Source organism: Lytechinus variegatus, chromosome 3, assembly GCF_018143015.1.
Source record: "Lytechinus variegatus isolate NC3 chromosome 3, Lvar_3.0, whole genome shotgun sequence".
Lineage (NCBI taxonomy): Eukaryota > Metazoa > Echinodermata > Echinoidea > Temnopleuroida > Toxopneustidae > Lytechinus > Lytechinus variegatus.
The window spans coordinates 5,897,182-6,185,539 of NC_054742.1; the positions used below are offsets into that span (position 1 = coordinate 5,897,182).

Below are 288,358 nucleotides of genomic sequence, written 5' to 3' on the forward strand. Positions count from 1 at the left end.
ATCGTTTGCTATCGATTATGTAGGGATTTAAAAAAAAATGTATTTAAGCACTATAATTTTTTATTGAGAAATAACGATGTTTACAACTGTATAATTATGTTAGATATTTATCCTTACTTGTTCTTCACTGTAAGGGTAGAAAAACAATTACCAATGTCGTTACCTAAAGTGTTTTTAATGACTTTGTTTTTAAAACAATATCAAATTGAAACCCGAATCGTTGAGCACAATCGGGCTTCATGCTCGATTGTGAGCCATGCAATAGTTATGCTTGGCAGTAAGAGGTTTCTGCACGAAATTCTGTCCAATTCTTATTAGAACCTGCTGCGACAGGATGAGCATGATTTCCTTAGTAAAGTTATAAGACATTAATACTTTGCTTTCATGCTTGTCGTTTATTTCGTTATACGGAGCTGCAAGAATGCATTGTCGGATAATCAGAAGTACGAAAGTGTTGGAAATACTGACTAAAAGGAGTGAGAATACTGACTTTACTGAGATACGGAAAATACTGAATTAACCAAGATTCTGAAAATAATGAGATTACTGAGAATACTGAAAATACTGAGATGAGCGAGGATACTTAATGTACTGAAATTACTGAGATACCTAAATACTAAAATTACGGAGATACTGAATACTGGAATGACTGAGATAATGGAGGTACGGAATGACGGAGATGTTAAAACCTATGAGATGTAGTCCAATTTACTGAGAAAGGCCAAATAATCAGAATTGAAAAAAGACGGACTTTAAACCAACTGATTGCATAGCAGCCGAAGCGAACTAGTTCGTCAGGAAAGAAAGTCAGTTCGGCTGCACATGGAGTCTGAAGTGGGATTGTTGGTGTAGAAGTTCAGCTGAAATTGATGTTCGAGGGCAAAGAGGGCGTGCGGTATCACCGGCTGTTGTGATGGAGAAGTTGGAGAGCAATATGGCGGAGATACGGACCAGTATGGGGATGACGCCATCATAGGGGAATGATCATGGCGTGTGGTAGTCATGGGCATAGATTTCAGTTCCGATCTACTAAATGACAACTTCAGAGCAGCGCAAATACCGCAACCTACCGAAGTGAAACAGGAATTTTTTCAGGACTGGGCCTTGAGGTGCTCAAAATAGACGAGCACCTGAGATAAGAACCGAATCAGGAAACATACTCTTAAATCATACGGTTTATCCCGAAGTTCGATCAAATGATCCAAATATCGTACCAGCCCAATTCGACGGCCGCACTCCGGTTGAAGACTACCTGAACCATTTTGCATTGTGGTAAATCGCTGGGGAGAATCTGAGGCAATGTAATATCTGGCAGCCATGCAGTCTGAGAGGTTCTGCAGTTAAACCCATCAGTGGTATAGCATTCACGTTGCCACGAATGAATCAGCACCCTCAAATTACCTGTACCCTTAAAAACATTAGTTACGTAGGCCTTATAGCATGTATAGGCTTAGATCTATATCTATATTCTATTATTAAACATTTATCAACTGCCATTAATGACAAGACAAAATGCTAGGTCATGGCTAGTTTCGGCTAGCGCATTAACTTTGTCTCAAATCTGGACCTGTATAATTTAATGCCGACTAACGTCATGGTTAACTTCGAACTGGTTAATTCAGAACTTTTATTTAGGTTATACCAATTTGCTTAGTAGCCTTGGTGTAATAGGTAAAGTCCGTATAAAGAACTAGCCCTAGATCTGATTAAATTTATCTTAGATCTAGTCTAGTCTCTAGATCTTCATAGACTCTGATCTACGCTGTATTAGCCTGGAACGGATTCTAACGTCAGGCACAAATTAACATCAGACGGAGAGCAGAGCATCCACGTAAACTGTTTGTTTAACGCGCGGCTCCGTGCATATGCAATCGCAGAGTAAACTCTCGATCTTGATCCCCGTCTTGACCCACAAAATATAATAGATCGATCTGCATAATTTTAAAAACTAATTATTTACTATTTTATTTCCCGTGCTCGAAATCGGCAGTTGTGCTACTAGTTCTATATGGACTAGACCTATTGAACCAAAGCGATCAAGCACATTGGTCTAAGTAAACGTAAAGCTCGGAATAAACAAAGACTAAGTTTAGCCATGGCATTAGTCAGCCGCAGGTGTTAGGTCCAGATTTGAGATAAAGATAATGCATTAGCCTTGGCTAGCCATAGCCTAGCCTAGTATTTTTTTTTACTGTCATTAATGCCAATTTGACAAGTGTTTAATAATTGGATCTAGATATAGATCTAAGGCCAATATAAGAATACCGGCAAATTAAAGGTGCTGATTTATTCATGGCAACGCGAACGACCACATTTTTGTAAAGATGAAGTCCACGTGGATGATACCCTGATTCCAAAACATAATTTGCGCCCGCCCCGCTCACAAGACCCTTGGCCGTTACGAAACATCTCAGTTCCCTATCCCTGCCAAAATTGTCCAGCGCGAGCTCCGCATGCGAGAGCTGCACGCACGGCTTCCCAACTCCTTCCTTAGTATACAAATAAAACAAATGACGTGAAAGGAAGATGCTCTATTCAACGAGGCGTTAGCCGAGTTGAATAGAACGTCTCTTTCTTTCACCGAATGCGAAATCTCGCACTGTTGCACGAATAAGAATATTCGCTATTTGTGTTGTGCCTTGGAATCTAGCGAAAATACGAAAAAAAGTTTTTCCCTGCAGTAATCTATGAAAAGGGAGCAATGATATTGAAAGCGAAACGAAAACCCACAAGCGCGCATGATCTTAGGCAGCATTGCGCCGTTAGCCAGCACAGCGTATTGCACCTTCATTTTTACCAACGAACGTAGAGGGCAGTAACACTTTGCAGTATTGCTTTAAAGGTCCACTCCGCTCAGATTTTGTGACCACTCGAAGCCCGCCACTCACCTCAGAACTTTTTAGGTAGATTGTAGATTTTTTTTTCGTTTGTTCAATTTTACTATTTTTTATGGATGAAAACTCCAAGAATGAATGTTTGATATTATTTTCTGAATTTAAATGCATTTTGTTATAAAAAGTAAGGCACGATGTAATCATAATTCTTGTAGCTTGCACATCCATAAAAATACATAGTCTGATGACATTATATTATAGTTCTGCTAAATTTCGCTGCCCATACCAAATCTACACCAGCCAACACCAGAGTCAAGACCTTGATATTCTGCCTGGCCGCGCCGAAACTTCCCCGGGGTCACATATCAGTGTGCGTACAGCTGGCCGCACTGCACTGGCAGGATTATCTTGACGCGACTCGACCTAGCTAGAAATGACCCTGAATGACAATGGGCTTGGTCTGTTATTGTTCTGGCATTTGAGCAACGAAAAATTTTCAAGGTTAGAATTTTAGTTTTAACTATCAATGTAGATTAGAGTCTGAAAATGTAAAATGAAACGAATCAGACCGCTTTTTGCCATCCACCAGGCAGAGAACATTTAGACCAAAATTGTATGGTCCAATAAGGAGCCCGGTATCGAGCCTTGTATATCCTGACAGGTATTGACTTGTGAACTATCAAAGAGTGTGGAAGCGTCGTGGTGTAACAGTTCTGACTCTCGCCTTGTAATCAGAGGGTCGTGTGTTCGAATCCCACCATGGCCTAGCGTCCTTTGGCAAGGTGTTAATCCACACTTTGCCACGGGGTAATAATATGTCTGTAAAGCGCTTAGAGACGTTGTTCCGATGTATTAAGCGCTATATAAATGCGGAATATTATTTTTATTATTAAAGAGCGGAGGTCTCTGCCACAGCTGCTATTTTAATTCTATAATTTTACACGAATTTGTGTTAGCATGCATGCAGAATTAAGGATGTTCCACAGTTATTTTTGTGCTCATGATCTGCGCATATTTTACACTGCGTGCTGACGTCACAATGGATGAACTGGTGATTTAATCAGCTGTTGGTAATGTGAGCTGATTTTTCTCGTTATCTGAATTAATTGCAGATCCGATGTTATTTATGAAGCTAATAAACTGGAATTATTCCATGGACCATTTTTTTTTATCCCTCTACAATTTCAAAGTAGGTTCTCTGTAGTGCTGCAAAGTAAGATGAATATGACCCCCGAGTAAATGGAAAAGTGGTTCGAAAATTTCCTTTACATAGAAGGCTGCTTTTGGCGCATTTTCGGGTGTTTTAAGAAGCAAATTTGCTGTAATAAAAATGCTTATAGTTTGAAAATAAGCACATGAACCCATGATTTTTAATGTTTGCACCTTTTAGTTATACCTTCCCCTGCAACTTTGCAAAGTTTCGTGAAAATGACATGGGTTTTCAATAAAGTGCAGCATTTCTTTTACTTCTCAAGTTTGTTATTGAAAATTGAAATTTTTGAGGTTCATTATCTTTCCCACATATTTCTAAGAACTGAGAGTGTTGTTAGACTTAGATGAGCAACCAATTGACAGCAATCTAGATAGATTATCAATCTTACGGATACAATATTAATCATATTGCAGAAGTTGATGAAATTTTCATTAATTTTTACTGAGTAATAGGGCTTTAAACTCAATTTTGTGATCACGTGAGGTCTAAAAAATGACAAATTATAAATGCGCAATTGAAGTATTTCTGGGTCGGGATGACAGAAGGTTTCGCCTGGGCGACGTCTGTGCAAAAAAAAGCCACCTTTCGCAAACCTCTACAACGCGAGTTAGATTCGGGTAACTCAAAAGTTAACGATTAATCATAGACTCGATTTTATAGATTGATTGTACATTACAGTCAATACAATCAAACGTAGAAAACTTTTCTACAATCATTGCTAAGCTTCGTGTTACAGGCCCTATAGATCTTTTCGTGTGCAAAACTCTCTCATACGATACCAGCATGCCATACCATGCCATGTCATTTGCCTGCCTGAGCTCGCGGCGCGACTGTCCTGTATCGTGGCTGTGACTTCAGCTGGCTTGGGACATGCGAAATGTAGATTATGACATGGATAATAAAGTGGTTTTTTCAAACAAATCGAGTACATATTGAGTATGGAAAAACTTACAGAATTAAGGCTTATATAGATCATTACAGTCCTTCAAATCGATATTGCATTAAATGTGTATTATTGGTGGATCACTGGCAATTGATTCCATGGGTCAGATCATCTCTCCATTTCGCATGCGTTGACATGTACACAGCATGTAATAGGCCATAAACCGTCTGAATAACATCAAAATTTGTGGGTTTTTTCTTCTTTTGCCTGCTCCTTCTACACAAACGATATGCCTCTAGCACACAATGTAATGGGCAGTATGTTTTACTTTTCGCAGAAATGGGGGATTTCCCTGGGGTACACTTTTATTGATGAGTGGATACCAGGCGCGACCATGGGGTTTAGAAAAGCACCCTAAACAAGTTAAGTAAGTCTTTTCCAGATTGTGAAAATGCATCTCTTAAGTATTTGGGTTGTGACATTGGAAATAAAATAATCGTTTTTGACACCCTTATAACGCTACATAGGCCTATACGTAACGTACTTACACACTCTTTCCCTTTTTTACGTGTGGTCGCGCCTGGTATCCACTATTCAATGGAAGTGCCCCCCCCGATCTGCCTCTCGAGCTCTGGGAGGAACCAAATGTGGATTTGGAAAGTCGTCCTAAATCTGATATATCGTTGTTACCATAGTAGCAACCAGAATTTTGCACACGAAACGCAAATTGAATGTTTCCGTTCCAGATGCGAAACGAAAAAAAAATCTCATGTCACACAATTTGCATTGCAGGGCAGAGTTTTACGACCATGACGACGGGTCCAAAAGTCTCTTCCAAAATCAACTAGCGTCTTAAATTAGCGTTCGCGTTCTTCCAACGAAAGGTCGGGAATGAAAGCTAGCGGAGTACACAGGAGAGCACCATTGCAACAACAAATAAGTGCATTTTCAATGAACCGTATAGCTCTAGACATCCTTGGTCCATTACCAGAATCTACGAAAGGCAATACATTATGTCTTAATTTTTGGGGACTATTTCACTAAATGAATGGAAGCATTTGCTATACCTGATGACACCGTGGCAGAAAAGCTAGTGAAGCAAGTCCTCGATCTGCAAAGGGAAAATTTAAGCATCGTGTTAACCACTGTGTATGAAAGGGGTGAAGTGGATATTGATCGCACTTAATGAATGATGGGAGCGCGAAGTTAGCTGATATTTTTAAATATTTTTTTTACCTATTCCCGGGAAATTTCAAGGACATTTTGTCATCCTATGAAAATTATCTTCCTATTCCTCTTCTGAAGCGCGATATGAAACTTGTCGATATTCCATTCTGAAAAAAGGGGCAATTTAATTATTAGGAAGTCATGAAATGTTAGTTATCAATATCTATAATAAGCCTAACGATATCGCGAAATTTGTTGTTATTCAGGCCTTAAAACTTGACATTTTAAGATGCATGGATGAATATATATTTAACAATGTAAACGCAAATCGCGACTCGAAGTTTTTCATAAAAGGGATATTTTGAGAACTCTATGGGATACACAAACAGAATAGGTACTGGACAAAATGAAATAATTCAAGAGCGCAATTGTAAAAGATAATTTGTAAATCAACAATATATAGAAAATCGATGTTACAGCTTAAATATGTTTTGTATATTGACTTCAAAACTTATCTAAAGCTCCATATCAGCCTATTGACAAAGATATTTTATATAGTGACATGATTTTTTTTTAAAGTTTTACAGTCTTCCCATCGCGATTTTTTCATTCACAAGACTTCTTCCGCTTTTTTCTCTCTTTTTTCTTTCCCGCTTTTTAAGTATTTTTTTTCTCCACAAATGAAAGGGGAGGAGTGGCGTGCCCCTTAGCTCCCTTGATTCGCCTATGGTTTGTGGTATCAAATTAGGGATTTTTCCGTTCACGCCACTGTAATAAGTGGATATTCCTATTCGTGCCATTCAGATTGGCAAGACTTGCCCCATGTACATGATGTGAGTTGCATATATGGTTATAAGTGACGCCAATTAAGGTGCTATCTGAGATAGCTGAGAGTTTGGTAGTAGGACTCGCGGAGATCCCCCCCCATGACAGTCCGTGGATGAGAACATCTGTATCACCGATATCCAAAGACATATCATTAATATTGGACCTAGTCTAAAGGCCCGGGGGGGGGGGGTGCACTTACATTGACGAGTGGATACCATGCGCGACCAAAAAACACGTAAAAAGGATGTCTTTTTCACGATAGGACACGTTACGTACGTAACGTGGTAAGGGTGTCAAAACCACAAAAATAATGAAAAAAGGGTATATATTTCGTTAGGAAAATTACGTGTTTAGGGTCGAATTTGCGGGGATGAATGAACAAATTAAAATGTTTTATAAAGGATGTCCTTTTTGCCCCAACACTTCGTGTTTAGAGTCCTATTTTTGCGCGAGGTGCAGAAGGTGGGGTCATACTAAACCAAATAAGGTAAAGCCGACGACCGAAGGACCCGTAACAATAAAATATTCCTGTACTTGTTTAGGGGTTCATTTCAGGAAATATTTGCCAAGAGTATCGTTTGTTTCCAATACTTGTTAAGGGGGGTTTCACACGCCAATACTTGTTAAGGGGTGCATTTTCAGAATATTGAAGTTACGTGTACATGTTTAGGGTGCTTTTCGAGACCCCATGGTCGCGCATGGTATCCACTCGTGCAATGGAAGTGGCCCCCCGGGTCTAAAGGTTGACGACCCGGACTTAACTGAGTATTTTTTCCTGCTTTGCAAGACTGTAGCACATTGTCTACCTTTCATACAAAGTGTAATGAAATAATTACAGGAAACTGAGCTCATATAGCACATCCGAATCGAAACGTGCTCGAGCTCTACGTATTTCGATATCGAGTGAAAACTTGTTTTTCACCCAGGTAAAGTGTTCATTCCTAAATTTTATGAACTAAACCTTAGTCCCTTTTAGTCTCTGTGGGGGAAAAGGACCATTGATATTACATTGAAAGTGCTGCAATATGATTTATTTTTATTTCCAGTGAAGAGAATAACAAACATCAAAACTCGTCATTAGTCAGTTTTTATATTTGTGACGCATCTTCTGTGTTTAACTGTAAAAAAAGTAATGCACAAGTCATGCGCAAGATAAAGCTGTTCTGATCAAGAGCATAGCAATATCTGCCTAATAATGGCATCATACAGAAGGAGCTTGAGTTATGAATCTGAAGGTACCTGCTATTAGATAGTCCATGGGAGCAGGTACAACATAAAACTATTAAAGGGGTTTTCAATTATTTTACTTACATAAAACATATTGATTGTTATCATGGTTATTGCAAATTTTCTATTACCACAAATTAAATGATCATTATGATTACTTTCAAACTCCATGTGAAAAACTTATGGTCATCATTTTGAGAATCAAGATTTTAGGTATTCGCATATTTGTGAAAACCTCTTTTTCTAAATCTCTAACACAAATATTTCATCTTGCTTGTAATCAGAAATGATTGATGTCACTTCTCATTTCACACGTAGTAATTAAATCGAGGCCAACGTATCGTGGAGAGGCGTAAGTAAAACGATGATTGAAAAAAATCATGTTCATACAAATTCATATACCAGTAATAAAAATGCTTTACATTATTTTGTCTTTCACTTTTAATTATGAATTGAAATAAGTGTATATTAGGTCGTTTGTAAAGCGGAATATCATTAAAATAATCTTGACCCATCTGTTGATTGCAACAAAATTACGGGAATTTCCCATATGTTTTCCCAATTTTAAAAAGGAAGGAAACAAGACCTCTTTACATGGTTTTGTCTTCAGATCACCTATTATTCGGTGGATTGTATACCAATGAAATATGTGTATTTTAATATATATTTTTCTGTTAATGCCTCACGTCCATAGAGTTTAGATCCATTCTTACTCGGTTTAAAGTGCAGTTCTCGAGATTTGTTGATAATGCGTCATGTATTATCAGCTGAACTGAGAAGCTGATCGACGAAATGAGGAAGGTTTAGCTACAACACTCTTGTGACGAAGTCGCTTAAGATGTTTAGTTGGGGTTGATAAACATTAGTCTAGAAGTCTGTGCAGCTGCAGCATCCCCGAAAACGTTTAAGAAACTGCGTACAAATTTCGCAAGAGATTTTTTTTTATATTTATAAAATGCATCCCTTCATATATGAGAGAAGGGATGCATTTGTGTGAGATAGCGTAACAAACGAGCAAGACAAATTCACATTTTTTATTTCAAAATAAACAAAAAAGACATTCTACCGCATATTACCGCAAAGTATCCTTCTGGCCTACGGATGCATTTATCAAATACCAAAAAATTTCAAGTAAATATGCATAATTCGAAATATCATTTTATTCCTCAACTTCTATCGAGTTAGTCTCGGCTTCGAGTAGTGTTTTCTTATAGCTAATTTCTATGTTGTAGTTTGTGCATGTCAATCCCCTTCGAACTAACACTATCTAATCAGGGAAATGTCCTTGATCTGACCATGTCCTTCATATCTCAAGCCGTTATGAAGGGAAAGAAGCATTAAACGCGCGGTTTTGAAACCAATTAGATGGTCAATTTCACGTTTTGTACAAGTGCAGGAGAGGGGGCCTAATCCCCAAGCGCCTCCCCGCCCCCGTTTCGCGGCCCCATACATGTACATTTAGTTTGTTTGATGACTGGGAGGGAGGAATCAGTGCATTAACATGGAAAAAAATATGTAAGATGCAGGAGGAATAGACTGTGGAAGATGCCCACACGTGTGACTTAATGAAAGCAAACATTACTCGTGGAACTGGATTTACGTTATTTTTTAAAAGTGAATTAGGTGAATTGATTTGACTTAAGTAACTTAACACAACATTAATGGGAACAAGGATGCAGTTGATATAATATCAGCGAAATATTGATCTCCATCAGTGTACATTTCCCGATATGAAATTTATAATGTACTCCATTGCTGTTACATAAGGGTATATGAATACAAACCCAATGAAAAGAGATGTGGAAATTTTAAGGAGCTTTCTTCATGCATGTATCATAATTTCATTTAAAACTAGAATAAAGTATAGCAACATAGAGAGAAATGTCAAAAATTCATCAATGAGATTTAGAACTTTTCACCACAACACAGAATACAAAAATATAATCCAATGAATTTAACCAAAATCGTAATTTGAATGATGATTTAAGTGAAAAATACTTCTAATGACGAATTTTTAGCACGTGTGAAACTCAACGAGAATCACGAACGCTAATCACAATCACGAATTCAAATTCTACTCCATAGCTATATAGGTGAATTCCAGTTAAGTTTTACTCAAATTACGGTACGAATTTTACGTCTGAAAGGGCTGACCTCCAAAACATCTTTTGAGGGGCGGAGCTTACGTGACCTTTCAAGCACGTCCGTAGATAATTATTGTCATGCACTCATCGTAGTTTCTTTTAGCGATGCACGGATGCAGTGCTTTGATTTGGTTTGACTGACAAGTCACAATACCGCCTTCGCTCAGAAATTCGAATTCAAGTTACATTTTGGTGGTATTTCTTTAATTTCAAGGGCTACCTTTTTCACAATGAGAAATTATGCTCTGAAAGCATATCTCATTATTCTGATGTATGTAGATTATTGCTTTTCTTTATAATTTTCTTGAATATTGATTGGGCAGATATTGCGAAAAAAAAGAAAAGATGGTCGATTTTAACTGGCATGAGGGCGAAATCATCCGTCAACCTCATATTTTCCCTAAACTGACGAGAATTGTTTTGTATTTTCATTAAAAGAAATTGTTATCCCAAGCTAGGAGATTTAAATTGTTAATGGAGAGGGCTTGTAAATTATTTTTTAAAAATCATTTTATTATTTGCAACAAAAATTATGATACATTTGAAATATATGTATTCTTTGGTCAAGGGGCTATTGATTCCTTGGAGCAAGTCAAATTGTGTGCTTAACAGGACAATATTAATTATCAGGAAGAGATTCATGTTGTTCAAAGGCACCAAGGCCTTTGTAGCACAAAATGAAACGATTATGATAAGGTACAAGCTCTCCCATTAACAAAGCGATCCCCTTACCTGTGTTAACAATTTTATGAAGGAACGTTCAGTATTAAAAGATATCATATTTTAAAAGATAATGACAACAAGCAAATGAATAATTCTGTTAATGAATTTTGAAAGAATACTTAATTGCGCGTCGAGCTTCCAACAAATCGTGGTCCCATTCACTTTGCTATTCATGGAAGTTTGAGTAAGTACTGTGAAAATCAAAAAGCTTTAAAATGGGATTAATAGGAAATGACGAATAAAAAAATCCAGCTGATCGAATTAAACCTGAAAATTCTAAAGATCTTTTGAATATCTTTTTACACTTGGCGCTATTTTGAAATCTTAGGATTGCGACCCGGGACTTTTATTGTCTGACAATTTTTCTATGAATATAAAATATTTTGGAACCCTTGATTTTAATAAATATCCTTTTAAAATGCGATAAACCATGAGAGTAGAATAAAAATTGATGATGTATAATCCTCCATAATTACAAGTTCATGTTCAATAAACCGTATCACGGGGGGGGGGGGAGCTGTGCATCAAGAAAATATCCGGAGTTGGGCGGAGCAGAAAGTCCGTTTTCTTGTACAACATAATAGCAGGCACCCACACGCAAATGGAAAGGCAAACGGATATTTAGCTTATTATCTGTGGTGCCATAAACAGGACAAGCCGTGTGTAACACACTTCGATCTACTTGGCATACAAATTTTCTTTTTCCTTTAAGTAGAATCAAACTCTGAAATAATCCATGAGGTGGTTCTGTTGATTTTCTTTGTACAAGTTTAGAAGAAATTTAATAATTTCTATCGCACACTACATTAATGTTCTTTCCTGCTGAGTTCTACATAGAAAAGGTACGTTCATTTTCATTTATGTATTTATTATATGAAGAAGAAATATCAATGGATATTAGCCGGGGACAGGATTTTTCCGAAGGGGGTGCGTTCAGTCCCTGCTATTTCTGACCCCCCTAAATGATCATCATTAAGAAAATAAATGTAAAGGTTACCGTGGTCTGCTCTTTTCTTTCTCTCTCTCTTTTCTTTCAATTCATACGGGGTGTGCTCCTTAGGATCCGTAGCCTTGATGACATCTAAAATGTAAATTATACATGCATATTATAATGTGAAGTGTTTTCAATGATGTTTTCTTGATTTTTATTATTATTACTTTTGTTTGAAATTCATGTTATGTTTGGTGTCCATAGGAATAATGTCTGAATTGAATCCCGATTAGCATACGCTAAGAGAATGTCGGGTAGAAAATTATTGCATGACCGTCAAGTTGGGTGTGACTTTGGCAGTTTTGCTGCAAGTTGTAGTATGGGTAGTATGGGTAGGAGTTCCCCAAGGCTCGATCCTCGTACCTCTCCTTTTTTAATGTTCATCTAAGATGTGGTCCGTGTCCTAAAAGATGGTAATTTATGTACGCTGATGATACCACTCTACAGTGCGTATCAAAAAAAAGTTTACACTTTGAAAAAGCTCTGGGAATTAAAAAATATACAACATGTGGGTAATTTTTTGACATATAATCTTGGGTTAGGGTCTCATCTATCACATGAAAGTAAAAGTTTTGACAGAATGTTACACTTGAGTGAGCACTGTCCATTTTTGTAAAGCTCGCAGAAATCTGTTTGCGCAGAAATGCTCGTTTTCACGCTGTGTAAAAGGGAAAGGGCGAAATCAAACTTACCTTGCGAAACATTTCTTTTACATTTCCCTTGCACTTTCAGTCAGTTGAAATAAAACGGATACGTTCAACCATTTTGTAACAATTTTCCACCTAAATTGAAATTTCAACACTTAGTAAGCACAACCTTTACCATTTTTGTGCCAGGTGGATCTGAGGACATAACTGAATCTAAAGAAAAGTTAAAATCAGACATCTCTAGCATTTTTTTTCACTAAGTTTTTATCATTTAAAGTGGGTTTACATTTCATTTTTCATTTAATACTTGTTTCTCCACGCTTTTCCCAAGCTTGGATATCATTAACACAATGAAAATCAAGCCTAAGTTATCTCATGTAAATCACAGCTCAGTGTAAAGCAAATATCGTCACGATGGCCTCGGTGTGTAGGGAAGTGGGATGGGGTGCAATGCACTCTTCGGAGGGTTTTGGGAAAGGAAACAAGTTTTAAAAAGTTAAAGAGATCTTCAAATCAATTTCACTAGCTAAATTCCACGTGTTCTTCATGATTAATGTCTACTTTTATTTGCATAACTATTTCAAAATTCTGCGCAAATGATTTTTCACCAGCTTTTCAAAAGTAAGTGGTGCTCACTCAAGCGGAAATATTTTTCGACAGTTATATCGTCATTTGATTAAATGGATCTGTACCAATGTTAAAATGTGGAAAACTCTTCAGGATATTCCAAATGTACAATTTCACAGGATTTTTTCTCAGCGTAAACTTTTTTTTTGATACGCACTGTATAGGTCACCAGTAGTTCTATTCAAGAAGTAGAATATAAATTACAACTTGAATTAATTCTACATGCAAATGGATTTCAGACAACAGATTATAACAGAATACAGAGAATTCAAAAGTCATGGTTTTAGGGAGTAAACAGAAACTTCATATATATATATATATATGTATATACATATATATACATATACAGCGCGTCCCCCCAAAAATGTCCCTCTGACATAGGACTGAATTAATTCTAAAATGTGGTAGGATTCTCAAATAAATGTTCACGAGTAGAAAGCTCATTTCATGTTCTAACTTCTCTGAAAATTTCATTGGTCGCGCTTCAGCGGTTTTGAATACACAGTATGTTACGTAACAATGGTGCATTTTAGCTCATTCCAAGTTTGTAGCATTGATGCGTTTCTTCATTGTCTATGGCATGTTAACCCCCATTCTTACATCCAGGATCTGAGCAGGGATAATTCCCTAATCATATCTAGGCTCATCAAATCATAAACTTGAGCATGTTCAGAAAGACAAGAAACATAAAAAAATAAGTTTGTTTGATGATTGATAAGAGGAATCAGTGCACCAACGTGAAAGAAAATGTGAATGATGGATGAGTAAAATGAGCTGAAAAAGGGGGAACCCACAAGTTAATCACCCTTTGCGAAAAGGAAAATTTTGACTTTTTTCTTTTAAAAAGTTACACTAAATTATTGAACTTGACCTCAGTAGCTAATTAGCTAAAAAAAGGTAATGAAAACAAAAATGCAGTATTGTTGGAATTATGCATGAAACAGACATAACCCGTTGTCTCAATCATTGTGCATCTCCCGTTTATCAAACATGAAATGAACTGTCAAATACTGTTTTTGCCCTTCTGAACATGCTCAAGGTTGTGATTTGATGAGCCTGGTTAGATCATGGAGATTTCCCTGGTCAGATCAGGGAATTCCTTGGTCAGAACAAGGAGATAGAGGTGATATCTCCTTGGTCAGAATGGTCGAAGGGGGTTGATATGCAAGAAAGTGCAGAACACAAAGCAGTGTTGCATGCATACAAACTTGGAATGGGCTGAAAAGCACCACTGTTACGTAATAGGCTGTGTATTCAAAACCACTGAAGTGAGACCAATGAAATTTTTATAGAAGTTAGAACATGAGATGGGCTTCCAATATCCATACATTTAATTGAGAATAATTTTTATTTTTGGAAGATATTAAGCCGCATATCAGAGGGACATTTTTTTTGGGACGCGCTGTATATATATATATATATATATATATATACATATACATATATATATATATATATATATATATTATAGCATTCACATAACATATAAGCATGATAATGGTGACGAGATAAGTCAATGCTCTAATATCAAATGTCTAGGTGTAATAATTGATATACATCTTTTGTGGCATGATCAAGTAGATTATGTTTGTAAAAAAAAGTATTTACTGGACTTGCTATGCTAAAAAGAACTCGTCCTTTTGTGGAAATTAGTATATACGTGCCTTATTGAATCACAAATGAGTTATTGCTGTGAGATATGGGGAAATCGTTTTTAAATTCATGTGGATGGAATTACCAAACTCCAAAAAAGAGCAGCCCATTTCATCCTTAGATGTCACATATATACCCCATCTAAAGAAATGTTTTCAAATCTAGATTGGACGACCTTCAAGTATAGAATCATTTATTTTCGTTATATATTTGTTTATAAATGTGTTCATGGACTTGCACCAAAATACTACCCAAATTATTTTCAGGATCTAAACAAAACCAATTCAAAAAATACGAGGCAATCCGTCAGGCACGATCTTGTTGTTCCAAGGTGTCGTTCTGATTATTTTAAACATTCCTTATTTTACGTCTGTCCGAATCTGTGGAATATCTTGCCGGTCATCATACGGGAATCGTCATCTTTAAATTCATCTAAATATAATCTTAAAAATACATCTCAGGTCGATTGACAATTAAGGTTTACGCTGGCACTTGTTATTTTGTTGAATTTATGTATTTGAATGTTTTGATACCGTTGAAATAATCTCTCTAATTTTGCAATGTTTACATATCAATTTGTTTGCGCTCCTTTTTTGCAGTGCGTAGCGTGTTAAATTATTTCCCTATGGAGAATAATAGAAAATACGCCGTTTTTGAGGGATTTGCCAAGATATCTCCCAAACGCATCAACAAGTTGATCTATCAAAACAGAATAGAATAGAGCAGATTCTCACCTTGAACATGATATGATTTTCATTTAATTTTAGTCAAATTAAGTTCTGTCACTTTTGCGGTTTTTGGAACCTTTCTTGATGATTTTTGAAATCCATTTGTACATGAGCCAATGGGCAAGTGCGGGAAACGAAACGTTTGGTCCGACTTCACATTGTTGTAAAAAAATATATACGTCACAATAGACCCTATCAAAAAAGACATTTTGCAGAAAATGCTGTAGATTGCGAATACCTAAGAATGATTTTGATTGGATAAAAAAAAACATCTGTCACTTTTCACATTTGCAAAAGCTTTTGCAATTGGTCACTATAGTTTGGCGGGTTCAGCCGATGGCATTGTGTGTACACCGTATAGTACACACGCATAGCTAGGCAACGCAGCGCGTGAAGAATTTTGCACGTTTTATTGAGTGTATGCTGGATAGGACCGTACCATTTTTGACCGGGGGTGTGCCAATGAATGCAAGTAATCAAGAAGAGTTACAAAACTGAAGGGAATGAGAAAAAAAGGAAAGTGAGAGGGAAATTTATGAAAACAAGTAATGCGAGGAAAAATGACAAGAAAAGGAGAGAAAGGAGAAGAAGTGAAAACACGCAGCTGAGTGCGCTCACGATATGTAAGTTGAACACACCTGCACCGCAATGTAGCAGGCTAGCAGCCCGCCACTATACACGTAGACTGCCTGCACGATGCGAAGACAGCGGCGCGTATTAGTGACTGTGCGTTAAACGTCCCATTTCTATGCCTTATAAGAGGAGCGTTTTTTGTACACAACAAATTGATAGTTATTGATGTCTTCGCATTCAGTTTTTATTGCATTGTTTGCATATATGTTATGTTATTTTGAATGTTTTTATCTGTAAATATTAGCTGTTATTGTGTATAGGGGCCCCATTGGAGATCAACTGTTGTTGAATTGGCTACCCCTTATCATATAATTAATAAACAAAATAAAAACCCTGTTCTATAACTATAAGGATAAATGCAGTTGCTGGTCGGCCGTCGAATCATTATAGTTCATACCGCAAGTGTGAATCGAAGTAACACAGCTCTGGCAGATCGAGGCATGTAGTAGAGAATGTTGTGAAGGGGAGTCTTATGAGCATCTGGTCGAAGGGATATGGTACAGAGGGTAATTGTGAGAGGAATTTATCAGACATGATGTAAAATGTTAAATTGATGTAGATTATTTGGAATCACATGAAATGATTGGACACAAAATGATATAATGAACGTTTTGTTTAGTCCTGTTAAACTTTCATGCGGGTAAATGACCTAAAAGATCACCTTTATATTTGGCACTAACCTTTGGATGTCCATTTTCTATAAATTACTTACATTTGTGACCAAATTGGACCTTTTATGACCATATAAATGACCTTTAATAGCCATGGACACGTTTTCAATTCGTATCCATTCATATTATGTGGATTTTATTTGGCATTTTATTTAATGTGATTTCAAACATGATTTAGGAAGAATGTTACTGAAAGTTGGATTGGTTTATAACGTCAGAAAAATAAAATTCCTCTAGATGCCAAGGAATCATCCATCGGATTCTTAATATGCACACTCTCAAACTTAACTTCTGGAAAATGCATATAATATCTAACTTGTATTTAAAGCATGGTATGTTCCGCATTATTTCTTACTTACATTAAATTTTGTACGGTAATTTGACCTTTTCATGACCTTAAACTGACCTATGCGCGATTTGAATACCCAGTAATCTATATATTTGCATTTGATTTACCATTAGCAATATTTCTATACCAAACATGACATGCCACTTCCGTAAAATATGAAAATCATATTTAAGAAGTATGTGAAAAAGTAGGCGTGGTCTATGACGTTAAAAGTGCATAAGGGTGCCCAGGTGGCACCCGTCGAATTCTTTGAGTAGACGCCCTATACTACAACTTCCAGCAAAAAACGCAATAAAACCCAACTAAAAGGTTATGTTCGGGTTCTACTTGATTATACGAAGAGCTAAATTAGCTCCTCGTTTTTTTTAGAGTGTATTAGGCATTTTCCTATAACAGTGAGGATACGAACAGAATGATTTCGTCACTCGGAAATGAAAAAAAAAATACTAGGAAAGGGAAAGAGCACGGTGTCACATAATGCGTTCACAATATTATTCACTCTACTAAAATCTTCAGATTCAACAGTGTCAAGATATATAGGCCTTTTTTCATACTGTGGACACCTCGACAATGTGACTGTTCCCAGCGTGTTCACATAGTCGCCCATGTGAATATGTAATAACACTGCATGTTTAAATACTCAAATTTAAGAGTGTAAAGGTGATTACACATTGTGCTACACACTGTGAACAAACTATGGCATATACTGTGGGCACTGTATTCTTTTCAGTAGGGGAGTGGTCTAAAAGATGAGTGATCAGGGCTAATTGAAATATTTATATCATGCTCCTTATCAACGTAATATTATTATGTAGTAAGGGAGAGACGTCTTTGATTGCCTCCAAATAAGAGTTTGGAATGCTTATCATAAAACCACGAAATATTTTTTTTTTGTTTCCACAGCTTTCCATTGTGAAGGGTAGTAACATCTGAAGACCATGCCCTTGAGCTTATTTGAGTGGTCAACAGTACTATTATTTTTGAGGTAATGTATGAAATAAAATACCCAGATAATCAGGGTCTGTAATCAAATCTGTAACAAAATATCATTCAATGACTCGCGTACGACTCGATCTACATTAAATTATCAAATGTTTTTCGATAATCAAGAGTGTTGTATCCGCATACATTCGTAATTCCAAAGCTTCGTTATTCCGAAGGTTCGGTTATTCCTAAGGTTCGTATTTCCGAAGGTTCGTTGGTCCGAAAACGAAATGAGGTTCATAATTCCGAAGGTCCGAAAATGAAATAAGGTTCGTTAATCCGAAAATTGAATAAGGTTGTATTTCCGAAAATGAATTTAATTCATTTTGGTAACAAAAACGGTGTTGCCATTACAAGATAACATGATATTATGCAATAATAGTAATAACGATCGATGATACATGTGTGTGTTGTGGCCAAAGCATATAATGCTTTAAAAATAGGCGCCCGGATCAGATCAGAGTTTATATTTAAAATTTCTGTTTGCGCCTTTTGCTCGCAGTTATTATCTAGGTACATAGGCATCTCGTTTTGAAGATCACAAACGTATTGCCCATCTTATTTATATATAAAAAAAAAATATAGCTCGCGCTCGCATTGTTTAAAAAGGGCTTATGATGTATTACATATTTACTTTATTTTATAGAATAAAGCTAATTATTGACTGTTAGGACTACCCTTTCAAAGAAACAAACAAAAATCCACTTTGAGCTGCCGATCGGGAAAAATATGGGTGAACAAAATTTTACCCCCCCCCCATTGGCGAAAGTTGGATCCACCGGGGGGGGGGGTCACTTGTACCTAATAAGGAAAAGAAACATTGTTCCAAGATGGGAAATTCCCTTTTTTCCTAAAAATGTATCTTTTTTCGAAATAAAATACTCTTTTTTTTAAAGTATACATTTTATAATAGTTTTCAGGCTGGAATATGAAATTTTCAGCTCGCGCTCCACACTGTCAATTATTAGTAGATGGACAGTCAACCTGTCCGAAACGTCGAGTCTCTCTACTACTCAACATCTCTACTCGCCGACTCAAGCCAGCATCTCCTCATCAGCTCTACTACTCAAGCTGTTCTCACTCCTTCTGGTTTACAGTCCATTTCAGGGCTATTTTCAAGAAAGAATACTCTACTCTCAAATCTCCACTTTCTCGCCTATCCACTTCTTCTCTTCTTCTATCCACTGTTTCTATAACACTCCACATGGTACCGTAAATCATAGTAATCATATCAGCAATCAGAAGTAACTTCAAAAAGGCTTTCTCTACTTAGTTACTATAAAACACACATGACTTCACGCAGCTGAAAATCTCAAGGTGAAAATATCACCAAAGTGCCCATTTTTACGTATGAGTTTCATTTTTGGCTTTGCCCCCCCAACGAAAATTCGTTGGCCGCCCTTGCCTTTCCATCCTCATAACAATTGAACAGCAACGGTATTTCTACCCCCCCCCACTTGCCTCTGCCTCTGCTTTCCCGGTTTTCATTTTTCGGATCAACGAACCTTCGGAACAACGAACCTTATTTCGTTTTCTGATTAACGAACCTTCGGAACAACGAACCTTATTTCGTTTTCGGATAAACGAGCATTCGGAACAACGAATCTTATTTCGTTTTCGGATTAACGTACCTCCGGAACAACGAACCTGATTTCGTTTTCGGATTATCGAACCTTCGGAACAACGAACCTTATTTTGTTTTTAGATAATCGAACCTTGGGAATAACGCCACAAATGTTCGATTAACAAACCCTTTTTCGTTTTCGGATTAACGAACATCGAGGTATAGGCAATTTACGTGTTTCGGAATTACGAACCTTCGGAATAAAGAACCTTCGGAATTACGAAGTGTAACCGTTGTATCTACTTGGTTTACTTAAAACTGTCAATACTGTCAATGTTGTCTGATTGTTATTTAGTTTAACATCCAGATGGTCCCATTTCTTCTTTGTCTGTTTATATTTTCGAACTTTGTAAAATGAAAGTGTTGTTCGACAGTGCACCTTGTAATTTAGCATTGGACCTAGTGATAAAGTGGGAAAAAGTAAAAGAAAGCCATTAAGATAACTTTCCTCTTTAGAAATAACACAATCTGGAAGGCCGATAAGTTAGAATGAAAATGAATATTTTTTTCTTTTAGAAACATGAGTTCAAGCTCAACAAAATGTGTAGGCATCACAAATAACTAAAATAAAAACTTAAAGCAAGTTCTCGGAACAGTTAGAAGCGGACATGCCCAAAAGAAAAGTCATTTAGCACGATCAAACTACAAGATTGTATGAAACTTTATCTTGGCAAACATTACTTACACAAAAGAATATTGTCAATAATGCTAACTCATGCCCTTCTTTAAATGCACATAAACGGTTACTAGTATGTACGTATTAAAGCTGGGAATTATTGATTCTACCATTTTCAGTGATAGAAATATCATAATGAAATTTATCACTATTTTTCATGAGTAGTATGTATAAAAAAAAACATTGATGAAAAGTTGAAGAGATGAAGCCATTAAAGTCCAGGAAAAATAGCCGATTTTGGGGGTTAACCTCAAACAAATTGCATCACAAATAACTAAAATAAAAACTTAAAGCAAGTTCTCGGAACAGTTTGAAGCGGACATGCCCAAAAGAAAAGTCATTTAGCACGATCAAACTACAAGATTGTATGAAACTTTATCTTGGCAAACATTACTTACACAAAAGAATATTGTCAATAATGCTAACTCATGCCCTTCTTTAAATGCACATAAACGGTTACTAGTATGTACGTATTAAAGCTGGGAATTATTGATTCTACCATTTTCAGTGATAGAAATATCATAATGAAATTTATCATAATTTTTCATGAGTAGTATGTACAAAAAAAAACATTGATGAAAAGTTGAATAGATGAAGCCATTAAAGTCCAGGAAAAATAGCCGATTTTGGAGGTTAACCTCAAACAAATTGCAACATTTTGTTTTTTACCACAGTGCCATTCCATGAAGTCCCCTAAATGACATACTAAAAGTTTAGGAAAATCCAAAGGGTGAAAAGACGCCTACTTTGCATAAAGCTAATTGGCGGCCATTGTAAGAATTTATTGATTATTGGTAGAAGTACAGACAATGATCTCATAGCACTCTTTAAGAATCATGATCAAAGCATTGAAATTCTACCATCGTCATATCTTGCCATAAACTTCACTTTTAAATTAGAGTTTAAATTAGAAACGACGTCTGCTTGCCTCTAAAGGTCAAATGACTTATGGTCAACGATCTTCGAATATGAAAACATTGATGATTTGGCCTCATTAGTTCATACTAAACATGGTTTTGTTTCTAAATAGTAATTTATTATTTACTGTTAGTATCCTCATATCCAAGGGAGAGTCTTGTGCATCATAAGTTTTGACCGTTGACCCTAGAGAGCTGACAAAGGTAAATGACCTTAACATTTTAGAATATTGACACTTAGCATCACGGGCTTCGTGTAAAAATTCCAAAAACAATTTTGTTTCATTACAATGCATTTCCATAAATACTTGCAATTATGGTTTTAATATTACTACCCAGGAAACTAAAAATCATTATTGGCGGTTTATCTCTGCCCTGTTACCGTGTTAGTTTCCATGATGACAAAGTGATCATTGGTAAACCATTCATTAGGTAGCCCCAGATCGCCGATTTGTCACTCATGTCTTGTCAATTCAATTCAATTCAAGTTTATTTTACTCTCTGCACAAACAGGAACACAATTTGGTAAAATACAAATGAACAAAGTTTACATAACATCAAAGACATAAAAGTAATACAAAAAGGCATTGAGAAGGAAGCAGCCAAAAAGGAAAAGAATATCCTTATAAAACGGCCGACCCAACGAAAAAAAAAACAACAAAAACAAAAATAGACGACATTAGAAAGGCATAGATACACAAATGTTAAAATTTGGATTATAAAAAATAAAAATATTTACAAACGGGTTTAATTTCAAAATAGAAAGTTTCTGAAGTTACGTTTAGAAATATTAAATGAACAAGATGTTTTCAAATTAACCGGCGAAGAATTCCACAGTAGTGGGCCACGAAAGAAAATAGATTTATGAGAAAGGCAAGATCTTATTTTAGGAAAGTGGAAGTTAGCAGCATTTCTAGTAGGGTATTTATGAATATTATAATTCAATTAAAAATAGTTCAATAAAAAAGAAGGTAAAAGTCCTTTAGAACATAGATACATAAAAAGTCCCATTTCATACTTGTACATATCATAAATATTTAAAATCTTAAATGAATAAAAAATAGGATAAGAATGGGCGTAAAAATGGGAGTTGCTTATAATTTTGACTGCACGTTTTTGAAGTTTATGTAACCTGTCTAAATAAATATTCGCAGCATTTCCCCAGGCAAAAATGGTGAAATAATAGCATAAAACAGCATCTTTAAAATATTTGGTGGAAAATTGCGCAATTTGCACATTATGCCTAATAGTATGTTCTTAGATATCTTATTGCAGAGGACATCAATATGACTTAACCACGTTAATTTATTATCGATTATGACACCAAGAAATTTTAAAGATGAAAATTCTTTTATTATTGAACCACACAATTTTACATCAATTTCATTAGAATTTATTTTCTTATTTGTAAATATCATAAAGTTAGTTTTAGAAACATTGAGGGATAACTTGTTCAAGTATGACCAATCGGTAACCTTCTGTAATTTCTCATTAAATTCTGTTTGTAACGTCTGTAACTTTTTGTGGGACATGAATATACTGGTGTCATCTGCGAATGAGATAAATTAAAGTTTACTGGATACATTGCACACAGAGGCGTCGATTATGGGGGGGCAGGGGGGATCGCCCCACCAATGAAAATATTGGGGGGGCAAACATATCGTTTTGCCCCCCCAATAATTCCGCATGTGCTAAAAATAAAATAAGATTGTAATGTTACACAGAAATCAGCAAGCGAGATTGAAATACACAACTCGTTCTTCGTCTAAAATCTTGCTCAAAATGTCCACTTTTCAGATTGGAATATCTAAAAATTTCAGCTCGCGCTCGTATCATTTCTGTAACAAAAACCCATACTTTCCATGATTAAATAGGTGAATATGGTCCCGTTTTCAGTTCTAAACCTCAAAAGAACTCCCACTTCGATTTGCAATAATCTTTTGTTGGATATATATCTTGTTCTTTATTAAAAACGTCAATTAAACTCAATTTTTTTTCATATAGAAATATCAAAATTTTCAGCTCGCGCTTCGCGCTCGCATTAATCTGCTGGTGAGATATGTATATATATATATATATATATATATATATATATTTATATATATATGTATATATATATATATTATATATCTATATATGTATATATATATATATGTGTGTGTGTGTGTGTGTATATATATATAGATATATATATGTACACATATATATATGCATATATGTGTGTGTGTGAGAGTGTGTTTGTTGATTCATGATTTTGCCCCCCCATCTGAAAAATTGATCGACGCCCCTGATTGCACATGTCATTAATATATAAAATGAATAAAAGAGGTCAAAGTATCGAACCTTGAGGCAAAGCGATCATTGGTAAATCATTCATTAGGTAGCCCCAGATCGCCGATTTGTCACACATGTCTTGTAATTTGATATGTTTAGAAATTTAATTTTTGCTTAAGCTAATTAAAGATGTAAAAAAAAGTAAATCGGAATCAGAACTTAGAGCAGCTTGTTTAGATAATAGATAGGTGGGTAAACTTGTCTACTTCTTGTGATATGCATCACCTTTGTCTTTGAGGTATTAAAAGTCATTCCATTTATTGCACACCATGAATTGACAGCAACGAGATCCGATTGCAAATAGAACACAAGGAGATGGAGCATTTTGGGAAATATCATTGGCAAACAAGTTAAAAATGTGGGGCCCAGGACACTCCCCTGGGGGACATCGCTCGGGACATCAATCCAGTCAGATGAAGAGCCTAAAAACAAAACTCTCTGAGTGAATCCAGCTACCTTGAATGTTAAATGATCTTACCAGAGATAAAACCACGCTGCCCAGGGTTGAGAAATCCATTTGCATAAATCTGTTCCTGAATGCTCTTAACGATGAAACCCTCAAGGAGTTTTCAAAGAACTGAGGTTAGAGCAACAGGACGATAGCTCGTTACAAGTGATTTGTTCTCACCCTTGCAAACGGGTGTAATATGTGTCCGTTTCCAGAACAATGGAACTTTGCCACAACCTAATAATATAATAATAATAATATAGGGTATTCATATTGCGCACATATCCACCTTGTTAGGTGCTCAAGGTGCTCATATATTACCCGGCTAAGCTAGGCGTTCTTGCGCACACAACCAAAGGATGTATTGATGAAGAGAATAGAAATAGGAAGTGATATTTCTTCTGCAACTTCACGAAGTATACTGGGAAGAACACCAGGTCCAGAAGACTTATTTCTCTGCACACAAAGAAGAGCCAAGTGAACCAGTCAAGCAGATACAGAGAAATATTGAAGAACAGGATTGTGCAAGTTACAAGAAGAGGGATCATCAGGTAGAGTACATTGATGACTGAATACAGAATCAAAATAAGAACTGAAAGCATCTGCAGTCTCTCCAGGATTTGAAATGTCTACATCTTTAAACCTAAACTTAGGAGGAGGAGGAGGCGGAGGCGAGTTTCTGCGGGTTCTAATAAGAGCCCCAAACCCACGTCTATTGTCATCACAGGCAAACAATGTATTAACATATGTCCAATACGCTTTTCTAAAGTCCATCTTCACATTATTTGTGACAACTTCATAATTTGACCAGTCTACTTGATTATGAGTTCTCCTGGTGAGTCGAAACAGAGAATGTTTTTCATTATCATGGACCTGATTTCGGGGGTGATCCAAGGAGAGAGGCGATTCTTCCGTGTGTGCACCTGCGGTATAGTTTCCTTAATGGCAGCATCAAGAGAGTCTGCGAAGATTTCGTTGCACTCAGTTCCAGATAAAATAGCTCGTCATGGAATCAGATGAATGAGGTATCGATCAAGTCTCACAAAATCTCCACGACGAACCCGTTGAAAGTACCTCAAAGTGGCCGCGTTGGGGGCGGAGGACTCGGAGAATGGATACGGATGTTAACAACAAGATGATCAGATGTCATTTGGTTACTTGCAGTATCAGCATGTATCGAGGAATAAAATGTTGACATTAAAATCACCCAACAACCATCGTAATTGTCAACACACACAGCTTCAATCTCAGCTCTCAAGGTATTTCAGCAGGAACTTGGATTGTTCGGAGGCCTGTACATCAATTCAACTAGCCAAGAGGATCCCGGGGTGAAGAATAACGATACTCATAAAAGTTCTGCTCTGTCACCTTGAATAACAAAAATAATGACTTGCGGCTTGAGGGAATGTTTCACAGGAAGGAGAACACCGCCACCCCGACGTCTACCATCTCGATCATGACGCAGTATCAAATAATCGTCTGGGAAACCAAGTGCACAGTCATCAGTGACAGCCCCAACCAAGAGTCAGTTATGCATAGTGAATCTGGTTTCGAGGTCTGAAGAAAAACTCAGCCAGTTTGCTTCTTATACTCCTTGCATTAAACAACGTACAAGACAACAGTTTGTTTCTTCCTCTATTAATGTTTATGTTGTCATCACACACCCCAGTAATAAGCGTCGGATCAGGTCAAGGATTGCATTCGATTTCACCAGCAGTGTATAACAAGCACCGAAATGTTTAATAACTGATATGACATAGGCTTACCAGCTAGTCGAGGTTAATTTGGAGTCAAATAGATTCCTTTCAAGTGTAAGAGGAGTGCCAACAAACACAGCTTCAACATGATCTCCATTGGCATTGGTGGTTGAACACGAGTAAGCTAGAGGCCTGTTACTACTATAGAATGCAAAGTGCACATCCACCACAATAATGTAGGTGTGGGACCATAGGCAAACTGATGGTGGTAGTCAGTACAGATCATTTCACATAGTGGTTTTAATGAGTTTACTCCAACAAAGATGACACTAGACATGCTAGAGCAGCTAAAGTACTTACAGGAGGAAACAGACAAATCAAGCAGTACGTAGTTGTAGACGGAGCAGAGAAATTCGGCTCACATTTGGTTGAGATTACTCTTACCAAGCACAAAACTTTGTTAGGTGTCCGATCTCATAAGCCCTAATGTTTATACTAGCCGGATCAAAAAGGGACCTGTTAAAAACAGTTTGCAGTGACCCATTGTCATATCAGGGGGGGGGGGTGCTCTTCCTGATATGATCATATCACGATTACTCCATGAACAATATAAAAGAAAACACAGAAATAGAGAAAATAAATCATAAAATTACTTTGGATCTCCTTTTATTCCACAAAGCGCCCTGTTCCGCTAACAAAAATCACACATGTACATGACATACCCCTCCCCCTTAAAAGAAGAAAGTTATAGCAGGTAAACTTTCTTTCATTTAAAGGAGCATGTTCAAATAACATAACATTGTAAAACTCAGGATAATGAAGAGTATGACAAAAAATATCCATTCAAATGTAGAGTCAAGACATAGCATCATAAAACCTTTACAAGACAAGATGCAGAAGACTTCAGTCAATAACAAGCAGTTTTACCTTACGAATTCCAATGTCACATGAAAAAAATACGCCAATACAAGAACGTGACTTAACTCGGCAAGACATTTAGTCTTTTATATACATAAATATATCAAACTTTCCCATAGCAGCATGAACTATTTAATCGTAAAAAAATAAATTTATGCCCTTAAATGCAATAACTTTGATCCAGATTCAAGTTTACAAATGCAGAACGTGAAAACAAAAAGGAATAGAATAAGAGTTATAATATATAGACTTGTTTAAACAAAATAAATTGTTTCACGTTATTGATACAACTATTTGCCATTAAAGAGGAAACATGTTAATAACTTATAGATTATCGTTTCAAAACATTGCTTGACCACCTGGATTCACTTCAAAAGTTCACTTTTTCTTGTTGAATTAGTATTAGTTTTATTATTTTCTTATTAAGGCCTGGTAACACCGCCCAAGCGTTGTTGGAGCGGTCGTGGAGCGGAGAGAAAAAAATCATCACCGCTCGCTACCGTTACCATTTTCGATTTCGATTGTTGTTTTTTGTTTTCGATTTTTTCCCCAATTTTGAGAGCGAAATTCGACCCTCTTTCCCTACCGCTCCACGACCGCTTCAACAACGCTCGGGCAGTGTGACCTTGCCTTTATAGTTAATGACCTGTTTGCAGCTGTCCGGTTTTGTTTGTTTTCTTGTTGTTGTTTCTTATGTTTTGTTGGTTGTTTCTAATGTGGGTAATTGGCAATTGACTTTTATATTTGCCTAAACTCCAGAAAGTGCATCCGCAATAACATTGTCATTTCCCGTAATATGACTTTACGTTCAGCCCATAAGGAAGGCTCAATCAACCCGACAAACGTTCTTGTCCTGTATCATAAGTCCTGAGTGACTTCCTCGGATTTCTCGTACCGTTTCCAGAAACTCGTGATTTTTCTTTGTCTGCACCCGGCGCAGGGAGGGGGGCTGGTACTCGGTGTATGCATAGTGGTTATGTGCCGCGGAGGGGACCCCCATTTTTACACTCAAATTTCCGTTCCAAGGCATAGAATTTTTGTCTTATTTAGAAAAATAAGAAAGAAATCCGCTTCAAATCTTCGCATATTTTGCGTTGAGGCCTGGTCACACCGCCCGAGCGTTGTTGGAGCGGTCGTGGAGCGGAGAGAAAAAAATCATCACCACTCGCTACCGTTTACCATTTTCGATTTCCATTGTTTGTTTGTTTTTGTTTTCGATTTTTTTCCCAAATTTTGTGAGCGAAATACGACCCCCTCTCCCTACCGCTCCACGACCGCTCCAACAACGCTCGATCGATCGGGCGGTGTGACCAGGCCTTTACGCCGTCCCGATCGCATTGATCTGCTACAATGAGCTGCAGATCCGTTCCAAGTACCCCAGTTTTCACAAACCGTTCCGAGGACCCTCCAGGCCCCCGTTTTTTGTCTCGATCGCCCGCGGCACACCTCACCACCTTTTTAGTCGAGTGCCCCCCCCCGGGGTCTGGACCAGACCCGTACTAAAATAATCACAAGCTTTCAGTAAGTCTATATAGCAGAGCGGCATTACTTTAAAGATCACCCAATGAAATACTCGGGCGCATAAGGGATGGCGCTGCATGGTCTGGTCAGTGCTGCCAATAGCAGCGTCAAAATGGCACCGCGCGGTCTGGCGCCGGATATCTGAGCACGCAGCATTCATAAACTCAAAATGTAATGGTGGTGTCACACCTTGGCGTTTTAGACAGCGTACGCCCGACGTATCAAAATTTCTCTACAACGTCGGCATATGCTGAACTTTGATTTTTTTTCAACTCGTATTCATAACGAGTTGGACGTATACATAACGTATAGTAACTTATATCGAACGCTTCGTTAACTTATAAGTAACGTATTCCAACGAATGCTTAGCGTATTGCTGGCGTACACAACGTATGCCCTACGAGCCTAAATTACGCATAGCGCGCGGCAGCGTATCGCTGACGAACACGTGTCGTAGCCTATAAGAAGACACAGTTTTGTCTTGATGTCCAAGAGGAGCAGCTCATGTGCGAATTTCTTCGAGAAAACGCCATGATCTGGGACATCAAGAAGACATGAGTTCCTCCTGTGAACCCCACCTTTATATACCAATTCCTATAAACGTTGTGAATACGCCATTATACGGTAGCTGAAAGTTAACTGTTACTGGTAGCTGTTAAGTAAACACGTTCATTAAGTTTTGTGGTCGTCCGGAGCACGTCTTCATACGTCAATATACGTTGGAGTTAAGTTACACAAACGTTCAAAGCACGTTACTCATAGGTTAGAAGTAAGTTTTAGGGTACGCTGGACATTATCTCGACGTACATCGACTTATGAGTAACTTACGAGTAACGTGTGTCAACGTGTATCAACGATCGCGCGCGTAACTTGACTACAACTTATGGCCCGCGTATGCGGGACGTATGAGCCATACGCTGGCATACGTCGAAAAATTTTGTGCTTGTACAACATTTTTCGACGACCTCGCCGAATGACGACGTATACCAGCGTGTTTTAGCGTACTCTTAACGTATGCAAAACTTACCCGTAACGTATTCGACGTACGCCAGCGTATTCGCCAAATTCCTCATACGTCGGGCATACGCTGTCAAAAAAACGCCAAGGTGTGACAGCGCCATTACCACTTCGGCCGGAGCTGGTCGAGACAAGCGAGTTACTGAAAGCCATATTGGTCAGATAGATGATATGGATAATGCCTGGGATAATGGTATTGGCGGCGGAGCAGATGATTATCTTTTGTGTTTGAGGGGGGGGGGGGACGGCTATTGTTGCGTCCCCCATACACAAAAGATAATCCTCTGCTCCGCCGCCTATGGATAATGGATACAGGGCCGCGTAGTTAATGTTAGGGATCATTGTACAAATGCTTAAGTGAGAGATGTTGCTATCCAGGGTTGCTTTCCTTTGCATTGTCTCGAATCACTTACGTAATTTAAATAATTCCTGACTTCCATGTACCCGAAGGGTCCGACAGCAATCCTTTTACTTCTTTTATACTTGCCATATGCAGTACACAGTTGACCCTATGTTGCAGCCAGAGATGTGGGGGTACAATAGAAGCCGGAGCCGGCGTGATACGGTCACCAAATTATCCAGAAGGATACCCACCGGCTTCTGAATGTTCTTGGGTCATTCACTCGGCAGCTGAGACGATGATCAGAATAAAATTCCAGGTTCGAGACTGCAGGTATGGCTGTCTCATTCTTCTGTATTAAACTATTCCCCTTCCCTCGTCATTTTCTTTTCAAATCGTTGCAATGTCGTGAACAAAAATGACCCCTTTCATTCACGTTTTGAATCAAGTAAAAAATATTCCCACACCATTTGTATCTTATTTGTATTATCTGTTTTCGCTCATGTATTCATAATTTTTACATGTAACAGGGAAGTAACGAGTTAGCAGAATGTGATGGGATGTGTGTGTGGGTTTGGGTGCTTCCGTGTGTTTCTGATGACGGCACAGAGGGTTAGGATTTTAAAGATTTCGTTGCACGCACCACGAACCGTCCTCTCTGCGCACTTCTATGCGAAAGTTACTTTTGCAGAAAGCGCATTTAAAGAAAAGGTTTTTTATTAACCAGCAATAAGTTCACCTACTAGGAGAGCAAATTATTTACCAGTGTCTTTCTTAAAAAGTTCAAGTTCCAAAGTTTCATCCCGTATCTTTATATTTTCTTAAAGTTAATTATTTACGCCACAGTGGGCAACGTAACATAGAGGACGGTTCGTGGAATAGATACAGTGCGCTTAACTTTCGCATCGAAGTGCGCAGAGAGGGCGGTTCGTGGTGCGTGCGACGATTTATTTCTTGTATATTTTGCATATTATGTACTTAACAATTCGTATGTATTTTGATTAACAGGGCCTGATTACAAATCAGCTTTTTATCTTTGTTAATGTTTTTATCGGGTATAGCTGAATTGGTTACCCTGTGTAAAGATGTGAAATAAATAAATAAATAAAAAAATAAAGTGAGTTTTCGTTCAGAGACGTACGGGGCTTTCAGCGACGCAGGTTTATTGTAAGCCCATTTCATATTTACTCCTATTCCTTGATATATCAAGTATTGTCGAGAACATCACTATTCCGTTGTCTATTTTTTCCTCCTCTACCAAACCCGTTTACTTTACATGTAGTTCTTGTTTGCCCTGCCCAGGTGTCCTCCCTCATCCTAATTATTTCGAACAGCTAGGCCCCTGGGAACGACTTTAATTTTAACAAGCAGGGGGTTTGTTGCACCCACAAATGTAATAACGCCCACAAATGTGGAATCAAAAGGAAATCTTAACCAAGGTTATTTTTTAAATGACAAAAAATAAAAGTTCATGGTTCTAGTTCATTAAACTTGGACATAAAAGTAATGAAGTATCAGTAAATGTGCTGCATGTGTTTCAAGTCATAAGATCAAGATCAAAGGTGCGTAATTTAAGGCCAATGAACTTTGGCGATATTGGGGGCATTTGTTGCATTAACATTATAACTTTGAAAGTTTTCGGTTATAGTTCATAAAATAGGGGTAATCAAGTATCACCGATCATCTTGCACAATTAAGTCTTAAGTCGATCACATGATCAAGGTCAAATGCCATTTAGGACCAATGAACTCAGTTTCCTTTTTCAACTGAAAGTCAGGAGAGAATGCAAGAGGCACGCCACTTGTTATTTAGCATATGTATCACATTTCGAGGGGGGTGCTGCCTATGGGAATTAACACTCCCAGCACCCCCCGCTTCCCAGGGCTATGGGTTTGAAGACATGTTAGGTCTATGCGTGATTATTCAGGGGCCATTTTATCAATTTCATTTCCAATCTCATATCATGAAGTTGAACTATAGAGTAACGATGTGATGACGTCACAAATAAACCTTTGTTTTGTAATTAAGCATTTTTTGATACCATATTCCGGGAGAGCAGGATGAAAAACCACCAAATTCGGTGAGAATTGGTCCATGGGGGCCTTAAATATGACATCACATGAATACCTAATTAGCTCCAGAGAAGTCAATGTATTCATGAGGTCATATCTTTGACCCCCACTGACCGTTTCCCACCATATTTGGACTGCTGTGGTTTTATATCATGCTCTACGAAAATATGGCATAACATAACTGCTGAAGTGAAAATTTATGACGTCACACTTCGGTACTGTATTATTTCATATCTCCGTAATCCTACAAACTTTTGAGAAAGTGATGTAGATTTATAGCCGAAGAGCTGTTCTCTCATGGATAACATTTACCTCATATTGTGATTGAACGTTCGTTAAGAATTGGTCAGATTAAAGTTACATTAAATTGGTTAGACGTTGACCCACCAATGAAAAAAAACAACATATCTAATTTAAGGAAAGTACATTGTAGCAAATGCAAATACGTGTTGTTTTTACACAAGAGGACCGTTTCATGAAAGTTGCCAGTACCGACAAGTTGTGTTTCTCCGATAGTTACACGGTAACAGTCATGTACCAGTATTCCTCAGTCAAATTGATTCAAGTATTTGAAATTGTCAAGAATGATTTTGGTATTATGTTTCTAGTGGAGATTCTCTTTGGATATACGATGGTAATGGGACATCGGGGATACCACTGTTTGGTCAATACTGTTCTACAATTCCACCAACATCGATTAACTCTAGTGGACAATTGGTCACTATCAAGTTTGTATCTGTGGAAGGAGCGGGAAACAATCAAGGATTCGTCATATCCTATGAATCAAGTAAGATTTAGATTTAAAGGGGAAGTTCACCCTGAGAAAGTTTGTTGTAAAAATAGCAAATAAAAAGGCGTGAGGGAAATCAATTACAGATTAAGAAAGTTATTAGAATGTTAAGTTTTGGAAATGTAATATCATAAACGAGCAGCTTCCCCACATGTTGTGTCATATCAAATGCATGAATTTCATTTTTTTTTAAGTTCGTGATAACTGATTTTTTTTTTAGAAACGGTTGTGAAATGATTTGTCTATAGACATACACTGCAGTAAATTTTTTTTTATTTTCTGAGAAAATAACATTTCATTGATTTTTACCATTCGATACAAGCAATGCTTTTTAGTGGATCCCTCCATTTTCTCAGAATTTTATTTTGTAATGGTTATATTTTACTTATAGTACTCTTATATTTTTTTATTTTACTTTTACTTATATATAAATATCATGTACTGTACATGCCTCAATTTATTTTGTCTGTATAAGTTCATTGTTACTATTTTGACCACATTACTTTGTTCTGTTGAAAATGAAATAAAAATAAATTGAAATTGAATAAATTAAATCTTTATAGCTTTTGTTGTCAAATGGGAAAAGAATCTCTTAATATTTAGATTACACTGCACATGCTAAACGAAAGCGTTTACATTATCTTCGTCCACGCAACAATGCGGGCATCTCCCATCCGTTCAGCTGTTATTTTAACAAATTCTTTCCTACTGGCTACGCGCCTGCATTATTTGATGAGGGAGATACGAAACCACTTCCTGAATTCACACAAACTGAAATTACCACTTTTTAAATCAGTATACTGTATAAGTAGGCCTATATGAAATATTTCCTGCACTTTGCTTTCGAATTGGACAGTTAGACAAATGTACCGTTAGTCTTCCTGTTCATTATTACCAAGAGAGCTTATAATGTCCCATTTCGGTTATATATACCTGTATGAATATGAAAAATCTACCTGCGCTTTGCGCCCTCATCATTTGAGGTAACATTAGTATCCTCTTCATGATTTTCCTACATGTTAAACAGTGCTTAACATGTTCCCATTCGGGTCAGTATTAATCATTTAAAATTTCAACTCGTGCCTTCACACTCGTTTTAATTTGTCCATTGAGATAATCAGCTCGATCATTCTTCCTTTAAATACTTGCTGAAAATGTATGGTTGTTAGGTCAGAATATATGAACAAAAATCAGTTCCCGCTTCGCGCTTTTGGTTGGTGAGATATGTATCCTTCCCATGAGATGCACTTTTTTTTTGAAAAACATAAAGGAATTTCGCATGCATGAAATATCAGACAGTTGAAATGAATACATCCAATGCAATAAGTTTAAATCTAACACGAACGTCCCCTTGGTGACAGATATAGAAACTGATGGATATTCATTGGTAGGCCCTATTTCTTCCTTTGGAAATCGGCTCTAGATCGAGAAAAAATCCATCAAAGCATAAAATAAGTTTTACGATCATTATTTGATTTGTGACGTCATATGCAAGAAGCTTTCCTACATAGTTGATTAAATATCTGTGTGGGAATATGAGTTAGGTGTCTAAACATTGGTTTAAATGGTCAGTTATGCACTAGGGCAAGTTACAAGGACAGTCAGTGGTCTGGTATGTAAAAAAAAACAAGATGGCTTCCATCTTTTTTTACATATCGCTTAAACATGATTTTCAGTTCATATTTTACGAAACAAGCATGTCATGTTTGATACCAATTTAATGCTAATGAAATATCAAATGCAAATATGTGGATTACCACGCATTTAGATCACACCTGTGAGATTTTGGTGTCTAAATATTGGTTTCAAGGGTCAAATTATACACAAGTACAAGTCAAAAGGACAGCCAGTGGTCTAGTCTGTGTCCAAAATTCCAAGATGGCTTACAAAAATGGAGTAAAAAATGTGATGTTACATAGCTGTTTGGGGAATATTGGTTTGGTGTCTAAACATTGCTTTAAAGGGTCAGGTATGAATTAGGGCAAGTTACAAGGACAGTCAGTGGTCTGGTATGTTAAAAAAAACAAGATGGCTCCTGGGGTCTAAATTGACTGTTGTTACTTAAGTTTACACACAACTTGACCGTTTTTTAATTGACGTCATAGGACACGTCCACTTTTTTTTACATACCTCTTAATTGTGTCTTTCATATTTTATGAAACAAACATGTCATGTTTGATATCAATTTAAAGCTAATGAAATATCAAATGCAAATATGTGGATTATCGGGCATTTATATCACTCCTTTGTCAGTTAAAGTCGTATAAGGTCAAATTGAATTACAATTGTAAGTAATACATATAGCGCGAAAAATATCATGTTTTAAATACAAATAAGTTAGGTATCATGCATGTTTTGCTGAACGTTGAGGGTGCACATATTAAGAATCCGATGGGTGCGACCTTGGCATCTTAGGAATTTTGTTTATGTGACGTCATAAACCTGACAGACTTTCTCACATTCCTCTTAATTGTTAATTTTCTATTGAGCGGAATAAACTCAGCATGTTTGATATCAATCTATAGGAAATGCAAAATCGAATTAGTCACAAGACATTTATATTGCGTTCAGACCAATTAAATGTCATTTAAAATCTTGAAAGGTCAAATTATGTCACAAATGTATGCAATGCAACCAGTGGCGTACCAGGGACACGGCATTGGGGGGGGGGCACCAGCAAAAAATTCGAGCCACTTAGTGTACGCGCGAAGCGCGCTCAGTTGCCAGGTATACTAACCTAATATAGATATGTTAAGGACCAGGGGCGTAGATAGCGGGGAGGATGGGGGGGGATGCATCCCCCCAGAATTTTAGGTGGGGGGGGGGGATGGTGTGTACAATCATCCCCCCAGGTTTCTGTGGGGGAAGGAGCAAAACTATACAGTAATAAAGCAATGAATGCTAGTTAAAATCAATCAATAATAATAGCAGTAATAATCATAACGTACATCAATGACAAACATGATCAAAATTGGACTTTTATTCAGAGTCAATCATCTTATATGCATTTACAACTTGCAAGTTTTAAGTAATAACAACTGTCTTGCGTCGTCATATACATTTAAGGATCGTTATTCAGAGTTTCACCAAGTACATTTCCTTATAATAATTATGTATTTGCAAAGGAGATAAGTTCAAAATATTTCATTATAGATTTAAGAAAGTGTCACTTAATCACTCCCTTTCAGAGCAATTGCTTTCATAACACATTAACACTGTTCAAACGAATTAATAAGAAATTACCAATACACATACACAGACCCTTTTCCCTGCTGGCCATGTCCTCAACCCCTACTTTGCAAAGGAAAGGTGAAAATTTTCAGTCTCTAAGGAGCGAATTAGTAAATGAATGATTTCGGAATGAAAGTGCAAATTTTGGATGGCCTCAGTGATATCCGAGGTTTTTTTCACTCAATATTCACTCTTTCATATATTCACTCCTTAAAGAGTGAACTATTTCACTAATTTTTTCAGAGTACTTTGCGCTTTTCAAAGAAGGTAGAATCATCCAATATATAGACATGCCTTAATTCACGAAGGCAGATTGAATCAATCCATGGATAAGATTAATTTATGGTCTAAGATCACAGAACAAGCCTAACTCGACCCTCAGCGTGTTCATTGTCGGACCTTTGACAAAAAACATACTCATCTCGCGCATTTACGCGATAAAAATTTGACTAATTTCTAGACAAGATTCAATTCAACCTTGTGAATTTCGGTCAATGTAATGACGTGAAATTGTCCAAGCATGTCGCAAGCAAAGCGTTTGAAAACGTCTTATATATATATATATATATATATAAAGTATGACCCAGCTAGGGATCATCCCCCCAGGTCTAAGGACCTGTCTACGCCACTGTTAAGGACAGTGCCACTAAACGAATATTATCTTAATGATTAAATAATGCGAGCGCAAAGCGCGAGCTTAACATTTTTGAAATTCAGACCTCAAAAGGGAGATTATAAGCAAATATTTGTAATCATGATTCGTACCTGTCTCGCAAAACAAACAAGGCGAGTGCGAAGCGCAAGCTGAAATTTTTGTATATTTTGACCCAAACGTTTTAATACCATGGTCACATTTGCTCTACGGAAGCCGTACGGCGAGTCAAAAACAGCCGTTCTATTCATTTTTATTAAACCCACCTATATTCTGCTGGTACAAAAATGTTAAAACGGCTGTTTTTTACTCGCCGTACGGCCGCCGTAGAACAAATGTGACCATAGTATTAAAACGTTTGGGTCAAAATATACAAAAATTTCAGCTTGCGCTTCGCACTCGCCTTGTTTGTTTAGGACTATATATTAGGAAACCATTAAAAGTATACATATCTAACCACAGTCATCTAATGCGAGTGCCAAGCGCTGGCTGATTTTGTTAGAATTACATCTAAACCATGAAGTACTTGTAGTCATTGTAATCATGATTAGCATACGCATCTCAATCAAAATATTGCGAGCGCGAAACGCGAGTTAAACATTTTGGAAATTCAGACCTGAGGAGGGGAATTTTAGGGACTGCTTGTAGGAATCCATGAAGACCATACGTATTTCACTACCCAATGATTCGAGCGCGAACCGCGAGCTGAAATTTTGTATGTATTGACCCCAAACAGGGATACTTTAAGGACTATTTTTAAAGGAATCCATTAAGAACGTACATATTTCACCTTAGTCATCTAATGCGAGTGCCAAGTGCTTGCTGATTTTGCTAGAATTAAATTTAAGCACACGAAGCCCCTTTTGGAGTCATCGTAATCATAATTATCATACGCATCTCACTAATCAAATATTGCGAGCCCGAAGCGCGAGCTGAATATTTAAGAAATTCAGACATGAAGAGGGGTATTCTAAGGCTTGTTTGTAGGAAGCGACTGAAGTTTTTCACTCACCAAATGATGCTTAGAATATTTAATATTCAGGTCATAAAACATTTCATTTTAAGGACTGGTTTTAGGAATTCATGAAGAGCAGACATATCTCACCAATCCACTAATAATGCGAACGTAGGCAAAAAAATCAGCCATTTTGAAGCACGTTTGCCAATTTGAGGATCCCCATAAAAAGTACAATAAGACTTTTATATATCCATAGCTTGTTTTTTTCTTAACCGATTTTGATGAAACTGTTTTTCCCCTCTCATTTTACTATTTCCAATTAGATTGCTTCTCTTCTTGGGTTTTGGTTTCCTTTAAAATGAGGCAATCACGTAAAGTAGTCATAAAAAAGAAGCATAAGCCACTACATAAAACAATAGTAACTCGAAGAGTGAGGATATATATTTGGTGTATATTGACATGAAAACGAAGGATTTTACTACAACAGGATTATGAACCTTGATTGGGTTCTAGGAAGGATAATTAGTGAATTATATCCATTTCCAGTGAATATCGATTATGTTTTGGTATGTTATTCCTGAGGTCAAATGCTACCAGAAACATTTGAAGAAACCTTTTGTTTCATTTTTTGGGGTCAAACCTTAATTTATATTTACCGGTGTAATAAATTACCTTTATTTTTTGTTACTACACCTTATTATCTGAAGTTGATATAGCTCTAGGTTCACGAGTCATTTGGAGTGAAGTAAGACCTTCGACGGGTGAAGTGCGATTAAACAGTGTTCCTGCAGATCCAAGAGAGATGTTGAATGCCGATCAGACAGTAATGGAATCCGTCACAACCACCTTCTACTTCCAAGCTGCAAGTGGTAACTGGACCGCTCTAGCAACGCGATATGGTCAGCATGAACTCATCTGGAGTGGTGGTCTAAGGAAATCCATGATCAAGGGTAGTATTCATTCTCCAGTTTGTATAGAAGTCTTTACTTGCTCAAAAGGGCATGTAGGAGCCTAAAGAGTTTTGTCATGATGCCGGTATAAATGATAGATCATTGGCGAATTTGAAAAAAGGATGATCTCTCAATCAACCATTGTGCTAGGAACTATATTTGGAAACTTGACTTGAACCAATGTCGCAATACATGTATGTTTGTATATATGATATCAATATGATATCAATCCAAACATTATTGTAATATATATATAGATACATTGTAAAGAAATGGATGAAGAGAACAATGGTAGGCGTAGCTTAAATCAAGGTTCCCCAGAGCTATCTACCCTTTTTTGAAAAATTTTCCTTTGTCGGGTGAAGGAAAATACAATTGGTATAGTGTCGAATATCTGTCTATCTGACGGTCAATCGGATCGGGCTCAGTCTAGCCACTAACCTGTCTCTGTGGTCTAGTGGTTAAGGCGCCGGCGTTCAAAGCTGGGGGCCCGGGTTCGATTCCCGGCAGAGACATTTTTTCGGCATCACCAATTTTTCAAAAAAGGGTAGATAGCTCTGGGAACCTTGAGTTAAGCTACGCCTACCATTGTTCTCTTCATCCATTTCTTTACAATATTTAAAAAAAAAAGAGTTGCCAAAAGCTGTTGTACATGTAAAGCTTTACACACTATATATGTATATATATATATATATATGTTTGATTTATGACAATGTCCTTCTTTGGAGTATAAAAAAGTAACCATTATCACAACTTATGTCTGTTTTAATCATATCTAATTAAGTATTTAAATAATTAGTAAACTTCAGATTTTAGCGAAAAGGGCCTTTGAATTTCTTTCAATGTGTGTTATTTATTTTTTCAGGCTCTATGGGTAGCAACCGAACAGCAAAGATCTACTACGCTTTTACATCATCTAGCGTAACAGGAGTCGCAGTTGATTGGCTGACAGGCAATGTGTATTGGACTGACGCAGCGTATGATTGGATAATAATGAGTAACGAAAATGGAACGCGTAACGCATTGATAATTGATAAAGATCTTGATATTCCTACGGGCATTGCCATTCATCCATCAAGAGGGTAGGAAAATATTAATTACTAATAAAATCCTGCGACAAAATATATCACTAAGTGTACGGGGAAACGTCATGTAAATCTTTGACAAACCATGTACAGAAAGTTGCAAAACACATGATAAATAATTACAAACTTTTCTCCGACCATGCGCAGGATAAGTTTGCAAGGGGGGGGGGGGGTGGGGAAGGGTTGTTCATGTAAAGGCAGTGATATTTTGCCTGATGCTTTAAAATTCAGTTGTATTTATCCCAATTCCCGTATCGAAATACTTATGAAGCGTCTTTCATAATCATGATAACATATAAAAAACACGATTTCATTTTTTCAACCTTTCCACCTTCAGATATCTATTTTGGACTGACTCGGGATCTAGACCAAAAGTAGAAAGGAGTAATCTAGCAGGAGAAGGTCGTCTTGAGATGGTTTTTACAAACATTGTAAGGCCTTCTGGAATAACAATCGATTACAAAGATGACTTGTAAGTACATTAAAAACGGAACCTAAAGAGAAATGGTCAAGTTTTGAATAAGATGTTTCGCTTGCTGTGAGGCACAGCTCTTAACGTGTTTTACGATTTATTAACAAGTTCATGACGTAGACCCCAACTGTATAAATTTTACCGAAAGCAAAATGCGTTAAAATTGATCAGAAATGATTTTATTCCTCAATACGAATGAATAAATAAACATGATTATGATCTAAAGCTAGACAATCCAGAAGGATTATGATTTCACAAAAATTAGATTCTCGATATTTTAACTTTTAACAGTTATTGCTTACTTGTGAAAGTGTATATGCCCATCTAAATATATTTTTTTTAAAATAATTATTTGCTCTTTATATCACACTCAGGATTGTTGAGATTCATGTAAAAAGGAGAAACATATTGGATTTATGTATAATAAGCATAAACTTTTATTTTTTTATTGGCTAAGCCGATACAAATGTCAAACTTAATTCCGTGCGTTCTGGGCGAAAAGGTTTTTCCGATCAATCCGTCATTAAAGACAAGAAAATACATCAGGATAATTCGATGTGCTTCCGACCCCTTATATGTGGGACCTTCATGAAATTTTCTGTTTCTCATTTCTTGTTCTTTTGACAGTCTGTAATTTTCCCAAAGGACCATGACTCGGTCATTTTATAAAGTAAAGGAAGACTTGAGAAAAATGGGAGACGAGCTTACAAAAAGGTTGATAATTTTATGAAATTGCCTGTCGATGAAAGATAAAATAGTAGGCATCAATCGAAGGATTCATTTGTTGGTCGATAAATGTAGTGAAATAAGTTTTTATCTTTCGCCAACAATACCACAAGGATAACCACATGTTCTGCTGCGTGATGATGCCTGCCTATTGGCAGACCGGGTGGGATTCCAACTCACGACCTCTGGATTACTATACCACTGTCATAACCACTAGACCACTGGAGTGCCCTTAGGGGTCGAATCCCATCCGGTCTGCCAATTATTGTTTTCATAAGCATGCACCACACAACAGTAGCTGTGGTTACCCTAATATTTTTGGAGAATGATTAAAACTTATTTAAGAAAATAGTAGAGATATCAAATGTGTACAGTCGTTTCCACTTCTCTTTATTTACTGAATTATGAGTTATTTTTGTATTATGGTTGTATAAATATATATATATGAATATATATATATATATATTCATATATATATATGAATATATATATATATATATATATATATGTATATATATATATATATATATATATGTATATATATATATATATATATATATATATATATATATATATATATATATATATATATATATATATATTCCTTATCAATTACTTTTACAATTATCAAAGAAAAATGATATTTGTATCTCATTCTTTACCCAGATATTAGTCAGTACGCAAAGTTGTGACATGGATATTGACAGCACATATGTTATCCTGCAGTGTTTCAAATATATTTTTTCAACTTTCCTTTTTAATATTTTCAAAATTTTGTGATGACAGGGTATTTTGGGTTGATTCTGACCCATCTTCCAACCGCATTGAATCCTGTAGCATTGAAGGGGCAAATCGAAGGACATTGATGCACACTGCAAATGATATAGGACTCTTTGATTTGACCATCTCAGGGGTAAGTTTGTTATCTCAAAGTATCGTATGATCTAAAATTCAAATTGATACCCGATCAGCTACTGTTTTTTTTAATAAATAGATACATGAAATCGTGGCAACGAGGCAGAACTGCTTTATAAAAGTTGAAGGACAGGGCAACCCCAACACAAAGTCGATTTGAATAAAAAAAAAATGAAAGAAGCATAACACTTAAAGTTTCATCAAAATCGAATGTAAAATATGAAAGCCTTGGCCCTCGGTCATCAATACATGACTAACACCGTACGAACGAATTTTAGAACATTTTATATGGTTTTCTCAAGGAGGCCACACAAAACCAGCGTGCGCATGCCGTTCTCAGACCATTCGTAAGGTAGAACGTCTCGTCCCAGATTTTTAACGTCACACGAAACCATCTACATGTATGTTATAGTAATTTGACCATGCGAACGTCGTTACAGTCGTAAAAACATCGTAAGAACCGCAATAGAGTCAATTCTAGAAGCCTTAAATTCTTATGACATTCGTAAGAACGCCTTAAGCTTTTTAAGATGTTTTTTTCGGCGTTTGCAAGAACGACTTGGCATTTGTAAGGCATTCATAAATGACTTTGGTATTAATGCCATCTTAAATGTATCAAAATTTCAACAATAGTATTTTTGACAGGACACAGCAGTGTATTTTCTACACCAAGAAAATGAACAAAAAATCGGAAAATTTTACGAATGATTTGAGAGCGCCGTGTTTTGTATATAAAATCATAATAAGAAATGGTTTTAATTTATTCTTTCGTTTTAACTTATGGCTATCTTACCATTTATCCCTATATCCATATTTGCTATCATTATATCAAATTAATTGTTTTATAGTCGTGTATATCATCAATTTCAAATAATAAGTGCTGGTTATTCAATACGTTTATTTATGCAGATGAAAATATGTCATTTCTAATAAACATTCTTATTACTATGGTAATTTTATGGTCTGATTGATGATTTAATAATGATAATAATGATAGTAAGCCTAATAATAATCACACGATAATATTAATATAATAATGATTATATTAATATTAATATAAGTTATCAAAATGATGACAATAATAACAATAACAACAAACCATTCTGCTCATTGCCTCTCCAGTAGTATGTCGTTTTTCATAGGCAACAGAAAACCCAGTATATGTTACTCATTGTAACCATTCTCGATGATTATTTGGTCTGATTTAAAAGCTCAATAAGGACTAGTACCCTCTCTCAGTGTATTAGTCAAGTTTTTGTTTTTCTGTTTGAAGAACTTCATTTACACTACAGCAAAGGTCATCAAGAAAATGATAGTACTTATGAAAGCTAGTGGTGAAGAACTCCTGAATCTAAATCTAGATTATGATCCATACAGTGTTGTAACATACGCTCCGGATGAACAGCCTCAAGAATATTGTAAGTTTATATTCGATCTTTTTTTTCATTTTAGAACTTTCATCCGCCTGAAATCACCTTATACAGTATGGCAACAAATACAAATTTATCAACATTATAAAAACTAATAGACCTTGAATGTGATATAATGTAAGTGTTACCATGGTTAAGAATTTAATAGAGACTTGTTGGTTGGAAAGCTGACAATTCAATATAATCTATCGGAAATATTATTTTTCATGGAATCGATAAAAAATTATATTAAAACCGTGCAAGAAACATAAATTCGGGATGTATAATTTAAAGTGAAAATTAGAACTACTTTTGAATAGGAACGTCTATTGTTGTCAAATACTTATTAATATTAGAGGTAATTGAACCGTTTTTGTTCATACTGACAGCGCCATGTAGTAGCAACCCGTGTAGCTTCCTATGTGTTGGAGGAGGACCTAATGATTACACCTGTCTCTGTGGAAATGGTTTCCTATTAAATGAAGATGGTCGTACTTGTATTAAGGGTGAGTTATTTGAACCAAATTATGCCCCATAGGACGAGATGTGTTTATTACGATACATTTTTGCATCATGGGCATAACTATGTTCTAGAAATAGTAGGGGAAGGCGGGGTAAGTTGTGTCACTTTTTGCATTTTGCATATTAGAATTGATATGACTAATAATATTGTAGAAATAAGTAACTTGACTTTAAATTTGATTCTTGGGAAATATTTTTCACCAATATATAACTTTCTACCCCCCCACACTGAAAGTCATTGTGACCTTTGAAAAAGAACGATGTCAAACGGCTCAACTGGCCCCATCTGTGGGGGAAGTTGTGCCACCTTCTGGGGTAAGTTGAGCCACAAAAACTGTGTACAAAATGTATGTGTGAAGAACCAGCATGTCATTTTTTTATTTAGGTCTTTTCACTTGTTTATTCTCTATAAATATTAATATCCTCTAAAAGTAAAAGAACCGTCATGAATTTGCTACTTTCTGCCTGCATATCAATGGCTTTTTAATTTTTTTAAAATTATTATTCATTACCATAAGAATTACGATGGCTCAACTTGCCCCTTGTTTGTTGGCTCAAATCACCCCAGTCCAAACTTTATTCAATATTTTCACATCCACACATGATGCAAAGCATTTGCACAGATGATGATGCACAGCATTTGTATAGCGCCATATATTTTAGCAGGTTTGAATCTAACAGGCTGCTTGGAATGCTATGAATCAAGTGACCAGGTAATGATAATTGTGAAGGCCTTTGAACAGTCGTAGATTGATAAAGCGCTATATAAATGCCAATTATTATCATCATTATTATTATAGGAGAATAGAAAAATTGGTAATGCTGGGATATTATCAATATGTAAAATAAAAACAACTAAGTAGTTGATATAAGTAATGAACCAGTTGGTTTATTCACATCTGTAGCACGCTCTAAAGGAAAAATAATAATTTTGAGGGAGAGATGGTATAGTAAAAGATGCAAATAGAATTGGAGTGCTGTGTATAGATGTCTGCTGCTGCCTGAACTGCAAAATCATTCAGAAGAAATCGCTAAGTTTACGTTTGAAGTGGATTCTAAAATATCTTTTGGGAGTCCGTTCCAGTACTTTGGTCCTGAGAAAATATTTTTTCTTTTTTAGAAAACGTGGTTTGGGTGAGTGGTAAATGAAAAAAAATGTGTTTTGGCGAGTTCTGGAAGAATGGATTGCAATTTTGAAAGCAAATGATGAGGTGGTAGTGACTGGCAATTTATTTGTGGTTAGTTGCAAACATAGAGATACCTAAATTATAGCTAGTAAATCTAGAATTCGAAGGACTTGATTTTCATAGAAATATCGACTTGTATGGGAGAGGAAACCGGCATTGTTTATGTTTCTTTTTCATAATAAGCAGCTTGTTTAATTGAGTTTTGCTGCTATTGCCCCAGGCGAGTATACAGTAGGTGGGGTAAGGCAGAATTAAAGCGTTGTAAAGGGATAGTAAGATGAAGTTCGTGTTTAAGTTTGTTTAAATACCCGTGTTTCTCACCGTTAGTGTGCAAAGATAATAAGTATGTGTTTCCCATGACAGTTTGCTATCTATGTAAATTCCAAGAAATTTTGTAGAATGGACTTTACTAGGATTTGAATTGGCAATCGATATATCACCTACAAAAATTGTATAGTATTACTAAACAACTATTATAATGGGTTTTGTTAACATTTATTTCTGTTTATCCAGGTCTGCACCATTTTTATTTCCTCGTTCAGAATTTCAAGGAGGCTGATGGGGTTAAGATGGGAGTAAAATGTATTAGAATCATCTGCAAAAAGAATTAACGACAAAATATTAGAACATTGTTGGAAATCATTAATATAAAATATAAATGATAGGGGGCCTAACAACGAACATTGTGGGACACCACATGTTACTAGTCTAGCGTAAAAGTATTGTCCATTAATATTCACAAATCGTTTCTGTATGAAAGATAATATCAAACCACTCCAAGGCCTTTCCTCGAATACCATAGTAGGATAATTTGTATTATGAATAATCATATGGTATCGAAGGCCTTGGAGAAGTCAAGGAAAATTCCAACAGTGTGAGACATGTTATCTATGGCTGGACTATCTTATCTAAAAAAACAAGTAATACATGAGTTGTGGAATGTTTCTGTCTGAAACTGAATTGATCATTTGATAAAATGTTATGATAAAGTAAAAAATTCATTGTACGTGAGTATACGAGTTTTTCGAGGATTTTTGCAAACGGAGGTCGAGAGAGAAATAGGGCGATAATTACTAAGTAGATCGGAAGTCCTTTGTTTGATATTAGTATCACCTTAGCAATTTTCATTTTCTGTGGAACAATGCCATTAGTAATCGATAGATTTAAGATATGTGTCAGGGATGCTATAATTTGATGTGCCATCGTGCCCCGGGCTTTTATTGAAGTCTAGATTACTAACAATATCTATAATTTCACCACCTAGAGAAGCGTTCAATACTTCTATGATAACTATCATCATCTTATCATCAATACCAGTCGTCAAGCTTTCGGGCACATGCCCTTCATCAGGATCTAAACTAATATACGAATACAATTTCGTGTATAGTAAACATAATAAAAAACATACTATTGAAAATGATAAATACAACGCAATGTATAACGAAGATAAGTATTGTTTTGAAAAAAATGTAGGTTAATTATTAATAAACAATTAGTGATAAAGTAATAGTGATCAGTATGTAAAGAAGTATAGAATATAATATTTACGGTAAGTTCAGTAAGTATTGCTAAGAGTAAGGTTAAAACTAAAGCGAGGTCAGGTGTGAGTTATAGACCCTCTTCACCCTATAATAAACCCATCCCTCTTGCTGTTTCTATATATGAAAAAAAAGATGCGCAGATTCACTTAAGGTCCCTCGGAGCTGTCCTCCATTCTAAATCATCAAAGGTTGAAAATTGCTTCAGCCGGGAATTGAACCCGTGTCCCTGGCTCTGAACGCCAATGCATCAACTACTAGACCACGGAGGCGGGCCACCGACGTCTATTTATTGAAAGGCATCTTTTTTAATTGATTCATTGTCTGTCTGTTGCAGATTAGTTAATGAACAATGAGTAGGCACCTTCCGAAGTTGGATCCCAGCTAATACAAGCTTGAATACAAGTCATGTAAAATACATTGAGAGAAATTAGATAAATGCAAACAACTTGTGGTAAATCTCTTGTAAATAATAAACTGTGAAACAAAAGAAAAATAAGAGCATAGATGCAAAGCTTCAGTCAAGGACCCTCATAATAGATGACAGCTCCGTGCGTATTATTTTTAATAAAGAATATCTCTTTAATTGTAAGCTCCGAAAAAACTTTAAACTACTTTTTCTTTATTTCTTCATTTCAGAGGGTACTATAGATCCACCGCAGTACTTTGTGGCCTCTCGTTCGAAGCTTTGTCGCTATCCAATCAACTTTCCAGACATCGTTTTACCCATGATCACAAACTTCAATGTATCCTGTTTCTTAGGAGGACGGGTTCATGCTGTTGCTATCACAGCTGATATAGATGAAGGGGTTGTATTTTTCAGCGATTTAGGAATGAAAGCGATTGGGATGGCTACTCTCAGAGATGGAGCACCTGTAAAGATTATCACGGGCGGGGTGCGGTCTGTTCAAGGTGAGAATGCATGCGGTTTTACTCAATCTGTGCGTGTGTATATAGGTTTTGCAGATGTGTATCGATCAGATATGATTATTGCATCTGAGACTTACATTAATTACCATCCTCACAACGCCAGGTTGAACCACATAGTTGACCGCATCAGGAGTGGAGGGGGGGGGGGGGTGATTCAGCCCCGCTCGACATGCTCTTTTGGACGATAGATCTGACACCCCCAAACAACGGTAACGGTCATTTCCTCAACTACTTTCCCGTCAAGAATACCTGCCAACAAAGCCCCATTACATATCTAACATACGCTAGTTGCAATGATACCCTCTTTCAATATTCAACGATTTGAAATCCGATAACTTCAATCGCATCCGCTCAGTGGCGTAGTGAGTCGAAAATCTAAAGCCCGATTGTGAAAACACTTGTTCATCAATATATATTCATTTTGATGTTCGGCAATATATATCATATATATTCATGGTAGTAAAGTCTTCACTTTTATCATCAAAATATATACATGTATATATATGTATATGATATATATTGCTGAATCATAAAATGCCTAATCAGATACCTATTCATGAGCATAAAGGTTTAATCTTTTATTTGTAAACTGATTAAGCTTAATTTCTTTTCATGTGTTTGCATGCTGTAACTGAAGATTGGAAGAAATCATGTAACTGGTAAACACTTTACTAACATGAATATCAGTGTGTGGGACTACAGTGAAATTTCATGGTATCTCTGGAAGATTTTTTAAATGTGAAAGAAATAAAATATCATCATTGATTTTAACATATTTTGTCAATATCATACCAATAATGAACATATACGAAAATCAAGTTAAAAATTATTTGTCAGGGGGTCAAACTCAAGGTCAAAGTTAAGGTCAAAGGTCATGACCTTATAAATTGCTCCAATACATTATTCGATGCATGTTTTGGATTCCTCTCTGAATTTCCTATCAAATGGTACCAGTTTCATGAAAATTGGTCAACACGTAACGACGCAGTGGCCATTGAAAGTTGAAGGTCACGCCCATTTTTGTCAAAACAAGGAGAAAAGGGCGGGCCGTAGCGCGAGAACCGACGGACCGATTGGACTAATTTTTTTGTTTTGTGCTTGGGCCATGTTGAATTTTATGTATACCAAATTACAACGAATTCTGAGACGGTCGGGTGCAAAATTGCACATTCATTGGGTGAATTGGCATGGAATGACCCTATGATATAAAAATGTTCATACAGATTGACATGATATGCTTATTGTACAAAGAAAATTTTATGTAAAATGTAGAGTATATAAAGTACAACCATTTTTTTTCCTGATAACATATACAAGATGGGTCATCTTGAAGTGTAAGATGAGGGCATGTTGATATTTAATATAGTAAAGCTCCTGTCTAGTTTTGGTAAATCTGTGAATCATCAACGTTTGAATCCATTGCCAGATAAAATGAAATGTTATATCATAATAAAACACATATTGCGCAAAAGATGCAACCTAAAAACTTACATGGGTAAAGTTAACAATTAAAATGTCAAATTAAAAAAAGTTGGAATCCCTGACTATTTGCTTCTTTCTTTCTTTTTTTTTTTGCTATTTAACCATTTCGCAACCATGGAACGGGAAGAAAACTTCAGGGTAAAATCCTCATATATAGCTCCGTGATATACATTCACTTAATTAAACTAAGATTTGAGATGAAGGCCTATATTAAGAAAAATAATAAAATTACCAATAAAGGGTGCTAAATTTGATTTAACGGTGGAATTTAAAATCTTTAAGAGGAATGATTCATTTATGAATGCATAAAATTGATTTAACAGTCACTACACCTTTGTACGATATAAATAATTGAATAACAGCCTAATTCACATTTAAAAAATCTTTACCAAAACTAGACAGGACCTCTAAAGGGGTGACTTAGCTTCAACTGTCTTTTTTTGCAGCCTCATTGTCCCTCCTCCTTTTCATTTTCACCTCATTGCTCAATTTATTTGTGATGACTGCCCTTATTGTTGATGTCTGGGACTGTGGGAATTTCTTCTGGACATACACTGCAATAGAAAAAGATAAATGTCAAATAATAAGTCATGCTTTCATTTCAAAATTGAGGAATCCCAACTGCAAGCCTCCTCCCAAACACCAAAAGGTCATTCAGGACCAGTGCTGTAGTCAAAAGGTTAAACCGAAACTAACCGACCTTAGTCAAAACAGTTTTACAATTGAAAAGTGTTTTAGGTTTTTGCTCAAGATAAAGCTGAAGTATTGTCTAGGATTTTTAAGAAATTGGTAAAACTGATCATGACTTCTAAATCAAACTTATAAAAAATATCATTATTCTGCCACACTTTCAAAGATAATGAATAAAAATAAACTTAATGCATGTAGTAATACAAAATACAATGGAAGATATGAACACTGTAGTGCGTAATTCATGCAAATTCACACATATTGGTTGAAAAATGTGTCTCACAACTGGAATACAGGTTATACCAAAATCAACCGGATTTGGAGGTAAGATACCCATTTTTTTAAATAACTGAATTACAGCAGACACTATTCATTACCTTACGCAGCATAGGAAATACATGGGGGTGATGGACAATTCTGCCTAATGACAGCTGAAATTGCTCCTACATTTCCCCTAAAACTAATGCCTTGGTGTGACTTTTTTATTTCAGAGTCACCCAATATAAATCACCAACAATATTTCAAGTTACATTATACATACACATCCACTTAAGAAGTTATTTTACATTATGGCGATGACAGCTAAGTCACAGCTTGCCCTTCTTTCACTCAACTATTGTTGCACAATATGCATGCTTTATTCATGTTACCAGAAATCCAAACATTGTTGTAAATGTTGTTCTGTATTTTTAGGCGTTATTGTGAGGCTACAATTCCTGTAGGATCGTGCACACATAACTGCACAAAAAGTAGCTCCTAAAATAAGAAAAATAGCCCCAAGATATTCAGTGATAGCCCCTATGTAAAAACATAAGTAGCCCCTAAAAAGAATAATTTCTATGCTAACCTTATGTTTACACTATCAGAATGAAAATGTCTATGAATTTTAAAAATCAGTAATCTATAGTTTGAAAAAATCACCAACACCTACTTCCAGCTAGTGCAAGTTCTATGTAACAGTTTCTTTTTTTCTCTTTTACCCTTTTTAGACAGGCTAAAATTTCCTTAACCCCGTACTATTGGTGGGGCTAAATGGCAATTTAGCCCCACCTATAGTACGGGGTTAAGCTTAGCCCACTTACGTTTTACACAGCGTTTTTGCAAAGTGGGCTAACCCCACCTATAGTACGGGATTATTTGGCCCTGCAAAAAAGCAGAGTTATCCCACCAATTGCGGTGCTAAGAGCAATAGTACGGGGTTAAGATCGCATGTGTAAAACGAAAGTGGGCTAAGCTTAAATAGTACGGGGTTAAGGAAATTGCGAGTGAAGCACTTGTACTACGAATGATCGACAAAAACCACTAGTCCGGGGTTAGCGAGTTTCGTGTGTAAAAAGCAAGCATTCCTTATCCGGGGTTAGCAATAACAATTTGGCATGTGTGAAAAGGAAAAAAAATAGTACGGGGTTAAGGATAGTACGGGGTTAGCGATAGTCCGGGGTTAAGAAAATCCTGTGTAAAAAGGGCATGAGACAGTAATTCAGATCAATGTCTGTCAATCACTGAAACTGTGTGCCTTGCTCCTATAAATGTTCTTGAATGTATTTTTTCCCTTATACATAGTGTATATATTTAGGCACACAAAAGAGATGCCTTGAAATGAAAGTGCAGTCAAATTATTTCAGATTATTGCATATATATATACTTATATGTATATATATATATATATATATATATATATATATGTACATACATTTATTTCAAGATCCATTGTAACAGTGAAAACAAAATTAGGATAGGGATATACCATTAAAAATAATCAGGCTTTCAAGGGGAGGGGGGGGAGAGAAATAATTTATTACCCACTTAAGATCACATCATCTTGAGTTTTATGTCTCTGCTTAGTTGGTTAACATTTACACAGCCAAAAATTTGCCCATCTTTGACGAATAACCTATTTACAAACTGCATTAAAAATTAATCAGCTTCTAAAATAATGTATATGAGAAAAGGAATTCTTGTCACTTACAGACTAAAGCATCAACTTTATCCTTGTCCAGGGCTGCCTTCTTTCCACCCTGGGAGTTTGGAGCACCGGTGAGGGAGAACTTGTGGAGGTCCTCCCTCCCAAACAAAGCGACCAGGAGGTCATTAGTCAATTTTGCGAAGTCCCTGTGATTGCAAGCTACTAAAGATTTCTTCGATAACCTCACCTTGGGTGAGAGTTCAACCTATACATAATAATAAAGGAAAAGTTGTTAGATAAAATGTGGTCTTTTTCCCCCTATATTTTCTTTGTTTCTTCCTTTCCTTAATATGAGTTGTGAGGTGTAATTACACAAATAGTGTACACCTAACATTAATCATAATTTTTATTGTAACAAACTCAAAATTCAGTATTTAAAGGCAGTGTTCTTAAACTTCATAGGTGAGGAAAACATTAAGTTATGAAGTTTGGGCATGAACCACGAATGGTATCATGGTAATTAAAAAATAACCATGGTAGATTTCAAGCCTTCATTCCGTCAGGGTCATATCTGTTGGAATTACCCTGAGACTTCTAAAATTATCAGCAACACCCAAATATTCACTGAAATCAGTTTTATATTCCATTTTTATCAATAAAAATTCTTTCAATACATCTGCTCCTAACAGATTTTTTTGGAAAAAAAAGTCAACTTGCATAACATGTACATGTATGCAATATTGCTTTAATATCCATTGAAACTACATGTATTACAACATATCTGGGTATTTGTAAGATTTTCAAATTCAAATGGCCAATATTTGTAATGATATGCAATTGCCTGCTTCTGTACATGTAGTTTGTGCATATGGGAGAATTACAGGTTTGTTTCATATGAAAACTGATTCCAGCCCATTCCTTTGATCACAAGCCTTTATGACAATGTGTAAATCAAGAACAAAATCTTCTATACTCACCATACAGTCCGAATCTTTCTCTAGATCACAAGCCTCTTCTTGCATATGATGATTATGATCTGGCTGTTGCTGCACACTAGGACTTATGTTCTGCCAGGACAAAATTGAAACAAATTTAACAAACATTCTATACATGTATGTTTCAGTTTTATTCATCTGTAGGAAAGGGAAAAGAAAATGAAACAAAGGACAAATTTTCATATTTTATTATTCATTAAGTTTGGTGGAACATCTTTGGTGGATAAGAACAACAAATGAAAATATTGTTAGACTGCAGCCAGTTGCCAGAGGTAACTGGCTGCAATCAACAGTTATACAAATTTAAGAAATTGCAAGGAGCTTTGAGTGATGCAATGCACTGAAACAAAAACCAAATTAACAAACTGAATCAGTGGGATGAAAAAGTAGATGTTATTCAGTGTACTCTACCAGAGAAAAAAGTAAGCCGGGGCTAAGGGCGATTAGCCCCCAAAACTCTTTAAAAAGCCACCGTAAATGAAAAATAGCCATCATCAAATAATACTTCTGCCCACAGGTCGTAGTGCATTAAAATCTCTGATCACAATCGGTGGACTTCTAATTAGCCCTTGCAATAGAAACATAAATTTTCACACTGCACTCTGATTATCCAGTGTTAATTTGCCTAAAACTTAGTAGAAAATAAAAAAATATAATCCCAGAATATTTTGAAATTCAGGAATTACTGAGGAGCTGCAGCAAGTGCATTTGATGCAGTAACAAATCAAAATAGAACTCGCAAGGAGCTTTGAGTGACTAAATAAAAGAACCCACAATAAATGAATAGTTAAATTGTCCTGAATTCAATGCATATAAAAGTACCCGATGTATAGTCATCTTACCTTTGCACTTGTAGCAAACCGTTCTTCAAATTTGGTAAATGTTTGCACGAATAAAGGTATCTTGTCTGAAATAAAAAACAGGACAAAAGAATACCTTGGCATACATAAAACATAAAGTAACACAGCAGTAGATTTGCCAATTGTGACAAGTTGACTTGATAACCACTTCAGCAGTATAAGTACCTTCTTTGAGGGCTAACATTTAAAAAAAAAAAAATATTCTGGTAAGATGCATAATATTGCTACACACATCCTGGTAATATTGCTAAATACACTCACTACATGTTTGTCAAACACCTAGCTTTTTTAAAACATTGAATTTTCACTCCGAGAAATACATGTACCCAGTTGAATTCTATTTTGAACTTGCAAGAAACATGTAGCTATTTAAAGGTCCCTTGCAATCAAAATTCAAGTCGATTCATATTCAACAACACTTCTGAATGCAACTCATATTTTGCTATTTAAATATGCAAATATGTTTTGTAGATTTTTAAATAATATTTGAAAGAATATATTTAAACTTGGTCAGCTCCACGTTTAAAGCTGAAGCACAAAGAAAATAGTTTTGGCTAAAATTGTGTAATGTTTGGCAAAAAATTGTATCGAGAATATAGTCTTCATTCATTTGGATTGCAGGGACCTTTCAAGAGATACAGTCATTATATGGTTAATACATAAAATGAAGGAAAAATGAATAACAAAGGTTTCTTAAGTGGATAAGAATTGTGAAAATGAGCCATAATAAAAGTTAAATTAACTTGCATGCATTCTGTATATTCCATACAATTTTACCAAATTAATTTGGAATGAATGTGTTATACATTCATTACTCATCTACCAAGCCTACTCGTTAAAGCAACATTTCACATGTAGACAATACAAAAGTTTTGGTATTGTTGAACAGGTGCCTTATAACTAGGGTCTGTAGATCAGGGGCAGCGGGGGGGGGGGGGGGGGGGAGTTGCTTCCTGTTTATAATATAGTACCTTGATTTTACACACAATGTACTACTGCTCACTACCTCAATGGCTCAAGTTAATACAGGAAAAATTCAGGAATAGGGAAGGTGAAAATGTAAAATCTGGATGAGAATGAGCACAATTCTGAATGAAATGCTTAATATAGAAATGTACATGTAGCAATAGCGAATATAAATCCATAAAGACTTGCGATTTTTTTAGGGTCATCAGTCACATTGGGCCCATGCAACTTCTCTTCTTTTTTTAGCCTTATATAAAAAATACCTACTCAACCAAACATTTAATGTTTAGCACTTTGAAGATCAGCAATGGACTGCACACAAAAATGGAAAATTAAAACCTTACATGAAGTATAATGCAACTGACCTTGCAGCAAGAGAAGGGTGTTCTTTAGAGCATCCTTTTCTCTCCTCTCAGACTCCAAAAGAGACTGTAATTCACGGTTTTTCTTTTCTAACTGTCGAACCTGGTCTAAATCTAATGCAGTCTCATTGTCAGATGAATCACTTATAACAGTACCAATCTAAAAGAAAAAAAAGAAAGAAAAAAAAAACATGAAAATCAAAGTGGGAAGAGCTAGGGCATAACACCAAGGAGCAGTTTTTACGCAAATTGTACTGCATGAAATGCGAACACATTAATCGGCAGCAGTAACATTGTACATGTTAGTTCTCAAAAATTTAAACTAAGTGGTAAAAGTTGGAATCACAAGTAAATAGAGCACAGAAAATAAGGACAATTTACATAATTTACCCTTGTTAGATACAACTGAAATGGCGGATAAAGGAAACTGCAAATTTTTTAAAGGTAAATGTAGACTAACATACATGTACTTACAGATGGTAACATTCATAAGAGCTTGTGATGTTTTTTTATTTTCTTCAAACTATAATTGCTAAATACACAAATTTTTTAAAGTCAGATATATGGTCTATGTTACTGTCTTTTCTCAATGAAAAGGTTAGAAAAACTTAAGTTTTGGAAAATTTCAGAAAACTTAAGACAAATTAACAGAGCATGACCTTACAATCCAAGACATAAAAATTAGCCTGTTTAGGTTTTAATAATTTGTAAGTTTTAGTACAGTGCATTTAGTTATTAACTGATGAATTTTGACTAATTTAGACATATTAATAACAATTAACAACCATTACCTTGCTCATCTGCCTCCGTAACTGACTAGCAACCTTGTTACAGTCTGTCACCGTCACTTTCTTTGTCTAGTAGGAGGGAAACAATGGGAATGAATAGTTTCTGAATTTGCTGGCATTATGCATGTAACTAAGAAAAAGAAATTCAAACAATAAATCTAGAAGACCTAAAAAAAAAAAAATTAAAATGCAGTGTTATTAGGTAGCCCTTTGTCAACATATAAACAGGGTTTATTACGAAAATTACCCAGTATGGATGGGAGCTAGACAGGGCAACAGCCTATAATGTACATGTACATATCATGCATTGAAGGTGTGCTTAAAGATTTCTTTAAAAAAAAAATCTGCTATTTAGATTTATACATGTACATCACAGTGTTAATGTCACCAGAGTAGCCAACAGAAGTCCTTCACATAAAGATGTCCCTTTAACATAAAATGTTAATTTTATGTATATTTTGTTTATGTGCTTTCATTATAAAGTTGATGGGGCAGATTACTATACAAGCAGTGAGGTGTAGTATGCGTATGCCCATTACACTCAGCTTCCCTGGTTTATACCAAACCAATTTTAAAAATCAAATTCAAAAGAAAAAAAAACAATTGTAGAACATAAATATTCAATGGAGCATAGTAATTAAGAAAGCATTCAAACCTTTTTAGGAGGAGGCTGCAGGGGCATGGGTACATCTGAATCTGAGTCTGACTGGTCACTGAGATCAGGGGATGAGTCGCGTGATCTTCTTTTGGTTTTTCTCATCCCTCTCCCTAATTCTGTGTCCGTCTCTACAGACTGACCCTTGATGTGTTTGTTACGTTTTTCACACAACCTGACCTTGTCATCTGTGATCAATCAAAATAGAATGTGAAATATATGTAATTAGCATCAACTAGAAGAATCCTGCCTCTCCAAAGCATGGCAACATCACCGAACTCCAGTACTCCTCTGATCTCGGTATAGCGCCATATAGCGCCTTATCGCGGAGGAAGGGAAACTACGAAGTACAAAATTAAATGCAGATTCACAAAACTGGACAAATATCATTTGAATTTGTAGGTGTTATTGACATGCGAACATTGATGTCAGCAAATAAAACTGGAATAACCTACCCTTAGAAATCAGGAAATTGCCATCGGTTAATACATTTAAAGCAAGCATATTTTTGAAAAAAATAACAGGTCAATCAGAAGCCCTAAAACTAAGCGCAGTAGAATATAGATCTATAGATCTACTCATTGTTGAATTGCTTCTGCGCTCTACAAATCTGTAAAATGCAACATTATTATTATTATTATTAATTATAACAAAAAAAAATTCTGACATCAGTGCTGTGATATCAACATTTTCTACCTTTTTAACATAAAAAAAGGGATGGATTCCTGGCATAAATGACCAAGGAATTCTAAAAATTATCTTTCTTCATACTAGTCTGAACAGATTTGTCCACACGCGAAAACAGCAAATTGTGGTTAAGAATTTAAGAAATTAAATTAATTTATTTAGAGCTATTTATTTTTGTGGGAGGGGGTAACTAAATAGCTGCAGGATTTCAAATGGACCGTCTGCCTTATAAAATGTCCTATTTATTTTGTTGATTTTGCTTTTTAACCCATTCAGGAGAGCAATAATTTAGGGCTAAATTGATCTCGTTTTTGTTCCTCGAATTGGCAACAGCAATATTTTTATTTTAATGCTTGTACCGGTACCGGTACATGCTTCTAATTGAATTTGATGTCTTTGAAACAAAAACACATGGTTTGGAACTTGGACAAATGTTTTTAACAATCGCAAATTTTGATGAAAAACAGTGATCTTAGCCACTTACTTAGGCCTAGAGTCTATAGTAGTAGACTATAGATTTAGATCTAGCTCTATCTATTGAAATGTGATTTGGTATGAACATGATGAATGATAATGATATGTGCTAAACTCACCCCCTACTGCAACCACTTTGGCTCTGTACGATTTTGACTTCGTTTTACTGTTGGATGATCCGCCTGAACCTGGCCATTTCACGGTAACCGTCTTATCGATCAGCTCCAGTGGGTTGGTGATCGGCGCCTCATCTTCTCTCCATACGATCCATGAAATCTCGGCCACCTCAACGCTACGGTCAACTTCGAATTCAAAGACTCCGTACTTCATTATCTTCTTCTTTTGTTGATTTCCTCCAGTCTTGGAGAACTGCGTGATCCAAGGGATTCACTAATTGACTAATTCACGAAATATGAAATAAAGCTTAGAATATTACTGGTATGTGGATTTCAAGAGCGTCAGCAAGACCTGACATATAGATGGTTCCGGAGCGTAGAAAATTTTGAATCTGCATACGGGTTCGGTATACATCAAGCACGAAATTGGCGCGAAGAAGAACGAACGGACATGCGTTAGTCTAGATCTGGACGTACCGTACTAGTAGTTATTTGTTCGGAAAACCCAATGACTGATTCAATCAATGCACTTCACAGCACTCCAACATGCATGTCATTCACTTTATTTTTTTTTCGGAAAACATCACTCCAACCAACTTTCACTCTCTTAGAAATTGAAAAGACGGAGGACTGGGCATATTGGTGGGGGGGGGGGGGGTACTAGGCGCGACCAAAAAATCACGTAAAAAGGGTTGTTTGGGGTTACGTTCATCACGTGAATACGGTATCAAAATCGCTAAAACTCAAGAAAAGGGGTATCGTTTTCAAGTGATGAATTATGTATTTAGAGTCATTAAAAACTTAACTCACGCTACTATTCCAGGGAAGCGCAAAACGAAAAGTTCCGTGGCCGTGAGTGCGTACATAATGCAACACTTTTAAAAAAAGGTCTGGTGAATCGCGATCATAAAACTACATAGACAAAAAGCTGGGGCTCTCCCGACACAATTTTGTTGAACTGTTCAATCAGAGTCTGCTCTTGAAGACTACTAAGCTATCGTGTTGAAGTAGTACATTCATAGTGTACATATGCGTACATTTTCTATGGCAAAGACCGCCAAGCAACAAGTCCACGCACATGCGCACATGGAGTATTTGCTATGCCGAGTGCTGAAAAAAAATTCGCCGCCGGCCCGGTGTGTATCATTGATAGGCATAGAGGTACGTAATGGGGGGGGGGGGGGTCAGTACAGAAAGAAGACGTGGAGATCCGTGCATGACGCGTATTTTTTCTTTCTAGTTCAGTGGCCGCACTGATATGATCTATATGCCTATGATTTTATCACGAATATGGCACAAAGGGAACCAAACAATCGACCCAGATTCTACAAACGATACCTGGACGATGGAGAAACGAATATGCCGTACACTACAATGCGTCGTCGGAGAAATCACCTGGAATTCATGGAGCCTGATGTTGACCAGAATCATGATCTACGTCAGCCGGTGGCCATGCAGCCCCCCAACCGTAACGCTGGCACCGAGGCTGAGGGCACTGGCGATGCGGATGGGGAGCAAGAGGTTGATGACATGACGGTCATGGACGAAGAACATCTCATGATGCGGGTAAGTAATGTCATTGCATGAATGATGCAGCCTTCATGTGACTGCCATTTGGTGATTTTCATCCCCAAATTTATTACATTTAAAACTTGTCATTAATTATATACCCAGTTGTTGTGTATCCGGACGGGTTGTGTGTCCGGACGATCAATTTTAGAATGTCATTTGGAAAAATATACCAGAGAAGTTTCATCAATTTTTAGTACAAAATGTAAGGAAATATTATATAGAACAAAATAGAAAATGATTACAAGTAATGGATTCATATTTTTAGTGTAATCCACAGACAAAAAAGAAGGCTTCAAAAAGATAAGTGTCCGGGCACCCGACCCCCCATCCTATCACTTTGGGCTTTGCCTTTGAAGAGGTAAGAGGTTCCCATGCCCATGGTCATGGATCTTGCACCAGAATTCTCAATCCAGCTCACTAAGGAATTCATACTTTTCTTGTTTGTTTCCTGTTTTTTTTTTTTGCTTTTTACTTCCCTTCCATCGACATATTCTTCATGGCCTTAAAGCTAAAGCCCTTAACCAGATTTGCGTAAAATTTGATTTCTTTTTTCTCAATGATAAATGTAGGAAGAGGCTCTCCTGGTACAAAATGTAGCCGAACCACAACATGGGGAGGATGCTGAATCTGATGTGAATTCAAATGAAGATGCAGATGAAGAAGTTCCACCTGGTAACCCAGAAGAGGTAACAAACTTTTTTAGGCTTTGCATTATAGTATTTAGGTTTCGGACAGTTGTTTTCAACTTATTTACGTAATGATACTATTTTAAATTTTTTGTCAGGTGTGTGTGGGGAGCTAGGGGAAATTGTCCTTTTTGACTCTTTGACCTTCCTCTTCATGTGTATTTTATATTACCTTGATTAATTCTGATACACTTCCACCTTTTGGATGATGAAAGAACTTGATTGCAAGAAAATGAACACTCACAATAGGGAAGAACTGAGGTCCTCCTATATGCAGAAGTTCTGACTTTTCATCAATTTTGAACATATAAGGTATTTTCAAATGAAAGAAACATAGCCATATAGAAGGTCATCAATATATTTTGATTGAAAATGTGAGATCTAGTTTTCATTGACAAACTTTTCGATGGTGCGGCAACTCCAGCAAGACAATGTATGTTTTTCCTCAAGACAGTGTTTTTCCCACAAGAAAATATTTCTATTTTACTTGCTTATACCATCGATTATTCAATTTAACCTTGCAAAATCTCCCCCCCCCCTTTTTTTGAAAGTGCACTCTTACCCAAAGCAAGATATATCTATTTAGGATGTAAATTTCATATCTTGATTATTAGGTTTACAACTCTAGATATGAGATCTAATGTTACAAAATCAAATTGGGTGTTATAAAAAAATCCTTGATTTCCTGTTAAAATGTGTGTGTGATAATTTCTTTAAGTACTGCTCTTCACCATTTTCTCTACTTTTTTCTCTCTTTCTTTTCCAAACAGCATATCCATGGATTGAATTTTCTAGGTGGGGATCAGCAAATCTCAAGTGAAGGAAGTGACATGAAAAAAATTGATTCACTATTGATGGTTTTGAGTTATGCTGTCAAGCACCACTTATCTGGAGTGGCACTTCAGGATTTGATTGAATTAATCAATCTGCACTGTCCAAACACTTTGCCATCTTCAAAGTATCTGTTCCACGGTACACTTACAGATTACAAGGGACTGTGTCAATTTCATTTTTACTGCAAATGTAAAATGTACATTGGATGTGGTGATGATATACAGTTCATCTGCAATGAATGTGGTGCAGAATTCAGTAGGGAGGAGAGCATCAAAGGGGGGCAATTTTTTATTGTCCTTCCTCTAGCACAGCAATTACATCATTTATTGCAGTATACTGAAGTTGGAGACACTATCCTCAACAGGGATCTGAAGATTGATGCTTCAGATGAAGATGATCTAACTGATATAACAGATGGTGTCAAGTATAGAGAGATGAAGAAGGATGGCTTACTCGCTAACCCTGAAAATTTCTCTCTGCTTTGGAACTCAGATGGGGTACCGATTTTTAAATCTTCTCAAACTTCCATCTGGCCTGTTCTGGTGATGATCAATGAACTGCCGATAAAGATGAGACGAAAGAATATCATGTTGACGGCACTTTGGTTTGGCGAGTCTAAACCAGAGATGTCAGTTTTCCTGAAGCCCTTCATAGATGAGTGTCAGAAGCTGTCCATCGAAGGTCTCTCATGGAAGATGGGACAAGATGAAAAGATATCCAAGGTGTTTTCACTTGTATGCACAACAGATTCTGTTGCTAGACCACTGCTGCAAAACACAACACAGTTTAATGGATTTTTTGGTTGTGGCTTCTGTAAGCAGAGAGGAGAGTATACCGATGGAGCTGTGAGATACCCATATATGGATCCACCACCTCCAAAGAGAAAAGATCAAGAGACCAAACACACTAGTCTATTAGCCCAAGAATCAGGGAGAGTGATTGAAGGGGTAAAGGGGGTTAGCATTGTCTCCTTATTGACGTATTTCAACATTGTATCAGGTTTTATAGCAGACTATATGCATGCAGTGTGTTTAGGTACAGTGAAAAGATTTATGACTATGTGGATCGATCCCGCTAATAGACAAAAAGAGTGGTACATTGGCCGCTTAAAACAAGAGATTGACAAGAGATTGAGAAATGCTAAAGTGACTAAAGAGGTTTCTAGACTGCCAAGACATCTCAAGGATTTGAAATTCTGGAAGGCTAGTGAGTGGCGAACATTTTTATTCTTATCTCCAGTTATACTGAGTGGCATCCTTCCAGTGACTTACCTAGCACATTGGTCTTTACTTGTGTGTGCAATCTATAATCTTAACCAAGCAAGGATTACCCAAAATAGACTTGAACAGAGTGAGTTTTATTTGAGGAAGTTTGTTTTGTTTACAGAGGCCCTATATGGTAAAAGAGAGGCAACATTCAATAACCATTTACTGCTTCACCTTACTGATAGTGTTAGAAACTGGGGGCCATTGTGGGGTACATCGGCTTTTGCCTTTGAGTCTTACAATGGATATATGAAGACATTATTTGCTGGCACAAGATATCTGCCACAACAGATTTTTAAGTCTCTCTGTCACATCCAGGACTTATCTAGAAATTTGCAATTCATAAACTCTCCTGAAGCTATGTTGTATGTTACAAGAATGTTGACGGGTAATCACTGTGTCAAATATGCAAGAACATTTTTAGATGAAGGTCATAACATCACTTGTATTGGAAGAGGAAGAGTGCTTAATCTTTCAGAACGATTCAAACGTGCAATCCAGGAGTATCTTGGAGTTGAAATGATAGTTGACTCTGTTAGATGTTTTGAGAAGTTTGTGTACAGATATTCTCTATATACTTCCAAAGCTTATTCAAGTAAATTCAGAAGAAACAACTCAATTATTTCTTTAGGGAAAAAAATTTGTGAAATATTGTACCTTGTAACCTTTAAAAACCATGACTGTCAAAGTGATGTGCAATGTCAATGTGAAGAACACATAATTATATTAGTTGAAACTCTAGCATCAGAGGGAAAGCTGATATTGAAGCAAGGTGATGAACTTGGATGTACACTTTACTTTGTCAACAAAGTGTCAAAGGGACATTGTGAGGCATATTCTTACAAGGATATCACAGGTAAAAACATGTATGTTAAAATAGGGGGAACAGAGTATGTAATATCATTACCAAATTTAATTGAAGGTGATTAATTACAGTAACAGTACATATGGAATGACACACATGTCTTTGTAAGTTGAATCCTCTGATACTCCACAGAGTATCATGCATCATGTACAGTATCATGCATCAAATAATGGGCATTGGTTAGAGACCATAATGTACTCAGCTAGTTTGGACATGTCTTGAATTCTTCAGTATTTTGCAACATAAATCATATCAATTATATTTCCATCCCAAATTTTTAAAGATATGCTATGAATCATCTTTGATAATTTGTAGATTAAAACTTAATACTATTCCATCTTTTTTTATGCCAGGATGCAACAAAGTCATGCTTGACTCATAGATTTTCACAAGATAGAGATAGTCATTTCCGTGTAGTTGATATACTGCATGCCATCTGGATGACTGGCTGTTGCAGAAAAAATTATGTTGGATGATGAGGTGAAATGATGAAAATTGATATAAATGAAGCACTCTATAAAGTATAAACAGACATAAATTTTCTGTTTTTCAGGCCGAACCAATCAAGACCTTGGAAATTTTTTTTTACTTGTTTGCCAATCAGATTGTTCTGTGTTACACATGTATTTTCTACCACGCCTTAGCAGGCTTATATGTGTATTCATTGAATACATACTTATACCTTGCACCAGGGAAATTTTAAATTTTGGGGGCTTCTTCATGAGCACAAGACCCCTGCAATTTTGCTATAATTAACATTGTGTCTGTGGAAATTTTATTGGGGCTCTTTTTAGTATTTTGGAGGTGAAATCCCCAGCTTGACTATTCCCTGTAAATTTTTTCCCTACCTTGAACTTTTATTATGAAGAACAATGACAGAAGAAAATTTTGTTAGTTATTTCCCGGGTCCCAAATGTCAGAAGCTTTTATTTAGTTTTGCAGCCTACATGCAGATCTAACAGCATGTTGATGTGCACGTAATGACGAAATTCTTTCATTCTTAAGCAGTTTGTTATTACAAGTTTACTTTATGCTTCAGAATTTTCAGTGATTGAATTGCATTAAGTTAATTAATGCCTACATTGTAAGTTGGTAAGTGGTGGAAATTAAATTCTTTGCAATTAAATGTATTGTGACAGACTACTTGTATATGATCCATCACTGTCCTAAAATTGCTTACTCTGAAACCTTCCCACTTTGGAGAAATTATTTAAAATGTAAAATGCTCGGGAGAGGGGCTTACCCTCAACATTTTTCACAGGTAATCATAATGTGCATACTATTACATGTTCCCCTGTGATCAAAGCACTGCAATTTGTCTCTGTAAACCTATTTTAACTGGGCTATTTCAGACCAGGTTTCTACTGGGGTGGGGGGGGTCAATTTGACCCCCATTCAGATCTCGGCTGTGGATCGTGGGATTGCCAAAAAAATTTGCATGCGTTTAGAGCTGGGTGTAAACTACAGGACTGTTGCGTTGAATTTTCAAAAATATGATTTTTAAATTATTTTTAATAATTATGCAAATTAATGCATAAAATTATATTTGGGCGTATAATTCAAATAAAATAGCCTGTAGAAAGCCAACTTTTGGTGACAATGTCTCTTTAGACATTTCTAACAATTTTCAACAAAAAAATTGCAATTTCAGGACTAATTTTGTATGTATTTTATTGTTTTATGAATTTCTCATGTATTTCTTTGTTTTTTTTTTACCTTTTGTTTTTCATTGTATTTTTGGATGAAAATTATTGGGGACACTTATGCAATCATAATCAGCATGAAATTAATTTGTTTTAAGAAATAAAAGTAAAAATAATCATACATTTATTACAATTGGCAGAAACCACAATTTGTATTGACTTACACAAAACCATGTTTTTGAGCAATTTTCTGTCTGACGTGCACTTACATAATATTGCGTAACTCTGGAACTATGTACCCAGGCACGGCAAATTTGGTCTCAAAAGTTGTGGTAGGCTTTGTAGAAGAAACCCGGTGCTTGGCGCGGCAGAATGATTACGAAAAATATTGAGGGGGGTTAATTTGATCCCCTCCCCCTAGTTGGATAAGGATTAAAGTAGAAGAGTAGAACTACATGTATGCATGAAAATAGATATTTACTTAGAAAGTTAATTTTAAAAAAGAAAAGTATTTTTTATACTTTTTGTTTTGGATAGTTCAATGGAATAATTGTTATTGCATGCTTGCATATTCCAAGGATACCACTTTACATGTACTACAGGAATTTAATTGATCACAAAGGGATTATTTTTTACAGTGAGGAGTTTACAGGTGTTATGGGCAATTTGAATTTAGCAAGAATTCTATCAGATGCTATTTTCCTTGTGGGAATATTATTGTAAAATTGAATATGAAATTAACCTCAAACCTCATGTAGGTGCAATTTATTTATTCAATTTTTTTTAATGAATTCAATGTCAGTTGAGCCTTCATGGTGGCAAAAATTGAATACCATTATCCTGGTATATTTTTTTCAGTCTAAAAGGAATGAAGGAATTTTGTTATTGCCCTGCTCTTCCTTTAAAAAAAATAGCATTGATGTTTTATGGTGCAGTGCTGAAAATTTTCCATTAAAAAACTTGAACACAGCAGGTACAACATATTATGTTGTGAAACTATTATATCTTCATTGTCCAGTTTATTTAGAACAGATCTTCCACATCATGGATGTTTATGTACTTATGTGTCCACGTGTACATTGTAGGTGGTCGTGTCTATGGATATGCATGTATATTGCTAATAAAAAATAATTTTCCATTACTGCTCATTGTAAGCAATCTTTCTTTGGAAACTTGTAGCGATTCCAGTTACACCTCAAAAAGCTGAAATCTGACTTGCAGGGTAGGGGGGGGGGGGGGCATAATGGCTCCCCTCAACATTTTGAGGCTTTTCAGACAAAATTCTCGATACCTGGGTACGCAGTTATAAAGTTACGCAACAATATGTAAGTGATTATCAGACCCAAAATTACTCAAAAACAGGATTTCTTGTACAAAACCAATGGAACTGCTGTGTCTAGTAAAAATTCATAAATGGATCATTATTTTGACTTTCATTGATTGGAATTAAGTAATTTCATGTTGGTAATTATTGAAATAGTGTTGCAGAGGGTTTCCATCCAACCCCTCCCCCCAAAAAAACAACAAAGAAACAAAGAAATACATACAAAAATTTAGAAAAATATATAGATAAAATTTAATAGCATATTTTTTTTTTCCCTACATTTAATCAGAATCCCCAAAAGAGTTTCTAAAAATCTAATTGAAGTTTTCATTGTGACTTGCATGCCAATTTTCGTCACCAGTGTGTGATCCACGCCAAGATCTTAGTGGGGGGTAGGGGCATATTGCCACCCCCCCCCCCTCCATAATGAAATGATAAGGGTTAAACTAAAGCACCATGGATGAGAAGAAAGCATGGATGTAACTGTTATAGTGTGATTGTGACAAATGCATGCATTCCCAAAGTGTGATGTTGCAATAACAGCATCAATACCATGATAGAATGCAGAAAATGGTATATCATGCTAATACTAAGGTAAAACAAAAGCTGTATGCATTTTTTGGGGGGGGGTGGGGGCAAGATGCAGAACAATTTTTGATGACATTCTAAATCACTGGAGCAAAGTGACTGAGCTACAAGAGAGTGGTAATTTTAATTAATTTTTAGTGAATTTGAAGGATTTCGAGCACAATTTCAGTGTTTTTTGTGAATTTTCAATATGCAAAGATAAATTTTCAATTTTTTATTATTATTTGGGGGTGGGGTGGGGGAACTGCCCCACCTGCTCCATTTGGCCATGGGTAGAACCACACAAACTGGTATCATAATGGGAGTATCATAGAAGAATCATAGTAAACTACAATTTCCATGGTACTACCATAGATACCATTGTATTTTATCAGGGCATCTCTGGTAATACCATGGTATTACCAGAGATACCCAGGTGAAATACAATGGTATCTATGGTAATGCCATGGTATTACCAGAGATACCCTGGTGAAATACAATGGTATCTATGATAATGCCATGGTATTACCGTAGATACCATGGTATTACCAGAGATACCCAGGTGAAATACAATGGTATCTATGGTAATGCCATGGTATTACCATAGATACCATGGTATTACCAGAGATACCCTGGTGAAATACAATGGTATCTTTGATAATGCCATGGTATTACCGTAGAAACCATGGTATTACCATAAATACCATGGTATCTTGCCATGCTATCTATGGTATTACCATGGTACCAACAATTAAGGCCATGCTTACCATGGTAATATTATAATAACCATAGTATTACCATGGTAGTACCATGGTAGTACCAAGACTACCATGGTAATACCATGGTAACTGTGGTAATACCATGGTAAAACCATGAGTACCATGGTAATACCATGGTTTATTTTTGTAAGGGAACACTTGATATGAACATTCGAACTAAACAATCTTACTGATCAGATTTCATAATAGTGGTAGGACTACTGAAATCGAAATTCGAAATCGAAATTCAGTTCTTTTTTAGCATCCATGAATGAATAAACACAATTCAATTCCAAATTGTAATGACGTCATCGTCGGCTGCGACTTGAAGCCTATTTGGAATTTACTTAGACCACAGGACTGCCGCAAAGTAAAAAATATGATTTGAGTATTCATCATGCGAAACTTTAAACAAAGTAATTTTACTCCTTGGAACCTCCATATTTAATGCAAAATGCTATTTCTTGAAAAAAAAAATCGTGTCGCATCGGATCGCATAGTGCGAGCCTGGCTTTTTCGGGAGCGCAGTATTTTCCATTAAAGAGCAAAGTGAAAGAGAAAGATTTTGATATTTTTTAAATGAAAATCTAATTTTGAAATAAATAGTAATGTAATTTTTAGAAAATAACACTTCTTGACCCCTTGTCTGTTATATTCCACTATTCTCCCTTTCCTTTTTTTATTCTTAATCATAAACTATTTTGGGGGATGGCCCTAAGCTCCGCCTTCTCTATTGGACCAACGCGACGGTCCAATGGAGAAGGCTGGGCTTAGGGCCAATGATCCGCTAATTATTGCTTTGATAATGATAATAATGCACATGTATGGATTATTGGGCCTACTGCAAATCCATTCTGTGACTGAATAGTAGTTCATCTTATATTGATGAATCCGATTTAAAGGTCTTTTTTTTTAAAGAAATTTAGAAATGGTTTGATTTTTTCCTGAAGAATGATGGTAAACAGCAAAACTAATCAATGATATACACTTCACTTCTTGTCTTGCAAGACATAATTGCAAAAATAACTTAGGTCCATGTGCTCGATTTTTGCTATAGAGCCTTCAAAGTACACCAAATTTGATGTTCTTAAGAATTGCGCTTTCAAAAGAATTCGGCATTTTTAGACCTCACAACAATGAAATTAAATTCTCTATTACTCAGTAAAAATCCATGAAAATTTCATCAAATTTCGCAAGAGAGTTAATAATTGTATCGTAAAGATGGAGAATCCATTTATCGTGCTATTTTTTGTTCTTTTAATTTTAACAGCACTGTCAGTTCTTAAAAATGGCGTAGAAGATAAGAAAAAACCCACTCCAAAAAATATGAAATTTCAATAATAAACTAGAAAAGTACAATAAAGCTGCACTTTATTCAAAATCCATGCAATTTTCACCAAACTTTGCCAAGTTGTAGAGGAAGGTTTACCTAAAAGGTGCAAACATTAAAAAATATCGGTTCATGTGCTTGTTTTCAAACTATCAGCAATTCTATTAGAGCAAATGTGCTTTTTAAAACACAAACAATGCGCCAAATGCTTTGTATTTATGTACAGAAAAATTAAAAAGACTCGTGTTCGTCTTACTATGCAGCGCTGCAGAAATTGTAGAGGTATATTAAATAATGTTCCATGGAATAATTCCAGATTTTTTGCATCATAAAATAACGCATCGAAGCTGCAGTTAAAGTGCAGATAATGAGAAAATTCAGCTCATGCCTACAGATAGTTAATCACCTGTTGATCCATTGTGACGTCAGTGCGGAGAGTGTAAAATATGCGCAGATCATATTGCGCACAAACATAAACTGTGGAACGACCTTAAATCGGTGATAAGACAAAAATTAGCGGTAAACCAAATGGGTTTATCAGATGTGAATTGAATGAATTGAATTGAATTTATCAGAACGTCACTGGCAATTGCTAATATTTTGTTCAAAACAAGAAGTACAAAATGATACAAAACAAATATACAATGCGAGGAATAAGCAGATAAACAAAAACCAAATAGTATTTCGTCAAAAAAAAAGAGAAACAACTTATGTCTGCTTATAAATAGTAAATAATAAAAGGGAGTGATAAGCATGCTTGTGACATATATGCACATGTACATATGCATACACACATACACATACATATACACCCATACATAAACACACACACACACACACATACCTATATATACAAATATATTTTGTGTCACTGTGTCTTAACATAGATACGGCAAATTTTGGTAATTGGCCAAAATGTACCGTAGTACTCTCTGCGTCCCTGAATAAAAAGTGATAACGTGCAAGCAATACAGATTTGAACATTAACATTGAATTAAAGAGAAATGAAATAAGCAGGGGCTCCAAACCGTGCACAATAACTTAAAACCCCCCATATGATTGTGATTTCTTACAGAGTCAGCCCCCCACACTTTGAAAACCGTTCCGCGGCCCCTGAAAAGAGGAAAACGTATGTCTATCTGTTCAAAGAATGTAGGGATTATTGATAAAAACGAAGATCAAAATGGTGAAAAAGTCAAATTTAGATTTGAAAAGTACTACGCATCCTCTCATATAGAGTCACGGGGAGGGAGGGGGCTTTCATAGACCCAATAAACTTTTGAGACTCTATTAGATTTTTTAAAATTGTTATAACGTTGACCCCCCCTTCAACTTGCATTACTGTTTATATTTTTCAGTCGAAATAAAATGAATATACCAACGTATCATAGACGTTAATGTAATGTTCTAAATCTGTCACGTGTTAATGGTAACCTGGGTGTATTGTAGCGTCCAGTATTGGTTTTGATTCATTCCTAACATTGATTGCTGATATTTGCACTAAAATTGCTTTATTATCCGACAAAAAAATGTTTAAAGTAGTCGCCATGGTGATTATGGGAGTTAGAATTAAAATACGCATACGTTCGATCTCATTAAATTTTTATTCATCATAATAACACCAGGTTTAGCCGTAGACTGGTTGACCAAGCATCTATATTGGACAGACCATGCAAGAGGTACCATCGAAGTGTCAAAGTACGACGGGTCATACCGGACCACTCTTATCAAGGACAATGTCATAAAACCAAGGAGCATTGCAATAGATCCAGAAAGAAAGTAAGTTCAGGGTTTTAATTAGGATGGTAATCATGGTAGCAGAATATTCGAATATATTAGGGTGACCTTGTTAAAGTTGTACTTTTGAAAGAAATTATCCACATTGGTTGGTCAAATGAATACCACTCTGAGTAGTATAGTTTTCGTACTATTCTATTGTTATTGATGTATCAATTTCTGATATTTGACACCATTTGTAAGTATGGATTACAAGAACTTGCCAGGTTTGAGTCACTGACATTCCCAGAAGGAAAAACCAGTTAGACCAGTAATTTTTTTTTTACTGGTTTCCAGTATAATTATACTGGTTTCCAGTATATTTTTACTGGGCCAGTTGATTTCTTAACTGGACCAGTAAAAATCAACTGGAGACCAGTTCCAACAATTGCATTCCAGTTGAAGCAATTGGTAATACCAGTTAAATTGTTTTTCATTAAACTGGTGTTACTGGTCCAATAAAACGGTTTCCAGTAGATTTTTACTGGTTTCCAGTATATGTTTACTGGACCAGTTGATTTTTAACTGGACCAGTAAAAATGAACTGGAGACTAATTCAAACAATTGCATTCTGGTTACTGGTCCAATAAATAATGACATTAAAGTCAGATCAATAACAAATTATGAAAAATGAATCTTACAATTCAGAGAAAGTTATTATCGTTATCATTGTTATCATCATTGCTCTTATGATTATCACAATTATTATTATTATCATTCTTGTAATCATTCTTATTACTGTTATTATTGTTGATATTGTAATTATTATTATTAATATTATCATAATTATCAATTATTGATATTATAATTAAAATAATTATTTCCTCTAATGATTAAGATCAAAGCAAGATGTATTCCTCTGATATATAGTCAACTGGTCTAAAGTAATTCAACGTTTGAAATTAAACTGGTCAAGACCAGTAATACCAGTAATTCTGATGATGCTGATCACGTGGTTTACCTCATTTGCATATTTCCTGTTTTTTAAAGAAAAATCAGGATTTATAATGGAATATATTTGCAATAGCACTCATTGTTTGAAAACCTTCAAACTAATTGTGTGAACTAATTCACAATGAAAATGTGTAATTTTATACATCACATTCAAAATAACAGCAGAAAGATTAATTTACTAACCATCTTTTCCATCACATTTCACTGGCCATGGTATATAACAAACCAAATGCTTGTAATAAACTGATCCAGTAAAACCAGTACGAGGACCAGTTCGACCAGTTTGAGGACCAGTTAGACCAGTATGACGACCAGTGAGACCAGTATGACGACCAGTGAGACCAGAAACAAGACCAGTATAAAATTCCAGTATTTCAAGACCAGTATAAAATTCCAGTATTTCAAGACCAGTTTAATTTTTAACTGGACCAGTAAAATTTTAACTGGACCAGTATGACCAGTTAGACCAGTAAACCGATGTTCCATTTTCCAGAGTTACCAGTTAAAATTATACTGGTCTAACTGGTCCAGTGGAACTGGTTTTTCCCTCTGGGTTGTTTACACCGATGTTTGAATATCGCATTTTCACTCTCTCTTTCAAACTTACAAAAAGATAATAAAAATGAACTGAATCAACAAGCCATATTAATATGATCACAATGATCATGGTTCAATTCAGAAACTGATGCGTCATTTATCGACATAATTAATTTGTAACCATACTCAGATTTCAGTACATCAATTATTTGGAGAAGGAAATATAAGTTTTAAAAGAAGTGTTCCTACTTATTTAAAAGGGCGTGCAGAAGTACATACGAAATAGTATAAGTAGTGATAATGGATTCTATGAAAACGTGTTTCTAAAAGGAGTAAGAAATGAAAAGGATATACTACTGCTCATACCTTACATGTACTACTTCTACTGCTACTATGACTTCCTATTCTACTACTACTGCTGCTTCTACTACTACTACTACTACTACTACTACTACTACTACTACTACTCCTTCTTCTACATGTACTAGTAACTTTGATAAAAATAATAAAGAGGAAAGGAACATTGCATGTTATATTCATTAAGATTTTGTCCAGCCGATGAAATGCTATCAACTTCCACCAATGGATCCTTATTCAACGAACCAAAATATAAGTTTTATTCTTCTGATTTTGGCACGTTGTAACATGCTAGGAATGCTGAATTACCAAGCTCGGTCGAGTCATAACCAATGGACAATAGGTCAGAATTTCGTCGAATAGAATGTCGAATAGAATGTCTATGTAGGCTTAATATTTAAGTATTCACTCAACAAAGTCATTCAAGACGTCAATGATTTTGTTGATGTCGTTATAGGTACATGTTTTGGAGTGAATTTGGTCCCCCTACTCAGATCGAACGTGCTTCATTGGATGGTACTGAACGAGTTGTCATCATGTCTGCGCCATATGGTGTACCATTCTTTATACCTACAGGATTAGCTGTTGACACTAAAGAAGAAAGGTATAATCACACAAGATTTATCCCCAAAGACTATCACTATTTGGTTGGGTTATTACATAAATTGTTTAAGAATGCTGATAAACCCAAGTCAATATCAACGGTCATACTGACTGATTTTTTCGAAAGGTTTCGATCGGATAAATCACAATATTCTTTTTGCTAAATTTATGTGAAATGCATGTTCGACCTTGTTCTAGATCTTTAGTAGTAATTTCGTAATCAACAAACTGTAAAGTGCAGTGCGTTTCAGAATAACGAGTGATTCAAATCTAGGGGGCTGGTATTCGAATTCTATTTGATTTTGTCACTCACAAAGTGAGTTGATGAATATTTGTATCATGGAAGTGAAAGAGAAACTCATCTGCTTTCCATTGATAGGACCTACAATAACTGTACCGTTTGTGCCAATCATGACCGAATTAAAAGATGTTGAAGACAACAGGTGCAAACATCACTTATTCCAAGTATTGGGAAAGGTCAGATGCTGATGTGAATAATTTCATCGATGCCTATGCTGGCAAAAATCTTGATTGGACCCTTTTCTTCCAAAAGGAGTGTAAAAGGGCAAATGTACTTTTACATTTACATTACAGGCTGTACTACACTGATCTGTCAACTCGAACAATAAATAAGGCGGATTATTTCGGCAACAATAAGAGACAGCTCCTGAGGAAAAATGGGGCCATTTTTTTCGACGTCGCACTTTACAAGGTAGAAGAAGTAAAACAGATTTGTGACGCTTTAAATTGTTTGAGAGTTTAATTACGTCTTCCCTAAAAATGGGTAGCCTTTCTACAAATACCAATTGTCATACTTTATGATCAGCCATCAAATTATATCTTTATCACTGAGGTTGATGAGTAAGCTGGTTTATTTATCATTAATGTTTATACATTAAACAACAATCACTTTTCTTCTGTGAATTCATTTAACTGCCATCTTCTGTAAAAGGTATCATGAATACTAAGTTATTCGAGAATATTCAGTAATGCTCCGTTGATACATTTTTTTTAAACACGTGAGGATGTGTGTAGGTAGTGGCGAGTGGGTGAACTTTTTTGTGTGATGAGTGGGTGTGCATAATTTGAAACAAAAAGGTCCAACTCTGTGTGCGCGTTTGTGTGTATTAAACACATATATAGAAAGATATAATGAAAGTGATAGAGAAAGAGAGAGAGAGATAGAGTGAGGGAGGGAGAGAGGGGGGAGAAGAGGTGGTAGTGAGGGAGGAGAATCAGGATAGGCTGGGACATTCAGAATATTTTTTTTGTAATTATTAAAAAGAATCGTTTTCGTACTATACTTAGGACTATATCTTATGGACAGAGCTAGGAAGAAACAATGGTATCTACGCAGCGAACCGACACAGTGGTCAAATCAACTTAGAATATCACAATCGAGGAGAGCAAGTGTATGGCATTACATCTTATGCAGATACTCGTCAGAAGGTTATGCATCGTAAGTCAGTTTTACAAACATTTAGTTCATTAATGAAATCTTAAGGGCGTCGTTTTGGGGAGGGCAACCGATGGTTTCCTTTGAAAACCAAGCTAAAAAGGGGGGGGGGGGGGGTGAAGAGAAATATTAAGAAAAGGAAAAGAGAAGAAAGAAGGTTAACAAATAGAGAGGTCTGGATGATGTAACACTATATTACCAATGTTATTCATTTCAGATAAAATGACATCATCTTCCAATGCCCCTAACAAATATCCTGCCACTGTCGTGCAAATATTAGATATTGACTGCATGAAATAAATCAGTGAAGATACATATTGTCTCCGATTCGTCTGTTACTCTAAAACCCTTTTTAATAGGCATAGATTGAAACGTCTTTATAATGTTGATGGTAATTGTTTTATCAGCACAGAGCACTGAATATGCTATGCTTGTTAAAGAAAGCACTTCTCTCAGAAAGTTGGGATTCTTTAAACAAAAGTAACCGAACTCAAAATGTTATTTGAACAAAGTCACTGCCTACATGTGTGTCATTCAAGAATGGATACAGTTTGGAATTATACAATCCAGGAATAATTCATCGCTTTAAAGATTTCAGCCTTTGTTGGAAATAATCGTAATAATTACAATAATAAAGAACAATCAATATAATAAACGTTAAATAGATGCCTACATATCCATGTTATTCGATTAAAGAAGATGTCATGTACTACTATACACTTTACATAATTATTGTTTATTTCGAATCATTTATTTTCAATCAGATCCCTGTCGTTTCCAGAACGGTGGATGTGACCAACTGTGTCTCAGTTCAACCTCTAGTCACATAGGATTCGTGTGTAATTGTACTCTGGGATTCTACTTAGCTGATGATGGCAAAGCGTGTGTGTCAGGTAATCTCTGTGGCCACCTTCAGTACCTTCTAAAGTAACAACAGAAAGATCCAATGTTTTTAAAGCTTGGTTATCCCTACAAAATCTTAATGAGATATACGGTATGTGTTAATATCAGGCAACATAATTGGGGCAACTTAAAATTGCATATATTTCATTGGCTGACAACCAAATTCAACAATCTGGTAGCATATTTATGTATAAATTATGTAAAAGTACCGGGAGGTGGCGGATAAAACACCTGACAGAAGGAGACTTTTTTCTCTCCCTAAATATCAATCAATGATTGAAGGACAAGTCCACCCCAACAAAACCTTTACTTTAATACAAAAACGAAAAATTCAACAAGCATAACACTGAAAATTCCATCAAAATCGGATGTAAAATAAGAAAGTTTGACATTTTAAAGTTTTGCTTCATTACACAAAACAGTTGTATGCACATCTCGGTCGGTATGTAAATGAGGGAACTGAGGATATCACTCACTCACTATTTCTTATGTATTTTATCATATGAAACATGAAATATCTTGATTTTCTCGTCATTGTCAGGTGAAATAAAGTTTCATTCCTTCCTGAACATGTGGAATTCCATTATTCTAACATTTAGTGGTTCATGCAAGGAGGTCCTATTCGTAAAATTCGTAAAAATTGAAATATTGTATAATTAAAACAATAAAAAAACCCAAAAGAAATAGAGAGTGACATCATCTACTCTCATTTGGATGTTACTGGCTCGTTCATATAACTATTTGTTTAAAATAAGCAAAACTTTGAAATTTCATAACTTATTATAGATTCTATTTCGATGAAATTTTCAGCATTGTGCTTGTCTGATTTTTCTATATTGATTCAAATCAACATTCTTCTGAGGTGGACTTGACCTTTACATTAAGCCAGCAAGCTCGAACTTCCCACAAGGCTACGTCATGTCGCCAGCCCTTTTTTCGATGCAGCAGCTGTAAAACATTGAGAGGTCGCATTAACGAGTAGCTTTAGTAGAAGCCTTGAGGTGTGTGAAGTGAATCGTATCATTGATATGTAGCAGCAACATGAGTGTAATGAAATTTAATATCCTTTTACCATTCTAAGTTCAGGTTGTACTATACCACACCGCTTATGGTAAACTATCACGTGGAGTAAAATATGCAGACCTTCGCAAAAATTTATTATATCGCATAGATGTAAAAAAAAAAAATCAGTGAAATCAGACCTCAATTTACATTGGATTAATGGAGAGTGGTGTGGTGGTTCTGACTCTTTATTTTGATTAAATTTTTATAATAAAAATTTATATATCTGTTTTGGAACATTGTATAGAATGCCTCGGCACTTGTTAATACATGTACCCAAAAGGCCTATATCTAACAAACTTGGAATACTATATCAACCAATGAGGAGCTAATAATTATGATGGTTAATTTCCTCATTTACAAATTTCACTTATTTTTCCTTGTTTTTGTCAGACCTTGTTCAGGACGACTTCTTTTTGGTGACGGACACCTACCGACGATCGATCTTTCAGGTTAGTATGGACATGATAGAGTCTAACCTGGAACCTAAGGCACTCTACTTACCAAGTATTCGGAATCCAATAGCAGTGAGCTTCGATCCAATTGATAGAAAAGTTTACTGGAGTGATGTTGCATCTAAGACACTAAGCCGTGCCTCGTTGGATGGTAACAACTACCAAGTCATTGCTAGAGATGCTATTGATCGTAAGATTTCTCAGCTTACATTCTATAATTATACTTAACTGAAATGTCATATCACTTTTGGTTTAACAGGTTTAAATGCATTCAGTGTTATGCAATCACTTTTATCCCCCCCCCCCCCCGAGAAAGAATACACTTTTATAATAAATGTATACTTTTGAACAAGTATTTCTCAATGATATAATATATTACATCAAAATTTGTATAGACAGAGAAGTTCGTTAAAATCGCTTATGTAAGTCTCATATAACTAATGCTGGTATATTAAGTTCCATCACGAAGACCTCAATAGATGAAATCATTACCGTAATTAATTAGAATGTTATGTTCTTAGATCCTGATGGGATTGCCGTGGACTCGATCTCTAGGCTTTTATACTGGACGGATTTTGGAACCCATGACTTGTCTGTATCTCACCTCGATGGTTCATATCGGAAGACACTAATTCGTGGTTTAGATAAACCAAGATCCATTGTGCTGCATCCAGTTAGAGGGTATGAGCATTAATATTACATTATAATTGATCAATGGCAAAAAGAAGCTGCTGAAAACTGCTTATCTAAAAAAAATTGATCCGTATCGTCTTCTACTCTGATGTCGTCCCTTTATGATACTTACCTGTTTACAATGCTTGTGACATCATTGACCATAATGGATGGAAAGAGAGATAAACAAAGAAGAAGTGTTATTTTCCAATTCGTTTATTATTATAAGTTTTTTACAGCAACAAGGATTGCAGAGAGTTCAGAATTCGATTATAAATATCATGCTTCCACTACTATAAAAATTATTACTACCACCATCACCACCACCATTACCTTTTGTTATTAGATTCATTTCTTTTATTAGTAGATGTATAACAACTAAGTTTTCTTCGCAATGACCCCTTCCACTTCTACGAAATGAAACTAAAAACGACAGCAAAACATAACAATTGGCTAATTGTACGGATGCGAATTCTACAGGTAGGTCAGTGGGGGAAGGAGGGCTAAGAAGAGCATAGGGGCAAGTTAAGCCACCACCCCAGGCTAATAATGAATGAGTCAGACATTGTGGTGGTGTCATCTATTGATGACTCATTGCATAACCCTAAACCCCACCACTTTGTTTTCAACTTTGAAACAAAGAGTAGTTTTTTAAAAGGGAAAAAACACATTTCTGCCCAAAAAGTAAAAAAAATGGTGTGAAATAGATCAGTGCTTTTTACCCACACATCTTTAAACATGATAAAGAAATAAGAAAGGATATTCTTTAGTCCAGGTATGGAATCTCATCTAGTCATAGTCTTTTACATGATGAATGTATAAGAAATGTGTAGATGTGAAAATATTGCATTAAGTTCGGACTGGGATAATTTCGGCCGGCCACCATGAGACAAGTTTAGCCATGATAGTTCTTAAGGTAATGTATAAAAAAAACTTAAAAGCCATTGACATGATTGATATGCAAGCAGAAAGGAGCAAATTCACATGACAGTTCTTTTACTTTTAGAGGATGTTAATATTTTTAGAGATCTAACCAGTGAAAAGATTAAACAAAATGACATGCTGGTTCTTTTTGTGGCTCAACTTACCCCAGAAGGTGGCGCAGCTTTCCCCACAGATGGGGCAAGTTGAGCAATTTGGCATCGCTTTCTCGAAGGCCACGATGACTTTCAGTGTTGGGGTAGAAAGTTATATAGGTGAATATTTCCCAAGAATTAAATTTAAAGGCAAGGTACTAATTTCTATAATATTATTAGTCACATTATTGGTAACATGCAAAGCAAAACGTATCACAACTTACACCGCCTTCCCCTACATATTGTTTTGTAAACTGGAAGTTGTGTTTCTCTCTGTGGATATTAATTTGTATATTCGAATCTAAATAAGGTGAAATTACAAATGTTGATAACTTTTTGGTTGTTATCAGGACGATGTTTTGGACAGATTGGGGAGACAATCCTGTTATTGAACGAGCCTTCATGGATGGAACTGATCGTTCAACAATTATATCTGGATCACTAGGCTGGCCAAATGGACTCACCATAGACTACATTGGTACAACATTTCAATGCCCAATTTGACTTTGTTTCAGTTTCCATAATATCCCATCTCGAAGACATAGTAGTCGGGTAGACATATTTTTTTTGCTAAAAGTTTTAGTATAGGGTGTCTACTTCAATAATCCGACGGGTGCCACTTGGGCACGCTTGGGCATTTTTTTTTCAAATTGACGTCATAGGCCACGCCCACTTTTTTACATACCTCTTTAATATGATTTTCATATTTGCGAAATAAACATGTCACTGTTGGTATCAAATAAAGCTAATGAAAAGTAAAATGCAAATACTTAAATTCCCATTTAAATCACGCATATGTCCGTTAAAGGTCACGTTACTTCATAAAAGGTCAAATTGCACAACAAATGTAAATAATACATAAGGGCGAAAAACACGCTTTAAATACCAAAAATTAGGTATTATGTGCATTTTTTGCTTAAAGTTAAGTTGAGGGTGTGCATATTAAGAATCCAATGGATGCGACCTAGGCATCTTGAGGAATTTTATTTATGTGACGTCATAAACCACACAAACTTTCTTACATTCCCCTAAATGTAGCCTCTTTTCGAGGCTCTGGCGGCTGCTTCCCAAGCGAAGCGATGGAATTAGGCCTGGCGCGCCAGGGCCTCTTGACATCTGAGCTGAATTATATATTCATGAGGAACCTCTTCCGGGCGTCTTCCTAATGAATATACATGAGTCATGATATTATCAGTCACCTAGTAAACCAATGAAATGTCAAAGCTGTTTCGTCCAGGGTTCGGAATACTATAGTAGGCCACTATTCTGCAGGGAATTCATTTAATTGCGGGACACTAAAGGGGATATAACCAGCAAAATGCGACAAGCCCTAAAAAAAATGTTGCCTTTCTATTGAGTGGAATCATGAGTGACATGAAATAATAGCAAATCCACATATTTGATTCACAAGGCATTAAGAACGCATTCAGAGCAATTAATGGTCATTTCATTTCATTTCATTTATTTTCCACAAATCAATCAAAATACAAAGTAAAACATACAACTCATTCCGAAATAGTATGCATAATTACAATATAAAAGCAAATTCTAAGTGGATGGACCTAAAGTAAAGCAGAAGCTTGTTGTGGATAGGCCCTTAACAAATAATCTGTGTAATCATTGATAGCTACAAATAATTATAAAAAAATAGAGCTGAACTCGGAGAAAGTTACAGAAACTGGACAAGGACGAAAACAGAGAACGTTACAAAGAACAGGGGCACACAGGTTACTAGACAAGACAAGGAGGACAAAACAAGACATAAAAGAAAGAAAGAAGGAAAGAAGACCCGTCTATTATATTGCTGTTCACGATTGCGACGTTTAAGCATGACGTAAAATAATTTGACAGAATTGATCGTATGCCAGTGAAATAGTAGACGGGTCCTTTGTAAGGGTATCTGCAGCTGTAAATATGAATACATGTAATTCATTACAATGGTAAACATACGGACATAGTGAGGGGATGGAGCACCTGGCAGACGAGGAAAAGAAAAAAACTTGATAGTTGCTAGGAGAGAAAAAGTATCAAAGGACCGAAGAAAAACTTAGAAGAGGTATGTAGTTTTAAAGAGTTTCCCTGGCTACCAGGTGCCCAATCCACTCTCTGACCGTCTTAAAAGTAATACGCAATTGAGTACAAATAGATAAATATATATTGTGTATTTAAAGCTTACAGTTGGGTTCTACGAGGAGTAATATTTTCTCAAAAGAGACGTTTTCAATTTTCTTTTAAATGCAGTTAACCTAACAGATCTTTTTATATCGATATTGAGAGAATTCCAATATTTGGGACCTGAATAAATAACAGAATTGTGGGCAAATTTTGTTCTGGTTTTTGGAAGATGAAATGAAAATGCTTGGCGTGTTGGATAGTCGTGCAACTGGCTGTTTTTTATGAACATATAATTTAGTGCCGGAGGCAAGTCATTATTATTCAGTCGAAACATAAAAGAACCCAACTGCAGAAAGAAAATATCAGAAACTCTTAAAGGTAATGAAAGTTCAAATAAGGACACAAATTTAAGCAATGCAATATATAATGCGTACTCATGTTCGGAATAGAAACAAGTTAGGTATCATATGTATCTTGGACTTTAGGTTATGCATCCAATGTGTATATAAGAAGCTGACAGGGGCCACTTTGGTACCCTTGGGCAACGTCACTTTCTGACGTCATTAACCACACCATCCTTTTCACATAGGCCAACTTCTTAATTATGACTTATATCTTATCTAGTGTATTGAATAAACATATCATTTTTGGTATCAAATTGAAGCCTATATGTAAAATTGAATGTACATTTACACAAAAATAAAACACATGCCAAGGTCACCTTTCAGTTATTTACGCTCATGAAAGGTCAAATGAACGGGGGAGTTTATCAATATTTAATAAAGTGTAAAATTTTTGTATCAAATCAATCGATGTGATTCCAAAGAATCTACAAAAATTTAACAATTTACAACAGGTCCTGTTATATTCCTCTCTCAACTGTCCTTTGTCCCATTCCTCTTCGACCAGATGCTAGTCGGATTCCCCTTCCTAAACATTCTCGACTGCATGTCTCTGCCTTTACTGTACATGAATACTTCGTTTCACATATGAAATTATGACTGGCATCGAAAAGTAAGTTCTTGTATTTTTTTGGTTAGCAACCACTAAGTCATAAACAGGTACGGTTAGGCTTAATGTCCTGTTTCACGTACTATCAGTTATCTTCTGAAGATGCCATGGGAGTAGAAGCATATATAATTTTTCTCTGACGACACTAATATTTGTGTATACCAGACTGTTCTCCTATGGAGTTTACAAGTCTCCTACATACTATTTTTTAAAGGATGTTTTATTATTTTTCTCTCAAATCAAATTTCCCACAATGAAGTTTACAAAGTAACAATTGTAAATAATTATTCGAATAAATTTCTTAAACTCGTATACATTATGCACATCATGAAATATTTTAAGACACTGCATCGTATCACTACCAGATGAGTTTAACAAACAAATATAAGAGAAAAAAATTTAGAAAAGTATATGCGTTGTACTTTCCCCCTCCTTACCACCCCCTTCCCTCCGCAAACCCCCACACTTCACACCCTCAAACACTCACACACTCCATACACCCTTGCATATGGTGCCGCGTTCCGTTTGAATCAAGAAAAAACACCATAAGAACTAACATAATCTCATGAGCTCTGTTGCCTCTGTACTCTTGTAAGGAAATGTTCCCACATTTCCTTAAATGGTTTGATAATTTACCCTGCGTTACCGCTAAAATTTTCGCTTCAAGTTCATTTTCTAATATCTTCTCTCTACCTTCGTTGGGACTTGGTGGTCTTTTTTTAGTCCTGCTGTAAACAAAGATCAGATTTTTATTAAAAGAATGTGATTAATTATCTATTCCTTCCCTATATTAGCATGCTTAACACCAATGTGTATATCCACCCACCTAGCATGTTTTATTTCATAAATATTGAATAAGTTACCACAATCTATCCATACGTCTTTCGTCTTTTCACATGAAAAAAAAAACAGATGCTCGTAAGTTTTGTCAGTTTTCCCACAAAATGAGCATTCACTCTCTGAGAAAATTTTGAATAAATGTAAATATTTCTTCGTCTATATTAATTCATAAAGCATTTTAAATTGAAACTCTCTAAGCCTACTGCTTTGAGTACATTTTCTGGGTCTTGAAAATATAGCATATATATATCTTTTTCGGAGAAACTACATTAAATGTCTTCTCTATATTATTAAACGCATACGATTTTCTCCAATTCAATACTTAAAAGTGCCTTGTATATGAAAAGTTAATCGATATTGATAAATGTATGGTATTGAAATTAGGGAAAAAAAGCTGGCTGTGCACAGACAATTCATTTAATTAGGTTGGGATACCATGTTGTGTTGATTTGGCAAGTGAAATACTCGAACTCTGAATTTCTGCTTACTATACATAGCCTGATGGAGAAGAAGTGGACAGGAATTGGGATCAATTAAAGCTGTGGTATTCATACTTTATCTCTTTCTTATCTAATAATAAATGTAAAGATTAAGAGCCGCTACCCCAACTGAAAATTCAGCAAAAAGAAAGTGTCAAATGTGTTTTTCTTCAGAATCTTTATCTTGGGAAAATCTTATCCGAAAGACTCCCCTGCAACCTATACCTTTTATGTATGGATGGGAAGTATAATTAAGGAGGGCTTCCTGAACTTCTTTATAGCACAGATACTCCCATAATGGTATTATCAAAACTTGAACTTGTTCCATGTGGATTAATATCGAGGCCACCGTATGCATGTTCTAGAGCTCGCGTTTGCCACTTTGGTGTGTCGTATGTAAATATTGTGCTATTCTAAATGCAAGTATGACTTAACATGCAATTGAATTGAATTTATTTTCATACTTCACAAGATAACAAAATAATAACATAATACAAGAAAAACATTTGGTTACATAGAAAATACAAAGATAATGGCAGTAAATAAAGTGAAATATGAAGGAACCTGCATGAAAAGCAGAGCTTGTAGTGTCTGCAGGTTCCTTAAAGTAATTATGAAGTTCGTGAGGAGATCGGACACTAGAGAATAATTAGACTACAAAGGAAAAGCCAAACAGCACAAAATCAAGGGGTAAAGAATTATAGGAAAAGTGGACAATGTGAAATATATGAGGGGGATGAGCGAAGAATGAAAAAAAAAAAAATAAAAACTATACCACATTATACCTTTAAAAAGGTACAAATCAAATACATTACATATATTCAGCCAGTGCGTCTTAACGGTGTCCATAAATGGACAAGAGAAATGATTTCAGTTTACATTTAAACATACTTAAAGATGATAAACAGCTAGTTATTTCGCTTGGAAGATTATTTCAAAGCCTTGGTCCTTCGAATACAATTGTTCTTTGAGCAAATAACGTACGAGTACGTGGAAGGTGAAATGAGTCCCGTTGGCGGGTAGGGTACGAATGGATGAGGTTGTTTCTTTGAAACAAGGAAGAAAAAATTTCCGGTAGATCATCTTTTGAGAGTTGAAACATGAATTTACCCAAATGAAATTCGTAAAGATCATGAATTTTCAGGATTTTTTTTTTTAATAAATAAATGTGTGTGCATAAAGGTCAGATTGGTTAATTACCCTAATTGCCCGCTTTTGTAATTTGAATAACATTTCTAATACAGTCTTGTTTGTATTACCCCAAGCCAATATACCATAATTTAATCGTAAAGAAATGAGAGTTATATATAAGTTTAATAGTATATAATCAGGGAAAAATATTTTAGCTTGCTTAAAATACCAATACTCCTAGAAGTCAATTTACTCAAGTAATTAATGTGACACTTCCAAGACAAATCATGATCAATATAGAGCCCAAGAAATTTGGTGGAATCAACCTGTAATAAATTTACATTATCCATGACTACTTGACCAGGTAAACTTTTGAGAGAATTACTAAAAATCCTAAAATTAGTTTTCTTGACATTAAGTGACAACTTGTTATCTCTAATCCAAGACTGAACTGATAGAAGTTCTGTATTCAAAGTATTAAGTAGCGTATGTGGGTCACGATGAGACAGAAAAAGATTAGAATCATCAGCAAACAAAATAAATGACAAAATTTTGGAAGAATTCTTAAAATCATTAATGTAAAGAATAAAAAGTAAGGGACCAAGGAGTGATCCTTGGGGTACTCCGCAAGATATTGATTTCAAACTAGAATTTATACCTGTATAAGAAACAAATTGTTTACGAGAACTGAGGTAGCTCCTGAACCAGTCCAAGGCCTTCCCACGAATACCATAATGTGATAATTTATATAACAATATATCATGATTGATCGTGTCGAAGGCCTTGGAAAGGTCCAGGAATATACCAACAGTATGTAATGACTTATCGACAGCACATGCCACCTTGTCAATAAAAGAAAGTAAGGCATGAACGGTTGAATGTTTTTCCTGAAACCAAACTGAGAGTCACTTAATATTTGACAGTCGGTTAAAAATTTGATAAAGCGTGAGTATACTATCTTTTCTAATAATTTTGAAAGGGAAGTGAGAAGTGAAATTGGACGATAGTTGCAAACTTCTCGTTTATCATCTTTTTTAAAAACAGGTATAACTTTTGCTACTTTCATATTGCAAGGAACAACTCCATTTACTAATGATAGATTAAAAATATATGTCAAAGGTGAGAGTATTTCATTAATTACCCTTTTCAAAAGAAAATTTGTTATTCCATAACCACCAGGACTCTTATTGCATTTTAAATTATTTACAATATCTTTAACTTCGTATTCGACTATAGGGGTAAGGAAAATAGATTGCGGATTAGGATTCTTTAAAAACGATGTAAATTATCTAGCAGATTCAGGGATATTCCTTGAGAGATTAGTACCAATGTGAACAAAGTAATCGTTGTACAACTCGGCTATTTCAGTAGGATCTTCGATAATTCTTCCGTTGTGTGAAATTTCTTTTGTTGGTTCGGACTTTTTGTTTGATCGTAGGACCTTGTTTATCACCCTCCACGTACTCGAAATATCGTTCTTGTACTTGTTGAATTGATCAGAAAAATACATTTTTTTTGGCGAGACGTAGGGAAATTGTCAGTACATTACGATATCGAATATATTTCCTTGTAAGTTTATCTTTACCAGGTTGTTCTTGTATTTGCAAAATAAATTGTTTTTTGCGGTTGATAGACTTAAGGAGAGATTGAGAGATCCAGGGGAGTCTAGGTGTCTTTTTATATGTGGAGCGGGAAAACTTCTTAAGGGGGATTGTAGCATTATAAGTAGACATAAAAAGATCCAAGAATATGTAAAAACAAACATCCGGGTCTTGAATGTTATAGATTACATTCCAGTCGATCTCATTTAATCTCTCCCTAAATCTATTTAAATTTTCTTCTGATATGTCTCGGACACTAATTGATGCAGATTTATTGTTATCTCTGCCGAAAAACACCTCAACAAAAATAGGGAAATGGTCTGACAAATCAGACACCAAAATGCCAGATGACGTACTAGATAAAATATTTACAAAAATATTGTCTATCAAAGTTGACGACGAGTCTGTAATTCTAGTTGGTTTGGTAATTGAGGGTATAAAAGAGCTAGATAACATGACATTAAGAAACTCCTGGCAAGAAGAAACAGTGTTACAATGCAAAATAGGTCTAGATTGAAGTCGCCCATAAGAAAGACATTCTTGTTGTAAAGAACAGGAGATGACAGTAAGTTTTGGAGACAATCCAAAAAATCTTGAGTGTTACCTTTTGGAGGCCTGTATATTTCGCCAACAACCATTTGCTTCTTGTCAGGTATTTCAATTTGAATAAAAATCCATTCAATAAAATTGAGATTGAAGAGGGTGAAATTAGTCTAGAAGAGGATTAAGCAAGTTCAGAGTGGACGTCTTTCCCTTGCAAAATTGACGTGGCATCCCAACCCAATATATAGGGAATTGTCAGCTCACAGCCGGCTTTTTTCTCCTAGTTTCAATATCATAACTTTAATATCGATCACTTTTTCATCAGTATGCAGAAGATTTGTAAACCCTTAACGGAGAACAGTCTGGTTAAACAAAAAATGTCAGTCTTGTGAGAGAAAAAAATACATATAATTTCTACTCCCATGACCTGCCCGTACTTGTTTATGACACAGTGGTTACTCCCCATGAATTAACTGGCTTGTCGATATAAGTCAATGTCACCCTCTTCTATGAGGCCGTCGAATCATTATTTCACAATTCATACTGTAAGTGTGAAACGAAGTATACAGCTAAGGCAGAGACATGCAGTCGAGATTGTTGAGGAAGGGGGATCCGGCGATCATCCGGTAGAAGAGGGACAGAGGACAGCTGAGGGAGGAATATAACCGGAACTGGTGTAAAATACTACACTTGTGAAGATTATAAGGAATCACTTGGATTGATTCCATAATTGTTACACCTTTTAAGTGTTGATAAACTCCCGCCTTCATTGGACCTTTGCACCCGTCGGATTCATGAAGTATACATCCAATACTACAATTTTCGTTAAAAAATGCATATATACCAAACTTGATGGTCATGTTGTGGTTCTATTTGACTATAGTTGAAATTTTACAGTTTTAATCTGTCATAAGTTGACAAACATTGATGACCTCTTTAAATTGCAGTTTTCGTCTCGTTAAGTAGGTGTCATTTCATTCATTGTCTTCTTTTCTCAAACCGTTTTGATGTCATTCTTACTTTGAATCTATTTTTAAAGCTGCCACAATTCCAGTCAATTATATAACAATGGTTTTAATGGAACATGCTCTGTACGAATAATTATGTAAATTAAGTAGATCTGAATTGTTTTTTTATACAATCAATCTGGCATCGATCAATTTCTACAAATCGAAAAACAATATTTTGTATTTGATTCCCTGCTATTTTCCGGTGTATTTATTGTGTATCTTAAAGACATGTGTAGCCAATCTTGGAATTTACCGATATGATGCTAACAAACCCAACTATGTTCCGTTTTTATATGTCAGGAAATCGGCTTTACTGGTGTGATGCTCGTCTTGAAAGATTTGAAACAGCTGATTTTTACGGTAATGGACGGCGCATTCTGTATACGTTTGGAAGAGATGTCCATGCTTATGAAGTTGCTGTATTTGGTCAGTTTCTTTACTGGACAGACTGGACATTGCAAAGTGTACTCAAGATGGATAAAGACACTGGTAGTGGTATCACGACAGTAGGTCCCAACGAGTACCTCCGACCAAATGGAATATACATGGTATCCGCCAATACAATGCCATTAGGTATTAGTAATTCTCATTACTTGAACTTATTTTACATTAAAAATACAACTTGGATTCTTTTAAAAAAATGACCACTTTATCAAATGTCATACTTTTCAGACACGCTTGTTTGGTAATTAATATTCACCCCCCCTAAACACTATAAGAAAAGGAATGTATATTACAGAACGAATAAGTGAGCATGCAGCTTCTAAGTGACGTTAAAAACTAACTCCCAAACAATCTTGAATTTTACCCAAACTTCATAAATATGTTCTTTTTTGAAATTCGGGCGGATTTCCCCTTTGGTTTTTGTTTTAAACCGAATTTTAGTTGACTTTGTGATGCATTCATCATCACGAATCTTTCTGACATAATATAAGGAACATCTGAATGTGGTTCATCACGTCGAAATTTAGTGACAATATCGGAAATAATGATAGTTTTTGTATACCAAAGCTATCTTTAAAAAGAAATGTGTTGTTTTTATTTTCTTTTTAATATATGCATATTTATGTTTTGTTTCCATTCACTACTTGTTATCATTTTCTTTAGGTTCAGTATAGGCATATTGGATTTACACATTAATATTAAGTTATGTAATGATACTAATTGATGAATTAAGGAATTAAGACAACAAAATGGTACAATCGTAACTACTATGTTTTATATAATTATATATTAATAGGTTATTATATATATTATCTTTTGTAATTTTAGTGGTAAAACAAACTGACAATATTCTTAGTTTACCAAACCGACACTTAACTATACGGTAAACCATTTTTGCAGTTTCCATTAAGTACAGATTTCCTGTTACGATGGTTGCAAGTCACCAATTTCAATCTGTATCTTTTATCATTTTGAATTGTTTCCTTTTTCAACTTAATATGGAGAGATGCATAAATTCTTGACATACATGTTTTAAACATTGTGGCAAAGTACCATTATTTAAAAGAGACGACAGATATAAGAAAATAAATCCTCATGAAGTATCCCACACATTTGCTGAACCGAAATCAGCTTCTATGGGTATCACAAGCAAGAACAAATGGCTTAATACCTTTTGTTTAAATTATCCTGGTACAAAACCCATTCGTCTTTGTATAGAATAGATATTATTTTCATGTTCCCTGTTCAGGAAGCAACATTTGTTCCATTGAAAACGGAGGTTGCTCAGGACTCTGCCTTCCTACTGGATTTGATCGAAACTGCACATGCGCAGATGGATTTGAATTTGATGAAGACGGAACAACTTGTACTCCTGGTAAGAACCAATAATAATGTTTAGCGTTATTTTTTTATTCCCAGAGGAGGGTCACAGGAAGGGGGATGTATATTCTGAAGAGTCGGTCCTTTACAATGGAAAACTCTATAAGGAGAAGTTTAGGGTCATTGACAACAGGAATGTAACTAGATACTTTAATGTTGATCATTTATGATTGTATATTTATATGTGTGTAGTATTTGTAGCACCTTAATATTTAATCAGGACAATATACAGTCAGGCTTGATGGTCGTTTGTAAATTAAGACAAAAGACTGCATACACGCATTGACCTTAAACAGGGTATTGAATGATATTCAATACGAACATAATTCTATAAAAGTAGCAAACTCCTCAAGAAGACAAGCCAACACAAAAATGTAAACGCGGCATGGACAAGTGATGGCCGTGTTATCGCCTCAGTGAAAACAACAGATCTCAACACTTCAATGAAGAAACAAATCTTTAGAGAAAGTGACCTTCTTGCCTTATAAACTCTACAAACGCTACAGTTTGTATATTCCTAGTAGATCCTTAAAAACTGTGTTATATCAAATATCCTTCTAAAAAAAAATTCACGAAACTGTTGTTTAAATAAAACCATATTATATTTACAACTCAACATTAATGTACGTATACATACAAAGATTGTAATTTTATATTCTCCATCGACATGTCTGAATAACTCTTTGTATGTCACAGTACAACTTCAACCCGATAAATTTATGTTTTCTTGATTATATATAAGTTGCATATACGCAATCCTAGCAATACCGTCCAACATAATAAATTTAAGGCTTATCGTAACAAACTAACAGCCATTATTAGAGCATCACGCAAAATGTATTATACAAATAAACTTAAAAGAGTGTCGGGACATATGTCTGCTACCTGGTCCATCTTAAACAATATCTTAGGCAGGGGTAAAAGAACAGAATTCACAAAAGAAAAAAAAAACTTTTATAACCAGTGAGCACTCTTTTAGAGATTTTTTACCTGAACGAGCTGAAAACTCGATATTTTTCAAACCCGTAAGACCACACGAAGTTATATCCATAGTAAAATCCCTTAAAAATACCAAAACTTGTGGTCATGACGATATTAACTCATTTATCTTAAAACAAATAATTTTCTTTCTAGCAGATCAACTATGTCATATTTTCAATTTATCATTGTCTCTTGGGTGCTATTCGAATTCTTTCAAATTAGCACGCCCCGTATAATATTTAAAAAGGGAAATCGGATCCAATGTGAAAATTACCGACCCATATCTATTTTACCCTCTTTATCTAGAATCTTAGAAAGAATAATCCATAACCAGGTATATAATTTTTTAGACAAAAACAAATTACTTTGCGCCGCCCAATATGGTTTTAGGAGACATCATTCAACGGAATTAGCAGTTTTGGACTTACATGATAGAATAACTAACTCCCTTGCAAAAAAAAACAATATACAACCGGATTATTTTTGGACCTTTCAAAAGCGTTCGACACGCTCGATCACTCAATTTTGATAAATAAACTTGAATGTTATGGCATAAGGGGTACGCCTCTGGCATGGTTTAAAGATTATTTTAAAAAAAAAGAATTCAATACACTGAGGTCGATGTTCATCAATCACAAATTTTAGAGCTCCAGTGGTGCGTCCCACAAGGATCCATACTTGGGCCGCTTCTTTTTATGATATATATGAACGACATTGTAAAGTCTTCTGAAATGCTTAGCTATGTGTTATTTGCAGATGATACGACACTGCTATATTCTCATCATGATTTTAACAAAATGATAAACACCATCAATGTAGAATTACGTAAATTAACTAACTGGCTTCAATGTAATAAGTTATCTCTCAACCTCAGTAAAACAAATTCACAACACAAAAAAAAGATTATGGAAGACCAGAGCCAAATCTTAATAGACAATACCCTAATTGAAAGGAAAACTAATGTTAAATTTCTTGGTGTTATTCTCGATCAACATTTAAACTGGAATTTGCATTTTCAGCATCTAAGAACTCATATTTACATCAATAACTGGGATATACCCATTTGATTTGCTAGTTCATTACGATGAACCTGCGTGCCGAATATAGAGTACACAATTTTTCCTGCGCGCGCGCTGCATCTCCCTACCAACGCACTATCCCAAGATCGTCGCGCAATTTGGCGTCCATTTCCTCTTTTACTTTCGCCTGCGGTCGAGTGCAGTCGCAAGCTAAGTACACTCTCAAAATTGCATTTCTGTTTTCCGTTTGGATACTTTATTGTGCAATTCTTCCCTTATTTCAATCTTATTTTCTCTCATCTAAGATTGTTATAGGATTATCATGTCGCGCGGAGCTTCCGTGATATTATTTTAACGTGTCTTGTCCCTCTTCGTGAGTTTGTTTTTTAAAGATACGTTTCTCACAGGCGGGTTGTCTTCACCTCTCCGCCCCATAGCTCCGCGCCTTCCTGCTCGGGCGTTGTCTTCGCTCCTTTTTAATTCTTTTAATTCTTTTTATTCACTGACTTCTTCGTTTATACGACTCGTCGTGAATTTAATTGATTTATTTCTCCACAGATAGGTTCTGTAGGACGTTAGGAGCGTCGTATTCCAGCCTCGTTTCAAGTTCTTTGTCTCTTGTTTCGAGTTAGTTGATTGTTCTTTTGTTTCAATCAATCCTTTGTTCTTGTATTTATTAATTGAATTAATTGGTTAATTGATTAATTAATTAATTGATTGATTCTTTTAATTCTTGACTTGCTCCTTGCCTCGATTCAAGTTCTTTGTTTCTTGTTTCGAGTTAGTTGATTGTTCTTTTGTTTCAATCAATCCTTTGTTCTTGTGTTTATTAATTGATTAATTATTCAATTAAATAAAAAAAAAAATATTTTCTTTCCTTCACAAGAATACTTAGAATTTTTTTTTTAGGAAGCCGTCTCCTGTCAGCGTTCGTCGCCTTTGACTCGGCCTTCCTTCTCGGGAAAGCTATCTTTGTTTTTCCCCCCTTCCTTTTCAAGTCAGCTACCGGTCTCTGGACTTATAATTTTTTTTTTCTTAAACTTCTTGTTTATAAAAAAAAAAAAAGAAAGGGAATCTTGCTCCCCTTTTTTCCTTAGCTGATCCTCACCTCAAGAAAAATTATTTTTTCTTTTGAACAGGTGGACACAAAAAAAAAAAAAAAAAAAACTTAGTGTTTTCTTCTTTTTAGATGCTTCCCCCCTTCCTTTTCAGAATTTTGGCGGAAGCAGATTCTTGTTGTGATAATCAAATAATTAATTTTTCTAACGGACTTCAGGGACAGTGTCTCTTAATAATTCTTAATTATTACTGTTTCCTTTGTTCTGGGATTTTACCTTGTATCATCCTTGTGAGATCCGTTTTTGACTCTCAAAAGTCCGTTTTTTGAGGTCCTTGTCTTCTGGGTTGGGGTTTGTTACCCCCCCTACCCCCTTTGCTTCTCTGTTTTTTTTATCTTACTACTAGATCACCCTACGGCAATAATGAGCCTTTCGGACTCTCTTTCTGAAGAGCCTCAGGCGACTGCTGTTTCGGGGCCCGACACCGGGGTCTTATCCCCCACCACAGGTAGTATAGATAGCGAGAACAGAGTCAGAGCCCCGTGGGCTCTCAAAGGGGTGGAACCGTGGACGCGCGTTCACGTGCCCCGCTTAATAAGGGTGGAACCGTGGATTTACGACCACGTGCCCGCACGGTGATGGCCAAGGCTTCCGTCCCGGAACCTGAACCTTATTGGGGAGCGTCGCACTAGTACAGAAAACGGCGACTCCTCTAGGGCTGTCAGACCCACCGGCCATCGGGTCACCTGAAGTCCGGGGGGAGAGCACGGGTCTCTCCACCCGGCAAAGACTAGGCTCGATGCCGTGTAAGACCCCTCTAGGGAGCGTCGGCAAAGGGCTACCAGCCCCTAGTCGGAAGAGGCACCTGAGTCCGACCGTGTCGGACTCTCAATTCAATCTGACGCCGTCAGATTCGGCCGACGCCTCCTCTCGCTCGGCTAGCTCTCCCCGTGGGAGAGCTAAGGAGAGGAAGACAGGCGCAGTCCAGTCTCTGGTCCAGCCTCTGGTCCAGCGTCCGATCCTCGGCTGGCTCTCCCTGTGGGAGAGCTAAGGAGAGGAAGACAGGCGCAGCCCAGCCTCTTGTCCCTTCTTCCGCTCCGGCGCCGGAGCAACCGAAGAAGAAGAAAAGAAGAAGAGGAGAACCACAGACGTAAGTCCCGCTCCGTCGGGCGGTCTGTCCTCTGATTCTTTTGATGGCCAGGCCTCTCAGCTTCTCAAGCTAATCTAGAGTGCCCTCCAGCACTGCGGGTTTTTACCCCCAGGCTTGCCTGCTTCAGCCGACGGTACTACCAACCGAGCGGATCAAGCAGACACCGGCCATCCAACACACCTCGGAGAGTCACCGGCAATATCATGTTTCGCCGGCTCACGCACCTGCAAGGGAAATTCCCGCTAATACACAGGTGCTATCGACATACGGGCGTCGCCCGCCATTATGTCACCAGACTCCCGATCATTATACCCTCTTCTGCCCCCCGGCGGGGGCCGCATAGAAGAGGAAGAAGAAGAAGAAATTCTAGGTCGCTAACCCCGCTGTGCGGGCAGACCTTCCCTTCTGATTCTTGTGCCGACGGCCAGGCGTCGTAACTTCATGTTACAACAGAACGCCCTCGAGCACCACGGATCTTCATCCTAATGCTCTCTGTCAGCTAAAACCGCCGTGTCGAGCACCAGGCAGGTCAAGCAGACAGTCGCCGTCTCGCACCTCGGAGAGTCACCGGCAATATGATTCGCCGGCCCACGCACCTGCAAGGGAAATCCCCGCTAATACACAGGTGCTATCGACATACGGGCGTCGCCCGCCACTATGTCGCCAGACTCCCGATGATTGTTCCCTCTTCTGCCCCCCGGCGGGGGCCACACAGAAGAGGAATAACAAGAAGAAAGTCTAGGTCGCTAATCCCACTTTGCGGGCAGACCTTTCTTTTTGATTCTTGTGCCGATGGCCAGGCGTCGTAACTTCATGTTACAACAGAACGCCCTCGAGCATCACGGATCTTTATCCTCATGCTCCCTGTCAGCTAAAACCGCCGTGTCGAGCACCGGGCAGGTTAAGCAGACATTCGCCATCTTGCACCTCGGAGAGTCACCGGCGATTTCATGATTCGCCGGCTCACGCACCTGCAAGGGAAATCCCCGCTAATACACAGGTGTTATCGACATACGGGCATCGCCCTCCATTATGTCACCAGACTCCCGATATTTGTGGGTCAGGCGTCGCACATACTCCCATGAGCAGTGCGGGTAATTCACCCACGCTTCATATCAGCTTCAGCCGCCTTGCTAAGCACTGTGCGGCTCAAGCAATCACCTGTCCTCTCACACCGGGCATTTATTGAAACGCTGTTCACCTACACGGTGACCCCCGTTTCTATGCAGGTGCTTCCGACATACGGCTTTCAAGCATCAATATGTCGGCAAGCTCTCGGTGACCGACGGCTGGACGTTGCATCCGTTCAGGCTGCATCTATGCGTCCCCGAGCATTACGGGTTATTATCCTCGTGTTCTCCGTCATTATAAGACCGCCGCGGTCTTATTGCCGGCGTCGGGTATTGAGCGGATTGAGACTTCTCTCGCCAACCCGCACTCCGGGGAGCCATCGGCGAGTTACCTGCATGGGTATTCCCCTTTTTATGCAGGTACTCCCGAATTCGCCCTCTACGTCAAGCCCACGTACGGCGACGACTCCTTCAGCGGTAACTCTCTCCATTCTACCCCCTAAGCGGGCCCGTAGATTGGAGGTAAGAATCTCTTACATACCGCATGCCGCACTTCTCTCGTGAGAATGTTTGGCTGCTTTGAGGGGGCAACCTATCACGTCCGCGGTCCGTCCGCCCAGGCGACGGGACCGTCGGTTTCTGGCCTGAACCTCACTTTCTATTCGAAAGTAAGGGTGCCCTGTCTTACTTAGCTCCTACCCTTGCAAGGCCAGAGTCAGGGCTAGTACAGACACCCGTCCTCCAGCGATCGCCGCTGAAGAGAGGGCGACTCCGATATGAGCACCATCACCGCTCAGCGGTATGTCTCACTACCTCATAGCTCTCCGAACTTATGAGTATGTATATCGGATCTGAATGTCACGGCGATTTAAAGTTCTCCTGTGCTTAGTAATCGCTACGCCTTCACCACCCGGTGCATTATGGTTATGTTAACCTATTGTCTCGTATTCGGGCGGCTCGTTCGAGCCCTGCCCGAGCTGCCATCACCGGTCGTCCAGCCGGACACCGCCGAAAGCACCCGCACCGAATACCTGGAGGGAATCAGCTTTTCATATGCTAGATATCCCTCCTGTTGACATTCACAGCTGTTCCCCGAGTCCTTCCCGGTCGGGTAAGCATCATCTCGGAGGAAAGAAACCGCCGTACATCTCATGAGATTATTGGCTATGTACGTGCGTTCAAGCTTGTTTAAAGCCCCAGACTTCTCTGTCGGCATTCTATGCCTACTTTCTGGGCACACCCACCGTACCGGGTCGGCGAGTTTACACCAAACAGTACGCCTTCAGACCATCGGTCGAGCTCTAACAGTCTATCTTATAGACTGCCCTCTATGTGGGTCAAGCTTGCGGGCGTCTCCGCCGTTTCCTCCTTGTGTGGAGTGGTCTACGGTGGATGTCTTACCGTGCCCATTTGTCGAACCGTCTTCTTATTTAGAAGCTTTTTCACTCGGCACACTCGAGTCGCCTCGCATGCTGCTTTCATCCTCCCTCCATGCAATGCATGTGGCCATGGTCACCGCACGACCGAGGATGATGTAACCGTGGATGCATGTATGCTTATGCCTACCTAACCACAATCACTACGACCCGCTTTTTCTCGGGCCGACTGTGGATGAGTCTCTCCATGTAAGTGATTTACTTCACTGGAGTTCTTCTTTTAGAAACTTAGATGCTCATCCCCCACTGCTTAGGGCGTCATTTTTGCCGCCCCCCCGCAGCTTTTTGGAACTCCTTATTCTCCGATATCGGACTGTTCCACGCTGCCGCAACCGGCGCCGGCGGTGCTTGCTCTTACGATCACCTTAGAGACCAGGCCTTGTGGCTGTTTTCATAAACAACTGGTTCTCACCGCAGACTGATGGAAATTTTTGTGATTATTTTCCTCAAGTCTCCCTCCTCCTTCGCTTGTTTCTTCAAGCGAGGACATGGACACTCTTAGCCAGTTTCCGTCCCTAACTTGATAGGACAGGGCTGTTGCTACCTCATTCGATTCCGTTGGGAACGTACTGTTGAGGTATCATATCTGGCGATGTCTGTTCGTTAGAACATCTCTTGATTGTCGCCTTCACGTAGGATCATGACAGAGACTTTTCGCCAGCTCCCTCTGGCGTACACTTGCTGCTGCTAGGGATTCCCCCGCCCGGCGGTCATCCATCGCAGCCTAGCCTCACGGGCTCTCTCGGCAATGGTGTCTTGAGCCAAGCCACCTCTTCCACCGCGGGCACTGCACCCTAGCTTCTTCGCCAAGATAAATACACATCCCGATATGGGTGGGGGGGGGGGGGGGTGAATCAAACCCAAATCAGGGGTGTCTTCTTTTTCCTCTCGATTGGTTCGTGGTTGGAAACCATGATGGCGTGAGATCAATTTTTGCCACTGTTTCCCTTGGATCTTGGAATCTATGAAAAGTTTTCGATCCCTTCATTTTTTTCCTTTTATTTTCTCTTCTTTTCTTTTTTTATTTTCGTTGTCTTTTTTTCTTTTCTCCTCTGCCTTTTTCTTTTCTTGTTTTTTCCCTTTATATGTATATTTTTTACTCATTCCTCTTCCCTTTCAATTTGCTTTTGTTTTGATTGAAATAGAGATTTCATTCAGTATATTTCTTTTCTGTTACATTGTACTATACCCTGTATGGCGGCAGGGAATTTTGATAGGGGTGGGGGAGCAAGACAATATGGATAAATCATTTCAATCAAGTAATGACCGTCCTATAGAATAGCTCTCCTCTTTATGAACGCCGTCCGTGAGAAAGAATAATTAGGGCCTAAAAATAGAATTAGAATTTTGAAAATATCATTTGTAAAAAAAAAGAGAGGAATAATTCATGATTGGAAGCAGCTATAAGGTACAAATGGGTTCGGAGGGGGCTTTGGACGTTGCAGACTGACCATGTCAGGGTTTGCGGATTGGAATTTGATATAGGTTGGGGGACCAAGACAACCAACAGTGAATTCATTTTGAGCAAAATATGGGCCGCGGGCATTGCAAGAAACTTTCAATCGAACGAAAATCAATTTCACACTCCAAAATCAATTGAAAGTCATACTATTCATTGCAAACTTGCAACTGATTTATTGTTTCTTCCATCAAAAAAATCCAAATTGATATGTTTTAGATAAAATTAATGTATATAACCTATAAATTTGTATCTTGGGATTAATTGCAAATATCTAAGTTTGGAACACTCCAGATATAGTTCTCTTCATAAAAAGCGGCCATAAATAAGCAAAATGATTATAAATTAAATAGAATAAAACTTTGAAAATAAAAATATGAAGAACGTAGTTTAAAATAAAAACGAACAGTATACCGTACGATAGAGGAGCTACATTCATGCCGTTCATTAATTTTGACTACCAAGAAACAAAAAGCGAAAGGAAACAAAGGGGAAAAGAGAGGATGGTGATCAATGTACAATTTTCTATTTAGCACGATACGCATCTTCTTCATGCTCCCTATAAAACGTGCATGTTTGAATTTCAAGATTTTAATGGTAAATGATTACAGGGAACTTTCGGGAGCGGCTGTGAAATAATTTGTCCGTTGGTATTAAGGTACAATTAAAACCCTTTTTATCAAATAAGATTTCATTGACCGATTGATTTTGATTTTGCACCCATTGCATCAGATTTAAATTTAGAAGGTAATATGTACAATCGTAAAATATACAAATTTATAGTATTGTATTATAACCACTGGATCAATTATATTTAAACACATATAGACCTTTTACTTAATAAGGACAAAGACAATTTAAAAGAATGCAAGAGACCATGTTTACCATCATGAGCGATTACACTTGATTAGGGGAAGCTGCTCGCATAAAAGTCACGACTCAAAAATTTTATTAACTCTAAATACTTTTAAATCTTTGATATATTTTCTTTAAATCTTCGAAATTATGTTATTGGGTAATGCAATTGGGCATACCATTCTCCATTAACACAAATGACATTCATTAGGCACACACCACTAAGCCACTATGGCATTACAATTATCCAACAACTATCCAATGATTATACCACTAGGCACATACTACTAAGACACAATATTGGGCATATGGTATACCATTGATACCAATCATATCATTAGGCATATGCCACTGAGACTATTGGATATCACTGAGACACCATTGAGTATATGGTATACCATTCACCATACCAATCATACCACTATAGCGGCACATACTACTGAGACACTATTGAATATCACTGAGACAACATTGTATACCACTGAGACACCATTGGGTGTATGGTATACCATTCATCATACCATTATAGAGGCACATACTACTGAGACACCATTGAATACCACTGAGACACCATTGTATACCACTGAGACACCATTGGGTGTATGGTATACCATTCATCATACCATTATAGAGGCACATACTACTGAGACACCATTGACCACCACTGAGACACCATTGTATACCACTGAGACACCATTGTATACCACTGAGACACCATTGGGTGTATGGTATACCATTCATCATACCATTATAGAGGCACATACTACTGAGACACCATTGAATACCACTGAGACACCATTGTACACCACTGAGACACCATTGGGTGTATGGTATACCAGTCAAACCATTAGAGGCACATCGTACTGAGACACTATTGAATACCACTGAGACACCATTGGGTGTATGGTATACCATTCATCATACCATTATAGAGGCACATACTACTGAGACACCATTGAATACCACTGAGACACCATTGTACACCACTGAGACACCATTGGGTGTATGGTATACCAGTCAAACCATTAGAGGCACATACTACTGAGACACCATTGACCACCACTGAGACACCATTGTATACCACTGAGACACCATTGGGTGTATGGTATACCATTCATCATACCATTATAGAGGCACATACTACTGAGACACCATTGAATACCACTGAGACACCATTGTACACCACTGAGACACCATTGGGTGTATGGTATACCAGTCAAACCATTAGAGGCACATACTACTGAGACACTATTGAATACCACTGAGACACCATTGGGTGTATGGTATACCATTCATCATACCAATCATACCATTACAGGCACATACTACTGATACACCATTGAATACCACTGAGACACCATTGTATACCACTGAGACACCATTGGGTGTATGGTATACTATTCATCATACCAATCATACCATTACAAGCACATACCACTGAGACACCATTGAATACCACTGAGACACCGTTGGGTGTATGGTATACCATTCATCATACTAATCATACCATTAGACACATACCACTGAGACACCATTGGGTATATGGTATACCATTTACCATTGAATAAACTACCAATTACCATTAAGAACTTACCATTGAAACACCACTTAAATACCATTCGCGTACCATTTACCATTCAGACCACCATTCAACTACCATTCGGCACCATTCAAATACCATTGGCGATTTTTATAAGGGCTCAGATGGGTGATTCGATCAGTACGGGAGAAAGGGGATCCTGAGTTCTCTCTCGATCACTCGGTCTATCACACTTTTGTCGTGATGTGTACCGCGCTGTTTCTCTGACACGCCCGGTTGAGCTATTTTAACCAGACTGCTTTATTCTACATAGGCAGCAGGCCCGCGGCATTTCTTATTAAAAGGATGGCACTCAGTCGCTTTCTCGACCCTTGACTGCCTTACGAGTGGTTTTCTTCTTAAATCCCTACTCTCCGTCGTTCCTAGTCCCCTTCGGACCGCTAGTAACTTTCTGCCACAGCTCTCTATCAAAATTCAGAATTCTGCAGATGTTCTGCCCTCACGCATTTGAGACAGATATCGAATTCTGGGCGCTTTCTCCCACGCGGAGGCTTCTGAGATCTCTCGCCTTCTCAGATTGTTCGATTGATCACTTACTGAGCCTTAAAGCTACAGTTTTCCGATCACGATTCTTGTTGAAATTTTCAACAAATTCCAAATTTTACGCTCTAGTCAGCTGGTGATGTTGTTCTCCTGACACTAGGCCGAGGGCCCATGATACTTAGTATCATTCTTCTTGGGCTCTTTCTTGGAATCGTCGTTCACGACTTCTCGAGGTCCGCCTATTGACGCCCCTCTTTCCTTCACTCCTTGCTCTTAAGGACTTCTTCACATGAGGCTTTATCGCCTCCCCTGTCCGTAAGGCAACGGCCTTTGTGTCTTCATCTCCCTATTTTAACGCACTTCTTAGTCTAGACATGCCTCCCTTCACGTTGAATCCGTGTTGGTCTAGCAAATCAAATGGGTATATCCCAGTTATTGATGTAAATTATGAAAATACTTACCATGATTTTCTTATTTACGAGATAACTGGATATACCCATTTGAACCCTCCCTCCTACCCCTCGCCTTGTGTGACAACATGTCTTGCCCGCAGGCTCATGAGAGGAAATGGACGCCAAATTGCGCGACGATCTTGGGATAGTGCGTTGGTAGGGAGATGCAGCGCGCGCGCAGGAAAAATTGTGTACTCTATATTCGGCACGCAGGTTCATCGTAATGAACTAGCAAATCAAATGGGTATATCCAGTTATCTCGTAAATAAGAAAATCATGGTAAGTATTTTCATAATTTCTAGAATTATTGGTATTATATTTAACAGTCAAGGAAACTCCCGCTTTTGCGAGAGCGACAGAATCTCGATTAACAGGGATTTGTGGTCGCATGACGCAATCTTTTCGGATCTCACCGAATAGCTTTCCTGTACAAAGTGAATGGGGTTTTTTGACATACCCTCACTAAAAAATTCATATAAAAAAAGCACCACGGTGGCGGATTTTTATTTTCAAATATGTTAAAGAAAACTAAATTTCTCATCTATATTCCAAAAAATAGAATTCGCCACCGTGGTGCTTAGACGCTATTGAAGAAAGAAGACACATTTATGCTGAAAAAATGCAAGCAAAAGTTCTCGTAAGAGGAGGTTAGTCTCTGCGTTCAGCCTTTGTGCCGCGATACTCCGTTGCATGTTGTAGCCAAACGCGTGGTGTGTGTGTGTGTACAAATTGTACAAAGTGTGCATAGAGCTATGGTACTACCATGGACATTCCATGATCATGCTGAAAGTTATTTTGGGTACGGCATTACGTAATATATGATAAGAAAGACTTGGAAAATATATTCGTTCCTATGGTAATAACCTCTAACCAGCTCTCCGGCGGTTTAGTGCTATGGAAAATGGATATGCAGTTCTCGATAATGTTCATAATCTAAACCATTGATCTCACACCTGTTCACTGCTAGCATGGATCATGTCGAATGGAGAATGGACATGATTATAATGACATCATGATATTCTCATCTGGGCTGGACGTTTGAGGGAAGTTTGGACATGGATCGAGCTGACAGGCAGACTTTTATAATGCACTTGATTTGGTGACCGGTAGCCCCAATACTTTGCAGTATGTATGTTTTGAAGGTGAATACAGTATACTTTCTTCCAATTTGTTGGCTTCGTCAACCAGCCAATGATTGTTTTAGGACAGACCTGTATTCGGCATGTTTTGAAATTGCATATCGACGTAATAATTTCCATGATTTCCGCCGGCACTGGTAGTGGAAATAATATTATAATGAATTGATTATGGATTGTGCATCAGATCATAAGCTGAATGCTGAGGTGGAATCAACATGAAAGTTGGATATTACGGATATGACGATGGATCCAAAAATATGGTCTTATTACGGTACATTTAACGTCAGGATTAAGGGTAAGTGATGAACGAAAATCAAATTGAATGCTTGACAATAAATAAGAGAGAGAAAGAGAGAGAGGGGGAGAGAGAGGCACATGTTCTAAAGATAACAATGTCCCGAAGAATGCACGGTTGTATCATGGAGCTAACAGCTCTATGGTTGTATACACGCGTACACATTTTCACCGCTCTTACCGAGTGTTCGCACACATACATAAGGGTCTGAAAGCAGCCGAGAAAGACTACACAGGGCGAAGGTTTTCAGCGGTGATTCACGCTTCGGTGAACGCAACTATCTCGAAAAAGGGACGTTTCAAACGATCTCGGAAAAGCGGGAGTTTCCCTGACTGTTTAAGCTAAAAGATACACTATTGCCAAAGTCTATTATACTATTGTACAATTTTTTCATATTATCTTATACATCTTATGCTAATATTGCTTGGGGTTGTGGAACCAAAAGAAACGTTAATTCCTTATTGTTACCGCAGAAAAGAGCAATAAGAATTTGCACAAGTTCTCCCTACTTAGCCCATACTGATCCAATTTAAAAAAAACTGAACATATTAAAAATATCTGATATCAATATCTTACAAACTGCAAACTTTATGTTCAATTATGCTAATCACTTGGTTCCAAGCAATTTTAATTCAATGTTTATACGTAACACCCAGGTTCATGAACACAATACCAGAAGTTCCAACAATTTTCATCATAGTAATCCCAAACAGTACTTGCTTATAAATCCATCAGACATAGAGGACCCGATGTTTGGCACTCACTGCCTCGTAAAATAAAAGAATGTTCTTCGCTTCATTCTTTTAAACGTAAGCTTAAAAACATATCATATCATCATATGACTCATGAATTTTCTTAAAGTGTATTTAGATCATTTATAATTGTTACACTGGTTTCCAGTTCCCGATTGGTGGGGGGGGGGGGGAGGAGATCTGTACTTTTTTCCCCTCATTTTTAATATGTCAATATATGTATCGCCATGATGGCACTCGGGGTCTGCCTCGTCAAGACCTTTCGGTCTTTTGCAGTCTCCCAAATTTCATTTTGTATTCATGTATGTTTAATTGCTTTCTTATCAATTATGTATTTCTCTGATATTGTATCTTGTGTTTTTTATTGAATGGAATCTGAATAAATTGAATTGAATTTAAAAAATACAGAGTGGTTTATATATATGGGCGAGATTAGTTTCAATGGTTACGCTTTACGCAATTTGTGCATTGATGACTTACTAGTTATCTTATTCCTATACAGATCAAGCAACTGTATGTCCAAGTGTCTTTCACAATGGCTATGTTGATGAATCTTGCGACCCTAGGCCAGGACAAATTTGTGATGTACAATGCCACCGAGGGTTTTCTCCTAGAACTGATGCTATCGTATGCCAGGTGTCTGGAACATGGGATCTTGATGTCAACACAATTTGCAATCGTAAGTTAAATGCACATGTACTAAAAAAAAACACATACGTCGCACGCACCACGAACCGTCCTCTCTGGGACTGTACCGCATCTGACATCTGGTAAACTATCAAGTTGGGTAAATCAAGCATTGTGAATTCTAGTTAAAGATTTCTATACATTTATTTTCTTAAAATGTGACCAAACGAGACAAGTGTACAGTTTAAAGAGGATATAAGAAATTGTCATATGACTTTACTTGCCAATGGGACTTTTTACATGCCTGGTTACTTTTTTTTCTAAAACAAGGTACTCATTTTTTTAAATAGTGGAAGTGAATGTCTACATATAAACCCTAATGGAATTGTCGATATAAGATAACGATATGCATGCAGATGCTTGTGAACAATAATGTCATGTACGAACTCAATTTCCAATTTTGGCTGGGTGAAAATTAAATTTAGTTGAAAAGTATCGAAATGGTTGATGGCACATGGTACAATTCGAATAAGGATGACGAACACATGCAATTTACGATCTTCACAAATCAAATCTAATCATAATCAAAATCCACCACATACATTATAGGGTGACACAGTTCTATATTATCCGTTTATCTGTAGGTTCTATGCGCGCGCGTTTACAAACTTCTCTTCAATCAATTAAGTTCAAAGATTAAGTTCAACGCACGAGGAATTCTTTTAACTCTATCCTCACTACACTCAAATTTTTACATGTAATTCATAATTCTGAAAAACAATCTTGTCATAAGATACTTTGAGAAGCGGACTTGTACTGTCCACACATATCTCATACAGTAAGCCTCTCTAACTCTTAATTATCTCACAACTATGGATTTGGATCAGAAGTTTCATGCGGAGAGTCAATACAATTCCGTTGTTATTCCTCAAAAATACATGTACATTAAGAACCAGATCTTTCTACATGTACGACATGTTTACTGGCCCTGTAATAAAATTGACCAATATTATAACGTTCTATGAATAATCTCATGATTTGGCGACACAGTGTACAGTTGATTGCGTAATCACTCAAAAATGTGTCATAGCTCATATATCGAAAAGGGTCAAATACTCTTCAGTTTTGGATTGATACAGCCCACCATAAATGAGATGGATGTCCATCATTGTCCATTCTATGACGCCACTTTCGTTGTAATTCTCATGTCCTTCAAAATGTGTGGATGCTAAGAAGACACGATGGGGATCTCAAAACACCAAGCTCTGGGTAATGTGCCATCGATGGTAGTGTAGGGAAGGAAATTGGAAACTACAAGTGTAAAGAAGACTTTCCATAGGAAAGAGTTGTCTTCTTATTTTCCAAAATATAATTAGAAAATAAAGTAACCTTAATTAATGGCTTGAAGAGGCACCTCTGCACACCTAGGGTGTGCCCTCTTAGCACTGTCCTACATGTAGTATAGCAGCAACTAATATCTATCTATCTCTTCAACCTTTTTTCATTCGAGGACCACTTTAACTCGTATTTTTTTAGAGGCCCACTTACCAAATTTTGAGAAAGCGACATGACTACTTATCTCGACTAAAAAATACCCAATTATTATAATGAAGATAATAGTACCGGTACGTTAATTTATGACCTGCATCTGCAGTAGCGTAATGAGCCAACCATTTAAGTGGGCTCGATATGGCATATCGCGTATAATTAATAAACAGTTGCGAGTGAGCAAAAAAATGACATTTTTATTACAAAATCCAAGTTTGTGAAAGATTTTGACATACAATGTGATGTTCAGAAAATATTTCATATTTCACCCTTATCCCTTTTTCTTTTCTTTCCTTAACTATTTATTTTTCTTGGTCCTCCCTCATCTGTACGCCAGTGTTCTGCTGTGAATTCAATCCAGCTTTTTTGCTCTCAAATTCTCCTGTAGTTTTCCTGCACTCTGCGGATGTTTTGTGTTTAGGTGTCTCTGAAGCTTTGACGGTTTAGGCGCCTCACTTGACAATAACTTTAACACATTCGACACACATTGCTTTTGGTTTTGCATATCACTGCCAGTCATGATGAATTCAAATTTGATGTATTCAGGGTCATATTTTTTACAGTTCCCTAATTATGAGATTTTTAATAGTAGATTTGTTTCCCTCCCTTACCCTTTCGCTTTAAAACACGATACAGATTGATGAAAGTATGTTGTGTAATTTGAACATAAATCTGTGAAGCACATTCGAAACAAACAGTTTGAAAAATAACTGCATTCGCAGAGGTCCGGAAAATGGGCGACATTATTAACTGCATACACAATATGCAGGCCTGAGGTTCACATCAAAGGTAGATCGAAACCATCATACAATGAATGTGCATGTATACTGCAACATACATGTACATTATCTAAGCGTGCCATGCTTTGTTTGACCTATGAAGACCGATCAAATATAACATTTTCAGACATGAAATAGTACATGTGAAAAATACTACAGATTTTCCCCCTATTTTTTTTCTTCTTCTGGAGCTTCTCGCGGCCCGCCGGTTGAGAAGCGCTGGGCTTAAACAAAAGACTTATACAAGTGTTAATGCCTTAGCATTTTTTTTCATTGCTAGGCATAGAGCATTACATACAATACAACTAGAAATCAATTGTAAAAAAAATGGTTCCCGTTGCAGAAAGAGATGAGATCAAACGCAACTCAAAAAATCTTGCGCAACTTGATTCTTGCGTTCATTATTGTGACTTGCGTTTTAACGGAACTCTTTCTGCAACAGCCCTCAGGTATCTTGATTTATCTCTAAAACCATCAACATGATCGATGGCATATTCCCCAATCATCTCTCTTCATCTCTCTCTCTGTGTCTATTTACCTCTATTTCTCTCATAATTTTTTTATGCTTCAAACTGCACACCTTAATTTATGGTGTTTTTTGTGCAATTAAATTAGTTTTGGTAAGTTAATTGCAGTTTCTACACGTGACAGTTCAAAATAAGATTTAGCACTCAAACGCTAGTGGCCGAGTTTGCGTCACGAAAATATTTTTGAATAAAATATTCGAAGGATAGGATTGTTATGCCACCAACGACATGTATTGATAATGTTTTTATATTGTCTCCTTCAGTTGTAGAGTGTGAAGATCTGGATACGCCACCTAATGCCATCATTGGACCATGCAATCCTCCCTTCACACTAGGCAAGATGTGTACACTATCTTGTAGGGAAGGATATATGAAGATTGCAGGAAATGATAAAATGATGTGTGGCGAAAATGGAGAATGGATCGGAACTCCAATACGCTGCCAACAGCACGGTAAGTACCACTCTGTAGCAGATACATTAAGTCTTGAAAACAAATTAATAGAGTGATCGTCTCAGTCTGTGTAATTTGATTTGAGCTACGCAGCTATTTTTTATCTCACTTGATTACAAACACTCGCACCACACACACAATTTATGTAATTATAGACAAAATAGAAAATACAATTTTTGAAACTTTTTCGGCGCCAATAGTATTAAAGGGCTATAACCTCTCTGTGATTGAACAAGGCTGTTATTTGTTTACTTATGCTTAGTAGACAGAATTGAAGCTAGCCTGTGTAAAAATACAGTTTATTTTGATTTAGTGGAATTTGTGCAATGCCTTTGTAAGATTTGATAAGTTCCTTTTCGAACTCAGTTTATTCATAATGTGCCCTCACTTGCCATGTATATAGAGGGTTCTCACATGAAGTAACCATGGAAGACATATCAATGGGAAACCTGTAAAGCACGCTCGCGCCCACACACACACACATAATATGTATAAATATACACACATATCTTGGTTTTCCACGTATGGGCAATACTAAAACATTAGAAACGCGAAACAATTGACGAGTAATGCAGTTTTTGCAATGCCAACAATTAATACACACCTATATATATATATATACACACCTATATATATATACATATATATATATATATATATATATATATATATATATCTATATATATATATTTATACCTATTGAACGTCTGCTACCTTACGACTTGAGGCGATTTCCAGGCAGACTGACGTTATGCGGCGGGTCAATTTGACATTTCGGTGACGTGGTTTCCGGTTTGGTCTCGTTCGGTGTCTACACTTTGAAGTCAGTTCCAACTTTTTTGTGAGTTTCTGTTTGTTTTTATGGACACTCTTTCCTCCATGCAAATATTGCAAAAGCCACTTTTTCTTGGTTTAAGTTTGGCTTTTTTCTATGTCCCAAGTTTGCGTAGATTCAATATTGTTTTCCTTCAGATTCCTTATGTATTTTGAAAGTCGAGTTTCGTTCCGGTATCTTTCATGCTTAAATGATTTGATGTGGTTTCTGTATCTGTCTTTGAATGCCCCCCCCCCCTGCAAGCCCGAAGTAGTGTTTCTCTTCGTTGCCATGTCAGATCGTCGCCTTGTATACCAGAGCCGTCTCTATTAGTCCAGTCAATCTAGCCAGAATAGGGGGGGTGACCCGCCACTAATTGCAACACTTGATTTTCCACTGCAGTGCTTTCCAGGAAGGTCCCCTTAACAACATATTAAAAGTCCCAAAAAATCCAAGCAGTGGAAATTTATGAAATTTGCATATTATGCAAATTAGCCATAAAAAGTTAGAAAAATAAGGAAAATAGTCCAAAGATTACAAATTAAGCGTCCAAAACAATTTAATTTGAGCGAAAAGTAATGATAAATAACTGTATTCAATGTTCTTATTCAAAAGCGCAAACAAATCTACCTAATTTGCATATTATGCAAATAAGCATCCTTATATGGAAAAATTTAAAGATATTGCAATTGTTCTCATATAGACTGCTTGAAAACATTTGATTTATGTAGACATTTATATGCTATTATCACTAAGCATGAGAATTCATCACAATGCCTGAAAATTAATTTGCATATTATGCAAATTAGCCATTAAAAATAGGAAATAAGGAAAATAATCCAAAGATTATATTATTAAATGTCAAAAGCAATTAATTTGAACAAAATTTTAATGATGAATAAATAAGTACAATGTTTTTATTTAAAAAAGCTAGCAAATCTGCCTCATTTGTATATTATGCAAATAGGTATCCATATATGGAAAATGTCAAGAAATTTTGATTTTCTCACATTGACTGTTGTTCAAATCATTATGCTGCTATCACTAATCCTCCAATGTGTTGCCCAAATCGTGTAAGTTTTTTTTCACAACATATGTATTATAATTTTTGTTTCTTTGCAATGGATACAAATACTTATTTTTATATAAATGGTATACAATTTGTTTTTGTTTGATGGAAGTGAAATAAATAAAATTGAAAAATAGAAAATTGAAAGCATGCATATTTATCCTAATATAATTTGTATAACTGGAAATGTGCTCTTCACGTCCTAAAGCCATGTTGTTTGTCTGACAAGATGATGCAATTGGCAAGAACAAAGCACATTATTTGAAATTGGTGAGTAGTTTGTTAGAGCCGACATCCCTTTCTTATATGGATGGGAACGACAGAAGGGAGGCCAAGAAAAGCAAACTTATGGCAGGTGAGATCTGATGAGTAGTCCCATAAAGAAGTGTAACAGAGATTCCATCTGGCCTAGTAGCTTCATGCATATTGCTTTCTTTAACAATTTCTTCAGTAGTTTGGCTACACCCGCTTATAAATAATATGTTTTCTGGCCATGTCTGGGTCAGAACAGGGTTCCAGGACTTGCAGAGCAGCGTCATCATCATCATGATCAGTGGTAAATACTAAGACTAAAAAATATGTTGTCTTCCAATGTCTTCCATAATATTAAGGACTGGTGATAAATGGCAGTTAAAAAGCCAAAGGTTTATTCCTCTGTATACCCTCACGGTATACCAATGAATAACACAAAGTGGCAAACAAATCCTGGAATGGGTACACACTGTTTAATCAATGTTGGATGGTATTTGATGGTGATGTTAATGGTGCTCCGTTGGCTTAGTCCTTCATCTGTTAACGTCTACTTGGTTGTTCATTGTCTCACTGAGGAATTTCCATTTGCCATAAATATCAGGAAAATGATTTTATTTGCATACGATTTGCTTAGAAACTTTAGCTACAATGTATGGAGATAGTTGCCATCCTTAGGAGATTCATCAAAGAGGAAAGAACAGAAAACGGATGCTTCATCCTGAAGCAGCTACTGGATTCAGCAAGGACGTCTAATCATGATTCCTGTATCTGAAAAGATGTCTATATACACTTTAAGCCTTTATCATGACTTTATGAATGGCTTTCATGTCGCTCGTATGGGCAAATGCTCATTGGTACAGTACTCATAAACCATGCCCAGGGATCTCGTGATCCAAGGAAGTTACTCATATTCACCACCAAGACAAGTGGTGTGCTACAAGGAACAAATATTCAAAGCTAACGAGATTTTATTTGTACTGGTTGTGACATCTTGTACTGATCACTTGACAATCAAGGAGCATGATAGCGTGGACTATACTAGCAAGAAACGCAAAGACTCTACCAAGTCAAGGAGAGAACAAGGGTAGAAATATGAAGCATTCGAACAGTGGGACCCATGTAGAACTGACTCATCTTTGCACAATATGAGTGGGGTATCTGCTCCGGTGGTAACTGCTCATGAAAAAAGTCAATAACCAAGCATGTCATCAAGGTTACATATATATAATCTACGTGGAATTTTAAAGGAAAATATCACAAGTTTTCTTGATTATTTATAACATGCGGGATGCTTCTTTGCATAATATGTACATTCCACTTCAGATATTAAGCTGGTAATTAATGTGCTAGGCATTCTTAGTAGTCATATATTGATCTAGATCCACAGAGGGGAGACCTTTGAAGGGCCTTTCAAAGACCAAAAATTGGCAAGGTCTTATACAGCAGTCTCCAAGATCACTGAATTTTGTCATTTCTTTGGAATGGCTCAGAAAGACCCCTCGAAGAACTCTGAAAGACACCTGTCCTATAGAGATCTTTCAATGGTCTTTCAGAGATGTTTATGCATCAAGTGATCCTTTAAAATTCTTTTCATAGACTTTGCCTGGTCTTTCAATTATCTTTCGACGATTTTTCAATGATCTCTCATGAGTCTTACAGTAATCTCTAAAAAAATATCGAGAGACTGCCGAAAGATCATAAAAAGACTAATAAGAACTTTGAAAGTTCATTGAAAGACCAATGAAAGACCAGCAAAAACAATTTTCCTGTAAGACCGCTGAAAGACTGTTTTGAACTGTTTCAAAAAGTTTTGGACTCAGGGGGACCACAAAGACCATTGAAAGATCTATCAGGAATCGTGAAAGACATCAGAGATCTTTAAAAGTTCGTTGAAAGATCAAGCAAGTTTTATGGTCTTACAGCACTCTTTCAGAGGTCTTGGTCTCTGTGGAATGAGGGTTTATCTGTTTGTATGAGAAAAATAAAAATTTCTGGTTTGTTCTTTTCCTACAAGGATGCTCATAATTATGATGTAGATTTATTTACATTATTTTTTATTTGAAGAATTATTAAATTTGTAAAGATTATCATGAACTTCCGTTCAATTTATATTGTTTTCCGCACTTGATTTCCAAATTTGGGATTATTTTCCTCATTTGCAAATTTTTATGGCTAATTTGCATACAATGCAAATTTTGTGATTTTCCCATGCTTGTCTATTTAATGACTTTTAATATGGTTTTAACTTCCTGTAACTTAACGCATTGCCATATTCAAATTTCAATAAATAATCTACTTGCATTTTTTGAGGAATGTATCACCAGTGTGTTTTCTTGAATATCTATTACATACTTATTTGCATAATATGCAAATGACACTACAGACACTAAGCTAATTATAAATCTATTCAACGTCCTTAGTGATAGCAGCATGTAAATTTCAACATTATTGAAATTTTCAAGCAGTCAATGAGAGAAAACTCACAATATCTTAACAATTTTTCCATATAAGGATGCTTATTTGCATATAATGCAAATGAGGTAGATTTTTTGCACTTTTGATTAAAAACATTGATAAAAGTTATTTATCATGAATTTTCGCTCAAATAAAATTGTTTTGGACATTTAATTTGTAATTTTTGGACTATTTTCCTCATTTTTCTAACTTTTTATGGCTAATTTGCATAATATGCAAATTTCATAAATTTCCACTGCTTGGATTTTTTGGGACTTTTAGTATGTTGTTCAGGGGACCTTCCTGGAAAGCATTGCAGTGGAATATCAAGTGTTGCAATTAGTGGTGGGTCAAACCCTATATTGACTGGACTATATACACTTTCCTTGTAATGGACATTGAATCTACCACCTCCCATACCTCGCGCAAATCGTACTCTATACACGAAGTGTTGACTGTTGTGGCAACGGTACATCCTTTATTCATAAAACATTTTAGTCTTAATTTTGTATACCGTCGCAAAATTGACCCTAAACACGTATAGCTTTCCTAGCGAAATAAATACCCTTTTTTCATCTAGTGTTTTGACACCCTTATTACGTTACGCACGTAACGTGCCCTTTCTTGAAAAAGACACCCTTTTTACGTCTTCTTTTTTTTTTTTGGGGGGGGGGGGGTCGTGCATGGTATCCACTTGTCAATGTAAGTGCCCCCCGGGCTCTAAACTTAAGTTAGCAAGGTAAGAGAGAATATGGGCGAAATTAGATGAACAATCCTATAGTAACTTTGCAGGTATAGGATCTAATTGACATGATTTGGGAGGAGATTTGCAAAATAAAGGCAGTATCTCATTAGGAGAGGTAAATGTACTAGGGCGTAAGATGTACAAGGTAGAAGAGGTGGAATACTGTAGAGGTGAGAGGTCAGACTGTTGCATATCCCTTGAACTTTTGTTTTAAAGAAATATGAAAATTTACAGGCAAGTTCTTAGCTGTCTGTATTGTTTGGTTGATTGTCCACGATTGAGGAGTCTGTTAGCCAAAGAGAAGCGTTGTTTTGAGTCACCTTGGCAGGGGCGGAAATCTCTCCCAAAAGGTAGGGGGGGGGGGGGCGAAATTTGTTTCAGCCATATTTTCCCCGATCGGCAGCTCGAAGGTGTTTTTTTTTTCTTTAAAGGGATAGTCCTCATTAGTCACTTCTTTGCTTTATTCGTATAAATTAATATATAATATCATAATCCTTATTTATATGATGCGAGCGCGAAGCGCTAGCTATTTTTTTTGAAATTTAATATATTTTTTCCTAAAATGTGAACATTCTGGGCAATGTTTGTTATCCTGAAAAAGATTTGTATGCAACTTAATAATTACTACGAACGCAAAGCGCGAGCAGAAATGAACTGATGGAAAAGATACCTGTTATAAAGTAGCATTTAACAATCAAATAATGCGAGCGAAGCGCGAGCTATTTTAAAAATTTTCTTTTTACATTTTCACCTAAAGAATTGTAACTCAAGCAGAATAGGTATATAAGTAAACAATTGATGCGAGCTCGAAGCGCGAGCGGAAAGTTTCAAGATTTAGTCCTATAATATTTACTGAACGAGACATTCATGCTATCTAAGTCATGAAAAGGACGAGTATTAATAATGCGAGCGCAAAGCACGAGCAGAAAATTTTTATATACCTTTTGAACTGGTACCTTTTGAAAAGGTAACTGTCAAAGACTGCTTGCACTTAGCCATGAAGGCGTTACATATTTCAACAATCAAAAAATGCGAGCGCGAAGCGCGAGCTGAAAAATTTTGAACTTTCTGAAAAAAAATGGAAAATTTTTCATCAGTTTTTGTAATCGTGAACAGAATAGCTATAAAATTTAATAATTGATGCGAGCGCGAAGCGCGAGCAGAAAAATAATCGAGATTTAGCCCTAAAAGTGGGCCACTCTGTTCATGTTTTGTAAATCATGAAAAGGATGATAATATGGGGTCTTCCTACATTAATAATAAGAGCACAAAGCGCGAGCAGAAAAATTTTGATATTGTGATCTGAAACTGGATAATGATTTAAATAGAGAACAACTTGAGTATCTGAATAAACATGGGCGCGCGTGTTTCATATTTAGACCTAGAATCTAGGCATTCTAAATACATCATGAAAATCATGAAACTTTGATATTCCGATCTGAAAAAAAGAGTAAATTTCAGCTTTGTATTTGAAGCACTTTGTAGAAAATTGAAGGTGGATATGGATCGCACTTAAAAAAGAGCTGATATTTTCATTATTATTACTTCGAGTTTTGACATAGGACCGGGACATCCTTACGACATGTCATCATATGAAAATGATGACTATCTTCCTATTCCTCTTGCTAAGCGAGATGAAACAAAAAGGACAATTTGATTATTAAATTAATATCATATTTATTAATGCCTAATGAGGGCGCGAAATCTAATGATATTATGGCATAAAAAATGGTCATTTTACTTTTGTAATTATGAATAGGATGCATAAGTTGATTTTTAACCATTAATGCGAGCGCAAATCGCGAGCAAAATTTTTGATAAACTATCATGAAAAGGAGATTTTAAGTAGTTTGTTGTATAATCAATATTGAAACATTTATAACTCGCCAATCAAACTGCGAGCGTGCAGCGCGCTAGCTGATACGTCTTAACAATCAGACCTATAAAGGGATATTTTGAAAAGTTTATGGAATACACGAAAATAATAGGTACCTGATAAATCAAAATTTGCAAACGCGCAGCGCAAGCAGCAAATGTTAATATTCAGACCATAAAGCTGACATTTTTACAGAGCACTTTTTAAAAATCAATTTGTAAATCACACAACATAATGAAAGTTCGATTTCCGAGGTGAAATATGTTTTTATATTGACTTCCAAACTTGACATTCGAGCTCCATATTGAACAAGATATGTAAATCACCTAACAGGCAATGTGAGCGCGAAGCGCGAGCGAAAATTTTATATAAAGGCACGAGAGTTCTTTTTATTTTCCAAGTCTCCCCCTCATCTCGTTTTATAATTTCGTCTTCCTTCTCTTCTTTTCATCCTCTCTTTTCCCTCCTTTATTCCTTCTTTCTTTCCCCTTTTTTCTTATTTTGGTCCGCCAAGAGGGGGGGGGGGCGGGCCCCTCGCCCCCATGGTCCGCCTACGGGGACAAGGGGCGGGAAAATTTGACAAGCAAAAAAGAAAGGTTATCCCAAAAGTAAGGTCATCTTGTTCCAACTCGTCCCAATCATAAAATACCCAAAATAGTAGGGGGACATTTGATATTGTGTCCCCCCTACTATTTTGAGTAGGGGGGACACGTCCCCCTTACCCCCCTTGGATTTCCGCCCATGCACCTTGGCAATCCTCAACAAGACATGCGAGGTAAGATCGCTTCGACCTCTTGACAAGGACAAATACTCATACAGTCATCGTTTTTTTTTTTTTTTGGAAGAATTAAATGGACCTCTCTTTGCCTACAAAGGATATTGTGCAAATTTCCTATACAAAATGTTTTTTTGCCTCTATTAGAGGATATATTCACATCCAAATCAGGGGTTACACAGTAAATCACATTCAAATCAAAGGTTACACAATTAATCATAAATCATGAAACAAGTATTATTACAGTAATTACAAAATCATATTTGCGTTACATAAATTGTTCTTACACGAATCGTAGCAAGCCCTTGGGCAGTTCATTTTTTTTTTGGGGGGGGGGTCTTTTTACTAGCAATGTTGTATATTTCTATCCGGTATCTAATTTCTTTTACACATGTTTCAAAACAAACTTTTTTTTCAGTTCCTTATTTGTTCCTATCCAAAATAACTTTATATATTAACCTAAATGCAAAAGTTACAAACAAAAAGGTTTTACTATCACTTTCAACTTTAAGCAATTTATTTGTTTAGTTCACAGTCAATAAAAGCATGTATAATATCTTCTTTACCCTTGAATGTTGGACACAAATCGTCTGTTGCCAAATTCCATTTAAACAGGTTACTTCTTACTGTTAAGAGATTATATAATATTATAGATTGAACTCTCGTAATTTATTTTCTCTAACTTGAATAAGATTATTTTTAAATACATTTGGCAAATTTACATCAATATCAAGTTTGTTCTCCCAATGTAAAATGTATTTTTTGAGGGGAACAGTTTATGTATAGTATTACTACTCAGATCATTGATGCATTTCAAACTTTTCCAATCATTACCTGGGGAACAATGAAACCATGAGGTCTGATAGTGATGCCACTATTATCGCTCAAAATTTGTATCCATATTGCTGGTATTGCCTTTTTTAGTTTTGTGCAGTAAAAATAATAGTATTCTTCTTTTTATATCGATCTTTCTCTGAATGCTTTCCATTGGTATGTCACTATTTCTCCCAATAATATATGTTAAGTAAATTATACCACTTCTATACCAGTCTTTAAGAAATAAAGACTGGTTATTAAATACTATGTTTATTATGCCAAGGTATTTGATTTCGAATATCATTACAGTTAGGGTTAAATATACAAACATCTCTCAATGTGGTAATAGTTCTAAAAATTTCCCAATCCTCCAATATTTCTTTGTAAAAGTTGGTATTTTCCTTTCGTTTATAATTTTCAGTATTTTAGCACTGAAATTACAATTTAAAAGGAACGAGATACCTCTTGGGAAGTCAAACCAATACGAACACATTTTTTCATGTTTCTGTTTTGTCATTCAAAGAACTTCCTAACCATTTTAACCGAAAAAATAGTATTTGATGGTGTACATCAGTCATTTTTATTCCATCCTTAATATGATTTTCTGTTAAAGTACATCTTTAAATTTTTTTCTACTTTTCTGTTCCAAATGAATATAAACACTATATTATCCAAAGTTTTCATGAATTTCGTTGGAATGGAATCAAGAATGCTCAAATGTATCATTTGACGAAGTGCTAAACATTTAAGAATAGTTACCCGACTAAAAATAGTTAAGTTTTGTTTCAACCAGCTGTCAAGTGTCTTTTTCAATTTAGTTAATTTTTCTTCCCACTGTAAGTTTAGCGATTTGTCATTATCATAATCAATATAATGACCTAAGTATTTTACAAGTTTAACAGTCCAAGATGTGGAAAACGAATCTAATGTGAAATTTGATTATATCGTGCAGATTTTAGTTAATTTTTGTGAGAATCTCATATAGCCTTTCATTTTTTCATGTTTTTTTTTGATGGGTGGGAGGGAGGGGGGGGGGGGTAACTCATTAACTCTGCCCCCTCCCGCTCCTCTCCCTCGAGGGAAATATGTATATCGCTTTATAATTATTGTTCTAAAGTACATTCCGAGTAACAATACGAAATATAATTTCTTTATCAAAATGTAATAAACAACGATCAAATATTAATTTTTTAGAAAGGGACCCTCTTCATCATAATGAATTTAATAATGCCCCGCCCCCCTTGCATCCGCGCCTGTTCTACCAAACACACCGTTAAAAACGTTCAGATGACAGAGCTTGAATAAATTACTGAGTGAAAACATATCTTATATGTTATATGTAACTCGTGTCCTGAAGGAAATACCGAATGATGCGACATTTTTCGTGAAGACTTGCAACGTAATGCGTTAGTAATCGTACCTTAAGCTACGATATAATGTGTTAACTGGATGTGACATGCGATGATAATCTTTTTTTTCTTTCTTTCAATAGCATTTATTTAATCATCTGTATATACATTTCACATTTACATCAAAATACATTAAACATAATCAAATAATACATACGGAAGACGATACAGAGATTTACCAGTACAGTTTTTGTTCATTTCTAGCCTTCTCCGCAATTCTGATTTAAATAAAAACGTTAGATTTGATGGTCTATTGTCTACTTTCCTGTAATTACGTAACAAAATTGATTTATATACAGTCCAAAAGGCTATATTAATGATATCATCTAATTCTTTGTGCTCGTTATTTTTTATCAAAAGATCGACATCGATAACAACGTGTTTATTGAAGACTTTTTTGATCAACCAAATTATATAAGACCAAAAATTTTGATTCAATTTACAAGTAATCAAAGCGTGTGTTATGTCTTCTTCTACATGGCAACTATTACAATAAGCATCTTCGCTTATGCGCCATTTACATAAATTTCTTTTCACAGGCAATATATTATACAATATTTTGAAATTAAATGATCTAAGTTTGTTTTCTTTTACTGTTAACAAGTTTCTCTCGAAACAAATATTCCAGCCTATACTCATTTTCGAAATATTTTCCCAAAAGAAACAACAACGTGAATTTGACCCTTCAAGACGTATAATATAATTGTAAAAGTATCTTGAAGGTACATGGTCCAGACATTTTACTGAGTTACCTATTTTTAGTCTGGGTATATCAAGATGCGCAGATTTTTGTATGTTCTTAATAAAAGATTTTGAGAGCCAAATTTTTGGTATAGCTTGCCTCAATTTTGAATAATAAAAAATGACAGATCTTTTACTATTCTTAAATTTCAACATTGATGAAATTTCGGATACATCTTTAAAGCCTCCATCAACATTCAAAATGTCTTCCAAGTATATTATTCCGCTATTGTACCATTCCTTGAAAAATAGTGGTGATTTATTAAAAACAATATAATGATTGAACCATAAAATATTTTCAACCTTATGTTCTTTTCTGAATAATATTTCTTTATCAATCAGACTCCAAGCCCGAATTATTTCAACATAAAATGGAGGTATTTTCTTATCAAACAATGGGATAACGTTATGAACCCGAAGGTCGCTATTCAAGATTAGATTAAGAGTTCCAAAACGCTCAAACCAATAATTTCCAAGTGTTTTCCACATAGAATTTACCTCATTTGTTAACCTTCCTAACCACCTTAATCTGAAACTGACTACTTTCTTTTCTACATCAACCATTTTCAAACCACCTTGTGAGTAATCTTTGATAACATCACATCTTCTAACCTTTTCCATTCGTGAGTTCCAAAGAAATTTGAAAAACATTCTATTTAGTTTCTTAATAATTATTGATGGAACAGAATTAAACATAAGCAAATGGACTACTTGGCTGAGTGCCAGGCATTTCACAATCGTCACCCTACCGTATAATGTCAAGTTTCTTTTACGCCAATTATCTAGAAGACGTTGCATTTTCTCTAACTTATTTTCCCAATCTGCACTGTTAGCAATTTGCTCATTATTAGAGATAAAAAAGCCCAAATATTTTACCGGGTTTTCTGCCCATGTCAGGTCAAGGTCTTGTATTACCCATCGATTCTTTTCCTTACCTATCCATAAGAGTGCAGTTTTTTCTTTGTTAATTTTAGGACCGGCTACACTACCAAAATCTTCCAATTCAGTTAAAATAATTTCTAATGAGCTATCATCAATAACAAAAAAGGTAGTATCATCTGCATACTGTAATACCTTTAACTCAAAGTGACCATTGGTTTCATCAAAACAAACACCTCTTATAGTATCATTTTTGCGTATTTTGTTTGCAAAGAATTCAGCTGCAATCACAAACAGAAGTGCCGAAAGAGGACAGCCTTGCCGTATTCCTCTTTGCACTTGAAACTCTTCTGTTATCCTGCCATTTACAATTACTGAACTTACTATTTGATTGTAAAGGACACAGATCCAATTGCGAAATTCATTGCCAAAATTCAACTTGTCTAAGCATTTCTTTATAAAAGATATATCGATACAATCAAATGCTTTGGTGAAATCAACCATCATGACCGCACCTTCAACATTTTTTTCATGCATGTAATTTATCATATCTTTAACAATTCTTACATTAAAACCTCCTAATCGTCCTTTAATATACCCTACTTGTGTTTCCATAATAATACTTGTTAAAATCTTTTGTAATCTTAATGCTAGAACTGTTGCAATTATTTTATAGTCACAATTGAGTAGTGTTACTGGTCTCCAGTTCTTTAAATCGTCACTGTTTCCTTTTTTATAAATCAAAGTTATGAGACCTTTTCGTTGTGAAGGCGACATCTGTCCATTACTGAAAAATTCATTGAATGCATTAATTAACAACTCGCCTATTTCTTCCCAGAAAACTTGATAAAATTCAATGGGCAGGCCGTCCATACCTGGCGCCTTATTCCTCTTCATAGAGAAAACAGCCTTTTTGCATTCTGCCATATTCATTAAGCCTTCACATTTATTTCTTTCATCTTGACTAAGCCTTTTCACATCTTGTGAGAACACATATTCATTCATATGATCTAGATTAATATGATTTCTCTTATACAGATCTTCATAATACAGTTTAACTTCTCTTAAGACATGTTGTTGCTTAGTAACTACATGTCTCTTCCCATTCACTCTTAGTTGAGTAATAAGCTTATTTTCCCCATTTTTTTTCTCAAGGGATAAAAAATAGTTTGTGTTTTTTCCCCTTCTTCCGTCCATCTGATCCGTGACCTTACTGCGGCCCCTTTACACTCATTTATGTATAACTTCTCTAACTTTTCTTTAACTTGAAGGTATTTTTCTTTTGATATATCATTATTTCTATTGTCTAAATCACATTCATATTTGGCTAACTCAATTTCCAAAAGTTCTTTTTCACGTTTTGTTTTCCTTTTACGTTTGCTAAATTTCTGAGCAAATTCTCTACATTTAATCTTCAGAATCTCTAGTTTCATCATAGAGGTATTTTCATTATCACTGAGACATTTTGATATAACATTTCTAATTCCCGTCTTAAAGTTATTGTCACTAAGGTAGGAAGTATTTAGTTTCCAATATCCTGGACCTTTAATTATATCACTCAATCTTAATTTCAAAGAAATTGCATTATGATCTCCCTTAACGACGGGTCTAATGTCTGTAGAGACAACTTTCCCCAACATGTCCTTACTTATTATCCAATAGTCTAATCTGGATGCAATATCCATGTTCATATTTCTCCAAGTGAATTGTTTTACATCTTTGTTAAATTTTCTCCAGACATCTACGAACCCTTTATTTTTCAGCAAAATTTTAAGATTGTGTGGAGTTTTATAGTAAAAACTTCTTGAACCTTTTGTATCTTTAACTGGGTCTAACACAGAATTCCAGTCGCCTCCAATAATTAGATAACAATCTTTGTCTTCTTTTTGGATATGATCTATTGTTTTTCGTAGTTTCCTAAAAAATGAATCTTTGTTCTTTTTCTCCGTTGGGGCGTACAAATTAATCAGACAATAATTAACAGAGTTCTTCGTGAATCTTATCACTAATAGTCTTCCAGTGTTATCTACACAGCTACTGTCTCTAGTAATGTTGATTTTTTATATTTTCCTTGGCTATAACTGCGACACCTCTTGCACGATTGCTTCCATGCGAATAAAAAACTTTGCCTTTCCATTCACTATTAATCACTGGTTCGATCTCCGTCGACCAATACGTTTCTTGGGCTAAAATGAGGTCAGCTTTTTGGTTTTGACACCATTTGAAGAAGATGTTGCGCTTGGTTTTATTGCGCAATCCTCTCACATTAACGCTTAAAAGATGACACGTTGACATGATGTAAGAAAATTACGGTGAGACACCAATAAGATTTTTCCTCACTTTTTCTTTGATTTCTTCTCCTTTAGTTTCCTTTTCTTAGCTGGTTTCTTCGCTGCGAGTTGAGATCTGGTCTTCGGCAACTCGGGTGACTCTATCGATACTTCCGATTCTGGACAATCATCCGTCTCGATTTCTAGACTATCACCATCACTCGATTCGTCAGCGCTGGTTTCTGTATGACCTCGATCCCGGTCTGCTTGTTTAAGACGCTCGCTACGAATGAATTGGGTAATCTTTGACTGTGTGTTGCCCGACGTTTCATCTTGTGAAAGGGTCTGTAATTCGGTAGCTTCTTGGTTGTCAGCTGTTCGTCTCGTTGTCTTGGTAGCGGTCCGTTTCGGCAGCTCAGCTCCAGCCTGGTTGTCAGCTATGTGGCTGGTTGTCTTGACGACGGTTCGCATCTGCTCCCTTTTGTCGTTCTGACTTCGCTCCCGAGTATCTAAGGTTCCCTGCTTACCGATCGGCTCCTCTCGGCCTTCTTCGCTTGTTAATCCGGGGTTCGGACAATCTCGTTGTAAGTGCCCTTCCCTCTTGCACATCCGACATACAATCTGGTTTGTGCATGTTGAACGATGATGTCCCTTATTAAGGCAGTTTGAACATATGATTTGATCTTTGATGACTTGGTTTGCATGAAAGACCTTTCCACGAAAATTTCCGAAAGACAAGATTCTCGGAACAGGTTGTGCTGGTTTTTCTATATAGATGACTCTGTCGCCCGTTAGGCAGTTTGTTAGTTGGCCATCTACCCTCAACTTTGGGAACGTAACCTTGCCCGACACCTTATATTTTCGTTTCTCAAGTTCATCTACAATCACTGAGTTGTCTACAGACAAAGGAATGTCTTTCACAGTTAGTCTAAGAAGGTTCTCATATCCACCCGCTAGAAATGGGTTAGAATCATATACTGCTATGCATGCATTACGAATGTTCAAACCACTTGCTATCAGTGCAATTCTATAGTCCTGATGTGTAATGTATAGCCTCCATAACCCACCAACTTTCTGTATGCCCATGATATGAGATGTAAGCACAGATTTTAGTAGGGCCTTGTATACTTCTTGACTTTCCAAGTCCTTTTCCATAACATGGGGTACATCCCGATGTTTAAAGAAAACTGGCTTACCAGTAATGATGTGTTTGTCTTTGATCCCTGTTGCCGCTGCGTATGATTGCCTGCCATTGGCTTCCGTGTTATAAGCCGCCATTTTCAAAAATGCAAAGACGTATCATAAACTATATCCAAAATCTGACAGAATCCAGTCCACTTTTCGTCCAAACAACAGATCCTTGCTGCCTTTGTCTATATTGTTCAAATCCAAGTAATTTATATTCCAAATAATCCTTTGATTTTGTCGATGTAGAGAGATTTTTCCAGAGCTTCATGAAGTCGTAACTTTCAAGAAAGAGTGGAAATAGCGCCATGATAATCTAACGCATGTCACAATCAACAAATAATGGCGTAGCTGCGAAAAAAGCGAACTTTCGCAATCTCGAGGCCGCAGACATTGGGGTCCTGTAAAACAATGGTTAACGATTAATCATACAATCGATTTTTCAGATTGTTTGTACATCATAGTCAATAAAATCAAACGTAGAAAACTGTTCTACAATCGTTGCTTAGCTTTGTGTTATAGGCCGTATAGATCTGCTATTCGTGTGCAAAATTCTTTCATGCGACACCATCCATGCTATTCCATGATGTGAGAACCCCCCCCAAAAAAAAAAAAACAAGTTGTGAGAATCCCGCTTGCATGCATGTACAACTCGTCATCATTATGCCGCCCCCTTGAGCCCGCGGGCTGTATGTACTATGGCAGCTGGCTAGAGATATATCCAACGCTGAGATACATGGTAGATTATTATGGATACGAAAGTGGTTTTTGTCTAACCTGCGAAGCAGTGTGAGACTATAGGCGCCACTTTTCCGACAGCGGTGGCGGCGTCAACACCAAATCTTTTCTAAAGGTTAAGTTTTTCTTAAATGACATCATAACTTAAAATTAAAAAAAAAGAATATGAAGCTAGTTCATGAAACCTAGCCATAAGGTTAATCAAGTAGTAGTAAACGTCCTACCTTAGTTTCTGTTCACACGACCAAGGTCAAAGGTCATTTAGGTCGATGAACTTACACTATGTTGGGGGAATCAACATCAAAATCTTAACCTAAGGTTAAGTTTTTGAAATGTCATAACTTAAAAAATATATAGATTCAGTTCATGACACTGGGTCATAAGGTTAATCAAGTATTTTTGAACACGCCGCCAGAGGTTCAAGTCACATGACCAAGGTGAAAGATTATTTAGGGTCAATGAATTGTGGCCAAGTTGGGGGTATATGTTGAAATACCATCATAACTTTGAAAGTTTATTGGTCTATTTCATATAAGAGTATCAGTATTAGTTCAGTATCACTGAACATCCTGTGTGAATTTCAGGACACATGAGCAAGGTCAAAGGTCAATGAAATATGCCCATGTCGGGGTTATCTGTTGAATTACCATCATAGCTTCAAAAGTTTGTGGACCTCATTCATGGAACTTAGACATGAGAGTAATCAAGTATCACTGATTATCCTGTGCGAGTTTGAGGTCACATGATCGAGGACAAATGTCATTTAAGGTCAATGAACTTTTGCCATGTTGGGGATATTTGTTAAATTACCATCATAACTTTGGATGTTTATAGGTCTATTTCATATAAGAGTATCAGTTCAGTATCACTGAACATCCTGTGTGAATTTCAGGACACATGAGCAAGGTCAAAGGTCAATGAAATATGCCCATGTCGGGGGTATCTGTTGAATTACCATCATAACTTCGAAAGTTTATGGATCTCATTCATGGAGCTTGAACATACGAGTAATCAAGTATAACTGAACATCTCATGCGAGTTTCAGGTCACATGACCAAACTTAAAAGTCATTCACGGTCATTGAACTTTGGCCATTTCGGAGTTAATTATTAGATTGATGTCATAACTGTCAATGTTTATAGATATAGTTTATAAAATTCGGATAAAGGGGTAATCAAGTATCACTGACAAGTCTTACTACGTCGCATGATCAAGGTAAACTGTCATTTAACGTCAATGAACGCAGTATACAGTGCGTATCAAAAAAAAGTTTACACTAAGAAAAAGTCCTGTAAAATTATACATTTGTAATATCCTGAAGATTTTTCCACATTTTAACATTGATACAGTTCCATTTAAGCAAATGACGATATAACTGTCGAAAATATTTCCACTTGAGTGAGCACCAGTTACTTTTGAAAAGTTAGTGAAAAATGATTTGCGCAGAACTTTGAAATAGTTATGCGAATAAAAGTCGACCTTAATCATGAAGAACACGTGAAATTTAGCTAGTAAAATTGATTTGAAGATATTTTTTTCCTTTTTTAACTTGTTTCCTTGCCCAAAACACTTCGAAGAGTGCATTGCGCCCCACCCCACTCCCCCACACACCAAGGCCATTGTGACGATATTTGCTTTACACTGAGCTGTGATTTAGATGAAATGGCTTAGGCTTGATTTTCATTTTGTTAATCATTGTCAAGCTTGGGAAAGTGTGGAGAAACAAGTATTGAATGAAAAATTAAATGTAACCCCACTTTAAATGATAAAGAGATGTCTGACATAAACTTTTGTTTAGATTCAGTTGTCTTCAGATCCAGCTGGCACAAAAATGGTATAGGTTGTGCTTACTAAGTGTTGAAATTTCAATTTGGGTGGCAAAATTGTTACAAAATGTTTGAATGTATCCCTTTTATTCAATTGACTAAAAGTGCAAGGGAAATGTATGAGAAATGTTTCGCAGGTTAAGTTTGATTTCGCCCTTTCCCCTTAACACAGCGTGAAAACAAGGATTTCTGCGCAAACAGATTTCTACGAGCTTTTCAAAAATGGACAGTGCTCACTCAAGTGTAGCATTCTGTCAAAACTTTTACTTTCATTGGATAGATGAGACCCAAACCCAAGTTTATATGTGAAAAAAATACCCACATATTGTATATTTTTTAATTCCCAGGGCTTTTCAAAGTGTAAACTTTTTTTTGATACGCACTGTAGTATCATTACATAAATTATTAGTATTTTTTTGGAATAATTATTTTATAGTATTTTTCAAAGTCAACGCTGCTGTTATATTGAATCGCGCGATGCAGGTGAGACTGACAAGAGGCGCTCCACTTGTTCAAAAATATCGAGTACATATCGAATGAGGAAAAGATTACTTAATTATGCCTTAGATAAAATCATTACAGTCCATCGAATCGATATTGCATCTAATGTGTCTTATTGGTGGATCACTGGCAATTGATTCCATGGGTCAGATCACCTCTCCAGCTAAACCATTTCGCATGTGTTGATCTGTACACAGCATGGCCTATAACGTCTGAAAACCATCCGAATTCGCGGGGTTTTTTTGCAGGCTCCTTCTGCACGAACGATAAGCCGGGACGATCTAGCACACAATGTGATGGGCATTGGTTTTACTTTCCGCCGAAATGAAGATTATATTTCACATTCCCGGGGGACCAATTCCATTGATGAGTGGATACTAGGTGCTAACTACGGAAGCAAGTCTTTCCCAGATTATGAAAATGCATTTCTTATCATGTTTTTGGTGTGTAAAACCCTACCCCCGCCCTAACAAGTATTGGACATTTGGCAGAAAATACGTAGCTTTCCTCACGAAATTTATCCCCTTTTCAGTATTCAAAATATCGTTTTTTACACCATTATAACGGTACATATACGTAACGTGCCCACTCTTGAAAAGGAAATCCCTTTTTGCGGGTGGTCGCGCCCGGTACCCATTCGTCAATGGAATTGGGCCACCGGGCGGCCTCTCGAGCCCTGGGAGAAACCAAATGTGGTTCTGAAGGTGGTTTTCTGGAACACTGTCATAACTTCTGTCATTTCTCTCCGAGATTTGACACCACTATGATTGTCACAAATCGGTATTCTGAACATTGTCTTTTCCCTGATATCTCTCTATTAAAAAGTTCCCGCCCATCTTTTCGGAAGCAACCAATCAAAATCATCGTGAGTTCCCAGTGGGAGGCCTTCTAGCCAATAGGAAGGCCATGTGACAGGTAGGGAGCAACGAACGTAGAGGGCAGCAACACACAAGCGTGTTGCTCTAAGGAAGGTCAACTCGATACGCGCATGCAACTGAGCTGCGCGCATATTTTATTGTTCATGACAACGAAATCAAATGCCGATCCAATACAACAACAAATTAGTAGTGATCAAGAAACGAATATGAAAGAATATGACTACAACGATATCAAAAATAACATTAAAAATATGTTGAGGGATATACATAAATATGAAAACATACTTTGATATTTAAAACTTTACAAATGCAAGTTTCAGGAAACTAAAATAATTACCAAATCGGTGATTGTTGTTATCAGCGATTTCACCAGACGGCTGAATTAGGTGATTTGCGCCGAGACGATTTTGTGACCACTCGCAAAGCATTTCGGGATTGAATATGTCCCCCTTATTTTCTCTGGGCTCTTCGCTGAACCCATCATCATTCTATGCTTAAGCTACATTATGCTCCGTCGTCTGCTTAGATTTCAACCCCCTAGTCTAGCACTGGTACTTGTTCTGCTAGGCGTCGATCAGCATTTATCTGCAGTCCATATAGGCCGTGACTCATTTATTTATTTATTAGAGCAGGCAGCAATGCCAATGGGTATTAAAAAAAAATAATTCACGTATCTATCAGTAGTATGTTATCATTTCTTTTCACCATTTTCCCCAAAACTTATAAATTTAGAAATACATTCCAATCAGTAATAAGTGAAGTCTACATCTAACCTAGATCTTGATCATGTTGATCGATAGACCAAAAGCTTCAGTCTCTGTATTTTGGTTGCTCTGCTGAACTGCGCTGGCTCACTCACCGATGGAGATTATAGTAAAATGTCAAAAATTGTTGAATAAATCCCCAGAAACGACGGTTATTCCTGTCTAGTTGATCGATAGACCCAAGTCTAAAGATCTAGAAAAATTTATTTGTCTAACTAGACTGTAGACAAATGCTTTGACCAGTCTCGATCTGTTTGTTGAAGATGTTGTTCCACACTGGATATCTAAGTAGATCTAGAATATATATAGATCTAGCACGTCTTGTTGGTATGAGTTGGTATGAGTCTATGCAACAATAAAAAAATACTAAAATAATAATCAACTCAAAACAGACGAATTCCACATTGTCTTTATAGTATAGGACGCCTAAATCTAGACCATTTGAGGGTTGGTCCATGCAAGCTAAGTTTGGTTCAATTAAGGCCAGCCTGCATGGGCTAGCCGCTAGGAGGTTATGATTTTTTAGTCCGTTAAATGCCTACATACAGGGTAAAGTCTAGAACTAGAAGATTATATGGTTGACAAGTTACCGTTAGGCCTTAGCGTTAGGCATGAAATCTTTAAAAATTCAGTCAGAAAATGCATAAAAATAAAATCACGACGAGCTCAGTCACTTTGCTCTTTCACTTTCGAAATTTCTCAAAAAAAAAACCGCGTTCTGCCAGCCAAGCCCAGGCCATGCAGGCCCAGGAAAATTTACCAATTGCAATATGGCAAACAAATTATGTAAAAGTCTTTAAACATTGATTGCACAGAATCAATGGTCAAATTAAGATATGGATGCTGTCTATCAAGTCTACTTTCTACCCAAAATCAGAAATTAAGATGGTCTAATCTATCTAGCCCCCATTTCTAGTCTAGGCCTAGATCTATAACTAAGGTTTCTAACGCAAAACGAATGTCGATGATGGCACTCTGCAAACGATGTAACATTGCAATCAATTTCCCTCAATTGGCTGATTTTCTTAGAAATTATTGAAGAAAACCAGGGAAAATGTGATTAGGTGGCCGTTTATTCAAACTTTAATTTGGCTTTGGAAGTTTGGTTGCTCAATGATTATCGACCTTCGACGCGACGCAGCGCCTGCATGGCTGTGCAGCTCAGCTGCAGCGCAGCGCGCAGCCAATGCAATGCATCCGATGCATGGGTTTTTTTTTCGCCGTCCATAGTCTCGGACTCGAAGTTGAAATTAGACCCGGATTTCGGGGATGCAGCTTCTTGTATTAAGATTTATAGACTTAAAAGTCAAATGCAATTTAAAATTTGAAATCTGACCTTGAACAATCATCGTTGATAAACATCAGCCCTGAAGCAATTGCACTTCAAATCAGACCAGGCAAATTAGATGTCATTGTCTATGTTGCTAGAAGATCTATGACGAGTCGACTGAAGCCCCAGCGCATCATCAACGTCACTAGTTAGCTACGCGACCGGCCCAGACTCGGCGCACCCAGGCCAGAAAAATGACCTCGATTATTTCGGTGGTTGTCTATGCATTTATTAGTGGTGCAGCGAAATTCAGCAGAGGAAAATAAGAGATAAGAGGGATCCTCGTCATAGACTTAATATTCCAAAATGAGAAAAAATGTCAAAATCATGATTATTTAAGCTAAATAATTTCTTTAAAATTAAAATTAATATTTTTAATATTTCTACCCAGAATAACTGATCTAATAATTGTTCATTAAAAAATATTTGAAATTAACAAATGAAAAAAAATCAACTCGACAAATTTCCTAAAAGTCCCCCTTATTTTTTAGAGTGGTCACAAAATTCGAGCGGAGTTGACCTTCCTTAGAGCAACACGCTTGTGTGTTGCTGCCCTCTACGTTCGTTGGTAGGGAGTATCCCCAATGCAGTTGCTGGCATCGCGCAACTACGCGAATATTGATGCGCTTAATTACAAAGAGAGGCAGGGAGCATGCAGTGAATGATTTTAAAGGAGAAATAGAAAAAGAAGGAAAACAGAGAAATTAAGGAGGAATTGATGTGTAAGGCATAACTAATTACAGCATGAAAACATAATTTTTAGAATTTTCATGAATGATGAGTGACAGTAATACCACAATCTAATCTAAATAATATGATTATATGCTTGACATTCAGTCGGCAGGTTACTGGGATATTTTGTACTAAAAGGTATGACAAAATTTATGACGGCTTCCCACCTGTCATAGCTTTTGTCATGTTGCTTGTATGAAAGGATTGCGCGCATTTAAAACCGCGTATTTTTTGTTGCGCGATAAAGAGAAGAGACGAAATTCATGATAATTGTTGTGACAAAAGATATCATGACATCCCCAGAATACAGATTTTGTCATATCTCTGAGAAAAGAGAAAATATGGAGAAAAGACAATGTTCAGAATACCGCCCCTGGTAACTCGTCCTAAATCGGATACATGCATATCGCTGTTACCATAGTAGGAACCAGAATTTTGCACACGAAACGCATATTGAATGTTTCCGTTGCAGATCATGCGAAACGAAAAAAAAACTCTCATGTCACACAGCTTGCATTGCAGGACATTGTTTAAAGACGTGCCTAAAAGTCTCTTCCAAAATCAATGTATTGTCGTAAAGTCCGTCTGCGTTGCACAGCGAAAAGTCAGGAATATCGCTTTTAACAGGCCGTAAGACAAAGGGATACTAGTAGCTCGAGTTCGACATGGCGGAAAAGGAAACACCAATTCACACTTTTCGACTGTGTTACCCGGAGTTTTTCACAGAAAAAAGTTTGTTCCCGACTTTTCTACAAACTACCAGCTTAGTGTTAGTTCAATGATCACCGTGTCCATATCTGTTGAGATACGCAGCTTATTCCTTTTTTGAAACGTGCTTAAAACATCGAGTTTCAGATCAGAAATATCACAAATTTCTGCTTGCGCTTCAAGCTTGAATAATTAATGTAGGAATATACCCAAATATTCATCATTTTCATGATGATTTATCTTACATTTGTTCTTCACTCATGTCTGAGTGATAGTTAAAGAGAAAATAGTGTCATTTGGCGGACGTTTTTCTTGAAAGACAAGTCCACTCCAACAAAAAGTTGATTTGAATAAAAAGATAAAAATCTAGCAAGCATAACACTGAAAATTTCATCAAAATTGGATGAAAAATAAGAAAATTATGACATTTAAAAGTTTCAGTTAATTTCACAAAATAGTTATCTACACATCCTGGTCTGTATGCAAATAAGGAGACTGATGACGCTTCTCACTCTTTTGTCTGAAATATGAAATATTCTAATTTTCTCCTTATTGTCAAGCGATACAAGGATTAATTCCTCCCTGAACACATGGAATTAAAATTGTTTAATACTATATCTTCAGTCAAGTTTGTCATTATTGTCAAATCTGTAAAAATGAAATATTTCATGATTCAAACAATTGAAAACAAAAGAAATAGTGAGTGATGGACGTCATCGACTGTCTATTTTGCATGTCAATGAGTTGTGCATATCACTGTTTCGTGAAAAATAAGCGAAACCTAAAAATGTCATATCTTTCTTATTTTACATCCAAATTTTGATGATATTTTCAGTGTTTTGCTACTATGATTTTTCTCTATTTATTCAAATCAACATTTTTCTGGGGTGGACTTGACCTTTAATTATGATAAAGCAAACACATGTCCTGAAAATACCACATGTGAAGGAATTAAAAACGTTCAACTATTTGATGTGAAAACTTGTTTAAGAATGTGTATATCTAATATATTTTTTAGATTTTTAGTTAGTCAATTATAGCATTTCAGATGATCTCCCTGTACAGGTGTTCCTTTACCAAATGGTCATTGCAAACCCAATCTAGCATTCAGGGAAGTACCTGAGGATATGAGTCGATCTGAAAGGGATTTAGTGGAGATAAGGTGCCCATTCAATGATCACGATGCTTCCCTTAGATGGTACAAAGATGGACAAAGATTACATTCAGGTGAGTTCAAGATATTCTACAAATACTATTTACTTATCGATCTCCATATTAATCGAACATTCAATTAAATTCATGTATTTTACGATTTCGATAAAAAGATGTACAAATAGGAAACATAATGCAGTTACAATGATATCACGAATATCCATGAGGACTGATATGTGTATATATATATACAAATTATCAGATAAGAAATACATAGCTTTATCATACACAAATATAAATGTTCTAAATGAGTATAGAAAGGATGGAATTGAAGATTACTGCAAAAAATAAAACACAGTTTTTGTCTCACCTGCGTAGCAGAGTGAGACTATAGGCGCCGCTTTTCCGACGGCGGCGGCGGCGTCAACATCAAATCTTAACCTAAGGTTAAGTTCTTGAAATGACATCATAACTTAGAAATTATATGGACCTAGTTCATGAAACTTGGCCATAAGGTTAATCAAGTATTACTAAACATCCTATTAGAGTTTCATGTCACATGACCAAGGTAAGAGGTCATTTAGGGTCAATGAACTTAGACCATGTTGGGGGAATCAACATCAAAATCTTAACCTGAGGTTAAGTTTTTGAAATGTCATCATAACTTACAAAATATATGGACCTAGTCCATTAAACTTGGAAATAAGGTTAACCAAGTATCATCAAACATCCTGCCTGAGTTTCACGTGACATGACCAAGGTCAAAGGTTATTTAGGGTCAATGAACTTTGGCCGATTTGGGGGTATCTGTTGAATTACAATATTTTTTTTTTAAAGTTTTTGGATCTGATTCATGAAACTTGGACATGATAGTAATCAAGTATCACTGAACATCCAGTGCAAGTTTCAGGTCACATGATCAAGGTCAAAGGTCATTTAGGGTCAATGAACTTTGGCCGAATTGGGGGTATTTGTTGAATTACTATCATAACTTTGAAAGTATGTTGGTCTAGTTCATAAAACTTGCACATAAGAGTAATCAAGTATCACTGAACATCCTGTGCTCATTTTAGGTCACATGAGCAAGGTCAAAGGTCAATGAACTTTGGCCATAATGGGGGTATCTGTTGAATTACCATCATAACATTACAAATTTATTGATGTGACTTTTGAAACTTAGATATAAGAGTAATCAAGTATCACTGAATATCCTGTGTAAGTTTCAGGTCACATGATCAAGTTCAAAGGTCATGTGAGGTCAATGAATTTTGGCCACATTGGGGGTATTTGTTGAATTACCATCCTACCTCTGTAAGTGTATTGGTCTCGTTCATAAAATGTGGAAATAAGAGTAACCAAGTATCACTGAACAGCTTGTGCGAGTTATAGTAGTTTTCAAAGTCAGCACTGCTGCTATTTTTAATCGCGTGATGCAGGTGAGACGGCCAGAGGCATTCCACTTGTTGTTGAGGCAACATTCCTATGGAGGATAGTCAAGGAATCATTATTATAAATACAAAGCAAGGATTTTGGCGAGATAGATCAACAGACAAGATCATTACATCAGAGTTATGATTATGAGTCTTTAAATAAGGAGTTGAAAGTTGAAACAAAAAGGGATCAATGATGAGCCTGAATGCCTTATTAATTGATTTTGAAATTTTAACTATTCGATTTATCTACATGGAATTTATAAGGTGTTGTATTATAATAGTTGAAAACAAGCCATTTATGCTAGGTTGAGGGGTCTGTTATGTTTAAAAATCAAAATCCCCGTGCAATATATTATTGAGTTGATCATGTTCAAAACATTAGGTATTATAAAAATAAGTATTAGATAGACTAGACAAGGATAACATGATTGTAGCCATGTGTACACCTGCTAGGTATACAACGTCTAGGCTTTTTCATCCTACTTGCCATCTATCAAACACGTGAGTGGCGAGTGACAAAGTGCGGATTGGCGTCTTGCGGATGGCGCTATGTCGTGGTGGGATTCGAACACACGACTCTCTTATTACAGTGATTACATGATTCAATTCAATTCAATCATGGTTTATTTTGTATAAAAACAATACATTTTACACAGCCAAAAGGCTGAAATTAGCATGTTTACAATAAAATGAAGTAGGATCTATATGGAATCACACTTAATCTTTATCAGACTATTAATATAACAACAAAGAGAAACAAAGCTCTCCTAAATATGATTTGAGAGTAAATTATTATTTTGAAAAACAGAAAACATTTCCATGAGAGAACCGATGATGTAACATACTTACTTTAATGATTATTTATCTTGTATTTCATCATAATACGCAATGTGATATATTTGAATTAAGTTCTACTTGTAATGTTAACCAGAATTTATTTCTTCTTTAGCACTTGAAATTTTATTTTTCATATTACCAAGTGAGTTAACTAATTCATTGAATCGTTTGCGTATAAATGTTTTGTGCATGTAATTAAGTGTCAGTGAATGTGACATGTGACCTTGGAATGAATGACAAAAGAGTAAATGGGAGACCAAAGATTACATGAAGAAACATGGTGAAGAATGACGTCAGTAATGTGAACGAGGGGTATGTTCAACATAGGAAGAATCAGAATGAGGGTATGTCATTATGGCATGAGAGTCAGTATAATAAGAGGGATATCATGGACATGCTGACTAAAATAATGATAAGCGATGTTTTGATATGTCATGAATTTCTTATTTTGTAATCTATTTCTATGGAACTTTCAGCGTTGTTATCATTTGATTTTCCTCTTTTTTAGTCAAATCAACTTAAGTTAGGGAAAGAGAGCCCCGCTCAAGAATACCAATCACAAAATTATCGTTTTTTTTTCTTCTCATTTCCAGGTTATGATAATGGCTTTTTAATACAAGACGAATTCAACCAATTAACAATTATAAACTTTAGAGAAATACACGGAGGACATTTCAAATGCGCTGTATTTTCGGGAGAAACGGAATGTTTAAGTTCAACGTTTACTATAAGTAAGTTATTCATTTTGATTCTTGTTTGCAATGTCATGTTTTTATTGTTTCATTCATGTAGACAATATTATCTTGATCCCATATCTTGAAAATACGATGGGAATCATGGGCAAGATGCCTTTGAAAGAACATTGCTTACAAAATCAAATAAACCCACAAATAAATGCAAAAAACTTATTCATCCTTGTCATGTCTTTGTTTGATTATTGAAGAAAACCTTGCTCATGTTGATTCAAATTTCACATGTTCAACCTTTTTGTAAAAGAAGAGTCAGTTGTATACACCTTTAAAGCTGGGGTCATGGAAGCTTAATCCAAACCCCAAACCGTTAAATTATTATTTTATGCATGATCAGCCCCCATTCCCACCATCACAATCATTCCATCTAGTAGGGAGCATTTGCGACCATATTTTACATCATATTATATCATCAAATACAGATATAGAATAATGGACCTATCAAAACAATCCATTTCTGCGTTCACACACCATTCATTTTTTATGCAACTCTCAAGTAAGATAAACAGTCACGAGGTGCAGAAAAATTGGAGCAGTGAAAATGCACTAAGTGTATAAATCCAATGAGCCGAGAAATCTTATCAGTAGGTTTTTAACTTGTAAAATAGAACAGCAGGTTTAGAGTTTATGATTCCAAAACTTCAAATTCATTTTTTTTTCATTCCTTTTTGTAGAGATATAAATATGAAAAGCAATTTTAAGATTCTCTACTACCGTTAGACGTCCTGCAGGGAACTACTATATAGGTTATTTTGTTTTATATTTTAATATTTTATTATATCATAAGATCATAATCAAGGTAAAAAAGACAATATTTACAACTTATTAAAACAGATCAGAGTTATTGTAACAAAAGGCAATAAAAACAAAAAATAAAGTTTAACAAACAAAACAATAAACATATAGGATATTTTGGTTATGTATTTTTTATTTATTCAATATTTTCACATTGTATGTATATATATAAATATATATATATATATATGTACATATACAATACATTTGTGCATATGATATATGTAAATTAAACTTAGTCTCTACATTTTCATACTTTTTATTAAACACTTACAATGAGCCTAAACTTGTTAATGTATAATGGTTAATGTATAAAGAATTTCATAGTGTTAAATTCTTTTAAAATTCTGTTACGCTTAAATTTTTTTAGTGTCTCTCTTTCTATGATTATCCCCCATTTTCTAAAATTTACTGTGGATACTATATTGTGCTCTTTGCAGGTTTTGGCTTTCGTATCTATGAAAAATGAAGAGAAAAGGGAGGGGCAAGAAGGAACATGCCCCGAGCGCCATTTTCAGGGGGGAGGGGCGCGCAAAAAGCGAAAGGGTTGCAAATAAATAAAAGGAAAAAAAAAAATGAAGAGAAATGGCAAAGGAATATAGGCGCAGAAAAATGGGTGCCCGGTAAAAATGGCAGAGGTAAAAATGGCAAAGGTAAACATGGCAGAGGTAAAAATGGCAGAGGTAAAAGGCAGAGGTAAAGTTGGCAAAGGTAATTTTACCTTTTTTTACCTTTGTCATTTTTACCTCTGCCATTTTTTATCTTTGCCATTTTTTACCTTTGCCATTTTTACCTCTGCCATTTTTACACCGAGCCGAAAAATGAATGCCACTGAACGTGACTAATACCCCTCCTATGCTATTAGGCCTAGTGACCTACCATGGTAATGTAGTTTCCAACACATTTAGTATTGAATCTTGTACAGTTGTATATCTTCGTCCGGGAATGAAATATATTTGCCATCTTCTGATTAGTAATATACTTATTCTCTTCAAGAATTCCAACAAACCTTCCTAAAATATCATGACTTCATTTCAGCTGCTGGTTTGCATTTCGATATGTTACTTTTCATTACTTCTAACACAGAGTTTTTTTTTTGGTTTAACTGGCAAAGCTTTTCATCGCCTGATGATTTGATAAGGGAGATACGAATCCCCTGCATTTATTTTTATAAACAATCCGCATTAAAATGCCCCTTTGAAGTTGAGAATAAATATACATCTAACAAAATCAACTCGCGTTTCGCGCTCGCATTACGCCAATTGGATATATATCCTTTCCATGAATTCTTAAAAATATTTTCTTAAATTCTTAAATTAATTTTCTTCTTTCATGTAAGTATATCAAGTATTTTAGCTCACCTCTCGTGATTGGATTAATTACTTGATTAATACTCATCGTCGGATTACTTCTCCCCAAAATGCATTAATGCCAGTTCTAAATATCAGTAAGTTTCAGCTCGCGCACGCATTTATTGTTTAGATATACATCATGCTCATGATTGAAAAATTATTATAAAAATTTAGTCTTAAGATCTTAATACTGACAAAAAATAGGCTCGCGCAATACCTGCATTAGGTAGAACAATCTAACATGATACCTATCCTCTATATAATTGTTTTAATGTTCCTTTTCATGTTCGAATATCAATAATTTTCAGCTCGCGCTTCGTAATCGCATTCATTGTTTAGTTAGATACACATTATGTTCTTATTGCAAAAAAATATTGATTTTTATATTTGCAATAGCAGTGATATTATGATTTATATAGACCTTTAGTATGTTTTACTAAATACACCCTTTGAAAGGGGCGTGATTTTAGCACTTTCTCCGGGCACCGTTTGTCCTAGATACGCCACTGGTTCCATGTTTGTAGTTTTGATGCATGGAAACAATAACTATTTCACTAATTTTGTAGAAGGGACCGGTTTTTTTATTGAAATATGAAAATGCTCTAAGAACTATTTTTAAAAATGCAAAGATAAAAAAATGCTCTAAGAAAGGGTGACTCATGCAAACTATCCACAAGATGGGGCAAAACTGTTTTAAAATAGAGGAATGTACTTAATCATTATTGGCCCTAGTATATATGTACTAGATTACATTTTAGCCAAGGTAAATAAAAATTGGCTTTAAAGTATGACAAAACTGATATTTAAAATAATCAATTTGTTCCTTTATCTTTTACCAGCTTTCAACCCTCATCGTCACTTCAGTGTTTTCCCTATTGATGCGTATAAAAACATCAATGATGAACACATATTTCACTGCTCTCCAAGAGAAAATACGTCTAGTGTAGTGTGGGAAAAAGATGGTCAACTATTGCAACAAGGAAACTTCTATATCGTGAGTAAATATGGTAACGAACAGTAAAAAAGAAATGGAAAGACTACACGAGCTACGTCATACATGTCATATGTATCTATAATAGGTAGATCAAGTTTACAACATTGGACACTGCACCAAATTTACATAACTCAATAAAATTGTGGGTTACATTAATCACATAACTCGTCCAACAGTGCTGATACTTTCACCAGAGACATTTTGAGCACGATTTTGAATAAAGAACGAGTTGTGTATGTCAATATCGCTTGGTGATTTCCGTGTAACATTACAATCTCATAATTTTATTTTTGCACATGCGGAATTATTTGGGGGGGGGGGCAAAATGATAATATGGTTGCCCCAATATTTTCATTGGTGGGACGACCCCCCCCCCAGGATTGACGCCCCTGACCCTGTACACGGCGGAAAGTTCAATCGTTTTAAAAGTTTTATGCAGCTCAAAACTTTTTGCGCGGTCGAAATCACAGTGGACGACGGATGCTCGAAGAATAGAGCGTATAAAACACGTATGCAATGGGTACACAACGCGGGATGCATTAGCAATGCATTTCTGCACGTTGGTTAGGGTACAATATTGTATAAATGAGCTTCCAAAGAGTTAACGAGTTGATATAAGACTAACAGGGGCCAAGGCGAGGGCATTTTACCACACTTTTTGTGGAGGGGGGGGGGCAAATTGTAATTATTCTGTTGATGTTATGAATGTAGATAATAATGTAGAGCACTGTGGAAGGTCAGTCATTTTTACGAATATTTTAATTGTACATATTGTGTGAGTTGAAAAACATGTACTTGAACAGGTTACTCTGGATGAAGATTTGCAATAAATGAATAAATGAATAAATAAAATAGATAAATAAGTAAGATATTAAATGACAGACGTTGTATATTGTTTTGTTTGTAACAGCAACAAGGGAACCTGAATTTGATCAATATAGATGAAGGAGATAGAGGGAAGTATACTTGCGTTGTTCGTGATGAGCGTGGACGGACTCAGGGTCGCGTAGATGCCTGGCTTCATTTGATTAATCCACCTGAAATTGACATTTCTCAAGGTAAGACGATAATAATAAATTTCATCTTCTTATGCTTATACAACTACCATGTCTACCACCAGTGGTGTACTGTGAGTCACGGCTTGGGGGCACTGGCAAAAAACATGAATATAAATTATGATAATCTCATAAGCCTTATTTAGATAGTTTTCACTCTTTTAGTTCTTTTTTCGTTCATGTATTTTATCCTAAATTTAAACATTCTAGACAATGTTTGTAATCCTAAACGAGATATGTATTCATCTAAATAATTACTGCGATCGTGAAGCGCAAGCAGAAATTTTAAATATACGTTTTCATCTGACCAAAAAAGGATTACTTTAACAGCTGCTTGCGGAGGGGAACCCCATTTTAACACTCAAATTTTCTTTCCAAGGCTTAGCATTTTTGCCTTATTGAGAAAAAGAACAAAGAAATCCGCTCAAAGCATAGCATTTTCTTCTCATGGAGAAAGAAGAAGAAAGAAATCCGCTCCGAAGCTTCGCATATTTTTCGCAAAAAATGTCAACCCCCCACCCCGTCTTATCCGGGTTAAACCAATTGAAACTTGTTGGTTCTGGGTTTGTCGTTGTCATGCTTATGAATATGATCACTTTCTTTAATAATGATATATGAAATTTGTATTGCGCAGCTTCCATCTTGGGCATCTTGATTAGATGCTCAAGGCACTCCAGAGCAGAACAACAAGAGCAAAAGTTATTTACATAAATTTACTTACTTATTTTCAGTTTGTGGCAAGATTACCTTCTGGCAGGAAGCACAGACTACTCCGTCTCCACGAGTAAATGTTCGCACCGAACCAATGGACACAATGAACGAAGAGAGCCTCGGTTGGAGCAGTGACACCGTCCAAATAAACCAAGCCCGTGTGGTAGGGGGGACAGAATCAAAGTATGGTTCGGCACCCTACATGGTACGAATCGAGAAAAAAACTTTTAATAATGGGTTGGAGCCAGAGTGGACTTCCATCTGTGGTGGTACTATCCTTGACCAGAGGTGGGTATTAACTGCCGCGCACTGCATGTTCGATAAGCATGGAAACATAGTTCGGAAGGAAGACTTGAGGATAATTTTCGGAGACTATGACACAGAACTACCAGACAAGTTTCAACAGACCCACTATCCAGCTGAAATTATTAGGCACGAGGATTATGACCACACGAAAAATGATGACAACCTGAGAAATCATGACAATGATATCGCTTTGATGCGTATAGATCCACCACTATGGAGCTTCAATTCGTACATTCGCCCAATTTGCCTTGCACCTGGTGCTCTGGCCAATCGTCTCTTGGCCATGTTGGAAGAGTCTGTTAATAGACTCGGACGCGTTAACGGATGGGGTCAAATAGCGGAGAAGGCCGGTAGCAGTCGGTTTATGAAAGAGGTAGAATTACCATTTGTTGATCGACAAGATTGTCGACGAAGTCTAGTCAAACAAGATGGATCAGAGGAAGGAATATTTACAGATAACATGTTTTGTGCGGGTTATTACTTAACTCTACGAGACTCCTGTCACGGCGACAGTGGAGGTCCGTTTGCCTTTCGTCATGATGATGGTCGGTGGTATCAGTTAGGGATTGTGAGCTGGGGTATCGGATGTGCTAGAGAGGGAGAATACGGATTCTATACACAAATTTCGAGATATCTCCACTGGCTTCGTTCTAAAAATGTGACAGTTGCATATTCTAAAAACGTCGAGCAACAGTTCAACGAGAGTATTCGTGGAGCAGCAGAACTTGCCTTTACAGTGAAATCACCCAGCAACTTGAACGTAGAAGCAGGTACCGAGGTCAACCTGGAGTGTACACCTAACAGAGAAGATGCATCACTCCAGTGGTTCGTCGGAGACTTTCCAGGTAACCATATAGTATTTCATATTATACAGAATGTATTCAGCGCCTCCATGCATGTGTTGCATTGTGTGTTGTTCAACGTTTCGATCCCCATAAGTATATTAGAATAGACGTTCAGATTACGATGGTCAATGCATGACTCAGTCAGAACATGATGTTTAGTCAAACTTACACATAGCGACCTATTGTGTCTAGCATACAATCGTGCCACACTATGTAGTTTCATAATCATATCTGTACGCTCGGGCTTGCTAAGAACAGCTACCTGCCGGGAAACAAAAATAGAGGTTAAAATGACAAGGGGGAAGCGCTGGACTAGGCCCGTTTGCATAAATATATCATATGCCTGCCATTTTACCTTAATTTGTAATTGTTATCCCAGTCGTGTCAGCATTTTTTTTGCGTCTGCCAATTACTCCTCTGAAATTCTTACCTTTTCCATTCTGCCGCTAGTCAAGGTGATTGGTGAAAAAAATGTTATGAAAATGGTTCAAGTATAAACACTGGCACAAAGTTATAGCAAGTTATTCTTAACACTTTTATCAGAATAGTCAGGTCCAGATTTGAGAAAAGTAGACTGCCTTAGGCAAATCGTGTTAATGCTGAAGTGAGAAGTGCTTTAACATATTTTGAGGGCGCCGAGTCAAAATTTGTTGTTTGCCAACCTTGATTTTGATGTTAAAATCCTCAAATTGGCAAAAACAAAATGGCCACCATTCTACACCCATTTTTGTCTCACCTGCGAAGCAAAGTGAGACTATAGGCGCCGCTTTTCCGACGGCGACGGCGGCGGCGGCGGCGGCGGCGTCAACATCAAATCTTAACCTGAGGTTAAGTTTTTGAAATGACGTCATAACTTAGAAAGTATATGGACCTAGTTAATAAAACTTGGCCATAAGGTTAATCAAGTATTACTGAACATCCTATCAGAGTTTCATGTCACATGACCAAGGTCAAAGGTCATTTAGGGTCAATGAACTTAGACCATGTTGGAGGAATCGACATCGAAATCTTAACCTGAGGTTAAGTTTTTGAAATGTCATCATAACTTAGAAAATATATGGACCTAGTTCATGAAACTTGGACATTAGGTTAATCAAGTATCACTGAACATCCTACATGAGTTTCACGTCACATGACCAAGGTCAAAGGTCATTTAGGGTCAATGAACTTTGGCCGAATTGGGGATATCTGTTGAATTCCCATCATAACTTTGAAAGTTTATGGATCTGATTCATGAAACTTGGACACAATAGTAATCAAGCATCACTGAAAATTTTGTGCAAATTTCAGGTGTCATGATTAAGGTCATAGGTCATTTAGGGTTAATGAACTTTTGCCGAATCGGGGGTATCTGTTGAATTACCATCATAACTTTGAAAGTTTATTGGTCTAGTTCATTAAACTTGGACATTAGAGTAATCAAGTATCACTGAACATCCTGTGCGCGTTTCAGGTCACATGACCAAGGTCAAAGGTCAATGAACTTTGGCCGAATTGGGTGTATCTGTTGAATTACCATCATAACTTTGAAAGTTTATGGATCTGATTCATGAAACTTGTACATAAGAGTAATCAAGTATCACTGAACATCCTGTTCGAGTTTCAGGTCACATGATCAAGGTCAAAGGTCATGTAAGGTCAATGAACTTTGGCCATGTTGGGGTTTTTTGTTGAATAACCATCATATCTCTGTAAGTTTATTGGTCTAGTTCATAAAAAGTGGACATAAGAGTAAACATGTATCACTGAACATCTTGTGCGAGTTAGAGTAGTATTCAAAGTCAGCACTGCTGCTATATTGAACCGCGTGATGCAGGTGAGACGGCCAGAGGCATTCCACTTGTTACTCTATTCTGACCCCCAAAACTTGTAACAAAAATGTTTGTCATCGGTTTTTGGTACTATTTGATCTAAAAAATAACATACTAAAAATCCACCAAAATCCGTATCTGGGAAAGTGGTTATTTTCAAGATGGCGTCTAAGATTGCCGCCATTAATTGAAAATCAAAATAACCGGCACTTTATCTACCTTAGACACCTTTTCCGGTGCATATGAGTATTCAATGGTGGAAGGCGAAAAGGGAAAGAGTGAACAAAAGCACCCCAGGGTACCTGAAAATCCAAGATTGCGTAAAAATGGCTGCCATGGCCTAATAATTCATAGTTCATCTTTTACGCATTTCAGTGTGTTTGATTTGGGTTGTATTAATTGGTGATTTCAGGCAAGGGTCAAGAAGTAAACCGGGACAAGTTACAAGGACAGTCAACCGTCCACTATGTCCAAAAATCCAAGATGGCTTTCAAAATTGGAGTCTAAAATAGCTGTTTTTATCTAAAAAAAAAACCCAAACCCGACATAGTTTGTTTAATACCTGCCTTGGGCATAATATGATGTTGGTGTCTAACCCTTGATTTAATGGGTCAAGAAATACGTTTGGACAAGTAAAAAGACAGTCTATGGTCCTCCGTGTCCAGAAATCCAGGATGGTTTGCAAAAATGGAGTATAAAATGTCTGTCGTTAATTACAAACCGACACAGTTTGTTTAATAACCGCCTGGAAAATATGATATTTTCAGTATAACGCATGGTTTAAAAGGTCAAGTATTATATTGGGACAAGTTACAAGGACAGTTAGTGGTTCCATTATGTCCAAAAATCCATAATGGCTTCCAAAAATGGAGTCTATATAGTTCTCACTGAAAAACTTGACATAGTTTGTTTAGTATCAGCCCGGGGTATATGATTGTGGTGTTTAACCCATGGTTGAAAGGGTCAAGTAATACATTAAGACTAGTTACAAGGACAGTTAGAGGTCCAGCATGTCCAAGAATCCAAAAAGGCTTCCAACAATTGGGGGTCTAAAATGGCTATTGTTACCTAAAAACTGTCATAATTTGTTTAATATCCGCCTGGGGTATATGATTATGTTGTCTAACCCTTGGTTTAAATGGTCAAGTAATACATTAGGATAAGTTACAAGGGCAATCAATGGTCCTGTATGTCTAAAAATCCAAGATGGCTTCCAATTAAGAGTCTAAAATGGCTGCTGATACTCAAAAATTGACATAATCTATTTAAAATCCATTTGGGAAATATGATGTTGGTGTCTACACTATGGTTTCAAGGGTTCAATAATACTTTTGGATTAGTTATAATGGTATGAAGCGGTCCATTTTGCCTATTATTTAAAGTTGGCTTCCAAAGTGAGTCTTAAAAGACTTCCATCAGCTAAACACAGTCATAATTAGGTGAACAAAATCTACACTACATGTATTGTGGTTTGAAGGCTTAAATATTAAATCGGAATAAATAAAAAAAGATGGTCAGTTTCCTTTTCGTCGTAAAAAGTCCAAAGCGACTTCTAAAATTGCGTGAAATGACTGCTGTCCCCTCATCATGAAACCATAGGATAGTCCTGAGCACAAAAATGACGTGTCTTGAAATACTTATCAGTGAATTATGGAAATTTTTAGGTGAAAGTGTACCTTATTTTTTAAAGTTTGTTTTTGGATGTTTACTTATTGGTGCACCACCACCTAATTATGTCACTAATACTTGTAAAGCATATTTTCATGAGTCTTAGAAACAGAGACACAAAAATAGTGGCACTAGATGGGATATGAAGTATTGTTATTTTTGGAACAATGGTGGCCAATTTGAATGTAATTTTTGTAAATTTTTTCTTCAATTTTTTGACAAAATGGACAACAGTGGTTCCCTGTAATCTGTCTTCACCTATATCATATGACCCTTGAAATCATGAGAAAGGCACAAAAATGTTCTTACATTGTAGGTGGATAGTATATGAACTTTGCAGCCAGATTTTTAAGAAATAGCAACTACTTTTAAAGTCATCATTATTATTTTTTTTTTGGGGGGGGGGCAAAACTGCACCACTGATAAACCTTGAAGTTTTTCCAATGTAATTTTTCCCTTTGGAATCATGATTTTTTATATGTTTTATTTTATTCTCGGTAGACCCCAAAATTATTTCTATCAGGTGGATATTATATGAATTTGGACCATTTCAAAGTTACAACGTCCTTTATAGACGCCATTTTGGAAGGTAATCTTTGATTCTCTGACACACTCACTGACTATCTTGTAAACGGGGATGTCCTGATTCATTATCTGCTTTGAAAACTTTTTGATGATTTTGATTTTGAGGATTTACTTTATTTTTGGAGGTGATGGTACAACGACTGCCGTTGTGGACGCTATGTTGGATTTCATGGTAACCTTTACAACGTTTTGTAACTATAACCTGTGTCAATAGACTTTGTTTAATCCTAACATGCCTAAGTTTCATGAAATAGACATCTAAACCCTAAAAGTTATGAAATTTCAAAAACTTAACCTCGGTTAAGATTTGATGTTGACTTCACCGCCGCCGTCGGAAAAGCGACGGCCATGTCTTGCTTCTGCTATGCAGGCGAGGAAAAAATGGCGGACACGTTAAAGATATCCAATGTGAATATGCCAGCATCGCCCCCAAATTATCAAACATTTTGCCTTATTATTTATCAAATCAGCAGCTGTGAATCATGGCAGCCATCTTGGAATTTAAGATGGCTGACGAATCAATCAGACACATTATGTTTGCAACCCTGGGTATCAAAAATAACGCATAGATCCCAATTTTTTAAATATAATCACCCATAAAATCGTTTAATATGGGAAACTGCATTAAAAATGCCGCCATTTTGTTTTTTGCCGATTTGCATGAGGATGAAAACGTCGGAATCAAGTTTGGCAAACAGCATTTTTGGGTTCAGCACCCCTGAATTACCTTAAAACAATTGATAAATAAGCATTAACACAAAATGCCTAAAGCACTTTTTCTAAGCACATTTTTTAAAATCTGGACCTGACTAGGAGGTGCCAATGTGAGTTTACCAAATGTAGCAACAGTTTCTAGGTTACATAACCTTGGTAACTGAGCTTTATCGGGCTTGAGTAACATTTTTTACGAGCGATATGTCACATAAATTTTAATATAAAGCATGTATCCTTGCATCACAACAGTTTTAAGCTATTTATTCAAAGCAACGATTGCTATAGATTCCATATCATTGCTATAGTAATAATTGTTATACAATGCACTGTATAACTTGTTCAAAATTTCCGCACGAATTTGAATAATCGCAGCTGTTAGTTCAGAAGATGTACGAACCCAAACACGAAGGGTAAATATAATTTACTATCAGTTACCGTTGAAAAGGATTTCTTTTAAAAAATGTCATTCGCCAGGCATCGCAAGGAATATTTCAGGCAATTTGGTTAGGTGTGAGGGGGTCTTAACACACTCTGCCTTGGTTTACCTACTCCTTAATACATAGCCTGCAATGAAAATCATATTTGCTCTCCCGGGAGCTCTCCATGCCCATGATGTCGTTCCCGCCGGCGTGCGACCCATTGCCACGTGCAAGCGACTTGGAAGTTCCGTCTCTAGGTGTTTTGACTTGGATCAAACCTGCGCAGCTCCGTCTATGATGATCGACGTGAAAGGTGATTTTGACCATTCATTTAGGTTACCAGGCGTGTTGGCCTGGATCTTGCAGAAGTTGAATTGGACCTGTCCGTTCTGTTTCCAGGTGTTTTGACATGGATGAATCTCCAGGATTTATCATGACGTGAACGATCTCGGAAGATGATTTGCACTGTCCGGTTCTATTTATAGGCGTGTTGTGGATCTTGCAGCTCAGAGATCTATCATGACTTGAAAAGTCTTGCAGAAGTTGATTTTGGCCTGTCATTTCCGATTGCAGGTGTTTTTGGCTGGGATCCAGCAGCTTAAGATCAATCATGACTTGAAAGATCTTGCAGGACTATTAGCAGCTGACTTTGTCACTTACGTATGTGAAGCACTTGTGATATCTGGTTGACTGTAAGTGATCCATATTCGGCCACAGAACAGTGTAAAATGCTTCTTCCTTCCATATGTCTACAATACTTCTTTGCATGTCCAACTCAGATGGACACGCTTCTGCTGATGACACCATCCCCTTATATAATTTCTTTATGGCGAGAAATGCCTCTTACACTTTGAAGAAGATAATGCCTGTAACTTTCTCGATGTATTCCTCTGTTGCATCTAATATCCTTTGTCGCGCATAAAAATGCTTCATCGTGGTTTTGCTTTCCCCTATGTATTTAGACAGTCTTAACCTTGATTTTGGACTAAATACATTGATATGCCCAACCTTGAGAAGACATGTGCGACAAATGAAATATTCGATTCATGTGCTAAAATTGAACCCAAAGTCCCAAGCTATTGGAAACTGTCCAGTTGTACATTACGTAAATAATTCATATTTCGTCATTATCTAGAAACTCTTCTTAATCTTAGGTAAACTTGGGATTAGAATAATTTATTTTTGAAAAAAAAACGATGCTTAAATATAATGTGCGAGAATGGTGAAAGAATTCATCTCAAGCAGGTAGGAAGCTATACCAACGCCATTACATTGCTTAACATTTTCAAACCATACCTTTTGATGACCTGGTATATACATCATTTACTATCTTGCAGTCTACCCCTAAATCATCTTGATTTTTAGGATGCGGCGTTAATAGCGATGTGTCAGTTACTTATATAACCATTTCTCTCAAAAGATTCAGTTATACAATCACCAAATGTACAGCTTCATTACTTAGTGAATAGTCAATGACGCTTTCAAGATGTTGTATTCAACAATTATTACCTATAGTTGCAACTGTTTCTATATATATACATGTAATGTTTCTTGACTGGGATTGTAAAAGTGAGACTTAAAATAAAAATAAAGTTATTAAAATGTAGGTAACAGCCTCAAAATGGTGGTGGCTAAGATAAACATGTTACCTAGCAAGGAGAGATCAGGTTGGCACTCCCTGCTAAAATGTTCAACACTATTTACTCTACCTGTCAGCCAAATTTCATGCTTGTACCATAATTCTAAACAATTCTTGCTGTTTTTTGCACCGGTCATCTAGACTAAATTTTTACACCAAACCGTTTTTATCGATTTTAAAGGGATATACCCCCCCCCCTTTATCACGTTTATTTTTTTGTATGTCACTAGGTGAAATTACATCTATTCAAATCGAGTGTTTTTCTAAAAGCAAACCTATAAGGAAATAATAAATCGACTTGAAGTTAAGTGTGTAAGATAGCCATTGCTGCAACTTGTTTTATTACAAGGGTTACAAATAAATTTAAGAACATATATATTATTTGTACATGTATATTTGTACATGACATAATGCAAATTAATCTGGGGACATGACATCATCAGCCCACCTATTGAATTGTTAATGACGGCGTCCCTGGGAGGCGTAAGCGTACTGAATCACTTTGCTGCAATTCTCTCGTTCCCAATATAAGTAATACGGGGTGGGGGATTATAAGGTGACCATTAAATCGGGGTTTCCCCTTGACATCTACAAACAATGCACTATGTTCTTGATATGCTAATGTTCTTGATATGCTAAGGTGGGGACTCTCCTCTGTACACGGCCTCCTCCTATCCATGGGATATTTGTTGTCATCGTATTTATAAATAACCTATAAAACAGTTAATTACCATGATCCTCATTCTAGTGCGATTCTAATATTTGAATAAGTAAATTGAAATTAACACCATGAACACTATTAAATTTCGTCTGACTCGACAGGACATGTTAATATGCCTTCTTCGAAAATATCTTCCATGTAGTTAGAATGCGTTGTCCCTGTTAGCTACGACGGCTCGTAGCAGCGAAAGCGTGCCGCTTTGCCCTGTTTTGGTCACTGTTGGTCCAGTAAATTCACCAAGGGCCGAAAACTGTTGTAAAGGAACCTTCCAGGAAGCAAAAAAATACAGGTTTTTGTCTCACCTGCGAAGCAAAGTGAGACTATAGGCGCCGCTTTTCCGACGGCGGCGGCGGCGGCGTCAACATCAAATCTTAACCTGAGGTTAAGTTTTTGAAATGACGCCATAACTTAGAAAGTATATAGACCTACTTAATAAAACTTGGCCATAAGATTAATCAAGTATTACTGAACATCCTATCAGAGTTTCATGTCACATGACCAAGTTCAAAGGTCATTTAGGGTCAATGAACTTAGACCATGTTGGAGGAATCAACATCAAAATCTTAACCTGAGGTTAAGTTTTTGAAATATCATCATAACTTAGAAAATATATGGACCTAGTTCATGAAACTTGGACATAAGGGTAAGCAAGTATCACTGAACATCCTGCATGAGTTTCACGTCACATGACCAAGGTCAAAGGTCATTTAGGGTCAATGAACTTTGGCCTAATTGGGGATATCTGTTGAATTCCCATCATAACTTTGAAAGTTTATGGATCTGATTCATGAAACTTGGACATAATAGTAATCAAGCATCACTGAAAATTTTGTGCAAGTTTCAGGTCTTATGATTAAGGTCAAAGGTCATTTAGGGTCAATGAACTTTGGCCGAATCGGTTGAATTACCATCATAACTTCGAAAGTTTATTGGTCTAGTTCATTAAACTTGGACATTAGAGTAATCAAGTATCACCGAACATCCTGAGCGCGTTTCAGGTCACATGACTAAGGTCAAAGGTCAATGAACTTTGGCCTAATTGGGTGTATCTGTTGAATTACCATCATAACTTTGAAAGTTTATGGATCTGATTACATAAGAGTAATCAAGTATCACTGAACATCCTGTTCGAGTTTCAGGTCACATGATCAAGGTCAAAGGTCATGTAAGGTCAATGAACTTTGGCCATGTTGGGGTTTTTTGTTGAATAATAATCAAATTTCTGTAAGTTTATAGGTCTAGTTCATAAAAAGTGGACATAAGAGTAACCATGTATCACTGAACATCTTGTGCGAGTTAGAGTAGTATTCAAAGTCAGCACTGCTGCTATATTGAACCGCGTGATGCAGGTGAGATGGCCAGAGGCATTCCACTTGTTTATAAATAAAAATCTAATTCTATGACAAATGTTGACATGATATTCAGACAAAATATAACTTCACCACTTTTTCCATTCATTTCCTGTATTTTTCTTGGTCGTCGGTGATATTTGCTTGGGGTCGAAAGCACACCAGGTTCACCCTCTCATCTGTGTGCTAGTGGTCAAGTTTATGCATGATAGGAATCTATGGTCCAATAGGCATTTTGACCATTTACCAGTTGGTCTAATCCTTCTAAGTGTTAATTGGGCAAATTTAATGAAAATAAAACAGATGTAAGACCAACATGTATGAGACGAAATGGTCATTGACGAACTGGTGATTAGAGGAAGTGATGATTGGACCAAATGGTTGGTAGGCGAATAGTCAGGCAGCATAATGTCATGATTTACCGGCTACTTCGACAAATTGGCTAAGTCTGATTTTTCACTTTTATGTGATTGGTGACATCACAAGGATCAACTTTCAACTTGGTGACAAATTTCTAATGGTCATCTTGACCATGTGAGGGGTCAAAATGGGGTCAATAGAGGTCAATTATTGGAATTGCCCCGATTGTGTCGAGTTATACATCGAATTATTTGTCTGGTTATACTGAGCAAAAAGTGTGCACAATCATATACTCTTGACCTCCCGTAAAAAAGTTATGACCGGAAATAGCAAAAGGTCAACGAACTGTCGTTGCATTGTATATATGGCAAATTACACTGAAGGGGCCCATTGCATAAAACTTTTTACCTGAGAAAACTCAGGTTGTTTTTACCGGAGTTTTTGCCCTGCGTTAAAGTCAATGGCAGAAATCAGACTAACCTTAGTTTTCAGTTTTTACCAGAGTTTTCTCAGGTAAAAAGTTTTATGCAACAGGCTCAAGGTGTTAAGAAAGCTATTTTCCGGGGGGTTCTTTCTTTTCTTTTTTATGTTTGTACTTTTTTTATTTTCGATTTTAATAAGTTCACCTTCAGAGATCCTTATCCAGAAAATATTAGGGTCAAGACAAGGTCAGGGAAAGGTCAAAAGGCTAACATGTAGCTAAAATACACTGAAAGCGACTAGAATCGTAGAAGTCTCATTTGTATGGGTTCATTATTTTGAAAAGCCTGTATCTATAACATTAAACAAAATAGATTAACAGAGATAGACGTCGAATGCGTTTAGCGTGGTATCATGGTATTGCAGGAATACCGTGAAACAACTTGACAAACCCTTATGCCCTTAAAATCTTATCATCTTCATGATGTAATAAGTGCAACCAGCTCTTTCCGAGTTTCTTTTTTTAAGGAAATCAATTTTTGAGTTCAATTCATTTTCAATTTACTAGTCTTTGATATGTAAAGAAACATTTCCTTCATTGCTTTGTCAGAATATTTCAATCAACAGAAATTATTGTATTGTAGTAGGGTATAAGTATAATACTATGTTAACAGAATAGATATCGATTGACCAGTGCCCAAGCTCCTAAGAAAGATGCATAACATTTTATTTGGATTAACCTAAGAATAATATTATGTGGTTTGGATTGAGGATGATATTATAAGTTGGACTCCAATTGCTCCTTAATTAATTCAAAATGTGTGACGGTTATATTATTTCTGACAAAGAGGCAACATCATGCAGGCATGCATATTGTAGAAGTGTATGTCAATTATGCTGATGTCATATATTTTGACCATTACTCGATCTCTGGAGCCAAGAAGGGCTACACAATTCTGGTGTTGTGCTGTTCTGAGCTAATCATCGGGGCCGCTTTTGCATATTGTAAAGAGAAATTTATAGATTTCGTGCATACTTTTGGTCAATTATTATGTATCTTTTAGTAAAAAAAAATTGCAAGTTTTCCCAATTTCTGGGGGCCGCTGCTACCTCCGCCCGCTGCGGCATGGCCGTGGTTTACTTCAATGAAATTTGATGTGATTATTCTTTCTGGCAACATCCAGATAGTTCACAAAGTAGGAGAAAAAAAACGACAAAAGAACAATCAGCATCTATGCATATCATTATCGTGAGAACAGGTATTAAGTTTAGATTCACGTTGTAAGCTCTGGAAAAAAAAAACTTGATAAACACTTGATAAAATAGTAGGCCTAAAAGCCGTGTTAATGACAGCACTATCAGAAATATTGTGCAGTCCCTTTTGGTTCCAGAAATGGTCAGAATATATCACATCAGCATAATGGACACTAACGACTACAATGAGCATGCCTGAAAATGTTGCCTCTTTGTTAGAAATAATATAACCGTCACTCGTTCCAATTAATCAAGGAACAATAAAATTATTGGAGCCCAACTTATCATATCATCCTCAATCCTAACCTCATTATCTTATTCGTAAGTTAAGTCAAATAAGATGTTGGGCATCTTTCTTTGTAGTTTGGAGCACTGATCAATCGATGTGTTTATTAGCATAGTATTACACATATACCCCAGTACATTACAATATTTTCTGTTGATTAAAATATTCTGTACAAAGCAAATGGATGAAAAGTTTCTTTACATATCAAAGACCGGTAAATTGGAATTGAAAAGAACTTGAATTGAGTTCCTAAATCAAGCAACTAGGAAAGAGCTGGTTGCACTTATAACGTCATGAAGAATACGATTTTTATAGGTTTTGTCAAGTCGTTTTAAGGTATTCCTGCAATAAACCATGATACCACACTCAAACTATTCGACGTCTATCACTGGTTATCTATTTTGTTCCTAAATGGGCACATTTTACCTCCTTTTTATCTATTGGATAATGTCTGAATCGTTAGAGGGTATTCATTTGTCTCGCAATCTACTATGGTCAACAAGGAAATTCGTGATCACTCTCGCAAAAAGTGTTCACTGGCTTTCTAGGAAATTCGTGATAATGTCTTCTTAGAGACTTTTCAAAATGAAGAACCTACTTCTAAATTCAAACCGCTTTTATAGTGTATTTTGGCTACCAATGAAAGTTTGTTGACCTCTTGACCTTTCCCTGACCTTGTCCTGACCCTTAATATCTTATGGATAACGACTTCTGAAGATGAACTTATTAAAACAAAAAATAAAAAAGTACACACATGCAAAACAGAAAAAACGAAAATATTAGCTTTTTATCACCTTCAGTGTAATTTGCCATATAATATACAATGTAACGAAAGTTCGTTTACCTCTTGACATTTCCGGGCATAACTTTTTAATGGGAGGTCAAGAGTATATGATTGTGTACACTTTTTTGTTCAGTATAGCCAGACAAACAATTTGATATATGACTCAACACAATCCAGGCAATTCCAAAAATTGACCCATATTGACCCAATTTTGACTCCTCACATGGTCAAGATGACCATTAGAAATTTGTCACCAAGTTGGAAGTTGTTCCTTATGATGTCACCAATCACATAAAAGTGAAAAATCAGACTTAGCCAATTTTTCGAAGTAGATGACATATGCAGCCTGACTAGAAGTTTTGATGAACGGAATTTCAGAAGACTAAATGAAGGTACATGTAGTTAGCTGCGAACGAATCGGCAATTTACATTAATAATTACGTTTATAGCGCATGTTACACTTTTTTCGTGTTGGATGTAAGCGTAGTCCAGTAGAACCTCAGCATGACCGTCAAGTTGGTTATATAATTTTTTTTTCCTGCATAAAGTGGTACTATATGATGTCTTCTTCAAGAATCCGAAGGGTACCACATTGGATTTTTTACGTCATGAACTACGCCCACTTGTTCACATTCTCCTCAATTATGATTTTTTTTTTACTATTTTAAATAATAAACATTATTATGCTCGGTATCAAATTTAAGGTAATGAAAAATCAAATTCAAATATGTTAAATGCATAACATTTATGCCATCATGAAGGGGTCATTTAAATGTTATTAGAGGTCTTAAAAGGTCAGCTTGGGGCATGAACAGGTAATGCAACACATGTGAAACGTCTCATGTTTTTAAACAAACATAGCGTATTATATCCATCTATATTACTGAAATTTGTAGTTTATTCAGTATGACTCTGACGGTTGTAACTTTCATAGATATCATAGTCCCATTATGGTCATGGGCGCCATCACATCGGGTTTAATATCGAGTCTAGTCGGGCAATCGCAATACCCGACGTTTCGAGTAAAGACCCCCTTTATTTCCGAAACTAAACTTTCATAAACCCCATTAAAATGAATTAGGCGGCTAATAGCAGCATAATTTGGTCGTAAAATTGGAGGAGGACAAGAGTTATCCGCATTACTCTGATGCTGCTATTATCCGCATAATAGCAGCATCGGGACAAGATTTTGAGTTTATGAACGCATTTCCAAATTATGCGGATAATTGCCATGGTGCGGTCACAAGGTCACCCTTTTCCAACACAACCGCATCGGAGGGGGCGTGTCCAGTTGTCATGGCGATTATCCCCCTTTTTCAGGACGGGCGCTCGTAAAAATAATGCGGCTTATTTTCGGAGTTTATGAACGCAATTTTTATTGAATTATCCGCATTACTCTTAGGCGGCTAATTGGAGGATAGGTTTATGAAAAGGGTATAAGGTCCAGTTTGCCCGATCCTTTGTATATTAGGCTTATGATTTTTACCAAAGATCTGTTAAAATTGACCCGAATTATATATTTGACTAATAATTTTCACGTAGCGTCGGTCTACTGGAGCAGTCTTGCGATTGCCCAACCGAATGCGATAACCCGATATTGTGATGAAAGAAGCCTTACGGTGGCAACCCAATAAGGGGGGGGGGGTGTGCTATATCCCCGATGGAGAATGTGGTGTGTGTGGACTGGGGGGGGGGGTAGCCTTTTAATATCCCCCGAAATCATGGCAATACTGTATAATCTAGACATTATGTTGCTTCTTCTGTCATACATTATACATGAAGCGAATCAGCTTGCAGAAGGGGTGCGTATCCTGCCTTCTGGGCTGGTCTTTCACTTTGATGCAATCGAGGAGATCTATGCTGGAAATTACTCGTGTGTGGCTCAAGTCAACGATGATGATGGAGAGCAAATCATCCGTGCAGACTTCCAAATAGGTTAGTGTATTATTGAAAGGGATAATTGACACGTTTAAATACCTTGCAAGTGAGTTTCGTCGTCATTTTACACGACTGTGCATGGCCGTCAAATTATATAGTTTGTGAATTACCAGTAAGTACAAACAAATTTCATGCAGAAACTGACAATTTCAAAAGTATTATGAAGAAAAGGGTATTTCAAATGGTAGTTTTAATTTTTACCCTGTTACAGAAAAGTTTGTGTTGGGTTTGTTGTGGGCGCGTGGTTGTAGTGGTTCTCTGAGACTTACAAAAACCTTTGATACTGTAAATCATAATATACTTATAAAGAAACTATAAGCGATGCCAGGGTTTATACTCTGCATGTGTGACAATGTTTGGATCGTATTTATCTAATCGTCATCAAGTTGTTACCATGCACAGGATGCACACGGTTCTTTCTGATTCACTGTCTATTAAATTCGAAGTTCCTCAAGAAAGCATTTTAGGCTCGATTTTTATGTCCAACATCAATGATATGTGTAGTTGTATTAACAAATCCAATTTTATATGCTGATGATAGTGTTTGAGTGTTAAAGTCATATATATACAAATCCAACGATAACTGATAGTAAAAACTTAGTGCAGATATACATTCGATTTTAAGAATTATAATAATCAGGAAATTAATAGAAACAATTCCGTAAAATATTTGGAAATTGATTTAATAACTGACCTGTCATAGAAGGGGATGGTAGACTCAATCGCCGAAAGGCAAACACGAACTACTATCGTGATATTTTTACTGCGCGTCTTCCCCTTAAAATGTCCAATTCGTAATTTGAAAAAAAAATACCCTCTTGTTTGTATACTAAGTGCAGGGTTGGCATAATTACCCAGTGTATGTGAAAAAATAGTTTGTTGATATTCACATTTCTAAAAGCAATAATGCAGATTTTGGTCATCAACCATTCTTGTTCATTCTGGACAAGCATTCGAAATATGAAAAATTCCTTTTCACTAATGAATCTTGGTGTATCTATTTTTTTTTCAGATGTTACTGAAGGATGATCATGATGACACAACCTGCTTTACGTCGGTGTACTGGTCTGCGGAAGAAGATATTCGTCATAATTTTTTTAATCATGAAAATCCATTATAAGTCAAGAAGCCATTATCGTCATATGCAACTATTATCTTATCTATTGTTGCAATAGCTAGACTTTTGCCTGAATTGAACATGTATAAAGAATTTCAAGTATCAGACTTTCTTTTCGTAAAAAGGCGGTAAATATTATGAAATTATACACATATTGCGCGTCCAACTGTGAGTAAATATAATGCTCTTCATGACCATAATGCCATTTGTACACCATGAAAAACTACTTCATTCACACGTTCGTTCTCTAATATTTAATAAATCAGTGTTTCTAACTTTGAAAGTGTTTTAGTTAATAATAATTCAAGCGAATTTCCTCCATTAGATTTGTCCATGAATTGTCCACAAATATGAAATATGTCCATCATAGTTCCTTTCAAATAAAATTTAATGAAATTGAATAAAATAATGACTTGCATATCAAATAAAAGCATATTTTTTCGTTCAATAGTTATATGGATAATTACATAATTTGCTAAAATGCAAATGAACAAGAATGCATGAACAAATTAACATCATTCAGATATATTGAATTGGTTTGATTGATTGATAAACGAATTTATTCATTCCAAAATTTCAAAAAGTAAAGCAAAATATAATCTAACATTATGAAATGAAATATAAACCTTCTGAAAAGCAAGCTTGTCGTTGAATACAAATCATATCTTTCTTATTGACGTTCAAAATATATATAATACACAAGTCAATGTATCTTTCTTGTAGAAATTATATGTAAATCCTTGTGAAATATATATATATTTTTTTACATATTCCCAAGTAAAAGACAAACAAGGCTGGATTATATTACAAGATATGAAGAAAAATTGAAAAGGACATACAAAACAAAACGTTACAAAAACAGGACGTGACAGAACGGTACAAGAACAAGGCATGACAAAAATTTATACAAAAACAAGACATAAGAAATAGTATACGAACAGAAAAATAATAAAAAAGACAACAACAAAACAAAGGACAAAAGACGAGTAAAAGAAAACAGACAAAAAACAAATCTGCACAGATAGAGCGAATGAAAAGAGACGGGAAAATAAATGAAATAAGGACGGGGGGGGGGGAGGGGGGTCCGGAAGAACAGAAGATCCACAAGATATCCTAAGTAGGATGAATGATTTGAGTGTTATAGTTATTGGTTAGATTTTTGTAAAGTGCTCTATTGAAGCTATGAATAGTTGGCTTATTTCGTAAAGTTTGCGGAAGTAAATTCAAAAGTCTGATGCCAGAATATATGAACAGTTTGTTAATAATGTCCTCGTTCTAGGTAAAAAAAAGTCCAACAGATCTTGTTTGTAGGGTAGTGATGAACGTTGATATTTCCTGTAAACATAGAATAAAATACGTCTGGTACATGTAGTTCATCTCTACTAAGGTTGTACATAAGATATCCAAGATTATAATGGTAAGGATCATTGATCTTAAGAATACCATGAGTTTTAAAAAGAACATTGGTATGTGCCCGATAATGAGAATGGCAAATAACGCGCAAAGCTTTCTTCTGAAGTAGTAAAAGTCTATTCAAATGAAAATCCGCACAAATCCCCCATGCAATAATACAAAAGTTCAAATGCAGGAGTATCAGCGTAGGGTAGAAGTTTAATAATATACGAGTCGGGAAGTAGAATTCAACTTTATTGATAATTCCAACATTCCGTGGAATTATTTTGCATGTGTTATCTATATGTTCTTTCCACGACAGTCTGTCGTCGATAGTTACTCCTAGAAATTTCGTATTTAATACTCTTTGAATATAAATATTATCAAAAGTAATGTTACCTGGGAGTTCATCAATGATATTGCTGAAGAGCATGTAATTTGATGGCTTTGATCCACACCGAGACTAGTTTTAATTCTTTATTGAATGTATCAAGTAAATGTTTGGGGTCCTTATGGGAAAAAAATATATTTGAGTCGTCGGCAAAAAGAATGAATGATAAAGAACTTGAAGATTTATAAAAAATTATTAACGTAGACCAAAAAAGAAGCGGACCCAAGATTGAACCTTGAGGGACTCCACATGAGACAGATTTGGGAGGGGAATTTACATTTCCTATGGAAACATACTGCTGCCTACTGCTGAGGTAGTTCCTGAACCACTCCAAGGCTATCCCTCTGATTACATTTTTTTTTAAATATAGGGCTCACTCGGGCTTTCTTAATGATGGAAGGTACAACTCCTGTAGAAAGACACAAATTAAAGATATAAGTCAAAGGTTTAATAATGTGTATCAGATTTCTTTTCAGGAGAATGTTACTTATATCGTCACATCCTGAACTCATTTTATTCTTCAGTCCAAAAATTATATCTGCTTGTTCTTTTACGTCTGTTGGTGTGAAATATACCGAATTTGGATTAGGGTCATTAAGAAAAGATGTGAAGTGTTTAGAAGAGGCAGGGATGGTGCTGGCAAGATTTTGGCCTACAGATGCAAAATAGTCATTAGAAACATTTGCCAAGGCAAGGGGATCCTTTTCCAATTCACCATCAACATTTATTTTCGCGGGCGTAGACATTTTGAAGTTACCTTGTATAAGGTTTTTTATAACTTTCCATGTATTTCAACATCGTTCTTATAGGGGTTAAATTGATTATGAAAATAATTGTTTTTTACATCTTCTTAGTATACCTATCAAAATATTTTTGTAGTCAGTGTACTTTTTTCTATTTCTGTCGCAAGGTTTTGAAATAGTTTTTTAAGTAAAGGTTGTTCTTTCTGTTTATTGAGAGCAAAATGCTAGGTGTGATCCATGGGGACCTTGGAACCTTTTTGCAATGAGAGCGTTTGAATCGCGCTACAGGAGAAGAGCTATTTATTAATGGATTCATTTTATTCATAACAGCGTCAAATGGACTTCTTCAAGTACTTCGACAGCATTAATCATGATATTTTACTTAACCAATTACATCATTATGGAGTGCGTGGGAAGTCCTTGGAGTGGTTCAGGAGCTATCTCTGAATATGAAGCAATATGTCTTTTTAAACGGGTGAAATTTTCAAATGAAAAAAAATGAATAATTGTGGAGTTCCACAGGGTAGTCTTCTCGGCCCGATTATGTTTATAGTTTATATTAATGATTTTTGTAGATCATTAGATGTTCTTTCTTTCATTCTCTTTGCAGACGACTCTAACTTATTTTTTTCACATAAAAATCCTCTTCACCTTGCTATTATATTCAACTCTGAACTAGAAAATGTCACCCAATGGATAAGAGCAAATACATTGTCAATAAATCTTCAAAAAACAAAATATAATAATAATGATAGCGGCATATTTACCCAGGGTAGCCACTTCAGTTCCGAAAACTGTTTTCCCAGCGGGTCCTGCTATTGTCTAGTTACTCTATAAATACACTTCATGTTGATATTTCTTGGATGGAACTCCCTTGGAAAATGTATCCCATATTAAGTTTCTTGGAATGGCATTCGATAATACGCTCTCATGGAAATTCCAAAAAGATAACATAATTATATAAAACTATTCCACACAACATTGGTATACTTAACAAGCGTAAATTTTGTTTACCATTATCGTCCCTGCTTACGTTATATTATTGCCTTATTTAAATTATGGAACGTTTACACAAATTACTACTATCACAAAAGAAGTCTCTTCGTATCATATGTCACACAGCATATTTGTCTCATACTGACCCATTATATTTTGAACATAAAATATTGAAGACTTATATATGTTTAATCTCGATCAGTTTATGTATAACTATAACAACAACAACAACAACAACCTCTCAAATGTACATTGTATTTAATTCAATGTTTCCAAAAAATCAATCCATTCATAACTATCCAACAAGGCGATTGGGTGAATTCAATTTACCATTTTTAAGAAATTTGCTTGCTCAGATCACATTTATATATGATGGACTGAAGTTATGGAACTCACTTCATAATGATATAACAACCGCAAAATCTTTGAACTCTTTTTAGACTAAATTCAAATTATCTATATTAAAGTCTTATAATATACTCCCATATCAAGTCTAATTCATCTTCTCTGTCAATTTATCATTATTACTCTAAAGACTATAATTAAAACATAAAATAATCATCATTTTTTTTAATGAAAAAAACATCTGACACAAGTCCTTCTCAGATGTGCTCGTTATTGAACCTCATACATTATTGTGTCTATCCTCTCCTCTATTTTCTCTTTCTCTCCTGTCCGCTTATCCGCCTTCCTAACGGTTATTTGTTTACGGTATCATTCATTTTTTTTCGTGCATTATATTCTTTCCAGGTTATTTTATATATTTTTTTCTCCTTTTATACGCATCATTGAATCCAGTTTGCTTGAGTCCACGATGGCATGTGTTCTACCTACCTTCAGCAGCACCCATCCATCTCCTACGGGCATTCTCCCTTTTTTCTTCTCTTTTTCTGGGGGGGGGTGGGGTGGTAAAGGGCGGATATATTTTAGGACGGGTTGTTTTGTGCTATATCAAACTATATATTTTGACAACTTCGTATTTATTTTGTGGGTATTATTTCTCATTTATTTTTTTCTCATTTGATTACATATATCTGTATTTGTATTTTGTTATTTGTTGTGTAATCTATTTGTTGAGGGACCCACATTGTTCAAGCATTGTTTTTTAGTTGGTCCCTCCATTTCCATCTTAATTTAATTTCTATTGAAAAAAATAGTATACATATTTAAAACCTACAAAGTGTTGCCCAAATTGTCTAAGTGTTTTTTCACAACATATGTATTAATTTTTTTGCAACGAATACAGATATTTATGTTTATATATGTTATACAGTTTGTTTTTGTTTGATGGAAGTGAAATAAATAAATTTGAATTTTAATTTGAATTGATTAAATAAAAGGTTATTGTCTTGTTCTGAATGGTTTTGTTGATGGTACATGAACAAGCTTGATTCCATAAAGAAACGACCAGAAATGTACGGAATGTGGACGCCTAAAACATTTTGCGTTGAATAATTTTGTGTCTCCTAAATTCTATTACATTATAGTTTTAGTTGTTTGCTAAAAAAATTCGTAATATCAGAATAATATGTCCTTGAAGAAGGTCCTTAAAGAGACGATGGCTTAATGATATACAGGGTACTTATGTTGCGCACATATCCACCTTGTTAGGTGTTCAAGGCGCTCCTGTATTACCCGGCTAGGCTAGGCGTTCATAGCGCAGACAGCTTTTTAACATGTTTAAGGAATTACTTCCGGGACCCATTTACCTCACCTGCGTTGAGTGTAGCACATTGTTGATCAGTTGGCTTGATTCCCAGTTGTGAAGGGTAGACATACAATTTATTGTTCCCGCGTATGGTTATCAAAAATGAGTTTATAATGGATAAAATAGTCCAATTTGACAAAATTATTTCTTTAATTAATCGAATTCCTTACATTTACGGAGCGTGTTGCTTTATTTTAGATTGTGTTTAAATAAGTCCGTCCATACGGAGGAGAGATTTGTTAGCGTATGTGGGGCGTGTCTGAAGGTGTGCTTTAGTGCGTGGATTTAGTGCTCGTTGCAAGGAGATTTTATGTTACATTTTGTTTTGATACTTATATGATATAACTTGTATGTAGAAAACGATATGATACGAAAGTTTGTTCGACGGGAGGAACAGATTTGGCCGGCAAATTTGAGATCAAGTTTATAAATCATATATGAACCCTCCCCTCCTTGGCCGGGCTTCTATTCCTGTCTTTTTAAAGCGATAAGCTCTATTAATAGGCTTAAATCGAATGACCGAAACTGACTAAAACACAAACATGACGAATGCGTACAATTGTAATTTCATCGTCACTTCTTTCGACATCACTTTACAATTTTCACATACAATTATGTTTACGTTCTTCTCTGTGTGTAAATCATAATATCTACTTTATTTTGTCATTCTGTTCATTCAAGTAATTAAGTTTAAGAATGCACGTGTTAAAGATGTATTATTTTTGTATTTGGTCCATATTTTACTGCTATCTTTGCGTATATTCTAATTCTAATACATGTAATTCTAAAGCATTAGAGTATTTATCATCTGCTTGTTTGAAAAAATAAAGACGCATTCTATATTCATTATATATGAGAATGATCAACAGGTTCCTTTGTATAGCTACTGTCAAAGAAATATGACTACACCGCTCAATTTGTCTCTTCTACAAAAACTAGATGAAATCGAAATGGTAGACACACAGATTAAAGGACAAGTCCACCCCAACAAAAATTTGATTTTAATAAAAAGAGAAAAAATAAACAAATATAACACTGAAAATTTCATCAAAGTCGGATGTAAAATAAGAAAGTTATGACATTTTAAAGTTTCGCTTCATTTCACAAAACAGTTATATGCACATCTCGGTCGGTATGCAAATGAGGAACTGATGACATCACTCCCTCACTATTTTGTATTTTATTAAATGAAATATGAAATATTTTTATTTTTTTCGTCATTGTCTTATGAAATGCGGTTTCATTCCTCCCTGAACACGTGGAATTCCATTATTTTATTTTTTTCTGCTTCAGGCATAGAGGTCTTAATCGTCAAATTCTTAAAAATTGAAATATTGTATAATTCAAACAATAAAAAAACCCAAGAAGTAGTGAGTGAGTGATATCATCGACTCTCATTTGGATGAAACTGGCTCGCTCATATAACTATTTTGATAAAAATAAGCGAAACTTTGAAATGTAATAACTTTCCTATTTTACATCCGATTTTTATGAAATTTTCAGCATTGTGCTTGTCTGATCTTTCTCAATTGATTAAAATCAACATTTTTCTGAGGTGGACTTGACCTTTAAGGCCGAATACCAAAGAGGAGCACCTTTCCTTCACTACAGTGACACATCTGACAAGCCCGCTGGTGGAGAGGGAAATGGATCAACGATGAACAGAAGAACAAACAGCTAATAAGACTGGATTCTCTTGACATGTAGACCTACCCCAGCACTTGCAACAAGCTAAGGTGAAATCTGGTACTCTTCGGGATACATTAATAGAAAAGGTTGAGAAGAGACCAGAAATTACTGAGACTGGACATGGGGACGATGTTGCTCATTTTATATGCGGCGGAGAGCCTCACATTCAACAAGATAAAGGATGTATGGGGGTAATAACAAATCATCTGTACCCGAGGAAGATACGATCGTATCACAAGACTCGACAAATAAAGACAGTGATTCCCATCAACGGCTGTCATCAGCACTGAGAAGCAACTTTGATTATGTGAAGGAAATATCAATTTCAGGTGGACCACAAGTTCTCAAGATCGACACAACGTGCTTTACTACTAAGAACGTGATCGACAAAGAGATAAAATGCTTTGAAATGTGCACTCTTGTTCTTCCAGTTTGTTGGACATAAACTGTTTTACCTGGGCAGGAGCAAAAAACTGTAGCAGAACATATGGGACCCAAGTAGCTTTCATCAAACCACTCTTCCAATCATAAGAAGAATCCTGACAGGAATAAGGGGCTACAAACTAAGATAGCAGAACTACTTAAAGACGTGGCTCAACTCGGAGAAGTAGATAAGGGAAACATCAAACCCATCGGATAAAGAGCAATGCCAAAAGACTACAGAAGAAATATCGCATTGACGATAAGACCCGTACTAGGACAACTGTTATAGGAGCCATCAAAATGAAGATTCATGCTCTCAAACACCGTGTTAAGAGATACACAAAGATACGAATGGAAACAGAAAGAAATTCTTTCATGAGCTGGATTCAGAGATGAGTGAGGCGAAAGATGTTCCATCGGCAGATGATGTAAAGAACTACTGGATAGAACTTTTGGATAATGATATCACTCACTAAGAGGCTCCCTAGATTCAGTCGGAAGTAGACAAAATGGGCAGTGTGCCAGCTCAGCAGCTAGTAGAACTGACCTTACCTGAACTACGAAACATCATAAGGAACACTCAGAACTGAAAAAGTCCTAGACCAGATGGTGTACAAAACTTTTGGATAAAGAGGTTTGGCAGCACCCATGCTAATCTTCTGAAAATCATCAATGACATTATCAGAGGGAACAGGACTATTGAGAAATGGCTGCCAATTGGAATGACCTTTCAACTGTACAAAGACAAGACACAAAACAACCTAAGAACTATCGTAAAATCCAGGCGCGTAGCCAGGGGGGGCGGTGGGGGCGATTGCCCCCCCCCCAAAAAAAAAAAAAAAAAAAACGTCCCCAAAAAGAAAAAAAAGGGAAAAAAGAGAGGAGAAAAGGAAAAGGGAAGGGGGGAAAGGGAAGAAAGGTAGCTTTGTGTTTTTTTTTCTTTTTATTCTTTATTTTTTTCTCAAAAAGAAACTCCTTCACTCTTCTTGCTCTAAATTTATATATGAATTTTGCTTCCGCGCTGCGCGCGGTTAAATGACAATATTGAAGTTCTCCATTGTTTCCCCCACCTTTTCTCTAACCTCGCCTGTTTTTCCACCTCAGCTATGTGCTTCTTGCCAGTTAAAGTTAAAATTGTATACATTAGGGCATGAATTTGAGTAAGGTTAGGCCGAAGTAAATATATGAAGTTATCCTTTTTTCAATTGATCGCGCAACGTCTGGTCTGGTCGGCTCCGAGCGGGTAAAATCTTAATATCAGTTTCTGCCGTCACCTCCATAAAGTCAACTTCTCCCGCTTTTCAGCTCATTACTAAACAATCATAATTTTGGGGCAAACAGGTTCCTAATTTAAAAAGAGGAAGGTATGAAATTTGTGTCGTGTTAAATAAAAAAGTACAATATTTTTTACTCAAATTGTATTAATCTTCATATCATTTCCCTGTTTTGCGCCCTCAGTTTGAAATTTGGAATGACACTTAAGTTTCTTTATATTCAAAGTGAAGCGCTTCAGGATAAGTCAAAAAAATTAGGCATCCATTTTTATATAGACAGATAATTTCAATAAATTACAGAAGTTTAAACTTTTTGCGCACTATTTTTACCCTGTAATGAAGTTCAATAATCTTAGAAAATCAATTGAATTAGAGCCGATTGGGTATAAGAGATATCTACATTTGATGAAACGTCCGCCCTTTAAAATTTAAGAGTTTCATTGCTCTGCGCGGGGAGGAATATCTTCCTCTACCAAGCTTCTCCTCTGTTTTGCGAGTTAAAAGTATGCACTGTTGCTAATGTTTGTAATCAAATCTGATCTTTTCAAAGAAAATATTCAATATATCTTTGAGAATACCCTTTTCTCGGGACCCTTTTTATGGCAAGAAAAATTGATAAAACGCTTTAGCTTCCGCGCTTCGCGCGGAGTTATTATCATTTTAATTTCCTCCATTGTATAGGCCTACCTTTTTTGTGCGTTCAAAATCACTTTTGAAAACAAGGTTCAAAATCGCAATATAGTCAACTGAATTGGAGGTACTAGAGACAAGAGAGACGGCTCCTTTTCATTTTAATTAATGAAACACTAAAAGCTTCGCGCTTCGCGAGGGAGGGGGAAACTCCCCCTCCCTGCACCCACCCACCCCGATGTATCTGATGGAATTGCGAATAAAATTAATTTTAGAAAAAGGAATACGATAGTTGTTTTGATGTCTAGTAGAGTACTTATGAATTTGAGAATCTGTTTGAAACATTTGTTAAAAATTTTCTGGAAGGGTACCTTTGTGAAATTTAAACATAAAAATCAATCTTTTTAAATAAAGGTAACACTTTGTGTTTAACAAAGAGAGGCGCACTTGGACTCATATAATGAGAATCTGTTAACAAACGAACAGCTTTCTTTTGTAAAATAAATTATATAGATAAATTTGATTTAAAGGTGTTACCCCCAAATGATATTACAATAGATGGGGAAATAATATAGAAAAATAAATATTAAGTAATATGCTGAGGGGCAAAAAATCCTTAAATCTGTACAAAACTCCAATACATTTTAGAACTTTGTTACAAAAAATATCAATGTGTTTTTTCCATTCCAAGTTTTCTTGGATAGTGACACCTAAAAAGTCAATACAATCTATCCTTTCAATAGCAATGCCATCAATTTTAACATATTCAATATTACTTACATTTTTTTTCCTTTTGGAATGGAAGATAACATACTTTGTTTTTCAAGATTAAGTTGTAGTTTATTACATTTGAACCAGGCATTTAAGTTACATAACTCAGAATTAACTGCAGAAATCAATTTAGATAAATTAGAGTGAGAACATAAAACAGCAGTGTCGTCTCCAAACAATGAGAACTTAAATATTTTTTATGAGAAAAGAATATCATTTACATATAAAATAAACAAAAGCGGCCCTAAAACTGAACCTTGTGGAATACCGACATCAATATTCATGTGATTGGATTCGACACCTTCCATCACCACATACTGTTTACGATTGGATAAATAACTGGCAAACCACTGCAGTGGAATACCACGAACTCCATAATAATTCTTTTTTTTTCAAAAGAATGTGGTGATCGATGGTGTCAAAAGCCTTGGATAAATCCATAAATACTCCACAACAAAAGTGACCTCTATTCAGTTCTTCTAAGATATAATCTGTAAAATTTAATATACTGAGTGATGTGCTAAAATCTTTACGGAAACCAAATTGGTCATTAATAAGAATCTTGAATCTATTTAAAAGGTCAAGCAATCTTTTGTGCATCAGCTTTTCTAAAATTTTACTGAATACTGATAATAAAGCCACAGGCCTGTAATTTTCAATATTATCCACATAATTTTTTTTATATATTGGTATTATCTTTGCAAGTTTTAAACTGTCTGGCACGGTTCCTGTAATAAATGATTTATTAAACACATCACACAGAGGATGAACAAAATGTGAATACATTGTTTCACAATTTTTGGGGATATACCATCCGGTCCACATGCTTTATTAACTTTTAGAGATGATGATATTTCTATAATTTCGTTTACAGAGACTGGTTTGACTAAGAAGGAGTTGAATTGTTTATTTGGTAAAAAAATCATGAAATGATTTGGTTGATACAATTGAATTTGATATTTTTTTCCTACGTTGACGAAAAAAAAGAAATATTGAGCAATATCACTCTGAGAATCAAATTTCATGTTTCCATGAAACATTGTTTTAGGTATATTTTTGTTTTTGTCTCCAATTTTTTTTTCAAATCACTCCATTGGAAATAAGCTCTTGAGCTTTCATGGGTTCATCCTGTCAAGCTTTATGAATCGATATACCATGTATACCTTAATATGTTTGAAATGTATGTGTATATAGACTTGGCAAATAAATCAAATCAAATCAAATCAAACTCTTGACATTGTCAAACAAATCTCTGTAACTGTTTTCTTTTATAAAATCTGATAATATTGGTTAGGTTGTTTTTATACAATAACTATTTTTTCTTATGTTGATCACTAGGTCTCTTTAAGTATGTTTACGTTTAACTGATTGCAATATTCTTTTTGTGATCAATGGCTTTTTATATCTGTTTCTTTATAACTACATGGTTTACCCTCATGGGAAAACATTTATCATAGACTTTATAAAACTTTTCAAAAAATATATTATAACATTCATTTGCATCTTCACATTTATATCCATCCAACATGTCCAACCAATTCACAAAATCTAGTTTTTCTTTAAACATATTTACATTTGCGTCATGAAAAAATCTATTTTTTGTAAGTTATTAACATGATGAGTATATACAGATTTATGAAGCGAAATGCAAAATATAGGGAAATGGTCAGAGCAGTCACTATAAAGAATACAAATTTCCTGCTTTCTTTCCTCATTCACAGTATTAGTATAGATCAAAAGACGACTCAGGCTGATTCTCAAATCCGAACTGAATGCCGAAAATAAGATTGAAGCGATCAACACCCTAGCCATTCATGTGCTTAGATACAGTTTTGGTATTATTAACTGGAAGCTAGTTAATATATGATATATGTTGCCTAGATGTTATGACCAGAAAGCAATTAACGATGCACAGATTACATCACCCCAAGGCCGCAATCAAAAGGTTGTACCTACCCCGTGATCATGGAAAAAGAGGTCTACAACAAATTGAGATGGTCTGGAACATGGCGGAAGCAACGAACCTCGCCAACTACCTATCCAATCCACCTGATATACTGACGAGTATATCCCTCGATTATGATAAAAGTCATGCAATACACTCCAATAACATGATTAACAAGCAAGCATCTATCTTATTAGCACAACATCGAATGACACTACCCTACGGTGAAAAAGAGAAGGCAAGACTTAAATGCTCCTTCCACAAGAAACTTCAACATGTTCAAGGGCAACTTAAATCCTAGTGACTTTATGTGGCTACCATGAAACACAGACGCATCGGAAGTTCGTGACCAGAAAAACACCCATCAATGGCTGAAGTCGGCGGGACTGAAACTGAAGGGTTCATCTATGCTATTCAGGACCAGGTAGTGAGGACCCTTGCCTACGAAAAATCTATCCTCAGGACAGATACAGATGACACTTGCAGGATGTATGGAAAATAGACCGAAAAACCATGCATTTGTTATCAGCATGTTCGACTCTTGTTTGAACTGAGTACATCACAAGACATGACAATATTGCCAAACTTATCCATTGGCAACTACTAAAGGATGAAATGGCTTGTGATCACGCTTGGGAACATTATAGCCACAAACGATCAATTACAGCACCATATATTGGAACTATGGCATACTAACGGATAGAACCATCAACGGCAACAAGCCGAACATCATCGTCAGAGTAAAAAACGTAGTAAATATCATTGAGGTCTCTGTTCCCTACGATATCAACATTGCTGTAAAGGAAAGAGACAAACGGCTCAAGTATCAAGACCTAAGGATTGAGATCGACATTATCAGGTGATCGAGAGGATGTGGAACGTGAAGGCAAAGGTCAAACGAGTCAGGATGTACGACATTCAGAATGCAACTGTCTTGGGTACAACCAGGTTGATAAGAAAGAATCTCGGAGATTAGTAGTGTAAAGTTCCTAGTTGCAACTGAAATTACTTGGTGTTTTTTGTTAGAGCAAAGTTCAAGAAAAAATACGGACTTGATCCTTTGTAGAGGAATAATAATGATAAAAACTAAAACAGTATTAATACTGATAATAATAAGAAGAATGATGATGATAATGATAAATGATAACAAAAATAACTTTCTCCGAATTGCAAGATTCATTTCTCAGAAGAATTAGACTTGAAATAAATTCATTGTTTTTATTGGACCCGTTACACCAGTCTGATGAAAACAAATTATCTGGCACTACTGTACTTCAATTGGAATGCAATTGTTGGAACTAGTCTCCTGTTGATTTTTACTGGTCCAGTTAAAAATCAGTTAAAAATCAACTGGTCCAGTAAAAATATTCTGGAAACCAGTAAAAATCTACTAGAAACCAGAAAAAAAAAATTACTGGTTTTTCCTTCTTGGTATGGGCATATTTTATAATGTATGCCTACAATAGAACATTCAACAGGTTTATATCTAGTGAAATGAAAAGTATGATGGCTACAATGATCTTCCTATATAATAAAAACACCTGAAGTCATGAACGGAAACTACCTCATATGTACAGAGTTAACCACATCCTACCACGATTGTGCACTACGGTTATAACCAACGCAGTTCGATCTAGGTGTGTGTAAAGAGACAACGAATTTGTTAGTCAATAAAATATCTCTGGACACAGAAGTAGGCTATAAGTTCTCGCTGAAACGGATTATTATCTCGTGGATTGTTACTTTTGAATATTTTTTCATCATTTTTATGGCATTATCTGTATAAGTTTCTTCCAACTTAGCAGCGATATAACTAAGGTAAGATTCAACATTATTTTTACTCTTGCAAATAATGATTGGATGTTAATCGATTGAATCCCCCTGATCCTATACGGACCATTACGCACATTGTGGGACTGTACATATAGACGTAATAATTTGTGATGGATTAATTATATGCAAATGGAATGAACTACAGTGGCGTAATGAGTCGAAGATCTGAGGGAGCTTTTGTTACAGCCTATCCAGGAAAATTGACATTTTTAAAAAAGATTCTGTGGTAGATTTTAACATAATATTCAGATAATGATATCATATTTCACCCTTCTTTCTTTCCATTTCTCTTTGTCCCTTTTTTTTTTGGGGGGGGGGGGGTGGGTGATAAATGCACGGTGATTTGTATAAGTATGACGTATGTTTGATTTGTATTTGTTTATGCTAATGATGGAAATGAAAAATTAACTTTAACTTAAAAGAGAAGGGACGGCGGGGCCATATGACCCTTTTCCAAATATGCTATAGAAATTCGGGGGCGGGGGTGCACCTGTCCGTGACGGTGAATTGCCTATCCGTCAACTACCAACTCGTCCACTCACCACATGGTCTACCTTCATTTAGTCTAATGCCATTCCGTCCATCAGCATTTTGTCTAACAACAGTTTTGGTCCAATTTTCACTTCGCCTAATCACCAGCTCTTCCCATTTCGTCTCATAGTTGGTCTATATCCATGTTGTTTTTATTCATTTCGCCCAACTAACACTCAGACTAATTAGATCAAATGGTATATGGGCTTAATGGCTATTGGTTCAACTGGTTATTGGACGAAATGGTGAGTGGACGAAACGACAGTTAGGCCATTTGGATAGTGGTCGAGCTGATGGTAGATCAAATGATAGTAGACGAGTTGATACTGGAAAAATAAACCCTTTGATATAATTATCTTTATACATTGATTCATTCCTAAATCGTCGTACACATTTGATTGAAGGGTGCCCTAGGAATATAATTGCCCAAAAGAGACCTGGCATATGAAGAAAATAGAAATCATCATCAGATGTTATGCACTTTAAATTTGGGTATAGGTTGATACATTGTAAAGCAAGGATAATGCTATTTGACTTTGTACATTTAGATACAACCCATTTACTACGCGAATTTTCTACTGAAAACGAGTTTCCTTATTAGAGTCAGAGGTGTGCTATCTAAAGCATCTCTCTGTTCAAATTATGTTTACAACCGCGTAGTTAAAGTCAACTTCCCTGAACTAAAGCGATGTTAGAATTACATTATGACCTTTGAATTGATTTAAGGAAATGGGGATTGACGTCATTTTCATGATTGTGCTGAATTATTCGCAAGATTGAATGTCACAATCAACGTACCTTTACTTCTTTGTACCTTTACTTCTTTGTGATGAAATTCAGATTTATAAAGACAGTGGCGGCCTTGGGAAGAAGGATATAATACCATATTATTTTCCAAATATGTAAAAATAGATCACAATTTCAAAATGTCGATATTTGTGCTATCTCGCTTCGCTCGCTCGATTTTTTTAGTTATATAAATCTTGCCTGATTTGTCCTTTATGCCCCCTCTAATTTTTTTGGCTCATTACGCCAATGTGTGGTGATAACTAACGCTATTTATTTTGTCACGGACACATTTTGGTTTTACTCATCTACCGTTTCTATCGAAGTGAAATAGTTGTTGCTCTTGAGAAATGCATTGGGTTAACATTTGGGCGATTATCAGAAAATCTATCACCAGGTTGGGGTTTTATAACTCCCAGTCATTTATTTGTCATGATATAAACATTATCAATCCAGCTAAAATTAGTGTATCCAATACCATCCCTTAAAAAACAAAGCTTTTACAACACCTGACAACTATTTAATTTTTTTTCCTTATTCCAGTGCGATCATCGGTGTATATTCACATGAGACTAGACTGATAAGGTCCAAATATGGTGTCCCAGACGCTGTTAATTGCCAGTGTAACGTGCTTTTGCATCATATTGTAAGTTAGTATTTTTAAGTCTTTAATTCTAATGATCTATGAGAAAATAAATCAGGATTAATTGAAGTTCTGCTATTTGTATTTCAGAACAGGCCACCTCCTCCCCCCAACTTTTCTTCTTTATATTTTAAATGCTTCATCAAACTACATACATGTATACATTTTCTGTCATTTCTACCAGTCCCATTAACCTTCACCACTATAATTTCCAGTTCCTTAATTCACATTAAACATTATGAATTATATTATTGATTAAAATTAATATTTTAGACTTGAATTATTTTATCAAGTTGGTCTATTGTTATTGCAAATCAAAATTATCACCCTCTTTACGTTTTATATTTTTATCGTAAATTCGATGGTCATTCATCTTTCGGGCTGCAAATTGAATAAAATTTATCTCGAATCTTATAATTTCTAAAAAGGCAGAAAATTAAGGAGGAAATGAAGTGCATATAGACATGCAGCAAGGAATAACAACTTTGGAAGGTCACCAAATCGCAAGATTATTTAGGATTAAATTTGTAGCAGCTGAGACAATTTTGTGTAGTTGCATATAAAAATAAGGTGGATTTTTTTTATCTGATCCAGAAATCCATTTAACGTTGGATGACAAAGCTTGATCAATCGTCTTTTTTTTATAGTTTTCTTCCGATATAGCTTCCTGTACAAAAAAGGCCTTTCTTATTAGATATATAAAATACTTCCATCTCATTTCTCTATGGTGTTTATTTTCTAGTTGATAGGCATATATAGGAAAATGAATTGTGGTTAAAGTCCGTTACCCGATGTCATTCTATTTTACACTCATCAAAATCTACTCAGAGTTTTTTCGTCAAAATTGATTAAATGGATGGTCCTAGCTGAAAATATCTATATCTGAATAAATAGAGTAAAATTCACAGAGCAAAATGCTGACAATTTCATCAAAATCCGATAATAAATAACGAAGTTATTGAACTTTACAATTTATCAATACTTTGGGAAAACAAATAGACGCACATCGTCATGAATATTCATTAGGTGGGCTGATAGTGCCACATCCCCACTCTCTTTTTTTTTAATTATTACCTGAAATCATATATGTTTCATTTTTCATACATGTGTAAATGACATGTCTTTATTTTGATGAAATAAGTTGCGCCAATAAGTAATGCACTTAATCAGTTGTCAATCCAATTGTTTTAGTTCTTGGTAGAACATTTTGAATAATCCTCATTTCATATAATAAAATACAAAAGAACAAGTGGGGATATGACATTATCAGCCTACCTACCATGCCTACTGAATATTCATAAAGACATGCCTAGAACTGTTTCACCGGAATAATGCAAATATCTAAAATGTAATAACTTTGTTATATTCCCAGCCTGAACCATCCCTTTAAGGATATGAAAAGTTACAAAAATCGCATGTTTATTTTGGATGAGTGAATCTCCTATTTTGTGAATTAACATCCTCTGCATCCGTGTGCATGTTTGTGTGTGTGTATGTGTGTTATTTTATATGCTCTTCGGTCATAAAAAAAAACATTTCAGGTTTCGAAATATCCAGTTAATTCGTACGCTTCTTAAAATGTCCTGCCAGATATTTTATTTTCACAATTTTCCCTTTAGTTGATTAACTTATTTCAGTTCGTTCAGCTTGCATGTTCTATATGCAATGTTTGAATAGTATACGCTCATACTGAACCAAGTGGGACATGGCCATTATCCTGCTTAATGGCAGTGATATCATCTAACCCGGAAATTAACGAGAGAACAGTAGGAAGTTAATATTCCTGCTTTCGACTCAATCTGCCAAAGAGTGTTCTCCCTAAACTGATTATACTCCTGTGAATGTAGAAACAGTTTTGAATGTTTATTGAAGAAATACGACGTAGAAACCTAGCTCTGATGTAAAGTTGTAGACTTAGGGAGCATATTATCAACATTTGTTTACAATTCCCCTTGTTGATTTGCTTAAAAACAGTGTTACTTTCATTGGTAAACTTCGGAGAAAATGTTGTAATAATGATAATGATAGATAATAATAATCATCATCATGATAATAATAACAACAACAACGCAGTTCTTGTGTAGCGCACATCACATTATGTCACAACGTCGCTACGCGATTCAAAAGGACTTGGACATTTTGACAACTCCTTTCATGAAACGCTTCCTGCATACTCTATAACATTCCGCACATACAACCCGAACGGATTTAAAATTAAGTCAGTGACACAGTGTTTCTTTTTTTATTTGAACGGCTCCTATAGGCACATGGAAGAATTACAATCAACTAACCAAAACTTGACTTAACAACAATATGGTCTATAGATAAACGTACAAAGTTTAAACGAAAATAAAAGGTAAAAATAATAAACTCTTACACGAACAGTGAAGGTAGAATCAATGGAAATGAAATATATGGACTTGTAACATGTCATAAAAGTTTCAACTTTAGCCCTGTATACAAATTTACAAAAGACTAATTCATGAACGTGTCATGCAAACAAAAAAAATACTCGAACTTCGACGTGATGACTGAACAATATTTTGAAATATACTTTGTGCTTAATAGATGTAACATTGACTGATTAAACTTAATGGCATTAGGTCATTAGGCATACTTCTAACGATCCTTAAGAAAAAGGATATACCCAAACATGATAAAATTCATCACCCTGAACTTCAAGGTTACACAATTAAAAATATATCGAGACGTCGATCAGATGAATGACTCCATTTAGCAACTGCATGGCAGATTTGATATGATAACCATACCATATATTTTCCTACTTCCACGACTTCCAATTTTATTTCATTTTTCTAAAATACGTCTTGTTTAAACACAAAAGATTTATGCCAGTTTTGATAATCTACATTCACGTACTCTATACGGTTCGCGGAGATCCTAATTCAGATTTAACAGATAGCCTTCCTCCCACATGTTTTACATTATTATCTAAGATATGTTTAATTTTGAGATCCATCTGGAGTGAAAATTAAAATATTAATACAAACTGTAGAAGGTGTAAGTCAATCCAAGCTTTGAATGTACAGTGCGTATCAAAAAAAAGTTTACACTTAGAAAAAATCCTGTTAGATTAATCCTTTCTAATATCCCGCAGATTTTTCCACATTTTAACATTAGTACCGATCCATTCATTTACGATATAACTGTCGAAAACTATTTCCGCTTGTCTGAGTACCACTTACTTTTGAAAGGTTAGTGAAAAAATGATTTGCGCACAACTTTGAAATCGTTATGCGAATTAAAGTAGACCTTAATCATTAAAAAAAACGTGGAATTTAGCTAGTAAAATTGATTTAAAGACATCTTTTACTTTTTCAACTTGTTTCCTTGCCCAAAACACTTCGGAGAGTGATCTGCGCCCCAGTGCACTCCACTCCCCCACATACCGAGGTCACGTACCGTGATGATATTAGCTTTACACTGAGCTGTGATTTACATGAAATGGCTTTGGCTTGATTTTCATTTTGTTAACCATTGTCAAGCCAGGGAAAAGTGTGGAGAAACAAGTATTAAATGAAAAATGAAATGTAAACGCACATTAATGGTGAAAACTGAAAAAATGCTGGGGATCGATATAAACTCTTGTTCAGATTCAGTTATGTCCTCAGATCCAGCTGGCAGAAAAAGGGTAAAGGTTTTACTTACCAAGTATTGAAATTTAAATTTGGGTGGCAAAATTGTTACAAAATGCTTGAATGTATCCATTTTATTTCAGTTGACTTAAAGTGCAAGGGAAATGTAGGAGAAATGTTTCGCAGGGAAAGTTTGATTTCGCCCTTTCCCCAATTGACACGGCGTGAAAACGAGCATTTCTGCGCAGATTTCTGCGAGCTTTACAAAAATGGACAGTGCTCACTCAAATGTAACATTCTGTCAAAACTTTTACTTCTATTCGATAGATGGCACCCAAACCAAAGAATATATGTGAAAAATTCCCCACATGTTTATACCTTTTAATTCCCAAGGCTTTTTCAAAGTGTAAACTTTTTTTGATACGCACTGTATAACTATCGGGCATAGATCAAAGATTTCGTCCCAGGTAAAGTTTCTCACCATCCCAATTGAGAATTCTAGTGACTGATTTCCTTCTCCATCTGACTGCCTCTTCGTTTTCATACACCCCCCCTCTATTTCTGCCTATCACTTTTTTCATTTCTTGCTCTTGTGCATTTCCTTTTACTTGTCATCATTAATCTCTCTCTATCCAGTTTCCCTTCCCCCTTCTATTCTCTCCATTTCTCTCCTGAGATTTTGGTAGTCTGAAATCAAGTGTTCTGATACTTATTTGTTTGTTCTGCCAAACGAATAATTCATCCCTGCTTCAATAAAAACAAATACCTTTCAAAATAATGCGTTTAGGTTTTTTATGTATTAGTTAAGATTGAATATTCAATCTTTTATCTCTGTATGACATGGCAAAAGGTAATAGCAATGCATTATAACATAATAGTTGTGCCACCTATTTTCCTGAAACTTTTTATCTAAAAAGGCAAAGGACAGAGGCTCAAATCAGCACTATCTTGGCAGGATCAGGAACAATCAAGTCTCCAAACTTTCCACATTGGTACCCTAACGAGCAGCGGATAGAATGGCAGATACAGAGTCCTCCAAACACGCACATCCGGATACGTTTCCTTCTTTTCATTTTGGAGGAAAGTGGAAATTGTGTGTAAGTGATTTATTGACATGATAATTGCATTATTTGAATAGGGAATGGCGGGAGAGAGGGAGCGGTACATAGTACAGCTATATATAGCGACAACGAACAAGATGAGAATTCCAAGATTTCAGCAAATTTGAAATACTTTGAGGCATTTCCAGTTGAAGAAAATAGCGGTGTTTTCATTTGTTTTTATCATTCGTTTGATTGTTTGTAATATGGAGCTAGAAGTATTATATATTAGCATGCCATGTATTTCCTTTGCAATCCTCAACAAGTGATTTCCGAATCGAACAAAGTGTCTCAATGAGCAATAGGTACAAAGTAGGTTGATTTTCTGATTTAAAATTGAACAATAAACACATACATAAAGATGAAATTTGCTGCATACCCTCGCTTATACACTCTTCCATAAAATCCAGATTAAAAGGTGGAAACGAAAAGTATTACGTTTATTCTTGAAATGGACGGACATTATTAGTTGATATGTGGAAAGAGTAATTCAATTCTATTAAATAACAATACCAAATAAGGGTTGCATGAAATAGTCCACAAATCTCCTTCACAAGTCATGTAAATGACTCTTCCATTCGTTCGAATTCATTAACCCTTTGGAACAAGGTTATACAAAGGTTGAGTGAACTATCAAATAATACGTTAAAGTTTGATCAAGAATTGTGTTAATACTGAGGAAAATCACGTGAGTTCTGTGCTTCGAATACAGTCCTTTCAGTCTTTCGCATTCACATCTACAAGATCTTGCGAAAAGTGAAGTAGAGAGAAATTTCGATCTTGAAAGGTATATTGTGTGAAAAAAAAACAGAAAAACAAAACAAAAACGCAAATGCGATGAAGGCAGTAAAGAATTGGGGGGGGGGGGTGTAATGTGTTATTTTATGAATTAGGCCTCACTAGTATTTTCCGTAGTGGATAAAAAATGAGTGTAGAGGTTTCACGTACAGCAAGTATTCTTCCTTTTTTTTTGGGGGGGGGAGAGGGGGGCATATTATGACGTCTTCAGGACAATTAACAAAAAAAAAATAAAAGTAGGTTCTATACCGTCTGTCAGGATGCACGGTATGTGCGGTGCATTGCAGGGAACATGTCTTTGGTTGAGAACGTGAACATGGCAAGAATGGCAAAGGCCGCCAATTGTTATTTAATGGAGCTTACAAGTGAAAACTCCACACAATAGTGTTACCCAAAGTGGTGCACTGGGCTAGTCTCTTTGTCATGTTTGTCTTGCACGGTAAGCTCGTGAACTCGTCTTCAGGAGATAAGCCGGACTTTTCGTATTTACGGTATTTACTACGGAAAAGCCATACAACGCACCAATTCCTTTGAAATGCAAGTCAAATCAACAATGGAAAACGTAGAGTCCTTTGTGGAATGTTGGTGGACTGGGATAACATCGGATTTTTATATTTGCAATTGTTCGTCCAGCGGACATATTTGATGATCTGCTGTGCCAATGCATCATTTTTTTAAAGGAATAGATGCGTTGTTGAGAGTATCTCCGTAGTAAGTGCGAAAACTATTCTTCTGAAGACGTCAAGAACACACCTGTCTAAACGTCGGCTTTGGGTGGTCCTGGATGTCCACAAAAGAATACATGGTGTACCGAGGTCCATGTTTTTTTATCATTTGTTATGAAATAAATGTTGCTTACCTTTCTTCCTCCTAGTTCAGACGCCTTGTCAGTTTACGACGGGTTTGGGAGCAATCATTCACCGTTATTGGGCCGTTTCTGTGGAAGTGAAGTTCCTCCGATGCTGGAGTCCAGCTCCTCATTCATTACGGTCCAATTTGTATCCGATTTACATGAACAAAATGAAGGATTCGTTTTTGCATACGAGGTCGGTAGGTATATTTTGAAGAGGATTTTTTAAAAAGAGGTTTTAATGAACATTAATAGGGAAATGTGTCACCAGTCTCATAATATTTAGAGACTGTTGAAAATAGATGATGGGGGATAAATCCAGGAACTGATTTCACTAAATTGATATTATTGATTCTTCCGGGGAGAAAACATTTGGCGATTCCGAAATCTTATTCATCGTTCCAATCATAATAATACGGGATTTGTGTAGCGCAGGTATCCACCTTGCTAGGTGCTGAAGGCGCTCCTATATTATGTATAATACCCTGGCTAAGCTAGTCTACCGATTCTGGTGCGCACAGGTTTCGAGATGTTATTTCCTGCCGGTACCCACTTACCTCACCTGGGTCGAGTGCAGCACAGCTTGGATAAATTTCTTGCTGAAGGAAAACACGCAATGGCTAGGATTCGAACTCACGACCCCCTGTTTGAAAGGCGAGAGTCAGGAACCACTATACCAGGACGCACCCACGTTACATGAATGTTCAGAAATGGATGAGGAAAATTTTGCGAAGGAAAAGAGGACGAAGAAGAATTTTGAAGTCACTTTTTTATAATAAATAAAAAAAAAGTATTTAAGTTTTAAATGTTCATTTACATTTTTCATTTGGCGTACAGTTGATGACATACTCGGATCACGGATAATATGGGCCGAAGTACATCCGGAAACTGAGATGGCGCGGTTATCAAGTTTAAATGCTGATCCGCGTAATGTGCTAACACCCAATGGCCATATCCGATCCTTTATCACTACTGAGGTCCACTATCAGTTACCTCGTGGAAGATGGGGTTCTGTAGGCATCAACTATGGAAAACAACAAATAATCTGGAGCGATAAAGGGATGAAAATGATAATGTCTGGTGAGTAAAACCGCTCGATCTATAAGTTATCATATCTTTATTTTCAATTCGACTTCATTTCAATAGTGATCATTTATTAATTAATATATTTTTGCATATGTTCATAAAATCATTACAATCAACAAGAGTCAATTGATTTAATATTTCTTTATTTCCTTTGGATTATTTATATCAACTCCTCAATGTCAACTTTCATATTCATTCGAGCACAGCCTGTACACCTATTCAATCTACCCTGAACGTTGTCACTAAGCAAACATTTTCATTTTCTCAATTTGGTTATTTTTCTTTTTTATCAACATTTTCAAATATTATTACGATCGTGTTATTGCTAGAATTTTAATCATTATTTTGGTCACCTTAATCATTTTCACTATTAACTTGGTCATTAATTTGTTTTTCATCATTATTATCTATCATTATCACTATTGTTATCATTATTATTTTTTAATTAAATTATCATTATCATTGCTAATATTATTATCATTATTATTATCATTTGTATTATTATTATGTTTATCATTATCATTATTATTATTATTATCATTATCATCATCATCATCATTAGAGTATTAATTAGTTATATCATTCTTTTTTGCTTTTTGTATTTTTAAAGGTACAATTGAAGAAAATGGTCGAGCTGGTTCGTTTTTTCATGGCACCTCAGATTCTGTTAGTGGCATCGCCGTTGATTGGTTGACGGGTAATGTGTATTGGATTGACGGTGTGTATGACTGGATTCTATTACACAATTCAAACGGATCTCGGTACGATATCATAATTGATGACGGTCTTGATCAACCTGGTGGAATAGCGATTCATCCAATCAGAAGGTATCCTTAATGTTATGCAGATTGTATGACGGGTTGCTCAGAAATACATTATACAACAAGACTCAACTAGTGGCAATGAACACTACCATTATTATTTGTTATGGCGTCACCTGTGCCTGGAAGGCGAAAAGCGAACTTAATCACTATGACTCGAAAGTTTCTCCTCCCGATGTAACTGATTGGGGGAGTGCAGGTGGACCACGACACCAGGGTTTCCCCCTACACTTACACGAATGGTACAGTGGGTTTTTAACGTGAATAGGTGGAGACTCTCCTTTACACGGGGCCTCCATTGAACGTCCTATCCGAAGGACGGGGTGTTTTCCATTGTAACATAGCCTACATCTTGTAGTTCCAAAGTCCGATAATCAGAACAAATAATAAAACGAACGCCACTGCTTAGTGGAATTTCTAATGGCCATTGTGCAATGGTTGTAATAAACATTCATGTATGGTTTTATCTCCTCTATTTCTCTCAGTTTCTACAATCATGAGGCTTAATTTATGGACTGATCCGATTCTTAGTCACGATCCTTGGAAGCAAAATATTCTCTTCAGAATCACTTGTTGTGCAAGAAATTATCCATGATATTCTAAACCTTACTACGCTTTCTTGATCTGTTTTCAGTAATTCTTCCGAAAAACATTACCTTAGAAGTTCAAAGTCCATCCTTTAAACCTCTAACATACTTTTATCGTGTTATAGCAGTATCAAGAATAGTTTGATAATTTATGGCAATTTAATGTTTAGCATTCTTCTATTTACACCTCCCAACTTTCTCTGCTTTGCTTCTGGTAGATTCGTTCATATATTTTATTAATATTTTGTCTTTCGCTGATCAGCTTTCTGTTCTGGACAGATGCTGGAGTCGAACCTAAGATAGAGCGGAGTGATCTAGCTGGTGGTAACCGGATTAAACTGGCCACTACCGACGTGGTCACACCACGTGGAATTACCGTGGATTACGACACTAACTTGTGAGTGAAAGTCATTTTAGATTTTTCATTCAGCATCTTCTACTGAATTCATTATGTCTTTTTCAGTTACCGTACTTTCCTTTCTTTTTAATCTAGTAGCAAGAACTGACACTTCTGATGGCGTTAAGATTTTTAACAACTTTAATTCGACCTGAATTAAGAAAGCTTTTAGGAGACCAAAAGAAAATATAAATGAGGTAATATACATATATATATATATATGAATGAATGAATACGTACCCCCCAAAAAAATCACTTTGAAAAAGCCCTGGGCATTAAAAAAATTTACAACATGTGGGTATTTTTTTTTACATATAATCTTGGGTTTGGGTCTCATCTGACCAATTTAAGTAAAAGTTTTGACGGAATGTTGCACTTGAGTGAGCACTGCCCTTTTTTGTAAAGCTCGCAGAAATCTGTTTGCGCAGAAGGGCGAAATCAAACTTACCCCGTAAAACATTTCTCATACATTCTTTCTTGCACTTTTAGACAATTGTAATAAAACGGATACATTCAAGCATTTTATAACAATTTTTCCACCCAAATTGAAATTTTAACACTTAGTGGATCTGAGGTCATAATTGAATCTGAACAAAAGTTTATATCAGACATCTCCAAGTTTTTATCATTTAAAGTGGGTTTACATTTTATTTTTCATTTAATACTTGTGTTTCCACACTTTTGCCAATCTTGACAATGATTATCAGAATGAAAATCATACCTAAATCATTTCATGTAAATCACAGCTCAGTGTAAAGCAAATATCGTCACAATGGCCTCGGTATGTGGGATAGTGGGGTGGGGCCCCATGCACACTTTGTAGTTTTTTGGGCAAGAAAACAAGTTAAAAAGGGTCAAAGATATCTTCAAATAAATTTTACTAGCTAAATTCCAAGTGTTCTTCATGATTAAGGTCTACTTTCATTCGCATAACTATTTCAAAGTTCTGCGCAAGTCATTTTTCACTCACTTTTTAAAAGTAAGTGGTGCTATCAAGCGGAAATGTTTTTTGACAATTCTATCGTCATTTGCTTGAATGGATCTGTACCAATGTTAAATTGTGGAAAAATCTCCAAGATATTACAAATGTATAATTTTCCTGGATATTTTGTAAGTGTAAACCTTTCTTTTTATATGCATTGTATATATATATATATATATATATGTGTGTGTCTGTGAGATTATACATGTTCAACAGCTTTAGCAACTCTTTTAAAAAAATATTTCGCGAAAGAAATTGGATGAAGGGAACAATGGTAGGCGTATATATATATTTATATATAAATTTTCTGGTAAACGATGAGGATATCATTTCACTTTTTTTAACTCAAAATGAAGAAGAATTGTCTCACAAAAGAGATAATTGTCACAGCTGACGTCGTTGTGACCTAAGAAAAGTCTCCCTTTTCCTTAGCTTTATTTACTTTTCTTTTTTCTACTTCATTTCATTTTCCTCACATTCCTTTTCTCATGTCCAGTTTTCTTTTTTTTTGCGCCACCTATATGCATGATAAGCGACCGCGTCTGGCTTGATCTCATGGATGCCCTCCTACTTAGAATTCAAAGGTAGTTCGTGGAATAAAGATTCGATAACCTTACTCTGTTGTGAATAAGGTATTTCCTTATTGCTGTAATTTGTATACCGATTAACCACTTTCTTAACACCACCTTCGTTGGAGACCTTTCAGGAGAAATAAGTGTATTCATTTTGTTCTTTACAAATAGAGTGTATTGGGTGGATTCTGATCTGACTGGCAACCGCGTCGAGGTTTGTGATATCTTTGGTTTCAACAGACGACTATTAACCCGCACAACTACCAATGAGGGATTCTTTGATCTAACAATTTTTACGGTAATGTCGAATAATCTTAATGAAATATAAATGTTACTACTTTACTCAGCAGCCCGTTATTTGAATTTCAGGAAAGACAATTCGATAATAAAAATATCTTGTTGATGATACCATTTAAAAAAAAAACTTTTTGTATACATACCTCTTTATGTTATTAAATAGTCAGCATGGGAGAACGTAAACAAATGTTAGAGTATTTTAACATAAATATTCTATTAGATTTGTTAGAAAACTTAATTGGACAGTCGATGGTATATCACACGTCCATTAAGCATATTTTGTTTTAATTATTCATTGTTGACTCTCTAGACGGGAATACACGTCTTCTTTTGCATCTAAATCAATTGTCTGGCAAGAATCATGAATAGTTTTCCTTTTGCACGCTAAGTATTATAGGTAACTGAACAAGCAGTTCTAGCAGCTAGTCCACCCTAGGAAAATTTTGATTTAAATCAATAGAGAAAAATCAAACAAGAATAACGTTGAATATTTCATAAAAATCGGATGTAAAATAAAAAAGTCAAAACCTTCTTTAAGTTTCGCTTATTTTTTTTACGAAACAGTTATATGCACAACTCAGTGATATGCAAATGAGAGATTTGATAACGTCACTATTTCTTTTGTTTTTGATTGTTTGAATTCTACAATATTTCAATTTTCACAGATTTTACAATAAGGACCAACTTGATTAAGCCACAAAATGTTAATACAGTGGTAATTCCACATCTTCGGGAGGGAATAAAACTTTGTTTCTCATGACAATGAGGAAAAACTTGAAATATTCCATTATTTTATATAACAAACAAAAAGGCGGATCGAGCCTTCGCCTATGGGGATGGGGTGAATTTTCTTTAGCCAAATTTTCCCAGATCGATCGCTTGAAGTTGATTTTTTTTTTCATTCTTGGCATTCCCAACACATTTTCATCATGAAAATCGATAAAGCGAGAGTGAAGCGCGGGTTTAAAATATTTGATTTTTCGACCTGAAAAGGGTCAGTTTAAGCTTTATATACAAGCACTTTTTAGGAAAATACTGGATAATCATTATTGCACTAATAAATATTTTCATTATTATTACTTAATTTGAGTTTTGACATACAGAACCGGGACATTATAAGAACATTTTGTTATTATATGAAATTGATGACTATCTTCCTATTTCACTTTACAAGCACTAGATGAAACTTGTCCATATTCCATTCTGAAAAAAGGGGACAATCTAGTTATAAAATTAAATCTTATTTATTGATTGATATAATAAGCCAAATGAGAGCGCGAATTTGTTTTAATATTTTGGCCTGACAACTGGGCATTTCAAGCACTTTTGTAATTAGGAATAAATTGCATGAGTAAATGTATTTTTAACAATTAATGCGACCGCAAATCGCGAGTTCAAAATTTCGATAAACTGTCATGAAATTGGAACTTTCAAGTAGTTTGTTATAGAATTAATATTGAGATATACATAACTCACCAATCAAAATGCCAACATCCATCGCTTTTGACAATCAGACGTAAATACGGATATTTTGAGAATTTTACGGAATACTTGAAAATAATAGATACCTGACAAATCAAATTTTGCGAGCGCGAAGAAGAAATATTTATATTCAGATCACGATAAAACCGAAATTTTTACAGAGTACTTTTTGAAAATCAATTTGGAAATCAAACGAAATGTTGTTGTTCCCAATTCCCGATTCACAACCACAGAATATTGAAAAAATTCGACCTATATCTTTTACATGTCAATTCGCTAAAATTGCAGAATCATTCATTATTAAAATTGGAAGATATTTCTAAATATATTGACATTCATCAATGCGGAAACAGGCAAGGTCTATCAACTACCCATTACTTGGTAATATTATTGCATTGTGTATTGGGCAACTGTGAAAAATCTAAATCAATATCCACTATTGTTTGTACAGACTTCTCCAAAGCCTTCGATAGACTTGACCACAATATTCTGATTCATAATTAATTGAATTTAACGCAAGACCTTGCATTATTGAGTGGATAGTTTTTTTTTTAGAAAAGCGTTGACAATCTGTTAAATATCAGGGAGTATTGTCTTCGTATAATACAAATCATGCTGGAGTGCCTCAAGGCACAAAATTAGGCTCGATATTATTTTTGATCATGTTCAATGATGCATGTCAGAATGAAATCATTACCGCACTTTAAATATGTTGACGATCATACTATAGTTGAAAATCGTTCAATACAAACCCCTTCTGTATTACAGTGTCATCGAAATGCACTTGTTACCTGGTCATCTAATAATCATATGAAACTAAATCCGAGTAAATGCAATGTAATCAGAGTTACCTTTTCTAAAAATCCACCATTACCTGATTACCTAATCTATTGCATATCGGTGACACTTCTCTGCAATATTCAGAAACTGTTAAAATACTCGGTGTTATATTCAGTCAAACTTAGAATGGGATAAACAAATTTCAGATATTATAAAAAGGTGTAACAAAAAATTATATATGTTCAGACTTGTCAAACAATGTCAACTCCCTTTGTCAGACCTTGTTAAAATTTACATTGGATATTATTCGTCCAATATCAGAGTATTGTGTACCGGTTTTCAACGGAGCACTAACTGCTATACAAGTAAAGGGCTTAGAAAAAAACAAAAAAAAAGGGTTTGCAAAATAATTTTTGGTTCAGATTATATAGACTATGAAAATACACTAACAAAATGTGGATAAGAATGTCTTGAAAGAAGACGAAAAAACTGTGTATGGCGTTTGCTAAATCTCTTTTAAAAAACCTCACTGCAATGGCTACCAAAAAGGAAAAATATCTCAATATCATTAAGAGGTGTTCTAAACTTTACTGAGATAAAATGCAAAACCGATCGTTTTAAAAAAGTGCAATACAATTTTTAATTGATTTACTAAATTCTAAATATTTTTTTACTTTCATACCTTTGAAATCAACTCAAATATTAATCCAATTGATATTTGAATCTTTAATTGTCTAATATTCATTACTTTTTAATAATGTATCTACATAGTTTCTTTTTCCGTTCTATTTCCATTATATTTTCATGAATTTTTATGTACACTTGCTCGTTAAAAATTATTTATTATCTATGTAATTCATGTTTTATGTTTATGTTGGTTTTTATCTATGACTTGTGATGTTTTATTGTAAACATTCTAATTTCAGCCTTCTGGCTGTGCAACATGTATTGGTTTTGAAAGACTTGCCAGTGGTCAATCGGGGGGTCAAACGTATTTAACATGTTTAGAGTATCCTTTTTTTCCAAAGCTTTTAGACTAGTCCGACGCATTTAGGGTATGTTTTCCCACAAGCCTTTCCCCGTTGCCTTTTCCTCCTCGTTTCTAAAAGGTGTTCGGGTTCTTCCCGATTGTGATATCTTAACCATATCCTGCGCTGGGGGGGGGGAGGGGGATATGCAATACCCATGAATATAGTTCTATCTTTTTAAGTTTATTGTTAAACAATATGAGTTCAATATGGCGTACTGACTAAGTGATGTCGTCATATAAGATTACGCTCAACATTTACGCTCAACATTTGGGTGCTTGCCGGTTATTCATATTATTTGAAATAGTTTTGAATCAACGTATGATTTATCATAGCGCAGTGAGTGTGAATTTCTAATCTTTAATATTTTTTAGGACTATATATACGTCAGTGGAGAAAATTCCAGCACCTTGCATGCATTCGTGAAGGATACCGGCCAGTTTATTTTCAGTCTTAATCTGCCTTGCAGACCGTTTGGCATTGTCACCTACGCACCAGATACACAGCCACCAGCAGTGTGTAAGTCATCTATTAAATATTCTGAGCCAATTAGAGGGAATCCATCGTGGTAAATAATGCGTTTGTATACACCTGCAGAACAATGGAAGTTTAATTGAAACGCGATAAAAAAAAAACAGAATAAAGCTTCTGGTGTTGTACGTACAAAAATATTCACAAAAGCAAAATATAAGGATGTTATACATCACGAGGCAAAAAACACATGTTTCACCAAATGATTTTTTTTTCATAAAATATGTCGTAGTTTACATCATAAAATAGAGAAGAGTTATGTCTCAAAATGTTTGGCTACTTACTATATTCCCTTGAGAAAAATATTCCATGACTTTGTTGTCAGAGTTGAAAATTTACCCAATGCTTGCTTTAATAAATAATCAACATTTTACACGTTTTTTTTTTCTTTTAGACCAGACATCATACCACGGCTTAGATCATTAGATGCTGGCATTAAAGGAGAATGAAACCATTGGAACAAGATAGCTTGTGTGAAAACAGAAAAATCAAAGAAACAGATCAACAAAAGTTTGAGAAAAATCGGACAAAAAATGAGACAGTTTTGAGCATTTGAATATTGCGATCACTAATGCTATGGAGATAGCAAATTGGCAATGCGACAAAGATGTGTGATGTCACTTGTGAACAACTCTCCCCATTACTTTAGTATATATTTCACTTGAATTGCCTCTTTTATCACATCTATCCATAGATCATGTGTTCTTTCTATACATGAGGGCATGTAATACATATTTCTTAAGAATACATCATGGATAGAGAGTTTGTATCATCATAAGAAAAAGCAAAAAGAGACATTTTGAGGGTATTTTATAGTCCACCAAAGGGAAGGTTGTTCATCAGTGACATCACACATCCTTGTCGCATTGCCAATGGGAGGACCTCCATAGCATTAGTGATTGCAATATTAAAATGCTCATAACTTTCTCATTATTTGTCCGATTTTTCTCAAACTTTCTTTATTCTTATTCTTTGATTTTTCTGTTTCTACACAAGCCTATTTGTTCCAAAGGTTTCATTGCCCTATAAGCACCACTTACGACCTTGTTTAGCTATACTGCTATAAAGATAACCGTGTTCTGACCATAGCTCTATGTTCTGACTGATGTTGAGTGTGTAGTAGTTCGTGTGTGGGTGTGTATGTGAGTTAAGGAAAGTCATATGTATTCATTTTCTTCCTTTAAAGCTCATTGTAGCAGTAACCCATGTAGCTACCTTTGCGTAGGTGGTGGAGCCGATGGTTTTACGTGTCTGTGTGGAACTGGGAGACTGTTGGCCCCAGATGGAAGAACATGTCGAGATGGTAGGTATTATTACTGCACTTCCTCGCAATTCCTTGAGCGCAACCAGAGCGGCAAGGGGCGACTTAATTTCCAGTTCCATCAAACCCCATGCTCCGATAACAAAAAAGTGTTGTTATGAACAAAAGTTTTAAATACAACAAAGAATGTCAACAGGTAATTGGAATCATTTTGAGTTATAATTGACTTTAATGTAAAATCAGGTGATATGTCAGCTTGATTGTCAGCTTCTGAGTCCTCTATCACACACCCAAGAAGAAAAATACTTCTTGTGATTTCCTCACTGAACTATCGGTTCGTATTGACTCCTTTATTTTATTTGAAATAATTCCTCCGAAAAACCGAAAACGTTTTATAAAAAATGAGAGCAGAAGTGGTATAAAATGCATACCTTGGTCACATCTGATATGATTTAAATTTACAGTTAACTGAAATGAACTCAAGTCGCAAAACAGAGTAGAAGCCGAGTATATGCAGGAAAGATTATAGGCCTTCCCGCGAATGGCGTCGAAGCTCTGAATTTTAGAAATATCTCTAAAACTTTAACCTGTTACAATTTTGGCATCTCTTAGACTATAAATCGATTAAAAAGATGTTTTCCCGCTCCGAACAGGAGAGCCAATATTTTGTGTTAATCCAATCTTATACACTCATATATAATTTATAACTTCTGGCAAGAATATACGATATCCACAGTAGGGAAGGGGAAAAAACAGAGTACAAAAAAAATGAGGGAAAAAAGGGAAAGGCGCTTACGATTCATTTCCCGCGCAGAGCGCGGAAACAAAATTTTGTGTGAAGAGAGAAGATCAACGTTTCGTTTAGGTTTTTATTATTTTGACAAAAAAGAAGGAAAAATCAACAAAATTATACCTTTCTTCCGATTTCTCCTTTCGCTTTTTCTTTTTCTCCTTTTCCTCTTTTTTTTTCTTTTTGGTGGCGTTTTTTTCGGGGGACGCCCCCACGGCCCCCTGACTACGCGCTTGATTACCATCGTCATGATTGCTACTATTACCATTACTATTATTGCTTAAATCATTTCTTGAAAATGCTCTTAGTATGATCATTATTATTCAGAATAAGATATATTGTTAATGTCGTTTAAAAAAATATGTATGCGCAGTTCATCTCTTTGTATTATTCAGTAAAAGAACGATAAGGACGCCATACAGAAGAAAATATTGCACAACCAGACAAAATATCTTTTCAGATATTTCCAAATATTGAACTAGGTGATATTTGAGAAAAAGGAGAGAATATTATATGGATATTGTATAACTGTATACTGTGTAATAGGGATGACACAGCGCTTTCATACTAGGGGATGTAAAAATGCGATTCACACCGAGAAAAAAAAATCAAATTACAATGTGTGAAAATAATTTTACATTATGTTCCATACTGTGTAACACACTCCTGGACATTGTGTTCTTCCCGGAAGGCTTGATTTATTATAATTCTTTTATTTTCAGAACGAGCCATCAGTCCACCCCAACTATTTGTTGCCTCTCGGACAAAGCTTTCCAGATATCCAAGTAATTTTCCCGACTTTCCCATCACTGATAACTACAATATAACCAACATGTTAACTAATCGCAATCATGCCGTTGCTCTAGCCGTCGATCTGGAAGATGGTTTGGTGTTCTATAGTGATGTCGCAACTAAAGCCATAGGGATGGCAAGCTTGAGGTTTGGCTCGACTGTCCGCTACATTACGGGAGCAACCAGCTCAGTCGAAGGTAACGTAATTCAAGCCTTCGCAAATTTCATAAATGTATGTGGTAAATGAAATAATAATAATAACGTTTTTTACCCATGGTAGCCACTTCAGTTAGGAACTGCTCTGCCAGCCGGCCCCGCCTAACATAATAATGTGAATAATACCCTTCTCCAATCTAAATGCTGAACGCCAAGCAAAAAGGCAGAAGGTCCCATTTTTATAAGTCTTTGGTATGATTGATCGGGAACAGGTGGTAATATGGCCATTTAGATTCCATGCCAAAGATAATCATTAGCTAGAGGCCCGGGGGGGGGGTGAAATATATTGATGTTCATACGAGTGACCAAAAGGAAAAAAACGCGTTTAAAAGTTTTGTTTTAAAGACTAGCCAAACGAGTTTAGGGTATGTTTGCCCCCCCTAGCTTTTTTCCCGGGGTCATATTCTGGCGATTATAGCCCCTAAACTTGTTTAGGGGCTAAAATGTGTAGATATTGCCCGCAAAAAAACTTGTTTAGGGGGCTATTTTGGACAAAGAGAAAAACTCGTTTAGCGTGGTGATTGGAAATAATTTGGCCACGCTTGTGTACAGTAATACATTTGACTGACCCCCAGGGACAAGGCATGTTATTCAACTATCTTCCGTTTTTTCACGTTGTTAACAATTAACACTTTTGTTTGGCAATATTTTGAAGTACCTATGCATTCAGAATTCGAACTGAAGAAGTTAATTCTTGTACTCGGGGGAAGAGCGGTTGTTCTACCCTCTAAATGAATTAGTACATAAATGATATTGATTTATTAATCTTTTTGTTGTATTTTCAACGAATCTTTGGTGATTTTGTTTTATTTATTTATTTATTTATTTGGTCTTCTTTATACAAGGTATCCCTTTCAATATTATGTTCAATATCTGGCTATCTTCATTTTGGACGCGAAATTCATTGCAAAGAAACATCAACTGACTTAACATCAAAAACTGACTTAACATCATCATGGCATGTACTTTCACAATTTTTGTAATCAATCATTTTCCTCTAAGGAATGGCTGTTGACTGGTTGACAAAACACTTGTACTGGACGGATAATCATAGGGGAACTATTGAAGTATCTCGCTACGACGGATCATATAGAACAACTCTTCTTAAAGAGAAGATCCTCAGACCAAGAAGCATTGTCATCGATCCTGCCGAAAAGTAAGTTTTCCTTAACTTATTTACGCCCTCTATTTGTTTTGTATAGAATAGAAAATATTGGCATAATAAGGGTTTGGGCACGCGTCTTTTCGACCAACCGCGTAGCCAGGATTTCATTTTGGAGGGGGCGGTAAATGCACGCAAAGCGTGCCAACACTTACAGAGCGCGCAAAGCGCGCTCCCTAGGGGGTGGATGCAGGAAGGGGGAGTTTCCCCCTCCCGCGCGAAGCTTTTAGTGTTTCATAAATTAAAATTAAAAGGAGCCGTTTCTCTTGTCTCTAGTACCTCCAATTCGGTTGACTACATTGCGATTTTGAACCTTGTTTTCAAATTATTGTGAATGCACAAAAGAGGTATACAATGGAGGAAATTACAATGATAATAACTAAGCTAAAGCGTTTTATCAATTTTTCTTGCCATAAAAAGGGTCCCGAGAAAAGGGTTTTCTCAAAGACATATTGAATACTTTCTTTGGAAAGATCAGATTTGATTACACACAATTTAGCAACAGTGTATATTTTTAACTCGCAAAACAGGAGAAGATTGGTAGAGGAAGATATTCCTCCCCGCGCAGACTAAATGAAACTCTGAAATTTCAAAGGGCGGACGTTTCATCAAATGTAGATGAATACCCAATCGGCTCTAATTCAATTGATTTTCTAAGATTATTGAAATTCATTACAAGGAAAATAGTGCGCAAAAAGTTGAAACTTCTGCGATTTATTGAAACTATCTATATAAAAAAAGGATGCCTAATTTTTTTGACTTATCCTGAAGCGCTTCATTTTGAATATAAAGAAACTTAAGTGTCACTCAAAATTTCAAACTGAGGGCGCAAAACAGGACAGGAGATGAATGCATACAGGGAAATGACATGAAGTTGAATACAATTTGATAAAAAATATTGTACTTTTTTATTTAATACGACACGAATTTCATACCTTCCTTTTTTTAAATTAGGAACCTGTTTGCCCCAAATTTATGGTTGTTTAGTAATGAGCTGAAAAGCGGGAGAAGTTGACTTTATGGAGGTGACGGCAGAAACTGATATGAAGATTTTACCCGCCCGGAGCCGACCAAACCAGAAGTTGCGCGATCAATTGAAAAAAAAAATAACTTCATATATTTACTTCGGCCTAACATTACTCAAATTCATGCCCTAATGTATACAATTTTAACTTTAACTGGCAAGAAGCACATAGCTGAGGTGGAAAAACAGGGTTAGAGAAAAGGTGGGGGAAACAATGGAGAACTTCAATATTGTCATCTAACCGCGCGCAGCGCGGAAGCAAAATTCATATATAAATTTAGAGCAAGAAGAGTGAAGGAGTTTCTCTTTTGAGAAAAAAATAAAGAAAAAAAAAGAAAAAAAACCACAAAGCTACCTTCCTTTCTTCCCTTTCCTCCCTTCCCTTTCCTCCCTTCCCTTTTCCTTTTCTCCTCTCTTTTTTCCTTCTTTTTTTCTTTTTGGGGACGTTTGGGGGGGCGACCGCCCCCCCCCTTGGCTACGCACCTTTTTTCGACATATATTAGATGTATCTATGCACTGAAAGAAGTATTGCTATGCCAACCAATTAGATCTAGGCGGTCTGGGCTTATACACTAATGAAGAGCACAACTTGGTTTTAGCCTATATCCTGCATTTGTTTTTGTAGAGGTTCATCACCACCACCATCATCATCATCATCATCATCACCACCACCACCATCATCATCATCACCACCACCACCATCATCACCATTACCACCGTCATCATACTGTTACGGCACAGAAAATTTACATACAAACCAGTTATATCTTCGATCTTAAAATCTTGGTATTATCATTTATTCTTCACGAGTAATGACATAGACATTTTTTTCTATTTTCAATACAAACAATGCATCATGTAATAAATATTACTCAACTGAAGATTTTGCTTCTAAATTTAGAGACACAGAACACAAATTCAGTTTGCTTCACGTTAATGCCCGAAGTTTGAACAAAAACTTTGAATCATTGGAATCATTACTCTTTACTCTAAATAATTTCAAATTCTCCATTATTGGTGTCACGGAAACATGGCTTCATAATAATTCACCTAACATATTCAACTTGCAAAACTATAATCTTATAAGGCGAGATCGTGAAGATCAAAGAGGAGGTGGTGTAGCATTTTACATCAATGAACTTTGCAGTTTAAAATAAGAAAAGAAATATCATTAAAACAAAGTGAAACTTTATTCTTAGAAATCATGAAGCCGAAAGGCAAAAATATGATTATTGGGTTAGTTTACAGACCCCCTCAAGGCAATGCAAATTTATTTTGCGAAGAGCTTGAAGCATGCCTTCATACCATAACAAAAGAAGATAAACAAATATATTGAATGGGTGATTTTAACATTAACCTGTTATCCCAAAATGAAAACGATTTATTCCTACACACTATGCATTCATTTGGTTAACCGACTAGAATTGATAGCCATTCATCAACACTTATCGACAACATATTTTCAAACATATTAAACAGAGATACTTCCAGCGGATTAATAATATCTGATATAGCTGATCATTTACCGTTTTTTTTTGTTATGTGATAATGATATTTCAAAAGAAAATTCACCTAAATCTACAATGTATAATAAAGAATCACCAATCAATATTGAATCGTTTAAAAGTGATCTTGCGATTGAGGAATGGTTAGATGTTTTTAATGAGTCAAATTCAGATATTGCTTACACAAATTTTAACCAAAAATTGCAGAAATATTACGATAAAAATTTTCCTCTATCACCTATCAAAAAAAGAAAAGCAAAAATGCAATGGATTACTAAAGCAATTCTACGATCCATACATACCCGAAATAAACTATACAAGACATTTTTAAAGAACCCTTCTATTCAAAACAAAAATAAATATAAAACTTATAGAAATAGACTAACCAATATAATTCGGGCTTCTCGCAAATTGTTTTATTCCGAGAAACTTAACAAAGTTAAATCAAACATGAAAGCCACATGGGAGATCATCAATGATTTGATTGGCAAGAAACCCAAAGTATTACCAAAAGACAATTTCACAGTTCATGCTGCTGCAATAACTTCAGATGATGTAGCTGATACCTTTAATTCCTTTTTCGTTAACATAGGACCCTCTTTGACAAACAACCTTGCCAGACCAAATCAAAGTTTTGCAAATTTCTTCCCACACCCATCAATTCTTCCCTATTCTTTAACCCCACAAATGTTCAGGAAATAATTGAAATAACCAAAAATCTCAAATCCAGCAAATCACAGGGATATGATAGAATTAGTACTTTCCTCCTTAAGCAGATCATACATTATATTGTCTCTCCATTGTGTCATATTTTTAATCTGTCGATCAGCATCGGTAAATGTCCAGATTCCCTAAAAATTGCAAAGGTAAATCCTGTTTTAAAAAAAGACAATCCACACGAAATAACAAATTATAGGCCTATTTCCATTCTCCCCAGCATATCCAAAATATCAGAGAAGATTATTTACAAAAGACTTTATAAGTTCCTAGATACTTTTCATTTTCTAAATTCAAACCAATATGGATTCAGGAAAGGGCATTCAACTGATCAGGCTTTAATACAAATATACGATAAAATTACAAATGCAATGACAAATAAAGAACACATAATAGGAGTATCCATGGACCTAAGCAAAGCATTCGACACTCTGAACCACCAGATTTTACTTAAAAAACTTGAAAATTATGGAATTCGGGGAATCACACTATCATGGTTTGAGAGTTATTTGTCTGATAGAAAACAATATGTCACTCACAATAATATTTCTTCTAACTTTCAGTCAATAAAATGCGGAGTTCCACAAGGATCGATCCTTGGCCCCTTACTTTTCCTTATATATATTAATGATTTGACTACTGTATCGCCTTTATTATCATTTGTATTATTTGCCGATGACACAAACATTTTTTGTTCAAACACTAGCTTAGAAACTTTAGTAGATACATTTAATCGTGAGTTACCTAAACTATCTTTATGGTTTAAATGTAATAGGCTCTCACTTAATATAGACAAAACAAACTTTATGTATTTTAAGCATACAAGTTCACATATTACTGAGTTTCCATACGACATAAACATAGATAATATTCCTCTCAAAAGGAAAAAAGAAACAAAGTTTTTAGGTGTCACAATAGATGAAAATTTAAATTGGAATGAACATATACGTTGTATAACTACTAACATCTCCAGAAACGTAGGTGTACTTTACAAAATGAAAAACATAATTCCTCATACTACACTTGTTTTACTATACAATTCATTAATATTGCCATATATATCGTACTGCAATATAGTTTGGGCAACGTGTGCAAAAACTAAAATTAATACAATATACTTATTACAGAAAAAAGCAATTCGAATTTGTACTAATTCGCAATATTTATCACACACAAATCCATTATTCCATAAACTAAAGATTCTAACTATTTTTGACATAAATTCATTTCAAAGCTTACTGCTTATGTTCAAATACGTAAATAACATGCTCCCACCTTCATTTCACAATTTTTATACTATGAACACATCTATCCATTCATACCCTATGCGGAACTCTTCTAATTTCCATTTAATCAACCCCAAATTGCTTATTGCGCAGAGATCCATAAGACACCATGGTCCTGATTTGTGGAACTCTCTACCAGAATCTATAAAAAGATCCACGTCTCTTTACTCATTTAAGGCAAACGTTAAATCTGTGTTGATATCAGAATATTTGAAGTAAACTTTCTGTGTCGATGTGTCATCATTAAAGCATCATCACCATCATCATCCTCTCCATCGCCTTCATCTTTACCATTTCACCATCATCTTCATCCCTATCATCTCCATCTTCATTGCTCAAATTATATTACTGTTGTTTTTCATGAAATGTACTGTATATCGATTCTGATGTATTAATGTATTATATGAATCAATGAGTTTTAACCTGGGGTTGTCATTTTTTCAAGCAATCTGCTTATGATGACAATCCTTCTCCTGCAAATTGTAAATGTTAACTAATTTGGTATGAGATCAGTTTTGTTTGTAATGATAATTTTAGTACACTTAGTTATGATTCATGCCAAAAAAGTTCTCAATAGTTTGTTATGTTATGGAAAATGTATTATATACGAATGATGTAATTGCAGAAGAAAACATTAAAATCAAATCAAATCATTACCTCCAAAATTTATATCCAATAACGCTATGATAACTTAAATAGTACATACGTTGAAATGTAATATAATGTGTAGGCAGGGGCGAATCGAGGGAGGGGGGGGGCGTCATGGACCGGATGTGTCCTTTATACCAGGACCTGCTACTGAATGCAGGAAACAAAGTGATACTTACCTAAATCCAGCCCTAGCTGCTCAACGTAAGTTTTTATCGTCGTGTCATCGTGGTATAAGAGATTTGGTAATACTCTCCGGCAAACCTAACAAACATGGTAAAGGTGTATAAGAAAAATACTAAAGAACTGATGATTAACCCCCCCCCCACCGGATATTTCAGAGATCATGAGATAAGGCGGTGGTTCATCTAATAGATACTTATTTGTATGATAGTAAAAGGTCATGACGCAGAAAACTTTGCAAACATTGTATTTAATTTCATTCTGAGAATTTAATTTCATCCAATCATGCATTGTATGTAATTACCGACTGTTTCGGTCATGTAGAAAGCAATCATATTTTTCGAATCTCATCATAGTTTTTCTGAAAGAATTAAATTGTTGATATTTTAAGGAACTCATCCTTACAATGCTTACTGATTTTTGTTTTATTCAGAATAATGTTTTGGACAGAATTTGGACCGCCTTGTCAGATTGAACGAGCCTCTTTAGACGGTACACAAAGGATTGAAATCATAAGCCACTCTCAATGCGCACTTCAAATGAGTGGCCTTGTCATTGATTATGAAGAACAAAGGTAAATTTTATTGCCTACATTAAATATAGGTCCCTTGACATGCAAATGCAAATCTTCTGTGAATATGTATGAGTCTTTATTTCAGCAAATCAATACATGTTTGCTTTAGATCTACATCATATGATTTCAGCATATTTCTTTTCATTTTAGTATACACTTATAGTATGCCCGTATATCCCGTTTCCTTAAGAACCAATATTTTGTTTTTACCTCTTGTTATTTCACGGGAGTCAGAAATGAGTATAACAAGACAGAATGTTACATGCAACTTGCCTTCACAAGTCTTCATTAGTTCCACATCACAACTTTGTCAAAAATGTCTTTCCACATAAAAAAGTTTTGAGTTTGTATGAATTCTTTATTAATCCCTAGAAGAATGTTACTCATGTTTGTTTGTTAAAGAGTGTCAAATTTGCTGCAAATTTTATTGTCTCATGAAATAGATGAGCTAAAATATGGTGGCTTTTGGGGAAAACACTGTATCCTTAATAACACTGATATTTTGTTTGCGAGAGGTAAGATATTTTTTTTCTTCCAATTTGAATTTGATTCTTTGTATTTCTAGACTATACGTTGGTGTTGTCAATCGAGGAGTTATTATCAGTGTTAATTACGACGGCGGAGAAATGAAGCACGTTCTTTCCAAGACAAATTCGTTATTTTTCGATCTTGCCATTTACAAGGTATGGAAAATAAACAAAATAAACGCTATCCGAACAACATCAGGCATGCATTGTCAAGCTGTTAGAGGGTTTGATTGCAGAGAGTGACATTTTGATTCCGTTTCTTTTCTTTTTTTATTGACGATAAAACCTTATTCCGCTATTAGGCTAGTTTACGAAGGAATCGTACAAAAAGAGCAATATCATGACAATAAGATGCCTAATTTGTGACACCCGGGTACCCGGTTAAAATTACGCAACATTATGGAAGTGCATAATCTTACTAGAAATTGTTCTAAAACGTGATTTTATGTATAAAGAAAATTATTTCCATAAACAAAAGTCATTCGACTAGATGCTATCTATGGCAGAAATTATGTCACGGACAAAATTTTTTGTATAACAAAAGAAAAACAAAATGAAATACGAAAAAAGAGAAAAATACACAAGAAATTAAAAACAAAATAGTTATCGATTTTGGTACCGGAATTTCTTTCATCTACAAATTTTAGGAATACTTTAAAGATTATTTCTACCAAAATTGCCATCTCAGACTTTGGTTAGCGATTTAAAGTTTAAAAAAAGTATGATTCTTTGAGTAAATAATCATGATTTTAATAAATGAATTCGGTATATTTTACCAATGCAACCGCCTAGATTATGCCATTCTCTACCTTCTTGCAATTGTTCGTCGCGATAGTGCAATCCTTGGCAGAGACCAAGGGGGGGGGGGGTCAATATTGCTCCGTATCAAAAATTATTACGACTTTTTTTCCCGTATATGTTGTTTGTTGTGTGTGTGTTTGGGGTAAGACGATTCATAAGCCGTAGTCCCAATCAAAAGAAAAAGCTTAGACAATAATGCAAACACAAATAATTTACGATTACAATTTAGGCTTTAATGTCGAGATTCGAGGCCTTTATTCTTCTTTTTATGTGATTTCCATTGACAAAAATATATTGGGAAAATATTCCCCTTGAATCTGAATAAATAGCACTGAACTTATGTACACACGATAAAAAAATAATATCGAAACCGATACAGTGCGTCCCACAAAAAACAAAACCGAGATTTATCGATAATTTATCATAACATAATCACAAATACAATAGAGAAATAATGATCTACAACTTTAAAACCTAGAATCTCCTCTTTCATCTGAAATTACTAAGATTATTCTTCATTCACGCATGAATGTGCAAAAACAATTTGAAGATGGGATACCAAAAAGTCATTTAGCGGGCTGTCATCTGGGTTTCACAAAGAAAACCACATTTTTAAAAAGTTCAATATCTGCTCTTTAATGTGATACCTCAATTACAGAAAATGGTAAAAAAAAATAACAAGGTTCTGGTTATTTGAAATAAGGCTTGAATTTAAACAATTTCATAAAATGAAGATGTTCAACAGGCTAGCGTTCAAACTCACTTGACAATACGTTTTGTTGACGATCAGACATGCATTGAGTCTTTTATTAACCATTCCGTTGAAAACACGTTTATTTAATGAAATTATGGAAATACAAGCATTGTTTCGAGGGATCATAACTTTTTTACTTCTTGACCATTTTTTGTGATTAAGGTATCAAATTAAAGAGCAGATATTGAACCTTTTAGGTATGTTAATTTCTTTTTGAAATTCAGATATCATGTACCCCCGCCAAATGAGTTTTTGGTATCTTTTTTTTTCAAATTGTTTTGGCTCACTCATGCGTGAGTGAGGAATAATCTAAGTAATACCAGATGAAAGAGAAGATTCTAAGCCTTACATGGGTAGGTCATTTGTCTATTGTATTTGTGATTAAGTTATGATAAATCATCGCTTAATCTCGGTTTCGTTTTTTCTGGGACGCACTGTATTGCTTATAAATTAGACTGAATTGGGTTTTGTTCACATGCACCTTCAGACGAAGGCGGCGTCAGTATGTGCCCTTTAGTGATTAAGAATTGATTACTTCACATTCAATACCCAATTCAATGTATTTCCTAATATTATCATAAGAAATTATTTTACACTTTACATAGTGATATCATGTATGTAATTTAAGTATTGTGGATATATGGCTTGTAGGTCTACTCAGCCTTTTGCTGCAATGCATGCTTTTGTGGTAAACCATCTTTTTTAAATTTATTTGATCACTCTCACACACAAATACATACACTGTATATTAACAAGACCCATCCATATACACGCACATGAATAAAGGTATCTTCTGAGATTATTACGGTTGACCACTCGTGCCAGCTGAAATTTCTGGAAACCATATACATGTAGCTGACCGATTATTTTTCATGTTTGTAGGATTACATTATGTGGACCGAGCTTAAACAAAACCAAGGTATATACGTAAGCAACAAGGAGACTGGAAAAGCAGTCAGGGAATTACCAATGAGAGAGGCAGTGTATGGAATTACGATGTACGCCGACACCAGGCAGCATATAATACACAGTAAGAATCATTCATTGGTCCTTCTTTAATAGGGAGCATGTCTTTAGAGGTCAAGTCCACCCCAGGACATTGTTGATGTGAATCAAAAGAGAAAAATCAAACGAGTATAACGCCAAAAATTTCATCAAAATCGGTACGGTAAATCAAGTAAGCTATGGTATTTCAAAGTTTCGCTTATTTTTCACATAACAGTAATATGCAAAGCTCTGGTATATGCAAATGGAAAAAGTCGAAAATGTCCCTCACTCATGACCGACTTGAATTAATCACAAACTTTTAAAATGATGGTAATTCCACATTTAATAAACTCATATTTCACATGACAATTAGGAGAAAAATATGATTGTACAAATTTCATATAATAAAATACAAATAAAGTAGTGAGTGGGTGACGTCATTGACTTGATTTGACTTGAGTAGATGCTCAAGGCGCTTCAGAGCAGAACAACAAACACTGTTTACAAAATTATAATACATGTCTGAACAATAAGTCAATGTCTATCAAAAAGCACTCTTACACAGGTATGTCTTCAGGTTGCCCTTGAACGTGGTCGCTGAAGTCTGGGTTTGCAAACTCTGTAGGAGAGAATTCCACAGGCTAGGCCCTATGGGCAGCCAAAAAGGCCAAAATTAACAATCTCCAAATAAAGAAACTCGGAAATAAATGTAGTATCTCAGAAATTTAACATTAAAAATGCATACATTACTTTGGAAGACTAGTATATAAGTCAGAAAGAAAAGTATTTAACCAGAAATGGATATAATTGAGAATTAAAAGACAACTCTGAAATAAATCTTGTCAATCATAGATAAAGATTTAGAATTATAGGACACATTCAGAAAAAAATCTCGTAATTGAAATATATTTCAGCAGTATATTTTACAAATAAATGTCATCGTTCAGATAAAGATGACCTCGAAAATAAAACGATGTCAAAAAAAAACTCCAGAAGTAAAGATAACTACAGAAATAAAGCAACCACAGAAATGAAGACAACTGCAGAATCATAAGTTCACACGGAATTGAAACAATATTCTTGGAAATAAACACAATCACAGTTTTGCGGGGATATAATTATGTTATCACAAAAATAATTCATTCCTGAGAGAGTCTGAGAGGCTGCATTTATTTCTGAGAGTTTTCTTATTCTTTTAGATTGTTCATTTTGGCCCTTTTGGCTGCCCATAAGGCCCTGCAGGAGCAAAGGCCTGTTCCCCCGCATGATTTTTTTAGCAACTGGAATTTGTAAGAGATGATGAGGATCGTACATTTCTTGAGGGTTGGTAATTAAGCATCAAAGACCTATTGTAACTGGGGAAGTTCTGACTATATGAAAAGTCAAAAGAAGGATTTTAAAGACTATGCGTTCTTCATGGGCAACCAGGGGAGTCAAGGGATGATGTGGCTGCGCTTGTTCTAATGTATTACAATACGCGCAGCTGCATTTTGCAACATGGAGTGGATTACAAACAATGAATAGGGTTCGTTTTAAACGGGAATTCCATGTGTGCATTCATAATATAGAAAATTTATTTGGATATTGATGATATGGAGTTTGTTCTTTACAAGAATATTAAAATATTTTCTGTTTAGATCCATGTAGATCTCATAACGGTGGATGTCAACAGTTATGCCTAAATTCCTACAATCATTCGAACGGATACGTTTGCCGTTGCACCATGGGATACAATCTAGCTGAAAACGGCAGAGACTGTCAGTCAAGTATGTATTATCCTTCAAATTCAACTATAGGCTATAGTTTAGTTTCTATGAAAACGTTGCAATCATTGATCTTATCTTGTCCGAGGAACCAAAAAATCAATGCCCAACTTTCCCCACTATGAAGGGAGCAAATGTAACTGAATATGACATAAAATTATTTTATTTCATCTCTAACCATGAGTAAGTATCTAAAATTTGTTTTTTAATTATCTAGCTTAACCATATTTCAACTGGGCTATTTCAGGCCAGGATATAGGCCTACGGGGGGGGAGGTCTCGGCCCCCAGATCTCAGCCGTTGATTGCGCGATCGCCGCTGAAATTAGCAGCGCGTAGAGCCGGATGTAAACTACAAGAAAACAATTTTTTTTACATATTTCTAATTAATCAATAATACAAATAAGAGTATTGGCTTAAATTAGCTTTTTGTGCATATTTTTGCATTTATCTCACTTTATATAGCTAGTAGAATGCTAACTTTTGGTGAGAGTATCATGTCTTATATTTCTAACATGTCTACAAAAATGGCCAAATTACAAGAAAATCGTATGTTTTTTTTATTTTTAGAATTCGCATGTATTTTTGGATTTTACAAATCTTTGTTTCATATATATATATATATATATATATATATATTTTCCTATGACCTTTGTCAAGGACCCTTTTTGCTATCACAAAGAGCACATAATCCATAAAACCAATAAAAGTAAATATAATCATACATTTATGATTTTGGGTTGAAAAAAAATTTGCAATGACTTTGTACACGGAATCACGAATTTAAGCAATTCTGCGACTGACACGCGCTAACAAAATGTTCCGTTATTTCGGAACCGCGTATACCCGGGCTTCGCAAATTTGGTCTCAAAAGATGCGCAAGTCTTAAAAATTCAGCGAGCGGCGCGGTAAAAAGATTTCGCGCGACAGCATTGTGACGAAATTTGTCGATAGGGGGAGGGGGGGGGTAGACAAGGGTTAATATTTCTATCAGTGTTTACAAGCAGATTCAATTAACAAAATTTAACACGAAAAACTTTATTTTGCAAATTTGAAGTTATTTGAAACCTCTCGGCGAGTTGAGAATATGCATTGGCATTAGAATTAGCAAATTAGAAAACAACGTTCCCAAAGCTTAATTTTGACTGAAGTACTCATTATCGTTCAAGAAAAAAATACAAGTACGATGTAGATAGCTATACATTACTTACCTAGGGTAAGGCCAAGCTTGTTATTCAATTTTCAGATCATTTTGTATTCCCATTTCTTACTTTTAGATTTGGTGGATCATGACTTTCTCCTAGTAACGGATACGTATCATCGTGGTATATATCAGGTGAACATCAACTCCAATTTCAAACCTCAGGCACTGCGATTGAATGGGCTAAAAAACCCTATTGGAGTTGGTTTCGATCAGAGTGAAAATATGGTGTATTGGACAGACGTCGAAAAACGAGAGGTCAACCGCGCTACCGTTGATGGAAGCTGGCAAGAAACTATAGCAATAGAAAATATTGGACGTAAGAAAACTGACATCTTTTTCCTAAATTAGTCAGTGTTAGAAAAATATTGAGAATAGAAATTTGATTTCATTATTATTATTATCATTAGTAGTATTATTTATTTATTCATTTATCATTATTTTTTTTTTTTGGGGGGTAACTCCAACCAAGTTCCGTTGGAAAGAGTAGAGTTTTTTATGACCTTTTGGCCATAGTTAAGTTTGAACCTTACTACCTAATACATTTTACAATTTTTGAATGAAAATCCGATTCTTTATTTTTGGATATCGACATCGGTATTACTGTCCTACAAATTTTGTTCATATTATATTAGAACCAGACGGCATTGCTGTGGACTCGATCTCAAAGTTGGTTTATTGGACGGATCTTGCTATGCGTTCTATATCTGTATCAACGCTAGATGGATTGGACCGTAAAACGCTTGTTAAAAATCTTGTTAAACCGAGAGCTATAGTTCTTCATCCAGTTGAAGGGTAAGAGAAAAATAATTATCTGAGCTGCATCTAGGGAAGGGCAATAACTTCAATAACACTTTCGACTAGATATACGAAATCCCCCTGACATCAAAATAAGTCAATGTTATTGTACCTCCTCGTTATTTTGCTTCATCCTCTTTCAAGTGAAGGTACCTATATGAGGGTGTGGGGTTGCGAAAAGGAATGATGTGTCGGAAATGCTTCTTAATTGCACCTCATAGTTCTTGTCTCACCTGCAAAGCAGAATGAAACTATAGGCGCCGCTTTTCCGACGCGGCGGCGGCGGCGTCAACACCAAATCTTAACCAAAGGTTAAGTTTTTGAAATGACAGAATAACTTGAATAGTATATGAACCTACTTCATGAAACTTGACCATAGGGCTAATCAGGTATTACTGAACATCCTGCCTAAGTTTCAGGTCATATGACTACAAAGGTCAATGGTTATTTAGGGTCAATGAAATTAGACTATGTTGGGGGAATCAACATCAAATCTTAAACTAAGGTTAAATTTTTGAAATGTCATCATAACTTGACAAATATATGGACCTATTTCCTGAAACTTGGACATAAGTTCAATCAAGTATATATATTAAACATCCTGCCCGAGTTTCAGGTCTCATCACTAAAGTCAAAGGTCATTTAAGGTCATTGAACTGTGGCCATTTTGGAGGTAATTATTAGATTGCTGTCATAACTTTTCAAAGTTTATAGTATAGTTTATGAAATGTGGAAATAGGGTTAATCAAGTATCACAAATAAGTCTTGGGTCGCATTATCAAGGTCAAATGTCATTTATTGTCAATGAACGTAGTATTGTATGGTGTTGTGTGAATAATTATTAGTTTTCAAAGTCAGCACTGCTGCTATATTGAAACGCGCGATGCAGTTATTTTAACTCGAGTCAGCCATGTTATTATGAATAAGAAATTTACATCGATTTTCTTCTATTTTGCTTCTCCTCTGGAAGGGTGGATATCTTGACCGCATGTTAATCTAGAATTAATAAGCGTTGTCTTTCACTTGCCAATGGATTAGTGCGAGCATTTTATTATCTTAATTCTGTATGTCAAGGACCCCATTGGAAATAAGCTTTCAAGCTTTCGTGGGTCATCCTGTGCAAGCCTGTTGTTTTAATGCTATACTGTGTATATGTTTTGGTAACTTGCCAAATAAAAATCAATCAATCAAACAATACTACAGATAGTTTTGTGTTAAAGAAAGTTTTAATCTTATTGGGTATAAATGCATTTACCTGAAAACTCCGGAAATTAAACTATTCTTTATAGATGATTCTTTTTTAACAAACAATTCATGAAATACTCATATTTTTCTTTTAAATCAGTATAATGTTTTGGAGCGACTGGCGGAGTAGTGCGGTGATTGAACGATCTTACATGGATGGAAACATGCGTAGAGTTATTATAGACACAGGTTTGAGATGGACTAACGGGTTAGCTTTAGACTTTCAAGGTGAATAATATAGGAATTATATGATATGAATTTTCAAATTTTGTTCAAATGGGGAAGGGTGCAAATTTGAGTATTATGCATCATAGCGGTTACAATGAGCTCATTTTTTGTAACATGCACGTAAGGATGCATCTTTGCAAATCTCCAGTGGCGTACCGTAGGTCGGGGGCGGTATTTCCTTTCCTTACATGCCTTACATGCCTTATGGCACTTGCACCCGAGGACTTAGTTGAGTAACGAGAATTTTGATTTCTGAAACGTCTCATATCTCTCATTTAGCGGACTTTCAAATTTTGAGATAATGGCGATAAAAAGTCCATTAAGCCTCATCATCTCTTGCTAATTGTGACTTTCATTTTCGATAAATATTATCAAATCGCTCTACCTCTGTGGCCAAAAGTAGGAGGAAGGAAGAGAAATAAGGAGAAATGAATAAAAAGGAATACAATAAAGGGAAAGAAAGTTTTATCAGTAGACCTAAAATAAGACATAGGGAATATATTTAGTATAAAATAAATTAGAAAAGAGGGAAAGAGAAACAGAAATATTGTAAATAGGGAAAGATGATGTATATTTTCTTTTATTATTGGCATGATACAGTATTTAATTTTTGCACATTATTTTCATTGACAGTTTATTAAGATTGCCAAATCACTATGTGCAGCAACATTCAGGGATGAATCAAACTTTGTTTCCGACAATATATAAAATGAGAATAGACACCTCTAGTCCCGAAATGAATATTCTATCGTAGAATACAATACAAAAAACTGTGAATGAGCGATGCCTTCGTTTCCCCCATCTATAAGGGACGCACCATTAGATATCTAGGAGGGGGCTGGAAATTTAAAAAAAGAAAACTTGACTTGCTATATGAGCAAAAAAATCTTAACTCATCATCAGAGTAAAAAAAAAATTGTTCCAATGACAAATCATATGAAAGGCGCAAAAAACCATTGTCTCAACGGAGTAAGAAAAAAAAATGCTCAAAGTAAAAGGGGGAAAATAGTGCATCAATCCAACCTTCCATCCCCCTGGGTATCTAATGATAAGTCCCTAAAATCTAGAATGTCATTACTTTTGTACGTCAGATTTTATTAAAATTTCGGCTTTATTATGCTTGTCTGATTTTTAAAATCTTTTTATTCAAATCAAGATTTTGTTGGAGAAGATTTCCCATATAATTTCATTTATGATAATATTTTCAAAATAAGCAGGATTTCGATGTTACCGAAGAATTCACACGAGCTTAAAACTTTTGATATTCAGACCTAAAAAAAGGACATGATAAGCACATTTTTTTAAACATCATGATAAGTACCATGCAGTCTCACTAAACATGCTAAACAAACAATGCAAGCGCGGAGTGCGAGCTGAAATGTGTGTTGACCTCAAACACTTCAATGACTATTTTTCAGGAATTCATGAAGAGTATTTCACCTTAGCCATCTAATGCAAGCTCCAAGCGCGTGCTGATTTTCTTGTTAAAGTATTACATCTAAACAAATGAAGCACATTTTGTAGCATTGAATTCATGAACATGATTGCGAGTGCGATGCGCGATCTGATTTTTTTTATATTCAGACCTAAAGAAAGACATTCTAAGGCTTGTTTGTAGGAATTCATTAAGACCATACGTATTTCACTAACCAAATTATGCGAGCGAGAGCTGAAAATGTTTGATATTCAGACCAGAAAAAAAGGAAATTTTAAGGACCTTTTTTAGGAATTCATGAAGAGTAGACATGATATATTATCTCAACAATCTGCCAATGCAAACCTAAGCACAGTCTATTTTTTATTTTATTTAGACCTTAGAAGGGGGAATCCACCTTAAATGAAGCCAAAACCCAAGAAAAAAAATCTTATTGGAGAAAGTAAAACAAGAGGAAAACTTTTAAACAAAAGGGAAGTCAAGAACTTAAGTGGGAAATTTAACGTTTATACAGAGTCAGGAGAAAAACGAACAATAATTGTGAGATCTATGTGCGCTTATTTCAGCGGTTTAGTTATTTCCAACCCTCTAATGAATTTGCATCACTGTGTTACATTTTGGAAGAAGAATGTCCCTTTATGTTAGTCTTTTGGGTAAAAAACATTGATTAATTTTATTTACCGAATAGTCAGGCCAGAGAACCCTTTAACCTATGTTCAATGTTGCTTTAATTGAATATCATACTATGAACATGGGGGGGGGGGGGGCAAGAAGGTGAATTCACACACCGATCATCCGATAAAGCACCGATAAGCTCACAATGTCAGCACTGTTTACACTGCGTTTAAACATGGTATAACGTTCCAATTTTTTTCCATCTGAAAAGTCGAATCAATTGCCTTGATCTGATTAAAAATCACTCCGATGCAATGGTTTTTGATTATGTCAGAGAAAATATCCGAAAATGCTTTCGTAAAACGCCCTGTGGTTTTTTTTTATTATTATTACTATTCATTCCTTTGAAGATAATCGTCTATACTGGTGCGACGGTGGCCTGGATTTAATAGAGTCTAGTGATTTCTCTGGTCATGACCGTCGAGTTGTCCTCAACCTTGGTGAAGGATACCATGCCTTTGGGATATCAGTTATTGATCAGTCGGTCTATTGGAGTGATTGGAGAGTTCGAGACATGTTAAGAGCAGATAAACTGACTGGATTGAATAAACATGTGCTTGGTAACAATAGCTTTGCCAGGCCCAACGCCATCTTTGCAGTCAGCAATAATTCTCTTCCTACAGGTAAGCTAAAGAAAATAAATTTCATAACATTCAATAAAATCAATTAACAACACCCGTCGCATCACGAATTATGATCAAGTTCAGATAGTAGATTGCCTATCTACCACTCATTTAACATTTTTAAAAGACGGAATGGAACTGAATGTAATAAAAAACACATTGTAGTCACTTTATTAAACGAGAGAAATTCATATAAATAGTGTGATTTATGAAGATCAGTAGGACCTATAACAAAAATCTTGCAAACGACTCTCGGTTGGAAGGTTATACATTCGAAACGTATGATCCTCATTTGCCTTCATAGTGAGACAAATATAATCTCTAACTGATCTTCACTAAATCATTACGATGATGAACATCTTCCGTACTATTAGGTCTATATCTTTACAGAAAAAGTTTCCTTTTGTCTTAATATCATGTATATTAATTAATGATTGCATTATCCAGGTTGCAAAACATATCGAAATAATTGATTGTTCTTGCAATTTAAGATTTCGAATTAATAAACCATATCATATGTTTTGTTTATTTTTTAATATATTTATTTCCATTTTATTTCAGCAGGGTAGCCCTTTCAGTTACAAAACTGCTTTACCAAGGGCTTATTATATGTATAAACACTCGTTCAAAATCACTCAGGTTTTGGATATTTGGCGATTTTTTATTTCGGTGCTTCTTCTTATGTTGATTTGAGTGGCGATTAGTCATATTTGACTACTGTCGCCATTGACTCTATCTATAAATCTCACTTCTCACATAATATGTTTATTCGATTATCGAATAAATTCTATTGGGAGAGAATACAAGTTTTAGTATGTAAACAAATATTGACTATGAACCAGTTCACTGCCCTTCAGAAGGAGGTCAAGGTCACGTGTACTTCTGTTGGGGGAAGTCGGTCAAAACGCGCACCCGGAAGGATTGTATCACATTAAAGCGTGCGCGGTAATTTTACACATCCGAAATGCGCCAATGCTCTGAATGCGCGATCAGCGCGGATGAAATCGAGTCATTCACTTTTTAATTTCCGTCCGGGAAAGTCTAATTTCCGTCCGGGAAAGACATTTTTTATGATCACGGTGGTACTACGGTACCTTTTACTCGGATTTATCGGAAACACGATCCCCATGCACGGAGATATCTCAGATAGAACTATACACGGTACTCTATATCGCGATCTGGATCTATACACGGAAAACTAAATCCAACCCTAGCCGGACTCAAACCTAATAACATCGGAACATATTCCACTGGCACTGATACCGTACATCTGGGATGAAACTGTTAAGATGGTTATAGGCCTAGCCCTAGGCCTAGGTACTCTTCGCTTCGGCATAGTCCTTTAATTCGGACAGATCTACGGAACCAATTTATTATACCTCGGCCTCGGAGACATCTGACAAGTGAATTCACTAAAACTCAATTTTAGTCGCAAGTAGGCCAGCTACACTGCACTGCAGATCGATAAGCTAAGTTCGACCACATTACGATACTGGCTCCTCAATTTCGACGGTCGACTCTAAAGTATAATTATCGCGGCAGACATCAAAACTTGACTGGTTCGATGAAATAATCAATGCTCAAGATGGGAGAACATAAAGGATCAACCAGCAGAGGAGGCAGGGGGAAAGGAGCCAAAGGTTGAAGGAGACGCCCACGTCCACGCAGTCTATGCGGTCAGAGTGCCATACGGAGCAACGAGGGCCACAACGGAGAGCCCGGCAAGCCAGCAGCCGACCAGACCGGGGGTGATCGAGCCTTCGCTACGTGATGGACCAGAGATAGAGCTCTCAACAGACAACAAGCAACCACCTCCCACCCACGTTAACCCACGACGAGCCACCAGTCATCCGGTGAGTTAACCAGCCTAGGCTAGGGCCTGTAATGCAGGCCTCTGGCTTTGGTGAACTTGTGTCATTCTCATTAGTAGGCCTATAGTGCCTGAAACTAGTAGTAGAAATAGAATGAGGGTTAACTCGGCGGTAACTCAGGGGGTGAACCTGGGAATACAGCTGACAATAACGCTAGGCCTAGATTAACATCTCGCTCATTTTGCAGTGATAATTCAACCGGGGCTTTAAGTCCAAGATCCAGGGAAAATGCAAGTGCTAGCGATTAGGGCCTATTTTAATGTCACGCCATAGCACATGTAGATGTGGACCTAGCCTGCAGTTAATTTTAATCACTTGGCTGTGGATCAAGGTCTAGGCCTAGGGGTCTAAATTTTGAAATTGCTGCTAATTCAGATGAATTTATACAGAATGGATTGATACACAAGCCTACTTATTGGGTACAAACGTCGTTTAAACTGAAGAAATTAGTGGCATTACCACTGCCGCATAGGTGAAAATATAAATAAATATCGAGCCCGGGCCTAACGTTAGCCTGGCCTGGACCTGGTCTTACTCAGGACTACAACGTAGTGCCCGGCTTGGCCAATAACTCTGATTCATTGTAATTCCGAAGCCGGTTGTTTAGATTTTTGGGGTAGTCTATTTGGGGTAGGCCTAGTCTAGACTTTACGTCAGAAGTAGGCTAGATTAGATCTGGATAAATTAAAGATCTCAATGCCTAAATTATATTCGTTTTCATAGTTTTGGCCAGATTTGATACGTATAGCAGGGCTCGAATTAATCCAAGGCCATCCAAGGCCATGGCCTTAGATGCCCTCAGAAATGGCCTTGATGCCCTTTCAAATATTTGTAGACTTAAGGCCAAAATAACTGCCCTTTTTTGCTGTGGCCTTGGTGCCCTGCGGTAATCCAGTGCATGTGCCCCATTGAAAAGTGCATTTATTATTGATGCCCTTTTTTTGGTGGCCTTGGATGCCCCATAAAGTGAAAACTGCCTGCCCTTTCCCTTAAGTGCCCTTTTAAAAAATGGCCTTGCCCCTTTAAATTCTTAATTCGAGCCCTGGTATAGGATTAGAATATCTATTTAGGACCAGAATTAGGCCTAATTCTAAGACGTCGTTTTTGCAATTGGAGAAATGCTCGAACTTTTTCAAATCAAATTGAATGGGAAAAGTCAATTCTTTGTCAGATCCAGTCTACTGCCAGTTCTGTGCGCAGCCTACAGCTAGACCTACATCTTTAGTATCAACTTCACAATGGAAGTTAGGCTAGGCCTAGTTCTATTTCTGAGTAGATGTAACCATGGACTAGACTTGTCTGTTTTAGGCCCTGGTTCAGCTGGCGGATAAACCATAAAGGCCGTCTATAGTATGCGCAATAAATCAGCTTGAAAGATAAATGTTGACCTCTTTGATTTAATCTGATCATGGTCTCGAATTTATCCCTGTCCGGCTAGCTTGAAATGTGATTGAATGGAATTCTCTCAGTCTTTCAACAAAAAATGAATAAATAAAGAAAAACAAAATAATGATAATAGATAAAGGGATAGGCCTAGATAGAAAACAAACACGGTAAATAAAGGAACCATAGAGCTGGTAGTATTGATAATGAAATATAAAAATAAATATCCCAAGATCTACACCTTGAAGCATCAATAATGGTTCGGTTCATACGCCTTGAAAGGATTGGTATTTGGAATTAGGTTTGTATTAAATGGATTTCGATGTTTGGGAGTGCTTTTGAGTTTTAAATCTCGAGAAAACACAGTAACGGTCAATTTACCATGCACTCACCTTTGCGAACTAGCATGGAACTCCTACCTCAATCGGGATAGGATTATTACCAATACTTTGCAATATTTTTGCGCTCATTTGGAAGGGGCAAGTTCAAGGGTTTCGGCAAGCAGCGATTGTTTTTATATAGCGCTTTGTCAATATTCAACACAATGAAACATTACAATTCATGGTTGAAGCGTAAAAGTACAGGAGCCTAGATTGCCCGTGAGTAGTTGGAACTGAGATGATATCGACTATATCATGAATGGCAACAATTGAAATAATAATTTTGCTAGTAATGTTAATAGCGGTAAATATAAATAATGATGAAACAATATTTCCGGAAGGGGTCAAGTGGAAATTAATGGATATTGATAGGCGGGCATGGGCTTGTATTTGGATGTGGCTGAGCCCTGTTAAGCTTCGGTCATATTTTCCATGTGTTGCGTTTTTTAATACAATACATACAAATGAAGTAAGCCATTTAGTTCAAGTGTACATGTAGGTGAACGGGTGAACCTGGAAATGAAGTCGTAAATGTTTTATGTGATAAAATGGGTGGTATTTACCCAACTGTAGTAGTTTTGATAATTGGTTTTCGGGGGAGGATGGCAGTGCATTCTTGTAATTCAGATGATGTTACGCAGATACCCATCCATGGTTTATATCAAGAGAAAGCCACTGATTACTCACTCAGCACGTTTCATAAATGTACATGTGGCTGCCTTTTTTTAGATGATCAGGAGGGGAATATGGGTGACCAGTGGTCTGCTGCTGATTCTGCAAGAGTTAAAGGGATTGGTTAACATTGGTTTGACTTTTAAAAATCTGAGCTAGAAGGTCACACTTGTCACCTGCGTCTGTGATGTGTTACAAAAATGAAGCCCAGAAAAAATTGCGTTCGAAAATAATTATTTAGTTCTTCAAAAATTGAAATATAAAGTGACCGGAAATACCATCTTAATTTCATCCCATACACTTATGCGTACTATTTAAGCATCTATAAGACGCCTATTTTAAAAATCGGGGTTTGCCTTGTAGTTTTAGCTTTTCATTCTCAATAATGGTTGTTTTTAGGGTTTATTAGTTACATGCACTTGTACGCATATTTCATCTTGGTTTGAGAAATTTTTTAAATCGGCAGCCCGCAAAGTTAAACAATACCTTTAATATTGGCGGGATGCAAAGAAAAAGAAAATAAATAAATGAAAAAAAAGGAAACATAAAAAATAAAAGAAAGGCGTCTGCAATTTGGCTCATTTCTGTAGTTTTAGAGGTTATAAACAGTGTATGAATATTGTTGATTATAATACTCTTCTGCTACAACTATTAGTTAAAATAAATTGCTTAACATGCCAAAATAACTAAAAAAAAAAAAATAATAAAGGCTGAAAAAAAAGAAAAGAAAAAAAAAAAAAAAAAAATCATAAATTTGATAACTGGAAAACAGAGATAGGTAGTCGGGAGCTACGTGCATGAGAAGAGCAAGGAAATCTTAATTGGCCTTAAGTTTAAATAGGCATGCTTCTGGCGAAAGTTCTTTATGTCAATGGAATGTGTATAGTTTACATGCAACACCAAATTAAACAATTAAGGTATTTACACGCACAATACAACTCCGGCTTAAAGAGAATTAGGTGTTTTTAACATGATCCAGGACAAATCAACCAGAGAAGGAACTATGGTTATTTTACATGTCCCAACGCAAGTCCAAAGTAAAAAGAAGTATGGGTGATTACAGGTGCCAATTTAACTTCAACTTAAAGATATATCAGAGTAATTGCCGTCAACATGAGTTTATATCGCCAGAGCTGAGATCTGGTACATTTAAATGAATCGAATCTTGTGGAAACATGAAACCTAAGCCGGGGATCAATTACCATGGGCAACGCCAATACAGGCAAATAAAGGAAAAGACTAGACAAATCCGTGGAATGTATGCTTACATGTACTTTGATTATTCATCAGAACTACACAATTTCTTGCAGAATCCACTGGCATAAATAATGCTCATATGAACAAATGTTGGGGTCATTTTTCAGGTTCAGTAAACTCACTACCACAATTGATAGTTATCTTTGAATATCATTAAGGGTATTTACATGCCGTGTCCCAATGCAACTCCAGCTTAGATATAATTATATATAATTACAGTTACCATATTATATCCATACATCTGGATACCAATAAATTATCTCATACTGACATGCATGTACGGCATAGGCTACCATAAAGAATATATACTCGGATAGATTTCTGGTTTCTCCTTGCAGGGCTCGAAGAATCTGGCTGTTTGGCGACAGCTTACAAGGAGGGCTCGGGAGAGGGCCGTCACCACGGGGAACCACAACCTTGGGGGCTGATTAAAGGCTACGAGGTGTACTAGTTGGTGGAGCCGTGGGGGGTACTACGCTTCCCAACTGCCCGAGTGACCTCCAAGGGGGACTGAGATACAGCCCCATACCAACCTTAATAATCATTCACGTGGGATCCAATGGATTCAATGATTGGGCAGCTATATAGTGCCAAAGAAAGTAGACAAGCTGGAGACAACTCACTGAATTCAACCAGAGCTCTACGGCCTTGGTGCCACATATGTTTCTCAAGCATCTTGCCACGCCTTACTATTATGCACAGGAAAGAACTATCACCTCACAGGCAGCTAGTGACAATGTCAGAAAATCTGTGAACAAGTATATATGCCAAGAGAAGGATTCGGTGCATGCACAATGCGTCATTTATCAACCACATCTTACACTATCATGAACACCGGTACTACAACAGAGGTGGCATCCAACGGTCAGACGAAGGAAGTGACATCCTGATTAGTGATTTCAATAGGGCGGGTCAATTCGCCCTCACCGGACAAGACTTGAATGAATAAGAGAGCTCTTGAGTCCCAGGATTGGCGAATGCGACTCCTTTAATTGATCTGGGAATAGCGAAGGAAAGACACTGGACGTGCAGGGAAGTGTTGTTTAATTACACAACCCATGGCATTCATACTATTATAATGTTTTCTCATGCTTATATTAGTTCATTATCCTTTTAACCAAACGTTACCTTCGGCTCATACCGAAGAGAAATACAAGAGAAACATTATACGAATGAGTAACACCGAAAATAAATTAAATAGATCAATAGCACGAATTGCTCAAAGGTTAGCAACTGGCATTAAGCCAAGCTGATAGTTTTGAATTTGGTTTGGTTATACCTTACAATGCAATCACATCTGTCATATTGGCGTGGGTGGACACTCGCACCTGATTGGACATGGGTAATAGTGAAAATAAACTTGGGAGTTAATTAATGAACAGAGAACCTCTTTCTGCCAAATGGCAAGATATACAGAAACACAGAAACAGTGCCTATCCAATGTTTCTTTTCTTGGTACGAAAGTTGTTCTGGTCAGTGCTTAATGGTAACTAGTTTGGTGCAACTGAACAAGAATTGGCAAAAAAAAAAAAAAAAAAAAAAAAAAAAAAAAAAAAAAATGGGTGTTGTTTTGTGGGCATTTGTTTTGGGGGTGTTTTTTAGTACTTGGCAATTTCATTATCATTTCTCGAAGCATGCAGGGGATGGAATGACCAAGAGCTCTGTGAGCCAATGGCGGGGAAAGGCCAAGATTATCGGATATTTCGTAGGGGGATCCCCGTCCCAGGCAACTGGGACACTGGGTGGAGCCACCATCCTCCCAGCTGGTCACGTGACTCGTGACCCGGTTCCCCCTATGTGGTTAATTCTTAGCCTTACTCTCTCCTTCCTCTGCAGGCATTGACATTTATTGATATTACTGCGATACACATGTTTGTGAAGTATTGGTGTATTAATTAATGTTTGATATTACTGTGATACACAAGTATGTGAAATATTTGGGTAACAATTCCCGAACGGAAATTAAAAGTTGAGAATATGGCAATATCTGGTATATCGTGTAGTATTTCTTCTCACAATATGTTTATTCGATTATCGAATAAATTCTATTGGGAGAGAATACAAGTTTTAGTATGTAAACAAATATTGACTATGAACCAGTTCACTGCCCTTCAGAAGGAGGTCAAGGTCACGTGTACTTCTGTTGGGGGAAGTCGGTCAAAACGCGCACCCGGAAGGATTGTATCACATTAAAGCGTGCGCGGTAATTTTACACATCCGAAATGCGCCAATGCTCTGAATGCGCGATCAGCGCGGATGAAATCGAGTCATTCACTTTTTAATTTCCGTCCGGGAAAGACATTTTCCCACCTCCCACCCCTCATTCCTCTGTATTGATGTTCCTTAAGGTGCATTTACGGATTCCGTCGATATATTTAATCAGCGGATTTTCTTTTAGCCCAAGGGTTGAAAAAAAGAAAGAGAGAGAGAAAAAAAAAAAAAATAATAATATATATCTTATCAGTATAACATGCGAGACGGGCACAAATGGGTAGCATGAATGAATAATTAGCATTCACTGTGCGGGAATGGTAAAACATGATTACTATGACACATAACACATGTAATTGGTAGAAAACCGTGACTATTGGCCAACAGATGGTTGGTACAAAGCTATTACCTCATGGTTATACTCTAGAGGAAGTTTAGACTTTCAGTTGTCAATGGGGTGGCTAAATGAGTTTGCATGTCTTGTTGCTTAGTAAGATTCATTTATGTATCTTCATAGGCTGATTTTATGGTTTGTAAAGAAGTGGATGGCTGGTTGGGGTTGTACCTAGGAGTAACTCCTTGGTTGTATACATATTTTGGTTGGCTGGTTGGGGTTGTTAAATATTTGGCTGGATGGTTGGGGTTGTTATCAACAAGACTTTAGGCCAACAGGTGGTTGGTACAAAGCTATTACCTCGTGGTTATACTCTAGATGAAGTTTGGACTTTCAGTTGTCCATGGGGTGGCTAAATTAGTTCGCATGTCTTGTTGCTTAGTAAGATTCATTTATGTATCTTCATAGGCTGATGTTATGGTTTGGTATAGAATTGGATGGCTGGTTGGGGTTGTACACATATTATTTTGGTTGGCTGGTTGGGGTTGTTAAGTATTTGGCTGGATGGCTGGGGCTGTTATTAACAAGACTATTGGCCAACAGATGGTTGGTACAAAGCTATTACCTCATGGTTATACTCGAGAGGAAGTTTGGACTTTCAGTTGTCAATGGGGTGGCTAAATGAGTTTGCATGTCTTGTTGATTAGTAAGATTCATTTATGTATCTTCATAGGCTGATTTTATGGTTTTGTAAAGAAATGGATGGCTGGTTGGGGTTGTACCAAGGAGTAACTCCTTGGTTGTATACACATATTTTGGTTGGCTGGTTGGGGTTGTTAAATATTGGCTGGATGGTTGGGGTTGTTATCAACAAGACTTTAGGCCAACAGATGGTTGGTAAAAAGTTATTGCCTCGTGGTTATACTCTAGAGGAAGTTTGGACTTTCAGTTGTCCACGGAGTGGCTAAAAATGTTTGCATGTCTTGTTGCTTAGTAAGATTCATTTATGTATCTTCATAGGCTGATATATGGTTTTGTAAAGAAATGGATGGCTGGTTGGGGTTGTTAAATATTTGGCTGGATGGTTGGGGTTGTTATTAACAGGACGTTGTAACCTGTAAACGACATGCATCTTGGTTGTTTTTTAGTACTTGGCAATTTCATTATCATTTCTCGAAGCATGCAGGGGATGGAATGACCAAGAGCTCTGTGAGCCAATGGCGGGGAAAGGCCAAGATTATCGGATATTTCGTAGGGGGATCCCCGTCCCAGGCAACTGGGACACTGGGTGGAGCCACCATCCTCCCAGCTGGTCACGTGACTCGTGACCCGGTTCCCCCTATGTGGTTAATTCTTAGCCTTACTCTCTCCTTCCTCTGCAGGCATTGACATTTATTGATATTACTGCGATACACATGTTTGTGAAGTATTGGTGTATTAATTAATGTTTGATATTACTGTGATACACAAGTATGTGAAATATTTGGGTAACAATTCCCGAACGGAAATTAAAAGTTGAGAATATGGCAATATCTGGTATATCGTGTAGTATTTCTTCTCACAATGATATTATTACCAATATGATTAATACATATATAAAGTATGATTTTCTTGTGCTTCCTTCTTATATGAAAAAAAGATAATTATAGTATATACAAAAATTTGTCTCAACTCTTGTCAACAGGTATCAATTCATGTTCAGATGACAATGGAGGTTGTTCAACTCTCTGCTTACCTACGGCCATTGGTAGAACATGCGCATGCTCAGATGATGTAGATTTGGCAGGGGATGGTGTCACATGTGTATCAGGTAATTAATTAACCACCGTTTATGTTTTTAACGTTACAACAGAACAAAGGCTACATATTTCATCTTTGGAAATATAGTCGGTATTTGAGGGCACACAATTTATGAATAGCTGTCTATTGATTTTTGTCGGTGACACGACATATCGTGAATTGTGATTATATTTGTTTCTGATAATCATGTCAAATCTTCCCTCATAATTGTATTTGTATCTAATAAACATATAGATATAGATAGTGTGTGTTGTGTGTGTGTGCTTGTCCGACCAGCACCTTCATTCTTCTTCCTTCATATTCTTTCAATTTATTGTTTATTTATTCCTTCTTGTTTTTTTTTTTTTGGGGGGGGCTCATTAACTGTTGCTGTCGTATTTGGAAATAAATAATCATTATACAAATATGATTTAACGATTTCAAGTATATTCCTTGCATTTAGGGCGAATGTTTTTTCTAGAATCTTCAATGGTGAGATTGATTGTTTCTTGTATGATAATCATGATAATTCGCAAAGTACACCCTCCATGAATTGATGAAAGTCTCAATATCTTCATCAAATCTTTTTTTATACTACCATGACTACGGGGGTGGGGGCATATGAATTTATTATATGCTTCAATTCCCGCGAATTTTAATACAGTTAATACACTTCCCAGAAAAATCTACTAATGTAAGAAACTTTCCATAATGATATTAAAATACTATTTATCTTAGAACTGAACATTGAATGCCCGTTGGACTTCATGTACGGAGGTGTAGAAGAGTCGTGTGACAGATCCCCCGGAAGTAATTGTTCAGTAATATGTTACTCGGATCTTGTTCCGGCTGTAGACTTCATCATTTGCCAGAGCAGCGGTAGCTGGGACATACAAAAAAGTGACATTTGTCGAGGTAAGCAATCAAAGAACTAAACAAAAACCAAACAACTAAAACATATATTTATGTAAAACTGTATGAGAGATGAAGAATCACACTTCGTCTTTATTCATAACTATTCAACCAAATCAAACGTGATGAAACTTTTAAAAATTTGTAACAAACCACTTGAAGCCACCATTCTAAGGTGTTTATTTGCATGTGGGCTTGTATATGCTTTTCCAATTTGGTGTAAATATACATTTTGTAATTTTGTATCTAATCACAGGTGAGCGGTGAGATTATTTGCAAGCTATTCTATTTGCTCGTAAATTGGCCAAAGTTACATTGAAGGCTTATCTAAAACATTGAGTTTCGATAATATGACTTAATCTGGAGAGTCATCTATTATTTTAAAGTAGCGACTCTGTCTTATGATTTGATTTGTGAGAATTCGAATTTTACATTAAAGAATAATAGACCCCCTCTATATGTAATTTATTTTCAGGCCCATTGAACCGTTACCTTACAAATTTAGTGATTGTATATTTGAAAGCTTTGAAGAAGAATATATTCTGAAATTTAATCTCATTGAAAAGTAATTTTATTATAAAAAAGAAAGTAAACAAAATTTTCATTGTGCCAGGATCTCGAAAACAAAAATTTTGTTTATTCTTTTTTTTTATATAATTCCAACCACACCTTAACCATGTTAACAGTTTTAAGTCATATACATTAACGTGAGATAGGAATGAGCTGGAATTTCAACGAACCTTTTAAATGAAATGAAGTTGAGATATGTAATTATGTATACATGTAAATGTGATACGTTTGTGATTGTGATAACAGAGGAACATTGCTCGGAATTAGATGTACCAGACCACGCGATATTCTCAGGTCCTTGTAATCCACCATACGATCAGGGTAAGCTCTGTATTCTAGAGTGTGAACCTGGTTACATGAGAACGAGCGGGAAACCAAGAAGAGTTTGTTCACATGGTGGAGAATGGCTAGGGACACCTATTGTCTGTCAAGGTAACTCACTCCTGATTTCTAAATCTGTTTATTTTGTTCACGTTTCGATTCACTTAACACTGGCATCCATGGGGGGGTATTAAACAAGAAGTAATATCCACTGAAGACTCTTATTATTAGCTGTATCTTACTTCTGATTGGCTGAAAACAAAAAAGTCGGTAACAATCACTTTATGTTTTTTAACTGGAGAAAATGCGCCTGTAAATAAAATATCCAATCAAAAGATAACGCAATACGTGAATAATGAATGTATACTAGTAATATCATTTCAGTGGAAATGAATGAATGAATTAGATGATGGAGAAATAAATAGTAGATCTATCCTGGTTTTGTCACTTTGGAGGCATGGAGGATGGATGCAGATCCAATAATTCATTTCCACTGAATTGCTATCATTCAGTGGAAATGAATGAAGGAATTGAATAATGAAGAAATAAATGTAACTTCTGAAGGTTTCCATGGCGGAGAAGAATTATAGTGTAGTAGGTTTCACGGTACACCATGTATCTTTCTTGGGCAAGCGTCGGTCCTGAAAAGGACCACCCAATCTCAACGTTTCGACAAATGTGTCTTCAGAAGAAATCAATAGTAGGTGGATTCTGATTTTGTCACAGTGGAGGTAGGGAGGGTGCTCATTCATTATTTAATTCATTTATTCATTTACGCTAAATTGTTAACATATTATTCACGTATTGTTTTATCTTTTGATTGCACAGTTTATTCACATGCGCATTTTCTATTGGCGGCGCCTTTAAAAAAATCGGGGAAAAAATCTTGAAAACATTCATCAGTCATCGTGGACTTTCAAATGAGAATAGCCCTGAAGATCAGTTTTCCCCGGCACACCGTTGTTACAGTCAACGGTCACCAAACCTTCAGACAAGGCCCTATATATTGATGTGATATCAATCATGTGCTATTGCAAGCAAGAATGGGACTGAGAAATGAAGACTACACACAGGAGTTGTCCAGCCACAAAGTATCTGGCAACAATTTATTATCTTATCCCGAGTGTTTGCCCAACAATAGTGAAACGTGTGCCCATGTGATGTGTACGAGATCAGTCACCTAGCTTCCTACACACAGATCTACAATACCAGTGTTAAAAAGGGGGCGCCATGGTGTTGCAAATTAAGTAGTGTTGAAGAAGTTTTCACCGGCGCCGTTTTGGAAATCAATAAACGCGGATTAGTTGTCCCCAAAGCCATTGTAGTCAATAGGTGACGCTTAGTTTGTACCGGCAAGGGTAAGATTCAAGCAGCGCCGATTTTCCTCAACCGGCGAAGGTTTAGAACCAGAAAAAGGGAGGATAGATAAGGATTTGATTGTCGGGGACCATAGTGAAATAGGCTTGAATTTACTTTACCGTTTGTCGGCCCCGTGGAAAATATACATGATATAGGGGGAGGGTAGCCTGAGTTCACTCTGGTTCCACTGCTTCAATAATAAATAAGTAAAGAAAGAGAAAAAAATAAATCATTGAATGTTAGGTATTTCTTAAAGGAAGGGAGGGATAGACAAAAATAGACATTCGTTGATTCGCTCGATGTAACAATGTAGGTCAGCTGCATACGGATCCGAGGTGAAGGTATTGATTTGAATAACTTCCTTCTTGTTAATCAGGAAATTTTTGAAAAAAAAAGGCTGGCCCTCGTAGGCTCCACTTTCTAGTCAATCCTGGACCCTCATCTTTTTACTATCAGTTTTAGAAATGTGAAAACCAAGCCGCTAATTTAATAAAAAGATTTTATAAACAGTTGGTTTAAAAGTCCTATTTACTTTATATTCTCACTTTCTTTTAACTCATAGAAATAGTTGAGGAATCACCTGAAGGTGAATGTAACAGTGACCTGGTTTTCCATGAGACACCTGAAGACATATCTCCTGTACACAACGATCTGGTGCAACAATCATGTACTACCAATTACCCACTGGCAGATATCACGTGGTACAAAGATGGCGTACGACTCATGACAGGTTTAAATGCATTCATTTTATATTTTTCTTGATTCAATTAGTTGTTTTTACAGGGAATGTCACTTTCTATTTGTTTGAAGAAACCAACTAAACGTTACATTTAGGGTTGTTACAGAGATGAGCATGATCCCCTTATTAGTCTTCCATAAAGCTGTTTGCTAGCTACGAACGACCTAAAACGACTTGTGACGCTTTAATATTATAATTTCTTTTTTAAAGTAAAAAAAAATGTATTATAGTACATTTTCATAAAAAAGAAATACATCATTCAACATGATTTAACTGAAGGTCTGAGAGAAGTTTAATCTGTCTTCAATACACCCCCCCCCCCGTCATATAAGCACAAGCACAAACAAAACACAATCGGAAACATACCACACACCACCCCAACACCCGCACAGCCCCCCCACACACACACACAAGTACACAGCCCCCTGTACTATCATATCAATCCGTGATGTCCGTGCCTGCCTCGCCACCTCCATTGGTGAAAATCCCCCATTTTCTGCATGGTGCACTAAAGTGCCCCTCTTTTCAGCTAGTTTTTTTCTCCTCACATTCATTTTCTTAAGTTTTTTGGGTTTTATTTCTTGAGGTGAGGGGGGGGGTATTTTTGTTCCTACTATAAACAAAGATCGTGTATTTGATTAGCAGTATTATATAATTAACCACCTGTTCCTTCCCTATATTAGATATCTTTAAACCGATGAGAATTCCCTCCCATTTTTTTTAAATTAAGTTTCAAAGAACACCACAGTTCTTCCATAGATCTCTTATTTCTTTCTTATAGGTTTCGCCATTTTTATCACAGAAGGTACAAGCATTGCTAGTATCAAATTCAAATGCATACATTGTATATAAGCTCATGCAACATTTTAAATTGAAATCCCCTCAACCTTCTGTTTAACGTGGACTTCCTATGTCGGAAGAATATTGTACGGATATTATTTTCAGAGAAATTACACATTCTCTGTAGGTTACTAAAAGCAGATGTTTCTTAAAATTTTACATTTAAAATGGCAGTGTATATTTTTTTTAGTAATACCAATCAATGTACTCACTCGTTTGTATGAATTCAAGTATCACATCAGTGTCTTCACACGAATTGGTTTTCTTCTTATGATAATGGAATATCATAATCGGGGGCTGGAAGAGTTTATTCAGCTGATCGGGTACATAAGGTTTGATGGTCCCATCATGTTGGCATGATATTAGTGGTCAAGAAAATGTGTTGCTGCCGGGTCATATTCTGTACGGAAGGCCCAGAAGATACCATTTTGTCACCCTTCTTGTATTTTTCATGAAAATCAATTATTTTCATATTTTTGGACAGACAATGGTAAAATATTAAATAAATACGCATTTCACAATGATTTAGATAGTAGAAATCGATTGCAGTCTTTTTCTTGACAGTCCGATTAATGTTTTTTGGAAAAAAAATTGAGAATTTATACCAAAATTTACATGTTTTAGGGAAGAAACTTTGCATGTACATTGATATCTTTCCGTTTTGTCATTGAAATCAACAACTAATGCAAAGTAAAAGCATTAAACACGAAAGAGGATATATAAACGAAGACATTGATATGCTTCATGACAGCATTAATGTCTATTTTGCTTAGATGAATACCTCCAAATGTATTCCCCGATATTGCGATAAAATTACATCAAAGACAACCCCGTCACTTGTCACACTAAAGTGATACCGATGACAAAGCGCTCGCTTGCATACCTTTCAAAAGAGTACAATAGACTCAATCGGTCTTGCTCCGCCTGTGCTGGTGTGACAAGCACGCATGAAATGTAGCGATAGAAGTGTATATTTCACATAAATGGGTATGAGGGAAAAGGCGTTTTCTACATAATTATTAAAGCAACTTTGATGTTAATGAAACCACTTGGAAAAGTTAGAGGAGACATTGCTCTGTATGTCGCAAGCAATTACATTCAGGTACCTTAAACATGTTAAAGCATAGTCCGCACGAGCCTGTGGAAGGTACCCCACCCGTATCTTTAGCTTGACTATTAAAATATCTTGCATTTTAGAGCCCTCAATATGGCAAAATGATGATTTGGTAGGGTAGAAAAGCAACTTTTTTTTCCTTGAATTACTTGGATACGAAAGAGCAGGCTTTTCTCTATCAGCTACATATAAAGAAGTGAGGGCACAGCAAAGCCAACCCTCTCAGGTGCTGCCCCAAGTGACGCATCCCTTTTTTGTATTTTGCCCACAGTGTTAAAAAAACCCCTGATTTTACAGGAAAAAAAAAGATTTTGCAGAAAGCAATAACAGAATCATTCTGTAAATTCATAAAACATGAATTTTTATGCAATTTAACAGAACAGGACTGTTTACAAAGGGGAATAGCATGTTTTATTTAAGGAAATTTGTCAAGTTACATACACCAAATACCGATTTCCTGTAACTTTACGCAATCTGGTAAGATTACAGGTGTTCTCGACTCTGCTGCAGGAACATCTTTTATTTGAAGGATAAATTTTCTAATAGTGTTGCATTGTTTGAAAAATTCTCTATTTTGGATCCACACTGAGGAAAAAGTATTTCTTCTATGAAGTAAAGACACTTTTATTGTTTTAAACCACTTGGAGACGAAAGAGTAGAATTTCTTCTATCTGCTATATATAAACAATTGCTTGCACATGGAAGCCACCCCCGTCAGTGGGTTGCCGAAGACATCCTCCCCTTTTTCTGTATTTTGCAAATTTATGGGGAAAAATGCATATTTGGAGCCCCAACTGAGCATGCTGAGGCAAAAGGGTGTTTCTGCAAAATTGCAATCCACTGTCATTGTCTTTAAACCACATGGAAACGATAGAGTAGCCTTTCCTCTATCAGTTACATGTAAGGAAGTGCTGTCACATCAAAGCCCATAGGCGGATCCTGGGGGGGCCGAGGGGCCCGGGCCCCCCCCCCCTATTGGCGGAGCAAAAAAAAAGAAAAAAAAGGGAAAAAGAAAGGAAAAAGAAAAAGAAGGGAAAAGAGAGTAGAAAAGAAGAAAGGCAAACGTAAAAGGAGGAACATGATTGAATAAAATAATATGAGGGGAAGACTGAAAGTATTTTTTTGAAAAATCTATTTCTTAGGATATAAAATTTTGAACTTTCAATATTTTGTTTGATTTACAAATTGATTTTAAAAAAGTGCTCTGTAAAAATGTCTGTAATATGGTCTGAATATTATCATTTTCTGCTTGCGCTGCGCGCTCGCAAAATTTGATTTGTCAGGTACATATTATTTTCCTGTATTCCATAAAGTTCTCAAAAAGTTTCATATTCAGGTCAGATTTTCAAAACATATCAGCTAGCGCTGCACGCTAGCATTTTGATTAGTGAGTTATGTATATCCCAATATTAATTCTAAATCAAATTACTTTGATGACAGTTCATCAAAAATTTCGGCTCGCGATTTCTGCTCGAATTGATAGATACCATCTTATTCATAATTACAAAAGTGCTTTAAATGTCCAGTTTTCAGGCCATAATATTAACAGATTTCGCGCTCTCATGCTTAGGAAGAGAAATAGGAAGATAGTCATCATATTGATATTGATTGATAACGAATTTATTCATTCCAAAATTGTAACAAAGTTACAAAGTAAAAGAAAATATAACATATATTATAAATATATGTCATCATTTTCATATAATGACATAATGCCCTTATAGAATGTCCCGGTCCTATGTAAAAACTCAAAGTAATAATAATAAAATACATTAGCTCTTTTTTAACTGTGATCCATCACAATTCACAATTTTCCCACAAAGTGTTTGCACTACAGAGCTTGAATTGACCCTTTGATAGATCGGAATATCATATATTTTTAGCTAGCGCTTTGCGCTCGCTTTATTGATTTTCATGATAAGAAAGGTACTTAGAATACCCAATTTCTAGGTCGAAATCTAAAACACACGTTAATTCAAATACGATTTGTTCTCTATTTAAATCATTATCCAGTTTCAGATCACAACATCAAAAAGTGTCTGCTCCCGGATAAATAACTTATCCTTTTCATGATAAAAAATGAATAGAGTGTCCAGAATTTTTCCGCTCGCACTTCGCGCTCGCATCAATAAAGTTTAGTTTATATACTCAGAGTCCTTCCAAGATTACAAAAAGTGCTTAGCATTTCCATTATTGAGGTAAAAATGTCAAAAAATATCTGCTCGCGCTTCGCGCTCGCATTATTTGATTTTTTAAAATGTGTAATCTCTTCATGGCTAATCGCAAGCAAGTATTTAACAGTACCTTTTCCATCACTTCATTTCTGCTCACTCTTTACGTTCGTAGTAATTATTAACTTGCATACACATTTTTTTTCAGGAAAACAAACATTTCCCAGAATGTTCAAAATTTTAGGAAAAAGTACATAAGTTTCCAAAAAATTTAGCTCGCGCTTCGCGCTCGCATTATATAAATAAGGGTTATGGTATTATGCATTTATGTTTCATATGAATAAAGCTAAAAAGTGACCATTAGGACTACCCCTTCAAAGAAACAAAAAATCCCGGCAAAAATCATATTCGAGCGGCCGATCGGGGAAAATATGGCTGAAAAAAAATCCGGGCCCCCCCTATTGGCGAAGGCTGGATCCGCCCCTGAAAGCCTACCCCCTCATGGAGAGGCTGAAGTCACCCAACTCCTATTTTGCATTTTACCAATTTATATGAAAATCTGTCAATTTGGAGCCCCCATTGAGGCAAAAAGGTGTTTCTGCTATATATCAATTTCATTCTATTGCTTTAATCAACTTGGAGACGAAAGAGTAGCATTTATTCTATCAGTCTGTCCAAAAATATGAAAATAATTGATTTTCATGAAAAATCCAAGATGAAGATGGGCGACAAAAATGGATCCTACAGGATATAATGACCCGGCAGCAACATATTTTCTTGACCACTGATATCATGCCAACATGATGGGACCCATGGACCTGGCCACGGAGGATTATCTATTGTCACTGGGGGTGCTGTGACAATGCTCAGCACCCCCAGTAACATTAGAATAAGCATCCGTGGCCAGGTCCTTGAATTGGGACCATCAAACCTTATGTACCCGATCAGCTGAATAAACTCTCCCTGCCCCCGGTCTACTTCCTTTGGAAGTCTCTATATATTCACCGTCCTTATCAACGATATGATGAACTTTATATATATATATTCTGAAATATACTTTGATTAAAGTACATATGTCCATGAATTCGAATAAATTTATTGTTAAATATAAGTTCATTTCGCTTACATGTTTCTTTTTCAATAAAAAAAATCTTTCATAATTTCCATCATATTCGAATAAATTCTTGGCAAGAACAATTCGTTTGAAACCAAAGAAACATTACTGAAAAATAACAGTGGACCTCCCATCTCTCGCGTTTGGTATTTAAAGAAATGTTTCCTTTTAATCTTAGAATCTCCGAGTATAAGTATTTTCATCCACATGATTCTCTTTGTATAAACAAATAAACGAAAATCTATCATTTTGAGTCCTCCATTGTCATAGTTCAAAAACATCACATTCCTTTTAATTTTTGTCTTTACCGTTCCATAGAAATTCAAACGTAAGCCTATCATTTTAATTTTGAGAGTACAAACGTTTTAATAAATTGTATTTTGCCAATTAGAGTTAAATCTCGTTGTTTTATGTAAACAGTCTTTTAATTTGGCTTAGGATTTGTCCTCTCCTGAACTTCCACATCAAACGTGTCAAAAGAGAAGGTAATGCCCAATATTTAAATGAATTCTACTAGTTTCCCAAAAAGGAATTTAAACTTTTTCTTTAGAGCGGGGTCCCAAAAGTAACATAAAAGTCTTATCTCTATTTATTTTAGAACCCGAAATATTCGCATAGCATTCAAACAACCTTTCTATTCCATGTCCATGTATTCTATTAATTGATGCGTTATCTAACCTGATAACAAAGAGTTATATGATCCGCATATATAACACTTGTTTTACTTCAGACTCACCAAAACTTATTCCATGAATAGGAGTCCATGGGAGTCCCTGTGGATTTTGTTGGCAAGGATTTCAATAGATATTAAATGATGAAGGCAAGGCAGATAGAAATTATTTTAAAAAAATATTTAAGATGAATAAAAATTCATAATTTTATTTCATTGAGATGACAAACTATAGGTATTTTTTTGCAACCGTGTATAACATTAAGAAGAAATCGTTTCGATAGTACTTTTACCAATTGTGAATTTCATTATTTTGTTATAAGCTACTTGTGATCCGATAGGCGATAATGATATAATTACTTGGTTGATAAAAATGTTTATCTTCGCTTTGTTTTTCGTGCATACTAGGTTCTGTTAATGGGATATATATACTACCTTCAAATGATCTTCTTATTCCTGGTTTTGACACACATCATCAAGGTCAATATTCATGTGTGGCTTCTTTCTCAGGTCGAGAATGCCTTAGAGTCGATGTTCAGTTTGGTGAGTTGATAATTATAATATATAAATAGATTTTCAGATTTATAATTGTTATAATATTGAATGATATCACTGCTGCACTTCGGAATTGCGTTGAGTTCCAAATATTTCAAAACAGTATTTAAAAAAAGAATCACTGGCGGATATAATTATTTTGATTGCTATCATTTTCATTTATTGTCTCACCTGCATAGCAGAGTGAGAATATCGGCGCCGCTTTTCCGGTGGCGGCGGCGGCGGCGGCGTCAGCATCAAATCTTAACCTGAGGTTAAGTTTTTGAAATGTCATCATAACTTTGAAGTTTATGGATCTGATTCATGAAACTTGTACATAAGAGTAATCAAGTACCACTGAACATCCTGTGCGAGTTTCAGGTCACATGACTAAGGTCAAAGGTCATTTAGGGTCAATGAACTTTGGCCGACTTGGGGGTATCTGTTGAATTCCCATCATAACTTTGAAAGTTTATGTATCTGATTCATGAAACTTAAACATAATAGTAATCAAGCATCACTGAACATTTTGTGCAAGTTTCAGGTATCATGATTAAGGTCAAATGTCATTTAGGGTCAATGAACTTTGGCCGAATTGGGGGTATCTGTTGAATTCCCATCATAACTTTGAAAGTTTATTGGTCTATTTCGTTAAACTTGAACATTAGAGTAATCAAGTATCACTGAACATCCTGTGCACATTTCAGGTCACATGACCAAGGTCAAAGGTCAATGAACTTTGGCCGAATTAGGTGTATCTGTTGAATTACCATCATAACTTTGAAAGTTTATGGATCTGATTCATGAAACTTGTACATAAGAGTAATCAAGTACCACTGAACATCCTGTGCGAGTTTCAGGTCACATGATCAAGGTCATATAAGGTCAATGAACTTTGACCATGTTGGGGTTTTTTGTTGAATAACCATCATATCTGTGTAAGTTTATTGGTCTAGTTCATAAAAAGTGGACCTAAGAGTAACCATGTATCACTGAACATCTTGTGCGAGTTAGAGTAGTTTTCAAAGTCAGCACTGCTGCTATAAATATATTGAACTGCGCGATGCAGGTGAGACGGCCAGAGGCATTCCACTTGTTAGTATTATCATTACTATCATTATCAATCATCATCATTACTATTGCTTAAAAACATACAATATAATGAAAAACAATCCCATTTCTATTTGTCATTATTATTTATTTATTATTATTATCATTATTGTTATTATTACTATCATCATTTTTTTACTTTTTAGGCGCCACATCTTAACCGAAGGTTAAGTTTTTGAAACGACAGCATAACTTAGAAAGTATATGGACCTAGTTCATGTACTTGGCCAAATGGTTTATATCGAGATATACATATCCAAGGAGGTTTAAATGAGATGGAGTAACATCAAACAAAATCCCTTTAAACACGCTTCGAAGCCGCCAGCAGGAAGTATGTCAGGCATAGACAAATGATTCCCGCGTGACTCCGCAGCTATAGGTCATATATAAAGGGAAATACGCTATTGTGATGATAATTACTTTTTCGCCGCATCTGGTCTGGTTATATGTGTAGTACATAATTCTGAGGCATGCGAAAATAAACTATGCAATATGTCCTGAAAAATGACTCAAAATTCCTCGAATGGGCATGTGCGGGCACTCATCTGGCATATACAATAATGAATAGCAATATTCCATCGACCACATTTGAAATTTTCATTTGCCGCAAACGATCGGAAAAGTGTTAAAATCTTGTTTCAGTAAAAGTCAAATTCATTAAAAATAAATTGAATTAATCTGGGCAAATATCTCAGCGTAATAGTGCTTGGTTATTGTTGTCTTGCCATGCGTACAAATTTCTGTTTGTTTATTAATATAAAAGATTGAAAATTGATCAAAATGGATATTCATAAAATTTCACTTCGGATTTCTTCACTGAAAGTGGCGGCTTCGAAAGCGGACATCAAATAGGTCTTAACTGCCGTTCTTTCTTTTGTGCTCCTTTAGAAATGAACAGCTGCTTGAATAAATTTGTTGCCTGTTGGAACTCCAGGGGCCTGTTGCATAAAACTTTTTACCTGAGAAAACTCTGGTAAATACTGAAAACTAAGGTTAGTCTGATTTCTTCCATTGACTTTAACACGGGGCAATAACTCCGGTAAAAACAACCTGAGTTTTCTCAGGTAAAAAGTTTATGCAACGGACCCCAGTCATAGAAACTTCTTGACATAACTGACCAATCAAAATTTGAGCGTGCAGCGCTAGCTGATACGTTTTGACAGTCTGATCTGACCTGAATGGGAATATTTTGAGAACTTTAAGGAATTTGGGAAAATAATAGGTACATTGCGAGCAGAAAATGCTAATATTCAGACTATGATAAAACATAATTTTTTACAAAGCACTTTTAAAAATCAATGTTTAAGTCAAAAAAAATAATGAAAGTTCGATTTCCCGATTGAAATATGCTTTGTATATTGACTTTTAAATTTGATATTTTAAGCTCCATATTGAGCAAGATATTCAAATCACCTAAAAGGCGACGCGAGCGCCAAGTGCGAACGAAATTTTTATATAGTCACGACATATTTTGGGTCTCACCTGCATACAGGCATAGCAGAGTGAGACTATAGGCGCCGCTTTTACGACAGCGGCGGCGTCAACACCAAATCTTAACCGAATTTTAAGTTTTTTTTAATTGACAGTAATGAAGCTAGTTCTTGAAACTTGTACATAAGGGTAATCAAACATTACTGAACATCCTGCTTGAGTTTCATTACCTTCATAACTTTGAAGGTTTATGGATCTGATTCATGAAAGTTGGACATAAGAGTAATCGAGTATCACTGAACATCCTGTGCGAGTTTCAGGTCACATGATTAACTGATTAAGGTCTACGAACTTTGGCCAAGTTGGGGGTAATTGTTGAATTATCGTCATAACTTTGAGAGTTTATGAATCTGATTCATGAAACTTGGACAAAAGCGTCATCAAGTATCACTGAACATCCTGTGCGAGTTTCAGGTTACAAGATTAAGGCCAAAGGTCATTTAAGGTCAACGAACTTTGGCCGAGTTGGGTTTTTTTGTTGAATTACCATCATAACTTTAAAAGTTTATGGATCTGATTCATGAAACTTTAACATTAAGATTTAAGCGAGTATCACTGAACATCTCATTAAAGTTTCAGGTCATATGACCAAAGTCAAAGGTCATTTAAGGTCATTGAACTTTGGCCATTTGGAGGTATTATTAGATTGTTGTCATAACTTTCAAAGTTTATAGATATAGTTTATAAAATGTGGATACAGGGGTAATCAAGTATCACTGACAAGTCTTAGGTCGCATAATCAAGGTTAAATGTCATTTATTGTCTATGAACGTAGTATTGTTTCATTATACGAATGGTGTTTTTGTGAATAATTATTTGATAGCAGTTCTCAAAGTCAGCACTGCTGCTATATTGAATTGCGCGATGCAGGTGAGACTGCCAGAGGCGCTCCAATAAATTGTTATAGATATATGTTTATAAAATACTGTGTGATAAATAACAATCCAATTTCAATTTTTATACAGCATTCGATCCATACCGCCATTTTGAAGCTGTTCCTATTAATGCATCGTTGGAAGTTGGTGATCATTATTTGTTTGAATGCCAAGCAAAGTCAGCTCTTGATTCAATTGAATGGTGGAAGGATGGAACAAGAGTCTCTCAAACAGAACAAATCATTTTGGTTAGTGGTGTCATATCTATACTACACTCTGATTAAGGATTTTTATTCAAAATTTAATTCTTCAAATTTCAAATTCACAAGGTTTTATTTTTAATTCTTACACTGAGGTCAATGTACACAAGTTACGTTGGATTCGAGGTTTGGGATTTAGTATCCACCCCCCGTGGGAGAATTCAATAAACAATGCTATTCCCCTTGTCACTTTCTTGTTTTGTATTTTTTATTATTATCATTATATTCGGGGGCATGAAAAGCATAAGAAAGCACTAAAGCATGTAATCATTTAATATTTTTCAATAATAGTTAATATACATAATTTTAGAAATATTGAGCACTCATACTGTATCGAAGTATGTTTTTTTTTATTTCATTCTTAAAATGGTCAGGAGTATATGGCAAATAGTTGTTGTTTTACACAGGTGTGATATTGATCGAATTTATCGCTTAACTCGTTAGAACTCATCACATATACGAATATATATATATATATATATAATGTTACATTTTTTTAGATTTCAGGAGGGAGTCTTTTGATCAGGAATATTGTTAGTCAAGATTCAGGAAAATACACATGTATGGTATCGGATCAACGAGGCAATATGAGAGGAGAAGCCCATGCATGGCTTACTGTAGCAGATATGAACCTACCTAACATCAATATTACACAAGGTAAATTATTTAAATTCATTGATTGAATATTATTAGTTGTGATAATGTTTTGTGTGATTATTAGATAAATTATACTGAATATGAAATGCATAGTATTTAGCGACGCTAATACCAAGTGATATCCAATACTGAACAGAGATAAGAAGACATGTTGAAGTGTGACAAAGAAATTTGGTAAAGTTTGGTATGTGAGTATAACAGATGATAATAGAGTATTTTTGTAGTGACAAATAAGAAGGCCTGTGATTATGTTGACAATTTTTGCATTGTGAGTTTATTAAATGTAACCATAGACGGTATTATTGATATCGCATACCAGTGCATACACTATTGTGATATTAAATATGTTGACAAATAAAACAATGTTGATTTTGTTAAAGTAATACGATATACAGTGCGTCCGAAAAAAACAATTACAATAGACAAATGACCTACCATTGTAAAGCTTAGAATCTCTTCTTTCATCTGATATTACTTAAATTATTTCTCATTCAAGCATGAGTGAGCAAAAACAATTTGAAGAGGGGATACCAAAAAGTTTTTTCGCGGGCTGTATCTGGGTTTCAAAAAGAAAACCACATTTTCAAAAAGTTCCATATTTGCTCTTTAATTTGATAACCCAATTACATAAAATGGTCCAAAAATAACAAAGTTCTGGTTATTTGAAATAAGGTTTGAATTTCAATAATTTCATAAAATGAAGAGGTTTTACAGGCTAGCGTTCAGAGGCACTCCACGCTCCGCTTTGTTGACGATCAGCCATGCATTAATATTGTTAACCAAGCGATAGCTTCTGTGGGAAACCGGTGAAAGCACGTTTATTTAATGAAATTATGGAAATACAAGCATTGTTTCAAGGGAACATAACTTTTTTTTTTACTTCTGCACCATTTTTCGTGATTAAGATATCAAACAAAAGAGAAGATATTGAACTTTTTAGGCACGTGATTTTCTTTTTTTAATTCAGATACCCCCCGCCAAATTACTTTTTTGGTATTCTTTCTTCAAATTGTTTTGCTCACTCATGCGTGAATAAGGAATAATCTAAGTAATATCAGATGAAAGAATAGATTCTAAGCTTTACATTGGTAGGTCATTTGTCTATTGTATTTGTGATTAAATCATCGCTTAATCTCGGTTTCGTTTTTTCTGGGACGCACCGTATAATTTTCCTTGTCTATTACGTTTATATCGTATAGTCTGCGGGACGATCACAGCCCCTGAAGCCATTATTTCAACCACTATAGCCCCGAGGGAAGGAAGAGTGGTAGGCGGGCACCAGTCACTCCCTGGCTCTGCTCCTTACATGGGCCGCATTTGGCACAAAGCGGAACGAAGTTTCGTCTGTGGAGCCACACTGATAAGCCAGCGATGGGTCTTGACTGCAGCACATTGCATCGTCTTATACAGGCTTGACTTTCGGGATATTCTTCTCTACTTTGGCGACCACGACACCATGACAACGGAAGACCATCAGGTTATTGCTGAGGTAGACCAGATCATTCAACATGAAGACTTCGATCAAGATAACTTTAACAAGGACATCGCTCTTATCCGTCTGAAGCAACCCTTTGAGGAATTTACCAACTACATTCGTCCGATATGTCTTCCACCTGTCTGGCTGGCTAAGTCACTCTTGCAGACTGATAGGATGGGTAGGGTGACTGGTTGGGGTCAAATAGCTGAAGGTGGACCATACCCCAGGTACCTTACTGAGGTTGAACTACCAGTCGTTAGGATCAAGAGGTGTAAAGATGCCACCGAGTATGAGGTGACCAAGTTTATGTTCTGTGCTGGGTATTCCGCTGCTGAAGATAAGAAAGATGCATGTCAAGGAGATAGTGGTGGACCATTTGCTATGCAACATGAAGACAGATGGTATCAGCTAGGCATAGTCAGCTGGGGAGAAGGATGTGCAAGGGATGGCAAGTACGGCTATTATACCAAGATCTTACGACTGTTGTCATGGATCGAGAGAAACACTTCATAGTAGTCCTTTTACAATCAAATCTTGCCAATTTATGATATAACTTTGATATCAGATGTTCATACGATATTAATGTGAGAGATAGATTCTGCATTATTATCACTTACAAAGTAGTGTGGACTTTCTCAGAAATCGAACAGATATGAGATTACTCTACAGGAGTGGAGAAGTTGTGTAAGTCTAACTAGGGAAAAAGGGTATTTTTCTTGTCTAATATCATTAAAATTAGCATATTTTACAACTGAAGTTTTATAATTTGTTCTGACCGATTTGTCTACATTGATATATTATTATAAGAAATTAATCGAAATGAATTTTGAGCAAATTATTAAAAGCTAGAGCAGGGGAGGTTGTTCCGATAGAATAAAATCTTTTTGAAGAGGATTATTATCATCGAATTCCGAGTACTTCGAATTCGATTAGAAATAAAGGACACGCAGTTTAGCTGAATGAGACTCACTCAGTTATTTGTATACAGGATAAAGTGCATGATTAAACCAGGGAAGTGTTATAGACTGAAGATATCATTTGCATTCTTCTAAAGAATATAAAAGATTCTTTTTCATTTGAGCTCGGGGCATGATCATAGGAATTTCGATTTACTTGCACGATATATGGTAATGCGTAGAAAAGGAATTGTTAATTATGACTTTCAACAGCATAAAACAGCAATTAGATTCTTTAAAAATCGAACTCAATAAGCTTCATTTATGAAACTATTTAAATGTATTAGTCTCTTTTGTAGTCATGTTAGTTACATTAAAAGAAAACAAAACTTACGGAATATCAATTAAATCAAAAGAAAGGATAAAGGTATCAATTAAAAAAAATAAAATCGGTTACGAATTGAAAAGGCTTGGAAAGTTAAAAAAGCTCAATGGGTTGTCTATGGTGACCCTCAAATGATGATGACGATAATGATGATTATTATAATAATGATGATAATTGTGATTTTTAAGGCATTATATTCATTTTGATATAAATGTTCAAGGCACATAGATGAATAAGAAAAACAAAATAGCATGAAATTATACATACACAGGGTCATATGTCTTCAAATTTACAGATCCCTGATGCCAACGAAGTTGGCATCAGGGATCTGTCTACGCCTAGCATGGGCCTAGCATGAACAGAAGCCCCCCCCCCACATTTTATTTCACTTAGGAAACAAAGGATATCCTGAGTTTTTCATGGTGTATAGACATGATAGAAGGACAGACCCATGGACACAATGATATGAAAACAGAACTTCACTTTCACTTATTAACAAACGGTGCAAGCTTTGTGAGCAAATGTAATTTGTTACAGCGCATTATACAATACGAGCAGCTTTGTCCTGCAATTTCTGTAACGTACAAGTTGGTATTGGGTGTGTTAAACGGTAGGGCATAACTGAAATAGAGTCTAGACGAAATCAAGGAATGTACAAATAGGCAATGTTGCTTCAAAATGGCAGGTTTAGTACATAAAAGGTATTGTTCCCAAACTTATATTTATGTGTTATGTAAATCACTTTTACCATGATACATCTTCAGTCCATGTAAACACGTTAGGCATTTGGGAAAAATTGGGGGTATATTGCTGCAAAGTTATTACTTTGAAACAACAATGCAAATTTGAGGTTGCCAAAAAATAAGATGGGATTGTTAAATTTTATAAATTTTAATTTCGTAACTAATTTTGATGAAACTTTTTAAAAATTGTTTCTGTCTACCCTTTCGTTAAAATGTATTTTTACTAGTATTATCCTTTATTATCATTGTTTATAATTGTATTATTATCCTCATCATTATAAGGTCTGCCATTGATTTTATGATTTTCTTCCAAAATTATGCAAATGTTGTTTCCTATACAAATGTTTGTTGTTGTCTTAATTTTATTTTGTTAAGATACTACATTACGCATAAGAATCTTAACATCTCATTGAATCTCCTCGATTATGCCTTAGTACACTTTAAATATCATCAACAGCCAAGTTGACGTAATAAAGCATTATATTCCAAGTGTGGTCAATGGATCAAAACTATTTCTATTGTAAGTCTGATGTATTGTATTACAAGTAAAAAGTTTCCGATCACAACATGGTAGTTTAATTTTTTGAGAGATTATGGTCTATTTTTAAAAAATCAAAAGATCTCTCTCTAAAAAAAATGTTGAATCGCCATTGAAAATTAACATAATGGGTACATTATCTACCCGTACACACTCACGTACTAAAACACGCACAGCCATGCATACACCCTCACCCACACACACCCACCAAGACATATACGCACCGACACCGACTCTCGCAGAATCTGCAAACTCAACCTCAGAACTATGACTCAATCACCCTCCTTCACACACACCCACACACACCAGCCCATACACACACATTTATTCACAGCATGAACCTACTACAAACACTCTCATTATTATATAGCCAGTCAAAGCTACACCAATTGTCCATCCAAGTACGGTTACCTATTTTCCTAAGAACTCCCATTAATCAATGGTGAGCAATAAATCAAATATTGATCATGACAAAAAATGAAAGGTATATTTCGCGAGGAATTCCTGTAGATTATTTTGTAAAAGAAAGCACACACACAAAATGATGGAATCCTTGATAAAACGCGCGCATTTGTTTATGTTTCAAATTTACTGCCTCAGGTCATTGTGAAGCACAGACTGGAATTAAGAAAGGTGTGCGATGAACTGTAGATTTTATTAAAATTGGTGAACAGTCCGTAGACTCTCGTGGTAATTCCCTTTGTTTCATTAAACTTTTGTGTTATCGAGTGTTGACATTTCTTTTCACGTTCGACGTGTTGTAATTGAAAATAAAGAGGGGAGAATTGGTTGTGTTTTGTTATTTCCTTATAAAAACAATCTTGTTCCGTTCTTCGGTATTTCGCCCCCCCCCCCCTCCTAGATGCATCTTCTGGAAAATAGCCATTGTACTTTTTTTGTTAATATACAATATTTTGAGATTGGGAAGACACTTGCTCGATGCAGTCCCGTGCCCTCACCATTTTGTGCAATATTTCGATATTTGGTTCTTTATGTTCACATAACGAAAATAAACCAAAAAAATACCCGAAGTATTGCGAATCCAGTGCATCAAACCAGATAACGAGTAATATCACGTTTATGTCATCATGAGCACAAAGAAAACTTTAAAATAGACCTTCGCTTTCCCCTACTAGCTATGTTTCAACCGATTTCGCTCTCTCCCTTTCATGCACATAAACCCCGAATATTTAAACTCTCAACCTCACACACTCTAATCATCCTGATTTAACCGATTATCATAGGCGAAAGGCGATCACAGTAATTGAGGGAATAATCGGGCGTAAAATTCATAATGTATACGCGCCTATATGGGAAACGCCAAATTCGTCCCATCCAATCTTGCCGATATTTGTGAAGGACGAATAAAGCTTAATGAATCCATTATGGACGCAACACCTCCGAGTTGAAGGCGGGAGATCGTTCATGAAAAATTAACCTCAGTGGAAAAAATAACATTATTTTGTTTTGTAGTGTTCTTTATTATTCAAATAAATTTCATATATACATAATCAAGGAAATATGAAAGCAATAATATCGTCTCACATAATTTTGAATTGTAATATTCCTGCAAGACTTAAATAATAACAATGGAGAATATAGCTTTATGTTTTTGATCCCCTGGTGAACTAAACACATAAAGCAGTAATGATAACAAATCGCATGACGAGTACAAGAAAGATGGCGGATGGTGATTTTGCGTGAGGATAGAGTTGAACTTTAGTTGTGGATGAGGGGGAGTCCATTTGTCCAATAGTGAAAGTAAAAAGGTTATCGGGTTGTAAATACAGTACATGTAGGTATGTATGAAGGTAAATTGCCATTCGTCTACTCCAATCCCGTCAAGTCATCACATGGTCTACCTTCATTTTGTCTCATGCCATTTTGTCCGACATTTCGTCTACCATCCTTTTGGTCCAGTTATCATTCTGGCCATTATCCATTTCGCCTAATCACCAGTTGGTTTAATAACCGATTCGTTTACAATCATTTTGCCTAAAGCCATTTCATCTATTGCCAGTTTTTTTCATTTATTAGTTTATTCAGGTTCAACGGGCACAGAGGGGGGGGGGGGGGTTAAGATATGGGAATGGTAAAAACAATATAAATGAAAAGGGATCCTTTTATTTTGAATTGTCATACTATTTTTAACAAAAAAGATGTACATGTATAACGATAGCAAAATACGGTATCAGAAGAAAGGCAATATCTTTTTAAGAAATGTTATAACCAGCATTTCCATGTACCAAAAATAGAGAAAAGGGAGATTGGCTATTAGACCAGTAGGTAATAGACGTAATGATAGTGAACAAGTGGCTATTGGCCTATTGGCAAAAATACAATTGAACCAAATGATAGGCCTAAAGACGAAATGACCATAAGAGCAACTGGCTATTAGGCGAAATGGGATTGGACAAAATGGTAATTGGACTATGTAGGTAGTAGATTAACAGAAACGAAATTAAATTAGATCATGTGACGAGTGGACGAAATGGCAATAAATCTTTAGAAAGAGAGAGTTTAGAACCTTGCAAGAGAAAGTGGGGTAATGAGTAAGGCAATCAAGCAGAAGAGCCATTGACAAGGAAAGAGGGAGGGGTGGCATAAGAGGGAGTGTTATGGGGGCGATGAGTGGATGATGATATACCATGGATACCAAGGAACCAACCAGTGATTGAATGCATCATTCGTTCAACATCGCTCGTACAACGCGGATGCTTGCCCAACAGGAAGGTAAAATGCATGCAGAAGATGAAAGCAGGCGTTTTTTAACGAACGGAATTCAATCTGCAATAGAGGTAATGTGGTTATCAACAAATTTCTTTTTATCAGACTTGTGATTTTACTTTTAAGAATATCTGGGGAAATGCAAGTTTATTCCTAATGAGTTCAACCTTCAAACACTATTTGAATAGAATTTTACTGGCGTTATTAAATATTGATATCTTAATTAATTGGCACTTTCATCACCTTTGTAATGCTGTAATCTATATTTGAATGTTTTAATAAACGCTATATATATTCTCATTAAATACTACCATTTCCGTAGATATTTGGATTGAATAAATCAATAAGGTAAATTTTCAGGAGGGTCGATATGAGATTTTGAAAAATAAGGATTTTTTTAGTATTATTATTTCATTTGATTGATGCTGCATGGAGAATGAATGATTAACTACTAACGAAAATATTGTATAACAAACTTGCAATGAAATTACATAGTTCTATCTGATGATTTTGTCTACATTTACATTTAGCTTCGCTTTCTCTCTGCCTCTCTTGATTACAAAATTTTGTCTCGTCTTTTACTTCTGATTTTGATTTCCAAATATTCAAGAGAGATAATCTAACAAGATATAAAATTTATGATTGTTTTTGTTCATATCAATGGAATTCACATTAATTTCATCATATAATTCTTATCACATCAATTTGTTCTTTCCTGATTAACACATTCATAGTCATGGTTTCTTCTTTTTGTTATAATTTTTTTTTCAGAAGCCCCGAAGTATGATTGTTTCAACTCAGCGATCTCAGTGGTTGACGATTGCTTTATCTCATGCTTACAGCCACCAGACTCGAGAACCAAACACCAGTAATGAAATCATTGTTCTCTCTACCGGCATTGACCAATATATCCAAGAAATATTCTTTCACCTTGGCCACCGGGATCACATCACCGATACAAATAGAGATGATGGAGAAAAAGAAACTATTTCATGGAATGATTTTTACATACTCTGTCAGCTTCTAGGAGCTGATGAAGATAGTGTGAATAAGGAGAGAGGAATTCATGATGACGAGATTGGATTTCAAGATTTCCATTCACGACTCATCAATATCTTTGCTAAAATAAGCGAAGAAAATTGCAAAGTTGATGACCAAAATGAAAGAAATGAGAATAGATGGAAAACTGATGATGAGATGGTTGAAGCTGGTATCAATATTCCTGACAGGAAAGGATTGTTGTTGCGTCAGATGTGTACCGAATGCTTTCATTATCGATCTCCTTTAGAAGTATTTCACTCTGTACTCTACAAGCAGGGTAAAATACCCATGTGTGAAGGTAAGCACAACGTTTCTTTAATGTTTAATAGCTGCTTTTATGTTTAACGCATAATTAACGCACGTGTACATCCCTAATTCTAAAAACGAACCCGTATTGTGTCTCTCTCTTAATGCACTTCACCTCAAACACTTTTCTGCCTAGTAAAATCACCGTTTAAATGAGAATGAATACCTGGGAACAAATTAGCTTGTAAAAAGAAGAAAAATCAATGAAACAAATCAATAAAAGTTTTTAAGTATTTATTTATTGTCCATAATTGGAAATTCTTCTTGTTTACATGCCGTGCAAAATGATAGACAACAAATTGTATAAATTAAACATGAACAATTGAATCTACATTTGGAACATGACAAAAAACATAATATAAAATAATTAGAAGAAAGTTAGCAGCATTTGAATGTTGAGATCCCAATAATGTGGACATCGTCCTATTTGCACTGCAACCAATATGAGTGTTATATATTTGTTAAACTCATTATTACTTATGTGTCACTTTTATCAAGTCTGTGAATAATCAGGTGTTTTCCTTTATGGAGGATAAGGATAGAAGTTTCACAAAATGTAATAGACAACGAGTTTATACTTTTATTAGAATTAGGAAAAAAGTAATGCTTTAGGTAATATATTATTAGTGTAGAGACCGAGGGAAGAGTTGTTCTTCTGTTACGTCATCGTGCAAGTGAAGGATCTTTGTAGAATTAGTAATCTCAATATTTCAAATTCTCATTACTTTCTCATTGTTAATTTTTTTCAAACTTTCATTTATTTATTTCTTTTATTTCTTTTTTCATGCAAACTATCTTGATCCAGGGTTTCATACTCTTTTATTTATTTTATACAATGATTTTAACTATAATGTACTTAATACAGTAGTTGTTTAACAGCTTAAACAAATGTTTGAACAACAAAGTTTAATTTCTAACATTCTATGATCATTACATTAAGCACTGTTGTTTAGACTGTTAAACAACTACCGTTAAGTTCATGTAGTAAACGTATAAATTCCTGTTCGGTTCCTTTTTTAATGCAATATATTTTCACCAAATTGCTCAACAAACTTTTGTTGTCATTTATTCGAAACTCTCGAAACCCTAATAAGTTATTAATCACAATTTGTAATCACTACTTTTGTTCATAGATGAAGAGCACTACTCCAAACTAAAAGACGGTAGGCCAATTTTAGCACAAAACGAAGAGGTGGCTACTCTAAGAGCAGAAAACAACTGTCTACGAGAGGTTGTAGAAGATATGCGAAGAGCACTGCAGACATGCGACGCTAAATGCCTCGCTATGACTGTAGAGATTACAAAAATCAGTAGCGAAGATGAGAGGGTGATTGATGGCAATAAACAAACGAGGAGTATTGACTACAATGAGAAAGAGTCGCCAAGAGTTAGAAAACTTGTAAAAGAAATGACTTGGTTGCGAGAAAGCAGGGATAAACAACTTGAGGAAGCTATTCTCTATACCCAGCAAATGGAAGCTGAACTATGGCAAGAAAAGCTGAAAAACAAAGCTCCAGAAAAATGTGACAAAGGGTGAGTAAAAGTAAAGGAGTAAGTGAGAAAGGTAGAGAAAGAGTGGGAGAGGGAGAGAAATAGAGAGATGGGGAGGTTAATTTGCTGTTATTTAATCATAGCCTCTTCGCTCTAATATAAAGGCGCCACTAAATCCTTCCCAATTCACTTAACTTTGATCCTGTGAAATTATCATTTTAATCTTTTGGATAATCTTTTGATTTGATTTAACGTATTCCTCTGATAATAACCTAACCCGTTCCAATGTAGAGTTCGTTGACATTCCTTTAGTTAGGGAATGAAACTACTCTCTTGTATGCAAATATTAACTAGTGTATACTGCGTCATTTTATAAATGATTATTTAAAAAGCAATATCAGATTAATCATTTTTTATTATTATTTCATACTTGTGTGAATGATATGTCTCCCTTATAATGAAATAAGTTGCAGCAATAAATATCTAATGCACTAAATCAGTGTCAATCCTATTTTTCTAGTTCTTGGAGGAAAAATTTGAATAAACCTAATTTCATGTAATAAAATACGAAAGAACAAGTGGAGATGTGACATCATAAGCCCACCTAATGAATATTCATGACGACTATTTTCACAAAATATTGCTGAAATTAAAAATTCAATAACTTTGGTATTTGTTATCCGATTTTGATGAAATTTTCGGCATTTCGCTCATTTAATTATACTCTATTTATTAAGCTATAAATACTTTCAGCCAGGACCATCCTTTTAAAGTCGGTCTTAGGTCGCATGATCAAGGTCAAATGTAATTTATTACCAATGAACGTAGTACGTATGGCATCATATGTATGGTGTATTTTGTGAATAATTATTTTAAAGTAGTTTTCAAAGCTCCACTTGTTTTATCATTATTTTTCAAGCTTTCCCCTCATCTTATTCACTCGTTTTCCTCACTGTGTTCCCTTTTTTCTCCTCTATTTTGCCTTCTATTTCTTTTTCTTTTCATCTCCTCCCCTTTTTTGCTACGCCAATAGGTGGGGGGTGCCCCTCGGTCTCCCCCTCGACCCGTCTATGACTTTGGCATTTCAAATTATACACAGTGCTCTAACCTCAATCCATAATCAAATTATGTGCTGCAGAGAGGGTAGTGATTTTAGAAAGGTACCTTGTTTTCGAAGCACTCAAATGAATATCCTTAAGTCAATATTCTTCGCTAAGGGATCATCATGAGGTTATACAATATTTCTGATTTATTTCATTTTCTCAATGGTTTCTCAAGCGTCTTCTCCGCGAGTTGCAATACGTTTTGATATCCAGATGACGCCCTCATGTTCATGATATTTCTTGAAAAAATGTAAAAAAAAGTCAATAACAAAAAAATAAAAAGTTAGGCCTAATGATACAGTATGAATAGATAGAAACCAAAGAGCCGTGAAATGACAAGGTGCGATTTTCCTGTTATGATGTACAAGAAGTTTCATTCCTGGAAATCAAAATTACTTTACATATTTTAATCCAAATCACAGTTTGCAAAAAATGAAAAGTTCCAAATCAAAATAATAAAAAAAAAGGTTACGGGACATCATTAACTCTCTCATTGGCAGATTGGTTGAGTGGCTTGGGAGCGCCCCCCCCCAAAAAAAAAGAATAATAATAATGACATAAAAAATAGAAATAAATAAATAAATGAAAATACATAAATAAAATAGAAATAATTGCCAAAAAAATGGAGAATGAAAAAAATGAAAGAGAGAGGTGGATTATGATGGCATTTTCTGAATACTATGTCAAAATCAATCACAAAATGGGATGTTTGTATTAATGATGTTGAAATTTTTGCTCGGTCGCTTGCTCGCTTGAAACTTTATATAATTTTTGCCCGATACGCCATATCTGTCACTTTTTAATCACAGTTTTTTTTTCTCATTTCGCCTCTGCTCATTTGCTTAAGTCTTCACCCTCCATTCCACCAAGCTTCATCTGACTCTTCATTCAAACTGTTCTTAAGACATCTTTTCGTTCACTTTGTAATTATTTTACTGTTCTTTGCTTCGTATCATTAAGTTTTATTGACCACTTTCTATACAAATGCAACACAATATGTATTTGTCTCCTTATTATTTTTTTCTTTTACTCTCTTAATCGAGGTATTTATTCACAATAACACAAACAATTTAAAACAAAAAAATAAATTCAATTCAATTATGCAATAATTTTTTCAATATCACATTTTTTCAGAATTCCGAACTTGCTTTTTTGTTTACATAAACTTTCTAAATAAATAATCATAGTAAGCTTGAATCAATTCATAAAGAATTCGCATCATATTTTTTTTCATTTGAATATGCTTTTTATATAATTTCGATAAATAACAAATTGAGAAATAACACAAAATAGATTACACATAACATTGCTCGAATTTTGCAGATCATAACCTATAATAATGTTTTTTCATCTATAGAAATAGTAACCTTGAAAATATAAAATACCAACCTTTCTATAATTTTCCAAAATAATCTAACATATTTACAATACAGTATAAAATGAAAAGTGGTATCAACTTCTCCACAAATTTTTCTACTACATACCACTTAAATAAATTGTCTCTTGAGGATAAAATCTTGTTTAAAAATTTAAAACAAAATTGTCTAAGTCTGTTATCAACAATTAAATGCAACTTAAAATACATGGTTCCAATTAAAGGAAATTGGTAATGAGAAAAGATTAGACCAAAATGATACAATGTCTGGTTCTTCCGATACCTCCGAACATGATAAAGAAGAAGTCTCCTTATGAATTTCTATCATTGTACATAGACGGAATGTGCGCTCTGGACAAATTCACCATTATTATCATTATCATCATCATCATCATTATCATCATTATTGTCCACGTTGTGAAATTAAGCGAATATTTAAAATATCAGAAATTTCTTATTTCACCTCCTATATTGATTTAACTTTATTTCAATGGTTGTTATATCTTCAATAGGCTAATTATTCAAATCTATGTATTGTTTTAACCTTCACGAATAGTTGGTCTGATCAATATGTATGAATTGTTGTTTCAGAATTGATGCAACTATCACTCCGCATATGGATGCTTCTCTGAATGACGTCATGAATGATGAACGAATGAATGACGTCATGAACGATGAACAAATGAATGAAGTCGTGAATGATGAAGGTGGAATGACTCCTTGTAGTGAAAGGCAATCTAGCTTAAGTAGCGAATCTTTATCAGAATCAGATGATGACAGCATTATAACAAGTAAGATTAATATATTATATGAAACTTTCTACTTGACACAACCAATAAAGACATTTGAAAAAAATAATGTCACTGGCGTACATAATGACGGTGGGGTTGGAGCTTTATTCCCGAAGTGTTTTACGACCAAGACAAAATTCTAAAAGAAAAAAAGTGAAAAAGTGACATTAGTTGAAGAAAATCATGTCAGAATCTGTCCAAAAAATGTTTGCTTGTGTTTAATTGGTGGGGTGAATTGTGTCAGATTGCAGGATAAAAGTAGATGCCTAGGGGGTATTATATGACGGACATAAAACCGGTGCTAGCTGCTGAACAGTTCACATAACTTGCAAATAAACGGTGATAATAGATGGTCAAAACCTTATTGGATGCTATTGCAACTATTGCAAGCTGTGAAGAATCAGAATGCAACAATGCAAATTTCATGTATCTTCACTTAACCGGCTACGTATTTTGCTTTATAAACACTCGTAATTCGAGTTAATGGACTTCATTATGCTTCTCAACGTTCTGAATTATACAACCATACATGTATGTCGTCATTCAATGTGGTCGGAGTTGAAATGACAAGCGTTTGAACGTAAATAGGATTGATCATTTTATTGTTTTCCAACTGACAAAATTGGTATTTTGATAACAGTGCGCACAAAAACAACATTTAAAGTGTTTTCTGCCTACATTGATTAAATCTAGGCTATATAACTTCTTTTTGGCTAAGTTTGTTTGCTTCTTATTTAGCGCAGCTTTTCACCCTTATCTGCAAAAGTCCTTTCATAGCACATTTAACTGATAAAGCAGTTGAAACCAAATAAGAGGCAAATCAAAAGAAGAAACATATCATAATTATATGCTCTTAAAAGCTGTGGGCTAACGTTAATTCAAGCATTTGATAATTCCAAGAAAAAAGTCTCTTTGCAAATCGTCTAAAAATGTTTGGATTTGGCTTGCCGTTAAATAGCACAATGATACTCATTTTCGATGTATACGAACTGGAACGTTTCTCGAAGAAATACTCCTCTGGTAAGTGGTAAAAATGCATGAAATTGGCTTCATTATATTTTGTATGTAATCAGTTTTTTAATCGGAAATTAATTCGACAGATAAATTTATCATGCTTCAAATTATGACACTTTCACCAATGCAGCTTTTGGATGCTTTGAAGGCAAATCCATGAATTGTTTCTATCCCTTCCCAATTATATGGACAAGCATTTCTTTCTCCAAGAAAATTGTAATAATCTGCCGCCCTTTGGTATTATTATTTTCAGGTATACCATCCGGTGATTGGTGTTTTCCTCAATCTTGTGATGACTACTCACCGGTTACCCGGGTTAACATTGCAAATCTAGAGATTGAAATGGAAGAGCTCAAAGAAACAGTTCGACAGGTGGAATTTGAAAGAGATGCAGCGCTAGATAAATCCCAACAGGTTAAGACTTAACAATTTCATTAAACCTGACTGACTTCTTCACCTATCATAATTATAAAATCCTACACGAGATTTTCTTCAGAGGGGTTCGGATTGTTAAAAAGGGAAATCGTTCTGGTTGAAAAAAGGTCGACCATAGAGGTATAAAGGATCGATTCTGAAGTCAGGTTTAACTTAGACCATGGTCTAACTCTGCGCTAGAATTATGGGAAGCCTAAAGTGTCAATATTTTTATTAAGTTGTATGTTTCTCATGTTTACTATGCTCTTTCTTGATTCATCGATGGTAAAGAGAATCATCTATTTATACTTCCTAGATAATTATGAATGATTTGAGAGCCATCAATGATCGAAATATGATATCTCTACTGTTATCGATTTATGGAACAATTGGCTATCCATACTTAAACCACAACTTTAAACCTGAGTTTAAGTTAAATCCGACTTCAGAATACGGGCCTCACAGTTTTAAACGTCAATGAATTAAGACCATGTTTGGGGAATCTACATGGAAATCTTTACCTGTGAAATGTCATAACTTTGACAGTATAAATTATGGATCCAGTTTATGAAGTTGGACTTAGTAACCAAGTATCACTTAACATCTTGCCCGAGTTTCAGATCACATCATTGAGGTCAAAGGTCATTAAAGGTCAATGAACTTTTATCATTTTTGGGGTAAAAAGTTTATGGATCTAGTTGATGAAACCTGGACATTAGGGTAACCAAGACAATTGTATCACTAGTTGTCTGTCAGTATTTACGATCAATACGCCAAGTATTTTACTATCATGGTATTTTCTGTGAATAATTATTCATCTAATACTGCTATAGCAGGGGCCGCGGAACGGTTTTCAAAGTGGGGCGGGGGGCTGAGCCAAAAGTGGGGGGCTGATCATGCAAAAAATCACAATCGTATGGTAATTTTTGCGTTTTCTTTTACACGGTTTTGGAAAAAAAAGTAGGGGGCGGGGCTGAAACCCCCCCCCCCCCCCCGGTTCCGCGGCCCCTGTATAGTCAGAGTCAACCTGTATAGTCAAAGTCAACCATAATTATAGCAAGAGGTATTCCACTTGCTTTGTGTGTTATTTCTTCCTGAAGTGAACAGGGAGCTGTTGTAAAAAGACTCTAAAATCAATCAGTATATAAACCCAAAGTGCTCTAATGGAGAATTTAAATGCCCTTCAAAAGCAACTGCCATGACCATTCTCCCTTCCTGACATATCGCAGGTTTCAATGCAGTGGCAACCCTCATTTTTTCCACGAAGTGGTAGAGCGGAGTCATAGGCAGATCCAGGGGGGCGAGGGGCCCGGGCCACCCCCCCCCCCCATTGGCGGAGCAAAAAGAAAGAAAAAAGGGGAAAGAAAGAAAAAAAAAGAAAAAGGGAAAGAGGGGAAAAAAAGAAGGGGAAACATAAGAGGAGGAAGACGAGTGAATAAAATAAGATGGGGGAAGACTTGGAAAATAATTTTTAAAAATCTTTCATGTTGGGATGTAAAATTTTCGCTCGAGCTTCGCGCTCGCATTGCCTTTTAGCTCAATATTGAGCTTAGAATATCAAATTCTGAAGTCAAAATACACAAACATATTTCAGCTCGGAAATTGAACTTTCATTATTTTGTTTGATTGACAAATTGAATTTTAAACAGTGCTCTGTAAAAATTTATGTTTTACTGTGGTCTGAATATTAACAATTTCTGCTTGCGCTGCACGCTCGCAATATTTGTTTGTCAGGTACCTATATTATTTTGTGTATTCCATAAAGTTATCAAAATATCCCTTTTCAGGTCTGATTGTCAAAACGTATCAGCTAGCGCTGCACGTTCGCATTTTCATGTTTTATTGGTGAGTTATGTATATCTCAATATCAATTCTAAAACAAACTACTTAAAATCCCCATTTGATGACAGTTTATCAAAAATTTCTGCTCGCATTGATTTTTGAAAGATATTCAGGCATCATATTCATAATTACAAATTGCTTTAAATGTCCAGTTTTCAGGTATAGTTTCGCGCTCTCATGCTTTGGAAGCGAAATAGGAAGATAGTCATCATTTTCATATGACATAATGTCTTTATGGAATGTCCCGGTCCTTTGTCAAAACTCAAAGTAATAATAATGAAACATATCAGCTCTTTTTTTTAACTGTGATCCATATCCACCTCACAATTTTCCCACGAAGTGCTTGAAATACAAAGCTTAAAATTGACCCTTTTTCAGATCATAATATCATGTATTTCTTAGCTCGCGCTTTGCACTCGCTTTACTGATTTTCATGAGAAGAAAGATATTTAGAATACCAAATTCTAGGTCACGGTCGAAATCTAAAACATGCGAGTGCACATTCTTCAGATGCGCAGCTGGTTCTCTATTTAAATCATTATCCAGTTTCAGATCACAATATCAATAATAATTGTCTGCTGGCGATTTGCTCTCGCATTATTTTTTTCCGCTCGCGCTTCACGCTCGCATCAATTGTTTAGTTATATACTTATCCTTTTCATGATTACAAAAAAAGCTCAGAATTTCCATTCTTCAGTTAGAAATGTCAAAAATTTTCAGCTCGCGCTTCGCGCTCGCATCAGTTAACATACGTCTTCATGGCCTACAAGCAGCCGTTAACAGATCCTTTTTTTATCAGATCAAAACGTATATCAAAAATAAATTTAAAAAAAATCTGCTCGCTCTTTGCGCTCGCATTATTTAATAGTTGAAATATGTAACGTCTTCTTGGCTAACAAGCTGCCGTTAACAGATCCTTTTTTTATCAGATCAAAACATATATTTACAATTTTCTGCTCGCGCCTCGCGCTCGCACTTTTGAAATAAGGCTTATGGTGTTATATGAATATATATATTTAACTTAGCAGGCGCGTACGCAGGATTTTTGAAAGGGGGGGTTTTCGAGCTGATTTTTTTTTTAAATCTCCCGCCCAGTCTCTAAAAAGTGATGAACGGGGGGGGGGGGGGAGGAGGCGATGATTTTTTTTCTTTTTTTTCAGCGCTGCAAATAAGACAATAACATTTAAGTGGGGATGGGGTATGTAACAGTGCGGTCATGACCCGCGAGCGAGCAGAAATGTTCTCGTTTTTGCGTTGAAAACATAACCTTTTTGTCAATAGTTTGTTGATAGTCGATGCTACATGTCCTTCGGATCGTAGCACTCATGATATGGCCTTGATCAGAACACTAGAAACTTGAGAAATGTCATGAATAATTACGAGCGAGCCGAAATGTTTGCGTTTTTCCGTCAAAACATACAATTCTTCTCAATAGCTTGTTGGTAATGATTACATATTAGTTGATGATACATTTCCTTCTGCTCGTAAGTCTCATGATATGGCCTTGATCAAGAGACTAGAAACTTAAGAAATTTCATAAATGATTACGAGCGAGCGGAGTGAGCGAGCCGAAATTTTCGCGTTTTCCCGTCAAAACATACATTTCTTGTCAATAGTTTGTTAGTAAATCAAGTATTAGTCGATGCTACATGTCCTTCTATTCGTAAAACTCATAATACGGCCTTGAACAGGAGACTAGATACTTAGGGAATTTCATAAATTATTACGAGCGAGCGGAGCGAGCTAACCGACATTTTAGCGTTTTCCGTCATTTTGGTTTTCATATTGGTAAAACATATTTTGTAAGAAAACGTATGTCTTTGTCTTGGTTCACTTGTATTCATAAGTATACATCATGATAATCATGTATGGCCTTGTTAATGGCGATACCGTGATCATGTCGGCGACATGCGGAAATAAAAGATATAATAAAATGGAGCGAGCGAAGCGAGCGGAAATTTTTTTCTGTGTTTTTCATCGGAAACATGAGATTCTGTTCATTATTGCTGTCATATACATTATTGGGTAGGGGAACTGTCCGTAACCAGACCAAGGAGTTATCAGGCGCTTGCCCGATAACTCCTTGACCAGACCGACCTCTGGGGAGACAAGCAAAAAAAAAAAGGGGGGTTGAACCCCCTAACCCCCCCTCCCTTGCGTACGCGCCTGTAACTTAGTGACTAAGTGGCTATTAGGACTACCCCTTCAAAGAAACAAACAAAAATTAATTTTGAGTGGCCGATCAGGGAAAATGTGGCTGAAAAAAAAATTCCGGGCCCCCACTATTGGCGAAGGCTGGATCCGCCCCTGGGAGTAAGGTGTCAGATACATTTTTTTCGGTGAAAGGTACGTCTGATAAAAGTAAACAGCATTGTTTAGCGTTTCGATTGTATGCATTCTGTGATCCTGTAAGCGCAAGGTAACGATGAGTCAGAATGGTGGGTTTTCATCTGGAAGATAATTATTGTTAGCCTTTATAGATGACAATACCCACTTGTTTGCTCTCGGAAAAACCCTCGGGTTATAGACAAAACCAAGCAGAAAATAGGTTCAGAGATGACTAATGGTTGATTTCCGTCGAGTTAAAAATCTTTCCATCGAGATGATTAATAAAATCAAATATTCCAGTTCACTTATTATTATGTCTATATTAAAATTTCTCATAATTGGAGGGGAAAATCAGATTTACCATTTGAAATTCAATTTTGTCTCTGTTCTCAACATATAACGTTTGAAAGAGCGTTAATAGGGGAGAGCTATTGGGGTAAGCCCGCGAGTCATCATGCCCCCCTCCCGTATACGCATATTCCTTTAAGGGCATCTAGTCATGCTCCGAAACAACGGAGGGGGGGGGGTCACAATCCAATAACATGACTGTGACTATTCATAATTCTTCTTGAGGTCATTAATAATAAAGCAGCCACCTATGGTTAAAAATCAGCATAGTTATCAACAAAACATTGAAGGGACGCTATATCCTTATATTTCAAGAAGCGCGTCGCTAACTAATGAGTTAACCTTTTCGTTTATGACTATACGACACTCTTTTACTAAGTAGGTAACCACTTTTTTTAAGACTGGCAGTTAAATTATGTACGTAGGGCGGCAATTACCCCCTCCCCGAAATTTTGGAACCTTACAATTTTACTGAAAATTTTCGTGAAATTCACCCAAGGTCTGCGCGAAATCCTTCAATTTCACTTAAGTGCCCCAATGACAATCTCAAGTCTCTTCGAAAATCTACAAGGATCTTACCCCCCCCCCCCCCGAAAAATGTATGTGTAAGGCCATGATAATAGGTATTATGAATTATTATCCATTGCAGATTGAAATTGATCTTCATATGGAATTATCATCCATTACAGATTGAAATTGATCTTAATATGGAATTATCTTTCGATTACAGATTGAAATTGATCTTAATATGGAATAATCTATCCATTACAGATTGCAATTAATCTTAATATGGAATTATCTATCCATTACAGATTGCAATTGATCTTGACATCGAACGTCGATATCGTAAGCTTGATCAAGGTCGGTATCTTGATGATATAAACTCTTTGGAAACTGACAAGTCCCGCTTATCGACTGTTGAAGAAGAATTAAGAGATGTCATCGTTCTGATAATGCGTCTTCGAGATATGGTGAGTTAAGTGGTGATTATCATTACGGTATCAACGATTTGTATCATTGGTGCATAGACATCTAGAAAATAAACGCAAAATTATACTCAATTTAAAAAAAACCTTCTCATTTGAATAATTACGACCAGCATGCAACCCCACTAATAACGACTTAAAAAGATAAAATATCAGTATATGAGAAAATGTAAACAAAATTATTGCAGTGTCACATTATTGGATGTTAATTATGATTACTAAGTTGTTGATTTTCACTGATTTATCGTTTATGAGACCTTGCTATACTTTGAAATGCCCAATACTCGGACCATACTTGAATATCATTTTTTATTTGACGAGATTAATCTCAACTTGATATTAAACAATAGTGTCGCTAAGGCGAGCACATAATACGCCTGCATGTAACAAGGAAAATGGAGTTATTGGTCAAGCAAGAAAAGTGGTAGGTGGCGACTTTACCTTTAACATTCTGACCTTAAAATCACTAGAATTTTGGGGATCCATGCTAGTATCATACAAAATATAAGCCTAGGTTAAGTTAAACTGAAGCTATCGCGTTTACAAGGACTGCAGAATGGTAAGATGAAAACATGTCACCTTGAGCTTTGACCTCAAAATCATATAGGCTTCCTGGGATTCATGGTAGTATCATACACACGCGTTTACAAGGAAAAGTTAACGGACAGAAAGACGGACGAACGGACACCGAGCGCATGGGCGGAAATCCCAGGGGGACAGTGGGGACGCGTCCCCTAAAAATAGTAGGGGGCACAATATCAAATGTCCCCCTACTATTTTTTGTCTTTTATGATGGTGAAAAATTCATCATTCACAATCAAAATAATACATGTATTTTGGACTAAACGACCTTATATTTCGGATGAATACCTTTATTTATGTGTTATTATTTATTTGTTTTTGTTTTGCTTGTCAAATTGTCCAGCCCCTGGTCCCCCTACCTTTGGGGACAGATTTCCACCCATGACCGAGCGTGATATCATAATACGTCCGGTCTAAGACGGGCGTGTAAAAATATATATGCATGGAATTGCCTTTTTTTTATTCTAATTTTCAAAAGAATCTTTCAAAGCGGTCACTCGGGAAAATAATCTTCGACATAAGCGAGAACAGTCTACACTCGGAGAAGGAAGCAGGGCACAATCTAGGTAGGACTTTTTTTTAACATATAAGGCCTAGCTACATATATGAGTGAGTGAAAGAGCATTGAGAGACATGGTAGAAACCCGGGGGGGGGGGCACTCACATAACAGGGACGTGCCGCTTTAATGACCCCATTTTTTCAGACCTGATTTTCAGTTCTCCACATACTCCGAATGACAAAAGTTCATTTCTGAAGCTAGTTCCCCAGCCCTGCCAAAATTGTCAAGCGTGATCACCGCATGCGAGAGATGCACGTAGGGGAAGGCGGGGTAAGTTGTGACACTTTTTGCTTTTTATGATCTTGTAGAAATAAGTACCTTGCCTTGAAATTTAATTCTTCTGAAATATTTTTCACCTATATATAACTTTCTACCCCCACACTGAAAGTCACTGTCACCTTTGAAAAAAGAGATGTCAATGGCTCAACTTGCCCCATTTGTGGGGTAAGTTGAGCCACCTTGTAGGGTAAGTTGAGCCACCAAAACTATGTACAAAATGTATGGGGGAAGAACCAGCATGTCACTTTTGTTTTATTTAAAGTGTTTTCACTTGCTAATACTTTATAAATACCAACATCCTGTAAAAGGAAAAGAACAGTCATGTAAATTTGCTCCCTTCTGTCTGTATATCGATAGCTTTTAAAGTTTTTTTTAATATTTATATAAGAATTACCATGGCTCAACTTGCCCCAGGGCCCTATGGGTGCTTAGGATTTGCCCAAATGTCCCCGACAAACTGGCGAAGCTTCGGGGGCCTGACCTACAGCATGTACAGTGCCGCGATCCCGTTCCGTATGTCCGCAGACCCTGTTTTTCCACACCGCGCGGAATACATTTTAGTTCCCAAGACCCCGTACTTAATCCTTTTAGTCAGTTACTTAGACCCCCATTTTAGAGTTTCGTGAGGCACACACCCCATCAAAAATAATTTGAGTGCCCTCCCCCGGGGCGGAAAGAAAGTAAGCAAGACATGTCTGGCTTATTATATTTTTGTTTTGTTTGTATGTTTGTTTTATCTTCAATGTTTTGCTATCGATGTTTTATATATCTTCCTTTGTTTTTTATGTGCTTATATTTCATCAAGGGGCCCCTTTCACAAGCTCTGCTTCTATCATGTCTATGGGGTCCCAAACCTTTCAAGTTATATTTTATTTGCAAACCTTTGTACTGAATATTTGTATTATATCACTTGATTGGTTTAAATAAATTTATATACCCAGTTGTTGTGTGTCCGGACAGGTTGTGTGTCCGGACGATCAATCTTAGAAAGTAATTTGGAAAAATTTACAAGAAAAGTTTAATCAATATTTAGTACAAAATGTCAGGAAATATTATAGAGAACAAAATAGAATATGATTAAAACTATTGAATTCGTATTTTTAGTGTAATCCAAAGACAAAAAAGAAGGCTTCAAAAATATAGTGTCCGGACACCCGACCCCCCATCCTATCACTAACTTACTAATATATTAAAAACTGCCAAGGAGAACGTGAATTAGGAGAGGAATGAGGATGAGAAGAATGAGAAGTACAATAAGAAGCAAAAGAAGAAGAAACAGGAAGGGGGAAGGTAAAACTTAAAGAAGTAAAAGAAGGGAAGGAGTTGATGGGGGAGAAGAAAGGACAAGAAATAAATTTCAATCTCTATCTGAAGGACGAGGGAAATTGAAAAGAGAGATGAGATGATTTATAAAAAAAAAAATCTAGAAGCTTACCAAGCCACAGAAAAGGGATGGCGATGGAAGATATTTTAAAACTGATTGTATTATGGTTTGATTCATATATATTATGTAGCGTATATTTTATCAATACTGGTTTGTCTCAATTTCTCTCTATCAAAATGACATACAGCTGGAAACTTCATACACATCCTTCGTAAGGAGCTTCTCCAATGTGATTCAATGCTAACAAATGGTAACCTGAACTCAACTCGGACCAATGGAATCAACCAGTCTACACAGAATCACAGCAGCACTTCCATAAAAAAAGAGTTTCACCAGTCCAATGACGACAGAAATATACAGGAAGATAGCAATACCCCTAAGAGACCTAGTGGGTTCCCAGCTGACCTCATTAAGAGTGGGTTTGAAATGAAATGTTAAACTTGTGCCATTGTTCAATCTTGTGATTGTAATAGTTTTACTGCATTATCAATATTAAACTATAACGTTTTATTTACCCAGGGTAGCCACTTCAGTTAGGAAACTGCTCTACCAGAGGGCCCTGCATGACATAATAATGTTATTATTATACCCTTCTCCAATCTTAAATGCTGAGCGCTGAGCAGGAAGGCAGAAGGTCCCATTTTTTAAAAGTCTTTAGTATGACTCGTCCAAGGATCGAACCCATGACCTCCCATTCATGATGCGGACAATCTAATGATGATAATAATATGGACCATTCATATAGTGCAGCTACTATCCCCCCCCCCTCAAAAAAATGATCAGGGCTTTCGAGGCTTATTCCATGATTTAGTTCAGTAGTTTAGGTTGCCATTCAAGGAAAAAATTGCATATAAGAAAACTTATTTACAGGGCCACATGACCTTATTTCAGTTTCCCTAGTTTCAACTGAAAATTGGTATGCTTTACCCTTTCTTTTTTACTATTAAAAAGCATTGTTGTGACATTTTCTTAGATGTATTTCATTTGTATCAATATATGTATGGATGCATGCATTTTATTTAATTTGTAGTAACCTGCACTTTATGTGAATATGAAAATGAGTGATTATACAAATTAAATATCAATTCCATTTGTTCAATGGAAATAAATAATTTTTTCATATAGATAGAAGGGGTATAAAATGATGTGTTTGATGATATATCCATGGCACAGATTGATCCCTTTCAAACTAAAAATGAGAAAATTGCATTTTAAGGAATATATACATGTATCACATCCTTGTTCACGATGTATGAAAAAATAAAATTTGTAACTCCATTATTCTTTGATGGATTTTCATCAATCCTCAATCAATATCAATAATTTTCTCAATTTTTTCTGCTTTTATAAAAACAAACCTATACAATCAACAATTCTGTTCATACATCTATGAAATGCTAGTTTGCATGTACCTTAAATTCAACATTCATAAAAAAAAGATATGGACCAAATAATTAAATGAAATTCATCATATTCTCATCTTTTCCATCACATTTCATTGCAGAATTTTTACCTTTTTTCATTTTTTTCAATACAGAATAAACATAATTTCTATTCAGTGAATGATTTGGTATTTTGCACTACACAAAATTTGGTCTCGGTGAACCTCGGTTTAACTTTCAGATTACCAAGCTGAAAGCATAAAGTTTGTGCGTTTCAAATTCTCAGAAAGCAGAAGTGGGATCAACCCTAGCTTTTCACACCTACATCAAAACAACCGTCATTAAGTAATGAAAACTGTTACTTATTTGATTAGAATTCATATTAAAGATATGAAAAAAAAATCAAGAGCACAGTATGATGATATGGTCTACAACATTTTGAAGGGATAAATCCATCATTATCATCAGGTGGTAAAGTCAGAGCCGTATCAAGTACCCATTGTCTATTATAAAAAAATCCAATGGAAGGCCAATCACATCTTGAAGTTCACCCTGAAGAAAACTTTGTTGTAAAATAGCAGAAAAAATAGTACAAAAATATTGGTGAAGGTTTGAGGAAAATCCGTTACAGAGTAAGAAAGTTATTAGAGTTCAAAGTTTTGGATATGTGACGTCATAAACGAGCAGCTGCCCCATGTGTTTTGTAATATAAAAGGCATGAATTTCAAATTTTGTATGGTTCCTGATGACTTAATTTTGTTTTCTATTCATGATCGGGTGTGAAATGATTTGTCTATTCATATACAAAAGGTACAGTGAAAACTATTTTCAATTTTCTGAGAAAATGACATTTCATTGGTTTTTATACCATTCACTATGTAGGAATGCTGCTTGCATATGACGTCACAAAACAAAGAATTGAAATTCTAATAACTTTTTAATTATTTGATGAATTTTTCTTGAACCTTGGGCAATATTTTTTATTATCTTTTTCTGCTATTTTTACAATAAACTTTTTGTCAGGGTGAACTTCCCCTTTATTAAGTCTTTGAAATGTCCAGCAATGAGCCTGACAGACATCTCCCAAACTTGACACAACCTCATATAGCTGCCCGATAATGGTGGATGTATTCCACTGACACACAGGTTTATCTTCAAAAGTTCAAATTCTTGATTAGTCCATTGACAAACTACATGTAAATTCTATAATTTACACAATTTTGTGCAGGGCCTACCCAGTTTAAGTATGCAGAGGATCAATAGACCATTATGCTTCCTCACAAGCTTTCAACATATCACAATCCAATCAAAGTGTTTGTTTCTACAGGACAATGAGGGTGCAAGACCACTGTTCATGGTATTTGTATGCATTCATAACACTTTTTATTTAGTATTCACATAGTAATAAATTTACATAATTATCAACTTATATACAAGTATTTACAAATGTACACTTTGCAATGTCCTAGAGATGTGTAGTATGATATACTTGCCTATATCACTGTATGGGGAGAAATGTTTGTAAAGATACAGAGTATTCATATCTCATCAAAGATGCTAAACTTCTTCAACACTGCAGTAATAATAATAATTGCTGGTTTTTATTCATCGCTCCATAACTGCTCAAAGTGCTTTACAGCGTACATGTATTATTTAGTACCCTGGTCATTCATTTCAATCCCACATGAAAAGTGCACAATTTCCACTCCCTGAGGAGCATTCCTTGCATGAATTATGCTGTCAAAATACAAGTTCGAGGTGAAATCGAGACACTTCTTAATATATATTGTAATGCTTGCCAAAAGTAAAAATACAAAAAATCATGAATATAATTTGAAATGGTGAAGTTGTCTAAAGTAGCAGAATTTAGATATGCATTTTATAAATCTAAATCAAGGTACTCATTTCTTTTTTTTCTGTATCAATAGGTTACTAACCTCAAATGCGACAATAAATACTTTAAACTACAACTAAATCTGTAAATGGAGAGGATAGGCCTCACTCTCAAGTCAGAGCAAGACATCAGAGAACATTTTCAAATAGCCAGGGACAATGATGAAGGATTAAAATAAGGCAATCATCAGATCCACAGCTTTTGTCATAGTAAATGAAGTTAAGTGTCTCAACTTCAGCAAAGACTAATTAAACTCCTGAAAGCCTGGGCGTTGTGGCGTGCGCCTGTAATCCAAGCTGTGGGGAAGTTACAAATTGATGCAGAGGTTCGAGCCCTGATCACGTCTTTGCAAGTTCGAAAGGATTCGCCTCTCAAAAACTGACATCAATTGGAAGGCTAATTCCAGCCCACCCTAATTTTCATACCCTTTGTTTCAGTGGGCAGTTCTCGCTCAAGCATGAATAGTTTTCCAACTTTTTGGTGTCATTTGAAAGTTGACTTTATTGGCTTTCCATATCTACAAGTCTTTTCCCCCAAAGTGCTACTTGTTTTATTTGGCAGCCATTTCAAAAGTGTATAGTTTTTATTGGGACGCACTTTATATCCTATATAATAAGATGACGTCAACTCAAAAGATGATGCAGTAAACCATTCTCAGCTTTAGCTTTCATTTTTATAAGACTTTGTCAGAAGCGGCCTGTAATTACAGACTATTGTGGCAGTAAAGTAGGATGCCTACCGTATCCTATCTCGTTCTTTCATTAAGAACGAGATAGGACACAGTATTTCTTCTAACTTTTTTTGGTAAATGTTGACACCCATACCTACTCAAATCAGTTGAAAAACCATTTCTAATAATTTTATTCAAGACTGGCTATTTTGAAATGATGAAATGAAAATCCATATTGTATTGTTAAAAATAAACATGAAAAGGAATACTAGTACCTCAAAAATTTGCTTTGCCCAATGTGTGCCCGGCAGTCGCTGTGCAGCGCCAGATCAACGAGGCTCTATCCCTTTAATCACTAAACACCAAACAAGTTAGCAGCAACTCCCATCTTTTAACATCTTTTGGTCTGACGTGGCTGGGTTTGAACCTCTGACCTCGAGGTTGTGAGACGGACGCTCTACCAACTGTGCCAACACACCGGTCTAATTTAGAGATACTATAGTAAAAGTTTGGATTCTCTGAAAAGTTTTGGTGAGCCATTCATTTTTATTGCACCCATCAAACGTACAATACCCCCATTTCCATAGCTTTCTAGTCATTATACATCATTGTCATTTGAAGCCATCATATAGCAGCTATTCATTCACAGCAGTATTCAACCCACTTTGCCAGTATTACTACATGAGAGGGCAAATCAATGCATTACAGTGTATGGTAATTATCCATTTGAACTTCAAAGGCGGCAAGGCCACTAAGACAGAACCATTTTAAAATTCAGAACTCACATGATAGAAACCTGCATAAACACTTCACCATAAATCATTGAAAATTTCGATCCAATTCAATCAAGTTAGTGTTCTTGAGGCATGTAATATTTCATTTATAATGGGCATCCAAGTATATTACAAACTCTGTATCTGTAACCCAATATGACAGTGCACAAGAAATTAAAATTGTATTGGATTTTGCTGTTTGACCATGCTACCTATTACATATGCTACTGACCAGGTGATGAAAATGATAAACTTTTGCACTCCTCTTTAAAAAATTTGTTTTTAGTGTGCACACCATGTGACTCTTAGGCAGTAGACTCGGGTAGTACCATGACATTTGCTCCACTGTAAATTCCATGCACTAATCGAATGACCAACTTCAACCCTGGATTTAAAACTACACCCGAAAGTTCGTAATTCTGAAGATTCGTTATTCTGAATTTTCATAATCCTGAAACATGTACATGTAAATTGCCTATACCTCAATGTTCGTTAATCTGAAAAACGAAAAAGAGTTTGTTAATCTGAACACTTGTGGCATTATTCTGAATGTTCGTTAATCCGAAAACAAAATAGGGTCCAATATTCTGAAGGTTTGTTAGTCCGAAGAGGAAATAAGGTTTGTTAGTCCATAAATGAAATAAGGCTTGTTATTCCGAAGGTTCATTAATCAAAAAATGAAATAAGGTTCGTTAATCCGAAAAATTGAATAATCCGTGGCGATGCTGGGAAAACCGGAAGGGGAAGCGTGGTGGGGGGGGGGGGTAGAAACACCGTTGCTGTTCACTCGTTATGAGGATGGGAAGGCAAGGGCGCGGCGGAACGCATTTTCGTTTGGAGACCAAAGACAAAAAAGGGCACTTATATGTCAAAATGAACATTTTGGTGATATTTTCATTATGAGATCATCATCTGCATGAAGTCATTGTGCGTTTGTAGTAATTTAAGTTGAGCAAAGCCTTTCTGAAGTGATTTCTGATTATCGTAAGATACATATATAGGATTTTTGCGTGGTTAGAAAAATTTTCAAATCTGAAGTCCTAAAACCTGCTTGGTCAATTATGGGGCTAATTGGGCCCTATACTGTTGCATCCTCGCGAGGTGTAACCGCAAGCTCAAACTTTTGGAAATTTCAATAAGAAATGACAAACATTCCAAGAAGTTCTGCAATCAAATAAAAGATGTATATCTAACTAATTAACGCACGCGCAAAGCATGACCTGAAATTTTGACTATACATGTACTGACCAGAAACGGAACATGTTCAGGACGATATTTAGTGACTCATGAATAGGATATATTTAGCCAATTAAATAATGCGAGCATGAAGCATGAGCTGAAAATTATGATATTCAGGGTGCGACCACTTGACTGAAGGCCCGCGAGACCAACTTTAAAAAAAAAATTATTTTCCTTCATCAGGTGCAGCGGTGTATGCCTGTTATCAGAAGAGGAAGGGGCAGAGCCAAATATTTCCTGGTAACTTCGTCTAGAATTAGTGACATAGCTAGGATTTCAGTTTAGGGGTGGTAGTGAGCATGGGAAGCGCGCTCCCGGGGGGGTAGAGGCAAAATATTTCCTGGTAACTAAGTCCAGAAAGATTTAATTTTAGGGGACGGAATTGAGCACGCGACGTGGCGAAACACTTAAAGGACAAGTCGACCAAAAAAAACTTGATTTGAATAAAAAGAGAAAAATTCAACCAGCATAAGACTGAAAATTTCATCAAAATCGGATGTAAAATAAGAAAGTAATGGCATTTTGAAGTTTCGCTTCATTTCACAAAACAATTATATGCACATCTCAGTCGGAATGCAAATGAGGAACTGATGACATCACTCACTCACTATTTCTTTTGTATTTTATTATATGAAATATTTTAATTTTCTCGTCATTGTCATCTCCCTGAACACGTGGAATTCCACTACATGTATTTTAACATTTTGTACTTCAAGCAAGGAGGTCCTAATCGTCAAATTACAAGCTCTGCTTTTTAAATAGTTTGCCCTTCATATTCTCATCTAATTGATATATCTGTCTCCAATCCAATCGTTCAATTGTATAACATTTGTCTGATTTATTATGAATTATGGTGATGTATTGTATTATTTTATTATCAATGATTTACTGTCTTTCGATGGACGTTACATTGTACAGTGTATTTGATATTTTATGAGATATGAAAATAAACCAAACTGAAACTGAAATTCGTAAAAATTGTATTGTATAATTCAAACAATAAAAAACTAAAGAAATAGTGAGTGAGCGACATCATCAACTCTCTCATTTGGATGTAACTGGCTCGTTCATATAACTATTTTGTTAAAAATCAGCGAAACTTTGAAATGTCATTACTTTCTTATTTTACATCCGATTTTGATGAAATTTTCAGCATTGTGCTTGTCTCATTTTTCTCTATTGATTCGAATCAACATTTTTCTGAGGTGGCCTTGACTGGACTTTAATACTGAGCATGCGAAAGGCGCTCCCTATATGGGGGAGTTTTTGCCCTCCCGCGCAAAGCACAGAAGCTCTGATGTTTTCTTCGAATTGTTCCTTGTCTGCTCCCGCTCCTCTTACATTCTCTGCCTGTTATCAGGGGGGGGAACCAAATAATTCCCGCACTAAATTTAGAATCAGTGGCACTGCTAGGATTTCATTTAGTTAGGAGGCCTTTGAAATAATGAACCTTATTTTATTTTCGGATAAACGAACCTTCGGATTTTAGAAGCCTACAGAATTGCGAACCTTCAGAATAGCATACGGACTAATGAATCTTTGGAATTACGAATGTAACCCGAACCAAGAGACATAATAATCAATTGAAATTAACTAGTGAATATAATATTTATTATACAATATAAGGATATCAAATGAAAGAGATAGATATTTGTGACGTACATATACGTATGTGTTGTGAAATAAATCACATTTGTTTGTACACAAATAATTACCTCGTGTTTTTTGTACATTTTGTATTCATATTAATTCTAGATTTTCTTAGGCTCCACTATATGATGAATATTCATGACAGCAGTGACTGCCAAAGTTTTTGAATAATACATGTAGAAACTCCAGAATCCATTATATGATTAAAATGTCCATATCACTTGACAACGGATTTGCCAACCCGAGATCTCATTTTCATCCACTACATCCTAATACTTTGTAAAATGGCTTTTACACTTCCATCTTGGGGCTATTCTTTAAAATGATCAATCTTTTTGTTTGACAACATCCCATCTTCTTTCTTTCTTCACTTCATGAACTGCTTGGAACATGATGAATTGAGAGCATTACAATCTTTTATATGAATTAGAAAACAGATATAAAATTAGTTCTTGAAGTCTCAAAATATAGGGGAAGGATTTACACATTTTAAGGAATTGGCTCTTAATATCCTGCAGCAACACAATTCATTGCTCTTCCTTTCCTCTCATTGATAATAACAATATCTTCAAGATAAATCTACATGTTTTTACGGTCAGAGGTATCTGTATAATAAACACAACTGCATGATAATGATATGCAAATTAGGGGAGTATGGTATTTAAAAATAAATTGATAACGGATAATGAAACTTGTTTAAAATTAAATGTAAGTATCACTGACGTTCATACATTGCCTTGAGAATGGCATAACTTTCACTGTATCTTGACTGGTTCAACTGTGATGCTTCTTTCCATCTGCAATGAAAAAAAGGAGAAAGTGATATTGGAAAGAAATGCAATAATACCAGGATTCAAGCTAATACAGAGTGTACCAGGAGCCTACATCAATGAACACCAGTGCTCTAAAATAGTTGTGCAATATAGAAGACAATTCACTTCTACTGCACAAGTCACTACTGCACATAGAATGAAAGAAGGAAAATTGTACCTATAAACATAACAATTATGATATTGCTTATTTTTTTTATTAAATTCAAATTTAATTCCTTTTTTATTTTTTCTTTAAAGCAGAAAGTTCCAGATGAAGACAAAGCCAAAATATATGTAGCATAATAGCACCCAGCACTTTTTAAAACAATCTCATTTCTTTCATTACCAAAGGCATTAACTGCATCCAGTATCTAGCAATTTGTACAATATTTTCAGAACAATGGTGTTTAGGGATACATGGTCATGGAAACCTGATAAGATATGAAATGAAATTAAGTTACACTTTCAAATGATAAAATTTTTGTGTCACTAATTTAATATTCATTGAGTTTGCCTTTTATGCAAAATGCCCTGTACGTTCCATGCGTGATCAATTCACACAAAATATTTAGCTTTCTTGGAGTAAAACAAAATGTTTAATCTAAGAAAATAAAGCGATTTATGAAAATAACCAGAAATATCATGATTTGGGAGGGCATGTAAGAGAATTGTATCAAACCTTCATTGTGAAAGAAATTGGATGGAATAACATTTGTGATAAAAGGCTTGAATGTTAACTTTAATGTTGACCTCAAAATAAACTTTGACCTTACCATATATGTGACCTCCGAACACATTAACATGCAGGTGTCCTAAGTACACCTACAAAATTGTACAACCCAAGTTTGGTATAAAAGTGATTTACAGTTGCAGAGTTATGTGTCATAACATGGACCTCAAAATGGCCTTACCATGTGACCTCTGATTGCACCATGACATGCAGGTCTCCTCAGTACATCAACAACCCAATTCTGGGAGAAAAGTGACTTATGGTTGCAGAGTTACGTGTCATAAGAGAGTCTTGCATGTAAACTTTAATGTTCACCTAAAAATGACCTTTGACCTTACCATGTGAATTTGTGAAAAGTTACTTACAGTTGCAGAGTTACGTGTCATAAGAGAGTCTTGCATGTAAACTTGAATGTTCACCTAAAAATGACCTTTGACCATACCATGTGACCTGCGACTTATACATGTACATAGCGTGCAGGTCTCCAAAGTACATCTACCATCCAAATTTGATTGAAAAGTACCTTTTGGTTGTAGAGTTATGTTCCATAAGAGAGTCTTGCATGTAAACTTTAACACTGACCTGAAAATCAGCATAGTACAGTGTAACAAAGCAAGCTTCAAACCAAAGTGAATGAGAATGAAAAACTTACTTGTTTCTAATAACTTTCCATCTTTGTAAGTGATCCTTAAGTAGTGTTTCTTTTGAAGGTGCTTGAGATAAATCCTGTTAACAAAAATAACATAATTTTAAAGAAATATGGACAATTTCTCAACGTTTGAATGGGAATGAAGAGATACAAATGATTTGTGTGTGTCGCTAAGGCGAGCACATAATACGCCCATCTGTAACGCGGAAAATGGAGCTATTAGTGAAGCAAGAAAGGTGAAAGATGACGACTTCAACTTTGACCTTCGGACCTCAATATCAATAGAATTGCTAGGATCCATGCTAGTATCATACACACCATACAAGCATTATATGAGCCTAGGTTAAGTTCAACTAAAGTTATCGTATTAACAAGGACTTCAGAAGGATAAGACAAAAACATGTCACTGTGATCTTGACCTTTGACCTTTTAACCTCAAATCACTTGGCTTCCTGGGATCCATGCTAGTATCATACACACAAAATCATATGAGCCTAGGTTATGTTAAACTAAAGTTATCGCATTTACAAGGCCTTCAGAAGGGCAAGATGAAAACATGTCAGTGTGACCTTGACCTTTCACCTTAAAACTAATAGGCGTCCTGGGATCCGTGCTAGTATCATACACGCCAAATTACATGAGCCTAGGTTAAGTTAAAGTTGTCACGTTTACAAGGACTGCAAAAGGGTACGATGAAAACATGTCAGAGTGACCTTGACCTTTTGACCTCAAAATCAAAAGGCTTCCTGTAATCTATGCTAGTATCATACACACCAAATTATATGAGCTCAGCTTAAGTCAAACTGGAGTTATCGCGTTTACAAGAAAAACTCGATAGACGGACGGACACCGAGCATGATACAGTGTACCATAATACGTTCCGTCTAGACAGGCGTATAAAAATCCTACACATTTTTAGTGTTTTTGACTCGGCAAGTAAAACTATGGTGAGATGAATCCTCTAATGAATCATCATCCTCATCACTATCATAACCACCATCATCATCATTCATTACAATAATCATCAGCAGCAGCAAAAGCAGCAGCATTATCAAGATAATTGTCAACAAAAATCATTATCAAAATCATGATCATTTACATTACAAGAATCACCCTCATCATCAAAATGTATTCAAACAAAACAACATCTTCCTTTTCTTATGGAGCACCTCTAATATTGATGATAAATCATGTGTTCTTTAGCTCTTTTGGGGGTTGAAATGTTCAATATAAGGCAGGGCATTCATGCTAAACCATCATTCTAGCCGATGAAAGCTTGGTGTGAATCGGTAAATATGCAAACAATAGCATTGCTGAGAATGATTTTAAGAAAATACATCCTCTTTCCAGCTAATAGGAAATGGGGTCAAAGATTCTTCAGTAATATTTATCTTATTAAATTTAATTTCTTTTTCCTTTTTCATCCTACAATATGTGGTGGACCTAGAGACACTCAGAGACTTAAGACAATAAGACATCTAGTGTGTGTAAGACACACAGAGAGAAAGAGAGTACGAGATGGATTGGTGGAGGCAAACTTACTGCATGTATATCTAAGGTTTCTTGAGGCTGTGGTACAGGTGATGGTATTCTAGGGTCTCTTGAAAGTTCTTCAGTCATCTCGCTCCCAGTCTTACTTGGAGATGGTAACCTATAAATGAGTCCATTCTCAGACTGAAAAGTGAAAATAAGTAACATCAAAACGTTCTCAATACACTGTACAATACAGTGTACAGCTAAAAACCATTTGAAATGCAAATTGAAAAGATAACAAAGAAATTTAATCTACTAGAGGAAGGAAAAAGTTTAACATCATGTCAAGTATTGATAAACAAGGCAAAAGCAATTTTGTGTCTTGCCCACTTACAAAAATAACCAGAAATATTGTGATTTGCGAGGGCACACAACAGAATTGTATCGAAACTTCATCGTGAAATGACTGGGATGGAATAACACTTTTTAATAACAGTCTTACCCATAAACTTTAATGTTGACCTCAAAATGAACTTTGACCATATACCATGTGACCTCCGAACACAATAACATACAGGTCTCTTAAGTATACCTACAACCCAAGTTTGGTCGAAAAGTGACTTACGGTTGCAGAGTTGTGTTTCATACATGTAAGAGTCTTGCATGTAAACTTTAACGTTGACCTGAAAATGACCTTTGACCTTACCATGTGACCTCTGACTGCAGCATAACATGCAGGTCCCCCAAGGCCATCTACCATCTAAGTTTGGTCAAAAAGTGACTTACGGTTTCAGAGTTATGTGTCATAAGAGAGTCTTGCATGTAAACTTTAACGTTGACCTGAAAATGCCCTTTGACCTTACCATGTGACCTCCGACTGCAGCATAACATGCAGGTCCCCCAAGTCCATCTACCATCCAAGTTTGGTCAAAAAGTGACTTACGGTTCCAGAGTTATGTTTCATAAGAGAGTCTTGCATGTAAACTTTAACGTTGACCTGAAAATGACCTTTGACCTTCCATGTGACCTCCGACTGCAGCATGACATGCAGGTCCCCCAAGTCCATCTACCATCCAAGATTGGTTGAAAAATTACTTACATTTGCGGAGTTAGGTGTCATAAGAGTCTTGCATGTAAACTTCAACGTTGACCCGAAAATGATCTTTGACCTTACCATGTGACCTCAGACTGCAGCATAACAAGCAGGTCCCCCAAGTCCATCTACCACACAAGTTTGGTTGAAAAATTACTTACAGTTGTGGAGTTACATGTAGGTGTCATAAGAGAGTCTTGCATGTAAACTTTAACATTGACCTGAAAATGACCTTTGACCTTACCATCTGACCTCTGACTCCAGCATAAAATGCGGATCCCTAAGTCCATCTACCTTCCAAGTTTTGTTGAAAAGTGACTTATGGTTGCAGAATTATGTTTCATAAGAGATTTGTATAAATTTGTATTGGAATTATCAAATTGAAAGTCTTGAGATTTCATTATTCAGTTTGGGACCAGAGGAATACATTGATAATTTAGATCTATACATCAATATGAAAATCTAACCAACTGAACCATCAATAGTATTATAATCAACCACTTGGCTTTATTTCCACTTTTATTCTTACCATATCTGAATCAGGTAAAGGTTCTGGTGATGGTGACAAGTCTCTCTTTGGTGTCTTAGCATTTGGGGTATTATCCATCCAAGCACGACAAACAGGGTAAAGTGGTGCATTAGTACGGAAGTTAGCAAGATCAACGCTACGATCAAAAAGCTTCATCACAAAGGAATCTAAACAATGGAGTATGAAAAGCAATGTTACATGTACTTCAAAATAAACATTAAATTTGGAATGAAATAATGGACTTGTACACATCAACTAATGTGGGTCTAATTTTATACCGTAACCCGACCAAAGTGAAACCTGAGACTTGTTTGACCACACAAAAATGTGCTGACAGACCTTAACTTTCACTGTTTTTTTCTACAATGGCCCCTTTGTTTACTGGCGAATACAACAGAACATCACCCATATTATTGGAAATATTGTGAGCAGTTTAACCAAGACAGGGAGGAAAAAACATATCTGACCGGCCCATTTTACCCCTTCTATTACGGCAAAAAGATTTTTTTTTCATACTGAGTATAATGCTTATGCTTGTTTGTTCCGCATACATTCGTAATTCCGAAGCTTCGTAATTCTGAAGGTTCGGTTATTCTGAAGGTTCGTATTTCCGAAGGTTCGTAATTCCGAAGGTTCGTCAATCCGAAAACGAAATAAGGTTCGTAATTCCGAAGGTTCGTCAATCCGAAAACGAAATAAGGTTCGTAATTCCGAAGGTTCGTCAATCCGAAAACGAAATAAGGTTCGTAATTCCGAAGGTTCGTTAATCCGAAAACGAAATAAGGTTCGTAATTCCGAAGGTTCGTTAATCCGAAAACAAAATGAGGTTCGTAATTCCGAAGGTTCGTCAATCCGAAAACGAAATAAGGTTCGTTAATCCGAAAACGAAATAAGGCTCGTTAATCCGAAAATTAAATAAGGTTCGTAATTCCGAAAATGAAAAATTATTCATTTTGGTAACAAAAACGGTGTTGTCATTACAAGATTACACGATATTATGCAATGACGATCGATGATACCTGCATGTGTTGTGGCCAAAAGCATGTATTTCATTAAGAATAGGCGCCCTGATCAAGCATAGGCTAATTTCGATTTTATCTGAGCAATGGCTGCCCAAGCAAACGGTTTAAAGATGCAGGGGATCAAGTGTGTTGGTCGCGTGCGAGTAACCTCTACATAATAGGATTTGTATTGGAGGGGATGTCATTTTTAATAACAGCTTCTGCTGGTAATAAAAATAATAATGATCCTTGTGAGATGTTGAAAAGCGCGAATCGCAAGCTCAAACTAGAAGATATTTCATGTAACAAGACGTGAACTTAAACATTCTGAGCAGTTTTTTTAATCGTGAGAAAGATGTGTATCTTTCTAAAGAATTAACTCGAGGGCGAGCTGTAATTTGTTTATATACTGACCTGGGGCCCGTTGCATTAAACTTTTTACCTGCGAAAACTCAGGTTGTTTTTACCGGAGTTTTTGCCCTGTGCTAAAGTCAATGGCGGAAATCAGACTAACCTTAGTTTTAAGTTTTTACCAGAGTTTTCTCAGGTAAAAAGTTTTATGCAACAGGCTTCTAAGTAATCTTTTAAGGACTGCATTTAGTGACTCATGAATAGAATATATATCTCACGAACTAAATAATGAGAGCGCGAACCACAAGCTTAAAATTTGTGATAATTCCACCTGAAAACTGGACATTTTATATTTTTTTGTAACCAGGAATAGAATGAGTTCCTCAATAAACAATACTTGATGCCAGCGAGAAACGTGAGCCAAAATTTTCCGATTTTCCAACCTGAAAACTGGACATTCTAAGCATTCTTGTAAAAAAAATAATAGCTGGGAGAACAGTTTTCAGAACTGAAGTGGCTTCCCTGGGTAAATAATATTTATATCATTATTATCATTCTAGGCCTATATACATGAAATTTCCAAAAGTTTGAGCACGTGATTCGCTCGCAATTTACATCTCACAAGGATGCCCTTTTAACAGTAATTGACCAAAAAGGCGAATTTTACATCTTCAGATTTGATTTCTTTCCCCAAAAACCGCTTGCTCGCTACGCTCGCAGAAATGAAACGTAAATATATAATTTATCAATCAGTGATAACTTAAATTTTTTTTGCTCAATTCAATTATTACAAAACACACAACCTCTTTACACAGATGATAATCTCATGGTGAAAACATACGTTTGCACCAAATTGCCCCTATTGGCCCCTTTTTTTTGCTTTGTCCCCCCCCAAAGGAAAATATATTCCGCCGCCACTGGTTGAAACACGCCTCGTCTTCATGGCGAACTGCAAAAAGTTCTTTAAATGTCCCCTTTAGATCAGGTCAAAATTTCTGTTTGCGATCTTGCTCGCAGTTATTATCTAAATTTAGTTACATAGGCATCTCGTTTTGAAGATCACAAACATATTGCCCATCATATTAAAAAAAATATATAGCTCGTGCTCGCATTATTTAAAAAGGGTTTAGTTTGTTATTACACATTTACTTTATTTTATAAGAATAAAGCTAATTATTGACTGTTAGGACTACCCTTTCAAAAAAACAATCAAAAATCAACTTTAAGCTGCCGATCGAGGAAAATGTGGCTGAAAAAAATATTGCCCCCCCCCCTATTTGACGAAAGTTGGATCCGCCGGGAGGGAGGCAGGGGGCACTTGCACCCCAAAAATGAAATAAAAAACAGGGAAATGAATATTTTCCAAAATGGGAAAGTTCCTTTTTTAAAAATAAATATGCCGTTTTTCGTGTTTTTTCGGAATAGAATACTCTTTTTAAGGTATACAAGTTAAGTTTTCAGGCTGGAATATTGCAAATTTTCAGCTTGCGCTTCGCACTCTCATCCGATTGGTGAAATATGCATCCTAAAGAGGTCACTAAATGCTTTCTTTAATAGGTTCCTTTTCTGGTCAGTATGTTTAAGCTGCGTTTTGCGCTCGTGTTAATTTTTTAGTTAGATGCTCATCTTTTTAATGACAGCAGAAATCTGCTCGGATTTTTAAAAACTTATTTTCATTTTTTATTGAAATACAAGTTAGCTTGTGATTCACGCTCGCAACACCTCGCAATTATGCCATCTTAAGAATAATTGACCCCAAAAAAGTTTTACAACTTCACCTTTGAATTTGTTTTACCAAGCCGCTCGCTCATTACACTCTATCCCGAAAAATAAAGCCTAACTATATACGTTTTGCCATAAGAAATCATTTCAAAAAAGGTTTTTCTCTACTCAATCACTATCAAACACACAATGACTTCAAGCAGATGATAATCTTAAGGGGAAAAAATCATCACAGTGTCCATTTTGAAGTATGAGTTTCATTTTTTGGCTTTACCCCCCAAATGAAAATTCGTTCGGCCGCCCTTGCCTTCCCTTCCTCATAACAATTGAACGGCAACAGTGTCCCCCGCCCCCTCCCCCTTGCCTCTGCCTCTGCTTTCCCGGTTTTCATTTTTCGGATTAACGTACCTTATTTTGTTTTCGGATTAACGAACGTTATTTCGTTTTCAGATTAACGAACCTTCGGAAAAACGAACCTTATTTCGTTTTCGGATTAACGAACCTTCGGAACAACAACCTTATTTCGTTTTCGGATTAACGAACCTTCGGAACAACGAACCTTATTTCGTTTTCGGATTAACGAACCTTATTTCGTTTTCGGATTATCGAACCTTCGGAACAACGAACCTTATTTCGTTTTCGGATTATCGAACCTTCGGAATAACGAACCGTCGGAATAACGCCACAAATGTTCGGATTAACGAACCCTTTTTCGTTTTCGGATTAACGAACATCGAGGTATAGGCAATTTACGTGTTTCGGAATTACGAACCTTCTGAATAAAGAACCTTCGGAATTACGAAGTGTAACCGTTTGTTCTACTAGAATATATACAAAAAAATAATTTACCACCATAAACAATAATCTAAGCTAATCATAAGTTCTCAAAGTGAAAAGATCAAAGTATATTGACAAAGCCTTGTATTGTGATACATGAACACTATCAGGATATTATTAATTCATATAAATGTTAAACTAAGACTTACTACGTGTTTTGGTATTGTCATCTAGTTGTTCAACATCTGAGGAATTAAGGTCTCTTTTCTTCCTCTTTTTAGACTTGGATGGAGATTTAGTGACTGGGGTGGCTTCAAGCTCTCTAATATCATCCCCAAATGGCCTACAATCAGAATAAAACAAAAATATCATCAGGCATATACAGTTGTCCTCAAAATTATTCATACCCCTTGTGGAAAAACATTCTTTGGTAGATTCTTTACTTGTAAAAGCTATTATGATGTAACTTTCTTTGTATCTTTTGTCTGCTTGTTGCTATGCATGATTTGACATATAAGCTGGCAAGTCTTCATTAGCATAATAATAGATAGGGTCGAAAGTTATTTTTTGCACTTGTTCAGAATTATTCATACCCTTGCCAATACCTAAACAAAAATGTCCTTTTATGACAATGCGCATTATTTTTACTGTCTGGGAATGTGCTATTCTTTGTTCTATAGTTATTTCAAGATGTTCCAATGAATTAAATACCCTCTTTGTTAAACAAGCCATTGAACAATGATGGAAAATAGCATCTTTCTTAAAGGGTATAAATAGAGGAAAGCATTCTGGATATTCTCAGTCTCTGATAATCATGGCCAAGAAGAAGGAGCTCAGTGAGGACCTACGGCAACGTCTTGTGAATGCCCACATTGAAGGAAAAGGTTACAAGGCCATTTCAAAGCAGTATGATGTCCCTGTGGCAACAGTCCAGAGTGGAATCAAGAAGCACAAGAGGTACAACACTGTGAAGAACCTTAGTGGGCGTGGCAGGAAGTGCAAGGTGTCCCCTAAACTTGCCAGGAAAATCTGCAGAGAGGTCCACAACAACCCCCGGACCACAACCAAGGCCCTACTTGAAACGCTTGACCGGGCAGGGACGAAGGTGTCCCGGTCCACCATCGAGCAAGTCTTGCACAAAGGAGGTCTCCATGGACGCAGGCCTCGGAAGACACCGTTGCTCAGGAAGAAACACCGGAAGGCTCGACTGGCCTTTGCTAGAGGTCATCTGAAGCAAAATCCAAGCTTTTGGTCAAACATCCTGTGGTCTGATGAGACGAAGTTGGAGTTATTTGGCCATATGGATGTTGAATACGTCTGGAGGAAGAAAGGGGAAGCATACAATCCAAAGAACACTGTGCCAACTGTCAAGCATGGTGGTGGGCACATAATGCTATGGGGATGTTTCTCTTCTAGTGGCACAGGGAACCTCGCTAGAGTCAAAGGAATCATGAAAAAGGAGGATTACATCCAGATCCTTGATGATAACTTGAAGGAATCTGCCGAAAAACTCCAGCTTGGCCCCAACTGGAAGTTCCAACAAGACAATGACCCAAAGCATACCGCCAAGCTGGTGAGGAAATGGTTCAAGGACCATGATGTCAACGTCCTAGAATGGCCAAGTCAGAGTCCTGACCTGAATCCGATCGAGAACTTGTGGCGAGACCTGAAAGTCAGTGATGGCTAGAACCTGACCCAGCTTGAGGCCTACGCCAAGGAAGAATGGGCCAACATCCCGCAGGAGACGTGCAGGAAGCTTGTGGACACTTACAGGAATCGTCTAGAAGCAGTCGTAGAGAACAAAGGCTATGCTATTGACTATTAATGAAAGACATTGGACTCAGAAAACCTAGGGTATGAATAATTTTGAACATGACATTGTTTGAATATCTATGAATAAAATACCCCTGAAAAGAGAAATTTCTTGAATTGTGCATTGTTGTTATTCTTTCACTAGTAGGTCACACATAAATCTTAGAGAAACTTGATAAAATGCATTCATTTCATCACAAACATGAACAATCACAAATATCAACAAGGGTATGAATAATTTTGAGGACGACTGTACAATAACTTGACACTTCTCAGGTCTACTGACGTATGCCCTATCTGTTGAGATCCCCTGACGCCACTGACTGGTCCTCTAAAATTTCTTTTGAAATATACACTGTAGGTCTGATGAGGTGGAAATTTTTAAGGTCATTCTGAGGGCTATTCCTATAAAGGCATGTCATCAGGGCCCTATCTTGCAAAGAGTTACGATTGATCCAATCAATCGTAACTCTTTGGAAATCCATCAGTGTCAAACATGCAATTAAGGAAATTTGCACAATGTCCTTTGTAAAAAAAGAGAAGCACAGTTAATTTTCAAGAAAACAATGAATGCACATGTAAATCATAATTAGAAAATATTTTGAACAAACATGCATAATAGATGTTGATGTTGCTAGCAGTCCATAGTTGTGATTGATTCGATCAATAACAACTCGCAACAAAGAGGAACGTTTGATTTGTGTGACACCAAAGTTGGGAGATCCCATACCAGATTTAATTCCCCATTTCCTACAATGTATGCTTGATAAAGTTCTTATGATAGTCTGTGTATCAGCATAATGTAGTGTGCGGTCAGTGTGTTGATCCCGCCTGAAATTGTGCATCATATCTTTAATTCTCTTTCTTCCTTCTTCTTTTAGTCAAAACCGATTTGATAATATTTATTTGAAATGACAGCCACTTTTTAATAGCAAGGGATGATGAGACTTATAATGGAGCTCTTATCACCATTATCTTTTCCCATTGGAAAGTCCGCTAATTGGGCGCTATGCGACTTTTCAGAATACTAATTCTTGTACAATGTAGCTACTATTGCAAGTGCGCCCAACGCACCCCTGCCAAATAAGGAAAGGGGCACTTAAGTGACTTTTCAGAATACCAAAATGCTAATTGACTGTTAATTGAGCTTCAGAATACCACCCTAGGTCTATATACTTTTTCTAAGTTGTGCTGTCATTTCAAAGACTTAACCTTCGGTTAAGATTTGCTGTTGAAGGTGCCACCATGAGAAAAGCGGCGCCTATACTCTCACTATGCTATGCAGGTGATACAAAAATTAAATGATCTAATTCCAAATAAACACAATTCTCGATCATACTGTAAATTAATATTTGAAAGCTCTCTTAACCGCTGCATAATTTTGTTCCAAAATCAAAGTTATTGGGCATTCAGAGAATAAACAAAATAACAAATTAATGTTTCTTCTTCAGTTTTACAAAAGGAACACAATCCTGAATCAATTTTGTATATTTTTAAAAGACATGAATTAACTCCCCAAATTCTGTGAATGAGCCGAAACTGAAACCATCTGTTGTACATTTCTGTGGAATATTCTAAACTACAGACCAGACATCTTGACTGTAGTGTAATGACCATTTAATTTTGTGGTCCATTTATCTACAAACTTCCTTTGCTACCTTTTAACAGATACTCACTTGTCATAAATATTCCTCAATCTTTTTTGTCTTTTAAAAGAAAAGTGTAAAGGTTTAAAATGTTGAAAAATCTTGAGAGACCCTTCAAAAGATCATGGAAAGACTAATAAGAACTTTGAATATTCATCAAAGGACTGCTAAGAGGTCACCAAAAGACCATTTTCTTGAAAGACTGTTTTGAACTGTTTAGAAACATTTTGGCACTCACGAGGACCACAAAGGCCATTGAAAGATCAGATCCATCAGGAATCGTGAAAAACCTCGGAGATCTTTGAAAGTTCGATGAAGGACCCTTGAAAGATCAAGCAAGTTTCATGGTCATGATCTCTCAGAGCTCTTTCAGGGTCTTCCTGAGCCATTCCATGGAGATGACAAAGTTCAGTGATCTTAAAGACTGGCACTGTATACCTTGCCAATTTTTGGTCTTTCAAAGATTGTTTAAAGGTCTCCCCTGTGTGGAATGAGGGCCTAATCTTTTGATTAAAGGCGTCTTCAGTAATTAAAGTATGCAAATTTTTAAAAAGAACCTCACTCATCATCTCTCCAGCAAAATTTCCGGCATTCCCCATTGTTTTGCCTATGCTAGGATAGGAGGAGTAGCATGGACCATGTACATGTATGCATAGGATATTCTTACAGAAAGACATATTATTATCTAGATTGTAGCAGCTGATATCAAACAGATAAAGAGAAGGGAAGTGAGATAAGAAGAGGGCAAGTTATGCGAGAGAAAAAAAATTAAAGAGGGATTAAAAACAAAACATGGAGGGTATGCCATATTCTCTATTTTTTGTGGGGAGCTATGTTTTACTTACCTATCAAAGTCCTGTTCATCCTTTATTGTTATTTCATCATCTAATGGCAGACTGCAAAGTGAGTAAACATGATAATTTAAAATCAAGCTTGTCCAATATATGTCAATATGACAACACATTGTATGTGGTCATGACCCATGAATGCTATTCATAGAAATCAAAATCATTTTTTTTACTAACACTTGCAGATACACCTGTGTATGTGGCAAGCTCAATAGTATATTTTGTAACACTGCAGGCTTCTACAAAAAAAAATTGTCACTTGCCCAACAGGGCAACTTGAGCAAGTGATGAAAAATTTGCTTGCCTGATAGAAAAAAACTGCTTGCCTATAAATTTGTTTTATAATTTTTTTTATGACAGCACTACTCTTATTTTTAAAGGTCATACAAAGTAACAACAATTGAGAACCATGTACAGTATAAAAGATCACACATTTAAAAGTTTATTTTCAGCAAAGGTAGGCCTACATGTAAGTCATTACGTTTATTTTGAAAAAAAAAAGGTTTTAAAAAAACCTTCACCAAAAAATACTAAAATTTCTTAGTTTGCATCTTTAAATCCACAAAATGGTTATCTGTTTGCCAAATTTCCTTAGATTTGTTTTGATTTAGTTAGAAACTGCAAAAAAAAGCCAGTGAAAAATATTCAGCTCTTTATTGACTCTGAAAAAGATTGTTTTATGATGTAAAAAAAAAATCATCAAAAGTGGAGAGGCTAAAATTTCACATTTTGCATCTTTAAATCCATGAAATCACCATTTACTTTAAATGGATATTTCCTTAACATTTTTTGTTTTTAGATGGAAACTATCACGAAAATTATTAATATTCACCTCTCCCTTGTTTTTTCTTCATCATTTTATGATGTTACACCCAGTCAATAATTTTTTATTGTAGTCCCGCATGTATATTTTCATGTTTTTTTTAAAAAAAAAAACACCATGAAAGTCTACATGTGGGACCAAAATAATAAAAACATTACCGAGTGTAACATTATCAGAAATCAGAGTCAAGAAAGAGTTGAATATTCTTCATTTTTTCAGTAGTTTCCAACTAAATCAAAACAATTTTAAGGTAATATGGAAAATAGATGGCCATTTCATGTACTTTTGCAAAATGCGAAATTTTAGTCACTTTTGGTGCTTTTTTGGGGGGAGGGGTTTGCATCGGCAAATTGCGCAAGATGGTAGCGCATGCGCAGTCATTGCACACACAGAACGTAAGATGCAATGGCACAGATTTTAGAACGAGGTACCTGACGATAAATAATTGGTAATTGGCACTTATTTTACATCAGTTTCCATTGTTTTTTACTGGTTTGACATAATATGAGAGATAGTTGTGATTATCTAAAATATATTGAAATTTAGAGGGTCTACTGATATTTTATTTCCAAAACAACCACTTGCCCTATCGGACAATTGATTTTGAGAAATGCTTGCCCGCACTTCATTTTCACTTGCCCCAGGCAAGCGGGTTTGTCGTGCCCTGACATTGAGATGTTTTCTATAATGTAGTGTATAAACCGTATTCATGTAGGCCTACATGACAACAAATTGTTTTGAATTGGAAACATGCTTAAATGTAATTCATTCTATCAAAATTGATACGAATGAATAAATTGAGTAATTTGAATTTATTTGGTGTTATTATGTTTATGTTACATCAACCATAATCTTGAAGGGCAATGGATCTTTTAATAGCTTACAGTAGTTCTATAAAAAAAAATGTGTAGAGTTTGTATGTATTTTTTGAAACCGACTTGAATTCAGCGTGGATCTTATTTAATTGATTTTGGGGGCCTGATTTAAAAAATAACATTACCTACCGTTGATATGACATGCTAAGCATTTTAGATTTCGTTCGAACTGTTTTAGATCTACTTGTTAAAATTATGTCGCTTTATGTCAAAAGCATGTAACAACTTACATTATTTGCATGTTAATTAAACAGATGGTCCGGGCTGAACATATGTAGAGCAAAATTCACAGAGCAAAATGCTGAAAATTTCATTTAAATTTGATAAAAAATAATGAAGTTATTGAATTTTAAATTTCCTCAATATTTTGTGAAAACATTTATATGCACATCGTCATGATAGGTTGGCTGAGGATGTCACATCGCTATTACATGAAATCATACATTATGTAAATTCTTCATTTTTTTAAACGAATGCATATTGATGTCTCCATTATGATGAAATAAGTTGCGGCAATATCAATGCATTTTATAAGTTGTCAATCCAATTGTCTTAGTTCTTGGTAGAAAAAATTTAAATAAATCTAATTTCATATAATAAAATATAAAAGAACAAGTGGGGATGACATCATCAGCCCACCTAATGAATATTCAAAAAGACATGCCTAGAACTGTTTTACCAGAATAATGCAAATCTTTAAAAAAAATTCAACATCTTTGTTAATTTGTTATCTGATTTTGATAGAATTTTCAGCATTTTGCTTTGGGAATTTTACTCTATTTCGATATTGAGATATAAATATATCTCTCTAGCCTGGACCATCCATAATAATATGTAGGCAATTAAAGCAGGTGATTGTAATTCCCAGGCTTCAATGGAACTTAGGATTTTTATATAGCCAGACACTCTTGTTATGTGATGGTAGAGTGAATCTTTGCTACATGTAGGTTTGGAAACCCAAGGCAGGCTAGGGCTACAGTTGCGTACGTGTACCGCCTATAGACTATGTATCAACGGTTGGTACTCTCATGTCCAAGTTTCATGAATCAGATTCATAAACTTTCAAAGTTATGATGGTAACAGATACCCCCAACTTGGTCAAAATTCATTGACACTAAATGACCTTTGACCATGGCCATAGATTTGAAACTAGGGCAGGATGTTCAGTAATACTTGATATACTTCATGTCCAAGTTCATGAACTAGGTCACACACTTTCTAAGTTACATGTATGCTGTCGTTTCAAAAACTTAACCTTCAGTTAAAATTTGGTGTTGACGCTGCCGCTGCCATCGGAAAAGCGGCACCTATAGTCTCACTCTGCTATGCATGTCTGACAAAAACTAATGAAATCTTTAAATTTAGTAAAAATGAATGTTTATCATTTAAAATTGACTATCGGTCTATCAACCTATAGTATACATTATCAAATTTACCCGCCTACACTAAAATCAATGAAGATGATCGAAGAATGCAGCTGGTAGAGCGCTCACAAGGACATCTCTGCTATTTCCACAAAAATTCTTGTTACCATGGCAAAAATGTTTCCACCCACACCAATATCAATAGGCGGCTATGCTTTACAATAATGGACCTTCATGTCACATTTGAAGATGATCGGAGAAGAAATACAGCTGGTAGAGCGCTCACAAGGAAACCTCTGCAGCGGCGCAACGAGGCCAAATCCATAGTATCCATACAATTACAATGAACACGTTCCAACTAACCCTGATCTCCCCAACTACACCCCTAAAATTTATTGTGATGTATCATTTACACAACAATTTGAGATGGTAGCCCTCCTTCGGGCAAACACTTGGTATGGTGGTTCGAATCTAACAATTTTCTTTTAGAAATATAAAATTAACTTGATATTGAAGGCCTGCCATTTCTTTATAAAGCCGAGAAAATGTAATACATGTATATCAACGTTATCAGTTCGGGAAAATATTTAAAAAGTATAAGATGTTATTTAAAACAATAAGAAATTATGAAGATCTATATTGAAAATGAGGATTTTGAAATGCTCTATAACATTAATGCTATATTTTCATAAATTTTTGCACTTTGTATCACTCATCAAAATGACTGATAATTTGTAATATTAGCGAAACTTGCTGGTAAGTTCAGTATAAGTTTGTAAACCGATAGTCAATGTAAATGAAAACATTCGTAGCCTTACTAAATTTTAACAATTCCATTGGTTTTAAGGATTTTAATATCACAGACATCGTGGAGAGTGAGGAAAACGATGCTAACAGGGCTGCTAGGCTCGAAAATCTGATTTAACTCTGCCCACTTTTTTTCACTGAGTTGGAGGGATTAACGTATGTGCAGTTTATGCATGCACACAGGTGCCATTAGCATTTCATTTGTTGAGAAGCTGCAAGAATAGCAGCAGCAAACCAGAGGGTCACACCCTTGATGCAGGCATGGTAGACAGCCTGTAATTCCAGTAAGCAGAACCTTTCCAGACAGACTCTAAACTTTGATTTTATGATCTTATGTAAACATAAACCAAGACTGGTCTATTAAAAAAAGGTGAATATTTGATACCTTGATTTTCTTTATAGACCGTGTTAGCATTGATACCAAATTGGCAATTCCATTTCTAATATTACAACATCATGTTCAATAATAAGGACAGAATATAGGATTCATTTGCTATTTCTTGTCTATATTGAACAGGACATTGGTGATTCAATGTCTTTGTAAGATATTTTCTTATGATATGATCTTGAACAGGAGTTGTATATATATGTATATGATATTTTGAATAATTGTTTATCAAAGTAGGACTATTTATTGAGTTGAAGTTATTCAATTGAGTTTTACTGAATAGTCTTCACAAAAGACTTTTGTATTCATAATTTGTTTGCCTTACATATTACGAGGGTACTGATTACACAGTTATACAGTAGGAGAGTAACCTATGGCATAGATAAGTGGTTATGATTACCTGGTACTGAATTAATTACTAATTTATGAACGTCATATACCCAGGTGAAAATTAACACCCGATAGCCGACAACCAGCCAGGTTTTTGATATCGGTGTTGATTCATCTTTTCTTTGATTATGATCGCAACACCGAGATCCTTCTGGAAAGGGTCATTTCTTTGACACCTAGGTAGAACTCTTACTTTATTGGTCAGTTTTAACAGAATCATTCTAGAAGTACTGTTTTCATAAACATATAAAAAAGGCATATCTGACCTTGGTCATGTGACCTTAAACTTGCACAGGATGTTCAGTGATACTTGATTACTGCAGGCACTGTTTTGCATTACATCTGTCTCACTATATAAATGTTATAATGCACATTGTAAAAATAAAGTTTCAAAATATTTTTACATACCTCTCATCAGCTCTTTCTATAAGATTTTGTAAAACTCCTTCAAACTTAACACGAGCATGTGTCACTTCAGTAGTTTCTTGTTTTATCTTTATGGGTGTTGACAACATTATGCTTCTTGTGAGATCCTGCCTATAGCATGAGAAAAGAAATTATTATGATAAAATACTACAACAAATTAAACTGTGGGTGGCAATGGGTAGGCATGTGACAAAGTCCCAGACATATTTCACCCTTATAGAACTTCAAATTTTCAGCCAACAGATACAAATCTACTTAAACCTAGAATTCTAATTTGTCATGAGGACGAATTAGGTGATCTCTCTCTGATTCTAATGATCATGAATACGATCACCATGTTTATTTAGATCAATATAATCATCATGATGAAAACTTAATGGTCATTCTGAAAAGAATGTGTTGATACAGTGTAACTCTTGAAAAACGTGAAAAGAAAAAGTTATGTGACAGATATATACACATATACATGTATTTTATATTTTAATATGCAATATTTTAACTTATACTGAAGCAGGGGCTGGTTATATGATTGAATGACAATAGGGTCATTCCATCTGGATTCACCCAGTGGTTGCACCCGACCATCTCAAAATTCGTTGTAAATTGGTACACATAAAATTCACCATGGCCCACGCACAAGCAAAAAAAATTAGTCAAATCGGTCGATCGGTTCTCGCGCTACAGCCCGCCCTTTTCTCCTTGTTTTGACAAAAATGGGCGTGACCTTCAACTTTCAATGGCCATTGCGTCGTAAAGTGTTGACCAATTTTCTCGAAACTGGTACCATTTAATAGGAAATTCAGAGAGGAATCCAAAACATGCATCAAATAATGTCTTGGAGCGATTTATAAGGTAATGACCCTTGACCTTTACTTTGACCTTGAATTTGACCCCCAGACAAATAATTTTTTAACTTGATTTTCATGTATGTTAATTATTTGTATGATATTGACAAAATATGTTAAAACCAATGATGATATTTTATTTCTTCACCTTTTAAAACTCTTCCAAAGATACCATGAAATTTCACTCTAGTCCCACATACTGATATTCATGTTGGTATATTGTTCACAAGTTACATGATTTCTTCCATCTTAAGTCACAGTATGCAAACACATGAAAAGAAATTAAGTTCATCAGTTCACAAATGAAACATTAAACATTAATGCTCATGAATAGGTATCTGTTTAGGCATTTTGACGTTCAGCAATATATCATACATATATATATATATATGTATATATATTCTTGTTAGTAAAGTGTTTACTTTTATCATCAAATTGTTGAGTATATGCTTATTTAAGGCTCCCATAATATACATATATGATACATATTGCTGAACATCAAAATGCCTAAACAGATACCTACTCACGAGCATAAATGTTTAATGTTTCATTTGTGAACTGATTTTTTTTTTTTTTTTTTTTTTTTTTTTTTTCTAATATATTAAGTATACTTTTCATATTTCACGACATTTATTTATGCTTACCTATAATAATTTGTATTGTATGATATTATTGTTTGTTTTGTATAATATTATTGTTGACACTGTTGAAAGTGTGGTATGCTTGATATGAATAAAAACCTTGAACCTTGAAACCTTGAACCTTAATTTCTGATGGCAATAAGGACCTAATTTCGGGCCTGATTCGCCGAATTTCAATCTCGTCCGCTCCATCGATCAGATCTCAAGGTATGTATGTACCCCGGCCGTCCGTGAGCGAGGTAGACAGAGAGCCGTCAAAGATCGTCTGCGCATCGATAGAACTTGACTGAGGGTCACGATATATGAACGAGCATTAATACTGGAAAGTGCCATATCGAACACGCAATCAAAAATTTTTTTTAAATGAAATTAGTTAGCAAACACCAATTTATTACAAAGATCTGCTCAAAATCGATATAAGAAAGCAAACAAAAACTTAGAATTTACTCATGAGATGATATATCATGAAAAAATTACACCAACTCTTTCTTACATCATTATAATCAAGAATATTTTTACCCATCCATCGCGCGTCCGGAATTATGATGTAATTTGTCACGCACGAAAATAATTGTTTTTCGCGGAGGGGTATGCGGCAAGTGCGGTGCAAAGAAAACGGTTGGAAAATATAAAATAATTTCATTATATTCATAATTTTCAGAATATTTGGAATAGCAAGGTATAATTTTTCTTCATTGTATTTCCTCTAGTTGTCATTTTTAAAGCACTGAAATAAAGGTGTCCTGCAATAGGATACACTGCCATACTAACTAGTGAAGTGGAGTGGAGCCTGCACGAACTTCGCCCGAGGTACCCCAGAACGGTTCGACGGCTCCGACCCGCTTCGCGGGCCGGAGCTCCCCGAGTTATTCACTCCCATTACTCCACTCACCAATGAGTTATTCACTCCCATTACTCCACTCACCAATGACAAGACAATGTGATTGTGACTTCATAATGGGATATGATAGTAAAATCACAAAAATTGTTTATAAATCACCAGAAAATCTGTTACCATTAAAACTCTGTCTATTTTATCAGTCGGAGAATGAATAGCTAAAACTAATTAATCAAGACTTCTTACCGGATCGAACTCAAATGAAGAAAAAATAGCACGTTCTTCGGATCGGGAGATCGAGAATCATATTCGTATTACCGCTACTCGTATAGCCAAAGATACTGCTACTGAGCGGAGAGTATGGAGCGCCGCGTCGCGAAGCGCTTCCCGCGCTCTGATCTTTGGCAACACTGTCTTGTTAGCAGTACTTTCATTTTGCTCACTAGCTCACTCTCTAAAATGTCGGCGATATTAAAATCCTAAAAACAATGTAATTATTGAAATTAAGTAAGGCTATGAATGTTTATCATTTACATTGACTATCACTGTAAACAATACCATTCGAGTTTACAAGCAAATGTGGGAAAGACTACAGCTTCGAATTATCAGTCATTTTGATGAGTGATACAAAATCCCTAAAATATAGCAGAAATTCGATACAACATTGCAAAATCCTTATTTTCAATATTTACTTAAAGTTTAATATATTGAAAAAGCACTTCAGTACATTTGCTAGAATTTTTCCTAACTGATCTTAACGTTGGTGGATTTTTAATTCTATTATGTAGTTGTTGTTTTTTTAGGAAATGGCAGGCATTTTAAATCCGGTAATTTTTTGTTGTATATTTTTGAAAGAAAATCGTTGAGATTCGAATAACTTACTAATTGTTCGCCCCTCTCAAACCGTCCCAAAAAGAAAAAAGGGGGGAAAGGAGGAGAAAATGAAAAGAGATTGAGGAAACGGAAAGAAAGGCAGGTTTGTGGGTTTTTTTCTTAAAAGAGAAACTCCACTCTTGCTCTAAATTTATATGAAGTTTACTTCCGTGTGCGCGGTTGATGACAATATTGAAGTTTTCCATTGTTTCCCCCCCCCCCACCCTTTCTCTAACCCTGTTTTTCCACCTCAGCTACGTGTTTCTTGTCAGTTAAAGATAAATTCCAGTTTTGGTAACGATCTCAAAATGACTTTCTACAGAATCTAATATAATGACCACCCAAGTGTCTGTTTGTATGAATAAAAAATATGTGCCAAAGGATTCTGGAAGAAATTGTGTAATTGCTGAGAAATAAGCAAAATAAGCGCGGATTCGGTCACTTCCGTCGGGTCTTTATTCCAGCAATAATAATACACTGTCCCACGTGTGCCTATCTGTGTTGGTGATCTTCAGTGTGAACATTTTTCAGCGTAGATTTCAAGATTTCACAAAGTTCAGTTTATGTAACTGTACCAGATCTAGATCCTCAATGATATACTGACAATTATTAAGCCTTTTTTTACAGACTTTCTCATGAAATCAGTGTTTACTGCAACTACTGATCACGTGTGCATGGTGTGTGTCAATCTTTAAAGCAGTACAACAGGTGAATTATAGAAAAACGAAGATGTTGAGAACTTATAAGTCGCAGAGTGGGAGAGGTCCGGGCATATGGGCGGCGGAAGGGGGGGGGGACCTGCCGGCGCCCCCTACATTTGAGGTGGACCCCCCCTAAAATTTGATGGTCCCCCTAAAAATTTGGTTGATAACCGGTTTTTTTTTTCTTGTAAAAAATTGGGTGGTCCCCCCCAAGATTTCGGGGCTTTCGCCGCCAGTGGGCCCGGGGGGGGGGGTGGCAGTCAAATATATTGCTGTATACACTGACCAAATAATTCCAAACCCCTTCAAACACGTACCCTTAAACGAGTTTTTCTCTTTGTGCAAAATGGCCCTCAACAATTAGGTTTCGCGGGCTCAGTATTTGGGCCCCTAAACAAGTTGTCGCCAGAATATGACCCAAGGGGGAAAACATACCCTAAACACGTTTGGCTAGTCTTAAAAAAAGCTTTGGTAACATATCGAAAACTTGAACAGAGCGTGTACTGGACAACATAGCAGACGACTTCTGCTAACCTCGCGATCATCGTATCGGTCATTGCGTGCGTAGAGCAGAATCGCGGCTTTAGCATGATATGGGGGAAATCACATTACAGAGGGATATGTTCAGCGTTGAAAAAATTTTGAGCCAATTTCATCGTTGTTAAATTTGAACGATTAAAACCTCATTTTAAAGCAAAAGTTACAAACAAAACTAGTTTTCAGACATACCCACTGGCGTAATCCCGGGGGAATGTGGGATATATATCCCCCCCACGTCGAGGAGGGGGGATGGCCTGTACAAACACCCCCCCCCCCCCCAATTTTTCACGAAAGAAATGAAAAACAAAAACAAGAGATAATTGTTTTATCGGTGAAAATTCTTCCTAAAATACCGCTTAACAAATAATCATAAAATGCAAATAAATAGCCAAACGAAATACTTATGTCCTTATTAGTCATTGAAGAGAAACACCCGTTTCTTCCAATTCATCAATGTTGGGGTCTTTGGGAAGGGATTAAGATGGAATTTCAAAAAAATTGAATGTAATCTCTTATAAAGCCATTAAACCATCATGGGGTAAAAAAGAAAATAATATTGGAGGGGTATTTGCCATATGGACATACAGTGGCGTAACTCCGGGGGGGGCATGGGGGGCACTAGCCCCCCCCCATCGGCTGACAAAAAAAAAACGGGGAAAAGGAGAAAAGAGGGAGAAAGGAAGATACACGTAGTAGGATAGTATTTTTCATTATAATGTTATATTATATTACATTACAATTGTATTATGTTACATTACATAAGAAACATTTTTATCCTAACTTTATGAACCATAATTTGCTCAGGGCCTATGTCTTCATTGTTCCTGGTGCTCACATTTGACGAGATATATATAACATTATTATTATTATATTAAAACATCCCGTTTTCAAGTCGATATAAACCAAATATAATTCCTAGCACTTGAGTTATCATTGTTTTATGTAGTGACATATGCTTCTTTTTCATGACTCAAAAAATGATTGCCTTAAGGTCTTCGTATATATTTCCTGTCCGTGATTACGTTCGCATTAGTGGATTGGTGAGATATGTCTGCTCTTCATGAATTCCTAAAATCAGTCCTTAAAATGATCCCTTCTTCTGATCTGAATATCAAAAATTTTCAGCTTGCGCTTTGCGCTCGCATCATTTGGTTAATGAAATACGTTTGGTCCTAGTTAATTCCTACAAAGAAACCTTAGAATGCCCCACTTCAGGTCTGAATTATCTAAATTTTCAACTCGCTCTCGCAATATTTGATTAGTGAGATGCGTATGATAATCATGATTGCAATGACTACAAAATTTATTTCATGTGTTCAGATGTAATTCTAATAAAATCAGCAAGCGCTTGGCACTCGCATTAGATGACTATGGTGAGATATGCATACTGGTAATGGATTCCTAAAATATATTCCTTAAAATCTCTCTGTTGGGGTCAAAATATACGAAAACTTCAGCTCGCGCTTCGCGCTCGCATTGTTAAGCGAGACAGGTACCTATCATGATTACACAAATTCGATTATAATGTGTCCCTTTTTAGGTGTGAATATAAAAAATATCAGCTCGCGCTTAGCGCTCGCATTATTTGATCAATGAGATACATATCCGTTTAATGACATTATCCTTAAAGTCTCTATTAGGTCAGTATAACTGGCAACTGAGCACGCTCATCACTCAGTGAACCAAAAATTTTGCTGGTGCCCCCCCCCCCATGCCGTGACCCACGGTACGCCACTGTGGACATATCAATCTTAATATTCCTTGAATATCTAAAAACATGATTGCGAAAACCCCAAAATATTTCAGTCATCCCCCCATCAACAGGGATTTACGCCAGTGGACGTACCTGTGCAGTGGTAATATCATGCACCCCCGCCCCCCCCCCCACTCAGTGTAAGTTATTTAGGGTACGCCTATGATCATTTCCTCCCTTTAAAAACACCCCCTTTCGAAGGTCTGCCAAAATTTCTGTACCCCCCCCCCCCTTCGAGGGTTTTTCACGGGCTTTTTCTGCCTTGGAGACCGGCCGGCCCCTAAATCCGAACACTGCTGAAAGTACCCCTATCTCAGGTGCACAAGCTCATAATTCCATGCAACAAAAGGTCCGTACTGAAATAATCCTGTATTATGAGCTTTCCCGGGGAGCTTTCAAAACTAGCAGGAATTTGATCCAGGGTTTTGATCAATTTTTCTATGTTATTAAATATATTTCATAAACCCCTATTAAAATTTCTCAGGAGTACAAAGAGAGAAATACAAAATAACACCCCCTTTTAAAGAAATCTCCCAGGGTCAAAATACAAATACACCCCCTTTTGCTTACAATTCGCGGGCCGGACTTGTCCCATTCTGCTGGGCAAACCCTTCACTCGGCGAGTTAAGGGTCTGAATGTGCAGCCTATATACTCATGCCTTGTGTACTGAAGGCTCTTTCGCCCTGTATTGGAACAGCAAGTTTTGTATGTGCTAGTCTTTGCGTGGAGGCACACTTGTTGATCAAAGTTCCAATTAGGGTCTGTGCCTGCAGACTAGGACTGAAGAGACCAGAAGCAATCCTTCACTATGCCCATATGAAAAAAAATGTTCAGATATGCACCGCTGATTTTCTCCAACCATTACGTCGGTACGGGTCACTGATAGATAAGGGAGAGATCATTATGGAAGCAGGAGACCGTCAAAAACACGGATATACGTCGTGTCGTAATTCAATTTACTACACGACGTAAATTACGTAGTAAATTACGTAGTGTAGTAATTCGAATTACTACACGAATTACAACACGACGTAAATAATTACGTAGTAATTCGAATTACTACACGACGCAATTCCGAATTACTGCACAACGATTTAATGTCATGACGTTAAATGAATTAATGTTGCTACATCAAATAATTAAGGTCGTGTAGTAATTCGAATTACTACACGACGTAAATAATTACGTAGTGTAGTAATTCCAATTACTACACTACCTAAAGAATTACGTCATGTAGTAAATAATTACTACACGACGTAATTCTGAATTACTGCTCAACGATTTAACGTCATGACGTTAAATGAATTAGTGTAGTGACGTTAAATCAACCAATGAGACCGTTCGTTATATGAGCGCAATGCGAAGAGCTGAGACTACAGAGTATTGTACAGGAACGTACCGGCAGGAAGTTAGTTGGATGTTCGATATTCGATATTCAAACTGTGAAGTTGGTTTGATATTCAGGTTCGATATTCAAACGCCTGTGAAGCTGGACCAATATTCGATATTCAGGGGTTTTACAGGTGCAGCACGTCTCGGGCAACCATAACAACACTGGCTTGCCCAATTAAGTACGAGGACATTTAGGGGAAACGTCAGTGAATAAAAGGGCAAGAAATTTGATTTTTTTTTCGAGGGGCCCCCAGGGATACCCCGACGGACTAGCCGGGGTAACACGTATCCTAACTTGTAGAACTCGACTTGGGCAACCATATAAACACTAGTTTGACCCGGCGCATGCACATTAATAGGGGGCTAAAATTAACAAAACGGAATATTTCAAGCATGGGGAACCACGGTCCTGACTAATCTCTTGGTGCCGCCAGTGGATAGAGTAAAAAAACAAGGATAGAGAGAATACATAATAGGAGAGAGAGAAGCGAAAGGGGGAGATTGGAAAGAAAAGGAGGGGGAACGGGAGAGAAAGAGAAGGGAGAACGGAGGGGTCATATCATTGTATGAACAGGATGTTTTATGATTGTGCCCCGAGCAATAGGGCGAAGCCCGGGCCCCAAGTTCAGTGCGTGATAAGAACAAAAAGAGGGGGCACACAATGGCGCATGCAACAAAAATTTGCTTAATAATAAGTCTCGAGCCAGCGAGAAAAAAAACTTTAACTTTGAAATTAATTTTGACATGGTATCTTTCATCTTTCTTTCCTTTTATCATTTCCTATTGTTCTCGGTTGTAGAACATTTTTTTTTTGGGGGGGGCAGTGCTATGCGGATCGGGTCCGTGGCAATGACGGTACCAGGGTTTTTAACCTAGGAGGAGACAAAGTAACATTTTGGGGCCATTGGAGGGTGACACACAACTTTTTAAAAACAGAGCGTGGGGCGCAAGCTAATTTTATTTCAAATGTAGTCTCTAATGACTTGAAAAGGGACCTGTTAAGGACTAGCAGTTTGCATTAATTGGTCCATGAAGATGATATCTCACGAGCCGAAGAGCTTTGATATCCGGGGATGATATCTGGACGCTCTAAGCACTTTTTGTAATCATGAACAGGATGGGTATACACCTATACAATTGATGCGAGCGCGAAGCGCAAGCAGAAAAAAAAAACTTGAGACTTAGACCTAAAAATGGGCCAATCTGTTCATGTTTTGTAAATCATCAAGAGGATGAGTAATATGGGGTCTTCCTACATTAATAATGTGAGCACAAAGCGCGAGCAGAAAAAAAAAATTGAAATTGTGATCTGAAACTGGATAATAATTTAAATTAGAGAACAAGTTGAGTATCTGAATAAAC

General features: G+C 36.0%; 6 protein-coding genes and 1 long non-coding RNA gene across 8 annotated transcripts; 6 read left to right on the plus strand and 1 right to left on the minus strand.

The window, feature by feature from the left end:
- The first annotated feature begins 11,605 nt into the window (after positions 1-11,605).
- LOC121410074 (low-density lipoprotein receptor-related protein 1B-like) lies at positions 11,606-157,656 on the plus strand. The gene is made up of 30 exons (XM_041601932.1): positions 11,606-11,861; positions 18,222-18,303; positions 29,951-30,127; positions 32,475-32,653; positions 38,205-38,447; positions 39,313-39,529; positions 39,870-40,004; positions 41,517-41,643; positions 42,919-43,063; positions 43,444-43,560; positions 46,941-47,213; positions 69,682-69,835; positions 72,138-72,284; positions 72,878-72,995; positions 73,592-73,742; positions 74,504-74,632; positions 76,098-76,349; positions 76,681-76,840; positions 78,258-78,385; positions 86,938-87,210; positions 88,331-88,456; positions 102,713-102,889; positions 105,955-106,143; positions 129,971-130,132; positions 132,921-133,058; positions 136,063-136,217; positions 137,128-137,275; positions 138,004-139,134; positions 152,927-153,079; positions 154,095-157,656. The coding sequence occupies exons 2-30, from the start codon at positions 18,257-18,259 to the stop codon at positions 154,109-154,111; spliced, it is 5,568 nt and encodes a 1,855-aa protein (XP_041457866.1). The 5' UTR covers positions 11,606-11,861; positions 18,222-18,256; the 3' UTR covers positions 154,112-157,656.
- On the plus strand, positions 58,366-62,625 carry LOC121410075. The gene is made up of 3 exons (XM_041601933.1): positions 58,366-58,778; positions 59,354-59,470; positions 60,241-62,625. The coding sequence occupies exons 1-3, from the start codon at positions 58,503-58,505 to the stop codon at positions 62,497-62,499; spliced, it is 2,652 nt and encodes an 883-aa protein (XP_041457867.1). The 5' UTR covers positions 58,366-58,502; the 3' UTR covers positions 62,500-62,625.
- A 10,030-nt stretch (positions 157,657-167,686) lies between the features above and the next one.
- LOC121410076 (low-density lipoprotein receptor-related protein 6-like) lies at positions 167,687-235,264 on the plus strand. The gene is made up of 28 exons (XM_041601934.1): positions 167,687-167,979; positions 169,855-169,957; positions 174,468-174,647; positions 176,323-176,498; positions 177,136-177,378; positions 177,995-178,211; positions 179,055-179,189; positions 180,915-181,041; positions 184,705-184,849; positions 186,048-186,164; positions 187,635-187,901; positions 188,923-189,076; positions 194,879-195,019; positions 195,585-195,702; positions 197,984-198,131; positions 199,726-199,854; positions 201,127-201,369; positions 201,686-201,845; positions 203,194-203,321; positions 205,782-206,054; positions 215,847-215,972; positions 216,680-216,856; positions 217,670-217,855; positions 219,666-219,833; positions 226,160-226,294; positions 229,852-230,009; positions 230,522-230,678; positions 231,878-235,264. Exons 2-28 carry the CDS (start codon positions 169,905-169,907, stop codon positions 232,666-232,668), a joined length of 5,052 nt encoding a protein of 1,683 aa, XP_041457868.1. The 5' UTR covers positions 167,687-167,979; positions 169,855-169,904; the 3' UTR covers positions 232,669-235,264.
- Positions 207,102-213,129, plus strand: LOC121410077. Its single transcript, XR_005969274.1, has 2 exons — positions 207,102-207,907; positions 211,956-213,129. It is a non-coding gene; the product is annotated as an uncharacterized LOC121410077 (long non-coding RNA).
- Positions 235,265-238,227: 2,963 nt separating the features above from the next.
- LOC121411950 (EF-hand and coiled-coil domain-containing protein 1-like) lies at positions 238,228-240,194 on the plus strand. Its single transcript, XM_041604862.1, has 3 exons — positions 238,228-238,783; positions 239,925-240,118; positions 240,168-240,194. The coding sequence occupies exons 1-3, from the start codon at positions 238,228-238,230 to the stop codon at positions 240,192-240,194; spliced, it is 777 nt and encodes a 258-aa protein (XP_041460796.1).
- Positions 240,107-254,511, plus strand: LOC121410078. The gene is made up of 6 exons (XM_041601935.1): positions 240,107-240,324; positions 243,352-243,551; positions 244,819-244,979; positions 250,310-250,468; positions 251,544-251,631; positions 253,476-254,511. The coding sequence occupies exons 1-6, from the start codon at positions 240,200-240,202 to the stop codon at positions 253,724-253,726; spliced, it is 984 nt and encodes a 327-aa protein (XP_041457869.1). The 5' UTR covers positions 240,107-240,199; the 3' UTR covers positions 253,727-254,511.
- Positions 254,512-260,378: 5,867 nt separating this feature from the next.
- LOC121410079 (protein lin-37 homolog) lies at positions 260,379-282,164 on the minus strand. Of its 2 annotated transcripts, none has more exons than XM_041601937.1 (8): positions 281,983-282,164; positions 279,395-279,519; positions 274,337-274,387; positions 270,243-270,376; positions 266,183-266,349; positions 264,630-264,761; positions 263,091-263,164; positions 260,379-261,693 (listed from the first exon to the last, which is right to left on the minus strand). In XM_041601937.1, exons 2-8 carry the CDS (start codon positions 279,499-279,501, stop codon positions 261,612-261,614), a joined length of 747 nt encoding a protein of 248 aa, XP_041457871.1. In that variant the 5' UTR covers positions 279,502-279,519; positions 281,983-282,164; the 3' UTR covers positions 260,379-261,611. The 2 variants fall into 2 exon arrangements, with proteins under 2 accessions (XP_041457871.1, XP_041457870.1); XM_041601936.1 differs by having other exon boundaries at positions 279,395-279,523; positions 281,983-282,163.
- Positions 282,165-288,358: the final 6,194 nt, after the last annotated feature.

Bases quoted from the DNA above. Each gene is read 5' to 3' on its own strand.
- LOC121410074 (XM_041601932.1), top strand. From the start codon at position 18,257: ATGCCCTTGAGCTTATTTGAGTGGTCAACAGTACTATTATTTTTGAG. The intron at 32,654-38,204 runs GTAAGATTTAGA...TATTATCTGAAG, and splicing joins CGTCATATCCTATGAATCAA to TTGATATAGCTCTAGGTTCA. The intron at 47,214-69,681 runs GTGAGAATGCAT...TAATAACACCAG, and splicing joins CGGGGTGCGGTCTGTTCAAG to GTTTAGCCGTAGACTGGTTG.
- LOC121410075 (XM_041601933.1), top strand. From the start codon at position 58,503: ATGGCACAAAGGGAACCAAACAATCGACCCAGATTCTACAAACGATAC. The intron at 58,779-59,353 runs GTAAGTAATGTC...TGATAAATGTAG, and splicing joins AAGAACATCTCATGATGCGG to GAAGAGGCTCTCCTGGTACA. The intron at 59,471-60,240 runs GTAACAAACTTT...TTTTCCAAACAG, and splicing joins CACCTGGTAACCCAGAAGAG to CATATCCATGGATTGAATTT.
- LOC121410076 (XM_041601934.1), top strand. From the start codon at position 169,905: ATGGTGTCCCAGACGCTGTTAATTGCCAGTGTAACGTGCTTTTGCATC. The intron at 178,212-179,054 runs GTATCCTTAATG...TTCGCTGATCAG, and splicing joins GCGATTCATCCAATCAGAAG to CTTTCTGTTCTGGACAGATG. The intron at 179,190-180,914 runs GTGAGTGAAAGT...CTTTACAAATAG, and splicing joins GTGGATTACGACACTAACTT to AGTGTATTGGGTGGATTCTG.
- LOC121411950 (XM_041604862.1), top strand. From the start codon at position 238,228: ATGATTGTTTCAACTCAGCGATCTCAGTGGTTGACGATTGCTTTATCT. The intron at 238,784-239,924 runs GTAAGCACAACG...TTTTGTTCATAG, and splicing joins TAAAATACCCATGTGTGAAG to ATGAAGAGCACTACTCCAAA. The intron at 240,119-240,167 runs GTGATTGATGGC...ACAATGAGAAAG, and splicing joins TCAGTAGCGAAGATGAGAGG to AGTCGCCAAGAGTTAGAAAA.
- LOC121410078 (XM_041601935.1), top strand. From the start codon at position 240,200: ATGACTTGGTTGCGAGAAAGCAGGGATAAACAACTTGAGGAAGCTATT. The intron at 243,552-244,818 runs GTAAGATTAATA...TATTATTTTCAG, and splicing joins TGATGACAGCATTATAACAA to GTATACCATCCGGTGATTGG. The intron at 251,632-253,475 runs GTAGGACTTTTT...AATGACATACAG, and splicing joins GGAAGCAGGGCACAATCTAG to CTGGAAACTTCATACACATC.
- LOC121410079 (XM_041601937.1), bottom strand. From the start codon at position 279,501: ATGTTGTCAACACCCATAAAGATAAAACAAGAAACTACTGAAGTGACA. The intron at 270,377-274,336 runs GTAAGTAAAACA...TTCTGATTGTAG, and splicing joins GATGAACAGGACTTTGATAG to GCCATTTGGGGATGATATTA. The intron at 261,694-263,090 runs GTAAGTTTTTCA...TTTTCATTGCAG, and splicing joins TGGAAAGTTATTAGAAACAA to ATGGAAAGAAGCATCACAGT.